Here is a 288358-nt window from a genome sequence, read left to right on the forward strand (position 1 = left end):
TACAAGACGATCTTACTAAATTTTCACAAGCATACCCTATACCTAATCATGAAGCAGAAACTATTGCAAAACAATTGACAGAAAAATTTATATGTAACTTTGGTATTCCAACTAGTATACTTACCGATCAAGGAAAAGATTTCACATCAAATTTACTAAAGAATGTAGCAAAACTATTTAAAATTAAGCAGATCCAAACAACAGCATATCGACCACAGTCTAATGGCGGAATTGAAAAATTTCACGCTTGCTTAGCTGATTATTTAAAACATTTTATTTCAGATAAGCTAAATAATTGGGATGAATGGGTCCCATTTGCTATTTTTTCATATAATTCAACCCCACACACATCTACAAAATTTTCACCGCATGAATTAGTATTTGGACAAAAACCTGAATTACCAACAGCATTAAAGCATACAGAATTTAAATATACTTATGATTCTTTTCTCGATAACCTCAAGCTTCGATTAACTAGATCACACGAAATTGCTAGGAATAATTTGATTAATCAAAAGCATATATCTAAAAAATATTATGATAAGAAGGCAAAAGTTATTAAATTTAATAAAGGAGACTCAGTATATTTGTACAATAACAGTATTACTAAGTCTAAAAAATTAAGCCCTAATTACCAAGGACCTTATGAAGTTATGCAAGTACATTCTCCTGTGAATGTTAGTATTAAGATAAAAAATAAGTTAATAAGAGTGCATACTAATAGGTTAAAACATGCTATTTCAGATTGATAGCGTCTGCGTGCAGTCAGCATGCCGACTACGAAATTGAAACGATTTCTACGTCACCAGGTATATATTTCGATAATTTAGGATTTCTCAAATTTTATGATTCTTCATGGAAACTTGTGACATATTATGACATATCAACACTTAGTGCAGAAATTAAAATGGTAGACAATATTTACAAAAAGACTTCTTACGTTTGCTACTTAACAACTAAGAAAATGGAAACTCATATATGTAATCAAAATATAAAAAATATTGAAGCAAAATTACCTAACCTAAAGGCGTTAGAAAAATCTTTGTATAATTTAGTGGGTCATAGTGACCAAAATCAAGTTAAGTCTAGGCAGAAAAGAGGATTGATAAATGCTATTGGAGCAATTTCAAAAACTTTATTTGGAACTCTAGATCAAAGCGATGGAGAGTATTATGAAAAATTAATAGATAAGGTAGTATCTGACGATAAAAATATTCTAAATGTAGTTAGAGATCAAACTCAAATCCTGAAAACTACGATAGGCAATTTTAATCATTCCATTACACACATTAAGATAATTGAAGATGCATTTAATAAAAATATTGCATCGTTTAATTCGTATTCTTCAAAATTAGGAGATCGAGTAAACACTATCACTCTAGTTGAAGCCGTTTTGGAACACATTTCTTCTTTGTTTTATTATGTTTCTCAATTAGAGATAGAATTGAACACAGTTATTGATTGTATTTTATTTGCGAAACAAAATATATTGCACCCTTCAGTTATTACGCCTACTCAGTTTATAGAAGCATTGAAAGAAACAATTTCTAAACTTCCGACATCGACCTCTTATCCTGTCACCGTAGATATAAAAAACGCTCACGAGTTGTTTTCTATTGTAGACATTAAGACTCTATATAGTAACTCTAGACTAATTTATATTATTTCTATTCCTTTAATTAGTAATACTATATTCAGATTGTTTCACGTTATTCCATTACCAATAAAAAATAATGATGCATATTTATCGATTCACCCAAATATAAAATATTTAGCGATCTCTGAATCAAAACTCGAGTATTGCAGTCTTCCAGACTTAAGCAATTGCAAAATATTAAGCGATAAATCGAGATTTTGTGAACAAAAACATATTATTTACTCGACACACTCTAAACCGACGTGTGAAACAGAATTATTGTCAAATACCAATGTAATACCTTCAATATGTAACACCCAAAAAACACTCAAGGCACTAAACATATGGCATAAATTACAATCACCGTCAGAATGGATATATGTTCTTCATAATAAGGATATGTTAACTTTAAATTGTAATGGTAAGATTTATGATGAAAATTTAATTGGAACAGGTATTTTAACGTTATTGTCAAATTGTAAGGGTTATTCTTCGAATGCAATATTTACGTCAAGCATCGAACAAAAAAGTAATTTTACCGCAATTATTCCAAAAATTGATATTATTAATGATAATTGTTGCAACGAAGAAAAACTCAATGACAGCATTCATATTCCATTGTTGGAAAACATTCATTTTTCAAATACTGGTTTAGAAGATATAAATATAATATCTCATAAGATTACTTCTTTTACCAAAAATATTGATGAATTGCTTGAAAAGCCACAAATGAAAAGGCATATAACATTTTATCAATATCTTATTTATATTATAAGTACCTCGGTTGTAATTTACATAATTTATAAATGTATAAGAATGTATTTTTTCCTTAGGTTAAGAATGTCAAGAGCTAATAGATCCGATGCAGATTTAGCAAATGTATTTAATATGTGTTCGGGAAATGTTAACCGAAATAATCAAACTGAAAATGTTGAAATGTCTTTAACTCAAGAAGCCGAAAGCGCTGCCCCACTGAGAAGGAGCGCGAGATTGTCAACACTTGCTAATAATTAAGAAAATTATCTATAATAATTATTCTTAAATCTTAGGGGTGAGATGTCATGTAGTGACTATCATGTGGGCTAATGAGGGTAAACACCCTATTGTATTGAACATTTATTGCCAAGTTTGCCACCCCATTTTTATTTATAATCAAAGCTACTTTATTCGATGTATTGTATGTCTAACATTCTATAGTACTATTAACCATTTAATAGTAAGCGAATCTAATTTTATTGCATGTTTCATTACACTCATTGAATTCATGTGAAAACCAACATATTACTTTTAGGGCATTTTATTGTATTATTTCCACCCCATCGAAATCAATAAATCGATTTCGATATTGTATTGTATTGATCAACCCTAATGTAATCCCCTAACCTAACACGTGATATCTAACAAACACGTATTCAACCGCATCACTGATACTCACAAGTGTAATTATTATATAAGGAGAGTAACCCCTCTTATTAGGGACATTCATTCTTGATATTTAATTGAAACACGATCTGATCTCTGAGTCTGTATTCCTGTATTTCATACTTTATAATTGTGCACTTTAGTGACGAATAAAATATAAGTTCTTAATAATCTTCAAAAGCCTTTGATTGATACACTTACCACTCCTGTTGCTAAGATAACCACATAACAGTATCAAAAATAGCGACACCAGACACCAACACAAATTTTGTCATTAACAGCGAACCAATCGAACGTGTGACCCATTATAAATATTTAGGTACATGGGTCAATGAGAAATGGGACCAGTCTCAGGAAATAAAAACTAGAATTGAGATCGCAAGGAGCGCCTTTCTCAAAATGAGACGCCTCCTTAGCAATCGAGATCTTAACTTAGGTCTGAGACTGCGTATGGTGCGTTGTTATGTTCTCTCATTTCTTTTCTATGGTATGGAAGTATGGACGCTAAACCAAGAGATGTCACGGAGACTTGAAGCTTTCGAGATGTGGCTGTATAGGCGCATCCTCAAAATTCCTTGGACTGACCGGGTGACAAATGTTGAAGTTCTCAATCGAATGGGAAGGACCGAGAAGTTCTACGTAGCATCAAAACCAGGAAACTGCAGTACCTCGGCCACATTATGAGAGGACAAAAATACAGCATTCCCCAACTTGTCGACCAAATTCTCCTACTAACTCTCCACTTTTACCTTTACCAATCTTTGCGTTGAAATCTCCTATAATTAAGGTAACTTCATTATCTTTCGACGATTTTAGAATTTCATTTATCTGTTGATAGAATTCTTCTATAACATCGTCATCTTTGTCGGCAGTTGGAGCGTACACCTGTATTATATTAACATTACCCATCCATGATTTGAGTTGTAATAGCATTACTCTGTCAGAGTAAGGAACAAAACTATTGACCGATCTGTTAATTTTATCGGTCACTATGATACCCACTCCATTTCGATGGTGGTTATCATCATTTCCCGAATAATACAAGGTGCCGTTGTCAGTTTTAAATCTGCCGTTAGGATGTCTAATTTTAACCGATTCATTTCCATAATAACGTTTTGCAATTTTCCACATTTAAACATTGATCGCACATTCCAGGTCGCAATCTTCATAGCCGGCCCGGGGATTCTTAGCACCCTCTGACCATTTAAGGCCTGCCGGGGACCAAGGGCCATGCAATTTAATTTTCCAGCCATGATGATTACTAGGGATATAGTTAATGTAGTAGTTTCCCGTTGCTTTCTACATCGCAGTGTCAAAGCCATTAAAGTCGTTGCGACCATGCCTTCAGTTATCTAAATGTAAGCTGTACCGAAGTCCATCCTCTCCACCTTACATCAGTACTGGTAATTGGTGCTGCCCAATACCAGGGATATTTATTGACTTCCCAGTCTAGATCCGCTGTGTTCTGCGATACCAGGGTCATCTCTAGGAGGATGTGGTGCTGGCACCACGCACAGACGGTCTCGGTAAGGGAGAGGCTAATGATCTATTTTAGATCTATATTACGCATCCACTTGCCTTGTAGGACAGCGAGGACCAGTGTCTGGTTTACTCAGAACAAAGGTACTACCTCTGCAGCCCTACTTAACCCTTCTTCACGGTAAAGATCTGGGAGATCCCATTCCGCTGGTATGTCTCGCATTGTAGCACATTCGATATCTGCCATTATACGTCTTGCAGATACGGCTGGGCACGGATAATGTGCATATGCGCCTGGTACGTCTGTGATATTGCCAAAATATCCTGGCAATTCGTCATCTACAGCTTCAGTCAAATCTGGTTTTCTGAAGCCAAATGTTACATCTTTCCCATTTATATTCGTATTACCAAGCCCTGATAAATACTAAGAAATTAACTGAGGTGCATTTAAATCAAAAACTTCCATCATCCTTATAAATTCAGATTCATCATATGAAACTGGTTTTTGGAGCAATCTATAATATGCTAACATTGAACAATAATAATTGTACATTGACAGTGAAATTTTCTTAAGGAACGAAACTGAGTTAGCTGAGAGCGTATTGTATTCCGCCTCAACTACTATGGGCAGGTTCTCCATTCCAGGATGAACGTCTAGCTGTTCCGCCGTTTTAGAGAAAGATTCTCCCGGCCCTGCGAAGATTGCCTCGTTATATAACGGGTCATTCTTTAGTACTGACTCGTTCTTGGACAGATAAGCCCCCTGAGGTACTTGAGTTGGCTTGGGAATTGTAGGTAGTGTAGACTGCACTGCTGGCCTCGCCATCTATCTACCTTTGTTCGTGACACCACGACCACCTCATGACCACGGAACCCGGATCCACGATGGCATCCCGGCTGAGGAGCATAATTTGATTGCTCCTGCTGCTGATATTGCAGAACAAAATTTGTTGCGCCATACCCTCCTTGTTGTTGTGATGAATATTCATTGTTCTGGTTCATCTTATTTGAAATGCCCAATCCTCGGTCTTGACACGCGTTAGCGAAAAAGGATTTAAAGTCATTTGACTGTTTAGAGCCCCTTGACTGAATTTCCTCCTATATAAAATAATATCACGATTACCTATCTTAATTAAACACGTTACCGGACCTGTGGGAGCTTTAATCCTCGTGACCGGATCTGTCCTCGATATCGAGCAACGTGCTTATGTGCTTCTTTATGTTAAGTAGTGCATTTGGCAACTGGTTCACGAATTCTAGCAAGTTTTTGATTCTTTGGATTTGGAATAACCTGGTTCTAAAGTTCTATAAATATATCGGAAATGTTTTGCTTTCTTGGGAAATATTTGTCAACAAGTTTTTTTGAACTATTAATCATTTTTATTATATGAGGTTATTGGACCGTACATGTTTCAGTCAAAAAACTATTTCCACTCGGCACGTAAAACCATTTTCCCCATCTACTAAAACTCAGTGTCAAAACACCAACATAACCTCAAAACTATATTCATTGATTTTTTTGCGTGAGTATATCTTTTGTAGCTTCGAGTTATTGTAATGTGATTAGGAATTAATATATTACATAATACACATTGCTTAGGTAACGAAGAATATTAAATTCAAGGTAATATCTAACTAATTTGGCAAGTAGAATGTTTGGTTTTTACAATGTATTTTCATTAAAATATATTAATAAATATCCCTCGTCTTGTAAGCCTAGCATTTGTTACGACACAGAAGTGATAGCAGTGTGACAGCTAGTTGTCATGGACCAAGGTTGGGGAGCGGGGCTATCTTTATTATTTTATTACTTTATTACCCAACTCAAGAACACAAAGCCGGTGTGCCAAGAATTCAGTGGTCCATCATTATTTTTTTTTAAGATTTTTTTAAGTAAACTCCCACTGTGCATATACTCTGAGGTGTTCCCAAAATTGATGTGTGTTCAATATAAAGAATGTTACAATTAAATAAATCTGTTTATCAAACGCTTTGTCAAGCCCTGGTCAACACTGAATGAAAGTCTCAAGATTTTAAAATTGTTTTCGTAATTCAACATAAGCCTGGTTTGTTACTGTTTCTATGTTATAACGTTTAAATTGTTAAAAACATATTGTTAAAATAAATATGTATTATATAATTTCATTTTATGGTGTTATATTTAACAACTTAAAAGTGAATATTATAATTTATCTAGTATGGTTTGGTTAAACAGGTTTCAATTAAATTTTAAAAATTAACTAACGCCATCTGAAAGTTATTATTAGGTCGATGAAAACAATGACCGACAAAATTTAGTGTGCACCATTTTTTTTTGTCAGATCTCTTTAGCCTACCTCCGCCCATCGCCGCCACTGTTATGCAATGAAATGAGAAAATACTTACCTCCTAAAATTAATGTATATAATGACTCATTTCCATGGTGCTACAACTAGGAATTAGTAGTTTTGTCTCATCTAAACTGAATTGTAGAAAAGTGACAAAACATTGGCCCTACGAGGAGTGAGGACAACTAGTAATTTTTTCGAGTTGTAATTCTCTGGAACTGAAGAGAAGCGATATACGAATATAATGGTTAACATAACAAATTTTTGATTTATCGTACTACGGAACTGCAACATCGATACTGCATTTTTAAAATTATCACAATATGTATCTTTATAGCAATTTTATTAGGATGCTGAGAATTTAACTAATTCATTAAATATGCGATTGTAAATTAGGTCTCGCCTCCAAATATTTCATTATTTACTATTCCATGAAAAAATATTGTTTGAAAATGTAAATGTACGGACTGAGTGGACAGCGTTTGGCTGGGCGTGAGCGGTGTGCGCAACACAAACGTATAACCGTGTATGAAAATGTTCTTGGACAATCTCTTTTTTTGGTTATACGTTTGAGTTGCTCACGCCCTGCTGAACGCTGTCCACTCAGGCCGTATTCTATGAGTCAAATTATATAAGGTTGTTGCTATAACAATAATAACATTTTATATACCATGATACAAAACAATTAGTGTTATCGACTGACACCTCCTATGTAAAAGGTCGGAACTGCGTTTTTGACTATTTTGACTTAGTTGCCTTTTATTAAATAATTTTAAAGATAATAAAACAGTTATATCACAAAAAAATCAATCAATATTGTATAGGCTTAAATAAAAAAATTATGATTCCATCATTTAAATTTACATTATGGTGTCATTCAAATTTACTGAAAAGTTATCATTTTGCAGTTCCGACCTTATAATATGTAGGGGGTGTCAATATATTATGTATTCGATCCTGTTTCAAGCAATGAAAACTGCTCCAAACTAATTTATTAATTACGAGTATATTATGACAACTCGGCATCTCAATTGATAATTTGGAACATCTCGTAATAAAATTGAATACTATTACTTCACCCTGTCACGCCCGAGTGAGGATATACAGTGAGGAAAGAGCGTGAACTTGTTGCCGATTCGGAATTTTACTGTTCGATTTTTTGCCGTACTTGTACATATAATGTGAAAGGAGGGTGAGGATGTACAGTAGTCAGAACCTTTTCGTTACTATGTTTTTTAAAATCCCAATGAGAAATGCTACGATTTATAATAAGTGTTGATAAAAAATATGGTATTATTGTTAAACACCTTTGACCAGCGATTTCCAAACTGGAGGCACGAAAAATTTAACACAGATAATGTAGCCACATGTTTGCAGTTTGCAAATGCATAGTTTATAAAACAGCCACTAGTTATAAACTACACAAAAAAACAGTCCTATAAAAGGTTGTTTGGAAACCTGTCTCTGGAAATCTCACTTCTATACTATTGTGAAGCGCGCTGGCTATCTCGTGCAAAAATGAAATAAAAGGGTCAAATCATAATCTTGATATTTGAGGCAAATTTGTTTAGGAACGATAATTTTGTAGTTAAACTTGTCTAATTGGTTGACATTTAAAAAAACTGAGTGAATAAATCAATGCAAGGACCACTAATGCATTCACTGATTTAAAAAGACAAAGTGAAGGCATTCATAGAAAATTGGAGCTTTGGAAATCAAAATTACAAAAAAATAAGTTCGCCATGTCTCCACTTTTAAATGATTTCTACGCCAGATACCTAATTAAAGCAAACAAAAATCTATTTCCTGAGTTCTTGGTTAGTTTTTTAATGCACTTGTCACATTATTTTATTAATAGTAAAAAAAGTCACCAGCTGAGCTGCTTTGTTTCAGGGCTATTAAATATTTGAAATATGTGGTTGAAAGATCCTGGTCCGGGGGCCTGCTTCAGGATGTGGGGCCCATGATAGAATCCATTTGTCAATGAACGATGATGAATTTGGATTGACTAATATTAAAATTGATTGCTAATAACAAGCACATTCGTCGCATGAAAAACCAATTAATTTAAAAATGAAAACTTGGTTTTTTTTTTCTTTTCATTTTTGTAGTTAAGTTATTGTAGTAATTATTAGTTATATGAAGTTGGCCTTGAATCTGTAATAAAATAATACACAATTAAAAGATTTTGAAATAGAAAAAAAACACATTTCCAAGCTTTCAGCCGTGCTCACTCATGAATGTCATTCGTCATTTAGATAAGTATATACACATTTTGATGTTATCTTGCAAAGAGTGAATGTAATGTTTTCAAATAATTGATATGGATTAATTATACCATCGTATTATTTTCTCGAAATCATAAACACACTATAATAGTATTTGAGTATCAACCTATGTTCAATTTGAATTGGGTTATAATAATAATATACCCGTATATATATCAATAGTATGTTTGCTACAAAATCCACCCAAGTTATCAGTACGTACTTGCACAGGTTTGATTAAAAACTATGATGAAATTAACATTTTAAAATTATTAATTCATAATATTATTTTGACAGCCCTGTTTTCTGATCGGCGTACATCTTGCAGGTGTTTATAAAATAATAATAATGATCAGCGGCAGACAATATCAATAATAATAATAATGTTTCTTGAAATAAAATCTCCGATGATTAGTGATTTTTGCGAAAAGATCGATTTAAATTAACGTACTTACGACGCCGAGGTCCTTTTTATACTAAATTATATTTAAATGTCGGGCTCTTCAGCCCCCCCCCCTTAAGTCAGATGTTTTCCGTAGAAAACATCGCGGGTTATTTTTTTTAAATAAAAACTTCTTCGATAATACTGATTTAATTATTTATTTTAATTAATTTCAGTAAATAAATTTATTATATTTAAATGTTTATTAACAATTACAAAATTTATTTTAGCTTCAAATAATTACTTAATTATTTTATAAACTTATTTAACTTAGTTATTATATAAAGATAACTAATTACTTATAACTATTTTTTTATATTTATTTAACGTACTGTTGCACACTTATATACTATGAGCCACCGACTATAAACTTTAGGAAACTATGCTCCTTTTATAAAATAAGATCGCGAATGATGACGCGAGGCTGTGACGATATGTTGTTTACAACACCGACTGACAGCTCGATCGTTACGTCACCCGTGATGACGTCGCGCTTAGCGACACGACGGATATTTCGTAAATATATCGCGAACGTATTTTAAAGAAAACTTTGCGAGTTTCTTCTACGCAGCAGCACAACCTTACGTTACTATTGAAAAATCGACGACTGACGTGTACTTACTTACTTAGGGTATGTGCTTATATATTTGGGCCACCTAGACGGTTTTTAGCGCCTATCCCCTTTATATGAAGTGCCTATTGGGAGTGAAGCATGGTTGAGAGTGAGAGGACCCGGTTTCGGCGGCTTCGCGACCGACCGAGACCAGGTTTGGGATCTGGGTGAAGGAATCTCTAGTAATTATATTTAAAAAGTGTTTCTCATGAACAAACAACAAGGAGCACCGCCGTCACAGGCCTCCATCATCTCCCCACCCCAAATCTCGCTTCTATCCGGTTCTGCGGAGTCCAGCGTTCAGTCCGTGGGGTCTAGCGTTGGTCCATTTCGAATCCAGTGCCGGGGTCATCTTCTTCCGTTCCAGACGGGTGCTCCCAGGAAGACTGAGAGAAAGGTCGCAAAACCAAAAAATCGCATCCATAATCGCATCTTTATCTTCTGATTCTTTCGGGTCTTAGCCCGATTGCTCATCAAAATTTGAGCCGCAGAGGGGGGAAAAACTCCGGAGGTGAGCAAGCCCACCTTCGGCCAAAAACCCCTCCGCTGTGGTTTTAATCTGTAGGGATGAAATTTATTATTAGTTGTCTGGTCGTCTTGGTTGGTCGGCCTTGGCAGCGTAGTGAGGATCTGAAATGAGAAAAAACAAAAACAAGAAAAGAAAGAAAATGGTAAGTTAAGTTAGGGGGAGGGGGGCACCAGTAGGAGTACCCTCCTTGGCCGGTCAAATTGGTAGTGAGCGTGTATGTCATATTGTAGTAGGTCATTGATTGTCGTGTTAGGATGGTTGTTGATGGAGATGTAGAATTGCTTCGTGAGCTTGAGGATGTGGGTTTGGAGGGTTCCAAGTTAAGATCGCTGTGGAGTGTGGTGTTCCTGACGAACCAGGGAGCATTTGTGATTGCTCTGAGAGTTTTGTTCTGTACGATTTGTAGTCTCTTGATATACTTTAGGCCTGCATATGCCCAGACGGGGCACGCGTATGTCATAATGGGGCGAACGATAGCTGTGTATAATAGCAGCTTGCTGCGGTAAGCAAGCTTGCTCCTATGTCCTATCATGGGTTTGAGCTTGGCTAAGACTATGTCAGCTTGGCGTTTCTTATCGCTAATGTGTTTCGAAAAGTTGAGTGCGGTGTCTAACGTTAGACCAAGATATTTGACCGCATTGGTCCAAGGGATTTTAGTTTTGTGCATTACCAGGTGTGACTGACGTGTATGAAAAAGCACGTTCTTTTATACTCTCCAGAAGGGAACTTCCCGAGATTTGACGTCACAGGTGCAAATTTTCCCCACTCTAAATTTATGGTTTCTTTGAATAACTAAAGAATTACTCATAATTTTGATCAAGAGATTACGTTTACGTGTAGAGGTTCAAATACTTGTCATTGAAATATGGATTTTATTAACTTAAAATACTGAAAAGGGTCAAGAAAGGTCTTACATGACTTTTCGGGGCGTGTTCACACGCGAAAAGCGGACCAATGGGGCAGTTTTTATACCCCTTCCATGAGACCAAGAGACAGACTCTCGGACCAATTACAGAAAAGCTGTTTATTTCCCGGCTTTTCCAGGAAAATATGATCATTTAATTAGGTAAAAATAAGCAACTTATGGTTACCCATAGGTGGTACAAGTTTAGTAACAATCGTAAAAGTCCCTGTAGTACTTTCAACATAGATTGGCCAAATATCTATTAATTCATTTATCGGGTTCGCGGTTAAGAAAAATGAAAATGTATCCATTCAAAACGGTGCGTAATACGAATGCGAATGATAAAAATTACTGCTCGAATGTATTAGCGCAAACAGAATGATGTAAAATTAAATTCAGCCGTTTCTTTTATACCGAAACTTCGCGCGCTAATTCTCGTCAGCTGGAAGTAGGTACAACCAAAATTTATTTAATTATATTTCGTGGGTCGGGATGTGTAGTCAGGTAAGTCACAAAACAGCAAAAATGAGATATGAATGCCAATATACTAAAAAAAAAAAATCTTTCGTTCTGTGTAGTCAATTAAGTCGTACGTCTCACCATTGGCGAGATGCATTTTCAGTCAAAACATTCTTTTTATTTTACGGGGTGTGTACACAGTTAAGTCACATGAGTAGTCAGATAAGTCAACATTTTGTGTGACTTACCTTACTACTCATAGTTGGCTTACCTTCAAACGTCATACCTACTCAGTGTTGATTTTGGTGAATCTAGCGTATTTTTAAAGATATTTTGAGAAATTTTGAAAAAAAATAACAACAAAACGTAAGTAAAATAGTCATGTTATAAATATGACTTATAAAAATAAGTAGGTATGTGTATTATTTGTAAATTATACAAAATTTATCGAATTTGATTTATTTAAATCTAAAAACACGAACACAATATCTAAACAAATAATCTTGCTTCTAGGTTCAACCACATACTCCAATAACTTGTATGTTGAGGATTCAGATGACAGCATAAAAGATCCTGATTTTAATATTTAAGAATTATTAGTCTAATTTACCATCTTATGATAGTGACGTTGAAGAACCACACCCTTCGTTCTCAAATAATGCTTCCACGATTACACATCACAACGATGTTTTAACCTGTCACCCTCATTCTCGATTCATAAGAAATAATCATCAAAAACGTAACTTAAAGGATGATACAAAAGCCTTCAAAAATGATAAAGAAGTTGTACGAAATACTGGAAAAAGTTACACAAAGAGTATAATGGAAATTATGAATACGAAAAAAAGTCGTATCAGACAAAGCAAACCAGGAAAACAGCATTTTCGACAAGTAACAGTTCCATGTTACTTGATTGTTGAACTGTTACGGAAACCAAAAAAATTGTAAATGTTGTACAATAAAAACATTGCGTGAAACTCACAATTTTTTTGAACATGTTTCGAAAAAAAACGTAAGTCTACTTCCGGTATACTTATTCAAGAAGATGCTAGAGGAAAAAATATCCCTAAAATAAACAACGAAGAAGATAGCCATAATAGCAGACACAAAATGTACTCTCAATCCCATCATATGAGAGTCATTACTCTAGAAGGGACTCTGTCAGTGTCAGAAAATACTTACCGCCACATTTGACAATACCTGAGATGTATTCTCAATATTTGAAGAGTATTAGCTCTAATCCCATCAATGTTCGTTTATACACAGAAATATTCCATAGCATGAACTTAACATTCAAACGGCCAAATAAGGATACTTGCCAAAAATGCGCGAAACTTAATATACAAATTAAGAATTCCACCGACGATGAGGAAAGAAATAAAAATCGTGAGGAATTGAAAGAGCATCATGACGAAGCTGACTTTGCATATTCAGCTAAGAGTTGTGATAAAGAGTACAGCTTGCAAGATCCCTCTTGCCAAATTGTAACATTTGACATGCAGCAATGTCTGCCCACACCAGTTGTTGAAGGTCCCTGGCCTTTAAAAAACGACAGCTATTGATTTAAATTTGACAGTGCATGATTGTGATAATAACCAGGGATATTGCTATGTATGGCATGAGGCTCTTGCTAATAGAGAAGCTAACGAGCTAACGATATCGCTTCATGCCTGTTCAAATACTTAACCGAGGGGATACATGATAGCAGTAACACATTCTGAGACTGTAAACAAAATTGATCACAATTTTTTAGTCTCTGGCCACACACATAATATGGAGTGCGATAGTGACCATCGCATAATTGAGAAGAATAAAAAGACATTTGGTGGAATGATCGAACATCCTCATGATTGGGCCAAATTAATGTGCGAGGCTGCAAAAAAAAAAAGTCACTGAAATGACTCGCGCAGATTTTTTTAACTACTCGGATCGATTAAAAGGACCATTGCAACTCAGAAAAATAGACACAGATAGAAATAAGTTTGTTTGGAGAGATGTTAAGTGGCTTCAATTCAACATACATGAACCGGGAATAGTGAAATTTCAAAGAACTCTCGACGAGACGACTGCATTTTAACAAATTTCACATATAAGACGAGACAATACGAAAGATTTGATAGACTTACATCCATATATTTTACCGTATTATAGAAAATTTTATGAGTCACTTGAGACAGTCGGGGATTTTAACCTGATACCATTGAAGAAATCCATACTGAAGTTTAATGATAACGATAAAACTTTATAATATTCATGTTTTTGTGCCTTTTCACTACTTAAATAACATTAAAGTTTTAAAAAAAGTTATAAAAATGCTAATTTTAAATTTATATATTTTATTCAATAAACTAATAAGATGTATGTATAAAATGTGTGTTTTATTGCTAATATTAGTCGGATTTACTATGGAAAAATAATAATATTACTTTGTGCGTAGTAAGGTAAGTCAATCATTTTTTGTGCAAATCCAGATAACTCAATTCCCTTTTTTTTAAACCAATTAAGTTTTAATGAAACAAAATAGTTAAAATACTTCTAGGACATATAATTGAAAGCAATGTTATTCATAAAAAAACATAACTATAATTAGGGGATGTGGGGAATTTTTTGAACTTTGTTTTTGCTATATCTCAAAATGATAATTTGTGACTTATCTGACTTCACATCCCGACCCACGATTTATAAAACACTTCAACTTAGAAGTATGACTTTAGATCCAATCTAGATTTCTACAAGTATTTATTTATAAGGTTTGAAAGTTACCTATTTAGGGTAACTTTTTACAATTTAAAATTGATCTGTCGGGGTTAATTGACAGATCTAAAGAACAATTTTTATTTGTAAATTAGGAAAGCAACCGAGTCCTTGGACTTACATTGTTAGAATTTCTATTTCCGAAATTCCTTCATCTATCTTTTATAAAGGTAGGTACTTAAAATTTGTACACTCCTTGCTATAATTAAAAACATTAATTTATTATTTAAATTAAGCGTGTGCAATCAATACTTACAAAACGTAATCATTAAATTTTAATTACGACAATATCTGATATCGTAATTAATTTATTTAAGATATTTCATATTTGTCACCGGAAAATACATCGCGACCCAAATTACGAAAAATAAAATTTGATTTTATATAATTAAAAATTGGATTAAATATGAATGGACCAAAGAGATTGGACTCCTCCCCCAGAGGTAGCACACAAATGTCAGTGTGTACTCGTTTTGTGAGAGAAAGTGTTACTTCTCTGAAATTAGGTACACTTTGCTGCAAATGGGCCATACTTGGACATAAAAACGCCCCACTGAGTATTTTTTTTATCAACACAAGCTTACAACCAATTATTTATGATAAACGTATTTTCATTATAAAAAGTTCCCGCAACGAAAAATTATACACAAATCAGTTAATAGCAAATGGTTAAATATTGGAATAAGAAATATGGTCTTGATTTTACATATTGTTCTATATAAAATAACATAGCATTATTGTTTAGATAAAACGGTTAAATAAAAAACACAAATAATTACAGTTAATTACAAACAAAAGAAAAATTATTATATTACCTACCTATTTACACATGTGTATTTTGAAAATATTTTATGAAATAAAAATATAACATGGGCTCTTTTTTGACATATTGTCTATAAAATTACTTGTTTATACAAACCTATTAGAGACAAAATACAGGTAGGTATGTTGAAAATTTGATTATATAGTTAATTACAATATTTTATCTATTTAACTCACTTTTTTAACTCTCATTTAACTCTAACACTCATTTAACGTCACTTTCCGAGAAATGCTTCCCACACAGTAATGAATATTTAGATGGCACCCAGCTCTCCCGCCCGACTGCATCAATCCACAATTTCCGAAGAACTTCATTTTTCGGAAATCTGAAATAATTTAATTTATACCTATAACATTATAAAATTGCTACATATACTCCATTACATACTTCATATAAATACAATTTTTTGTTTGGTATTCTTAAAAATATATTTAACTCTGAAATGAAATATAAAATCTATGTAAATAATGAATGTAATTAACTAGCACTAACAGTTTTTACTTTGAAAAAGACATCGTATATTTTGGGTTCAAAATAATATTATGCATACGGCCCTGGATTTTTCGCAATAAACAACCATTTGACGTTTGATGTAAAAGTTTTGAATTGTTATTGTAAAAGATCTTTTAGGAAAAACTATCAATGTATAAATAATTAATAGTATGCATATTGTTCCGAAATGCTGTTACTAATTTGTATTCTTCCATTAATAAACATTTTTTTACCGAATAATAACGTATAATACGTATAAATCGAGAGAATAACAATATCATATCCGCCATGTTGTTTTACCACACGAACTTGAAGAAGCTCCAGAATACCAACATTACCAACTGTCTTTCTCCGATTCGTATTTTTTAGTACATAAATGATAGCGTGTTCCCTCTCCAGTCTTTCAATCTCTTTGGAATGGACATTTGTTTACAATGTTTAGCAAATGATATCACATAAGTCGTTTACAATTTATTATCTATTTTTAACCTTAATCCTATACATTTTAATTACTTACATTTTACCTTATAAGACCGTTCGGTCTTCTTGAAAGAAAACTCATCCATAGTTCACTCTGAGTGGCTATAAGTCGCTCAGACTGTACTATGGGACTCATTACATAATTGTTATAGCTTTGTTTAGAGGTAGGCCGCGTAATTTCAAACAAAAATCGACATTTATGGTCGGACCGAAAAGTTGTGACGTCACAAATTTATCGCAAGGAATGTCAGCTGAAGGCGTACATTTTATGGCCGTGTCAGAGAGTTAAGAAACGACGCCTCATAAGTGACTTGTTAAAAATACGTTTTTTGCATTATTGACTATATTGATAGTATCGGCATCTAGCGACGAAAGCTGAAAATTCTTAAATATATTCTTCTTGTTTTTCCTGTATAATAATTTGTAAATGGATCATTTTGCTTGCCGTCAGCCACCTGTTAGATGCATGTAAGTAATCCTCATACTACATACATAATTATTCACTATAGATTAGTGTTTCTCATGTGCGGCCACTAGTGCTTTACAAAATATTTATTAAATTGTCGATTTTTCCTGCATTTCATAAAAAACAAATATCAAAGCCAGTTGACAGATGTAAACTTAGAAGCAGCCATGCGGCTGGCTCGCATTGGAAAACAGGAGTATTGAGGATTTTCCATTTGCATTATTTTTAAATAAATAAATAGATATATACTGAAATGTTCAAATGTCTTTTATTAAATGGACTTGTCTATAAATAAATTGATCCATTTTTTTAGTAAATAAAATTTAGCTTTTTTTTCAATCACAACAAAAGTGAAATTTGTGTGCGTACACCAGACGTTTCCATAGAACTGTCAATGTAAATTGTGCGGCCACAGTTAAATTTCACGTGAGAACCACTGCTATAGATCAGTGCTCTGCAACCAGTGTGCCGCGGTGCATTGCTCCCAAAAAAACACATAATTTTGTATATTATACAATACTTAGGTACTTAATAGCCAAATTGAGCGTAGTTATACACAAAGCAGCTATTCCACACCAACCTCAATCAGAGATACAAGCACTTTTATATAAAGTGTGTTTCTTGAAATCCACAAAGCCTCTGTATACTGTCTATACCTTTTGAATGATAGATATTATATATATATATATATATGAATTTGTGTAACTTTTCAAAAAATAAAAGCATAAAATCTATGAAATTATGATGTTTTAGCAGTCCAGGCTGTTTTGTGCAAAACTGTTTTTTTAATGAATGATCATTCTGGAATGCAGCCAACTCTTATTTTTGTAAGAAAAATCTTTATTTTTGCAACTATTTTCTTTAAAAAACTTTCTCAGTTACTTAAGTATTATGGGAATTTCAAAGTTCTGAAAATAATTCGAAAAACTTGTAAATTATAAATTAATATTTAGCTGCCTGGCACTAATTTTTACATGAAAAATCTATATATTAAATTATACATAATAAAATGAAAAACATATAATGTAAAAGAGAAAATAATGTTTATTAATTGAATGTAGAAAAACACACCTTACACAATTAGGATTTTAATAATTAGGAACTATTATCATATTATTATGGTTGCTTTATGCAGATCGAAAATGGCATATTTTTAAAACGCATTTATATGACATTTTTGTATGACAGTAGCTTGGCTGATTTGTACAGAACGTAAAACAAACGTGTGAGATTATGGAAATCACAATAACTCATTTTTTTCAAAATTGTGGCTTGGCTGCTTTGTGTATAACTACGCTCAATTAGAGTACATGGCTGGTAATATATTTGAGCATATGCATGAACTTAATAAAACAATGCAAGGTCAGAATGAAAATATATTGACGTGCTCCGATAAATAATTAGAAGGAGTTAAGTCAAGGATCTCTACAAATGTACCAAAGAACCTACCAGAGTACCAGACCACCATTGAAAACAAGCAATTATTGTTTTGGATCTGTCTCAAAAACATTTAACTTTGCATCAAAGAAATGTCATCATTACTTTCATACAGTCAATACGACTGGATTCGAAACCCTTTTGCAACCAATACCGAAAATTCTATAGAAGCACTTTCCCTATAAATTACATAGGAATTCGTTGAATTGAGAAACAACGGGACGTTAAAACTGAACTTCACGGATGTTCCATTAGCTATTTTCTGGATGTCGGTTAATAAAGAATATCCTCATATTTCCGACAAGATCAGCAGTTCAGCTCCCATTTTCTACGACATATCTAGGTGAGCAAAGTTTTTCTACTCTAAATAAAAAAAAAATAATAAACTTTCTTGCTTGAAGGGTCTTGACACTCTTGACCAAAAACTTCGGGCTGGTCTTTCAAATATCAAGTCAAAACAGTTCATTGAAACCAGGTATCAAATTAGTTATTTTATTGATAATACAAATACAAGGATATATCGTCACTGTTCTGGCAGAAGACACTAATTCGAAAAAATGACATATTGAGTTAATTATACCAAAATGTTCCTTATTTCAAACTTTACCGTCTGGAAAAACACACTAATTTTTATAAAATATACATTTACCTAAAAACAGTTTTTTGCAAACGCACTAAATGAAAAATTACGAAATGTTGCCTGGAAATAACAACTAATTGAGTTAGTGTTTTCTGCCAGGACCATTTTTGCTTTTCACCTTATACTGGCAAGCGACTTAGTGTCTATATTCTCTACAATTCTACAACAATATTATGATCTGAGAGATTGACAGAGCCTGATTAGCAATTATAAATATTGCTTTTAATCATCATAGTCCTTTTATTTATACATTTATTATTTTATAATCAAAATCGACAACAAGCCACTGATGTATAAAATACATTAAACAGATTATTTACATGTAGTCCAGGTGCGTTACCTAACAAGCCGTATACATAATCAGAGAGATACTTTTGTGATTTGTCTACTTGAAATGATAGTATACACGAAAGGTTATGGTACCAGGTCGGGAAGTGGTCGTGACTCCCAATCCTCAACTCCGTAACTTGGTACTTGATGAGAATCCCGCGCGTACATCGGATTCGTCGGAATCATATAAAGTTTGTTTTGCAATTTGTCTACCTGAGACGATAGTACATATACACGAAAAGATATAGCACCATGCCAAGGAGTCGACGTGGCTCTCACTCCTCACATCCTCGATGGGCACCGCGAACGCACCTCTGATTCACCTGCACAATATGATATACCTACACGGTCTATTTTGTAATTCGTCTACCTAAGACGATAGCAAGTAGGTAATACACGAAAAGTCACGGTAGCAGCATCGGAAGTAGTCGTGAATCCAACTCCTCACTACTTAACTTGGAACTACAATTACACTGTGTGAGCATCTTAGTTTCGTATGCATATGAGAGATGCAGTATGACTTTGTATATTATTTAACGCTTGGTTACTTACGCTATTATTACGCTATTATTGGTTACTTTGGTGTTAGCATCATTCTTCTTCTTCATAGTAGGAACCTCATGGCCGAAGGTCGTGACTCATATGGGCTCCACCCCTATGTACACCCAACTTCGTGTTCAAATTAACTACGAATTTAATATGTGCTTCTACTAACAAAGCTCACGTGACTCTTCTAACATGAAAGACGCAATTGTTTCATTTGTGATATATCTACCCGAGGCAATAGGAAACCAGGAAAGTCATGTTTCCAGTCGTAGAAGTGGTCATGCCTTTCACGAATCACCACGTAACTTGACTACATGCACATGGTTGATTTTCTATTAAGCCACTGCTGAAACACTTTTTCGTAATAATTATGAGGGATGCAATTTATTTTATGATTCGTCTGCAAGAGCCATATGCACAGTGACGTCCCGTGGGGGTAGGCAGATTGAGCGTCGCTTGGGGGCGGCAGTTACCCGAAGAGCGAACAATCGAGGGGAATCATTAGGTATATATAGAAATAGCTACCTAAACTTAGTTATAACGGAAATATCTTTCCTTAAAAAAAATCAGCTCACTAGTTGGAAACAAAGTGTATTCATAATTACTAAAAAGGTTTAATAGGACTGTAATTTTTTGCCGGGTTCGCGATGTCTCGCGATGCCTAGTTTACTTCCGTTGTCCTTGTACGTCACGTCCTTGCGCACATGCGCAGATTAGCGAATTGCATTTGAATTATAGGTAGGTACCTACATACTTACATACCTACCCTAATTTTAAAAAAATCCAAATATTTTTGCCAGTCATTCGCGAGCTTTGGAAGTTGTTACGTGTATTTTAAAATGTATCTGAAACCGTGGACTCACAATATTTTTTGTCTATTGAAGTAGACATGTATATTAGATTTAGTGGTATAGGTATTGTTAGTAATGTATCCATACAACACATTTCATAGATATTGGTGTCATGAAAGGATGATAAAAAATACGGTAGGTATTAAAAAAATGAGGCGGCATTTCGGCACTGCTTAGGGGCGGCATTTTGTCTTGGAACGTCACTGCATATGCAGTAACTCACTTGATATTTTCTGGGACAACAAGGTGTCTGTAGGTGGATGTATTTTCGATGAAATTGTTCGCCAAGTGAAGCTGGGCTGAAAAACTTTTGACCGTCTGAATAATGTCTTCAAAAATGACCCGTGCCTTAAGCGCAAAATGTTAAACCAGTGTGTGCTTCCCGTAATTACAAGTGCGTGTGAAACATGGACCCTAAGTAAAGGAAAGACCCAGAAACTTATAGTAGCACAGCGTGGTATAGAGAGGTGCATGCTGGTCATAACGCGAAATGACCAAAAAGCGGAATGATTGTATAAGAGAACAGACAAGGGTTTGCGATGTAATAGTGTTCTCTAAAAACCACAAATGGAAATGGGATGGATACATAGCTCGAAAAAGGGACAACCGATGGACAAATGTAGTCATCCAGTGGTACCCAAGAGGTACAAAACGTCTGCAAAATAGACCTAGAGGCCGCTGGATCGATGAAATGGTTAAGTACTGCGGAACTACGTGGCAACGCAACGCACAGGATAGAGAGAAGTGGAATCAGCTTGGAGAGGGCTTCATCCAGCAGTGTATTGATTCAGACTGATGATGATGACTCTAACGATGCTACTTTTCCACCAATGATAGTTACTCTGAAATTCCCTTAATTAATATGTCTTCTACAAGTCACTATTTACACATGTATCTACTTATAATCTCTACGCTCTATAAGAATATACTATTGCAGTATGTATCTATCTCATTTTTTTTATAAAAATACCTAGATAATTTTACGTACTAAAATTTTTCCCTAAAACTATGACAATGGCTTGAGAATATTCTGCATTTTTCTCCTGGCAGAAAACACTAAATAACACTTAGTGTAATCAGTACCGCTTAAAAAGACAAAATGTGTTCTGGCAAAAAACACTAATTCGTTTTTTTCTAAACAAATAAGAAAATAAACATAAAAAAAGAAAATTTTACTTTTTTTTTAACTTTAACATTCTTAATAAATAAACAGTCTTTATTTTAAAGTCATCATTTTTACGATTACTTAATAAACTCACATGATAGACCATTTCAAACATTTTAAAAACTTAAAAGTCAAATTACTCGAAACTAGTATTCTCGAATTAGTGTTTTCTGCCAGAACAGAGACGATATGTACATTTTTAGTTCTTCGTAGGTGTTATGTATATTTAATTATATATTAAATAAAAAAAATGTAATATAATTCTGGTGCATGGCTCCCACAAGGTTCAGGGCTCAGGAGGGGAGGAAGGCGGTGTGGCAGGTCAACCAGATAAGTGAGATAAACACAGATTACAAATTTGTTCTAATAGTAAAAAAAGTAGCCTGGCGCTATTTTACTCACTGCCATTAATATTTTAAAACATACGATTGTGGGATACAATTATTTATTATTATTGTGTCAATACTCGACAAATAATTATTCTTAACCCGACAACTAAGCATAATTCAAGTGGATGTATTAATAAATACAAAAAATCGCTAAACATACAATCAATACCATTAATTTTACTTCGAACACTATTAGAAAAACGCTATTTTAAAGTATCACACTGTCTTTAACCTTAGCGATAGGTAGGGGGAGCATGTTTGCGTGTATAAATTGTTTTACGTGTGGTGTGCCTTGGAATTCTGGGAAGACCTTTAGTGTGCCGTGGGTGAGAAAAGGTTGCGGAGTACTGCTATAGATGACAAAAACACTGATTTGTAATATCAAACACTAAAGGCCGGTTCAGATTAGTTGAGTAGTCTAGTCAAGTGGGGAGTGCTTAGTTACCACTAAATGATTAACTGAAAAATGTTCGAACACAGCATTTGAGTGAATGAACACAAAATGAACAGAGCACAACGTAACAAAGCAAAAATTAATAATCAACAATTTTTTTATTCAATGAATAATTTAATTAAACATTAAAACATGGGTATACTATATTCAATTTTGAGACATTGTTTATTGGCAGATAAAACCAGACAAAAAGAATTAGTTTTAAGATGCATGCAACCAATTACATCTAGAAGAAAAAAATGAAGGTACATCAAGAAGGAAGGCTAATCACACATATTTCTTCGATGTTTGTGGTGAAAATATTCGAGTTTGCAAACAGCATTTCTTGGCCAATTTAGATATCAGCAGTAACACTATAAGTACATACTACACTAAAGAAGGCAAAAGATGGTTTTCTCGAAACTGATATAAGAGGTACTGCTCTGAGCTACAAAAAGACAAGCAACAATCTCAATAATGATGTTGAAGACCATATAAGAAGTTTTTAAAGAATTGAGTCTCACTATTGCCATGCAAGAACCGAACGGGAATACATGGACTATTAAATATCACTATGATGTATAATAATTTATATAAAGAAAAATGTTTGAACAGCGGCCAGCAGTATGTTAATCAACCGATTTACAGTCGTATATTTAATACGAAATTTAATATTTCATTCTTCAAACCGAAAAAGGATCTCTGTTCATTTTGTGTAACATATGAAAAGAACAGTTCCGATGATGATAAATTAAAAAGGAAGGAATAGTACGAAACACATATAAGAAAAATGTCCAACTTGCTCAGAAAAAGAAAAAGCTAAAAAGATAGCTCTTGAAAGGAACGATATCGATAAGTTGAATAAATTAATAAAAAGCTACCGAAATGACGAGTAATTTTTTTTCTTTAAATGACTAAAGACAAATGTAAATGGCAGCAGGTAAAAGCAATCCAGGTTAATAAGGAAGAACCTTGTATTATTAAGTACAAAACATCATACTCAGAAGAAGAATCTGCGTGTCAATTCCAGATAACAAAGTGAAGGACCTTCTCTCAAAACCCGCAAAACCAATTTTTTTTATAATACAAAACAAAAAAGAAATATATATTATATATATTAATAAAATAAAACAAAAATCAGAATCAAACATATTTATTAGATTAGACTTTTTTTAAATATTAAAAAATAAGCTAAACAATAAATTTTAGTGAGAAGTTTGATTTTGTGTGGCAGAACTAAGTGCATCAATATCAATATCGAGTGAGGTTGTTCCTACATGCAAACAGTTTTCCAAATGCACATCAGTGATTCGTGTTCTCACTCGGGATTTGATATGCTTCATCCGACTAAAAAGCTGTTCACACATGTAAGTGTTTCCAAATAGCGAAGTCATCATTAGAGCATGTTTGTAAAATGCAGGATATTTCTCCTTGTCCAAATATGTTTTGTAAAACTCATCCAAACCAACCTGATGGAATTTCTTCTTTAACTGTTCATCGCAACATAGTTCACAATGTTCCATTTGTAAATTTCCTGGTAATAAATTCACGTCTACAGAGAATGGCGTAACAAATGCAGCAAAAAGCACACGGTGCTTTTTAAAATCTTGAGCCAATATCGAATCTCAATTTGCGAAATTAGCACATCTAGCGGTAGCATTTGATATTATTTTTATTTTCTCACTGCTCTACGGGCTTAAAGTTGACACCCAGCGGGCCACATGCGGCCCGCGGGCCACGGGTTGGCCACCCATGCATTAGACATATAAGTAAAATTCATTGAGGCGTCTTATCATCAAACACAGCAATGTCATATTTTTACCCAGGAAACAGAAATGATGGGAAGTGCGTCACCTTCTGGGTATGTGATTAGGCCGCCAAAATGCGATATAGAGGTCGCCAGCATAGGGCCGACGACCGGGGTCGTGTCAGTACCTATTTTGTAAAACAAAAATAAATAATGTAGTTTTGACACCCCGGAAGTCCGGGTAGGGAGGGGAGTCGGGACCGCACAGCCCGATCCGACCTCCGCACTCAACTCTCCGGTCGACCTGACGTTAATGACGCCCTCGGTAGCGTGCAGTCGGTCGATACGTGTGAGTCACACGACCAGCTTCCACCCTTCGACTAGTTCAGTGATGTAATTGTTCAGGGCGGTCGATCGAAGCTGGTTTTTGGGTTGGTAGAGCACGCTCAGTGTAAGGTTAGGTCTTGACAGTTGGGGTAAAATATAGGATGCCGGGATGATAAAAGTGATGAACGCACCAATTAATCGACGCAAAAGTCAACGTTTTTTATTATTAATTATGGTTCACAAAAAGTTACATACACAACACAACACACAGGACACAATTATTAAGTTTACACAGTTTAATTTTGCAACAGCCCAAAATTTGTTAATGATGAACGCCGTGGGCTGCGGCAATTAAAATTTAAGGATCAGTGGGACACGAAGTCCGTCACGTATCGGAGGCTTCAGCTTACTCACCTGGCAGTCATCACCACTGGTTATGTCCCCGTTTCAGCCTTATCGCTGTCACTCTTGATCTACCACTGAACGCTCACCCTCTCTCTGTCATTCTCGCTCGTGGCGGAACGCTTGGCCTTTACTTGGGTTTTACCTAAAGGGTCGTCCAAGTCACCTTTTTGCCAGGTAGTCGAAAGTTACAGCGATTTCGGAGGGATCGAGCCCAAAAGAAACAACATTAGGTATGGTTTTTTAAATATTCGAATCACGACTATAAATATTAATCCTGCGTGATCAACCTTTATCTCGCCCATCTGGTAATTTGAACATTTTTAGTTAATAAATACAGAGCATTTTATTCATCGAGCGGCAATAGAAGGACATTTGGCTTGGCGAACTATAAGAAACATGAATGTGACATCCATATCTTCGCTCGTACTTTACCCTAAAGGGGTCCTCCATGCACGTAGAAACGTGGAGGTATCAGTTTTATGTTTAGTATATAGCATTATGCGTGCAAAAAATGTTGGCAATTTAATAAAAATGTCTTATTTCTTAATTTATAGGTATAATTTCTGAAAAAAAGTATTTTAAAATGATGTTTTAGTATGCATACAACATTTTAAAATACTTGCTTTAAGAAATTATACATTTAAGAAGATATAAAACATTCCCCTCATACATAAAAATTTAAAGATCTAAAACTCTGAATTCACTACTTGTTTCACTGTAACAATGCTGCATTTATTTTGTTTAGTTGTATAGTTTAATTTTGTTTATGACATTATTATATAGATTAGTAATTATTTTCGCAATTATAAAGTTTGACAATGTCTATTTTTTTATGGCACCAACGATTTTTCTATCAGCTATAATATAAAAATAAATATTTGTTTGTTTGTTCGTGTTTTATGCACGCTGCCATACCGTTCATCCGATTGCAATAAAACTTTGTCAACTTATTGCTTGCACTTTCGCGAAGAGTATAGGCTATATCTTATATATAAAAATGAATGCCTGTCTGTCTGTCTGTTTGTCAGACCCGTATGCGTTCCTATACCATTCATCCAATTGCGATGAAATTTTGGCAAGTGGTTGTGGTAACACCCGCAAAGGTTTCTGAATTAGTACAACCATCTTCTTCTTCTTCTTCTATTCTATATTCTTCTATTCGTATGCGTTCCTATACCATTCATCCGATTGCAATGAAATCTTGATCAAGTGTTGTGCTCACGCCCGCAAAGGTTTGTAAATTGATAAAACCATTTTCTTCTTCTTTTTCTTCTTTTCTATCTTCTTCTACTCGTATGCGTTCTTATACCATTCATCCGAATGCGATGACATTTTGACTGGTTGTTGTGCACCCGCCCGCGAAGGTTTCTGAATTAGTACAACCATCTTCTTCTTCTTTTATTCGTATGCGTTCCTATACCATTCATCCGATTGCGATGCACTTTTGACCAATTGTACGCACACCCGCAAAGGTTTCTGAATTAGAAAAACCATCTTCTTCTTCTTCTTCATTATTATATCTTCTTCTATTCGTATGCGTTCCTATTCCATTCATCCGATTGCAATGAAATTTTGATCAAGTGTTGTGCTCACGCCCGCAAAGGTTTCTGAATTGATACAACTATTTTCTTCTTCTTTTTTCAGATTCCGGCATTCTGGAAAGCCGCTAAAAACTATACTGAGTATATACGGCAGAATTACAAGATACTGACGTGGCCTGGAATTACGCAAGAAGACTGGCAAGCAAGAGATTCCTGGAGGCACTGTGTGGTGTCCCACATAAGGGGTAGACATGGTTATAGAAGAAGAACAATATAATTTAAATGTAAACACGGGCACGGAAACGTAATATATTTTAAATATATTTTATACGATTGTATTGCAAATCAAGGGTAAAAGGTGAGATTTTTAACTTATCTTGCAAGATTTCTTGGATTTCATTGCAGAAGGCGATATATTTAAAGGCAGTATATTTAATTTTTTAGTCATTGGATCGTTAGGCACTTACGTTGTTTAAATATAATATCTATTTGTAAAATTCTTATTTTAATAATAAATTGAATTCTGACACTTTCATAAATGTTACCATTAAGACGATAAGGCACGAAACAAGTCATTATTAATTAATTGTCGAAATAATTCTTCGATTACAGGCAACCAAAAAGTAATATAAAGTATGGTAAAACATTTTTATAAAATTCCCAACAATTAAATATTAATTAATGTCCAGGAAAATAATGCAACATTCACCTTTCATATGCGATACGTCTCTTAAGAGACGTATTTCTTGGGTGCATTCTCATGAGCACGTCGGAGGCGCCGGCGCATCTCATTGGGAAAGCGTCCGTAGCACCGTTGGCAAACAGGCTTTTCATCGCACTCATAGAACTTGCTGCGCAGGTTGAGATGAGTGTCGCACACCGTGCACGAGAAATGGTGGACACACCAGGCCTTATTCAGGGCGATGAACACTGCAAATACACATGTGCATCATAATAATATCTTATTCGAATGTGCCGAGAGGGTTGTGGAATATTTGGGCTGGATTCCAATAAGCTACTTAGTCGGTTAACTGATCCTGAGATCCTGAGGTTGAAGATGCGGGAATTCAGAATAAGGAAGTAAAGATGGTGCAGAGCAATCAGTGTTCAAGGAGGCCAGGGCCCGCACCCTGGTGTATAGTGCCATTAATAATAAAAATAAAGAAGTAAGACATGAAGAATGTGATATTTTCTAAATAAGAAAATACCTATATTGAAACATAAAAATAGTTGCTTAAAACAAAAACTGTTGTTCCAATTGAAGATCTTGGCATAAAAACAGCAAATGTCACAAAACACTTTTTTTTCAGGAGAGGGTAAAAACATAATATCTTGGTTGTCAAAAGAAATTTTATTAATTTGACAATGAGAAATTATAGAGAAATCGTATATTATGCACTATATGAATGTAAAAAAAATATTAAATTTATTTCGGTTAAATAGATATTTAAAAAAGAATGAGTGTGACATTTGCTGTTTTTATTGCAAAATTGAAAAGATCGAAATGTAAATAGTATGACTAAAACTATAATTTTATTAAATAAAATAAAGAATATATATTTCTGTTATTTCTTAATCATAATACAACTTTTAATAAGGTTTGGACATATTATTTACCTATTAACAAACGACTTCAATGTTTCTAAAAAATCAAGAATTAAATATTTGAAAAAATGTTTTAATCATGTGCGGGTTAATACCGATTAGCTTCATAATATTATTGATTTAATTTAATAAAACACATTTTTTAGTATCTACTTATTCCACTTTTAATAAATAAATCTGGACCGGTTTCGTCCGCCTCTGTTTTTCTGCCAACTGTTTTCAACAGTTGAAAATGTCCCTCTAAGGTGGACGAAACCTATCCAGATTTATTTATTAAAAGTGGAATAAGTACTAAAAAAATGTGTTTTATTAAATTAAATCATTAACACAATGGATTTCTACCATGAATTGATAGTAAACACGAAAAAAGAAAACCGATTAGCCTAGTCTGACACCTTCACTATCAGCAAATTAAACGATACATTTATTGGGTTTTGTAAATATTTAGCTAATTTTAAAATATTTTTTTATTTAGCTCCTTTCAATGGAACTAATCCACCATATGTTGTTTTAAATGCAATCGTGACTTGCATTTGATTTTTATTCACTACATTGAATCTATCCCACAGCCTAGAAACTGAAATGTTCGCAAAGCACTTCTCCCTTACTAGCCTGGTCTATTTTGTACATTATAACTAGCCTACAAATTTTTACAGAAAAATGTCAAAGTTTTAACCTATATTTCATATTAAAAAAATCTTTTTCTCCGTTTAGATTTTATAATGAAGGGCCCAGAATTTTCCTTATTGCATCCAACTGAACAATAATGAAAGTCACCGTTATTTGGTAAAAACGTTGCATAGTTTTGTTAATTTTTCTCTTTCGAGACGTTTCAGATGTCTATGCTGGTAATATTCATGATAAAATATAAAAAGAATCATTAGAAAACGTTCAAGGACGAATCAAGAACAATTTGACAGCTATAGAAATGCAATAAAATGAAAATGGAAAAAAGTGGACATTTTTTGATGTTTTTATGCCAAGATCTTCAATTACATAACATTATATTTAATTTGGAAACATCTCAGAAACATATGTATCAGGAAAAATCTTTAAAAAAAATATACCCATCGGATTCCGGCCAATGTGCCTTCCAAGATTTTATCTAATAGGTATGATGTTGAGGTCTCTACGAATTATGTATGTTCAATAAAAAATGTTACATTCTTAAATCTTGTGAATATTCATTTACATAATAGTTTATTACATAATATTGTTTAAACTATTTTTTTTATCATTGGAGATCCTGACGTCGGTTATGAATCAAAGTAAGTACCTATTATTGGTACCTTGATTCAAACCACAAAAGCTGATAACCAAAATTAATGCAATTTGTTAAGTAATTCAGATGTATGAATATTTGCCGATTTTGTTGTAATTAGGTAGGACACAGGTGGCTCAATGGTAAGGCACGTCGGCACAAATCTGATGGATGCAGGTTCGGTTCCCGTCCGGTGTTATAGTTTTTCAATGATTTTTTCTAATAGGTATAGGTAAGGTGTTTTCAAATATTGCCCTGTTATTGTCCCATTTATCTCAAATTTAGCACACTATTGTGTGTAGATCACGCAGCCTTTCATCACACTGAGAAAGTGACGTTAGACCTGGTTCGACTACATGCTATAGATCAGGGGTGGGCACACTTTTATATTCTAGGATCGACTAGTTGATAAAATTATTTATGGCGATCGACTGATATTGCTTGTAATTATAACATGCGAGAACAATAAAAACCCATTTTTTTATAATTCAAATATGTATTTTGAAAACAGATATTTATAAATATAAAAAATAACAACACAAAAAATCGAATTAACGACAATAATATAATATTATTATGTCTTTCACTTCTAAAAAAAATAAGTAGGTACACATTAATATTGTAATTTCGACATAGTTACACAATTTACCTGTATATCGAATATTAGAAATTTTGTGGTAGCCAAGTAACATGCAACCCTTCGCCAGGAAACATACTTAAAATAAATTCTATACATGAATTATCATTTAATTACATCAATAATTATACCACATCAAATTGCATCGCACAGCCATGTATTTTAAAATGTAAATATCTGTCAAGGAAAACAGTTTTTTTTTAACACACACTTTTTTTACTATTCGAGCAAATTTGTGGTTTGTGTTTTTCTCACTTAACTGGTCGACCCGCTACGCCGGGCCCCCCTCAGGCTACAGCCCTGCCTGGTGGTGTATGATGCAATGATAACTAATACAAGTGGGTATTGCTTCCTAATTTTTACATAAAGTAATAAACCCAACATGATTCCCAACCATTGCAGGAGCTCCATCAGTCGTTACCGATACTGCTTTATAAATACATCTTCTCTTTTGGATCGTTCCATCATTGGTAAAACTGTTAATAATTCTTCTGAAGCAGACATATCTTTAAAAACCAATCGAATTAAAACACATAGGTACCTTGTTGTGCAATATCCGTGAAATCTACCGATTCGTCAAATTGCAATGATAGGAATTTACATTTATTTTATTAATGTTTTCCTGTAGAATTTCTTCTAAGTTTAAGCTCATTACTTGTGTTCTTCGCATGACTGTATTTCTTGATAGTGATATGTAAGAGAAGAGATAAGAACCAGCAGATTTTAAGAGCTGGAACGTCGAGTAGTTTTGACAAAGTGAGTTGGTTTGAACAAGAAATAGTTCAATAATATTATTATTATGTCCGCGATCGACGCACTGGCCATCCCTGCTATAGATGTTTCGAGAGAATTTCAACGTAGCCTGCTTGTCCCTCAAGCCAACCGGATTCTGGCGTCCTGAAAGGCCGCTAGATACCATATACAGAGGGTAAATGAGCTAAGGGATGCTGGCATCACCTGGGAAGATGCAAGAAGGCTGGTGGGCGATATGGATTCTTGAAGGCGCAGTGTGATATCCATATGCTCTAATTAAGGAGCGGATATGGTCAAAAGAAAAAAGACAGAATCGTGAGCATTTGAATTGAATCACCTTAATTAAGAATATCTAAAAATGCACTTCTTACCATCACCGACGATAACTTAGTTGCAGACGAAGCAGAGGTTTCCGAAGAGCATGTGGTAATGCGTCTCGCAGTACGCCAAGCCTTTCTTCTCGTAGTGGCGATGGTCATGGAAGGGCTTCTCGCACTTGGCGCAAACAAAGTGCTGCAATCAGATCAAACCAAAGATGTTCAAGTAAAACTTCCTTTTATGTGGATAAAATCTTCAGATTTGAAAATAAACCTATACAAATGGTTACGTTACCATGGCTAATAATTACAATCTGCAAGTTATTATGAAGGACAGATTTTATTGTAGGAAACTTAAAAATTCAGATTATGGCAGGTTTGCTTTCTGATTGTTAATGTTCAGTATTTTGTCCCATTTGGAGACCTTGGTTCATTTAAAGAGTATTTTTCTGAATCCATAGATGTATTTAACTCAAAACTGCCTACATCTGCTTATCAGCAGAGATTTTGCCTGACCACCGCATAAAATCACAAATAACAGTATGTACACAGATAGGTAATCATAACAAGACATCAACAGCAGACCGCCATTTTCGTTTCTATTTACGTGTACAGTGGTGAAGAGTGAAGGTAGACAGTGGAGTTCCGACAAATATAGTGTACACTAAACTTCGTCAGTCGTACTTCTTTGTTTTCATTGAACTAAGTATACAAATTGCAGATGGTGTGGGATAGTTTATAAAATTCAATTAAACACTGCCTAACCAAACCATAATAGATGAAATATCTAAAATCATGAATGCCACTGACATATTCAGTGCTGCCTGATTTATGTTCATGGTATAATTATTATATATTGGTCTAAAAAAGTTGTCTATTGTTATGACAGACTATAAGTAAGTATGCGAGATAAAACAAGAAAATAAATGCAAAGTTGTAAGAGTCACACCTCAACATGCCAATGCTTTCCGAGAGCGGTGACCACTCTCTCCTCGATGGGTCTCCTGCAAGCTCCACAAATGGGAATGCCCATCTTGTCATGGCAGCGGAGGCAGTACAGCTCATTCTGATCGGGAAAAAAATATATCATCATAACATTCTTTCTTAAGTATTGGCCGTTTGCAGCAACGGCGACATCTGATAAAACACACAAGAAGCAAAGAGTACAATAATATACTTACACCAAAGAAACAATAGATGCACGACTTATCGATAAAGTAGTAAACTGCAAAACCTACTTATCAGTGACAGCTTACCAATTTATTTCGCTCACTAGTCATACTGTCGTGAATAGACCTATTCCAAATGCTCCTTCTCATTCCTTCACACTATAAATTGTATCAGTGCAAAAATAAATATAATTTCTCCAGTGTTTTTATTAAAACATTAAATCTTCCGAAATTATTTTGTGAATAAATTTAAACTAACAACTTTAAATCTTTACTTTCAAAAGCTTGCATATAACAAATCCTTAAAAGCAACCTTCAACAAAGCTCCGTAGAAATGGTATGAAGCCACTGTTTTCATATATTTAAATTGTATCACTAAATTGATCAAATTGGTTCTAAACAAATTTAAGACATACGTACTAAAACAATCTGTTTTGAAATTGTTGCCGGTACGAGTGAGGTGACCTCATTGTTGTTCTGGTGATTTCGGCAGATTTGACGTGACAATGTTCGTTTAAAGGTTCAAAATGTGCTTGCGCCAGTCTGAAAACATTTTAAATACCAAGAAAAACGATATTACATACTTTTTTCCTGTAGCGGCAGCATACTGTGACAGCACATAACATTATCATAACGTATTTGAACCTTTACTGTTTGACATAAACAATGAGTTGTATTGGGTTGGTCATTACCATGTCGTTGGCAGCGTACCCTGGACGGCTCTTGACTTCCCTGGCAGTGTGGTCGAGCTCCACATTATTGCAGGTGGTGCAGGTGAAGTGGTAGCCTAGGTGCACTTCCCCTCAGAAGCGGAGAGGATCTCCGCCGATGATGCCACTGGAAAATATCCGAACATTAGATTGAACGGTTCATGGTAGAAGCATTCCATTGAAAAATAACCTCATCCGTACCAAGGCTAGGATACGAAGCCGTAAATTTCGATTGTAGTGCTTGTTGTAAAAAAGTAATAGATTAAATAATTTGAACGAAATATTCAATCGCAAATCTTCATTTACTGCAGACAGGTTACCGCATTGCATTTGAAGATAATCAATAACTGTTACTACCATTGTAATTCGCAATTCCCGGCAATCCCGGCCTTTAGAGTTGACCTAATTAACATAGAGTAAAACTTCGTTAATACGAATTCCACGGGACCGAAAATCGAAAATAAATTCGAATTACGAAACATAAGAAATGTATGGGGCAAAAATATCCAAATTTAAAAAAAATGATTTTCATTAATTTCGTTTACGATCATAGATGTGCCTACCAAATTTCCGATACAATTCTTTCAAATTAAAATCTGTGCAAATACCATGTGTCATTAATCTATTAACTGAAGTAATATAGGTAGGTATTTACCACCATGTGTTGAGCTAGAATTATAAAAAAATATGAAATATTTATTTTTCCAATTTGTCAACACAATTGTTTGGCATTGGTTCTCTAGTAAAACTATGTGAAAATCCAATAAACAATCAACAATTAAATACCTACAGGCCTGAAAAATGTGAGATATTGTTTTTCCTTTGAGTGGAGTGCAGTTGTGCCTGTCATGACATACCGCTGTGTGTGTTAATGTGTCATAAAATGTCAGGATTATTTGTATTACCTTAAATAAGTAATTTAACATATTTTAAGAAAAGTCTGTCACAATTTTCAATGACTGGGTCATGAAATAGTATTACGATTTATTGAATATTTTTATATGCCAGGACTCTGAAAACATTTAGAATTACGATATTCGAATTAAAGGTATGGTTTTATATGAAAATAATGTTCAAGGGACTTTTTTTCTGCGGAAATTTTGAATTACCCGTGTTCTTATTAATGAGGTTTTACCGTAGATGGCAACATGTTCTGATACCGCCTAAAGCATGGCATCCTCAGAGGCCATGAGGCCTGAACCATCATTGGGCGGATTCATGCAGACATGAGGAGATCGACTGCGAGACAGAAATGTCTAGCCCGTAAGCTTAGATGTATGAAAATTTATAGTCACCCTTTTGCAACTTCAACAAAATTTAATACAATCATTCTAGCCCTTAATATATGTAAAATCCTGTATTCTTTTATACCTACATTAATTCTACAAGCAAGCCAAGTAAAACCTACGCATCATGCAAAACGCATCACAGTTGTATGCAAAAATACAGAAAAGTATTCTTTCATAGTCTAGTACGGGTCAGTGTCATAAAATAATATAACATTTCTACAAAATTATAATTCTATGTAAGACAAAGGGTGCCAGAAAATGAGAGTCATAAAGAAAAATAATTTGTCTCGTAAATTTGTTTTACAGACAGTAGAAATTTTCAAGAATGTTTTATAAATCGTGCCTCCTCCTTCTTGTCATTGTATGGAGCTATTTGACAGGTTGTGAATATTGGTAAACGTCAAAAATGCTCTGCGCTGTATAGTTTGTATTATTTCCGGCAGGTTGGCCACTATCGTTATACTGCGCATGCGCATACGCCATGCAAGTTCCATCAATTGCGTGACAATTCAGAGCCGCTAAACTTTTTCAATCCATGCATGCAAGCTTGCACGATAACACATACTGAGAGCAGTAAATCCATGCACGTGTAATGTATCCTCAAACAAATGTGGTAGGTACCAAACATACAAGACTCGGTATATAAATTGCACTGTATCAGATATTTAGACAAGGGGGGAAAAAAAATACTTTGTGACAATATACGAACCGGAAGACGTTTGAATTCATCGTGAATAGTATCCCTCAAACTTAAGCGGAATAATATTATGTTAAAATGTCCAAGAATTTGATAGGACGGCGTCTGACAGGGTGAAATACGTAAATAATATAGTATGTAATAATATGCAATGTACCAAAACAACGTATAACAGACTGAAAACTTCAATAGATGGTCAATTAAACGTACAAAACACAATAATTAACCTGTACGTTTGCAATGCTCATAATGATGTCTTTAAAAGACAAGTTGTGAAATGATTTGGTCTCCAGGGTGGATATCATGTCATCCAATCTGACCAGACATGTTCTGCAAATCTTTTGGCATATTAAATTATCTTGACATACCGACATTTTGCCGTTTTAATTATAGTGTATCTTTCCATTTCTTGTACCAATTCTAGCAATGTCGGTGAAACGAAACGTCATAATATACAGTGTTGCCATATTTTGAAAGTGGAATTATAGTACAGTGCCTTCAAAATTATAGTATTTCGGCAAAAAGTATAGTACGCGTTGAGTGACCGATAATTTTCTGCATTTTCAAAAATTATACATGAAGGGTAATTAACGTCTTGTTTTTTTAGACAAAATTCAAATGTTAAGTCAGTGGTTTTCAAACTCTATGTTACTACGCCTCCCTTTAAAAAAAATCTAATCTAGGCGCCCCCCACCCTTTATTTCATTAAATAATATAGACACCTTTTTAAATAGTCAACAATGTACCTACCTACTTACGAATACAAAAATGAAAAAAAAAATAAACAAGGTTTTACTACTTACATTACATTAATTTTTGATGAATGTGCTTGTTTATTAGCACAATCAATTTCAAAAATTGTCAATCCAAATTCATCTTCGTTCATTGACAAATGGATTCTATCATGGACCCTACATTCCGTAGCGGACCCCCCGGGCCTAGATTTTTCAGTCATATATTTAAAATATTTAATAGTTCCGAAACAAAGCAGCGCCGCAGACGACTTTTTTTTGCTATTAATAAAATAATGTGAAAAGTGCATTAGCAAACTAACCAAGAACTCTGGTATAGAAATCATTTAAAAATAATGGAGACATGGCGAACTTTTTTTTGTCATTTTGATTTCCAAAGCTCCATTTTTTTATTAATGCCCTCACTTTGTTGTTTTAAATCAGTGAATGCATTAGTGGTCCTTGGATTGATTTATTCACTTAATTTTTTTAAAATTTCAACCAAATAGACAAGTTTAACAACAAAATAATCGTTCTTAAACAAATTTGCCTCAAATTTCAACATTATGATTAATTTGACCCTTTTATTTCATTTTTTTACGAGATAGCCATTGCGCTTCACAATAGTATAGAAGTGAGGGATTATATAATTAGTCTCCATATTTGCAGAAAGATTTGGAAACAACCTTTTATAGAACTGTTTTTTGTGTAGTTTATAACAAGCGGCCGTTAAACTATGCATTTGCAAACTGCAAACTTGTGGCTACATTAATTGTATAAAATTTTTCGCGCCTCCCTTTGCAACATTCCACAGTTTGGAAATCGCTGTGTTAAGTAATTAACGTCACCTTTTTTAGACATGCGGATTATTTTTTTTTTTTTGCTTCTCACGGATTATTTTGGCGATGTTTTTCTTCTATTGGCAACTTTTTTCCGATTTCTCAAAATTATAGTATTTTGGGCGTACTATACCTGTTTTATATCGTACATAGTACGCAGACAAAAACTATAGTACAAATACTATAATTATAGTACGGTTGGCAACACTGATAATATATGACATATTTATTTTCACGGAGTCGCCATACGTGTGCTTGAAAAAATAATAATCAATTTATTCCGAAATGTTTATAAAACCTTTTTGTTAAAAAAAGTTTTTTCATCGTATGAATTAGATAGGTACAGACAGACATTGGAGAGTGAACATATTAACATAATTAATTTTCGTACGAACACGTACGAAGCAATACAAAACAGAAAAAAAGTCTGTTGGTATGGTATTAAGCTGCTACTTCACTATCGTTTGCTTTTGTGTTGTAAAAGAACATGGCAAATATTGTTGTATGTTATTAGATTAGATATTAAATTTTGTTTTGATATTGTGTGAACGAGGTGAGCCACAAACAATATTATAATATCTCGGCTTATTTTCTAGCGGTATATTCTTCATTATCTATTAATCAGGGGGCAAATGGTTGGCTAGGGCCTCAATGAAATGCACGAATGCCAATAGGTACATTTCTATAAAGTGTTGAGACGCTACTCTACAGATGGCCAACGAATCCTATCTCTAGCCTCCACGCGGCGTCCCCTGGGCAATGCAGATGTGGTGTGTCTTGTGACAGTATAACTCATCTGTAGCTAATAGAGAAGGGTGAAAGGCGAAACTCTGGCGCCTTAAAACGAGAGACCCCTTGGCTACGGGAAGGAAAACCCAAACAGAAAACCACACACCAACCCGTTTGGACAGCGTGGTGTGTTATGTCCAAATACCCCCATGGAACAAGAACAAAAATCTCGGCCCTTATTCTCCGGAGGCCAGCCTAACACTGATCACGGCAGCAATCAGCAAGGGAAGGCAGAGGGTGCTAAGAATCCCCGGAAAGACGGTAACGGCTGCCTACCGATGATCATTGCCACCTATAACGCGAGAACATTATCCAGCAACGCCAAACTTCTAGAGCCCGAAGAAGAACTCGAAAAAATCCATTGGGATGTTGTCAGGCTCAGCGAGGTAAGACGACAAGGAGACGATATCGTTAATCTCCACAGCGGACATGTACTCTGTTATAATGGGACTAAGACCGGACGCACAAGCGGTGTCGGATTTTTAATCCACAGACTCTGGAAAGATCGCATAGTTGAATTTGATTTCTCCTCAGATAGAGTAGCAAGTTTAACACTTCAGCTCAGCAAAAGATACCAGATTCTGCTTTTGCAAGTTTATGCGCCCACTCAAAACTCACCTAATGAAGAAGTGGAGGAGGTATATGAAGAAATCAGTACGTTGAAAAATACACGGAAATGTCATTTCACTATCATCATGGGGGACTTTAATGCACGAATCGGATCTCAACACCAGGATGATGTAGCGGTCGGGCACTTCGGACATGGCACCAGGGATGGCCGAGGAGACATGTTAGTGGAGTTTGCAGAAAACCACAATCTCTACATCATGAACTCATTCTTCAAAAAGAAGCCTTCCCGAAAATGGACATGGTGAAGCCCAGCAAAACGAACCAGCGAAATCGACTACATCCTCACCGACAAGAAGGATATTTTTCTAGACTGAACAGTCATTAACAGATTTAATACTGGCAGCGACCACCGAATGGTAAGGTGTAAAGTACGATTTAACATCAAACGTGAGAGATCCAAACTGATGCAGAAGCCCACAGTCCGCAGAGAGTCCACAGAGGTTTGAGAAGCAGAGTCGAATTCCAACAAGAGCTGGAGAACAGGCTAGCGGCTTTCCAGGCTGAAAATGACCCCATCTCCCTACAAAACACCGAAGCAATAACAAAAATCATTATAGAATCTTCGGAAGAGACAGTTGCTGCTGTGGTTGAACGAGTAAGCAAACTTTCAAAGGAAACGTTGGATCTTATGAAGCTGCGTAGGAGTACGAAAAGCGAGCAACAACTTGCAAATGATCTCGAGTACTCCACGCTATGCAAAACTCTACGTAAAAACGTACGAGAAGATCTTCGTAAGTTCAATATGAACCTTGTAGAATCAATTGTTGCGTCAGGAAGGAGCTTACATAAGAACAAGCAGCATCTGTCAATAGGGAGACGGCAGATCACGACACTAAAAGCGCAAGATGGAAGTATCGTGCGTAACTGGGATCATCTACTGGACACTGTTGTAGAGTTTTACAGCGCTCTGTACAAAGATGACACTGACATCAATTCAGATCTTCCGGTGAACGGAGAATATGGAGATCTTCTTCCCGAGGTTACTACCACATAGGTGGAATATGCTATAATGTGCATGAAGAGTGGGAAAGCCCCGGGAGAAGATGGGCTGACTATCGATGTTCTCAAACGGGCCGGGAGGACGGTGAGCGAAGTGCTCGCACGTCTGCTCTGCACGAAGAGAACATCCCAGAGTCATGGAAAAATGCCTCCATTATTATCCTCCATAAGAAAGGAGACACTGAAGATCTGAAAAACTATCGACCTATTAGTCTACTGCCAATTCTGTATAAGGTTTTCACGAAAATACTCTCAAATCGTCTCGAAACAATTCTAGACGAGAACCAACCAAGAGAGCAAGCCGGATTCAGAAGAGGCTACAGTACTATGGATCATATACAGGTCGTCAGGGAAATCATAGAGCGCTACCAGGAATACAAACTGCCATTATATCTTGGTTTTATAGACTATAAAAAGGCGTTTGATTCCATTAAAAAATTCTCAATTATAGACGCCCTTAGCAACCAAGGAATTTCCAGACGCTACATAAACATATTGAACAGTATATACAGTGATGCCACAGCATGCGTGAAACTCCACAAACGGTCGTGTAAATTCCCCATTAACAAAGGTGTCCGGCAAGATGATACCATTTCACCTAAACTATTCACCGCTACTCTTGAGGACTTATTTAGGAAACTTGATTGGGAGGAAAAAGGTGTTCCAATTAACGGAGAGCACCTCAGTCACCTGCGCTTTGCAGATGATATTGTTATACTCTCACAAGACCCGAAAGACCTCCAAGGTAGAATGCAAGAACTCGCGGATGTCAGTCAAACGGTCGGTCTAAAGATAAATGTCTCAAAGACAAAAGTGATGAGGAACTGTTTTTCGGACCCTGCGATTATCTGTATCTCTGGCACCCAACTCGAGCAAGTCAGCAGCTACATCTATCTCGGACAGCAGGTGTCCATAGACGGAAGCATGCACGATGAAATTGCTCGAAGAACAAAGCTGGGATGGAGTGCTTTCGGACGTCTGAATAGTATCTTTAAGAGTGACCTACCATTATGTCTTAAGCGTAGGGTGTTCAACCAATGTGTGCTACCCGTGCTCACGTATGGCTGCGAGACGTGGACCCCCAACACGAGAGAAGTCCAAAAGTTAAGAGTCACACAGCGAGGCATGGAGAGGTGCATATTGGGCATCACGCGAAAGGACCGTAAGAGAAACGAATGGGTTAGGAAGCAGACAAGAGTACGCGATGTAATAGACGTTGCCAAACAGCTGAAATGGAGATGGGCGGGGCACATTGCTCGCCGAAAGGACGGCCGCTGGACAAATGCCGTCATCCAATGGTACCCAAGGGGTACGAAACGGCCACAGGGTCGCCCTAAAAGCCGCTGGATTGACGAACTGGTAAAGTTCGGCGGAAATACGTGGCAGCGAACGACACAGGACCGAGAGAGTTAGAGAAAGCTTGGGGAGGCCTTCATTCAGCAGTGGATTGACCCCGGCTGATGATGATCTATTAATATTTTAGAATAAATCCAAGAGATCGGAAAATATTTATCGCAATTTCCTTTACCGCAAAAAGTTATAAAATATTCGTTAGCCATAAAGTTTGTTTTCAAAATTTGCCGAGTGCGAATTCCAACAAAAATGTTGCTAGATAACTAATATTACCCCACAAATACGGATATTTTTATCATTCACCGTCAGCGATTAACAAACAGATGTATATTTACGCAACTAGTTAAATGATGTTGATTGCAGGGCTTTTTTTAAATGTAACGCGGTGCAACGGCGTTCCGGCACCTTTTTTCACAGTATTTTGTTTCAAAATAAATTAGACGAAACAATGTTCGCACTTATATATTTTGAGATAAAAATAAAAAGATTCGTGTTAAAAGTTTAAATAAATATACCTAATCGTATGCACTTAATATTTTTTTTAAAAGCAAATTTAATGATTCAAGTATCAAGTTACTAAATTTAAAATAATAATATCTCCCATGATATTATAATCTCGAAAACAAAAAAGCACGTGCAAAAATTTAAGCCAATAAAAGACGAATTGATGACCTTATAAAAAGTAAAAAAAGTTTTTTGGGTGGTTCTAGTTAACGTTCATCAAATATCTCACGCACTATATGAGAAAAACAATAAAAAAAGTATGCAGAATTGCGCACTAGTTATGCGACAAGAGATTTCACTAAAAAAAAATTTTTAAACCCACGCAGTCAGGTTTTGCATACAAACTTAAAAATCAAATAGCGCAAATCAATATAGGTGAAAAGGAAAAAAAGAATCTTGCACTAACGTTTACTACCGACGCACAAAATAAATGTTTACAATTTAAATTTAAAAAAAAAATCCAAGTTTAGTGACACAAGTATCCAGCATTAAGCTGGGTCACCCGGACATATCCTACCGGTTATCATACCGGACCCGGAAATTTTCGTGATTAATGTTTATTCCTTTTAATACCGGACCCGGAAATTTCCGGTTTTTTTCTTTAATGTTGCCGTGCAAACATTAAAGAATTCAGCCTGGGAATTAGTCGCCTTCCTTTTTTCTAGTTTGTGTGGTTGGCTTAGGAGTGGCCTCATTGGCGTCAACCTGGAATAAATATAATAATTATAACACGTTAAACATTTTATTTTTAGTTTCCAAGTACAAAAGCAGAATGGACCAAAAAGGCGGACGAGTTTCAAAATAAGTGGCAATTTATTAACTGTGAGGTGCAATGGACGGAAAACATATTCGAATAGTGCCACCACCGCATTCTGGAGCAACATATCGTCGCTGAAGGATTGGTTTGTCGAATAGACCAAATGTCAAATTTTCAGGAGACGAAAAACAAATTTGATTACCCTATATTTAAATACATGAAGGTATTTAAATTGTTGTTTTTACAGCATATGAATGCTGTTTTCTTTACAAAGCAATTTAAAGAAAAGGATGGTTCTGGAGGTCGATTTAGATACAAAAAAACAATTTGTATTAAAGGTCGATTTCGACAAAAACGCATATTCGACAAACCAATCTATAGCGACGATATTACAACTATAAGAACTTCTACAGCATTGTCTTAATGGCTTTAGTGGGTCCTAATTATGAGTTTATATATGTTGATGTAGGTAAAAATGGAAGATTATCAGATTTTGTGACCATAATCTTAATATAACTTTAGATATTAATACTATTATAGTAATAAAATTAATTATAACTCACTTCTACTGTGTTTATTTCCTGGCTCACAGTCGGAAAATCCTGAATTACAGATTCATCCTCAATATCCCTGATCTCCTCCCGTCAATATCAATTTCTATCACCGCATCCATATTTGACATGCTTGCTGTTGGAAGCTCTTGGTCCTTCGTGAAGAGCAGCAAATCGAAATACCACAATGATGGCTCAAGGCTTAGATTTTTTTTACTACAAAGTCTCTATAAGCCTCGGGACATCCTCTCTCCTTGCAGAAATGAATTATTTTTGTATACGCTACATCGCATAAATTTCTATTTTTATATCCCGCCGATTTGATTCTCCACAAACATGGGAATGTTTTGTATATCTCCATGAGCTCTGTAATAAATTGGCGAGAGAAATTGCGAACATCCATGACAGATCGTGGTAAAACGTATTAAATCATAGACTAATAATATACTTGTATATTAAATTATCCTTATCTATGGTATGAATCGTACGGCACGAGTGAAAGATTTTATTAAACGTGGTAAAACGTGTAAAACAGCGACTTGACGTACGGCACGCGTGAAAGTTTGGACGCGACCAACCTCACTCTTTCCGCTGTTCGCTACGCGACTTTAGACACACGATCATTCCCGTGCGACATCGCGCGTACGAGGCTTTCACGCATACAAGATTGTGTGTGTGCAGGCCGCTTATCTAAATTTATTTTATTGAATCATTTTTCAACTATAGAATTATTATTTATACGTGCGTTGTACATTCGTTAGATATGCTTTAATTACATTTATAAAAAAAAAGGCATATTAAAATATATCAAAACAGTGCCTATCTGATATGTATGTTTTTGTGGTGAATTATTTACTATGAGTATTATGAGGAAATTATTTTTTCTAAGCCTTCTCATTTTTATAAAATTAGGGAAAAGATTATTTTACCTCTTTATTAAGGAATATATACTAGCAACACTAAAAATACTTACGCGGTGGCGCTTAATTTGGAAAGTTTACAGTTCTTGAGAAATAGTTTCTACCTGTCTGGCCGGTGCAGTGGCTGAGTCGTGCCGTGTCTTCTGTGAATGTTGTAAAGGTGTTTTACTCACATATTTGAAAATAATATTCCAACGTGTAGTGTTAGTGAATAATTGACTAGTTACTGGATGATTTGTGTGATTTTGTTTCTAAGATATTGTGATTAGTTTCATAATGCATTGTTCCGCAGTTACGTTGTCTTTAGCCACCATTACGGCTATAGTTGCGGTCGCTCTTATGGCAATCGCATTCTCCACCGATAATTGGCTCTACATTGAAGTTAAACGGACCAACATCCAGGTAAATATACGACATATTATTTTATTAACCGAATCTTGATTGATCCGCGGCTTAAAATTTTCGAAACACTGTCCAAAACTTATTAAATATGTAGTTTCATTTTTAGCCAAATATTGAGTTATTCGTAAATCAAAACACTTCGAAGAATTCACAATAGACTGTCGATATAACAATTAAATACCTACCGATTACAAATATTATATATATTTTTTTAAATGTATCGACCTTCAAATTAAAATTTTAAACACGTACCTATATGAATCCTTCGATGTATGAAGGTAGGTATCTATGTATTGAATTGGAAAGTACAACATTAAATTAACCCTAAGTTGATGCCTACCGACAAAAAACAGTATTATTACTGATTTTTTTGTAAACTTTTTTATTCATTGATTAAATAATATGTGCTTCGGCATTCTAACTTATTCAGGAAGTATCGAGAATATTATGCTCATGTAGGAGTGCTAACAATGACGTAAAAATGCTGTTTTTCAAAGTCACACTCAGAAACAAACCACTTTAGGTATAAGTCTGTCTCAATTCCAATGAGTGCCTACATAATATAGGTATATAAAGATACTTTTATTTTATAAAAAAGACATTCAAACTTATTCCTATAATATGTTTCTACTTGTTATTCGCCACGTAGGTATATACATATACTGTGGAATAACGAACGATGGGCGTCCTTCAAAGTTGTGCTGAGAGTGTCCCAAGAGCAACCCCCCAATACATTGATTGGCATATACTAGAATGTGCGTAATTCCTGTGAGAAAATTCCTTATTCGCCAGAAATTATTTAAAAGCTGTATTTAATACATAATATATATTGATAAAGATTAACTTAATAAAGAATGTTTCTAAGGCAATCTTCTCGTGCCGTCTGCTAGGCGGAACAGTTTGGTGGAGCTGCACTCGTACCAATCATGGGGGTGGCCATGAAATGCAATATTGTTCTCTGCTACGTTTACCGTTGAGCTTTCCATGGATAACGGGTTGGGGAATGCTGTACTTTTGTCCTTTCATAATGAGGCCGAGGTACTGCAGTTTTGTCATTTTGATACTACATTTATCTTCTCAGTCGTTTCCCACTCGTCGATTAATATGTTGTCTCCCTATCGGTCTAAGAAAACTTAAGCATTACCTACAGCAACATTCTTATGTACAGCCACTTCTTGAAAGCCTCAACTCACGGTGACATTTTCTGGTATAGCGTTCATACATCTACGCCCTACGGCCTACGGCATAGAAAAGGCTTACGAGGATTTAAAAAAATATTTAACACCAACATAACATAAACTTATGTTTGTAAGTATTTATTGTAACTTTAATAGTACCTACGTAGGTAGTGTAGGATATTATTTTATTGCCATACGACTAAATACAAGTACACACTACTGGTATTAATACCCGTTATCTGGTACCGACATAATCTATATAAAAAAAAAACAAATGATAGGAAAATCAATGGTCAATTTAGGAATCTAAAGACAAGATAGGTACAATCATAGAGATTGAATTGGTGTTTCAACCACTTTCGGTATAAGTTTGAACCCCAAAACCCTTTAATAGGGAAGCCAAAGATGTTAGAGGACCTCATTGTGTGTAGATAGAACCTAAACGTATGAAAGTGTTTTTATAGGGATATGGCTACATGGAAAAAGATTTCATATCTTCGAGGTAAGGTATATTTGAATCTTGAAATAATATCAAATTTCATTGATAAATTAATATGAAAACGCAGCTACTAATATAGGTATTTAGTGTCCACAGTATAGTAAAAGATGTAACATGTATAATACTATTTATATAACAGGTGTCGATAAAAATCCGTATGACTTTCTTCTACCTGTACCTATAGTCCTACGTAGTAATACTGTGTTCTAGCTACCTTATATATTTTTAATACGCGCGGTTTGGGGTTGAATACACTGATTTCTTGTCCGAAACAGGTGGTAACCATGCGTAACTTGAACCTGTTGAATTAATTGCCGTTTAATATTATTTATTATAAGCGGATATTGATTTGCAATACGAATTAATAATATATTTATGAAAGTTGGTAGGTACCTACTGTCATACTTTTTTTGTATGTTGGGTAGGTACTTACTGGTCTAAATGCGGCTGTGACCGAATTTTCCGTTATCTAGGTTTAATAGAAATCAATCATTGCATATTAATTAGCCAAGGTACATATGTATTAATACATCCATATACTATATGTTTGCATGCAAGATACAATTAATACATTATTACAATAATATTTTGATGAATCGAATTTTCTTATTAAAACTATTTGTGTATTCTCACGGGTGCTCAAATATAATTAAGTTTGTCAAATGATAGGGTAAGCGTTTAAAGTTTATTTAATAATGGGCTATAATTTTTACCAAAAATAACAGTCGTCGTTTTTACCTCTAACCCACACACACGAGCGTTTCCGGTTTCCTTCGTTTGTCAGAAGAGTTGTCAAAAACGCATGCCTACCTGTCGCACCTGTAAACTGGCATCCATTGGATACCTGTGATATGCGAGCACATAATTTGACTTGAAGATATTTCAGTTCGGTAATTTGTACGAAGGGAAATTGGCCGAAGTTTAGTTTAGTTGAGTTTAGTTTTTATGATTGGAAAGTCATAAAAACTATTTTAACCAACCGAATTGAAGTTTCATCGATCAGCTGTTTGCTAACACCACAATTTGCATGAATTTATAAGTAGGTACCTAGCTTTTATTTGTCGACAGTTAGTATATTAGAAGTGGTAAAACATTCACATAAACATCCAGGGTTTGAAAAAATTGTCTAGATGTATTGTAACCTCACTGGAACCGAACCTGGAGCCCCCAAATGTGAAGTATTTTATTATAACACCAGTGTCTCAAATGAGCGGATACTGATTTTTAGAATTCGAACTAACCTATGCATTGTGCGTCGGCATAAACTATTCATGTCCGGAAACTTGTGCGTATGCAGTTTGCCGTATCACACTTCACCGTGAAATTTTGTATCGGAAATATATGGCCGTATATTAAAGACCGTCCAACCTCTTTGGGTCGTATAGTACTGACATCAAATTCATGTCTAAATAAAACACGGTTTTTGTCGGTTTACACTTTACAGTTTACAGGAAGCCAGCAGCAAACAAAAATTTGAAAATAGCCGATATATTGGATTATTTGTTAGGTTAGGTTTTCATTATTAAAATCAGAATTTAGCCAAAATCAGCTATGAAAATTGAATTAATGTTTGAATCTAATAAAATTGGAGACCGTGTAGTATATGGTCATCTCTTTCCGATAAGAAAGCTCACGGTGAAATGTTTTACGTACAATTTACATGTAACCTAAGCGGTACTGTTCGGTTATACCGGAGGCAGCGGAAAACGCATTTTGAAAATAGCCGATAAACTGAATTATTTGTTAGGTTAACCTAACCAAACCTAACCTAACCTAACCTAACCTAACCCAACCTAACCGAACCTAAACTAACCCAAACTAACAAATAATCAAGTTTATCGGCTATTTTCAAAATGCGTTTTCCGCTGCCTCCGGTATAACCGAACAGTACCACCTAAGCTATTCTATGAAAATAGCATTCGGTTTGAATTGTCTTCTGCGGTGTGATCGTTTCGGCTTAACTTCTTTCGTGCGAATGTGTTCTGACTAGTTATTTGCTGTCAGTCTTACTTACCCCACTATAGAACAGAGATAAAGCGATATGCTCGGTCGAATCCATATACTATACGTCTGTTATCTATGATCGAATCTAGTAGTTAGGTTAGGTGTTGTTTTTTTAAGTGGACTGCGTAACCATGGAGATAGATAAACATTGACCATTACATTATTTTATCAATTGGGTGGATAAGATGGGTACATTTTATAAATTGATACCCGCCTATTTTGTAAACTTAAATATAAATTTTACCGATGCTGCAGTACGATTATTGGTTCGCGTGTCATTGGTGAATCGTCGCTGTTTTAATATGTAGAGGCATTGTGAAGAAATCGGGGTCGGTTGGCGTATGGAAATATTGCTTCAATAGCAGTTGGTAGGTATATAAGGTTGCCGACTGTCCCGGTTTGATCGGGATCGTTTCAGAAAATAAATTACTGTCCCGGATCCATATTGGACGTGTTCACTCATTTTCAGGTTCAGTGGGTCCATTCTGTACTTATCGACCGCTAAAGTGATAAATTTAATATTATCAATTTATCATATTTATGTATTGAGATAAATATTATAATTGTTACAATAAGGTAACCGTATAAACAGTCAAAACTGTCTATCTCGCTCTAAAGTTAACACAGCCAAGATGGGTGGTGTTAAAACATAGCACTTGTTGTAACAATTACAACTAGTTTATTGTAATTGTTACAATAAGTGCTAATATTTCGATACAAACCTACCCTAGATAGCTGCCGTAGAGGCCGAAAAGCAGTCTTACGTATATAATAGACGTGCAGGTCAGCTTGGAATGATACTTAGCATCTGATCTGAGAAATTATCGCTTTAAAAAGAACTAGATGAATAAGGAATAAACTTGAAAAAAAGCCATTTTTTTAGAAGTAAAGCTTATAACAAAAAAGTGTTCGAATCGGAATCTGTAAGACAACTTTAAAAATCACATTAATATAAATTTTAGATTATGTTTGTCCCGGAATCTCCTCAAGAAATGTTGGCAACCCTAAGTGTATAACATGCAGGTAAACTAATATCGCGTATGCAAGTTCGTTACCTGTAAGTACGAAATTGTATGCAGGCATACGAATTGGCTTGCGGCATTGCATTCTTAACATTTTCACCTCAAAATTCCGACGCCGCGTAATATCTCGGCTCTTTGAAACGGTATAACAACGAATTGGGGTCCATGACAGAAAGCTGAATTTTTATACAAGTATTCCATTCGTTGGTTATTTTTTGGGTCAATTATTCTTGTATTGTACTGAGACTCCATCCAGAAAAATAGTCGAAAGTTAATAAGTACTTGTTTTACATTAATAATTAATTGTCGTCTGTATCCAAATCGTTGGAAGATTATTGGATACGGTAATTAATAACGCTGTAAAGTAAATATATAGGTACTTAATATGTTGCCATTTAATGTCAAGGAAAAATGTTTAATGGCCATAGACAAATTTTCTTTGATTTACAGGTATTGCCTATTGTACACGATTATGGGTGCTTATTATAATTTTGAATTGATTATGTGTATTAATCACAAATATGTCTAGGACGGAAAATTAAACCCATTGTACAATAATATGTCGTAAGTAAGTATTATAAAATATTACTTTAAACTACCTAGGTATTTAAAGAAATTAGCAAATCACATTTCCACTATAATAAGACAGAGCTTATCGACCTTCACAGTTTAGAAGCATTCTATTATAGTATTTAGAATGTGAATTGATTATTAGCCATAAAACATTAAAACCTACACACGCACATTGAATGAATAATCTTGTGAACTCGAACTGACCGCAGTATTAAATGCCGCAACCCTTAAGGCTATACCTCAGTTGAGGCATGGTCTAAAAAGATCGTGGCTAGGCGATGCGCGGATTGCGGGTCGGGTGCAAATGACGCAAGCCGAACGAAATATAATTTGTCATATAAATCCAACATGCGTCCGTTTACTGTTCTATTAGTAACAATAATAGTATATTCATTGACATGTTTTCTTTTTAAAGTAAATAGGTAACGTTTTTAGTCATCTTTACACGATTTAAGAATTAATACCCCCGTCGCCATCACGAAACAAATTGACGTATTCACACCTCGATGTTCGCTCTCCGAGTGCCAGCGAGTCCAAAATTTCGTCGTGCCTATAGTTGAAAATTATTTGCCGTTTCACTGAAGTATCGCCTTAATACTTTTTATTCTGTGTTGAGCTTAGTTCAAAAGATTTATGATGGTATACCTATATTCTATAGAAGCTGGTAAAATGATTTATAAGAAGTCACAGTTGAACATACACTTTCCTACCTCATCGTTACAGCTACAAATAATATCACTGAAAAGATTTTTTTGAAATTTACTGAAATACCGACGATAAAAAAATACCGGCAATTCGGTAATATAACTTAACCATATTTACCGGTTTACCGAAAAACGGTAATGCATGCTTTAATGTGGGCGAATTAGAAGAAGTAGGCAATTCATAAAAATAATCTCGCCATATTCCGTTGAATGACAGGTGTATTTCTCACGAAGAGAAATGGTTTACCTGTTCGGCATGACACCGGTGCTGTTTGTTGTCAGTCGTGTCGGAAAAATCATACGACGCCCGAACTAGAAACCGACCGTACGATAGTATTGGACCCAATTCCCATGGATTGACTAGAGATAAGTAAATACGAAATACAATGAACACACTAGGATTTACGAATGAATGGAAAGAAATTGCGTCGGTTCAATATGAGTTAACGCCGTGAGAGTTCATACAGGTTGATTAGGTTGATACGTACAATATATTCTATTGGTTCAATTATTTTTTATTCAAGTTACCTACACAAAATGTATATTTTTTATTGAAAATACATAACTTGGCGAAGTCTCAGGAATACATATTCATTCCTTCTTCCCAACGGCACTACAATCCAAATTGAGAAACGGCCTTCTCAATAGTGCTCTTACTCCATTCTCCTCGGTTTCTTACATTCTCTAGCCCTAGCCAGTCCTGTACTCCAAGCAGCTCCATCTATCTAGCAGAGCTGTGGAACAGGTTTGTATATACGGTGGTCATGCCTTACCCATCTGAATCGCAGCGAGTTAATATGTATGGGCAGTCTGAATGCATTAATTAGAGAAAAAATATGGAAAAAATCTTGGATCAAATAATTGGCTACGAATTGACGTCTTTCGCTTCCCGGACGAAAGCTTTTATCATGACCGAACGGAAAAACGTGAGTTCTAGTCCCACTCGTCTCAAGGTTTTTCTAGCTTTTTTCTAATAATCTGAGGATTTCCAAGTTGTTGTAAAATTGATTTTTTTCTTCACTTAAAATATTGTAGTAAGTATCTATGCATTTTATTCCTTTCTATTATCATAAAGGGGATGATAAGCCTACAGATTGTTTTGAAAAACCCTTTTAGGTATATATTACGGTTCAGGAATATCCAGGAATTCCACAATTGAAAATTCAGTCCTGCAGGGCTATTCTACCTAGTTAACGGAGATAACACGTTTCTGTTAATTTTCTTGATCCTATATAACACAGACATCACTCGGGTAATTCCGTATATAAGGCGGTTATGCAAAATGGTTGGTAACACATTGATCAGCGAGCTAAAACACACGGCACTGCGTCTCACTTGATTCTAATCGGATGCATTTGGAATCAAGTATCACATACTGAAAAAATACGTACCACTCAACAACACTTGACAGCTCGCGGTAGCCGTAAGTTGGGGCGGAGGCCGGGCCGTGACGTGTCGCAATGTTATATAGTATTAATTTTCAAAATCGCTGCATCTCAATTTTTAATATGTAATTGTCTCAATCTATCGCGCGCTAAAACAGTTAATACAATCGTGAGCGACCGTATTGCCCGACACTACATCCCGGGGTAATTAACTGTCTGAATAGGATACAACGTGTTTATCACTTTTTTTTTATTGATTTTTAGAGTTAAGTTATAATGTTAGAATAGCCCTAACTTAATGATACCTATTTGTGGTTTGCGCACAAACCCATGAAGTGTATTAATTCATTCGCATTCATTATTGTAACAATAACGTGACCCAATCAGAAATGATAATATTGTGATGTTTTCTCTCAGGTAATCAGAATATGTAGGTTGCAATACAATATTTACGATTTTGGGTTATCATCGCCTGTAAAGTAGAATCGGGTCTCTCGTTGTAGTGCGGCCATTAGTAGGTTAGGTATACTGACCACTGGACTCAATACCTATATTGGGATTCATTGTTACCGCGAATTGAAAGTCGCAACCGACTTGGCACGGCTCGCAAATACTTGTGTATATTTGGTAAAACCTACATTCTTCGATAATTTTAGCTGTACGTGAAAGTTGTGTTGAACACTAATTGCAACTATCGATCGACCTCGTTGCTCCGATGGCAAATGTCGTCTCTTTCGATCGGCGCAAGTGAATTTTATTTTTCTTGTTAAAGAGAAGCAATGGATGTTTTTTTCAAACATCTATCTATAAACAAGCCATGTTAGCGTCGGTAGCTTGCTATGCAAATTTAAAACTCGATAAACCATTTTATGAAAGATGTATTTTTATATCGATAAAAAATGTTTTTCAAAATTTACCAGCGAATTTATCTGCGTGAAATACTAAGATAAAAGCAGAATAAAGAAATAGACTACCTAATTCGGTTCCCCAATTCCCCAGATCAATGGGATAGACAACGGTTATATCTAGGCGCGCGCCCTTCTTTCTGCATCTTACCTCATCACTTCACCACTGCTATCTGACTACTACTTACTCGTGATGAATTGTTGCAGTTATTGCGCTATTTTCGAGAAGTTTTATCCAGCACTCGAAAATTTTTCCGACAACATTAACATATGTAGTTCTCTAAGTAGGTACTTAATTTTATGTGTATTTTATAAAAATAAATGTGTTAGATTTTTTTGTTATAAAATATCCTATTTAGCTGAGATGGTCACATTAATTTTTTCCAGGAGACGTAGCGATAATTTTGGAGATTTCATGAACCGGAACGGCGCTCTGGTGCGCTCCGGCGTAGTCTATAAGCTGTGCAAGTTTCATCCATGTTGGTCCAGTATTTTTTGAGTTATATAGGAATGCACAGATATAAGTACAGGATACTATCAGAAATGTGTGTAGTTTCTTATTGATATTAACTATACCATACCCGATTACGTACTGACATCGCAATACTGCATTCTTAGTGTAAAAATTGGAATCTAGATTCAATAATATATACAAGATAAAAATAACTTTTTATATACAACGTTTTTAAATTTTCTGTTGAATCATATAAACTTGACTTGATTAGCTTAAACGATAAAAAAAATTGTACCTACTTGATAGAAATACTGAATAATGAAATGTCATTTCATATCGATTTCCATAGTAACGCACGTATATATTAATAATTTAGTAGCTAGGACCCCTAGCAACCAATAGTGGTATCGAAATAACTTTTCATACAAAACAGAATTAACTGAAAAAGAATTAAATTTTACTTAAAGATGGCTAAAAGTATTAAAAAAATGCATTGGCATCGTGTTCTAATATTATATTCTAAAAATTTCAAATGTATAGCTAGTCGGTAAGTTAGTTAAAAATCGATTGCAATATTTGTACCGAACAAACAACCACAGGACAAATAAGAATACGACCTAAGAAAAACGTTGTAAAAACTAATTAATATAGGGCTGGACTTACGATGAATAGTAATTAATATGTAAGTACATATTCCTGATTCTAAACTCAAATACTGGAAGCAATGAATTTATTATGAAGGACTACAATACAGTAATTAACACTTATGGTTTTATAATCATTATTTATCAGTGTTTACCAATACCTACGTAATTATTATAAATGAATTAAAATTTTGTAGGTGTAATTATTTAAATATCACAGTGAAAGTGTCGCAGTGACTTTCACAACCATCTGATCGTTACGTTAAAAATATAATGACATTAGTTTTGGAAGACGCCAGTCACCATCAGTTGCGTGCGAATCATTATTATTTCCTACTTACTTACAGTGAATCAAATTAAAATTACAGAAGACTGAAAAAACATATTGACAATCATACCTAATAATAAATAATTTTTATTACATTTGATCGTTGCATTTCTATTAATTTCTATTTTATAGTCGTTGCCTTTCCATCAATATAATAATTCCTTTTGTTTATTTGTATTTTATACTTTATACTTACTTTGGAGGTATAATGAAGGGTCGTAGTTGCTTGGTTGTTGAGATGAGAGTTTATTGGTTGATACAGTAATACACTGATATAATAATAAGGATGATGACGTGCGATTATAATCGCGAGGTAATGATGTACTGGTGAGATCGATATGATTAAGAGATTAATTATAAGAATGTAATGAGAGTCTTGATTCGAGTGGCATAACGAATGTACTATATCGACTGAAAAACTCGTGACAATAGTAGTAAGTACGTCTCGTAACTTACTCGATGAGTTGAGTGAGGATTCATAGATTGTCTTTTTTATTTATATTAACATTGTATAAATATTATAATAGATATCGTCGCAATTCCTAATAATAACAGACACTACTGATCTAGTCATGATTGAGGAAACACTGACAATTATTATTGTTTTAATATTTTGTTTTAACAACAAAAACCTACATATTATTAAAGTACTTATGTCATTAATAATATGTAGGTTTTTGCTGAGTGGTATGATTACTACATATAAAATATTATCTTTTCATTACCCATATAATACCTACTAAGTCATTTTATAGTACCAAATAACTATGTATAGAGCCCGGCAGATGAATTAGAGGGTATTAATTTTATTAATAATTAGTAATACCATATAACTCCCCTATGATAGTGGTATATATATATATTCAAAGTAGTATGTAGGTAATGTTTGCTTATGATAAATTTATCGAGATTTTATTGGCAGAAAACTACTAACCAATAGTTTCTTATTGTAGATATCGGTATATTGAGTCCTTTTTCGGAATCAAACAAACTGAAAAACGATAAATCAATTTTTCCAGATACAGGATTCCAACCCGTGGTTTTTAGAGGCGATATATGCCACGACTGTACATTGGGTTTTCTTAAGTATGATTATAAACTTTAGCTTTTTGTTTGCAACTATTACGGCTTTCTCACTAAAAAAACAATTGTTTATAATCATGATATGTAAAGCGGTGGGTTCGAATCCTGCGTCTACCAAAATTTATACCTATGTAATTTTTAAAGTGTGTTTGATCTGGAAAAAATCATCAAATACCAATCCTAATAAAAATCTACCATTCTCAAATTCTTAAATTAACAATCGCAATATTTTTTTACATTTTTCCCCCCCCCCCCCATATCTATCCCCAAAATAGGTGTTTGCCAGAATAGTTCATAATATTAAATACCTAGTATTTTTTACTGCTAGATGTAGGCCTTTCTCTCTATGTCGTTATCCTGCGCCGTTGATTTAAACGGATTTCTCTCATATCCAGGAATAATAGAGTATTTCATAAATCCAGGAGTTTTACCTACCTTTTACTCTATCCAGGAGTTACCTACGTTTATAGAGTAGGTATTTTGAAATTCCTGTGATACCATTGTATGTGACATTCGTCTACATATAATATGACAAAATGGCCACCTACTGACAACTAGATATCAAATCCAAATTGATTCGAGTTATTATTCAGTTATCTAACTTTAAGTTAAGTATTTTATAGAACTATCATTTAGGGATTAAAAGTCTTATTATTATTAGCCCGGTCGCACATACGAAATTAACTCGACTGGGACGTGGTCATAAATCAAAACCGGAGATCAATGGAACGGTGAAATCATGCGGATAGCCGACAAGAATGAAAAAAATGCATCTGCATATGCTCCGATGCATCATTTTGCTATTCTACCGGCAACCCATGTCCACATGAGACATGCAGATGAGTTACATACCGTGTTTTATGAATATCAACAAAATCAGATCGACAAATTCGACGTGTTGCAGTCGAGACGAGTTTGTATAATGTACGACCGGGTTTAGAGATGGGCACACCAAAATTGTCTGAATACAAGATAATATTTTGATGTCAAACTATGTAAGTATTTACATGTTGCACTTTTATAGCCTTTGGCAGACAGTAACTTTGAGAAAATGTATCGTAGAGAAACCGGAAAGGCAATTAAATTCAAATTATACGAAATAGAAATGCATCCATCAAATATCTACGAATTATTAATACTTAATGTTTAAATACCTAGAGGCATTCACATTGCGACTCGCCAATAATCGTTTACTTCCACAAACTTTCACCGGAACGACCAAATAATTTTATTTATTACTACCTGCTTGCCTAGCGACAGACATCTTTGTCTCACTAATCGTTCGGATTCATTTGGCAATGATAATTTTATAAGAAAGTTGGTAATTTCACTTTCGGAGTTACATGCTTATCTACTGGACATCAGAAAGAAACTCACATTACATTACACTTATTAATTACACATATTTGATAGCTATGTAAGCATTTTAAAATCATTATTATTCATTATTATCATATTAATACATTTATTATGTGGACAATTTCCAGTGATGTCCCTAGGCAAAGTGCAGCCCTTAGCTCAGCCCAGCAAACTTAGAATGAGAACGCCCCCTTTAAATTTTAGTAAAAAATTGTCTGAAAATTCGTTATGTACCTACTTACTTAATTCATTATTTATTTTCGGCCATCTTAGGACTCTCGTGGTGCAGTGCGTAAAGCGCTGCCCATTCATCCGGGAGCTCCGGATTTGATTAAATTGCTATTAATTAACTTAGTTGCCATATCCGGATCCCACTTATAGCTACTTCTCTCCAGAAGATCACTTCGGAGATTACCCCATTAGTAAACCTCAGCAGGTCCTTTCTGCTGCATTACACTTCTTAAGGGCCGGTCGACACGGACCGCAAGCAATCACAAAAACGCAACAAGCAACTGCCTGCGGTCGAATGTGGCTTGCCTGTGACTTTACATGCGTCGCTCATGTACGACTAGAGTTGGGTTTCGGGAATTTATTAACCGAATTTTTAACATTTCTTTATTATCAAATATTAATTGAAAACACGATTTTTCTATATGAAAAAAGTGGACAGAAAACACAAAATGTTCAAAGACGGTTAAGACACAATTAAGCCAACGTCGACTAAAAATGAGCACAATTTTTCAACATCAGGAATTTTGTGTCTCAAAAACGTATGTATGTGTTTTTTGAAATACTATTTTAAGTAAGTAACATGAATTATTTTTGTTTTCTTACTTCTATTTGTTTGTATTCTTAAAAAAAATCATATTTTTTTGGAATTTGTCTGTTTTACACTGATTTTAGGATTTTTTAAAATTTTTTATCGATATCAAGAATTCTCGAGAATTCTTTTCTGGAAATCCCGAATCTCGAGATTGATATTTTCTCGGGAAATACCCAACTCCAGAGGCTGCAACATGAAACAGTTATAGGTACACCAGGTTTTATGCGCATGCGTCATGATTGATTAATTTGCCATGGCTTAAAACTACGTTTCCATCCAGCGAACGTCTTCTGTGAACGATCTGAAGATAGGAGCGAGTCCGAGAATTCTTCGTGAACGCGTTCGATGACAATTTTTTGTTATTTGCGATTCGAATGACCGAATCAATAAGAACGAGGCTAGACATACAACTGACGCGAAGACTTCCGTTCAAATTTAAGTGACTCGTTTCACAGGACTACATGCGACGTGGTGCATGTGCCTTGTCTAGTATTAAATGTATCAACATGCGGATTGCGTTCTACATGTTTTATCTTTCACAGAGAACATCATAATCGCAAATCATTAGACACTCTGTTCGGGGTATTCTACACATCGAAAAGTACTCAATTTCTTCTGCTGAATTCATTCAAACATCCCAAAGTCCCCCCCTTCCTATGCGATCAAGGATCGTACTTATTAGGTTAGTCCCCTTTCTGAAAGACTTTTGTACGCATACATCAGTAATTGAAACATGTACCATTGATATAAAAGGTTTTCAGGCTTGTATATGATTAAACTGTCTTTTTTTATTCAACGAATAGTTGACAAGATTTCAGAATACTATATAACATTCTTTATTGAGCATAAGTGCATAGTTTTGACACACTATAAAAACATACCTATTAGAGAAAATCTTGAAAAAGTAAGGTCAGTGCCTATTTTTGATACCTTGATTCAAACCGAAAAGGCTAGTCGCCAATATTAGCGAAATTTGTAAAGCGCTTGAAGTTGCTGCGATCTTCTTGGAATCGACATTTCTGTTTCTTCGCGTACAATAGCAATGCTATCACGTGGACGTATACATAAGCTGGTGTCAGGCGATCCAAAATAGTACCCTCTTAAAATGTTATGGTGATTTTCGCAGTAGGACCGTCGAAGATTTTCCATTTTCGCATTTATGATTGTAATTTTTTATGCGTTGTGTGGTGGAGAAATATTTGACAGGTAACACATGCCTGGCTGTGCAATTCGTACTACGAGTTGGATAAACCTGTAGTAGTGTAGTATTATATCGATTTTGGCAATGTTCCGTATTTACGCACATAGACAGTATTTACGGTGCAACACTATTGTAACAATTACAATAAATGACGTACAATAATGATTTGTCAGATTATAAGATACTTTTAACCAAGTGACTAAATAACTAATCACCTTAACCAGCAGTTCATTGGATATTTTCTTTCATTTCAAAAATAAATAGATATGTACTCACATACTTATTACGTATTATACATTTCTTACCTCGCTCTACTTTCTTCCCATTATTTTAGTGGGCGACTATGTATTTATCTACCTGTCGTATGTTCTTTAACATAGTTACACTGTTATTAGATTTACAACAAACAATCATAATGATTGGTCTCTTCTGGGTTCATTATCGTCGCCCGCGAAGGCTTTGAAGTTGATGCTCTTCACCAAAAGTGATGGATGATTCAATTATAAAACAATTAAGGTGAATCATCCCATTCGTTCACTGCATCACGAAAACATCTAAGTACATAACTTAATAATACTTTTTATCTATAATTATTAGTGTGGAATTAAATATCTCTGGTTATGTTATATATTATATATACTTAATGTATACGATTCGAATTAAAATACGTTTTACTTTTCATTAAAATACAGTTAACGTGGCTCCAAAAAAATGCATCTGTACCATTTCCCTGCCCGCCACAATTATTGTAGCTAGCGATGATACACTCTTTTACGCGTTTACAACGACCTGCTCATATATTCTATACACAAGGCTGCTATCGCCGGCTATCGAGGGTGGTTTATTATATGTACCTATGTATTGAGGTATTATTATTGTTACAATACTTTAGCCGTCTGAAACTCTACCTCGCTCCGAAAATTAACACAGCCAAGAGAGGTGCTGTTAAAACATGCACTCTTTGGCGTTAATACGGTTAACTTATTGTAACAATTAACCGCCTCAATACATAAATATGATAAATTATCCTCGATAGTCGCCGATAGCAGCCTTGGGTATAGAATAGATGCGCTGGTGTGTAATTTGCAGTATTTATTAGGTGCATTATTTAACTAGTAAAAATAACCCACGGTGGCCGCGCGGCATAAGCGTTGGACTATCACGCTGTGGGTCTCAGGTTCGAATCCTGGGTCTGGCAAGTACACATATTGTTTTTCAGTTTGTGTGTGAGTCAGGGTATGGACCTAATAGGTTGAGCAAGTGGCTGACACCCATTTCTCGTAAAAAACAAAATCTGTTAATACAAACCTCTACTCTGTGGAGGCCCATATGATCCTATTAGGATCGGACATGGTCAAAAAAAAAAAAAAATAACTCATGTTTTGACAATCTACGTTAATAGTAAAACTATAATAACTTATCTGATTGCTCCGACATTTGGGAGTATGATTCAATAGAAATAAAAGATTGTACAGAAGTAGGATCTATCAAGTTTTGAAACAGAATGTTTGTTCTAGGACCTAGGTTAAACAGGTAATATGATGTCTTAATAGGAATCTGTTAGTTTAATTGAATCGTGCTTTAGAGATAAATACACAATTGCATCGAGACAATAAATAAATTAGCTAAATTACCTAAATATTATAATAATGTATGAATTAACTATCAACTACATAATGTACCTATTAAAATAGGTCATTTATATACTCTCGAATCTTTAAAACAGTAAGTACTACCTTTAATTCAGTAAGTATTACCTTCAAGCAAAAATACGTCCATTAAGTATAATAAACCGTTATCGTATGTACCTATTTAGTATAAATGTAATTATAATAATGATTCATTTCAAGAAGCAATGAGACATAAAATACCAATCCAATTGCAGTTATGTCAACCAGTTATACATACTAGTTAGACATAATTAGACAGTTATGTTTTAAAATTAATTTGTCTTAAAGCATAATTTATTGTGTAATTAGCGTCTTAAAGATTTTGTATGACTATAAATTAGTTATTGTCTATTTCGACAATATCAATCACAGTTCGTATGAAAGACCGGAAAACTACACGTAGTGGGAGCGCAATGAATTTTTATACAGGACGTGATGGCATATCTGGAACTTCTGTCGTGTGGTTTAATTTGTGTAGACATCAGCTCACAACATATGAGATGTAGGATTCGACAGGATAATAATGAGTATCTTCTGCTATTCTCATTCCTACCGCTATAAACATCTTCAAGTCATCGTTCATGTTCCGTGGACGATCTTAAAACTTTCTACTAAATAAAGTGAGGTTAGGGCTTATCCTCTAACCATGATCGTGAGCTATTCTGATAAACGGTTGATAAGGCAACAACAATAATAAAGGCGTGTATGTTTTTAGCTTCGTGCTTGACTGACCACAAATATGGTAGCTGTTTGGACCACATTTCAGAGAGTAATTCATCTTATTATTGTTTTGAGTAAATCGATGTGTTACGGTGCAATTAGGTGTAGCGAAACTAAATACGCAGGTACCTATTTGCTGTCAATTATTTTTGTTGTTGTTAGTAAATACAAAATTCTTTGTGGTGCATAGATTCTTCGTTTTCGTGCCTGTTGGTGTTGAGTGCATATACCACTGACATCTCATCCGGGGGCGCTGAGTTCAATTCCTGGGAAATTCACATAATCAAACCCTGTGTATCAGTGGCGAAGTATGCCCGTTGAAGGAACGTAGGCTGAATATTGTTTCATCTTCAGTATTCTTCTGATAATATTTACTGTAAATAAAATATTATATTTTACTTGTTTATCATAGATGTTTTTTTTTATGGTGTTAACTGTCAATTCATGTTGGAACTGCATTGTATTATTTGATTAATTATTTGTAATTAAATGAAACACATTTTTATAGTACTTATTCCACTTTTTAATTAATCATCAACTGATAATGTCCCCTTGAAGAGGACGAAACCGGTACACAATTTAATTAAAAAGTGTAATAAGTACTATAAAATTGTGTTTCATTTAATTACAAATAATTAATCAAATAATATATAGATGTTTCACTGAAAAAAGACAAACATACACTAACTATATATTTTACAACAAAAAGTGATGCCGAACCGGGAATCAAAGTTTCGCTAAAAATTCTACGGCTTTGTTAGTTGCCTACTTCTTGTCCGGTAGGCCACCTGGAGTTTACCTACTGTGCGCAAAATAACATAGCCAATGCGCAAATGTAGTAGGACGTTGTTGTGAAAGCGTTACCCGTACCATATACTGAAGTAGAACAGTTATCCGATCTCAATTACAAACACTATAACTACAAAAAAGTTGAATTATAGGTATAATAACAAACTTTTGATTACTTACGTGTATTAGTAGAAGATTTGACAGACTTGAATACAGTATATTTATATGTGTATGTGAATCCTAAATTCAATAATTAGAGACAGATAGCTCTGTTGCTGAGAGAATACATATACTTACATATTTCTGTTGGTATTTTTTAACCTTTGAAATGATTTTAGGTAATGTAAATTTAAATTTCTTGGGAAGGTAGCTTTCAAGTAGAGTCGATACCTATTTCAGATTTATTTCTTTTAGAAACATTAACTTACGTAGGTGCATTAAACATCATCATCATTATTTATGGCACTACAACCCTTGGTGGGTCTTGGCCTACTTCAAACACTTCCTTCATCCTGGAGAATTCAGCGTCGATACTCTCCAATTGCTTTTAATTAAACAGAGCTGACATAAAATATAACATCTTTATAGTATCGTCATTTATGTTATTCTCTATTCTATGACGATGACGCCAAACTGTATGTAATAATATTATTGATTTATATATTATTATCACGTACCCTACACTAGATGCGTTTTTTCCATACAATGCATTGGGTTATTTAACATTTATCGAACATGCAATATTTACAGTTTTGGCATAAGGAATTAATTAAATTTTGAATTCGTGATGAATCGACAATTTTCGAACACGCATGTGTCATGTTTGATTTACTTATGTTTTTTATTTGTACATCAGTTTAATGGATATGTCATAATATCTACTACTTAATATGCACAATACATTCAATATGCTTAATTTCAATAAATGAAGAAAACAACTAATTATTATATAAACATGTTAATACGTAGGTAACTACGTGCGACATGTAAGAAAGTAATTGCAAAAAATCTTGAACAATCTAGTCAATAAAAACAAGTGTTTACTTTTACTTTTCTACGTAAATCGTTAACTTTCCACAGTGTTCTTTAAATAACCATTTTCTAACCTAAAAAGGTAAGGTCAAATTAAATACTATTTATAATCTATTTTAAAAATTATTGACACCTAAAATTCTAGAATCAACATACTACTACTGTATATGTGATAATATCGTTACTAGAGTTTGCTCTATTCGAATATTTTTTCGTATATTCCCAACTTTCAGGAGTTAAGGGGGACATGCTCAGCGCAGATCAAAATGGAGCTTTTGTTCTATTTTCAAAGCATGATCCTGGACATACCTTAAACGTTGTAGATAATCTATTTATATAATTTTGAAGCCGTATTATCCATTAATTTATTTTAAACATTTGATGACTGCATAAAGTATTTTTATTACATAAAATAGTATTCTTTTAAACCTCTCGCTCTAATGTTTTAGAATATAGTCATATTTCAGTAAGTATATAAATGTGCAGTGGTGTTAAGATTTTTTACATTTATTAATTTTTAAACGCATTTATAAAACTATCAGTATAATTTATATCGACATTATTATAGTGAAATATTTACGATAAAAAATTATATTGATAATCTCTGTGATCCCAAATTTGACAAGAATTGGGGATTTTATTATTCAAAAAATGGGCAAGATTAACACATTCGAAGATAATTCTAAAGATATTAATTATAAGCTATGTCTTTGACCATTCAAGTGTGATAAACATTCTACGAATAATGATTGCTATATAATAATTATTGACCTAAGAATAAGGTAGTGTTTTTTTGAAATACGGCACTACTTTTGGCATTCCCCAGTGGTTAAGCTACAACATACGGCCGTAGCCATAAATTGATAAACTATAATTGAAGTAGGGAGTAAAATTATATTAACGCGCGTGTTTGAACATGTACCGTTTAAAAAAAATCTGTTGGGTACATGTTCAAACACGCGCGTTTACATCATTTTACTCTTTAAGTCAATTATAGTTAGTCAATTATAGTTAGTCAATTTATGGCTGCGGCCGTATGCTGTAGCTTAACCACTGGGGAATTCCAAAAGAAATTGCGTATTTCACAAAAACACTACCTTATTCTTAGGCCAATAATTATTATATAGCAATCATTATTCGTACGATGTTTATCACACTTGAATGGTCAAAGACATAGCTTATAATTAATATCTTTAGAATTATCTTCAAATGTGTTAATCTTGCCCATTTTTTTAATAATAAAATGCCCAATTCCTGTCAAATTTGGGATCACAGAGATTATCAATATAATTTTTTATCGTAAATATTTCACTATAATAATGTCGATATAAATTATACTGATGGTTTTATAAATGCGTTTAAAAATTAATAAATGTTAAAAATCTTAAGACCACTGCACATTTATGAACTAAAAAATGACTATATTTTAAAACATTAGAGCGAGAGGTTTAAAATAATATTATGTTATGTAATAAAAATACTTTATGCAGTCATCAAATGTTTAAAATAAATATAACGGATAATAAGGCTTCATTATTATATAAATAGATTATCTACAACGTTTAAGGTATGTCCAGGATCATGCTTTGAAAATAGAAAAAAAGCTCCATTTTGACCCACGCTGAGCACGTCCGCCCTTAAGAAATAAATTTTCTCATTTCTAGGCCATAATTGGTGAATATTCTGGCAGACAATGACATGTGAAATTATCGTGTTCAGTTGTCAAAGACTATGTGGTTTACGTCTTGCAAATTAGTTACCTATTCTCCAATGATTGGTAGTTATAATGATTGTTGATAATATGAATATTTTAAATAATCATTAATTTATTTCTCTCAAGCGTATTTCTGGGTAACAAGTGCCTGTAACAACCTACAGTTTCAACCGCACGAATTATTATAGATAGGCTGACATTCTGGACCGATTTCTTTTCGTCTCACTTGAGCAGAGAGAGAATCACAGACCAATTTATAGAAGCAGGTTTTGTTATAAAGTATAAGGTAACCATATTATAGTCCGCTCACTGTGAAGTGGGAATCAATTTAAATTAATGCATCACGTATTCTATGCTGTCCTCTTTTGGTTTTAACGCAATACAATTTACGCGTATTCGAATTTAAAGATAAACCAACATTTTGTTTAAAGATTTTAAATCATCTTCATTTGTCTTTGACCATTTTGTTCTCTTTTTTGATTATATGGACTTAATCAGACCCTACGAGAATTCCTGTTGCTGTCCAGTCTTCTTGTGTGGTTCTGCCGTATATCTACATTCTACAAATCTACATCTTCTGTTAGTGACGTCATATCGCGTCATGACATCAATAGGTCATATTATATTAATATGACCAGCTTTAAAATTTTGATTCCTCGATAATTACCTATTGAAATTGTCAAGAATTGTGAAACGACACAATATAAATTGAATACGTTTTATTGAATAGTTAATATTATATCTCTTCTTGGTCGCACACTCATGGCTGGGGATCGTGACCACTTTTTAATTTTGCCATCCTTTGAGCGACCAAGACTTTCCATCCTTCTCGATCTTCCGCTTCTCTAAGGGCAGATTAAATGGTGTCCCCAGTCAGCTCTTTCACTTTGTCGCCCCAGCGCGCAGGCGCTCTTCATCTGATTCACTTCTCTAGAGGCCACCCAAAGCCACCAGTCTCTCCAGGTTGTCTGGTCCACGCCGGAAAATATGTCAAAAAAACAGCAGAATGCGTCTTAGACATACCGTCGAGAGCCGTTCCTTTATCTGCAGTCTCTGGATGACTGACTGGTTCGTCCTGTGTTCCGTCCAAGAAATACAAAGCATTCGGCGCAAACACCACATCTCAAAGGCATCGATTGCCTTCCGCTTCCTTGCCTTCAGGATCCATGACTCGACTCCTTATAAATATATAAAGAACACTAATGTTTGCACAAGCATCATTTTTGTGGCAATCGAAATTCCCCGATCATTCCATTTAGTGGTATGACGTGTCGTCGTATTTTTGCAATCTGTGTGAGTCTTCTTATTTCCGCTTCACATCCGCCATTTCCACTGATGGTCGATCCCAGATATACAAACTCGTCCACTGTTACTTTGGAGTGTACTTGCTGTTTATTAATTGAGTTATCATTTACTTGATAGAATTCCATATTACAAGAAATGAAAGTATAATTATGTATTCTTATAATTATATTTTCATTTCTTGTACTTGCTGTTGGTAGAAGGTTAGCCCGATCGACAACCATTAACGTGGTTTTATTCCTATTATATAAACCTTAAATAATTTATTGACTACTATATCACATTGTATTAATTGAATATACTTAATTGAATAACGGATAAAGTATTCCCAATGTATTCTTCTATGCGGTGTTTTTTTATGCGATGATTCCGCAATATTCCCCATGCCTCTCATTACATACAACGAAATTATGTTACTGGCTATTATTATAGGGTTGAAATCAATAATTACTTATCCAGTATTACAATATGTGTAAGTTTGTTCTGTCGTTCACTCAATAATTACTACATTGTCGGACTATACTTTACAAGAAACACGTCTTTGACTTTGAATATTTTAAAACACTATCGCAAGAATCTTTCGATTTAGTTGGTGGGTTGGACCGGTCTCTTTTATAGATCGTTTATGTTGAGCGAATAATTTCACTACTTATTTAGTTTACTAGAAACAGGCGTGTGCAAGCTATTCTTTTGTAGACTTATGTATTGAATTTAAAAAATACTGTTATACTTCACCTACGTATTCAAATTAGTTTTTAATTGTTTTTAAATATCGAATTTGTTTAAAAAAGTGAAGTGTTGCCACGTCGTCGAGGAAACTAAATAATATGGCAGATGTATGGAGCTTTCTATAGCTAATACAATAAAATAAAGACGAAGTTTTGAAATATGTATTTATAGTTTTAATGGTTATAAGAAACTTTGGCGCCATTTTTTTTTCACTGAGCCAAACTATAGTAATATATCAGTCTCTTGATATTAACACAATCAAAGTCAATTGCATATTCTGTAGGTATCTATCAACCGGGAAGTTTTAGATTAGGTAAGTCATATAACTTCTAAGGTATTTAATTATTTAATAAAAATAGTTAAAATTCTGCTGATTTATAAAACTATATAATTAAATTTGTTTCAGCAATTAAATAAAGAGATTAATGCACAAATTAAATAAAAATAATACCTACCATTTAAAATCGTTCCCTTGACTGGTTGTTCTCGCGAAGTTACCTATTTCTTCCCAGTTGATACAGAAGTATGTTGTACGGAGGACATAAAGACGAATCAAATTTACCATAATATTATACTTATTAGACTTCAGAAACCATTATCATGTTTACCATATTTCCAAATAATTAGATAAAAATATCTCTTTGTGACTCATACGAACCACTTTTTTTTTTTTTTTTTAATTATTTCGGTTTAATTTTTTTTAATAACAGGTATTTGAGGATATATATCTTGTACACTTAATTATAATATTTATCTTGAACATTTATTAAACATTAAAGTATGATACTGTATTGTATAATCATTTTAACTTTGCCAATTTACATATACATAATGTTTATAGAAAGAAAGAAAAACTAGATTTGAGTTGTAATTACAATGAGATTTTTACTAAACACACTTGACATTAAATTAGGTATGTACCTATTTCATTTTACTTTTCGATTTAATTAATTATTTACGGTATTAAAGTATGAGTGAGTTGCCATTTTTTTCCTAACCGGAGTTTTACTAAAACTTTTTTTTCACGAATAATGATTATTAGCCTAATAAGTTGAGCAAGTGGCTGACATTCATTTTTCGTAAAAACAAAATCTGTCAATACAAAACCTCCACTCCGTGGACGCCCATATCAGACATGGTCGAAGAAGAATAAGATTATTAGTCATTTGCCAAGCCCATTGGATGTATTTTTACGTTGATTTTCATTCCTATTTATAAAACCCCTGAATGGATCAGAGTAGCTGAGGAAGACATGGCAGTTGAGATATAATAGGTACACGACGCGTAATCTATATGCTACGTCTGTGTGGGATATGGTGGAAAATATTACGACGAACACAAACAATGTTTTATTGAAGACTAGAGCATGTGATTGAACCGAATATCTTCTCGTATATGATGCAGTCCGGATACTTTTAGATTTATCGTGCAAGTATTTTTCGGATAGAAATATTGCGACATTGGTCCGGTTGGGTTCTGTACATAATTCTGACATCAGAAAATGTTGAAAATACATCAATGCAGACCTACAAACTTATCTGTAGAATGGCCAAAAATGGAACTACTAACTGCCATAGGACGCCATTTTGAAAATTAAATTCGAATGTCAGATTTTGTCCAGTTACGAGTCTTGATTGGGTAGTTTTCGACAGTGGCTCCCCTATCCATTCTTTAGATAAGTTTGTAGGTCTGTGCTTAGTATTTTAGAATGAGAACCTTTTGTTTTCAGATATAGGAGTTTAAAATAAGAACTTCTGAATTATATTCATGGCATGATATTAAAACAAATTGTGTTGCGAGGCCGGTGTGTCAATTTGAAAAATTAGGTGCGGCTTACAATGCACGTTTTGTCTAAAAAAAAATTCAGCTTTTTTGTTCACGTTTGGTATGACGTCCTAAATATTATTTTTAATTCGATTCCACTTATTTTTATCACAAATGAGGCAAGACTTTTCGTCTATGTTATAGAAATATTGACAAACTCGAATAGGCATTGCGAGATTGAAAGTTTTCTTTATCATTATGGAGTGGCAAACTAAATTTTTGACATTTTCAATGAGAAACGTGAAAGTATGGAACGGTCTCAAGATGATAGGTAATTTGATTCAGTCCATTCGTACTTTCAAAACAGACAAAGTATTAAGTCGTGTTTCAAAATATTGAAGAAAGATCTGTCTTTACAAAATATATTATTATACATGAATCGTTCATGTACGACTGACTGACTTGATACATAAGAGTCAAAGGTTGCCCGTGAAACATACGTACACCAGGTTTTATGCGCACGCGTCATGACTAATTCAGTGTCATGGCTAAAAACCACGTTTACATTCAGTCAATGTCTTCTGTGAAAGATCTGAAGATAAGAGCGAGTCTCCGTGAAGGCAGGAGCGAGTCAGACTGAACGCTCTGCAGACAAGTACAGTCCTACAAACTTATCTAAAGAATGGTCAAAAATGGAACTACGAACTACCATATGGACGCCATTTTGAAAACGTCATTCGAGTGTCAGATTTTGTCCAGTTGCGAGTCTTGATTGGGTAGTTTTCGAGTTGGCTCCCCCATCCATTCTTTAGATAAGTTTGTAGGTCTGTAAGTCCGAGCGTTCTCCGTGAATGCCTCCGAAGACTTACTTAAAATTTATGTTACTCGTTTCCCATGACTAATTATTTAATATTATCATTACCATAATAAAATTGTGTACCGTTGCTAGGTCTATTTATAACTCTCAAATAGCTACATAATTCTGCACTTTCTTGAAACTGTGGTATGGGATATTATGTCGACCTATTTTGTGTACCTATGATATGTAGGTATATCTCAGAGCTCATTATACAATATAGTTGTACATTTTGTAACTTATATTGTGAATAGTTTGACAATAAGATTTACATAATATATCATCGCTGTCATTTGTCATATTACACATCTTGACAATATTCACGATAAACTGGCCTAAATCCAACAGTACATGTCCCGTGAATTATTTGTTAGTACTTAAACGCCATCTGTTAGAATTAGATATAATATCCATTTTTGTCCATTCAACCCGATCGTGTGTTTTCGCGTTTCAGCAATATTCAATATTTCGTTGATCCGTTCATCAAATCGAAAATCTTTCTTTCATCACCGGTCACTCCATCTACTGTTACTATCGGATATGGTGATATTTAGCATGAAAATTATTGTCTCGCAGTCAACGATGCTCATATTTCTATGAGTCTGCCCGATAATTATTTCAGCCTCTTTAGAGTTCCATGGAATTATATCCTTAGGAGTTAATTAATTTATCTGTCAATTAAGACTGAAGATGTAGCAGGATTTTGAGCGTGCATTTCCAACTACGCGTCGTAAGGATGTCATATCGAAATAAAAACGTATCTCTAAACCTTATCAATTATTGGACATATTATGGTTTACTATCATAAATATCATTCTAAACAGTGAAAGCTATCGATAATTTAGTTCATATCTATCTACCATTGCTATTATCACGATAAAATTTAAAATCAATAAGAGTGAATTGTTTTATCAATATCCACAATAATAAATAATACAACTAAGTAGTAATGCTGTCTAAAGTTTTGTTTTCTAAAAGGCATTCAATCAGTGAAACGCAATGAAAATGATACTGTGTATTGCCACCGGTTACTCTAGATTTCACCGCCATATTCAATTGATTTAAAATACACTACTCACTATCGACAATCGTGATCTTTCATTCAGGTTGAAAGTTTTTTTTAAATACAGAAATAAAGTACAGTAAATAGTTTATTAATAAATGTATTTATAATATTTTTTGTAAGCGAGCTGCAGCATTTCTTTTATACAAAATTCAATGTGATTTTATCTATTTTTTACTGCGGTTATTAAACAATTTATTCTATTAATTTAACGGAGAATTAATATTTCTTTATACCTTTTTAGAAATTGCTACATAGATACTAAAGTTTCTTGTTTTATAGACGTATTAATTGAAAATATTAGTTGTTTTGCAATTTTATTGTATTTCTCTCGCAATGATAATAATTAAAAACTTTATAACAATACTTAATACAAGAGTTGTGTACCCTGTTAGAAAAATTATAAAATAAAATTCATCACGTAATATCTACAATTTAGATTATTTATTAATATGTCATTATTTATTTCTAACCAATTGCGAGAAGTGTAGATGCTTCATAACTTTGCTCTCCGGCTCTAGGATAAAAAATGAAGTAATATATTCTAAAAATATGTTTTTTACATATACATATTATCTATTTATTTATTACTACGATATATTGATACAAATGTAAGTATGTCATTTGATATAATTTTATGCGAGGTAATCAGGCAAATAGGCGTATCAGTGTAGTAAAAAATGCAAAAAACGTACACTCTACATAATATTATATCATATGTTGAGTTCAATCATTCGTAATAATACAGTAAAACGTATGATGACATACATGACGTGTTGGTAGTATATTTATGTACTTTGTTACAACGCGGCAGAAGGCTTCTGGGTACACTATTCATTTCGCTTCCTAAAAGCCAATGGAAGTGTTCTGTCTATGAAATCACAACATTTCGGGATATAATAAGTACCTAGTTCAGTGAATAAAGTCATACAGATCTTCTGTAAACATCTGTCTCAACACAAATATCTGTTTTGAATCCCAACTCATGTCTACACCCGCATACATTGACTGATTGATACATTGACATGATTTGGGACTGTTTGGCTGCGGTATTACAAGAAATTGGCTCAAACATACAGGAACCATGAAAAGATTTAAAAAGTTATTCCCACCAATAATTGAGCGTAGTTATACACAAAGCAGCCAGGCCACAATTTTGAAAAAAAGGAGTTATTGTGATTTCCATAATCTCACACGGTTGTTATACATTCTGTACAAATCAGCCAAGCTGCTGTCATACAAAAATGTCATATACTTAAATGCATTCTAAAAATATGCCATATTCGATCTGCAAAAAGCAACCACATGATAATATTATGAACTTACCTACTTTTTAAAATCCTGACTGTAAGGTGTGTTTTTGTACATTCAATTAATAAACATTATTTTCTCAATTATATTATATGTTTTTCATTTTATTATATATTATAAAATGTATATATAATATATAGATTTTTCATGTAAAAATTAGTGCAAGGCAGCTAAATATTAATGTATAATTTTCAAGTTTTTTGAATTATTTTCAGAACTTTAAAATTCCCATAATACTTGAATAACTTAGAAGGTTTTTTTAAGAAAATTACTATTTTTCTTACAAAAATAAGAGTTAGCTGCATTCAAAAATGAACATTCTAAAAAACCCGTTTTACACAAAACAGCCTGGACCGCTAAAACACCATAATTTCATAGATTTTATGCTTTTATCTCTTTATAAGTCACACAAAATCATATATATATATATATATATATATATATATAATAGGTATATATATCATTCAAAAGATATAAATAGTATACAGAGGCTTTGTGGATTTAAAGAAACACACTTTACATAAAAGTGGTTCTATTTCTGTTTGACGTTTGTGTGGTCTGGCTGCTTTGCGTATAACTACGCTCAATTCCTCATATCTTCCAACATAATGCCTTGGCATTGATTCAAACTTTGCCAGTGGCTTTTTAGTGTAACTGTGACTAATTTGTGTGGTTTTGTGTTTCCATCAATATATAAACCCCACTTACGATAGTACTAGTGCATGAATGAATCAAATAATGTAAGTTAAACGTAAACGAAGAAAACTATTAGCTCTAAGACAGACGTGATATAAATTATTCCGGAAGTCCGTAAAATAAATTTACGCGGGAAATGACAGTTCTTTCCGGAAAGTTGAAGACACGTTTTCATCATTTAAAATCGTTTAGCAATGACTCGATAGTGATCAAATAATTTGATGAATAAATACAAAGATAATGATGGTTAGCAGAAGACCTTTGTTTTTTTTATTGATATTTTCAGTAAAATATTAACTTGCTTTCGGTCGAATTAATCGCACTGGCTATAAGCATTATAAGGAAGTAAGTTTCTGACAGTTTTAAATTGAGAATTCTCCGACAAATCAGTATTACGAAGTATTATTTCATGCTTATCAAAAGTCGAATTGTATCACTGTTTTGGTTTTGAAAGACTTGTATCGCGTTGTATCATATTAAGAACCGATACTGTAAGAAAAAGTAGAAATTTTAAATCGAGAATTTAGTATTAACTAATGGTATAATATTGTTTTTGAAGATAACCATATCAAATTGAATTTGTCAGTAAATGAGAAACATCTAAATGTTATTCTCCACACAGGTAACACGCATAATATATTAGTGTATGATTTATATTTTTTCTTTTAACCATGAGATATATCCTTTTTAAATGTTACACTCCCTGCATGAGTTTGAACACCGTGACACCTTGAATTATTAATCGTAATGTCTCTTATTCATCCACATATTATAATATAAATAAGACTATTGAAATCACAAATTTCCCTACTCCCTGCTACTTGGCCGCCATTATGTCATATTATTTTTTAGTTCCTTTACATGTATGAGTGTATGATATCTCTCTCACGATCTCCTTTGTAAGATAAGATAGGTAAATAGGTACCTAAGAAATTTGCAGATAATTTGAAACTCAGGATAAAAGAGGATAACATTTTAATTTTGCTTCAGGGTGGATCTTTGTATAGGGACATCACTGGTCCTCAGACAAATATAATAAGTTGAAGAATGAGTAATGATAATGAGAGAATGCGGTCGGTCACTGTCTGTTTTGAATCTGGATTGAAGATCACAAACTACTTAGTTGGACATACCTGCTCTATTATATTGCAAAAGCTATAATTTTATCGATGGCAACCGTGTCATAGCGAGCCTTTGTGTGCGATGCCCCGCAGTGTTAACCAGCTATGCGAAGTGAAGCATAGCTTAGGCGTGCCTGTTGTCCTGGTTGAGCGCTTGCCAATTCACGAACCAGCTGCTACTTACCTACTGCTCGTTTTTGATTAGTTTCACAATCACTCGCTGCGACGCCAAGTGAAATCCTTTTCTCCGTCTGTTTAATTGAGAAGCCTCAAAACATAAAACGACCTAGAATGAAATAATTACAAGATACAAAGAACTTTTTATATACAACATTTTTAAATTTTCTGTTGAATTATTATCAAACTATGTTCAAATTATGCTCAAACTTCTACTTGATATGAAGTAAATAAAAAACAAACAAACAAATATAGAAAACTGAAATGTCATTTTGATTTCCATAGTAACGCACGTATATATTAATAATTTAGTTGCTAGGACCACCTCCTTAGCAACCAATAATAGTCTTTTACTTTTTACGAATTTTTCTGAAATAACTTTCCATACAAAACAGAATTAACTGAAAATGAATTCAATTCTGCTTAAAGATGGCTAAAAGTATTAAAAGAATGCATTGGCATCGTGTACTAATATATTCCAAAAGTTCAAATGTCTAGCTAGTCGGGAAGTTAGTTAAAAATCGATTGCAAGATTTGTACTGGACAAACAACCACCGGACAAACAAGAATACGAGCTAATAAAAACGTTGTAAAATAGCTAGAAATAAACGAAGTCGGTACAAGCGACACAGTGAGTAATGCCAAATTACATTGGCAGTTCTCAGGACGATCGTCAGCCATGGCCGCCGGCAGCGTGGTGCAAGGTGGTGCTAGTACACCACCTTTGGATATTTTTTTTTAGATAATTGTTTTATATATAAATATAACAATATTATTTTATTGGAGCATGTTCTACACATAAAAAATCAAAATAGAAATTATTTTAAGAGTAAAAAAAACAAATTTAATTATACCATTTTTGATTTTAATTACTAGCCGCTTAAGTGATACCGTTATGTAAGTGAATGTCGAAGGGACAGGGGACTATGGATGGCTGCAAATTATAAACTGTGGAATAAGAATATGAATTCTCTTACATGCACCACTTTACACAAAATCCTGGCGGCGCCCATGTCGTCAGCGCTAATTGCTACCGATTATAAAATGTCACTTTGGATCATTCACTGGAATTGTGGTCAAATTGAATACAGTGCCACAAACTTATCTGAAGAATTGATGGGGGAGCCACAGTCGTGAACTACCCAATCAAGACTGGCAACTGGAATCTGACATTCAAATGGCGTTTTCAATATTGCGTTCATATGGTAGTTCTTAGTCCCATTTTGACAGTTCTTCAGATAAGTTTGTGGGACTGTAATTGAGTCGTATAGTATCAAAAGTAGAACTGTCGCATATATGTCGAAATTGAACTAAGTATGCCACATTATTCTTCGGATCATAATGTATGATTAGCAATATAATATTCGAATTAAAATCATATCTGTGTGGTATAAAATCGTGAAAGAAAATAGGGCTTGGTATCAAAGATAGAACTGTTCACGTCTTTGGAAACACAAGTAGAACTGTTCGGTTTCGACCAATCACAGAGTTGCCCTAAGTGACATCACAATATGCCCGCTCATACATATCGTTCAGTTGTGACTGTTGACATGTCGTGCTTAAAGTTGAGTTTTTTATGGTTTTTTTTACCAAAACATATAAATACTGATGGCTAGTCCCCTCATGGAGTACCAACCAACACCAGTAATAATAAACAAAGGTCGCAAGAGAAGCAGAAATCCTGAAAAATGACAGGCAAAAATCGACAAAGTTGGCAGGTCAGTGCATGTAAAATCCATAGGCGTACCTACATCAAATGTTTTGAAAATATTACTTATTAAATATTTTAATTTTATTTTATTTATCCAAGTTCAAACTATTTCAAAAACATAGTGCTAATTCTTTTTCATCCTCGGAAGAATGAAACCTCAGTTGAAAATTTTCCTATAAGGATAAACCGCTCCTGATTCATTAAATAAAGTGGATTTTAGTACAATTGTTTTTATGAAATATTATATCGACTGTGTTTAGGAAAAAGGGCGTAACACACACAGAAAAATTTTTACAGGAGAGGCAAAAAACGTTTTTTGAATGATTTTGGTTCAATATTAATAAAAAAAAAGTCATAGACATTGGATGCATGATGATTGATGTAATATCTTTTCGATCTACTAATAATTAAAGGAGTTATTACAAAAAAATCATTAAAATTGAGGGTAAATGCTTTTTTCCTTAAATTAAAACATAATTAAAACTCAATTAAAACCTGAATTTAGATAATAAATCGGCATTTGCGGCTCACTTCCTTTTTACAGAAGGTGTATTTAGTTGTATAAATTGTTAATATCTAATAAAAGCACTTTCGAAAAATCGAGGGTTACGCCCTTTTTCCTAAACACAGTCAATATGTATATATTATTTATGAAATATATATTATTTATTATATGTAAATATTATTTATGAAATATTATATTATATTATTATATTAAATTATTTATATTATTAAAACTAGATTAAAACAATGTCCCTCCTCTCCACCAACAAGAATAGTTTCTATAATTATTTTGATTGTTTTTGTTCACTTTTTTTTGTGTTCTTAAATCTTTTATTTATTTTCTGTGAACTGCTTATTTCATTCCTTTTTTCTTATCGATGACATATTAAGTTTTCTGGGTCCAAAAGAAATATGAAGCGTTCAAAACGTTAGGGGAATGTTTTAGTCCAGGTAGAGAATTTATATCGATCAGACTACGGGAAACTAAAGAATATTATACAAGAAAAATAATAACATTGATACGATTCGTCCATTTACAGTTGCAAAAAGGTTGCCAAGTGAAAGAAGTTTTTGAATAAATTATTAACTAAGCATTATGGGCCACAATGGTAAACTTTACCTAGGTACTCTCCAATTCTATAAAAAAAAACATTTGATGAAAATAACTCCCGGAATAATTTACGAGATTCGGGGGACGTGAACTTAGGTGAAATACAAGATGACATTCTAAATGAACTTATAGTATAAATTCTATTCCGTTATTATTCTTAATACCTAATACATTGAAAAATATGTCCTATTTTCTTTATTATAAAATATGTCATACAATAATATCTCTGTCTCCTTGTATGTTTATGGTTTCATGTTATTTTTTTAATACCCACAATATTTAATCAGTTTAAAATTAAAGTATTATAAATTTAATGTAGGTACCTATTAAAATTGAAATCAATAAATAAAAAAATACATTATTTTTATTATAATGATGTACTGCACTGGTAAATTTGAACTACTTCTTAGTGACGTCATTCACAATTGTTTGGGATCAAATACAGAACGTTACAAAACCTTGGTAACAAAGACAGAACTGTATACTATGTGAGTATCAAATGTAGCACTCTTCACTTTTAAAACATGTATATTTAATTATTTACAACAATCAGAATTCTGACATACGTAAATTCTGTTGTGTATTTTTAATTTCTAAAAGTAGAAAAATATTTTATGCTTTTATAAAACTCAAAAATCCAACAAAGCGTTTTTCGTCATTTTCTCGAAACGATGAATAGTGCACAGTTCTACATATGATTCTATACGACTCTTCATATTTTTCGTTCACGACTGATTCAAATATCGGTGAGAGTTGAGCCGATAACATACGTTAACCGTCGGCCCAACTGTCACCAATCGGAGATTCAGGTAAGCGTGAAAAATAGGAAATTGTTCTATTTAGGCCACGATTATAGGGAACCATTCAAAATTACATTTCACGATCGGGGGCAATCGGCGTAGGCCGTAGATGATCGGAAGGGTGATCGGAGTGGACGATCTGATTGATAGTCAGCCTCTCTACTGACACCTCACTTATTTTATTCTCAAGTATTTACGTGTTGTGGTTGATATCCAGTTAAGGCTCTTTTCCCATTACGACGGCTATACGACACATATCGCAGGAAATAGACAGTAGTTTAGGTGTAGGTCAGGGACTTCCGAACATTGAGATACTATGGTGGTAATTTGGAGGTTTCGTACGCCTATTCATCTTTGGCGGATTCTAAAGAACTGCGCACCGGGATGATCCCGTTCGACAAGTTGCTTCCTGGGCATCGTCCTCACAAGGGGGGAGGGCTGACAGGGCTCTAGCCTGGAAGCCCAAACTTAGAGGGGGCCCGGCGTGATAGGTCGACCAGTTAAGTGAGATAAACACACACTACAAATTTGCTCTGATAGTAAAAAAAACATTAAAATTAAAATAACATTTACAAATATGTGGCTATGTGATGCAATTCGGTGTGATTTGACGATTGATATAATTAAATGATAATTCACATGTAGAAATTTATTTCAATTATTTGAAGGGTGCATGTTACTTTGACTACCACAAAAAGGGGTCGCGATCAGTAATTCAAGTAGATTTATATAAAAATACGAAGTATCACTAAAATACACAGAACGTTTTTAATTTTATTTTGCAGAACCTAGGGTTCCATTGGGGATCTTAGGAAACACTAAAATGTAGAATATCACGCGATAGGTATGGGGGGCCGCTTCAGGATGTGGGGGCCATGCTCCTGGGTCATTGGAAACTCAGTAACTTGGGTGCATGGTGACCTCAGTATAGATTCTAGAGACATTCCCAGGCGTAAAAACTGCTGATACTTTACACCCAAAATATGTAGGGCTTCGTGATGGGCACGACCGAGTGCGTGCAATTTAGTGTCGCTTTTAAATATAATAATTTATGTGTACACGATAATTGTTTATTAGTATTCAATTGCAATACATATTTAACTAATAAAGAATTATTTAATTTAAATCATATAAATTATCTAATTAAGTACTTATTCGATGTACCTACATCTACATTTAAAACGTCTGATTTAATATCAAAAGAGAAGGTCGTCAACGATTTATATGGCAAAATAATAATTGTTTAATTGATTGCTTGTGCAAAACGTTGTCATTTCAGGTTTGAGTAGTTTTTTTTTATTATTAATAATAGAAATAATAAGTGATATCTACCTATAGTGATTAAAAACTTTCTCCAAATAATATAATATTGTTATTGAATATAATGGCCTCGGATTAGTTTCGCTGTTCTGTACTTTGATTGATTTGATAGTACAGTATTTTTTAACAATGATGTACGAGGTAAGAGTATATTCTATATGACGTATAACCTTATACGACAGGTACCTACAAGTTCTAATTACACTAAAGTGAATAAACCTACTTACTTGTTAGTTGAAAAAATCCAAGCGTGATGTTTTAATTCAACTAGGTATCTTATTATTTTGTCAATATTATAATCAACATTAATTACTTATGTCTTACATTTAAAAACTCTTGTGTATATTTATTTAAATTGGCGTTGATATGCTGGAAATCATTATAATGGAAAAATATATAATTTATAAAAAAATCAGAAACATCTACCTACCTGCTATTAGTATTACTTTAAGTGTTCTAGTCTTTAAGCTATCAACCCATTTATGATCCGCCATGCGAATTTTTCAAATAACCACTTTTATCTGAGATTTATGAAGGTACCTACTTCAAATTTTACGATTACGGTTAATTACATTCAATAATCCCATTATAATGGTTTCAAAAACAAACTTATTATAATTATTCTATGCTATTTGAATTATTTATGTTTACACCTGTTTCGGGTTGTAAAACCATCTTCAGAACGATACTAAGAAAGTAATTTTAAAATTTGTAACTCTAAAGTCACACCACAAAGATATAGTGTATTGTGTTATAAACATACCACAAATAAGCGTGAAGTTCGTTAGTTTTGACAGAAAATATGACGTAGCTAGAGCGAAAGATAACAATGCAATAGGTTTCATGTGAGAGCAATAGGAAATAATATTTAAATTTACCCTATGTAATTCGTGCGTAGTAGAAAAAATCGAAATCTGCGCAATTTAAAGGTTAAGTTGTTCCACTGTAAATTTATCTTCTGTGGAAGCGTACAATATATTATTATATACCAATAACGTTAATATGATTCCTTGTATTGTCTCTGGGTGCACCAACGTCTGAAACAAGTTCCATTATAATACAAATTAAAGTAAGTAATGCACTGATGTATAAATTTCCACGCAAGCAGCGTGAAGGGCGGGTCTTCATTATTGCTGGAGGAATGTCACTTCCAAGGATCCTGGAAAACTCGTTGACCAAGATATTAAGTTGACGTAAAAACTTCAATATAATATGTATGTGAGGCTACTGGTCATTATATACAGAGATATTGCAATAATTTTGAATCATAATGTTGACAGCGTAGTGGTGGTGAAGACTGCCTTTTGAACGGAGCGTAGCTAAACAATTATAATAAACAAATTAAATAACACTACACTTGTATACAGTGTCCAGTATGTAATAAAATAACAATTTATTCTAATGAAATCAGTCTTAACTCAAAACTCAACTGCACACGTTCACTTTATTTTAAATATTATTTGTGTATACAAACTATTATTTTTCAACGTGTGACGGTAGTCTCATGTTCATATAATTAATATTAGTACCGATTACAGACACAATAATTTATATGTATTTAATGTCGTTGTGTCGTTGACGATGTTGGTTTCTTACGTAGTAATTTCATTAATTCTTCTTCTTTCACCCTATCACGACCCAGCAATGGGGCATAGGGCAAGCACTAGTTCGCGCCACTTCCCTTGATCCATCGCCAACTCTTGCGCCTCTTGCCACCCCAGACCTGCAGTGCGTAGATCGCTTTTGTAGCACCGATGCAGGGTGAGGGAGGGCCAGCCACGACGACGGAACCCTTGAGTCTGTGCCACAACGGTACGAAGTGTCGCACTCTTTGGCGGCATCCGGCACACATGTCCCAGCCACGTAAAACGTTGTCTAAATCGATGTCTCCGCCGAATCTTAGGGATACATTGGTACAACCGCGTTACAAACACACAGCAGCATTCGGTGATTGAGGTAATTTCATTAATTATGAATGGAATAATAAATCAATCCACCACATTCGTCGAAACTGCTTTATATGTATTTGTTTGTAAAATTTTACTACTATCTACTATTTTTTCACCATTGGTCATCACCTAGGTGGGAATATAAACTACGCCAGTGTGAAGGTAGCTATTTATTTGTATAATGATTGGTGGTAAGACAATAATTCGAAGAAAGCGCCACAAAAACGCGTGATAATTGAAAAACACCATAACGAAGACATTCCCGATGCGTTAGTTCGCACAGTCTACTAGACGACGTATTTATATTTCCATTACAAGTTACAAGAGTACTGACGGAATTGTTAAGGCTATACTTCAGTTGAGGCATGGTCTAAAAAGATCGTGGCTAGGCGATGCGCGGATTGTGCAAATGACGCGTGCCGAACGAAATATAATTTGTCATAAAAATCCAACATGCGTTCATTTAATGTTATGTTTATTGTTAAATTACTAATAATAATAGTATGTTCATTGACTTGTTTTATTTTTTAAGCACATACGTAAAGTTTTTTAGTCATCTTTACACGATTTAAGAATATTTTCATCCGACGCCATGACAAAACAAATCGACGTGCGGACACCTCGACTTTCTGTCTCCGATTGGCGACTAGTGAGAAAATTCGCCGTACCTACTGTTGAAAAAAAATTGCCGTTTCACTGAAGTACGCTCTTAATGTATAATGGCTTTTCATCTGGGGCCTCCGAGTTTGATTTTCGGTGAGGTCAAAATACATTTGTGATTGTTTCACTTCTACTACCTAGTACACTACTGTCATTGGGCTTAATGGCATTATTCCTTTAATAGTCAATGTACAAAACCTCAATATTTTTAAGGAATCGTCCAAACTTTGACAATGAATAATGATGTAATCAAACCTTTTAAATCTATTGAAATATTTTTATTCAGTACACGCATATTGTGTTTTTCTTAAATGGCAATGACCTCGAACTGCTGCCAATTTGGCTGATTTTTAACGACTCACTAACGCGGTGCCTTGATAATTTGATAATCATTTCTGACATAATAAGCACGCTGTCTATGACATCCAAGATGTCTGCCGGATGCTGGGTTCACGAGGACGCTTCTCGATGGTTGCCTGACATCCGATCATGCGCACTTCCCCGCATTGTTGTCGAATGTATTCGCTCGCTTGAAGACGAGGTAATAATGCAGCAAATTACACGAGAAAACAATTAACTTGATTGGTTTTTTTACGCCTTTTTGTTTGTTCGAGCACAAGGTCTTAAGATATTTATAAATACTTTTTTAATTTGAGGTCCATGCAACGTGACGATTGTCGATGTTTCAGTTATCATGTGGCATTAGATTCTTATGCAATTTCTAAATGAATCAAATAATTATAAAGTATTTGAGAATCATTTAAATTCTACTGATATATCGCAAAGTCAAATTATGATAACTTATTCCAATTGCCTGTATTGCAGAGCTGTTAGAATCTCTAGTTATTTAAAGGTAAATAAAGGTGTGCGAAAAAGGCTAAGATAGATAAGTTCTACCATTGCCGACTCAAGTAGAAAGCCGAAACATTCACAACGACTGGTCCTACTTTTTCCGCCCCTCCCGTTGTTGTCCATGTATAAACTGTCATTGCCTGTCATTGTTCTATATAATGCTCATACTGACGCGTCTGTCGTGTTCACATAGGGAATGGTTTGATTTGAATAAATAAGTTACATGATAAATAATACACTAGCATTAACACACCTTCTACAAAATAAATGTAATGCATATATCAATGCTACATACTTGGAAATTGATATTACCACCGGTTTTTGTTTGAAGGACTAGTCTAACTTTGACAGCTGATGAATAACAGGAATGTATATTATTTATTAATAACACTGATAGTTAATATATTTGATTTGAGAATTTTTGAAAGATTTGAGAAACGAGAAAGGGCGAATCAATATGTCAAGCAACCTGGTATCTGAATTTGACAGCTGAAAAGTGGATCACTCGTTGCTTGTGCAAAAAGTTATGCTGAGGCTTTATTAATCTAAAGATGGCGGTGATTCTACTCATACAAAAACGAAAAAAAAAGTTGCCAATTATTAATATCGCGTACTTCAATAATTAAATGTTGTTTATATTCAGATTGGCGTCACGTATCACGACAAGTATGGTTACCTCTGTATAATATGAGAGATTCAATTATAAATGCGCTTTAATTAAAGAGTGGAACATTTTAGGACTACGCAGTCACTTTTATTTGGGTACTTGTAGATGAGAAGTTATCTGAAATTAATGGTTACGCATGAATCAGGCTGCGGTCGCTCCTTCGTTCGGCCGCCCATGCGTGCTACACACCTTGTAGATAAGAATGCAACGTCCCCGAGTTCAGTTCATGTGAGAAAAAAATAGTTACGTTTCGGTTCCGGTTTCGTTTCTAGCTGTGGCTGTAGCTAGTGGGTAAATCAGTGCCAAGCTTAGGGACTTGGAAGTCCAAGACATCCAATGATTTCGAGGACCACCACGATACAAATGAATAAAAACCACAAATACCAACTATCTACCTAGTAAAAATATTAATCTATCTCTTACCTAGAATCAGACCTAACTAAAAATAATTATTATTGAAGATGACAATGATGGTACATAGGCGGCTCTCGTGGTGCAGTGGGTAAGGCGCTGGCCTTCCGCCCGAGAGTTCTGGGTTCGATTCCCGGTGAGGACACAATACTTATGTGTTTTTCTCAAAGCCTGGGTGTTTGTGATTGTCCAAAATTACTAACAACTACCTTGTACGAAAAAGCAAGGACATGGTTATTAATAATTCTAAAAAAAAATGATGGTACATAATCAAATTAGGTAGTGGTTTTTTTTTGTCTACAAGAAGGTACTTAGCTTTTAGAGTGGTTAAATTATTATAGCCCCACTTGATGTATGTATATGTTAAATTTTGTTATGTAATATTTAATTTTCAGTTTAATAACTAATTTGAACGTTTCGGGCCCTCCTGATGAATCGAATTCGTCATCTGCGTTGAAGAAAATCGCCGCTGCGGTTGATAATGCTTCATACTAAATACATCTTGATAATTGTGTGAAGGTCGAAACATCTGTACCAAATTATCATGCGTGATTCAGATGATGATGATTTAGAATGTCTATAATGGAAATATATAAAATGAGTTATTATCTATCTTCTTCTCATGACTCTCTCGAGCCCTCCATTTCGATGTAATACCATTTAATTTGCATTGCAAATGGTTTGTCACGAGATCCGTACAACGTATATTTACGGCTCGTAGATTTCACATTGAAACAATAATAAAATCATATCGCCATGTTATTATTATCTGTATCGTTGCATCTATTCTTGCATTGTTGTATGACCTCTTTGTGGAGACTTCTCTCAAAGCGGCCGTAGGTAATAGCAATTGCAGTGGAGCATCTCGAATAATGTCGTTCCACACGCCAGCGGAATTTTATAATAGATAGGTGTGACATGAAAGCGTCGCCGTTGGATATTAGATTCTTAGGAGGGTCGCATATTATACGAACGCATCTCGACTGCGATAAGTCGAATTTTGCTCTATTCACAAAACACATTACTTCCACACAGCGTTCACGCAACACTTTTGGATGAAAACATATTTCGAAGCATGCAGCATGGATGTTGCTTGTGTAACGTGTCCGGATATTTGTACGTATGGAGTTCGCCATATCACACTTTACCGTGAAATGTTGTATCGGTCGTATATTAAAGACTCCAACCTCTTTGGGTCGTATAGTATATTTCTTTTATTTTGTTAACTGTCAATTCATGGTGGAACTGCATTGTATTGTTGTTTTTATTTAATAAAACGCAATTTTTTTGTAGTACTTATTCCACTTTTAATCAAAAATTAGGACCGGTTTCGTCCGCCTCAGTGGGACACACAAGTGGAATAAGTACTACAAAAAAAATTGCGTTTTATTAAATAAAAACAACAATCGTATAGTATACCTACCGACATGAAATTCATGTCTAAATAAAACACGGTTCTCGTCCGTTTACACTTTACAGGAAGCCAGCAGCAAACAAATTTAAAAAATAGCCGATATACTGGATTATTTGTTAGGTTAGGTTAGGTTTTCATTTTTGAATTCATGAATTTTGCCAAAATCGGCTATGAAAATTGAATTAATGTTCATATTGAATCTAATAAAATTAGAGATCGTATAATTTCCGATAGAAAGCTTATGGCGAACTTTGCTACGGTGAAATGTTTTACGTAAAATTTACATGTAACCCTTGTCTACAGTTAAAAAAATCACCGCTTCCATATCGCATAGATTCCATACCCTTTTACTGCGACCTTCTATGCACAAGGCTACTAACGTCGCTATCGAGGGTAGTTTATCATATTTATGTATTGAGGTATTATAACTATTACAATAATCTAGCCGTCTAAACTGTCTATCTCGCTCTAAAAATTAACATGGCCAAGAAAGTTTTTATTTCTTTTGATTTACATATTTTTTAACATTGATAAGTAGGGTTAGTTACTTAAAAACTTACGTATAAAGAACTTTTAAATCCTGCTCTCGGGGGATTTTTCTTTAGCTTCGAGCGATATTGTAGGTAGTAAATGTGCGGTCAACACAAAAGCCATTCAGGTAAAAACCTTTTTTATTAAAGAATCACGGGCAATAAAAGTACCTACCATCCGCCCACCTTTGAAATTCACGCATATTTTACTGAGAAATCCCATATGACGACATTGCGTATGTCCTTGTGTCACACATCGTCGCTATAGGATTTGTTTCCCGAATATCCATTTTTGTCGAAATCGACATTTTAATGCAGTTCAATTTCTTTTATCGAACTCTACCGAAATCGTTTATAAAAACAATATATTTTTATCTAGTAACAGAGATATTTTTTTGAAAAACCCGAATACGCCATGTTAAGTTACAATTACTCCGTGTTGTTCTCCCGGATGTCCAACTATTCGTACCTGAATATCCAAGTTAATTTCGGTCGAAATAAATCTCTGGCTGAGTTTTTATTTCCCGAATATGACTTTTAGCCAATCAAACCGCGCTGACGCCGTGCATCTCGCTCCCACATTCACGCTGTCCAGCTCTAAAACAATCACGCCCACTTTCATATTTTTCAGCCGTCCGGTATGCTCTTTCAAATTTCGTCTTATTGATATTGTTTTTAAAGTTACTATTGTTTTAATAGTGAATTCATCAAATTTGAAGAGATCATTTATAGCTGATACATCACCAGTTCGCCCTGAACTTATAGTAAAGTTATGGAAGTGAGTATTTTAACCTAAATAACTGCATTTTGTTTTGATAAATGACACAAAATCCCAACGGTTATATGAATTCTACAGTGTGACCCGGCAACTACTATGACGTAAAAAATAATTATTATTTCAAATTATTATTAATTAAACATTGTTTGTCTTTATTTTACTTTTAATCTAGGTATTTCTATGAAAATAAAGGCGATGCTATTATTTATTTTTGAATGCGCTGATAGTTAAATTAATTTAATATGTATGTTAGTAACTATTTATTTGGTAAATATTATATACTTAGGATATTGGTACCTACCTAATATTAGCAGCCAATGGTAATTAATTTATAGATGCTAATATTTTGTATTGTCATTCCAATAGTTAATATATAATATTTATTTGGTGGTTTGTAATAAGTTTAATTGTCAATTATAGAAATATATAGATATAATAATATACAGATATATATACATAGATTTTTTTTTTTTGGAAAAAGTATTAATATAAAATTGTTAGCAAGTACGAGTAAGTACCAACATAAAATATTGGAGAAATCCGTGACGTCGGTTAGTAATTGAAGTAGTAGATACCTACTTTTATTTAATAAACCAAAACCGATCGCCGATAGTCGCTTGATTTTGAAGAATACTGATGAGCAGGTATTAAAAGGCCAATAGTTAAAGTTTGTCGTCATAAGTATGTCACCTTGTAGCATAGTGGGTAATTTGTGGACTGGGTCGTAAACCGAGGAGATGCAGGGACGATTCCTGGCGGGTGTCTTACTTTTTTCAAAAAGATTTTTTCTATTGGTTATAATATATTTTCTCAGAAGTGATTTTAAAAATTATGTATGTTCAATAATTAGAATGGTACATTCTTAAATCTTGTGAATTATTCGTTGAATAAAAAAAAAAGATTATTAAAAACTATTTTATTACTTATTACGAAAAAAACCGAATGCCGCATGTTATTATTACCTACGAACTTGGGTTATTACGATCATTAGGTATTTAAATAGTAAAAGTAATCATTAACAATTATCGTGTAAATAAATATAACATTTGAGGTGCGTACTTTTTGACCACTCAGTAATACGTGGGCCGTGCAGCAATACGCTACGGTCTTAAGTCCCGAACGTCCTTGTTTTGTCCCGAATATCCATTATTCTGAGAGAGCGCTAAAAATTTCCCGAATATCCACAACGAGTACTTGTAAATAAAACGCATTTTCTGTGCATTTACTGATTTATACCAGTATATTATTCTTGGAATTTATTCTTAGATAATGATGCAATCATACAGTGTAGAAAAAATGATTGATACATCTACTGATATTTCATAATACGACAATCAAATTTGTTTTTCGTCTCCTGAAAAATTGACATTTGGTCTATTCGGGAAACAAATCCTATAGCGACGACATAACAAAAGGATTTACCTGTTGGATCCATTCATAGTACAATAAGTATTTTAAATATGAATATGTAATAATGGTGCATTTTATTTGTAATAATATAATGGTAAATTTCTGCTTCCTTCTTACGTTATTTCCTCTTTTTATAGATAATGGAATGTATCAATGGATTTAGGCGTCTAGGGTCTTGTTATTGATAACCAATATATTAGTTTTAATAAAACCTTAAAATATTTATCCTAAAAATGGCGTAATAAAAACGGTTGTATAAATCACTTGTTTAGGTCATTTCGTTGATTTGCAGACTTACAAACATAATTATATAGGCAATAAAATGCCAAATTATTAATAAAGAGGAGGTAACCACTGGATATAAAAGTACATTTTTACCAAAATATTTGATGAATAACTTAAGTTTATTAAATTTATTAATTGAGAACACGATAATGTTCTTTCATGAAAACGAAACATGTTATTTGATAATCGAAAACGAACTAAATTTTTTATTAAAATGTTTAAACTCTACATTGCATTACATAAATACATTGTTGCTTGCAATTAGAAAACTATTCCTCATCAACGAGATGATTCAACTCATATACGTATTGTGTTAATCATTCCTTCATATTTAAACTTCAGTAAGTATATTAATTACGTCGATTCAATTGCCTAGCTAGGACTTCTATATCTAGGTATTTTGTTTCTATCTCTTGTCGATCGTTACTTCATGACTGAGTTCCACCACCCCTCTCGATCTTCTGCTTCTCTCATGGCAGAGCGAAGGTTGCCCCCAAGAGGCTACCCAAAACCACCTGTCTCTCCAAGTTATCCTCACCATACAATATCTCCAATATAAATATTCGTGTTTGTTGCTATATAATAATTAATATAAAGAAAATTAGCGAGATAGACAGTTTAGGCGGCTAACTTATTGTAACAATTATAATACCTCAATACATAAATATGATACAATACTCACGATAGCCGCCGATAGCAGCCTTGTGTATAGAATAGATGCGCAGTTCTGTTTTCGCCCTGATCTTTAATTCGATCTTTAATTTTCTTTCTCATAATTACTGTACCGAAATTGGCTGTGATATCATCTAATATCGATGTCATTCCGTATTTAGTATTAACATTAAAGTAAATAAAATCAACTACATACTTATTACTTTTTTTTTAATATTACGTATATAATAATAATAATTAATTTTGTTGAAAACATTGACGATTAAAATTGTATCTTATCAAAGTATATAAACGATAATTCTATCTCATTCATTGCAAGTTGTTGATAATGTAAAGTGAACGTTTTGACATGCCAGAAAGATGTCACGGTTAGTTTTCCAGTGCCATTGAAAATCGCTTTGTAATTTGCCAAATTTTGCATTTATTTACAACATTTCTATTCTCACGCTTTAGAAATTTGAACCAATTATAATAAAAAAAACCTGTAAATTACGATGCCTACTCAAAATGCGATTATTTGTTTGGGTATACAATAATATATAATATATTGTACATAAACATTTTTTTTTCTTGTTGAAGATTAGTCAATCTTATTTGCGACCGTCTTCAATGTCGTCCGTGAAAATTCTTCGAGAGCGAAGCAAAATATTGCCATTTTCTCAATTTGTCAGCCATAATTATTTTGACAATGACTTCTTTAAATACGTCAATTATTGTTGTATTACAAGTAGTCACTACAAATTGCTTGTCACATTAAAAAACACATTTACTTGTCAATATAATATACAAGCATTTTTCATATTTATACAATTACTAACACCAAACAATATTACGCAGCACCATCATTATGTCAGTCGTAGTCTAATTACGTATGATCATGGTTGATTCTCACCCAGTTTCTGTAACATTCTTGATTTAGTTGGTGCAACGTGCATGTGTTTTTATTCTTTTACCATTTACACTACATAGCATGGAGAATGCGATATCCATGGAATTGAAGAAGTGCCTCACGCACATAGTTGAGAGTCTGTTTTATCCTTAACTCTCCAAGGGTATACAGTCCAGGGGATCTGAGGAAATTCTTCAAACATCGCATCTCAAAAGAATTTACTCTCTTTCGGTGAGCTGTTTTTATGGTACATGTTTCCAGTGGATAAAGACTCGTCGATAATGTGGTGTTTATTTTTCGTTGATATTTATCTGTTTCATTTATTTTCCAGACGCAACACTGCAGTCTAAAGTTCAAAGCCCACACAATTTGTATGTATTCCAATACTGCAGAACAAAGCCTGAACAAAAACAAACCATAAATGCGAGTGAGTCGGCTCGCTTATGTTCTCCGTAATATGCGTTAGAATAAGATATAATTTCTACCGCTGAATTACATATTTTTTGTACACGTCGCTGGTAAATATTGGTTTGAATGACTCCTTTCATTCAAAAACTGCGAGCATGTATTACTGAAATTTATTGTTTTTGTGTTAAATATAAAGTTAGGTGTAATTATTTTTAATTTAGTTAATTTAGTAGAAAATATGGTTAATTATGTTTAAATTTGGTAGCCATACTGAGAAGCAACACGATGGTATAACGTTTCATAGTTAACTTAATATTATGTAATAATAAAATTGAGGTTCTACTGTGCATTATATGCAAGAAACTTTCAGAAGATTCATTTTGCCGAACAATACCCACTCTCTTAATATTATTATTCTGAGCTGCAGAACTATGAGAGCTATGGCGGGGCGGAAGGGTTGTTATTTTACGCCGCTAGAACATTGATTAGAAAGGTTATCTTTTTCTGTTATTGGTTGTATCAATCTGAATGTTTCGCGAATTAATGCTTAATTTTTTACAAAAAATAATATAAATGTACCATCGATTTACTTTTCAACATAATGATAGTTAAATAATTCACTACTTGGATACTAATATAGGCATAGTGTACTTTGAACGATGAACCTTCGGAAATTCTACACCTCGCCACACCGTTTAGTGTGGGCCTTCTCACCCTAGCATCTATATTCCACGCTAGAGGTGAATTAGAAATACTGTCACCAGTTTGCATACTCAATTCTCGGCATATACTACCCATACTCAGTATGTATGGCTCAATAAACTTGTTCCAAAAAACTTGTTCGAAGTTCGAATGCAAGCGATGAAATCATCGCCACGACTCGCTAGTTGGTACTGTTGGTAGACTTTCGATATTAAAGTGAGATAGCATAATACACGCTTGTTATGACAGCTCAAAACATGTTTAATATAAAAAAAAATCATTATATATTCATTTGATGTTAACAAGAATATTATAACCTAACATAAAAACAACTCATAAATTTAAAACTTTATAATAAATGGGACATTTCGAAAAGCCATGGAATCGACTCAGTGTATTTTTAGTGATTCTATAAAAGAACGATATTTCAAATACTAGGAAGTATTTTGGAACAAGTTTCGATACTCGGTATTTTTTTTATACTGGTGGTAGGTATACTTAGTCTTCAAAATTGACCAGTTTTCCCCACCTCTATTCCACGCTTCTTTTGAATGAAAATCATTATATTTACAGATCATAATAATATATAAGAGGTAGCAAAACTCGATATGGAGAGATGGCAGGCTGCTCAATGTACATGTATTTATCGTTACCTTCCCACTCTTACCGAACTATTAATAATAATCATTTATTCTAGGAATTTTTCATTGAAATATTTTTGATATTATTTGAAGTCTTTGATCATAATTCATAATATTCATAAGGATCATTATCTCTCGGCCCACGTGGAGTAATTTAAATTCTACTCTAGCTTAAAATGATGTCGTAAGTCTAGAGGTTATTGCTTTCTCAATTAAAATGTATGCATCTATAATACAAGCACAGCATACCTGCGCAGCTATTTTATTACTGTCATTTTGTTATCCGCATGTAATCATTAAGTTGAAACGCCGACAAAGAAATACGTACATATTAAAAAAACAATAATTGGATACCTAAAATATGTACAATGGGTCAGAAACGCAAAAAATAATCTCTTACCAATTAATTTGTGATATTAATAAATAAAAAAAATAGTATTCAGAAATGTTTTGTTGGTTAAACCAAGTATAGGGTTATCAAATAAGAGATACTTATATTTATTTTTAATTTAATTCAATAGGTTGATTGTGTCACGAGCTGTATGGCATATTGCACCATTTTTTTGGAACCATATATCGTCCAGATAAAAATAATCTTATTTATGCCAGAAAAAATCAGTAATCATGTTTCTTTAGCGTTCTCCATTGGCAGTAACCGCATTGCCATTTTTGTTTAAAAAAAATACGGTTCAATTACACATCCTGACCATATAAAGCACGCCAAACTGTTAATTTTTGTGGATGTAAAGGTGTTTCAAGAATAGCATGTGAGCTTTATATTACTCAAAATGTGACAATTATACTTATTTACGAAGCCATTTAACTAAAAATGAGGTTCATCGCTGAAGATGATTTTTTAATGAAATAATGTGTTGGTTTCAAGTTGCGATCGATAAAATTGTCATTCGGTTTAAGTTTTCGTGTTAACTGTGTTTTATGCGCTTTCAGATGCAAATCTATGAAAATAGTTTAAATAAAGCATCTCTAGTTCCACCAGCAATTAGGCTGAAGTGAAATTAGTGGTATTGTACTCTATGAGATACGAGCAAATATAATAAGAGAAATATATATTCTAATAATTAAATAGACCGTTTTCACAAAATTCCGACAACATTTAAAAGGCTGAAATTCACATCGGAAAAGAATGGTTTCACAAAGGATAGACAAATAATAATTGTGGAATGGTAGATTTTCACTATGGAAATAAATAGTTCTCACTTTGTCAATAGATTATTGTAACACTCAAACATGAATAGATGTATCGACGGTAAATATATGTTGATCTTTTTTGCGGTTAAATAAATATTTTAATATGAGTAGTATTTTTAAAACGTCAATTTATACAGTAATATCACACTTTATTTGACAGATCTGAAATATTTTGACGCTTCGCGCAATGGCGTGTCCATAGTCGACCATTGATGAAATATTGTTTTGCTTTGTGAATTTTTTCCTTTTGACTAGTTGTCAAAACTAAGTTCAATTATATTTTTAAAATGTGTCACATTTGTTTGGTAGATATTATTAAGTTTTAATGAAAACTATTTTCCAAATATTTGAATATTTTTTGTTGATGTGCATTTTGACTGATGCGAAATGCGATTAATTCCCGTCCATATAATAAAGTATATTATTTTGTTTCTGGGTGGTTAACTACTGTCATACCAAGTATCATTCAAACAATATTAGATTCACAATTTTTGTTTTACGTGCATTATGCTCTTAAAATTATTCGCCAACATATTAAAATATACAAATTACCGACAGGTAAGTATCTTCAAGACAGAATTAATTTATGTAACGCGTCGAAAAACTGTGTTTTTATAGTATTGTAACAGCATACCAAAATTAATAACCTTCGCATTTTATTAGGCGCGATGCATTGTTTACCACTCTAATCTTGAAATCATTTAAAATACTTATGTCGACAATGTATAGTACCTACATGTAGGTACATAGTAGTAATAGGTAGATGATAATTGGTTCCGTAAATAATCTAAATAGTATCTAGGTACCACATCATGTGTATCGGTCGTTACGAATACTAATTTTATTTACAATATCATATCGGACTATTGGAGAATTGAAAATGTGATGTAAGTATTTTTATGAGGGTAAAACATTTTTTTGATGAAAATAGGGGGTTCAAAATATTAAAGTGAATGTAACGTCATTGATGAACGACCCCTAATCAGTATTTTAACAAAAGTACCACCGTTGCCCTGTTTCAAATTTAATTCCGTCTGAGCGAATTGCATACCTAATACAGGACATATACGAATGCAGGACAGATTAATAAAATAGAAATGCGAGCACCAGTCGGTAAAAACCATGACTTTGAAGGTAGTTTTGGTTTATGACTTGATGACTGTCAGACAAATGTAATAAATGTACAAAATGTAATAAATAAAAAGTTCTGAATGTCCTCAAATATTATCAATATTGAATACACGTAACAAATTTTAATGCATATTATTGAAAATAACGTGTTCTATAACACGTATTTAAGTTTATCCCATATTTCTCCACACTCAATAATCGTACCTTCTTATAGCCGCACCCAGAAGGCAAGACACTTTCCTTATTAATATATATTCATTGAAATTCATTGTATATACGTTTTATGATGATAATCAATTCTCTCATATCCTTGTTAAATATTATTTGTACGAATGATGAATAATAAGAGATCGAGATTATCAAAACAATAAATTGATTTCTTCCTGTTTTGATTTCCGTCGAAAATGAAAATAGTGAAAAAGATAGGTTAATATTAACTATGTTATGTGACTGATGAAATCGGCCTAAAAGCCTCTTATATAACAAAATGGACGCCTTACTAATTCTCAGGCATATTGTTCACTACAAGATTATGTCGTATTATATTAGCGGAAGTAGTCTTGGTAATAATAATTACTGTGATATGGTGAAATGGGGGCGGTCCACGGTATGGTTAGATGCGTGGGAGTCAACTTTCTGCATTCTTCGCCGACGCAGTTAATAACGCATTTGACGTCCTCTGCAATGCCAATAATTGTATTGAGGTAGATGCCTTGATAAAAGAATGCCGTATGTTATTTTTATTCCTGGTGATATTATGATGTAAGTGTTTAAAAATATTAACATACGCAAAAATGTGGAGGTATGTTAAAATAAATCGTTAGTCACATACCTGTTAATTTTATTATTTTAAGTACTTCGGCTTTTAATCACTTTGACATTAAAAAACATTTGGAATGTGGCTCGTTTATGGCTTCTGGATGTTTGATCAAATCCGACCAAGTAACTGTTGTTGCAACCATAGAACAGATTAATAAAAAAATAATTAATTCTGTGTTCCCTAGTTTCACCCAAGAATCACAAACATAACAGAAAGTGGGTTACTTTCTGTGTGGGACTGTAACAAACTTTAATTCTTCTCTATACACTTAAGCACGTCGTGTTAAAGAATATATTATTAGTTCCAATGGTTATGTCTACATCAAAATATGCATTAAACTTTGTCACGTGAACAAAACGCGCGTTCAATATTGGTAACTTTTGAGGACACTCGGTGCGATTTTAATTTTCTAGGTTTGGCCATCATAAAGTAATCATTACATAGGTAATTAGGTAGGTACTATTAAACTAAGTGGAATTAGTAGGTATCTACTACCTATTGTATTTTTTTTTAATTATTACAATGTACTTTCATCAACAATAATTGACAGTTAATAAGGGGGGAAACGTAATAAACCGTATCTGCCTTCAAAGTCCATGGCGACTGGCTTCCACATTTATATTTTATTAATCTGCTATGTAGTTGAAATTAACACAGAAAAATATCTATATAACAACGTATACGCAAGTTAGTTTTTTTCATATAAGTTCTATTATTCGAAAAATCATTATGTTATGGCCATGCCATATGAGTACCTAAGTGTTAAATGTTAAATTAGTATTTATTTAATTTAACAATACCATACGAATCTTGGTAATCAATCGCGTATTCTTTAAAGCCAGATTTTATAAGTAAGTATATAATGTATTAATCTAATATTTACTTGCCAGGTTTTGCCCAAAAAACAATGTAGAATTTATAATAATAGTATGCATTGTTTGAATGAAATACGTAAAAATTGAAGACGTATAACACTCATAAATAAAACATAGATGACAGATTACGTACTACCATCATATTATTTCAACGTCCGGTTAAGACGGAAACCTCAAATCGACACCGCTCGGGATATCACACTACAAGTATTTTTTTTGACCAGACCCGCATCGACTATACGTTCTAAATGTGAAAGTTAATTATTTTTTAAGCAATGTTTTAACATTTCAAACGTTCTTATTCTCCGTCGTTCCCTCATGGGTGAGGATCGTGACCATCCAGAAATGCAGTCAACTTTTGAACGACTAAGACTCTTCACCTCTCACGCTTCTCTTCGGCAGAGTGAAGGGTGCAACCAGTAAGCTCCACATTTTCTTTCGGAGGATATTCGACCTAAAAATAAATTTAAAAAAAAACTTTGATACAAGGTATTGTAGCAAAGTATGTACCAAACGTTCTTTGAAACATTCAAATTCAATCATTTATTTGTTGTCTAGACTCTAGACAAATGTATGCATATTTTTTTTCAAAAATAATAATTTAATGCGTAAGTATGTTCATACTATGATATTGTGTGACAAGCATACGCGACAGAAGTGAACATTTTTTGTTCTCCATTTTCGGACACGTAGTCATTTACTTTTGTAAGCTTTTTTTGATTCTTGGAGATGTGTACAACACAAAATTATTTCGCATATCAAAATGTAGTTTCACTGGCGTGTGAGCGCGTCATGTAAGGGTCAGTAACGAGAATTAAACTGCGCACGTGAGGCATGAGTTGTCAGAACTTTTCGTCGAAGTTAGATATTATTTTTTGTGATGTTTTTTTATCAGCGGGATTCACACATTCATGGGAAAAAAAAGTTTTACCTCCATAATAAGTAACTGGTTTAGACTGTTTCAAACACTTTATTGTAAAATATTTAGAAATAATAGTTTTGTATTCATAGGGAGGTATGTTCCTTAGAAAATAAAAATGAATGGGTTTTAGGCAGGTAGGTGTATTGACTAAGGGTTTATGCTAATTTGTTCTGAACCACATAGGTAGGTACCTACTTAAGTAATAAGTTTCCAAACATTTTGATTTTGCCAGGATTGTTTATTTTTTAAGAAAACAAAACATTGTCGACATAACAAATCTAAATTGAAGACGTTCACAGCATAAGATTTACATTATAACAAATATTACCCACACAAGAGAGAGATAATACCCTCACAAGAGAGATATATATAATAATAATAATAATAATACAAAATACATAGCACGTCATCGAAAATGTCTAAATCTTTGGGAAGCGCATTGACTAGTCTTGCACTCTTCGCTAATGGTGCCTGAGGCTTGATACGAGGAAACAGTTCCGATCCAAAATAAATCATGGCTGCGACCACGTAGGTAATTGACAAGCGCATGTTAACTCAAATTCTTTAGGACACCAGGATTGGAAACTATCCCTCGCGATAACAGGCAAAAATGTTTCAAGAGCATTTCATTTGACGAATTATTGAAAGGTAATAATTATGTTATGAAATTTATAAAAACGCCCCAGGACGCTAAATGACCCGGCAGCTGAGACCCTTGAGGCGGGCCTGTATTTTAACATAATACTGTCCAATTTTTTCTATTGCCTTTCGGTCGATTTCTCACGCGTTTCACTTTTTTTTCGATCGGAGGAAGACCTTCGATGGCTTTTGGAAAACCGTCAGACCGCATAATGACGATATGAAAATGACACGGCGACGATACTGCACTGCCTCTTCGGCCTTGTCTATGGTTCTGTGCTGGCACATTTTTACCAAAATTATCACCATTATATTGAATTAATCAACTATCGCCAGTTCAAGGTGTTTCACGGCATTGTCTATTGTTTACAATCATTTTTCACGTGCTAAATATTTATTAGCTTTTGCTATTTTCAATTCCATCATCCGTTTTGACATCAAATTAAATGTGACATGATTATTTTTGACTTTATGAGGTTACTAAAAAAACTTGCCAGTTAGCGGGTATAACATATTTTTTACACTTAGGTATCTATCTACTATCAAATTTTTAAAGATGTTACTTGTTAATTATTATAATATTACTTATATAATAATAAATATTAATTGGATAGGTACCCACTGTTCATTGTGATGATTTTTGTTGTTTTTGATGTTTGTTGAAGTGCATGTACCTATACTTGTGAATATAACATTATTTTTTTTACTGATTTAGTACATATAAAATAAGTTTTTATTTTATGTAATAGAGGATAATATGATTACATATTATTATAGAATTAACACGTACCTAACTACACAATTGTTACAATAAAAAGAGTAACACAAAATAACAATATGTAACAGTGTAAAATACGTACTTATGCATATATATAAAATATTATTTAAGTGTCCCGAATTATATACAAGTATCTCATGTACCTACTTAGTTGAGCGGCACTCACATGTTTAATTGGTCAAGCAACGACCGATCTCAAAGCATACGGTCACCATGACCATTCCCATTTCTTTAAATAAATATATTTTTCATACTTATTGATTATTTTTTGTAACATGTATGATTCTGAGGTTAGTTGTAATATAATAGCATATTAAACTAAGTATTTTACTTAAAATATAACAACTACTTAATATTTAGTTAGGTACTTAATTCACATAATTTAGTAATGATCAAGCTCGGTTTCGTCAGCTATAAGAGACATTATCTCATACATATACATATAGACATATTCTCGCTCTAAAATTTAGCACAGCCAAGAGAGGTGCTGTTAAAGCATAGCACTTATTGTAATAAGTACAACTAACTTATTGTAATTGTTACAATAAGTGCTAATATTTCGATACAAAAATATGAAAAACTACCCTCGACAGCAGTCTTGTGTATAGAATAGATGCGCAGCCACCTGACATTCTTGTCGACGCGCTCTATAATATTATTTAGCTAATAATAATATTGTTTTTTATATCATAAGTAACAATATTCATAGCTAAAGAACACTTTGATTTTAATTCAATACAATAATTTCATATGAATCTATTCAAACTATTTTGATTGTACTATTAGCGAATATAACTAACTACTTACGATAAAGATTATTGACGTGATTTTATATGTAATATTATGTTTCCGCTTGTTATGTCACTGACAAACTGTCGCCATGCGAGTAAATTAATTGCGTTTTTGCTTCATGCAAAACTTAAAAAAACGGAAAGATTATTATCAAAATATACAAACAATAGTTCTCATTTTCATATCAATTCTAATAATCGAGCAGATTAAATCTTGTTTTAAACAGAGTCGAAAAAAATACAATGCGTTTTGACTTTGTTCGTTTGCCGTGAGAGCGAAAGTTAACGCATAACGTTCGAATTTAGAATTATTCGCGAACAGTAACACAATTTGGAATTTTTCTTTCGGTATATTGCGTAATTTTTAAAGCTGTCATTTGAATTCAATTGTTTCAAATTGATCGATTAGCTGCTATATAACAATTGTTAAATGGAGTTTCGGCCAAAAGTTTTGGTATTTTACATAATGACTCTTGCTTTGTTTAAACAGAATTGTAATGTTCTACTTCATTTCATATGCATATTTTAATAATGAAATTTAAACCAAAATACTAACTAGCACCTGTTAAATAAGCACGTGTTGTATAAAGATATCGTGGTAAATATATTTTCGGACAAGTACCAACCAAAAATAATCAATAATTTGCGGGACTTGCAAACCTTGTAGGTTTTGTCGATTAGGATTAGTCGATAATAATATCAATAAACACGGGGAGCGTATTACTGTTTCAATAATAAATTAAAAAAATATGGTAGAATAATTTATTAATTGAGTCAGCATTTACTTGATAGAATTCCATTGTGTGGATAGCTATTTTGGTTATACCTACAGAAATAGCTATCGACTGAAAAACATAGAAATTGTAGAATTATAATATAATTTATATTATTATTTAGTTTGCAATAATTCTTTATCCACGGGATGTTTGCGGCTTTATTAGATACTGATAAAATGACTAAATTATCGAATGTTTACATTAACTATTAATTTATTAATCCATTTTTATAGGGTGTAGTTTTTATACTTTTACCATTGTAAGTCAATTAAAAAATCTCCGTACCAGAGAAGTGAACTATGTTAATTGTAAATGGTAATTTTTCAGCTGAAGATAAAACAAAATTGCCTGTGTGGACCAGAACCAGACTTGTCTAACCCACAATTATACAGTTCTGAGATAATTACTGTTAAAATTATAGATTTATTGAAAAAAAAAACTCTATATTGTTTCTGTAAAATACCTGATAATTTATCAGACGAATCACTTGAAGGCTTCTTTTCACTGTTATCTGTTGAATAATCTTTATCTGTTTCTTCCAGCATTTCATGAATGTCATCCTTGTCTGCCATTTTTATGTGGAATAAACAAATATGGCACTCATAATGAATTATTTTATTTGATTGCAAGAAATGATTGTAGAGATAGTGGTGTCATAAGACCATGGCCCCCACAAAGGGGGAGCTGAAAGGGTTCTAGCCTGGGGGCCTGGGCTCAGGAAGGGCCCGGCGTGGCGGGTCGACCAGATAAGTGATATAAACACACATCACAAATCCTAAAATAGAAAAAAGTCTATTATAGGCGCTATTGTTCTTCAGTATTTTTATTATTTAAAATTATGTGGTTGTACGATTAAATTTTAATTGTGTATCGATACTCGACAACTCCATAATTCAAATGGATGTACCAAAATATACAAAAAAACATTAAATATACATTAATTTTATCGCGTACACCATTTATTTTAATATAGGTACCTACTGTAGAGCGTCACACTACCTTTATCTTTAGCGATAGGTAGGGAGGCCCGCCAAAGAGCCTAGCCTGGGGGCCCGCTTCAGGATGTGGGGGCCATGCATAAGACTCATAAGACGACATTTTTTTAGTGATAACCATTATTTGAACCAGACAAAAAATTAATATTAGGTAATAGCGATGAGATGACTAACTCAGTTTTTTTGTTTTTGTGGGTTGGACAAGTCTGTTTCTGATCCACACAACTTCGTCGCAGGTGATTTTAATTGAAGTACCAAGCTACGAGTACGTATATGAACCGATAAAGACACGATCGTGAACAAAATCCATAATGGATTATTGTTTTTACCTGAAATTAAAAAAATGCATTTTCAATCTCTCAGATCCATGACCATTGATCGATTAAATATTTCGATTAATAAGCTAATAACACCATCTATTTATTTATAATTAAATAAGAATAAATTTAGAAACTTCAAAAATTGTATTGTACTTATATCGTATGCAATTCAAATCATTGTGTGAATCCTAAGCGGCGTACTTAATTCAATAATTCGAATAATTATGTACCCCTATTGTTAGATTTTAATTGATTCTTTGTTAAATATATGTAAGCAGTAATTAACCTCTTATTTGAACCATATTTGGATAGATGAACAAGCATTTTTATTAAATAATTAAAATAACATTGTTAGTCAAGTAAGAAAAAAACATATTTAGTTTCTCATGTCAATTGTCATTCACAATAAGCTGGTGGGAATTCAGTTGATACCTAAATTGTATACTGTCGAACAATAATTAATTGATTGTTTCAAATTCACTGAATTGTTCACATTAACCCTAAGCATTGAGATAATGGTAATTAAGATTTGTAACAATGGTATCAAATTGATAGGATAATGAGCTATTTTTGACTGAATGCCATTCAAAACAATGGTTTTAGAGTTAATTTAGCAACTATGTATACCCCATTGAAAGGATCGTAGGTCTTAAGCAATTTTACTGTAATCTGAATCAAAAATTTCTCATACCTTCGTATTGATTGGAAGCATGGATTTGATCTGCCATGTTGTCATACTTGTCACCCACCACCACGAAACGAATTTTAGAGGGTGGGTACTGCTTGGTATTCTGGTTGAAATAATTATTACAGTAAATGAGAAAGATATACTCTTTTTTTCTTGTATTGTGTTAACTGTCAATGCATTGTATTAATAAATTAATAAATTAAAAAAGATCTACTCTCCTTACGTAATCGAAATATATAAATCGTCTTTCAGACAATATTGGTAATTGACAGACGTTTATAAGGAAAATTATATATTCTTTAACACGTGTTTATCCCATAATTATTTACACTCAATAATTGTACCTTCTTACAACCACTTCCAGAATATATAGCAATTACCAATATTTTTGTGTTCCCTAAAATTTTTTTTAAGCCTACCTTTTACGCCCACGATGACCGAGCGGCTTACACATCGGCTTATGAAGTTGTAGGTCCTACGTTAAAATCCTGGGTCTGGAAAATACACACTGTTTTTCAGGAGAGTATGGACCTAATAGGTTGAGCAAGTGGTTAATATACATACATTACTCGTTAATTTTTTTTGTATAAACCTTCACTCTGTGGGGTCTAGGACGATTTTGCGCCGGGACAACTCGACGCCACGCAAATCGATAATAAATAGACGAGATTTAATATTATTATTTATATTTAAATTATATTATGATTGAATCCATAGTTGGTGAGAATTTAAATATGCACACGTAAAGAATGATTTAATCGTGCATATGTTTAAGTTCCAACGAAAAAAGAGTTTTTTTGTTTTTATATAAAGCCTGGCATGGTAATTCTCAATCCGCAATAAAAAAACACTATGTTAAAAGTAAAATGAATTAAAACTACTAAGTAGTTAGTAGTAGATAGAAACTGATTAAAATTCCTTGTGTACGTTCTGTTTACGTGTCTACGACAGTGCGGCGTCCAATTGTCCTGGCGTCCAGTTGTCCCATTCCCCACTCTCTGCAAGCCTATATCATTCTATTAAGATCGGACATGGTCAAAAGAAAAAAAAATCAACAGACCTTTAAGGACAGCTCAAAGTTAAATTAGATTATACCTATATGTATAAAATTTAAAAGAAAACCGGTTTTTCTCAGATATTTATAACAGACGATACTTTCGGTGGACAAGCTTAGTACAGTGGTATAATCGGAAATACCTACAGTGTGCACAATATTGTTATTCAGACCCGGAGCGCTGTGTTCGAATCCGCGACGGATTCGCGTGACGTACTCTGTCGTTTCACAATTGTCTTTTCATATTTATGATTTTAATTTTTGTCGAAGAAAACTCGGAAGATGTCGCTAATTCTAATTTTATTTTAATTTGCCTCCTAATTTCTTTTGTTACAGAACTACGCAGCAAAAAATAATGACGGCGGTTCCCAAAAGTTATTAGACCATTTAAATACCAAATATTTCTACTTCACGCGGACCAGAGGTCTCTTCAGGATATGCTACCCCAAGGAAAAACCACCAACCGGTAAGTCAATAATAATATTATATTTTATAATATCACCGTTAATGGTACTTCTTCGCAAAGGGAGGGACATGTGGATTGCAAACAAATATAGTTTTAAGGCAATACTTAAATGTGGCTTCGCGACCTAGACTGGGGGAGGCCTTATTACTATAAGTGTTTATATGACTAAAGTCCGACAACAAGAAATCGGCGATAACAGAAAGTCGCTTTTGTCGCATATAGAAGACTTCTCAGTGACGTACCTGCCATGGCGGCAACGCGCATGTGTTTAAATAATGTATTGGTTCTCTTTTTAGATGCGACTCCTTTTATTCTTCGCAATAAACCAAAAGTTTGCTAATAATAATTCTAACATCACTCCTGATCGTTTTTGACATATTTTTATTATAACAAGTTTCATATTACATAAATTGATAGATCCGTACACTCCACGGAAGCGTACTATGAAATAATAAATTTGGAGACGTTCCTTATTTGAAAACGGTGTGCAATTTTTAAGTGCGATTAGCTGCATTGGAGAAGATTGTTAGTTCACAGTTTCAACACGTGGACAATTAGTTCTTGTTAGACAATATTCACAAATATTTGCCTTCAGTTATTATTTATGTATTGCTTACATGTATATTATTATAAAAGGGTTAATCACTTTCGGTATATTCTTTTTTGTGTTAGGTCGACGACATTCAAATAAAAATACTATATTCTTATTATTATCGAGCCATCGCATTGTAAGTAGAGGTGTGCTTTACCCGGCTACCGTGCGAAGTGGTTGTTTAAATTTGTGCAGGTCAGTAACTGACTATTGGCATCAATACGGTTAATTAAATAATAAAGCGACTCATATTAATTGCCTCGTACATATATAATTATATTATTTTATGAAAAATATTATTATTAAGTAACTGAAAATGACAATGATGCATTTTTTATTACCTACGGCGTTATTTTCCACACTGTAACATATTATATAATTAACGAACAACTTTAATTTTCTAATTTCCAATTTACAAAAATATAAAATAGAAAATTAAATATGTGAATCACAAATCACAATCTTTCGTTTACTCTTCAAGTGAGGGTCAGAACGTTAAATCGAAATTATTTTCTATTTTCCAATTAAGCTTTAACATTTTACTCATTCAGTATAACGCAAACCTTTATTATATTATTATGTAATATTCGAATAATACAATAATAGTGATTTTAGTTTAAAAAAATCTACAGGAAAACAACTGCTTTGAGCCAAATAGTGTACAATAAATATTGTTAGTCATACCCAAAACCTCATGTTTTCATTGACCCAAAAATACTTACAAACTTCCGATGGAGCCGGTTAGTTTTTTTTTTAAATTCAATTAAACCCTACCTAAGCAAAACCATAATAGTTTTGGTGTGCTATAGGTGATATATTTATTGTACTTGTTAAATGTTTTCGTTGAATTAAGAATTCATTACCTATATTACAAATGGTATTGGTTAATTTTTTAAATTCATTAAGCTCTGTCTAAGCAAACCGTAATATATTGAAAGTATTCTTCTATATATTGTATTGTATGATTTAATGGCATAATTTCAAATATTTTATAGATAGAAGAATATTTTTTGACTATTATGTATTATGGCTTGGTTACGCAGGGTTTAATTCAATTTAAAAAAAAATCTAAAATATAGTTTAATGAAAACAAATACGTTTGACTAACAAACTTGAGTGTCCACTATTTATGTCGGATCTGAACAGCACACCTCCACCCTTCGCTACTGATATGTAGGGGAGCGTGGGGTAATGGGAGCGACTGCAAAACAGGTACCATCCAACACTAAAATGACTCGGAAATAACCAAAACATCTTCGTCAATCGTCAGCTAAGCCCGTCGATCAGTGTCGGCTGCTTAGTGGCACGTGCACGCGCGTGGCGAGTGGAAGTGTGTTTTGGGCTAGGTGCTTATATCAATTTACAATACATAAACATCAACGTAAGTACTTAAAATTTTACTTATTTTATCATATTTTGTGTCCATTGTATAGCCAGATACATGTATTTTTGTTTAGTAGTTTCAGAATCAAGGTTTAAAATGGTTTGGTTACGTTATTTATAAACCTTCAAATTGGTTGACATTCGGGTAATTGTAGCCTAGGTGGCTCCCATTACCCCTATATAAATTTCACACCTCTTTTACTAGTGGACAAGATTTTAATTGTTCCAGATGCCCAGAAGTAGAAAGCTGACGACTTGCAAGGCTGGTTGGACGGTGACTTCGTTGAAAAATGCCCTCCGGAACCAGAAAGATTATATTTGTGTTTTTTGCTTAGTTCCATAACATGACGTGTTGATTCTTTTGATATTTTTAGTACTAGAGCATATTTTTGTTGAATTACATTAGTAAATATTTAACATTTTATTGTACCTATGTCTGTTATAAAGTGTATAAGTGTTTGTAAGCATATTAAAATATGAAGCTCCCATTACATATTTGGTAAATTTTTGGCTCTCATTACCCTACATGTGGGGTAATTTGAGCCAAATGTGTTTTTTGGGAAAACGTTTTTTTTGTACCTTAGTTATAGAATTTTTGAGTGGAAATTGCAGTAATATTATTACTATGTAACCTAAGGACTCATTTCAAGTCTTAATAATAAACGATTAGAACATTATGTTACTTTTTTTCAACAATTTCCTTAGTAGGCTCCAATTCCTCCTTGCTCCCCTAAGTTACATAATAATGAGAATCGGTTGTTAAAAAATTAGAATGCCAACACTATTTCCAAGGTGTGTTCATGTTAAGCGTCAATGACATTGAGCTACTTTACGAGCTGCTTGTTGGCGAATTTACAATCTGCATATAAAGTCGCCCAGTGTCATCATCGAACAACTTAACAAGCAGATTGTAAACAATCTACCGAGAAACGTTGAAAGTCGGTCAACTTTACACGCTACACGCCGGCGTGTGGGCCTACTGCGTCTGCGTTGTAGAGTGTAGTAGCGACCTCTCGGTAAAAAAACGAACTACGTTCTGTCAAAATAGTCGCTAGCTTGTTGGCTTCTCAGCGAATGGAAAGTTTTGTGTGTCATCATCACAATCGCAGTAGCTGAATCGCCTGCTTTTAAATTCGCCAACAAACAGCTTGTAAAGTAGCTTAATGTCATTGACGCATTAGAGATAGGTATTCGCCTCTTTTGAATTTAAAGATAGATTCGCCATTAGATTCTGTCACGACTTGTATGGATGGTACATTTAACGTACAGATTATCGATTTGTATTATATTGCTGGAAGTTGGACCTCTTTGTTAGAATAACTGGATATATAAATTTCCTCTTATGTAATGTACCTACTAAAATAGTTCCTATGCAAAGTGTAGAAGTGGAGGTGATAAACATCAAAATACTTCTTTCAAAAACGTACGTTGTTGTTACTTTTTCATTGGACTTTGTGAAATATACTGTTATTACCAGGCAAAGTTTAAAAGTGTTACAACTAAAACTCAACAACGATACACTATTTATTTACTATTGCGTCTTATAGATATAGGTACTAGTGACTAATATGAGAGGAAAGTGTCGTTAGCGAAGGGTGGAGGTAGGCTGTTGAGATCCGTCATAAATAGTGCACATTAATCTTTGTCAGTCGTAAGTAATTGACAGATGGTATTGGTTAGTTGTTAAAATTCAATTAAACCGTGCGAAAACCAAGCCATAATAAATTATAGTCAAAAAATACTCATCTATCTATACAATTATTTTATTAAAATTATGCAATTAAATCATACATAACATTGAATATTTTATAGATAGAAGAATATTTTTTATCTATTATAGTTTGGTTTAGGCCAGTGGTCGGCAAACCACGGCACGCGAGCCGCATGTGGCTCTTTGGCCCCTTGAATGCGGCCCTGTTTCATAAGATCCGTTGAAACAACTAGCATGTGCTATGTGCTGTTCTTTCCCTTTCCGGTTCTACATATTCAAGCGAACAATCTTTTTAAAGCATTAACCTTATCAAGAGTAAATTGAGAAGTCGTCTTATTGATGAGAATCTGCAATCGTGCCTAAAATTAAAAACAACAATATACAAACCTGACTTAGCCAAACTTTCCAATGAGATGCAAGGCCATTGTTCACACTAAGTGTTTGTCAGTCATTTTTATCATTTAATTCTATGGATACCTAACTTACAATTTAATTTCAATCAATAAATAAGATCATTATTAAGTATGATATCAAGTTTTATTCAATGTACCTGTAGTATAATTAAAACTTAAAACTTTAATTAAAGTTTATTAAGTTTATAAATATTGTTGGTACCTACCTATATAGTTAAAGTTGAAAAAATTTGGCTCTCAAAAGAAATCTCAATCTTGTTCTGTTGATATTTGGCTCTGTTGACTAATGAGTTTGCCGACCGCTGGTTTAGGCAGAGCGTAATGAATTTAAAAAAATGAACCAACAATATTTGTAATATGTATTCTTAATCCTACGAAAACAAATAAGTATGAATGAAAAAGTGTGCACAATTTTGTCGTATCGCCCAAAATATACCAAAACTATTATGGTTTGGATTAGGCAGGGTTTAATCGATTGGGTTAAATTGTAGTCTTGGGTTCAATAAAAACGAATACGTATGACTAACAAAGTTTAATATGCACTATTTATGGCGGATTTTAACAGCCTACCTCCACCATTCGCCACTGGGGTATAGTATATATCAATTTTTCTTTGGGCTCCCCAGAGCTTGTGGCCAATCTGCGGTAAAATATAATCAATAAACTGCAGCCATCTAATTGAACAGGCCGGAAACGCTTGTCTAGTTAAGTTTATTATCGGCCTACACAACAGTGAATGCAGTGTAGAAACGCGTACGTGTAAATACCTTGCGTTTATATGAATCAACTCCACTTATGTGTGGGTAAGTAGGCTGTCACGTCGCCTTTGCTGCAATAAAGGCCTGGGTTCGATTCTGAGAAGGAATAACTCGCTCTTTAAAAACTGGGCGACCTCTAAACCAATTGAAATCATTCTTCCAAATGTTCATTACAATGATTTTTTTAATTTTCGTTTGTACGATGAGGTATGAATTGATAGTAGGTAGTGTATAAAAATATATTCAATAGAATTGGCTGCGATATATTATGAATGTAAATTGTAAATCAAATTATATTGTTTTAATTAAGTTGGTCACCCTATTTTATGAGCTAGTTTATTTTGGGCGTTGGTTTTTTTAACGCGTCAAAAACACAATAATTATTTATCTACAAAGAAACAATGGCCAAGTATGAATAAGTCTATTGAATTGATTATATATCTGATAATCTACGATACAGTTATGAGGAATCAACTTTGAGTTAACTACGTACACAAAGTAAACAATTTTAAATTATATATGGTAGTGCAGGATCCCATAGACTTTTCGTATACATAATATGCGGAACGCATTCTGACAATTGGAATAGGTTCTAGGGGTCACCAAGATATATAATGTCGATGTTGCCAGGCGAAATTAGTGGTCAATTTTTTTTTATTGAGGTTTTAATTTTTTTTCTTATAACCCACCAAAAATTGTTCTGAGTTCTTCAATAAAACCAAGACCGAATCAGGGATTGATTGATAATGCAATAATTGTACCATGCCATCGGCACGGTCGTAGAACGGTTCGTCCCATTTGAAAAAATAAAAATAGCGGGTACTGCAATGTATTCAAAATTATCGATTCTTAGGATCCTCTTTGGCTTAAATTTTTTTTATTTAGTAGCATTTTTGTATAGAATCACCCAAATTGCTTTTTTTACCATATTATATGCATATGACATTAGTTTTAGTATTATGGTTAATACATAAACTCTGTTGGTTGCACATATAGGTATGTGAATAAATGAAATCACGATAACCACTAACCACACTAAGTACACATTTATTAAAAAAAAAGAAGCAATAAGTCAAGTGTTCAAACTGCTTTAAGTATCATGATCACAGTTTTTACAAACACTAGGTCCTTACACATTTGCACAATGATATACATGTCAAAGCCGATTTCTTATAACTACATGATAATGTACGGCAGTTAGAATTACATTTGCATGGCTTAACTAAATAATTTGGTAGAGGTTCATTCGTCATTTGACTTGGATACAAATTATTTTCTCGTAACTCAAAGCCAAGTTGTAGGAAATCAGTAGGCTCAATAGTGTATCAGGTGAGCTTTTCCATAAATAAACTTTTGCTAAAGCCCTTAAACAGTGTTAATACTTATAATATGTAAGCCTTGAAGATTGTCCCTTAGATGTGCTGGATTAATTGCAAAGATTCTTTTGTGAGCCCTCAAAATAAATTACAGCTTGTTAAATTTATTTGCAAAAATGCTCCCACATTTGCAAAAATCAACGAAGAAAGTGAGCTGTAGATTTGTGGTGGATTTGTCGACCCCACACAATGGTTTAAATTGTAGTGATCAATTTTCAATGACGCCATTGATTTAAAATCAAAATCATTAGATTCTAGAGTGAACTCTAGATCCTAGAATGTTCTGTCATATATTTCATGCTGTAAAAATGCAAAGTTTGGAGATTAACACAGTCCCGATAAAGATGTTTAAATCTTAGGCATTTATTTCTGTAATAAACTTGCAACGATTGGTTGTCGTGGATTATGGTTTGATATGGTCTCATAGGTACAAAAAAACAAGCTTTAACCATCTCGTCAAAGAGTTTTGTTCAGGATGCACTTTCAGCTTTAGGAAATGGATTGTTGGAGACCACAGCAGTTTCAAGACGTGGAAAAAGTTTGCAATTACTTATTATACAGTAAGTAGTAAACAAAAAACAACAGCGGATGAACTTCGATATAAATTTATTTCCCAAAATATTGGATTTAGTTTAAATTTGTCAAGAGTGATATGCACATAAATGATTCATTGTATTTACACTGTTTAAAGGCTTCAGCACAAGTTTATTTATGGAAAAGCTCATCTGATCCACTATTTGTAATTCTAACTGCCGTACACTATCATGTAGTTATAAGAAATCGGCTTTGACATGTATATCATTGTGCAAATGTGTAAGTACCTAGTGTTTGTAAAAACTGTGATCATGATACTTAAAGCAGTTTGAACACTTGACTTGTTTCTTTTCTTTAATAAATGTGTACTTAGTGTGGTTAGTGGTTATCGTGATTTCATTTATTCACCTACCTATATATGCAACCTACACTGTTTCTGGATTAACCATCATACTAAAACTAATGCCATATGCATATAATATGGTATTCACCTACCTATATAATATGCAACCTACACTGTTTCTGGATTAACCATAATACTAAAACTAATGTCATATGCATATAATATGGTAAAGAAAGCAATCTGGGTGATTCTATACACAAATGCTACTAAATAAAATAATTTAAGCCAAGGAGGGTCCTAAGAATCGATAATTTTGAACACATTGCACTACCCGCTATTTTTATTTTTTCAAATGGGACGAACCGTTCTACGACCATGCCGATGGCATGGTACAATTATTGCATTTTCAATCAATCCCTGATTCGGTCTTGGTTTTATTGAAGAACTCAGAACAATTTTTGGTGGGTTATAAGAAAAAAAAATAAAACCTCAATAAAAAAAAATTGACCACTAATATCGCCTGGCAACATCGACATTATATATCTTGGTGACCCCTTGAACCTATTCCAATTGTCAGAATGCGTTCCGCATATTATGTATACGACAAGTCTATGGGATCCTGCACTATGGGTTTCGTCATCGAAACTGGTAGAAATAAATGTCGAATCTGTTTAGTTAAATAATGTAGGTATATTAATTTAAAAGAAATTAATTAATTATTCAAAGTCGATTTTCTGCTTAGTTTGTTTTAATTTAAGTATTGGAAAAAAACTGTGTAGCATTTTATAACATCGGCATTTAAATGTCATATTTAAAATTAAAATAAAAACAACGTCAGTAGTATTGTGTAACACAGGAAAGATCGTTTAAATTCACCTGAGAGAAACGGTGGATTAATACAATATAATATTTGTATTTCACAATATTTGGGTCAGACAGGGAGAAGTTTTGTTGTCAGGTTTAAAGAGCATTTTTTATACATTCATGGAAAACAGATGAAACAGATTCACAATTCACCCGACGTTTTATAGAAAATAGCCATATTGTGAGTCCAACTCGTGTTTTCGTACGTAACATCTTCGCTTTCAGCTACGGTAGGATTCAACCAAGAAAGAGTAAACGTTCGCTGTTTGTATTTTCAACGTTGGTTATCTTTGTATCGTTCTAACGACGTGTTTATATTAGAAACAGTTGATTAACACCATAAACAATTTAAATATTATAGAATCAACAAAAGAATGTTTAAAAAATACATAGCACCTACGAATTGAGAATAAATTGTAATAATAATAGTTACAGGTACTTATTATTAGCACACCATATTATGATGAGTGATGACATTGTCTTTCTTTTGACCTTTTCTAGTGGGAATAGAAGGTCATCTTACATCATGTCATGACATAGCTAATGAATATTCCTAACAATTATTATTTCATACTTATATACCTAAAGTACAGTATATAGAGAGAAATGAATATTATACATATTATTTACTTGTTTGAAAAATGGAAAAATATGACCATAATGATATTTATTTATTTATAAACGACTCATACATCTAATTGATCTAAGAAAGAATAAAAAAAATCTTCATTTACTTCGGAGCTTAAATGCTTCAATGGATGTATTGAGCATGTCAATAAAAGAACTATCTAATATACAATAAATCAGAGGGTTGGAGCAGACCTTTTTTGAGTTGCTCTGCTCCGGGACCTAATACTTGCTCCAGCTCCGCTCCATGGTCTGCTCCGCTCCGGGTAAAAGGGGTATTGTATGTATAAATGTTATTTTTTTTATAAATAAGTAGTTTTAAAATCGTCATTTTCATTATTAATTACGTAATTTAAACAAAATTCCGACAGTAATACGTCTTTCATTATTTGCATGTCCTGGCAGTGTTGCCGTATTTCAAATAATTCCAGTGTTGCAAAGTGTCAAATATAATATTCTCATTGGATTTTAGGACGAAAATTTTATAATAAAAAAAACATCCGGAGCAGTGGAGCACTACAAATGTTCGGTGCTCCGGCTCCGTTTCTGCTCCGGGTAAAACCCCATTGCTCCACTGCTTCGTGCTCCTGCTCCGAGCACCGCTCCAACGCTCTGCAATAAATCCTTAGCATTCATGAATGAATAGAGAAGTAGGCTTTAATAGGCGAAATACCAAGTTTTAAGTCAATAAAACGTATAAATTTACGTTGATATATTTCATTGAACTTTATAATAATGGGGACCACGTTTTAGAAAAATGTATTCCAGAATAATTATGGAATTATCTGGTTAATTGTTACGATATTTATTCACAAGAGACCGTATGAGAAAACCTAGCATTTTATTAGTTTTAGAGGAAGTTTGATATTTTTCTAATCGAAAATGATTCCATATATTTTTTTGAAGTTTATTTTATACAAAAACTTTAATTATCAAAGCCTCAATTAACTTATTTATAGTTGATTTTAATTGGCGATGAAATAGTTACATAAACGTAGGAGCATAGTATGTTCAACATACTAACTAACAGGTATTAACGTATCGAAAAATAATTGGTGCTCATAAAAAACCTCCATATCGTATTTTTTGTTTGAGGTTTGATCGAGTCATCTTAACTCTTTTGCGGAGAACAACATTATTTATCATTTGACCGATTAACAAATAATATTTCTTTATTGCTGTTTGGATCATAAACACTATTAGCTGCATCTAATATATAGTTATATTAAAAAGGTTTTTTGACGCTTGTAATAACAATAGAAGGCCCTAGTACTGCCATGGCAAATATATCTCAGGGCAGAAGTGTGAACTTTGCTACAAATTAAACTGCAATGTGAAATAACATGTAAACTTTAGATAATGTAATATTATAGGATTATTGGCTTCATTTTCATATATTTACGAAAGCTCCATCGCTATAGAAAATGGTTTTCAACATCTTCGATTAACTGTCATTTTATTTGATATAATTAATATTCTTTACTGTAAGTCCTTGTTTGAAGGCCACAGTGGATAATTAATTAAAACGCAGAAGAGTTAGTATTTAGATTGTTTTTGAGAAAGTCGTCATCCTTGTTTTTTTAATAGTGAAAGATAAAAACATTTTTTCAAAATAGCTATTTTCAAACTAAAAAATCATCGAGCGTACTTAATCTCAGCCCCGATTACTTTATGTCTTAAGCGTAGGGTGTTCAACCAATGTGTGCTACCCGTGCTCACGTATGGCTGCGAGACGTGGACCCTCAACACGAGAGATGTCCAAAAGTTAAGAGTCACACAGCGAGGCATGGAGAGGTGCATGTTGGGCATCACGCGAAAGGACCGTAAGAGAAACGAATGGGTTAGGAAGCAGACAAGAGTACGCGATGTAATAGACGTTGCCAAACAGCTGAAATGGAGATGGGCGGGGCACATTGCTCGCCGAAAGGACGGCCGCTGGACAAATGCCGTCATCCAATGGTACCCAAGGGGTACGAAACGGCCACAGGGTCGCCCTAAAAGCCGCTGGATTGACGAACTGGTTAAGTTCGGCGGAAATACGTGGCAGCGAACGACACAGGACCGAGAGAGTTGGAGATAGCTTGGGGAGGCCTTCATCCAGCAGTGGATTGACCCCGGCTGATGATGATGATGATGATGATATCTTTCTACTGCAAGGTAGACCTAGAGGTCGCTGGATCGAGGAAATGATAAAGTTCTGTGGAAGTACGTGGCAACGCAACGCACATGACCGAAAGAAGTGGTATCAGCTTGGAGAGGCCTTCATCTAGCAGTGGATAGATTCGGGCTGATGATTTCTTTAGTCCATGTTGTTTTCTCTCAAAAGATATTAGATATGGTAGGGTTGGCGTGCAGTCATTTTAGTTTGTAGGGATTCCGTCAAAATAACATTATATTATACCCATTATTGTTATATTATTTTACCTACTTAGGGTTTTTTTTAAATCTCTTTATAAAACAGTTGATTGAATCAGTTACAAAGGTGCATTATTATTTGTATTTATTCCTGAATAATGAGCTTATAATAAAGTTCACGAATAAATAATTAAAAAAAAAAACCTGAAATTTAAACATGACATGTGTTTTTTGTCTGTTCATGAATCCTCTCAGCTAATGAGGATCAGGGACGGCTCTAGTAAAGGAGCAAAGTGTGCAGTGCACTCCCATCATAGATTAAATAAAAATATATAATATAAAACCCCCATGTATTCAGAAAAATGCGATATCGAAAACTTATGCGAAATCACTCATTTTAAATTCCGCGCGTTTCCGAACAATGGTAACGCAAGCGCTCAACACTTCGCCTCAGTCACCCATACACACAAATGTCGAAAAAACAATGTCGATGAGACGCGACCAATACACACGTAATAATTCCATCGATGTGATACGCCAGGTGCATTATTCGAAGTGTTCCTTGAATTTACGCACATTTTACACGCACACATTTATAGCGGACAACCACAACGACAAAAGAAATGAAGCTTGTAGAATCAAAATCACCAAAGTTCTATAAGACTACATGAGTCTTCGTTGGAAACGATGTTTTTCATCTACTTTTCATTTCAAGTACAGTGTACCGGTCGAAAGCACACACACATTAACTAGTCATTTGGACTTTTATACACAAACCTCACTAACCAATATGAATATTCCTACATATAACTCAGGCGACGCGTCGAGGTACAGTTGGAAGCCTAATTATTATAATGAAATGACGAACTTCATGTCGATGCATATTGTGTCAAAAATAGAATCATCACGACTGTTAGTTTGGTTGATATAGTATATGGGTTGATCGTTCGACAGTTGGGTTTATAATATAGATTTAATAGTGTTTACAATGAGTACCGTGTATTCAGTTGCATATATTAAGGACAATCGTCACGATTTTTCCAAACGAATTGATATTAAAGTGGCAGGCCGTCCTTTGCCATGTATAAATTTAATTCAAAAGTGTACAGTGAAAACGAAGATTGTTAATCGGAAATTTAATGTGCAAATGTACTCAAAAACACAATGGCTTTGCGGATGTAATATTCTTAATACCCTATTTTGTTTTCCGTGTCTGTTGTTCGGCGGAGATGTTAACTGGACGGTCCATGGGATTCAAGACTTGGTCCACCTGTCAGTAAAAATCAAAAAACACAGTGGTTCAGAAAAACATATTTTAAATGAAATGCAACTTGCAGTCTTGGGAGAAATAGATATACGTTCACAATTGGATGCAGGGTACCGTTTATCTGTGAAACAATTTAACGAACGTGTTGACAAAAATCGTTATATTTTATCCAGATTGATTGACTGTATGAAGTTCTGTGGTGCATTTGAATTAGCTCTTAGAGGACATGATGAATCTGCAGATTCAAATAATCCAGGTGTTTACCGAGGGCTTATTGACTTTGTCTCGGAAATTGACATAGCCATGAAACAGCATTTGGAGAGCAATAGTGTTTTTAAGGGTACGTCAAAAACGATTCAAAATGACATTTTAGATTCGATTCTAGAGGTGTGCCGTAACGAAATTAAAAATGAAATATCACAAAGCAAGTTTGTAGCTATACAAGCAGATGAAACAACGGACATATCTACTACAGAACAACTTGTTTTGGTCATAAGGTATGAACTACGAGGACAGATACATGAACGATTCTGGAAATTTATGACGCCGAAAAACCACACTGCGGCAGGTATTGCATCTGAAATTTTGAAAGAACTAGAATTTTTCGACATTAAACAAGCACAACTAATTGGCCAGAGTTATGACGGCGCATCCGTGATGAGTGGCCGATTAGGTGGTGTACAGGCTTTGATAAAAGCTTCGTATCCACACGCACACTTCATACATTGTTATGCACATCAATTGAATTTGATAATGGAAAGAAGTGTTTCAGCTAACACCATAGTCCGAAACTTTTTTGCTAATTTACGAGCGTTTCCAATTTTTTTTTCGAGGTCTGCGAAGCGAACTGATATCTTGAAAGAAATAGTTCATAGAAAAATACCAGCAGCACCAACAACGAGGTGGAATTTTAATATAAGAACAGTTACTGTTGTGCATACTTATCGCGATCAGTTAAAAGAGTGCATGGAACACATTTTAGAATCTGAAAATTTAGACGCCGATACCATTAATCAAGCTGGAATGTTGTTACGGTATTTAAACGAAGACAATTTTAACTATTGGTTAGATTTCTTTGCCAAAATTATGCCAAACTGTGATATACTTTTTAAACAACTTCAATCGAGGTCAAAGGACGTGTTGGAGATAAATATGGACATTGAACACTTTACGCGTGCTATAGAACGTATTCGTCAAAATAATCATATGTCACAAATTCAACCATCGAAAAAACGTCGTCCCAATGATTTACCTCATTCTGTGATATGCAATGAAGTATGCGACATTATAGTGAACCAAGCAAAAGATCGTTTCGAATATAAAGGTCATTTAGTAATAGCCAAATTGTTTTTTAGTGAAAAGTTCCGGGATTATCATACACATTTTCCAACTACAGATTTTAATACGGTAACCTCATTATACGACATTATTGACAAATTTAAACTTAAAAATGAACTAATAGTCTTATACAGTAGAGAAGATTTCTACGTTACTGATGGAGCATTGTCGATACTTCAACTTTTCACTAATAATAATTTACTGGAAGTATTTAGTGAAAGTGTTACCATATTAAAAATAATTTGTACAATTCCGATGACTTCAGTGGAAAGTGAGCGTTGTTTCTCAACTTTAAAGAGGGTTAAGTCATTTTTGAGAAATACTATGTCTCAAGGCAGGCTAAATGCTCTTGCGATGCTAAGTATAGAAAAACAATTGATATCGTCAATACCAGACTTTAATATTCGTGTTATTGACGTGTTTTCAAAATCCAAGGATCGGAGGATGGACTTCTTGCATAAATAGGTGAGTCTTTTTTGCACTCCCTCATATTCTTGTCACCGGCCGCCACTGATGAGGATTACAGCATTTCTACGAAACAGCGGTGTTTTAAGTACATACGTGGAGGTCTGAGGTATTGTTAAAATGGTTACATGTAAATTGTACGTAAAACATTTCACCGTGGCACAGTTCGCCCTGAGCTTTCTTATCGGAAAGAGATGACTGTATATTATACAGTCGCCAATTTTATTAGGTTCAATATGAACATTAATTCAATTTTCATAGCTGATTTTGGCAAAATTCATGAATTCAAGAATGAAAACCTAACCTAACAAATAATCCAGTATATCGGCTATTTTCAAATTTTGTTTGCTGCCGGCTTCCTGTAAAGTGTAAGCCGATAAGAACCCTGTTTTATTAAGACATGAATTTTATGTCAGTACTATAATACGACCCAGAGGTTGGACGGTCTTTAATATACGGCCATATATTTCTGATCTGCGAACTGCATACGTACCTACTAGTTTCCGGACACGGTTAAAACATTTCCTGTGTATCTTTGGGAATCACAATACAACAATAGGAATACTATGATAGATAAACAGGAGTTTTACTTCAATTAATTTTTAAACTAAGATGTCGGAACTTTTTAACGAATCTAACCCTAAGCAACGCATGACCTACCTACCCCCACAGGACGGCACTGCATGGCTGCCATATGCTCCGCTAGGAAACTGAATTGCGATAGTATTACAACGTGCGATTAGATGGTTATTTGATCGGATTATTGGTTGCTGCTCGATTCGCGATGTTATTGACCGGTTTGTCTGATTAGGTTTAAAATGGCGATTCGATATTCACGAATTACCTGTTCACCTTGCGCGCCGTAGTTGGAATGTTCATAATACCATTTTAACATGGACTTTATATTTTGCAATTAAAATTGCCTTTCCATCCGCATATTTTTATAGCATCGCCTATCTAATCTTGCATTAATGGTAGACTATATCAATATAGAACGCGTTATCCGTTTAGTTAGAGAATAAAATATTTATTTCATAGAACTAGGATAATTTATAGTCTTTAAAATGTTGACTTAAATATGTTGTCTTAAATTCATGCAATATGCAAAATGGCGCATGAACACGTTGCCGGATCCCTTCCCCCAGGAACAAAAAACACAACATATTTAGGTAAAAAGATTATCAGTTCTTATTCATCGGGACTTTATTCACGAGGATCGTTGCCCAGATGATTAGGGTTGTCGTTTATGTCCCTAAAATTTATTGAACTGTGCTTTCAACCAAGACCAATAAAACTATCAACCTTGTTTTTTCTCTAGTTGATTTACTTGTACTTTTTATTCTAAATGTCATGTTGTGAACGTCTTGAATTAATAATTTTTTATATGCTCAACGTGTATTTTTTTTTTTAATAAATACATTATAATACTATTTCCTATCGTAATCGAGGAGAGAGCTGTATTTTCATTCATTTGTATCATAATGTTAACTATATACACCAAAAAAGAAAGAATAAAAATAATGCAAAGTCGCAGAAAGTTGCAGGTGAGCATCCGTTGTTATAGTTACATGCCAGCTGTTAAAAGTTAGACTCAAAATTTGGAGCGTCTGGGTATGGTGAATGTACCCGGAAATCAGTGCATCGTCTATATTTTGTGAACTCCCCCTCCCTGCGACCGTAAAAATCAATAATAATTTATTATATTATGTATTATGAATTTTTTTTTCGTAATGAACTCGCCCCATACCATGTTTATTTAATTCGTTCGAATTTTAAATAATTTTGCCACTACATCTCTATGACTGCTGAGAATTGTATGGTTATTTAATGTAGAATTTTGTGTCAATTCTGTCTATGGTATTTTTACGTAGACATTTTTTGCCTCACATAATTACCCATTTAGTCTGCCTATATGGAATACATTTAATTAAATGATACTCAATGAGAGATATTTATAGAAAAGATATTCAACTAAGAAAGAGATGTATTTACATAATATGCAGATAGATAAAGAAGGTTAGACAATCTAGACAGAGAGGAAGAAAGGTATTTTACAAAATAAGAACATGTTATTATCAATATTAGGGCCACAGAAAATTGCGTGGTATTTTTTCTTCAATGGAACTATATCTGCCCACAATAATATATTGCAATAGAAAATAATTCTTCACTGCTATATAGTGATACCATCTTAATGACTTCAGTATCACGACAGAGGCAATATATTATTTGAATCTATTGAAACTTTGAGGTTAATCGTTCTTAGCTTTAACGACTCTCTAGAATTCAGATTGAGTCTAGATTCTTGATAATATCAATTTTAATATTAATCAATTTAATCAGCGCTGTTCATGTAATGCCTTGAACAACACTAATGAACTGTTCATTCTTTAGATAATATGGTAAAATAAACAGCTCATTAATTAGATAAAGTAGGTGCATATTTAAAAATAATGTGATTTTGACAAAATCAATTGGAGAGAGTGCTTTCTCAAATAGAGGGAGTAATGTGAGCACTGGGCAGTCACGATTGAAGGTACGTGGAGGCCCGAGCCTCAACGCGAGTGTAAAATATTATTCGATTGGGAAAGATAGGCAACTTTTGAAGATAATATGGCCGGAATAGTGTAATAGGTAGCGTGAACGCCTCCTAATCGAAAAGTGTCATGATCGAGCCGCGTACTACACGTAAAAAAGATTCACTTTAAAACTTCAACGGTGGCTTACTGTTGATGAAGTAGTTGACGTATTGGTTTGGTTGCTGACTTACGTTGTGTTATTAGTAGAAATAACAAACAACTTAAAAATGTTTAGTTATAAGTTTATTTGTACTTTTTCCAAGATTATTACAATACACACAAGACTGGTTTCGTCTTGGCGGATATTATCAATTAACTACTGTTATTTGAAATGTACGTGAGTGTTCATTAAATGATAATAGATAGTTTATAAAAAAAACGTATTAACGGCTTGTGAGAGGAATCTCAGTGCGACTCTGGCAAATGAATCTGCTATGAGAAATTACTTGCTTACTTCACCCTGTCACGCCCAGCATTGGGGCATACACGTCAAGCCGAGGTCGCTCCACCGCTACGTCTTGCAACTTCCAAAATGTGAGACTGGCAGCGCGTAGATCGCTCTTGCAGCATCACAGTAGAATGAGGGAGAGTCGGCCACGGCGAAGGTATCCTTGATGCAGTGCTACAAACTCCAATCACATGCAGCGGCTCTCGCAGTTAATTTAATACTGACTTTTTATATATAGAAGCTCTATTTACATCATATAATAATGTTTTTCTATAACAACTTTCGGTTTGGGTAATTTTTACCTATACGCCTCCAGTTATTATGGTCTTTATGTATACGTTTTGTGTTATAATATGGGCTTTTTTAACTCATCATCAGCATAAGAGTACATAAGTTATGCATTAACATTAAACGGTACATTTGGCACCTTCGTTACAGTAAGCAAATTACCAGCTTCATGTACTATGACTCATGTGAACTTGCCTTTGTCGTTACTGACCCCGATCCGCGCATTTATTTTTATTAAAGTTTCCGCAAAGTGAGCGACGTACTTTATGAAAAACGATAGACGTAAACTGTAAGCATTGAATCTGAGATATACTATTATAATTATTAATTATACATGCCCATAGATTAAATGGTGAAAGCTTTGCATCCATGCAGAAATGGCTCACAATTATTATTGCACAAAAGTTATGAGTAAGTGATTTTTTATTAAAACCCTCCGCCAGACCACCTGTCCTACCTTCACCTCTCATGCAAAATGATAACGCGCACTAAAGCAATGTTACTTTATCTCGAAAAGCATATCGACGTTATCCATGTCGTTTTACATTTTTGTCTGAATCAGATATAAATGTAATGATAGTGTCATTAACAGTTAATTTTTTCAAGAACGTGTACCGGACCGTACCAAAATCGTAACATAATTTATTAGCAATTGTGTACCGAATTTCAAGTCTTTTGATACACGAAGATTAGACCCTGAGAGAAAAACTTAAAAGAAAAACATTGCAGATTTTAGCTAATCATTTTATATTATAGAGTAAATAATTCACAATCATTATTCGAAAAGGTCAGTTGTAGGTAAGCAAGATAAAAACATATGCTGTAATGTGTAATCTGTAATGTATAACAATAGTCAGCATGTAGCAGATTTTTCAGAGGCTTGAACCTTATACATAAGTATGTTAGTTGTAGTGTTGTAGGTAGGGTTTAATTGATTTTTAAAAACTAACCAATTGTATATATAAACTGTAGTCTTAGTTGAATGAACACAAATACATATGACCAACAAAGTTTAATCTTCACTATTTATGGCGGATCTTAACAACCTACCTTCAGCCTTCGCCACTGCTATATTTTTATTGAGTATTTCTGAGCATGCTCTGCTCCCACAGTATATATGGGCCGCACATCACTGTTACCTAAATACTTCACAGTGGACGTTATGAAAGTAATACTATTACATAATATACATTTATTTGTATTTTGCATGTATTTACATGTATTTAATTAAAAGTACAATTATTAAAAGAGAACACTTATTTTAGTGTAGGTTCTTCATTGTGCTAGCTATAAGGTAAAAGGATACGAATAATTATTGATCATACCATGTATAATCGGTTACTAGTTACATTATGACGTTTTCAGTTAAACATTGTACTTACCTGATCTTAGGTCATCGCTTTAAATAATGACTTATTGCATTCTTATATTGAAAACAACTTTGGAGTGATATCATATCAGAGTATTGATTCATTATTATTCTAGTCAGTTGCAAATCATAATTCGTGGCCATAACCACCGTTCGTGAATTGAATTTATATTATTTGTTGACATGCATAGGAAGCCTGTATCAGTTTTGATAACTAAACAATGCGGCCATAGGACTTAACTCACTTAACCATACTAGCTTAGTAGGGCAGTTATATTAATTATTTCTATAAAAATTGTTGTATTCATATGATATGATAGTAATTGTTACTATTTGACTAGTAACTAGTGGATATTTTATTATTAAATTATTGTTACGAATACCAGTCCAATGATAACGTAAACACATAACCAATATTCCAAATATTTGGAATACATTTCCGATTTTTTGAAAAACATGAGAAACTAATATAAAACTATAAAAAATATAATATGACAACGAATAGTGTATAATATAGGAATAATTATGTGTATTAGTTATTAGTGACTAAATTACGAGACCTTTACTTAAACTTAACCAACTACTTTACTTACACTTAACGCCCACGGTGGCCGCGCGGCTTAAGCGTTGGACTATAACGCCGTGGGTCCCAGGTTCGAATCCTGGGCCTGGCAAGTACACATATTGTTTTTCAATTAGTGTGTGTCAGGGTATGGACCTTATAGGTTGAGCAAGTGGCTGACATCCATTTCTCGTAAAAAAATAAATCTGTCAATACAAACCTCTACTCTGTGGAGGCCCATATGATCCTATTAGGATCGGACATGGTCGAAAGAAAAAAAAAAGAAGAAACTGAAGATATTTAAAGATTGTTAGGGATTGACGTCATCTGGAAGCTACTTCCTCAACATGGCAATATTTAGGTATATATGACGAGAACGCTGCATGCTATTTTTAAGTGCAGCAACCAGGGAACACAGAATTAATGGCAAATGACTTACTGTACCTGGTGTGGTTTACTGGGTACATTTTTTAATTTTATTATTTTTAATTAATAATTTTATTCTAAATGCATCAATATATTATAAAAGAATAGTTAGATATAAAATATCACGTTTAATTATGTAAAAACCATTTCCAAAAGTCACTCTTGGGTAAATTATATTCTAGCCCTAAGGTCTTTCAGGAACCAGGAATTTGAATTTTTCTCACACTGCGATAGCAAAAGATCCATACACTTATACTTAAAAAAAAACCAAATTGACAATGTCACTCATTAATATTCATGATTACGAAAAATAGTGCTCTATTGTTTATTTGCGATTTATTCAAAATTTGATTTTTTGAGGATGTGAGTTAGTTATGACACTTATGACTCTAGTTCAGTGTTTCTCAACCGGCGGTCTGCGAATTTTTGGCGACCATATCCCAATGCTAAAAATTCTAATAAAATCTTCAAAACCCGTGCTCCTGCAAGTGCATTGTGTTTTTGTTATTAAAATAGATTAACGTACAATTTACATTTACGACATCAACTGCGATCAGACGTCATTATCGGTATTAAAACTTTTATTTAATTCTTTAGTTCGAAGCAGACTTGAGAGTGGGTCTATTGTTTGGGCACCACATCAGTTGAAGTATGGCCTTATGGTGGAGAGGGTTCAGAAGAAATTCTTGAGATTCCTTTACTTGAGGTTGTATAGATACTATCCGTGGCTTTATCCAACTGACTTTCTCTTAGGCATGTTTACATACTGCAGTCTGCAATTTAGAAGAAATCTTTATTTAGCTACGTATTTTTTTCGACTTATATGAGGTATAAATGAGAACTCTGCCATTCTGTGCAGTGCTGACATGTGTTTCCCTGATAACTATCTTAGAAATAGAGAACATCAGTTGTTTATTCTCCCAAGGTGTAGAACCAACCTGCCACTGGTAATGCCAATTGGGAGGGCGATAACTATGTTCAACGAAATTTCTTCGGGTGTTGATATATTCCACCTACGTGAGGATGAGTATAGGTGGACGTTTTATAAATTCTTAAAATAGGGTCTGCTTAACTCATCCGGTGTACTTCCTTGTACCTATTTAATTTATATTTTTTGTATCTACACATTTCAACTGTTTAATAACTTACTATCTATCTCTATACTGATCTATCTTTTTTTATATAATACTGTCTTATATTTCTTTGTTTCTAAATGTCATGTTGTGAACGTCTTAAACTTATAATTTGTAATGTCCACAATATCTTAAAAATAAATAAATTGAAATTGAAAAATGAAATTATACATTACTATATAAATGGGCATTTTCGCCAAAGTTTGTACATTGCATTTTTGGCATGTCCCATGACTTTGATTGATTTTTTCATAGTTATTATATTATAGAATATTAGAAAGTTATGTATTTTTAACATGCAAATTTATTAATTTACTTTATTCGATCAGTTAAATACAACTGTCTGACCTGTATATATTTTTAATTGATTATTTAGATCGAAAGGTAGTGTGTTTTTACCATGTCCCACTCCTAAATTCAAATAAACAAAGTCTGATTTCGTCATTAATTTTGAGTGTGTAAAATTAAATTCATAGTGTCTTCAACAGCTTACATTATATATTTTTGGAAAATATACAGTTTTTCCGTAAATTTTGACCAATATTGAAAAAAATCACGTTTAAAGTGTGTTCCAGGATATTTGAAAAAGTGGAATTCCACATTCCGTTACCATGATTTTAGCATGAAGGCGAAAAATTTCCACTATAAATATGTATTTTTTTAATGTAGCAACACTTTTGTATAACACTGATCGCCATTTACAATTTAAATTGTTGGTGTGTGTCGGTATCGCTATCGGAACAGGTTGCTTTCTGGGTTGGTCATTTAAGAAGTTCCACTACTGTTACCACGATTTGTAAGGTAAGAAATCACATATTTCCATTTCACATACTATACATATGGAGCTTATCTTTCATACCACAGATATAATAAAACATATCGCAGGTTTAACAATAAAACTAAGCTAAATTTTGGCTTCAACCACTTCTGAAACAGAATCCGTTACTTCCACTCCGAAACTATATTGGTGGTAACATATATGTGGAATGTAAAAGTAACGAAATGGAATGCATAAAGTTGGGTTTACATTGTGTGTTTAGTTCTTCATAGATTATAAAAAGTTTTATTTTGTCTGTTCGTATGAAAAACAAAAATATTTTCATTAAAAAATATAGAAAATAACCTGACTATATAATAAAGATTAAAAAAGTATGTGATATGTCTGAATACGCAAAACTAGCGCAGATAAAAGTATGGAGAGATACAAAAACAACAGAAGGAAAAGAAAAAACACCAGACTGAAATAATTGCGAGACAAGCACTAGCTCTGTCATACTCTTTCTGTTATACGCCACCAAAATTTTAAAACTTCTCCATACATTTTAGGCATAGAAATTTATAAAAATGTATGAAAAGTATTTTTTTGTCACGTTCAACAGAAATGTGTACCCTATTAGATTTAATATCTGGAACTGTAGGTATTCGCGAAATGTCAGAAAAGTACGTCTTGATTACAATCAACCTGTATAGCTACATTTTATGTTGATGAATACAAGTAAAGGCGCTACGAATGTTGGGCTTCGTCTTGCGTACTTCCCGGGTCTTTTCGGATGTTACTGTATTAAAAATTCTTTATAATTCCTTAGTAAGAAGCCGGCTTGAGAGTGGGTCGATTGTTTGGGCCCCGCATCAGTTGAAATATGACCTTATGGTGGAGCGAGTTCAAAAGAAATTTTTGAGACTCCTTTATTTGAGGTTATATGGATACTATCCGTGGCTTTATCCAACTGACTTTCTCTTAGGTATGCTAACATACTGTAGTTTAAGTGCTAGAAGATATCAATATTTGGCCACGTATTTTTTTCGACTAATACGTGGTGTGAATGAGAACTCTGCCATTCTTGGTAATATTGACTTGTGTGTCCCTGATAACTATCTTAGAAATCGGGAGCATCAGTTGTTTGTTCTCCCGAGGAGCAGAACTAACCTGCCATTGGTGATGCCAATTGGTAGAGCAATAACTCTGTTCAACCAAATTGCTTCGGATGTTGATATATTCCATCTACGTGAGAATGAGTATAGGTGGACGTTATTTTATAAATTCTTAAAATAGGGTCTGCTTAACTCATCCGGTGTACTTCCTTGTACCTATATACTTCATATTTTTTGTATTTACACATTTATACTATAGAATAACTTAATATTGCATAATTACAATATTACATAATACTTTTTTAATAATATTTATTTGTTTCTAAATGTCATGTTGTGAACGGCTTGAACTTATAATTTGTAATGTCCACAATATGTAAAATAAATTAAAATTGAAAATTGAAATTAAAATTGAAGTAAATTTCAAGACAACCTACAGTCGAACTTGGTTATTACGAGGAAGATGGGACCGACTGAATTTGCTTGTTATAAGCGTTACTCGTTATATCAGAGAATAGGTATTTTTAAATGAGCATGTCACATTACACAAAAAGTCGAAAATAAAAAAATTGGAAACCATCGTAAAAATCCCCGAAACGAGCATGGCATTCATAAACTACAAAATAAGTTGTTTATTGTAATGAACTCTGGTAGGTACCTACGAACTTCACAAACCTTGGATTTTTCAACCATATGCATGGATACTTTTTTTATTATTGTCGGCGAAACACCAATAAGGTAGGTACTTAGACACTTTACTAGTGTCATAAACGTAATCCGACCCCGGCGGCATCCTGTCCAATCGGATTTTATTGCTTAGGGTCGAAATGTTTTAAAACGATCGACACATTAACAGTATTTTAGCTCGGTATATCCGATAAGTTGCTCGTTATAACAGTGAATAAATTAAATGTATGGCGAAAATCATAAACCAAATGTCAACAAATGTTTCCTTATTACATCCGAGATCTCGCTATGTCCAAGATCGTAATAACCGAGTTCGACTGTAATTATTTTCGTAAAAGTTATATACTCCGTGCCGCGCTAGAAACTCGCGTCCGAATCCCTTGCTGATTTTTTTTTTTTCATATATTGTTAATTTGCTTTAAAGTATTTTTTATCTGAGTTACAAATAATATAAATGCCAAATAAAAGTTATGGTAATGTATAGTGTGTCAAAATTATTACCTACCTTATTTTACTAGTATTGTGAAATTTATTATAAAATATGTCTATTTTAGTGATTAAGTTTGATTTGTTTTGTTATTGTGACGCACGTTGAATAATATATATCTGACTATCAAAAAATTCAAATAAATTTCATAAAACAAAAATTTGTTTTTATGGTAACATGTAACTTTAGCTTTACAAATTACACTCCGTTACCATTTCGTTCCATTCCGAAAATGTCCCCAAAAAAGTTGAACGTTAACTATTTTTCATTTGATTATTAAATAACGAAACATATATATTTTTCCAATAAAATTTAGTAAAAGTGATTACTGTCTTTAAAAAAATAGCAGAACGAACATTGATTGGTTTTTTCAAATACTAAAGGAAAAATGCTCTGCCATTATAGACATAGGGTAACGGAGTGGAACAAAATGTGCCCAATAATTAAAATTCAATAATATTTTTTGACTATTTGTACTTTTATTTTTAAGTGTATGGTTTTTTTAATCTAATAGAGCTCTTTTAAGTGATAAAAAGTGTCTCATTCATGTTTTATAAGCTTAGTTTCGTCGTCACGGAACGGAAACTTATTATGCCCAATGTCATAAAAAAAATGATATAAATATTGTATTAATCAATATTTTGCTGAAAAATTGCTATCACCAATTCAGCAATAGAACAAGGAATCTGCTAGCTATATAAAAATGGTTAATTTGAGTGAAAAAATAATATTACCCAAATTTCAAACATGTACAAACTTTGGCGAAAATGCCCAAATACTTTTTTTCTTTCTGTGTTAGCGGTCCGCAAAACGTTTCCTATTTTCAGTGGACTGCAGCTGCAGATGTAAAAATGTTGAGAAACACTACTCTACGTGACTCAAATGTCAAATATACCTATAATCACATGCATGGCCCCCATTCTAGGATCTTTTTCGGGCCCCCCTACATATCGCTAAGGTTAAAGGCAGCATGACACCCTACAGTAGCGTTTTCCGAATGGTGTTCACGGTAAAATTATGGGTATTTAATATATTTTTAGTACTTAAATCCACTTGAATAATTATAGAGTTTTCGAGTATCGATACATAATTAAAAATATCGCATCACCACATACTTTTACTGTTAAACAAATTTGTGATGTGTGTTTATCTCACTTATCTGGTTGACTAGCCACGCCAGGCCCTAAATGAGACCAGGCCCCCAGGCTAGAGCCATGTCAGCCCCACCTTTGTGGGGGCCATGAGCACATGACACATGATATCCAAATATTCTGTAGTGAAACTAATATTTTAACTAATTTCGAATTGGATGTTGTGGTATTTGGTATTAGGGACCACGGTTATTTTATACAAACAAGAACAAATCAAAAAACTATGAAAAGTAGACTGTTATGAAATAATATCTAGGTAGTTTGGTTATTTATTTAATAATTGGATCTCCTCTTGCGGCTCTTTTTGGTGAGATTGTTGAATCTAGTTTTTTCGCCTTCTCGTTCGGTTGAAGATTCATAAAAATGCGTTATAATTTATTTCTCTTTGCGGTTCATATCAAATTATTGGACGCGGTGTGGCTTTCGGCCCAATAACGGTCATCTCTCAATAGCAATAATTACACCGGACTGTTTCTTAAAACATGCATATAAAAACGTGTTACAAATCGCTCAGAAATTAGCGTCAGCTGGGTTGGAACTAGGGTTTATCTTGCCTCTATGTTTTTGTTCATAATGCAGAATGCAGGTACATATTATATACTACTAGCCAAAGTTGACTTAAGATTTATAATTATGAGTAACCTAACCTAATCATTCGTCTGATTGCGTTGAACGCAGCGATTAAAACTTGTCAGAGCAGAACTTACAGTATATTTTATTTATTCACATAACAAATTATTAATTGAACACGTTCACAACATGACATTTAGAATAAAAAGTACAAGTAAATCAACTAGCAAAAAAACAAGGTGGAGAAAAAAACAAAACAAAAAAATTATTTTATAGAAAAGAAATAAAATCAATAATACAAATTCAACAAGAAAATAGAATTTAAAAAACAGAATACATAATGCATCGCTAAAATGTCCACATATTTAGGGAGTGCATTGACCAGCCCCACAGCTTTCACCAAAAATAGGTCATGGCTGCGACCACGAATGAATTGACGGCTGCATAAAAATTCAAAGTTTACGATTATCATCGAGATTCTCATTTCATGAGAAATTCTAAATGAGATTCTTGATAACATAATAATTATGTACATTGGATATTTAATTCGTAATACATATAAATTTATATACGAAAAATAAAAAAATAAATACTTGATTTTCCATTATTTAACATTATTCACGAGAATCTTGACAAATCAATAAACCAATGTCAAATTCTCGAGGATAAAATGTTCCCTGATTTGAGATATCTCGAGAATCGAAAAATGTCGGAAATTCTCGAGATCTAGGTAGAATGCATCCGAAAAGGGCAGGCAAACACACTTATTCTCTTCAAGGCTTCGTTGGTAGATTCTTTCAGTTTGACCTCGTAGATCGGTCTATACATTGTCTAATGACTAATGATTATACTTTTATGAAAATCCTGCAATGTGTACACAAAAGGGAAAGCTATTAAAGTCAGTCAAACTCACTGTAGATTGTACTCGTCGCGGTATCGGATCTGATCGCCGAAAAAGTCTTTTGCTGTGTTTAAAAATGGTGGCATAACGTCCATCTTTATTTATTCTTTTATATACATTTTCTGCTTTGTTTTTTTCCTAAGAGCTATTTCATTTAGTATACTTGAGTACGTGGTAACCAAAGATTTCTGTAATTGTTCCTGAAACATACCCATACCGAGAGAAACAATTCGACCGGAGAAAAATTCTGAAAGTGACCCAAAATTCCATAAATCTAGGATGTTGTCCAACCGTTTGGTCGGTCTTTGAGACTGTGGAAATAGAATTCAGACTGTTTTTAAGTAAATTATTTTCTTTAAGGTGACGCATCAGCGAAACGCCAAATAATTTTCAACTGTACGCGCGACGAAATTTTGTACTCGCTTCTCATTCATTGAGAGAACGGCGAGTCAGACACACGTCACTTTGCTGCGTGATGGCGACGGGCCAATTAATTCTAAAATCGTGTAAAGATGACTAAAAACTTTACCCATTTACTTTAAAAAGAAAACATGTCAATGAATATATTATTATTGTTACTAATAGAATAATAAACAGAACATAAAATGGACGTATGTTGGATTTATATGAGAAATAATATTTCGTTTGACAGGCGTCATTTTCACCCGCGACCCGCAATCCGCACATCGCCTAGCAACGATCTTTTTAGACCGTGCCTCAACTAATGCATGGCCTTAATACTTGCTGAGACTAATAATTATTTTTTTAACAAGGTGCTCGATTCGACTCTGGCATGAATTTTCACGTTCTCAATCATCTATTTTATACACTGCTTTCTAAAGCCAGCACACATCTAATGGCATTAGCTTTAAACTAAAAACATTCTACATTACCTCTCCATATTAATTAAATAAACATTTTCCAGTTATTTTGTAATCTCCTATGTAATAAACATTCTAATCAAATTTCAATTGGAACATAAATTAATTGCCTCATATTAGATGTGTATTTAATTGCCACATTATCAGCGTCCATTACCTGTTAACTGTTAGACGAAGGTATCTCCTACTGTCTAATGGGAGATTAAAGTTTGAACGACAACGTTATCTTGCGAACAAACGAACTTAGGGCCCACGGGGATACGATTTCTTCTTCTTCTTCCACGGCGCTACATCCCGGGGTGGGATTTGGCCTCCTCCCCAATCGCTCTCCACTCACTCCGGTCTCTCGCCACACTTCTCCATTTACCGGGTCTTCCTATATGAAGCCGGTCCACTTCTACGGCGTCAGCCCATCTCCTTCTAGGACGGCCTCTGGGTCTCTTCCGTTGGGGTAGCCACTTCGTCATGATCCTTGGCGCTCTAACTTCAGGCATTCTCTCCACATGTCCCGCCCATCGTAGTCTTTGGGACTTACAGTATCTTGTGATTGTTTGCTGTTCAATCAGCTCTTCCAACTCGTGGTTCATTTTTATTCTGTAGTTCCCATTTTCCAACGTAGGTCCAAAGATTTTTCGGAGTATTTTGCGCTCGAAGACAGCTAATTTGTTTTCCTCGTTTTGAGTTAAGCACCAAGTCTCACAGCCATAAGTGACCACTGGCCTTATAATTGTTTTATATATTAGAAGTTTACTTCTTCGGCCTAAAATTTTCAACCCCACCAGTCGCTTGCAGGCATGCCAGCATTTATTCCCGGAGATAAGGCGGATTTTTATTTCCTCTGCTGTCTTATTTTGGGTATTTAGGCTGGATCCGAGATACGTGAACTTGTCCACTCCTTCATATGCATGCTGTCCTATGTCTATAGGATACGATTTCTACTTTTTTAAATCCTCTCGAGGTTAAATTTAATAGAAATCCTTTTCTATGCTTTGACGATGATTTTGATGTGATCTGGAGTACGCTGATGACGGGGATAAAGAGACGACCAACGTTTCGTACAATAGTATATACCCAATCTTGATACATCTTTTATTAGCGATCTTAGCAAATAAAGGTCGTTATTTAAATGGGAACGGTTGGAGCGACATTCAACTCAATGCTGAATTATTGGAACTCTGGTTGTTCAACGCTTGCCCCCTGGTGGTACTGGTTCACGGTAAAAGGTAGATATTGCAGAACATATTATTATGCTTGCTGCAAATACTGGCTGTGAAGTAGAATAACTTCAAAATAAGGTGGACCATGCAGCCTCGTCACACATAAGGTGAAGATCCGACGTAGAACCTGACTTGACCACGTACTACGGTTGCCTCAAGAGACTCAACCTGCTAATAAAGTAAATTACCATGGTACTGTACACATATTAGACGTTATAATAATAGATGTTTAACGACGAATAGTTGTTGGCCATTTGGTCTCAACCTGATTAGTATGCAAACTCTTTGCTAAAGCAGCTGACATGACAAGAACGACAATTTAGCTCAGTCGTTACAACACTAACTCAATGTTTCGTATCTGCTTAAGATTTTTTTTCTTTAATAACTAACCTATAATATATTTCAAAGATCAAAAATACTAATAGAGCCACAAGTCTCTAAGTATGTGAATTTATAATTCACATACACATGTATAATATAAATATATACTGTATTCAAGTATATCGAATCTTCTGCAAACAAAAGTTTGGGATAATCCAAAAGTGTTTTTTATGTGTAGATTTATGCTATTTGTCCTTTAGATCTTAGCGCTCCCTGCTTCATAATATGAAATGACTCATTTTTTCAACGACTGTACCCACCTCTTTGCATATTGTGTCGTATGTTATTTTACACACAGTGGACGTACTCTGGGTGGCTTATTAGATAACAAGGTCAACTAATGAAGTCGCAGAATTTTTAGCGCAAATTTTGATTCTCGGTTGGACATCCTTTTTATACTAAAATATATATTTTTAGTATTATAAAAAATAATAAGATAAAATTAAATTAAAATTCATGTTCCGTAAATATGTCTCTCCTAGTACTTTTTCTGATACCTACCACAGCCTTCCTTCCTTCAACAGGCACTCTTCGCCACTGGTATCTAGTAATAATAATATCAATGTATCGATGTCGAACACACTATTATCATTAATTTTATACTAACATTATATTATTTTGTCTTCTAACCCTCCCATTTCTTTTTTCTCTCAAACGAATATGTAAAGGGAAATTCGCTTGGCATCCTAAAAATACCGTTGCGTGAAGCTTCAATAAAAAAAAATGTTTCAATATTCAAACGATATTCATATGATTATTGCCAAAAACAGGTTTTCTTACAGGTAGATTATTGTACGAGTTTATATTAACCGTTTGACTCTGTCAAAACAGGTCTTTGGATATGTATAAAATTGCGAATTCCTTTGAAATACACTGTTATTAACATCGATGGATCTTTGGAGAAAACATAACTGAAACCTAAATTATTAAAAAAAATGTGTGTGGCCTCCACTCATGTCAGAAGTAAACTGCAATAATAAACATTTAAGTGCCAATTAACTTTTAATTAACTATTTCTTTTTTTCACAAGATTTGAGAATGTACTACTCTAATTATTGAACATACATAATTTTGAAAAACACTTCTGAGAAAATATAATATATTATTATAACCAATAGAAAAAATAATAATTACAAGATAAAAATAACTTTTTATATACTTACCACGTTTTTAAATTTTCTGTTGAATCATATAAACTTGACAATTTTATGTATTAATAAGTAAATACTTTTTTATGTACTTCATAGAAATAGGTATCTACTGAATAAATATTATAGAATATTTTGACATTTCATATTGATTTCCATAGTAACGCACGTATATATTAATAATTTAGTTGCTAGGACTATCCCCTTAGCAACCAATAATAGTATTTTACTTTTTACGGATTTCTTCCAAAATAACTTTTCATACAAAACAGAATTAACTGAAAATGAATTCAATTCTACTTAAAGATGACTAAAAGTATTAAAAGAATGCATTGACATCGTGTTATGATAATATATTATAAACGTTTCAAATGTCTACCTAGTCGGGAAGTTAGTTAAAAATCGATTGCAAGATTTGTACTGGATAACGAACCACCGGACAAACAAGAATACGAGCTAAGAAAAACGTGGTAAAAAATAGTAGCTTGATTTGGTTCGAGTAAGTTACAACATAAAATATTGGAGAGATCCGTGACGTCGGTTAGTAATTAATGTAGTATATACCTACTTTATCTAATGTGAGGATATTCAATTTAAAAATGTTTTGGCACTACTAATAGGTACTAGGTTGTTATTGAAGATAAGGGCGGTCTTGCCCCTTTGGCCTTACATATAATTATTATAGAAAAATAATCAAAGTACGAAGATAAGCTACCGTTTGGCAGAAAAACTCTTATTTAAAAAAAGATTTAACACTGCCTTGGTTACACAATATTATAAATATATGAAATCTAACAAAAAAATGCTAAATTTGACAACGCTGATTCAGTGAATCATTGCTTGCCAGAGCATCATCCAGTTTACTCGGATGTTATAAAATGCAATTTATATTACTTTTCTACATTTTGATCAGGCGCCACACAACCAATAATAATTATTGTGATAATCAGGCCAGTGGACCATCAACCTGATTTAATATGTCTATAATTACAATAAATACTAAATATTGCAGTAAGTCTACGTGAAAATAAATCATTTTGAGAATTTATGACTAATCAATGGGCATTCTAATTACAAAATTATTAGTTGTATTTCATTCGTCATTATGGCCAGCGGCCGTTAACTGTAGTAATAGTAATAATGTTGTATAAACCTGTCCTGTAACCAGTTACTAACCTAATTAGTATGTGTAGTATAATACTAGATGATTATTTTTTTCAATTGTTTTACACTTGAAATTTCTTTATTGGAGCCTCGTCTCGATCTATCGTTGAGGAGACAAAATGTACCTACCTACAGTACTGTACCCTGTCCTGTATGGTCGAGGAAGCGTGGCAGTGCCGGAAGAAGAAGACGCTTTACTCCTTGAAATGCTAAAACTAATGCCAACCTTATTTCTGTCAAGCCCCACTTCAACGTTTCAAAAATCTCCATGCCTCCCCTATCAAAATTTAATAGTTACCTAACTAATTCAGAAAAAATGAATTGCTTCAAATAAAAATGTACATAGACAATACTCTTTTTAATTTAACTTTCGTAAGTAAATATGTAAGAAGGGCAAGTACACATATTATTGTTGTTCAATTTGTGTATAAGTCAGAGTATGGACCTAATAGGTTGAGCAAGTGTTTGACATCCATTTCTCGTAAAAACAAAATCTGTTAATACAAACCACCCTGTGGAGGCCCATATGATCTTATTAGGATAGGTCATGGTCGAAAAAAAATATTACGTTACATATTGTATAACTCGGAAGAATATTAATGCGATCCTTGTGCTATGCTTCGTCTTCAAATGGTTTTCAAAATGACCCTTTTGCCCTCCAAAACATTCAAATTGCCCCCTGGTGTGGCGTACGCCCCACGTTGGGAATCACTGTTGTACACTCTCTCAATGTAATTACTCAATCAGTGGCGCGTTTAAAGGCGTGGATGTCTAGAGACAACATATTGAAAGAACATTTAAGATTTCAATATAATTAAATAACAAGTATATGACTGGTTTGTCCTGTTTTGAAGCCCTTTTATATAATCTGACAAAACGATAGCATCACCTGCGTCAAAGAAAATGATTTTGATGATTTTGGCCATCGTATCATTGTCTACTGTATCTCTGATGGAGTACTGATCTCAAACTACTAGTCTATGATGTTTTTGGGCCAGTCTTCTTCCACCAGAGTCAGGCTTATAGGAAACTTCCAATCACTGATTATGATGATTGATCCTTCTCTAGATCTCATATAATGTGGCAAAATTATGGTAATTTTCTATTTACCTACTTATTTAATTTTTTTCATCCTCGGCAATTATACTTACATAAATAAAATATACCGTAAGTAATCATGCGTTTTTTAAGAATCGTGTATTTTAGTTTACATAATTACCGGAAAATTAAAAAAAAATGTTTTTTTGGGTTATCATTTTATAATATAATAGTTCCTGCACAAAACCTGTTCATAGATTGAGTGGGTGAAATTTCTGAGATAATGCGAGCTACTTAGTTAAATAAATTATAAGTCATTGGCATTTACAATTTTTTGGCGGCTCTCGTAGTCCAATGCATACTGGAGGTTCCGGGTACGATTACCAGCAAGGTCACAATACATATAATTATGTAAAACGCATCACAGAAAGACTGAGTGTTTCTGTGATGCATTCCACTATTGTAATTGAGCTTAGTGGCCAACAAGTCCTTTTAATTTGCTTCGTGGTTTTTTCAATAAGGATTTGTTATGTAGGCAATATTGTTTTGTTACATATATTCATTTTTCCGACTTGGATGGTTCCGTAAGTATGTTATTTGCCGATGATTAATAAATAATACTTCACGTCGTACAACAACTAAGCATCATTGTGTTTATATTTATTTGTCGCCAGCTTAGCGTTCTGACTTCTGTTCGACGGTTGTATTTTTACAGTATTGCTTTACTATATCGAGTCATCGTCGCCCTAGTATTTGGTTTGTCCAAAGCGACAATATGTGAAATGTTCATGAGATGAAAGACAAAGTTCATTACCTTATATTTTAATGCTGCAAGATATTTGAAGCGCCTAGTTTCAAAAGCCCCTAAAACGGTTTTTGAAAATTTTTGAGTTAGATATGTAGTTAGATGGATATTTTTGTGACCTATATGATGACCGGCATAGAATACGGTATGGTCATCTATGGTGCATTTGCCCGACTTGATGATGACTGGAACCATACCACGGAATTGAGATGCCGAATCGAGAAAGCCAGGGTGGCGTTTACTCGTCTAAAAAAAGTATTATGTAGCCGTGATATACACCTGGGAATCAGAACTAGAATGGTGAGATGCTACGTCTTCTCGGTCCTCTTATATGGAGTAGAGGCTTGGACGCTCATAGAAACGATTCTCAAAAAACTTGAAGCTTTTGAAATGTGGGTGTATAGGCGCATGCTTCGTGTCAGCTGGAAGGACAAAGTTACAAATGTCGAGGTGATGTCAAGGATGAAAAAGGCCAAAGAAATAGTCAAACTAATAAAAACCAGGAAACTGGCATACTTTGGCCACATCATGCGGCATCCCGAAAAGTATCGCCTTCTACATCTCATCATTCAAGGGAAGATCTCCGGTAAGCGAGGCCCTGGTAGAAGAAGAACGTCCTGGCTCAAAAACCTCATGGACTGGTTTGAGCTCAGCACTCCATCCCTATTCAGAGCAGAGACGGACAATGGCCAAATTCATTGCCGACGTCTGATAACGGATATGGCACACAAAGAAGAAGATATGATGACCTAAGATTGAAATTTAAAAAAAGCCAAAATTCGCCAATACGTATGACCAAAAATTAGGGTAAATTTCAAAGCCCGCTAAAATGGTTGGGTGTGCTTTTCAAATACCGCTAAAATAGAAAGCCAAAATACTCTTTAAAATGTCATCATCATCATCAGCCGGGGACAATCCACTGCTGGATGAAGGCCTCCCCAAGCTTTCTCCAACTCTCTCGGTCCTGTGTCGTTCGCTGCCACGTATTTCCGCCGAACTTTACCAGTTCGTCAATCCAGCGGCTTTTCGCCCACCCTGTGGCCGTTTCGTACCCCTTGGGTACCATTGGATGACGGCATTTGTCCAGCGGCCATTCTTTCGGCGAGCAATGTGCCCCGCCCATCTCCATTTCGGCTGTTTGGCAACGTCTATTACATCGCGTACACTTGTCTGCTTCCTAACCCATTCGTTTCTCTTACGGTCCTTTCGTGTGATACCCAACATGCACCTCTCCATGCCTCGCTGTGTGACTCTTAGCCTTTGGACATCTCTCGTGTTGAGGGTCCACGTCTCGCAGCCATACGTGAGCACGGGTAGCACACATTGGTTGAACACCAATGTGTGCTACAATGTGTGTTGTTAGAATGTAACGAATTAAAAAAATAAATACATAAAGTTTACAGATTTATTAGGTATGATTTTTTCTCATATTTCTCAAAACTACCTAAAATCGTTTTTCTCATTTTTCTCAGAACTACCTAAAATCGTTTTAGGGGCTTTTGAAACTAGGCGCTTCATTTCATGTTTGTTTATTTGACATAGTGAGTGATACCTACATTATATTAGAATATATTTAAAAAAGTAATCCAGCGATATTACTCATTTAATTAATAAAGAAGAATTTGTATTTTATTTAACAGCAGATACTGCAATTTAGCAACGATCGCTTCGAATTCTCACAAAATTAATATAAAAATTATAACGTATTCAAATGATATGTAATGAGGACGTACTCAGTAAAGCTAAACAACGCTAATATTAGAAAAGGATAAGCGATCCATTAACCAATCACGTAGTAGAGGAGGCGGTATCCACATAACAACCCTCGGCGCCGTTTGGTCCACACATTGAACAAACCAATACCGAATGATTGTTTTGTACCGTGGTTTCTTGAACATTTTTGAAAAAATATCTCTTTCTAATGAAAAATATAATATTTTCTTAACGATTTCGACGCGTTTACAAAAAAGAAAATGAACTTCATTAAAAAGTAAATTTCGCCAAAAATGGAGCTTCTCAAAGTCAAATCTATGTCGGGTCATGTCATCTAACAAAAGCTCATAACAACCATATACTGAGCTTCGAGAACAGATGCTTTCGGCGAATATATACCTAATGGATATGCAGTGATATGATTGTATGACAAAGAGATAAGGGAGTGGATCGTACAGACTCTTGTCACGACGAAGGTGGCTTGTCCAAGTGCTACGGATGCCTCAATAAAGTTTAAATCTCGTCTACCTTTTGTTGAAGCTAACCAGAATACGGCGTCCTCTAAGGCCGCTAAATATTATCCCAGGGTGTATACACGGGGCGGCTACGGGATGCAGGGATGAGCTGGGGAGATGCAAGGACACTGGAAAGCGATAGAGGTGCGCGTAGAAGAAGAAAGGAGTTTAGTGGTCAAAGCAAACACTCGACAAACGCTAGACATGTACAGATTGCACTGTGTTGAGGTCATTTTATGAAACATATCCAATGTTTTCAAAGTAATCATTTCAATTAACATGCTTTGGATTCTAAAAATCTTGTCTTACTATACTCGGTATTGAATAAAAACAATAATAAAGAAATATATATAATAGAATCTGTACAGCTGGAGAAGTTTTCTTTGTATACGAATAATCGACATTGAGAAACATTGACTCAAGGTTTTGCTTATGCGGATGCCATGAAAATGATTGCCATCAAACTATCTCTATCAACACATTGAGCAGGTATCTTCCTATTTAGCCGCAAGGTAATATAAAGTGACTAATACTTACATGCTAATCGATATATACCTGTTATAATATAAGCTACCATTTTTCAAATGTTACAGCTGAAATTCAACATTGAAACCTAAATTATTAGATTTTTCGTTTTGTTATTTAGTGCCAGCGACGAACGAGTGGCGATGAGTCAACTTATGCAGTTGTATGTCTCGGGTTCTTCTCGAGTTGTAAAATTCATGTTGTTGAAGGTGTGGCTCACATCCATTTCTCTAAACAAAATCATTTTAAGAAACCTCATCGTAAGGCAGCCATGCTACACATCATACTGTAGTGTAGAGGCAATGCATAAATATATAATTATTGCAAACTGTATTGCTTGTGATACGACGGGAATCGGTTCGAGTCAGTCAACTTGAAGCACTAAGCAGTGTTTGATTTTTTAAAATATTAAATCTATTATAATATATTTTATATAAAATGATATTCACCACAAAACGTCACGTTTGTTGTTCATATGGTATAAATACCAAAATTTAACGTTCGAATTTATGTAATATTATAATTCGTATTAATGTGTGGGATGGGGGTAGAAAAATAGCTTATAATATAATATGTAATACGAGAAAGGGACAGTTGATAAAATTTCTATCTTACAATGTATTGATCCTCCCCGAAAAAGTGGTAGTATCCTAAAATCTATAAGTAGTGATCTAATAAGTACTGCGTATCATCATTCTAATAATATTATTAGTAGGTATATAGACAAATTTAACGCGTCATTTTAATCTAGCGTCATCTCGATCAAGCTATTTTTTCAGAAAAGCACAATTAAGAAGAGGTTTATCAACGTATTTAAACTACATAATATTTACTACCCCCTCACAGCAATGATATTTTTGATTCTTTCTTATTAAATGAAAGACTGATTCATATTATTACCCGGATACAATGAAAAGAGTCAATGAATGAACACACCTTGTCGCTGTAGGCTTCTTAGCTATATATATTATCAATTCGAAGACTCGGAACAGTCACGATTCACGAATCTATGGATCACACCTGCTGGAATTAATAAAACAAGTCATCATCTATGTAGGTATATTTTATTTATAAATAACTGAAATTTGAATAGAAAAAATTACCGAATCCTATTTTCAAATGATATGAATCACTATTTAAGAATTTATTGAATTGTCGACACTGACGTATAAATTACACATATTATTCTTTTTATATTATCGATTGTTCGCCATTACTTGGAGAAGATGAATATATTTGCTCGTAATTGAAAGTTTTTAAGGACTAGAAAGTAATAAGTTTAAAGAATAACACACTAGGGAAGATTTTGAAGAAAACCCTAGATACATATAATATATTCAATCAATAGTATAGTATGGAGTGTGTTTAGTAATAAAAGACAAACACTCGGGCTTTGAGAAAATCACATAAAAAATATAGTGTGACTTGACCGAGATGGAAGTCGGGGCCGGGGCCCTCGGATGAAAAGCCAGCACCTAACACACTGGGATACGAGATATATTAATTTCACCGTAAAAATGTATTTATGAAAAAATTTTCATTATTTTTATTGAAAACCTAATACATACATACTAACGAGGTTGCCAGCAACTCGTTGCCAGTTTGGACCCGGCATTACGTTCACCCAAGAGCCGCACCTCAACACACTAAATACTATAGTCAAAAGTGGGTCTATTCTATACACAAGCCTGCTTTCGGTCTCGTACGGCAGCTAAATAGGGTAAGAAAGCATCGAATTATTAACACATATTGTAACAATTACAATAAGTTAGCCGTCTGAACTGTCAAAACTGTCTATCTCGGTCTAAAATTTATCACAGCCACGAGAGGTGCTGTTAAAACATAGTACTTATTGTAAAAATTATAACTGAATTATTGTAATTGTTACAATAAGTGTTAATAGTTTTCTACCCTCTTTAGCTGCCGTAGTGGACCGAAAGCAACCTTGTGTATAGAATAGACCCGCAGGTTCATGATGAGAGCATCTAATAATAATAAAATACTATAAGTAGGTGCTTTTGAATAATGTAGAACCTATTAAATGGAGGGATGGGCGACGATTAGGCATATTCATGTTCACGAAGTGACTAGGCTGTGGGGACTATAAATCTTAGTGTTTTTTGAGCGATGTATTTTAATTTTTTGCATTGTTTTTCTTCATAATATGATACTTTGTCGAATGATTATGAATCTAGCTGCATTAACCGTTTACTTGACTAACTAATAATATTATCAAACAGTGTGAGATATAAACAGGCCGCAAATTACAAACAATGCGGCTGGTTCGATTTCGTCAAGTCGTGAGAAGTCATTGTTGATATATGTAGTAGGCTTCACGAAATCTAGTGATTCAAAAGTCAATGTTACTTCGGTTTAATTTTAATCCGGGTTACTGTTATGGATTCCAGACCATTCAGATTTCATGCCGATTACTAAACTAGCTGTTATATTATTATGTATGTACGATAATCGTGAACGCGAAAGTGGGCGATGGAATGCAGTTGCAGAGTCAGTGTTGATTTGGAAAATTTTACGAACAGGAGCGCTCGATAATTTTTCGAAAATATCAACATGTATATTTAATATTAATACTATCGACCGAAGGTACATACTTGGTGGAATTTGAATTTAAATTCGAATGGATTTAAGTTTTGTACTAAGTATTCCATTTTAATCGTTTTTTGCGACTCGGGTTTTGCCTGTGTACGCTCACCAAAAGGCAAATAAAAACTGTTAATCAGTGTTGTCATTTTTTATTTGATTTTTGGTGAGTGTACACAGTGCCTGAAAATACCGAAAGGCGAAACCCGAGTCGCAAATAACGACTCAAATAGAATAGTAGAAAATTTAAATCCATTAGAATTTAAATGATATATATTTTTTTTTGTTATATGCCCCACCTCAGACGTTCAAATTATTTTTTACACGAGACGGAGCGATGATCTCTGCGCTCCGGTGTGCTTCGCTCCATTCCTACCCCTGGCTGCAGAGGTATTGGTTTTGTTATGTATGAATGTGAGGCCATGAGACAACTTGGTAGAATACGTTTAATGTTGAATCGACGATACGGTGCACATAAGTATTAGATACGTGTTGATGCAGAGCAAAGAGAGTTAATGTACTTACATTATTTGGAACACCGCAAAAAAACATTCAAATTATAATAAAAATATGGTTGCCTTTTGGTAATCTAGGTCCTAATAGGTACTACCTATTGTAACCAAATGAGTCACCGTAATTAAAATGGTAGACGATCGAGCGAGATTTGTCAGAGGTGCTTGGTGTAAAAAACTTAAATTTACCACGTGGTCACATTTTTTAAATTAAAACAAAAGAAGTTACATTTAAATTACAACAATATTAAACATGTTTACATAAAACATCACTATTTGGGTCTAGGACGATTTAGCGCCGGGACAACTGGACGCCACGCAAGTCGAAAATAAATAGACGTTAGGTACCTATAGGTACTTTAAAAAAATATATTTAATCTTATTATTTATATTTAGATTACTATATTATGATTTAATAGTTGGTGAGAATTTAAATAGATACATATAAATAATGATTTAATCGTGCATATGTTTAAGTTCCAACTAAAAAAGAGTTTTTTATTATTATATAAAGCCTTAGGCATGGTAATTCTCAATCCGCAATAAAAAAAAATATGTTAAGAGTAAAATGAATTAAAACTACTAAGTAGTAGATAGAAACTGATTAAAATTCCTCGTCTACGTGCTGTATACGTGTGTACGACAGTGCGGCGTCCAATTGTCCTGGCGTCCAGTTGTCCCATTCCCTGTTGGCGCACAGACAAACAGGGGGGGGGGGCGCCAGGTAGCAAAAATATTTGATTATATTTAATAAATATATTAGTTTAATGTTATGGTCAAATTAGATAAATGAAGTGTTCACTCACGCTCCGATCTCGACTGTCTTCTAAAAGGTTCTCCTTCTGGTACCTAGGTTGCGGCCGGGCTACTAGTTACATGTCCATTGGTATTTTTACGAATTTTGTTCCGAAAACGCGGGAATTTTCAAATTAATAAATTTAAACCCGGTCTGTTATGGTCAAACAATTATTTCGACCGTAATAATGCATCGGAATATCCAGGGATCTCAGAAATAATGAGAACTGAAATACCTAACGTGTGTGGAGTAACAGGCAACCGATCTCGAGTGTGGAAGAAATGAGATAAACTTAAACACGTGTCGAGAATACGCTTGTCTTTAGTTCTGACAACTGCGTTTACGCACTGACGCTCATTCAATATTGGTGTATTTGAAGGTTTGCACGTCTATAATGTGTAGTTTATTTTCGTAAGACACTCACATATTGGGGTATAGCCTATACCCTATAGAAATTATATTTATTAATCTGTTCTGTGGGAAAATCACAGTGGCAACACTTTAATTTATAGACGGGGACGGGATCTCTACACAATTTAGTTTATATGTACGAGTATCTACTTGCGCTTGTTATATTTTTTTTTATTTAAGTAACTATTTTTGGTTCAAGTCGGTATATGAGCCAGGCGGGAACCGCGCCAATTTCCATAGCTGATTTTGGCGAAATTCATGAATTCAAGAATGAAAACCCAAGCTAACGTAACTTAACCTAACCGAACCTAACAGATAATCCAGTAATCGGCTATTTTCAAAATCTGTTTGCCGCTGGCTTCCCTTAAGAGCGTACTTCAGTGAAACGGCAAATAATTTTTAACAGTAGGAGTAGGTGCGACGAAATTTATCACTAGTCGCCAATCGGAGACTGATCTTCGAGGTGTTCGCACGTCGATTTGTTTTGTCATGGCGTCGGATGAAAATATACTTAAATCGTGTAAAAATGACTAAAAAACTTTACGTAAGTACTTAAAAAAGAAAACATGTTACAACAACAATATACTATTATTATTAGTAATATAACAATAAACATACCATTAAATGGACGCATGTTGGATTTCTATGACAATTTAAGTATATTTCGTTCGGCACGCGTCATTTGCACAATCCGCGCATCGCCTAGCCACGATCTTTTTAGTTTAGACCATGCCTCAACTGAAGTTATAGCCTTGCTTAAACCGACAAGAACCCTATTTTTCGATTCGTTAAGTACAAATTCTTGTCGAGAATCGAATGAAGTAGTTATTTGACCGCCGTGATTTTTCCAGCGATCAAAGCACCTCAGTACTCGTGCCTTCTGACAATGTTATGTTATGTTACGTTGTACGTATATTAAAAGAAATAATACTCGAGGGGGAGCGGTCAGACAACGGTAAATCATTGCATCAATATTTAGGACCTACGTGTAAATTGCTCATTGTACTGTTCACATTAAAGTATTACGAGACGAGCGTGCGTTCGCTTCAAAGTAATTAATGCAAATCGGAAATAACTCATAACTGAATTAAAATTCGTTGATACTGGTGCTGATCATAACTGGGATATCTGTGTTATAATAATTTATAATATTATATTAAATATTTATATACATGAATACAGGAAATAAAAATGGCACTAAGTGCCCGAAAATCGAAAAAAAAACTGAGTATGCAGAAATATTCTATGTGCCATCGCCAATATCCTAAATACATGTCTAAGTACCAAAAAAAAATATTAGAACTTCTATGGATATTTAAAGATGGCTCTGGGTGTAAGAGGGAGCGCGATTAGTTTTAAAATTGGCACTAAGTGCCATTCTGTTTCAACTGACATTAGTATCAAAATGGCTGAGAATGATGTTTCAGCGTCTTGTCCTAATGTTATAAAACGTCGTAAAAATAGTGAAAAGAGTATGAATTGTGCGAGAAAAAACTGAAAGACGCCGGCAAAGGATATGTATCATGTGTTAATAAAGTGATATCTGCAAGAAAACCGCCAAATAATGAGGAAAATGCTAATTTAAATTTTCAAGTCATATTTTAATTTTCGTCAAGATTTTATCAGAGATTGGCAACCGTTTTCAAATTATGATATACAAGAATTGCATATGAGAACATATTATTAGAAAATAAGCCATAAGGATATTGTAAGTTTCGAAAATAACTAGTTGAAGATGATGTCATATTGTGATAATATTTGGTAGGGTTGTCAAAAAACGGTATTTTTTAGAAAATCTTTATCTTACGAAATTAAAAAAACAATAATGTAACATGGAATCCAAATTTGAAAAATGAATAAGAAATAAATATTAACAAAAATTAAATTTATTGCCATAAAACAAGTATACTTACATGAAAAAAACATAATATAGGTATGTAAAAAGAAATTCTCGCATATTGGAACATGAGTTATAAAAAATAAAATGAAAATTATTAATACGAGTACCTTTAAAAATATGACGAAAATGAAAGAATATGATATTGTTAGTATCAATATAGAAATTGGGTTTTGCAACTAAATCAAGATTTAGAAAGAGACGGCATAATATCTTTATGTTTGTATTTAAAAATAATAAAAAAGGAGTTTTTGTATAATTTGCGTATCCTTTGCCCTTGTCGGACATTGATGATTGCTTGTAAAAAATAGTTTCATTGGCCATTTCATTTCTCAGTTTAATTCATATTATAATTCTTTAAATTCTAATGGATTTCAGTTTTGTAATATTCCATTTAAGTCATTTTTTGCGACCCGGGTTTCGCCTTCCGGCATCTTCAGGCAGTGTACACTCACCAAAGGTTTCAATATAATAATATGTTTTATTTTAATAGATACAGTCATTCTTTTTATGAGTAATTGTGAAAATCCATTACAAAATGTCATCATCATTTGTTAATTATACTATTAATGGTTAAGTTAAGTATTATTTGATTATTCAGACACGTAAAAGGTTTCCTATCTCTTAGAAATATAAGAAGTTAATAACAATGTGTGTCATTGAGACTTAGTGCCTCGTTACCGACATAAAGCGAGGCACTTAGTGCTTATTTTAAGAAATTAGTGTTGCGACGTAGTGCTTTTCTAAAATGTCGTTGTTCAAACGTGTTTTTCTTAGAATGTTTAATTATAAATTGTATTTTTTTTTCTTCTAATGATATTAAGATTGTATGCTAAATCTATTGAGAATTTAATAAAATAGTGCTTTTATGAAAAATAAACGAACTATTCATTAAAACCGCTATATCTCAAATTCAACTTTTTGGTACTTAGTGCCTTTTTTATTTCGTGTATTCACATATCTGTAGATATTGATTGAGTAACTAACAGCTCTTTTGATAATTCAATGCGTTTTATATAGTTATGAAATACGCGGTAGGATTTATCTTTGATAGTGCCGTGGGTTAATTATACATATCGGGGGTTCCAAAAACTTACTTTATTTTAAGTGTCTTCTTGTTCGAAAATCACAAATTATTTAGATAATAATTACAAGATAAAAAGAACTTTTTATATACAACGTTTTTAAATTTTTTATTGAATCATATAAACTTGACAATTCTATGTATTAATAATTTAGGACAAATAAGGCAATTGTCAAATTGTCTTTTTTTTGCTATTTTGCAACAAACAAGTAAATATTATAGAATACTGAAATGTCATTATGGTTTCCATAGTAACGCACGTATATATTAATAATTTAGTTGCTAGGACCACCCCCTTAGAAACCAATAATAATGGATTGGATTACGGATTTCTTCCGAAATAACTTTTCATACAAAACAGAATTAACTGAAAATGAATTCAATTCTACTTAAAGATGGCTAAAAGTATTAAAAGAATGCATTGGCATCGTGTTATGATATATTCTAAAAGTTTCAAACGTCTAGCTAGTCGGGAAGTTAGTTAAAAATTGATTGGAAGATTTGTACTGGATAAACAACCACCGGACAAACAAGAATACGAGCTAAGTAAAACGTGGTAAAATCAAATGTGTACATTGAAAATGTCAGCCTCCATTGACAGGAAGTTAGTCTATATTGACCAATAAATAGTGTTGAGTGAATGATTTTTAATTCGTGGTAATCTGGAAGAAGACTTTTTCATATAAATTTATTTATTTTTCAGACTCCCGGGCTTTTTATGATTGTCCAATTAAATATTCTACATAATGATCGTTCGGTGTACCTGTATGGGGGCCTATCTACGTAGTACAATGATAAATTGTCGTCTGTAATGTCAAATAAGATTTAGGTACCTATTATAATATTTTCATTATAATGTGAATGTTTTGATATCGGTACAAGTCGACCGTGTTTCGTGCTGGAAACAGCCAATACACTTATCTAGGAATTAAAACAAATCCATCCATTCATAAAAAAAATAAAGGCTTATCTTGGCAACATCTGCGTACTTACTTAATAATTTATGAAATTTACCGAAAACTTCTAAAATTTGGTTTAAATGCTTGCGGTTTTATATATATGTATATAATTGCAAAGTTAGATTCAAATGAATCTGTAATGCAAAAAGACTAATAGACTGACAGCTATAACTTGAGTATTGGCCAGCGTATTGCGGATTATTAGTTTTTAAAATCGGCGCACCTCAATTTTTTTTTGTCGTTAAAATACTTAATATTATATACGAGTATTATAGCTTCGTCTTATTTTTAGCTCATCGTGATCGTAAGGATTCCTTTACATTTTTATTTTTTATTTATTTATTTAAGAAAACAAAAACATTGTGGGTATAACAAATCAAAATTCAGGACGTTCACGACATGAGATTTACATTATAACAAATTTTACTTATTATTTTTTATTTTATTTTATATTTATATTATATTTATATTATATTATTTTATTTATTATTTTATTATTTAAAAAATAAAAAAACAAACAATTTTACACAGTAAAATAAAGTTTCAAAAAGAAAACGCACAGCACATCATTGAAAATGTATAGGTCTTTAGGGAGCGCATTGACTAGTCTTGCATACCTCGTTAACGGTGCCTAAAGTGACTAGAAACAGTAATTCTGACACAGAATAGGTCATGGCTGCAACCATGTAGGTTTATTGTATGAGATTTTGTTGGTAGCCATTAGGCAATTCGCACAATATTTGAATAATGAAACCGATGGCAGTCTAGTCCTGTTACAACACTGCCCATCTACGCGGTCGTTACGATTAATGTGAACCGTTCCTAATGAGATGTTCTTTTATATAAAAAATATAAAAACAATGGAAAACTTTTGAAAGATGCGCACGAGTATATAAATAACACTAGGAAATTATGCAAAACATTAAGGTACCTATCTAAATTGTTAACACAGGTATTACTCAAATAATAATGTTTTGTTTCTGTACTCAGGGTCATATTGTGTGTAAATTCTAAATCACTCTTTCCATACAAATCGGTGTGATTTCACTTCTTCCGAATTTTCGACATAAGTAATTCAGATATACCTACACAATAATTATTAGAAACGGATATAGTTAGATACAACGGTTTACTTATAAAATAGTTCAATTAGAAATAATACTTTATGGAAAGAAAGAAAAAACACAACGGCCAATTGCTATTATAAATAACGTAGTATAATAATATTGTATACTTAACACGAAGAAAATGCGTGATATTTCGGTTAGTATTTATACCGAATATATAAGAATATGAATGATACAAATATCATTCATATTCTTAATTATACAATTATTGATACAAAGACAAGAGCGAGTATAATGAACTTTTAGTATTACAATCAGGGAACACAGAATTAATGGGAACTGAAATACCTAACGGTTGTGGAGTAACAGGCAACCGATCTCGAGTGTGGTAGAATCAATGACATTAGTAATGAATACGCACTCAATGCAGTAGCTAGCAAGTAAATTCGCGCATAGCGACATTCGCACATGTACCTATACGTAGACGTCACGCAATTTCAATTATGCGATATCACGCATCGGGAATTTATAGCAATATGATCTTTATTGTAATGACGTTAGAACAGTGTTTCTAGTGTCAATGTTCATTTGAGCGAACCCGGTCGAACCGAACCATTCGGCAGACCCGACAAAAAGCATCGGGAATTTATGGCAATATCACCTTTATTGTAATGGCGTTAGAACAGATTATGCCATTCGGCAGACCCGACAAAAAAGTGAGTGTCATTTTTTTTCCAGATGCTTCGTCCATATTAATGTCATTGGGTAGAATATGATATAAAGTTAAACACTTGCCAAGAATACGTCATTCCTTCGTTCTAAGAACTGCTCTCGGTTTAAGCATTGACGCTCATTCAATATTGGTGTATTTGAAGGTTGCAACACATTATTGCACATCTATAATGTGTGTTTCATTTTCGTAGGATACTCACACATTCAAAACCCTGCTTCAAAATGTAGTGTATTGGGGTGTAGCATATCTGAATTATATTTATTAATTTGTTTTGTGGTCACCACTAACCACTGATCAGGGCCATATTTATCCTTCAAGTGCCCCGGGCTAACACTTGGGCAGTAACAACGTCAATTACATATTGTATTTTGTTGTTAATACTAACAAAGCCACATTGGAATATTCGACTTGTTGCAGTCGATGCGAGTTTATATGTGCGACCCGGCTAATGTATCTTCGCACACAGCTCGAGTACAATATTTTTGTTTGATAAAAAACAGCTGGTTTAACACATTTTACCCGACATGGAGCGCAGGTACATGTGCACCAGCCTTTTTTCAAGTAATTTTGACTAGCCGCGTGACGCCACTGTCCTGGCACGGCCTCGCCTATGCGCACGGAATAGAGTTGCAACATTGCGCCCAATTTGATTCATAACCATATCTCAGTCGAGACGATTTTCAATGAGTGACCGGGTTTAGACGCAATGCACATTGAAATTAGACTCAACTGTACATTTCAACTAAATACTATTGATTATACCTATTAATATTAATATTTCTCTTTTCTTTTGTTTTCAGGTAAGTGACTACCATCTTCAGTAAAGTTGAATGCTTTGTTTATGAATCTACGAAAGGTAACGTCATTTAAAAATCACTCGAATAGTAGATATAGCTATGAAGTTAATCGCCCCGCCAAACCACACCCCGTTTTAATCGTGCGTATCACGGGATCATAAGTTCGTTGTCAAGCATCAATATTTTTTATTATTGGGAATGTCTCAGGTGTAGTTACCCGAGACTGAAGTCGCCATGCATTCAAGTGTGATTTCACTGAATTTACATGACTTGTTAAGTTAAAAGTGTCCATGGAATAAGCAATTTTTAAAATTGTAGAAAATAACAAAAGCTAATATAAAACTGCCGAACAATCGAAGTATGACACTGCAACTTTTCAAAATGCAACAAAAGTATTGTACAGTGGCCCATGGGTGATTCGTGGGTGTTTAGTATCATTTGCTTCATAGCAAGCAATACCAATACAACTGAGAATCGCTTTTTCCATACCCATGCTGCCACTGTAAAATGATTGACGTACATAAAGTATTACATTTTATTGATGTCTTGGATCTTTATAGTATTCACTATGTTATTATTACCACATTTTTCTTAGCTCGTATTCTTGTTTGTCCGGTGGTTGTTTATCCAGTACAAATCTTGCAATCAATTTTTAACTAACTCTCCGGCTAGCTAGACATTTGAAACTTTTAGAATATATCAGAACACGATATATTCATATCAGCCATCTTTAAGTAGAATTGAATTAATTTTCAGTTAATTCTGTTTTATATGAAAAGTTATTTCGGAAGAAATCCGTTATCCAATCCACTATTATTGGTTGCTAAGGGGGTGGTCCTAGCAACAAAATTATTAATATATTCGTGCGTTACTATGGAAATCAATATAAAATGTCTTTTCAGTATTATTTCTATCAAGTACATTTTTTTTGATCGTTTAAGCTAGTCAAGTCAAGTTTATACGATTCAACAGATTTTTTTTTAAATTTAATTTGAAAAAAAAAACGTAAGTATATAAAAAGTTCTTTTTATTTTGTAATTATTAATCAATATAATTGATTGTGGATTGAAGAATTTATAGAATGTAATCAACAGATATCACTGTATATCATGTATCTATAGTCTAAGGATAACACTTATTATAATATATGCAATGAATTGTTTTGATTTATCTTTCAAAAACAATGTTACCGTATTCTGGAATAAGTAACTACCATCTACTACAATAATTTAGTTCTTCAATGTCCGGGTCAGTGGACTCGGACACATTTATGAAATTATAATTTCGCCACTGTTTTCAATGCCTCAATAGTTAGTTGTGTTAGTTACTATCAATTATCATAGGGTTAACAAAAACACGCAAAGACTTGGTGATCATTCACCAGATTACATACTCATATATAAAAATAAATAATGTTGCAGTTATTTTTTATATAAAAAGTAGATTCCGGAACGATGGCTTTGCGTGCATCTGGGTTGTTTTTCAAATCCTTTCAATGTGTGCAAAGCACCTAAGCAGTGTTGTTCCAAACTACTTTTTACACTTAACTCCAAAATCAACAAAAAAGTGATATACACAATACACATTGTAGTCTTAGTTCAATGAAAACAAATAAGTATGACCGACAAAGTTTAGTGTGTACTATTTATGTCGATCCTTAACAGCCTACATCCATCCTTCGTCACTGATATGTTATTATATATGATATGTCTTATTCATTCAGTAAATTATCCCGGAAAATTAACTGTGAGATGTGGTATTTTTTTACTCAACCACCCATGACCGCGTTAACCGCTGAGTAACACAGTTAACACGCCCTACTTCATTCCAAATGAATTTGAATTTGGAATCAAATAAGACGTGTTAACTGTGCTAAAAATTATTGTAAATTATAGATAGATACAAGATTGTTGGCTGCCAAATGTGAACACCTGAATAAACGGGTTACTCATCGAAATATGAACGTATTTTCATTCTTATTAGTACATAGATATTTTATATAAATTATTATACATCGAAGGCTAAATTATGTTTATTCTACTGAATGAAGAATATTCTTAAACATACTAATATTTAACTGTTAAATTAATCTTGTTCGGTATTCATTCGTATTAATTTTCGTCAGTATGTTAATAGGTAAAGATCTCGTCTAAAAGGCATCCAGAAAGATGTGGAATTAAGCCCCGTCATGTCCTAAGATTTTTAATTTTTTTTCTTATGTTCCAAATTTAATAATGTACCTACCTATACAAATTTACATAAAAAGTATTAAAAGTTGTTTCAATATCCTGTTCATTTTTATGTAGGTGAATGATTTAATTGTTCAACATTTAAACATTCTCTTGGATGTATGTATGATAGTTCATTTTAAATTTGAGTAACTCACAGCGCACTTATATGCAGTATTTTTATACAAAATATGATTGAATTTTTATTTATGTTATTTCGGTAAAATATTATATCTACCTAATTGCAATACGCTTTTGGTATTATCTGAAACTTCACAATAATGTAATAAATAATTGTTTATTTTTGATGGGGTACAGAAGGTGTTAACATAACACACCTGTGATAGACACCGTACGCATTATTGTAACAGCTGTTTCAATAACATTAACATCTTCAAATCGCGTATTGAGGCGCCATTTCTTAAAATACCAACAGTCTTCGTGAACTTCCTGTATATTTACACAATTGATTATAATATTTATTAAATAAAAGTAAAACTAGCTAGAGTGAAAATTCAAGTTCAACCGTATACCAACCTTTTACTTATAAACCGTACATTGCGTGTCTTTATAATAGAAAGCCAAAATAGTGTAGTACCTACATGTACAATATAATATATAGGTACGTATGCTACCCTCCATGTAACCTTGAAATTTGGAATAGATTTTTTTAAAATTATTTGATGAAATCAGCCAATCAGGCGCCTGGCATTTACTAATACACTAATACGAAGTTCGTTAATACAAACAAATCTAATCACTGTGTACAATTAAAAAGTTACGTGGAGGATACTATACAGTATACACTTACCCAAAGCTAACCTAACCTTTCTTTAACAATATCCTCTACCAACCTATCCTAAGAAAACAGTTTTTATGTTGTTATGGTAACGCAGAGTTCATTGATTTCATTTGATTTGAGTTTTAAATTTTTTAGAATCTAAAATAGTACTTATCACCAAATAAAATAGTAACTGTTGATAAATGCGGTTACATATTGTAAATTATACCTATGCAGTTTGCCTTATCACAGTTAACTGTGACCTGTTGTACCGGAAACAGAAGGCAGTTAAGTATAGCATTGAGATCGCGTTGTTACATTTTATACCAACAAATTTACAGATAAAAATTATTTGCACCCATAAACACTAAAGTTTAAAAAAACCAAACCTGTCTTATTAGGTATACTTATAGTCATATAGTGTAAAATTAACACTACATTATTGTGTTTTATTTCAATTAAAAAGTGCGCCATATATTACTTAAGGTTGAGGTTATCACACTTGGCTTCTGACGTGTGGATCTCTGGTTCGATTCTCACGTATCTGTCAAATTTACAGGTACATTTTTTGTTAACAATATGCTATATAGGTACCAACAGTGTATGAACTCAGTCGATTACAACCAATTCACGTAATAACATATATTTTGTTATGATAAGCGAATAATGTATGTACACTGTTCCCTTCCATATGGTCTATTTTGGAACGCAATTATTGGTAAATTACGGGTTTAAAACTTTATGAACGCAATATTTGGTTTATAATAATTAGCATTCTCTTTACTAATCTATACTTCAATTAAGCAAAAACGGAAGCAGATAAATCCGCGAATATACTCATATACGAGCAGATATTATATCATTAATTATTATTGTATTATTTCAGATACTTCGTATGCTAGAATAACACTGTTCTACCTAGCATATCGAATAGCTCCTTAGGAATATGTTCACAATAATTCTAAAGTCTATAACTTAACTACGTTTTTCTTATAGCTATTTCATTATTAAAAAGATATGTAATTTCTAATTATCCTAGTAATCGTGGAAAATAAAATACTTACGCTGTTTCTCTGGACTATTTGTTAGTTGTTAATTAATATATCGCGGAAGAAGACCAGCAGACGATACATCAGCGGGGAACTATAATACACTACTAACTACACATAAAATATAAATACTTGCTACGTCACGTGACCTCAGTCTGTCTATGTTTATCGCATTGTATGCAATATAGTAGACTCCGATCGCCAGGCCTAAAACATTTGCGCATAATATTATTTTCAATGATTGCAGATTTTCAAAAATAACTTATAGTAAGATAAATTAAATAAAAATAATTCTATGGCATATTTAGGAAGATACTTAAGTAATTTAAATTCATCGCTCAATTTTATGTCGTCAGTAAGCTATTGAAATTTCATCGAATTAGTGTGTCGTTGTCTTAGTCACTCTTAGTGTGTTATTCGTTAATAGTAATTTCGTATTATTTTCTTATTTCCCGTAAGTATACGTGACAAGTGTGCTCTTTTTCTCAGATCTCCACAGCCTACCTCTTTCCAAAAGTCACCCTTCGCCACTGCCGATACGTTATGTGAATATATTTGAAATCTTTTCTTCTCTAGTAAGTGGTTAATTGCAAACATTGTAAGTCATGTGACAGGCAGGTATCTACATTTTTCTCATAGCCAATTAAACGTTAAAAAGAAATGATACCTTCGTGTTTTGCAATCATACGATCTTTTAAGGCCACGGGCTTAATTCACATCGTAGGTACCTATGTTGAATTATATACAATTTATGTTATATTATTAAATTGATATTACCCATACGTTGACCTGAAATATAGAAAATGCGCCAAATTCATTGAATGACGTTCCCATTGAATTATCATACTTGCTCAATACTTTCACCTGTCTTAAATGCAGCCCGCCTAGTCACGTTATGTCAAAAATATTTACGATATATTATAAACAAAATTGTTTGAATTCTTGTCTATGCCCACTATTTCTAATTGAAAAACGCTTGTGTAATTCAGTATTAAATGATATTGGTAATTTTATTAATACATATATAATTATTTTGTTCTATAGTAGGTACTTTAAAGCTGGGCACAGTTTTTATTAATCACGTCTACAATTTACTTTAATAATAATATGATGTCATGTTTTCTGCCTAATCGCTGGATATATCTGGACTCCAAACCATGGCCACCACAAGGCGTGGGGGGGTGACAGGGCTCTGGCCTGGAGGCCTGGTTTTAGGAGGGGCCTGGCGTGGCGGGTCGACCAGATAAGTGAGATAAACGCACATTAAAAATTTGCTTTAATAGTAAAATGCGGGGCTATTAATTTTACTTCAAAAATATTAACATTTAAAAATATGTGGTTATATAACACCATTTGGAAAATGCTTGTATAGCGTCACATTGCCTTTAACCTTAGTGATAGGTAGGGGGGCCCGCTAAAGATTCTAGCCTGGGGGCCCGTTTCAGGATATGGGGGTTATGTTCCAAACCACGATATACCTATTACATTTGTAATTTGTATGTAAACAATGTTTTCCATGTGATTAGGGATATAAAAAACATGAACATGTGTCTAAAATTAATGGAAAGTTATCTTCTGAGTGTGGTATTAAGAAAGTAGGTAGGTACCTACTATTTTAGAATATGGGATTTAGTAGATGTTACTGCCTATTCAAAGAAAAATTAAATATGAATGCACACAATGAGTTCTAAATTGAAAAATATTGTTTTATAATTTACTGCAGCATTGTGTGACATTTACAAATATGTAGCCAACCGATTACTCAGTTTAGATTTTAGAAGAAATATAAAAAAAGTATTACCGTATCTAAACAATTTTTTGTGAGTATTCCATAATTGGGAGACAAATGCGGACACCTATTCATTTGAGTGTGACCTTGACCGGCATCATGTCGTCGGCATCATGAATACCATGGTTTACGTAGGTCCAGGGTTACCATACATACGTTCTAAATGGGACAGTATCGTTTTTACAAAAGGCACCTACGCGAATTTTACTTATCGATTATTAAAAATACTGCCAAATTTGATATTTCGTCATTTTTCTAAAATTTAATTGTTGGTTTAGTTAGTTGTGAGAAACGCTGACAAAATATAATACATATTATCGTTTGGTTCTTGCCGGTTTATAGGAAAACCAGCGGCAAATGAATTTTGAAAATAGCCGTTATACTGGATTATTTCTTAGGTTAAGTTAGGTTAGGTTTTCATTCTTGAATTCTGCCAAAATCGGCTACGAATATTGGCGAAGTTCCCGCCTGGCTTCCTGTAAACCTACTTGTACCTATCATTTCCTACCTTGGATCAAGTGTATTATAATTAACTTAATTAATTAATGAGAAACTTATTAGATATAACAGGTATGACAACACAAAATTCGAGTTTCTTTCTATAAAGAATTAGAAATAAGGTTTAAATGTAAAAAGCAAAGACATTGTGCAATGAAATCAGTCCTGAATGGTCTATTGACCATGGTCGTTTGACTATGCATGCATCCACAAAGCATACAGAGAATTGCCAACACATTTTTCCGTTTATCGACACAGCTGCAATTTATACCATAGATTCAAAACCTCAATATGATTGACCTCACTGTCTTAAACCGGCTAAAACGCTATTGCCAAAAATGTCATCTGCCAAAGAAACAGTTATTCGATACGATATGCGAATGGTCGGAACTATTGGCTATCAATCAATTATAGGCATATTGATACGCTGTGCATATATTATTGGGAGGTTATATCTCGACCTCTTCCACGAAATATGTTATTAAGCTGCTCGTCTACTATTCTCATACCTTTCGTTTGAAAGCTGTTCTAGCATGCTGTGTATCTAATATACAATGTTGACTCAACTATGCATACGTATTATTAAGTAACATGTATTATGTAAGTGTCACGAGCTGCGGTTAAGTGCATGCGAATTCGCGAAGGGCTTTCATATACAAGAATAAACATTTTCAATTATCGTTATAATACCTTAATGAAAAATAAGCTAATAATCTTATATTATTGTCGATTCGATTCAAAAAGTTTGGTCGGCCTAAATATGTGACGTCATCGCAACGCATCGTGGGTTTTTGAGGCATGCCAGGAATTCTAAAATAATTATTTATTACACACAAAAATCTACAGATTTTAAAGAATTATTGACCTTGATTATTATTATTATTTCCATTCAAAAATACAATGTAGTCAGACCATTATTGTTTTGTGTTGTATGATACTATTGTATATATACTATTAATTTTTCATTAATCTATTATAAAAAGGTATGACTTTCACTATTACATATAGAATAATTATAATAAGTACATTTATTTAAGTTGAAGAATGAAGTGTGGTATCTACTGGCATGGCCGCCACAAAGGGGGGGGGGGGGCTGACAGGGCCCTAGCCTGGGGCCCGGCGAGGCGAGTCGACCAGATAAGTGAGATAAACACACATCACAAATTTGCTTCACTAGTCAAAAAAAAGTCGCCCGCCGCGTTATTTTCCTTCAATAATATTATTATTTTAAATTATGTGGTTATACGATACAATTTTTAATTGTGTATCAATACTCGACAACTCCATAATTGAAATGGATGTATTAAAATATACAAAAAAACACTAAATATACACATTAATTTTACTGCGTACACCATTTAAAAAACGCCACTGTAGAGGGTCACACAGCGTTTATCCTTAGCGATAGCTAAGGGAGCAGGGCTCGAAATAGACCGGAACGCACCGGAGCGCCGTTCCTGTTCGTGACATTCTAAAAGATACCGTTCCGGCTCGTGGATTCTTTGAAAATTGCGTTCCGTTTCATGTTATTGAGATAATATTGCATGTAGTTTTTAAAGTTGTAAGAACTGATTCGTTGTAAAAAAATTCACCTGCGGCGCTGACAAAGTATGTATGTTATTTATTAATGATTAGTCCTACAAGGTCTATAATATAATATAGGCTGTTCGGACTTCAGATAAGTTTAAAAAAGGGCTAAAGGGGCTACAGGTCCAGGACCTTAAATTAGTAGGTCTCCGGAACCTGAAAAATAATTTGAAATCACAAAAGAACCTTGCAGCGAAGGAATACACAAATGTACGAGCTTTTAGAATTATGAAGATAAGAGCCCAAATCTAAGAAAATTGACGAAAGATAAGTGATTTTGCAAAAATGAGTAATGTACCCATTTAAAAAAAAAAAACTACATTTTAATGTTGTATGGGGGGGGGGTAATGTGTATTAGCACAGAGCCCCTTCAAGCATAAATGAAACCCGGATTATTAGGCATATCGCCCTTATGATATCCGAAAAATATTTAACATAATTTGATATTTTTGAATGATTATTCAGCGCTCCGGTTCGTAAGATTTTCTATTTCGAGCACTGTAAGGGAGTCCGCTTCAGGGTGTTGGGGTCATGGGTAATGGATAATACCACGTCTGTTGTATAGGATTTTTTTTATTATCTACTTAAGTATCTTCTTCGTCGCGAACAAATCACCATCAACATATTGTTATTGAACTAGGTACCTCTAGAAATATTATAGGTATGTATACGACAATCCTCGTGAATTCCATGAACATAATTATTATAATTCACCACATTGGTATTGTTTATACATCAAATTGTCGATTAATTCGCCGCCATTGTGATGTGTTCTGTATTGAATAAGATTTAGTCAACGTTGCAGGCCGTGCGCCTAGTTTCATTTCACTCGGTTTTGTTTCTAGCCGATACGCGATGGCTCGTGGATCGTGAACCACTTGCGAACCGGTTATGCCGCGAACCGGTAGCAACAAGTGAGCTGCTACGACGGCTGTCGACCCCCACACTGCGGCTGCCACAGACAATTTAAAATTCATAATCGAACATTCAAACTCGCTGATAATCCAAACTATTCTGTGATTTGCGCAATGCGACTATGATGGATTTTATTGATGATGAAAATTGGTCTGCTGAAACTTGAAAAGCATAGCTTTGCCAATTGCACATTTTTAATTTGAATACATATACGACAGTGGCGAAGGTTGGAGGTAGGCTGTTAAGATCCGCTTATTTTCATTGAAATAAGCTACAATAATTATTTTCAGATGGTGTTGGTTACTTTTTTAAACTTGCGAAAACCGAGCCATAATAGATAATAGTAAAAAAATACGCTTTATCTATAAAATATCTAAATTTATGCATTTAAATCATACATGATTTCGGAAATTTTATAGACAGAATAATATTTGTATCTATTAAAGTTTGGTTTAGGTAGGGCTTAATGAATTTAAAAAATAAACCAACAATATGTGTAATATGTATTCTTAATCCAACGAAAATAAATAAGTATGAATGAAAAAGTGTGCACAATTTTGTCGTATCGCGCAAAATATACTAAAACTATTATGGTTTGGTTAGGGAGGGTTGAATTGATTTTTAAAAACTATCCAACACCATCTGTAAATCGTAGTCTTAGGACAATGAAAACAAATACGCATGACTGAGAAAGTTAGTATGCACTAATTATGTCAGATATTAACAGCCTACCTCCACCCTTCGCCACTGATATACGACTAACGTACCTATGTCTTCATGGCAGCGCGCTAAATGGAAAAGTCTACGAACCGAATCGCTCAATAGTTTTCAATAATATCGATAATAAGTATTGTTACAATAAAAAATTATTCGCAAAAATCAAAAATCCATCTCCCGGAATGTTGTATGTAATATGTATTGACTAAAATAAAATTGATCCGTAAACAAAAAGTAGTGTTGGTTTTTTATTGAATTAAATTTAAGCTATCGGCGGTATTGGGGATAACTTAGATCTCACCTGACGAATCGTACGAATCGAAGCTTTGTTCAGGTGACCACTTAGTCTTGACGTTGAGAGACGTTTAGTTTAGTTCCTGTTTGTCAGTCTGTCGGCTTCAATGATTGTATTTCCATATCGGAAGGTAATATGTAAGTACCACCTTACAAAATGGCTTACAGCCGATTGATTAATCATAAAACAGTGTTGATAAAACCCATTGCTGGACGAAGGTAAGCTTGCGTGGATAGTTGACAGGTCACATGAGCCATTAGCCTCTTTATTGGTTTATATTATGATTACCTACTACTTCACCCTGTCACGTACCAGCGCATCTATTCTATACACAAGACTGTTATTAGCGGCTATCGAGGGTAGTTTTTCATTTTTTTATATTGAAGTATCTATTTTTTACAATAAGTTGTTGTAATTGTTAGAATAAGTGCTATGTTTTAACAGCACCTCTCTTGGCTGTGCTAACTTTTATGCGAGATAGACAGTTTTAACTGTTTAGACGGCTAACTTATTGTAACAATTATTATAATAGCTCAATACAAAAATATGATAAACTACTCTCGATAACCGCCGATAGCAGTCTTGTGTAAAGATAGATGCGCTGCATTGGGTCATAGGGCAAGCACAAGGCCTCCCGCCATGTGAGATACGCAGCGAGTAGATCGCTATTGTAGCACCGCTGTAGGGTGAGAGAGGTTATGCTACAAGGGTACAGAGTCACATTAAGGACAAGGCTGTATTCTGTTTTTGTTCAAAGCGTGCGTGCCGCGCTTGCGCCTCTATGACTGTTGGACGTTTTACAAAGCTTCAAAGGTCTTGTCTTTTGAGGTGTAGGTGTATCAATGTCTTTGCCAAATCTTAAGGGTACATTGAAACGACCGCGTTCCAGACACTCTAGTTCGTGAGCGGACACAGTAGCCCTCGGCGACAATACAATTGTATTAAGTTTAACGATTTTGACTATAACAAGAGAGATTCTAATAAAATATAATTACGTTTTGGTGTGGTTGATTTGATCGTCAGAGCAAAATTAATATGAACTTGAAACATGGCGGCTAGTTTACAGCTGCCATTTTTGTTTTGAGCTTTCGTTGCGTATGGCATACCTACGCGTTTGATATACCTATGTGTAGTGTAGTTGTTCATCTAAATATCTGCACACGTTCTTCTGAATTTGCTTAATTGCCAAAATCATGAATAAACAATTGCATATGTATAATAATACTATCGACCGAAAGTACTTGATGGAATTTGAATTAAAATTCATTAGAATTATTACCCATTAGCATATTTAAATAAATCATTTGACGATTCATCTCTTAACCAACCAATCATAGATGGATACCATAACTTAAATTTCCATTCATCGTTACCCAATACACTCAATATTACCTATCCCATTTATAGGTCAAACTGCACGGGTTCGATAATTTCATGAATTGGACATAATAATAATTTATATAATTTACTGGTTCAGCGAAACTAAACTTGTGTTGAAATGCTCGCGCTTTTTGATTGACTACAGTGAAAGTTTACTACAAAGAAATCCGTAATGGGAAATGAATTCCTTTTCAACATCATTTTCATTTAATATATTTAGGCTCCGTGTAGTAGAAGAGATTTTATTCATTGCCTATGATTGTTAGTTATTACTAAAAAGGGCTTTATTAACCCTAATTGGACGGTAGGTATTATGCAACAAAGCACCAATCCACAAAAATGTACTTCTGAGATAAATGCCTTTAAGTTGTATTATTTGTTGATAAAAAATGTGATATTCATGGACAAATATTTTGGGAGTTCAAAAATATTGAAAGTACCTACTTAATTATTTATTTATATTGAGTACCTACTTCACTTTTGCTTTATCTGAGGAAATTAATGCATTTTTTTAACATAACGAGTTGATTGGTTCTTTGTTGCAAAATTGAAACAGTCCATAGATTAATGTTGGTTGGTTCTTACAACTATACATGGCAGACCACAGAACTCCGAGTTCCCTGGCAGTAACGTTCACTTACACGCGTGGCATTTTTAACAGATTGACTCTTATGGGAACCACATTATAGCACTAACTCATATTTTAACATGTTGAGGGTTGGTTCCTTGTTGCATAATACCGTCCAATTAGTAATTACTCGTAGAGTACAATAATATATAGTGCGATATATTGTAATAGTTTTATCGATGTCTCAGGAAGAAGGTTTAGCCATTGAGAGGGCGGGGGGGGGGGGACTACAGAAGCAGCTATTGGCGAGGCAATAATTTATTATTTTGCAAGCCGCATTCCAATCCTCTGAAAATACCAGGAATCCATTCGCCTCTGGGTTCGATAATACTAAAATTTATTTACTCTCGGCCTCTGTCCTAAATTCCATAAATATTTATCGTTCCAAATTTTAACGATTGTATAGTAATATAATAATTCCCATTGTGTTATTATTTTCATATTTTTCTTTTCACAAATTTAACCGCGCTCCGATACATTTTCATGCCGTTCAATTAATTGTACGGCCATTTCTTTTGTTTTATCGTTCGCGGTAAATTTGTATTTGAAAAAGTGAACACTTTCTTTTTGATTATTCCCACGTTCTTAATTCAAAATTGTTGTTCCTCTTGAATTTTTCATACTTCATAAAGCATTACATTTTCATATTTTGTCATAGTGATTATAAATTAAATGTTGCTACTAAACAGTATTTTTTTCATAGAGTATTCTGGTAATCAATTGTAAAAACTAATGCTTAAAAAATTGTAACGTTCTATTTAACTCACCTAGAAAAATTCAGAAAATGAGTTCATCTGATCATTTCCTAGATTGATTAATTATTTATAATTTTCCTTCTTCCATTATGTCAAAGCGGATAAAAAACAGTATTGCGTACATGTTTATTTGCATATTATGTACATTATGCATTAATTCACCCAGTTCTCGGTTTTCCTCGCATGTGATTTAAATAATTGTCTTTATTTACCTACCTAAATGTTTATGTATGCCATTATATTTTTATCTATGGTTAAACCTAATTCTAAATCTCACATTTGAATTCAGAACATTCAATTTGGCCGGATGCTGTACATTTGTTTAAATACTATGGAATCGTTTTGAATGAAGTGATCAATTACTATTATGTAGGTAAATAATCATCAATCTTTATTCCGAATGTAATTAATATCAATGAAATCTTTAAGTTTTTAAAGTTCACTATTGTTTGTTCCGAATAAACTGTGTTATTAGCCTCATTTTGTGATTTAATAAATTAGTTTGAATCGTTTTGAATTTATATTATACAAATCAGTTTCTTTATTTTGCGTATAGACGTTTCAAAACCATTTGAATTAAAAATTATACAAATTTAATTGATGCGATTGTATAATAAATTTTCATGGTGGTATCATTCCCCTCCCCTGTTTCATGCCGATCTCGGTCGATACCTACATTGATTTCTACGGATATTGACTGTTTAATAATAATAATAAAATGATAGACATTATTTATTATGTGGTACTTTTCTTCCATATTTTTTTTAAGAATTATCGTAAATCCATTTCGCCGGCTGTCTCCTTAAAAAAACTTAACGCCCCTTCAAAATCTCTCTTAATAGAGAGAAAAACAGAAAGATGCAGTGTCAATTTTCCGTTCATTTACGTATCTATATTACTACCGACTATCGTAATGTGATCTAACCTAACCTAGCCTAACAGTCATCTGTTTCCGATTCAACGGCTCACGTTGAACTGTGATACTGCGAACAAAATTTGCCGGAACACGATCAGCAAGTATATAAAGAGTTCTATGATTTTTTTTTCTTACAAAAAAATAGGAGATTCTAGAATTTTTTTCAAGTCGTAAATAACATTATGTAAGTGGCGCCCCTGATACCATTCATTATAGCTTGTGGTGGATGAATTTGAAAATTCCACGATGTACTTACTTACCTTCATATTATATAGTATCAGTACTGGTTTGTATTGCTCTACAAGCTGCTATGAAATATTTTAACTGACAAGTATTTTTTCAATTAACTGTCTACTTCTGTTTTCGTTTAAAATATATTAATTCGATATGCTTGGGCTAAGTTATGTACTCGTGCACACCTAAATTGATTATGAAATAATCGTTTTTATTTCATTAATGCTCATTCGCCGGTCACTGTCAGTGCATTTTTACACTTCCTTGATTAACATTTGCATTCTGGACTTAACTAACTGCATTCGTGATAGTTCGCGCTGTGATTATTATTATTTATTATATGCCAGGCGATTTACTCAGTGGCGTGCGTATCCATCAATTCTCGAGTATTAATTACAATACATTTCAAGTTCGTTGTAACTTCCGGGAATCCGATTGATTTCTTGATCCCAAAATCTTTCTATTGAAACTGTTGAAATCCCGATTCAAGGTTTACTTTTTCTTATAAGGGATCTGGGATATCAATTACAAACTTTGTCTCCATACATTCATCCAGCCGAGGCTTTTTACTTTATCAAAAACATAGCTGGTCAGTCCGCATGCATATCCTGGGCATGTATGGAGGTATCAGAGTAATGATAGCTAGGTATATGGAGAGCGCCTATTTTTCGGAAAATTGAAGCCATGTTTTTTGCGTGTAATGCACAGTAGAACCTCGATTTATTTTTTATCAATTGAATTATGAAACGTTATACCATCGTGTAGCTTCTCAGTACGACTACCAAATTTAAACAGTATAGTTAACCTCAGCCTCAAGGGTTCCGTTGCACTGGCCGGCCCTCCCTCACCCTGCAGCGATGCTACAGGAGCGACATACGTGCTGCAGGTCTGACATGGGGGGAGGCGCAAGAGTTGGCGATGGACCGAGGGACGTGGCGCGAACTTGTGCTTGCCCTATGCCCCAATCTTGGGACGTGATAGGGTGGAAGAAGAAGAAGATAGTTAACCATACGTTATACTAAAATAACGAAAAATAATTACCACCAACTTTATATTTAACACAAAACCAATAAATTTCAGCAACACTTGCTCGCAGTTTTTAAATGAATGTAACAAAGCCATATTTACCGGCTACGTTTACAAAAAATATTTAATTCAGCTGTAGAAATTCTATCTTACTCTAACGCATAGAGTGGAGATATAAGCGTGCCGAATGCTTACTCACTCACACTAATGGTTCGTTTTTGTTCAAGCCTTGTATGGGCAGGCCCACCGTAGGCGCGGATTCTTATTAACTTAATAATATTTAGTCCTTCCACCATAAGCAATGTCTGTAAACTCATCCAATATTTCGCCAAACTAGTCATATTTTTATTTTAATATTTGAAACCCCACTTTTTGGGCAAGTCACTGCGAGTCATTAAATAAGTAGATATTTTTTATATCTCACGCTAACTGCACTTTCCAGCCATAAAGCTTTTATCACTGTCTTCTGTATCAAGTGCGAAACTTGTTTTACAAACTAACTTGTCTATGATTTCACATAATAAACAACTAATTTTACTTTTCTCAAAACTACTCAGGTACATATGAAAGTTTTTGAGAACTTGTCATTTCAATCCGTTTGATGTCAACGGGGTTTAAAATAACATCACAAATATTGACAATTGAGAAAAAACGCGGTATCAAAAATATAATTTATTTTCTGCTTCTAGAGTGACCTCAGTATGGATTTAGTTTTTAAGGATTTTTTATTGGCACTTTGCTCAACCAATTGGAATAATTATTATGTACTGGAGTTGAACAATGTAATTTTGACCGAGTCGCTTCATTCGAACCCACAGCCCATGGAAGAAGAGGCAAGTTCCTTACCATGTAAACGCCAATTCAATTATTAATAGTTCCTTACTACAGGTGGATAATATCAAATATTATTGTAATATAGCCGTGTTGTAGCTATCAGTATTATAACTCAGTGGCGAAGAGTGGGGGTAGGCTGTTAAGATACGCCATATATAGTGCACATAAAACTATGTTAGTCATCTGTATTTTATTTTATTGAACCAAAACTACAATTTACAGTTGGTGTTGGTTAGTTTTTAAAAATCAATTAAGTGCTGCCTAAACCAAGCCATAACAGTTTTGGTATGTTATGGGCGATCCGATAAATTAGAGCACACCTTTTCAGTATTACTTATTTGTTTTCGTAGAATTAATTGCAGATAGTGTTGGTTATTTTTTTTTAATTCATTAAGCCTTGCGGGCAGCCTTGCCTATATCAAGCCATAATCGATAAAAAATATTCTTCTATCTATAAAATATCCAAAATTATGTATGATTTAATGCCATAATTATTTTAGATTATTTATTGATATACGGATATTTTTTGAATATTATCTATTTTCGCAGGGTTTGATTGGATTTTAAAAACTAACCAACACAATCTGTAAACTGTAGCCTTCATTCAATGAAAACAATATGTATGACTGACAAAGTTTAGTGTGCACTGTTTATGTCGGATCTCAATAGCCTACCTCCACCCTTCGCCACTGCAACTCAAATATGAGTACCTACCTGTATTAATTTCGTTTAAATATTTTATTTACATCAATATGTGTTGCATAAATTAATGAAAACAGAGCTCCACCTAAATAAACGAGGTACAATGGTAACACCACCCATCGAGGAGCTTCAAGAAGGATCGGGAGTGTCCGTGCTTGAAAATGCGCATGTAGTTAAAAAAGTGTTCAAAATGGTTCCATGAATAAATATAACATGAATAAACAGAACATTATTCAGGAAAAATATCACATTCAATATCGAAATTGTCGTATCTCTATATTATGTTGTACTTATAGATTTTTAATAACACAGGTTTTGAATACGCCGTAAAAAAATTAATTATATAATTTCTGCATTCCTAATCGCTAGAAAGCCTCAATTCAACAGGACTCGCCTCGGCGCTGCCATCAAGCTAGCTATATTTATCGTCTTAATCAATCTAATATGTTCAAAATGCTTGAGTGACTAGGTACAACGAAATAATGAGTCTAATAATTCTGTGGAGTTGTGCATGATTATCAAAATCAAGCAGATTAAAAAATGAGGTTTTTACGCCGAATTATAAATATCGTCGTGTTTTGTAAAAAGGGCGAATCAACCATTTTGGCGAAATCGAGATTTTAATGAAAATACAATATGTACCCCACTAGATTTGTTGTGTAAAAACGGCGAATTTGTACCTCCACAGAAAAGTACCTAAGTACTTAAAAACCATAATCAACTAAAATTAAATTAATTAAAATTACGAAATAAAAAGCGAATGTGACATATTAGGCCTTTTAAAATATTATATAATAATACCTATTATAATGATAGTATTCTTTCTAAGCTTTATTATAAACTTGTTAGTTATTTATAATCATCCACAGGTAATAAACAAATAAATGTCAAAAGTTAAAAATCCTCCTCCTGTAAAATAGCATTTTGGTTAATTCATGTTCAGGTTCATAATTCAGGTTAATTAATGGACGATATATTAAATATTTATATATTATATTTCGTTTGTAAACTTACGTTTTATAAGTATTTAATTAATAAATAGATACGACAAAAATGAATGTTTTATTTTTCCCCTGGCTGTTCTGTTTTGTCACTGTTCTGTTTTTTCATGTTCTATTTCTTCATGTTCTGCTTTGTCCGGTTACCGTTAAAAATATGTGTAATTTTGTTTTTATACGTACATAGTTTGTATAAAAAAAATGAACTGATTGACATTCAAAGTGATAAATAATATTAAAATATTGCCATACATTAAAAGTAAATGCTGGATCCACTGAAAAGATTGTTAGCATGTTTATGTTTGAGCTAGATTAGATAATTTTTGAGAAATTGCCGCTTTCGTTTTCGAAGCGACATAATAACTAATATAATCGCTTTTACGCTGCTTTTGCACCATGTTGCGAATACTAATGACAGATGGATTCATTTGCATCGTGATTGTTTAATTATATCTCGTTTTCATCAGCATTCCACGCACTGTGGCCGCACCTTTACAATTTACGCACCTCATAATCAGCTGCTAAATAATGTAAATGAAAACTCTTGGTGTACGATATTATATCCAGCCCGTTGTGAATTCAATAGTTTGGATATCTATCACGATATAGACTCATTCCGGTCACATTACACAACAAATCACGTAAACATTCCGAATATCGCGTACAATTGTCAATCTTACATTCCTATCGATAATACACGAGCCTGTTATCAACAATACACAATTTTGGAAAGCCTCAGTAAAGATCTTGAACCGAGTGGGATCCGTGCATGCATGTTTCAATTTCCGCTTGAGAGATTTCAACCAATAAAAGCTATTACAGACCGCAGTGTAGAGCAGGGGTAGTCAACCTGGTCCCTACCGCCGACTACTGGGCGTCCCAGCTTTTATGGTGGGCGGTAAGGGTTTTAAAAACATTTTCATTATGTTTTCATCAATCCAGTATTTAGTTTCGCAGCATCAGCCTCAGGGATCTCATTAATAATTTAAATAATTAAATGTAATTTTATCAGACTTCATGCTTCCATGTATTCAAAGTATAAATAAAAAGATAGATTTAACTACAGTAAGTTGTTTTATAAAGATTTATTCTGCCAAACTTATCGAAAAACTGACATAAAGTAGCTGGGAAGTAATTATTATTATATGCTTTAACTTGCTGTAACACTGCTTTATAAATTGTATAAAGTAAAGTTGCTGTCATACTTTATAAACCACCATTACTGTGGAACCGGTGGGCGGTTAGAAAATTTTACTACTAACAGATACAAAAGTGGGTGGTAGGTATAAAAAGGTTGACTACCCTTGGTGTAGAATATACGTTTATAACTTTGTACTTTTTTGCACTTTTTACTACACTGATACGCCTGTTTGCCTGATTATCTCGTATAAAATTAGATCAAATAAATGATATTCTCTTGTAGTATACATATTATGTAGTAATAAATGAATAAATAGATAATAACATGTTATCTAAAAAATATATTTTTAGAATTTGTTTCATCATTTTCATCCTAGAGCCGGAGTGCAAAGTTATGAAGCATATACTCTACTTCTTGCGAATAATTCTTATGTAATAAAATAACTACATTACATATTTTTCAGCCATCGGACCCATTCACAGAGGCATTCAGTATTAATCTCAATTATTATTTTAACTGATTGTATCAACTCTCTCTAAACTCTAAACTAAACAGTTTTCCCCGGTATGTTTTAAATTAAAACTGCCACATCAAACTATATCCCAGTTTTTTATTAATTATCAAAAAAATATGTCATCATAATATGCCAAAATGACAGCATGTGACAGGCAGGCGTTATCGACAATTTTCCAGACTCCCATCGAGTCTAGATTTTCACATCCGCACGGACATTTTTACCAGACATCGGTCGTGTAATTTGACCATCGAGTACAAACTGGCATTTTTATCACACTGATTGTGTAATTCGGAATTTATTATTTTTCGTGGTACGTATATCCTCTTCAAAATAACTCAAAATGTTTAATGTTTAGCTATCGATTGATAGTATCAATTAATTACCCACTAATGTAACGATTCATAAGTATATATTGAGGAGCAAAATGTATTATCGAATTAAAACCGGTATAATAATCACTGACTGACTAGTCTGTAACTAAAAATGCAATACCTACGCAACTATGTACGTACTGGCTATGTTTCAATCAAGCAGTTACGTAAAAAATCGTTTAGCACACTATTTTATAATAAGCAGACTGAATTCAGATATAATATATAATCACATAGATAGTAATATAATGTGCACGCCGAGTTACCTGATGTGATTATTGGATTATTATATTGAAGTTTTACCAGTGGCGTATGCAATTTACGTTAAAAGAAGGTTATAACTTTTTTTTTAATTGCGAGATTCATCGTGGTGACATTTATTGTAGAGTAACGGGGAATTATTGGCAGTACCATTCCTTCTCCCAGTTCTGTGCTTCTCTATGGTTTTACCCTGAACCCAACGAACTAAGCCATTGCCGACTGAAGTAGAAAGCCGATACATTCACAACGACTGGTCCTACTATTCCGCCCCTCCCATTGTTGTCTATGGATGACCTGTCATTGTTCTATAGAGTACTCATACTGACGCGTCTATCGTGTTCACACAGGAAATGGTTTGATTTGAATAGATAAGTTACATGATAAATAATACACTAGCATTAACACACCTTCTACAAATGTAATGCATAGATCAATGCTACATATTTCTTGGAAATCGATGTTACCACCGGTTTTTGTGTGAAGGATGTATATTATTTATTAATAACACTGATAGTTCATATATTTCATTTGAGAATTTTTTATAATTCAATTTGAAACGAGAAAGGGCGAATCAATATGTCAAGCAATCTGGGATCTGATTTTGACAGCTAAACAGTGGACCACTCGTTGCTTCTGCGAAAATATATGCTCAGGCTTTATTAATCTAAAGATGGCGCTGACTAAACGAATCGTTGGATTAAATCAACACCAAATACCACTGTTATGTCTATAAGTAATTTATATTTTAATCGATATGTGACATTAATTTGGTCTATATACTCGTACCTATATCTTTTGTTTATTGACTCTACACTTCAATGTGGATCTCGGCAACCTCCTGAGATGTTTTTAACATTCACTTTTCCTGTCAATGGCGGTTAGCGACTAACTCATCCTATTTACATAGTATAATATTCTCTGCATATGAAAACAGTTTGAAAAATATGAATTTGTCAGACCAGGATTTGAATCCGCGACTGATAAATAGCTACAGAAGCCAGCGGGATAAAATTTAATTTTGATTTTTTTTAACAACTACTGTTTTTAGCTAAAAAATAAACTTACAATTTAAAAAACGTACTAATGGGTACATGATATAAAAGGCGTCTATTAGAAGTCCGATTTTTATTAGTAGGTAGGTACATCTTGTTTTACTAATATTTACACCACTAAAAATGTAATTACTTAGTTTGATAAATTCTTTAAAAAATTAAAAAAAAATCAAAAAAAAAACTTAGTAAGATGTATAGAATGGCAGTATCAAATTTACATTGAATGATCGTCACCCTAAAATTAGTATAATTACGATAGATATAATATAATTCTATTTCTAAGGATCACAATAAAAAATATAACAAACAAATTATGAATAGTTGAAGTGTTTGTAAAAAATCGCTATCACTAATAATACAATCAATAGGCGTATACATCGTCAAACCCCTAATAATAGATCATTAGATAATAATCAAGTACACTACATTCTATTACTGCATTGGAGAGGTGTAAAATTTTAGTTAAACAAATATTCTTACATGTTATTTTTTATACCACTATTGCTACTTTATATAATATTTGAAAAGGCATAGGCCTAGATGCCAGTAGATATTAAATCTACGCCACTGATTTCTGCAGGAGGGGTTTATTATTATTGCCAGACGGAACTACGTTTTCCGGCTTCGATATGGCAATAAATAATCATCCAATTCTTTCGCAAACCACATGGCAATACCTGACACGTAATCAATAATAGACCAACTCAACGACTTAATATAATGCATTGATAACTTCTCATAGCCGCAGAAAGAAAGTGGTCCGCGACGTGTCCGGCATGTTGAATGGAAAAAAATAATAAGTATCTACTCTTTTTCAATAAGTTCCTACCGATTATTATGTTGTACCCCATAGGTCCTCAAACATTTTTTTACTTCATCACATCGGTCTTACTGCATAGTAAAGTTCTTAATAATAATCGCTTATAGGAAAATACTAACATGCCTACATTTGATTATAATGGTCAATTATGCCGGACAAAATAAATGAGCACGCGGACAACTTTAAGATTCTCCTAATATTATTTCTACAACGTTTTCTAATAATTCTTAGTAAAACAGGCTATCAACACTGTCTTCTACTAATAACAAATTGTCTTTACTCAGGGTTAACACTTGCCTGTTTCCATTACGCGAAATTGGAAGCTAATGTTAAAATATTCTAAAAAACAATTCAATCATTTGGATATGCAAGACATCTTGATATCTTTATCCGGTCTCCAAAAGGCCTCAATCAATAAAACATTAGTATTATACTACGGCAGTTCTCTACAGTGCATCAGCAAAATGATTATAACCTTAGACTATAGATACATCTAGACGCCACCCGTTGCATTGCTAAATGAAGCCGCGTGCCTCGCGTTTGGTTTGTGGGCGAGCGAACGCATTCGTCTGCAAATGTTCGAGACCATAAACCATTTCGCTAGTGCTCGCCCAAAGTGCTCGCACTAGACGCTCAGAATTAAAATATAATTTTCTATTTTTTTACGTTATATAGTATTTTTAAGCGGTCAAAATGCACCCATTAGGTAAAGATATCCATAATTTAAGTTATTTTAAAGAAACACTAGGTCACTGATATTAAAATAAATAATAATATACAAATAAATTGTCACGAACATGTATCAACTTACCTATGAAACGTAATACCATCTTCTTGTTTATCAGTATGGCTGGCTACCACATTTTAAGACAACACACAGAACCATCTTTTCTACTTAATTAACTAAAAATATATACCACTGACTTTATGTTTAACACAAAATTTTAGCAACTTTAGCAACACGAGCTCGCAGGTTATCGATACTATGCTATGTGAAGCGTTTCGCCCCGATTTTCCGGCGATACTTTTGGAAACTAGCTCACAAATATGTAGACCTTTTATCTTCCTCTAGCGCGTGTCGCAAAGATTGTAAGGGTGCCGAATACTTTCTCACTCGCACTCATGCATCGTTTTTGTTCAGGCCTTGATTATAACAGTCTTATCGCTAGTGGCGATGCGTTTGAAACTTTGGAAGCATTTGTTTATCTTGTCACAAATACATTTAATACAAATGATCAATTAAATCTATAATGGTTCAACCTCGCCAAAAGGTGCTATTTTAAAGCTTCTCCAGGAAAACCAAAGCGAATCTACTGCACCCAATATTATTGAATAGGTAAATCAGAATGCTGGGCACTCAGTATACAGGGTGAGAGAAAGATGGATATCTTTGAACGATCAGTCATCCCATGAGAACAACTGAGGTGACTGGACTGCGACATGGAAAATTTAAGAATGCTCGTCTGTTTAAATTCTTCTTTCTTATTTCGACCATGTCCGATCCTAAGAGGATCATATGGACCTCCACAGAGTAGAGGTTTGTATTAATAGATTTTGTTTTTACGAGAAATGGTGTCAGCCACTTGCTCAACCTATTAGGTCCATACCCTGACACACACAAATTGAAAAACAATATGTGTACTTGCCAGCCCCAGGATTCGAACCTGGGACCCACGGCGTTATAGTCCAACGCTTAAGCCGCGCGGCCACCGTGGGTTTAAATTTCCGTACGTATTTTTTATAGTACACTTAGAGCACATGCAACGTAAAATTAGAAGGAATATTTGTTAGGTTACGTTAGGTAAAGTATCTAGTACATGACCCCCACATCCTGAAACGGCCCCCCAGGCCAGAATCTTTGGCGGGCCCTCTAGCTATCGCTAGGGTTAAAGGCAGTGTGTCTCTTTACAGAAGCGTTTTTCCAAACGGTGTTCTAGGTAAAACTAAAGGTATTCAGTGTATTTTTTAATAAATCCACTTAAATTATGAAGTTTACGAATATTGACACAATAATCAAAATTTGCATTACACACCCACATATATTTTTACCATCAGAGAAAATTTGTGATGCCACGACGGGCCCCCCAGACCCCGGGCCTCCAGGCTAGAGCCCTGTCAGCCCCCCCTCTGTGGGGGCCATGATCTAGTATCTTTGAGGACCTCCCTAAACCATAGCACACCTCTCGCGTTTGAACCCTTAGTTTGAGTGCCACAGGTCTACGCGACTTATTATTGACGTTAGTATAATACTGGCATACGTAATCCATAGATAGCGATTACTTGTGTAAGTACTTATTTAACTAGCAATATGCAATGAAGTAAATTGCAGTAGGATTTGGCCGATTAATATTCCATAATAGGATTTTTTATTTTCTACTTGTTTTACGTTTTAGACTTCCGTTTATGCGTATAATTTATCGACAATTTCCTAAGACAGTAATGTCCGCTTTGTTGTACTAATTTGTATTATTTTATACAGTTCGAATAGATACCACGTTTAATTCTTGGATAATGGATATTTGACAATTTTTTTACAATATTGGGGCTTTGTTGATTGGTATACGATGATTTAAATTTCAACTAATGGAGCACATTCCCCTTATACCTATATAACACTTAATTATTATTTAATATCTATAGTAAGCCCATAGATTTTAATATTTTTTCTTTTGTGAATTTACCGAGGCTTTGACTGCGACTCGCTGTCATATCGCCTCTTCTCTTCTAGAAGGGGATCCATCGATCAGGTCCTCACTCCTATTCTGTTAAATAACTTTACAATTTTGCCTAGCTCTTCCGTCTTACCCACCGCCAGCACACCCTTCAATTCGTCGACATTCTCATAGATATCGGCAATTCGCAGCTGTACTCTGTGAAGTTCATATTTAGGGCATTGTAGTGCTATATGTACAATGTCCTCTAAAACATGACATTCATCGCAGAGCTGCGATTCGCTTCCTCCCATGAGGACATCAAATCTTTTGCCCATTATGTGCCCTGTTCTTATCCTCAGTATTAACTTAAGCTCATTCCTCGTCAAAGAAGACTCTACAAACCAGGGCACCTCTCGTGGTGATGGTAGGATAGACTTACTCCATTTTCCCTTTTCTAATGATGCCCTATGGTTAAAATCGATTGAGAACGTCAACATTATTATCTGGCCAGTTCAAGAGGATGCGTCTATACAACCACATCTCGAAAACCTTAACTCCCTGTGACATGTTATTGGTTTAGCCGTTTAGCGTATATACATCCATACCATAAACGCAGTCTCAAACCTACGTAAAGGTCTCGATTGCTAAAGAGGAGTCTCATTTTGAGAAAGGCACTCCAAGCGATCTCTCAATTATTCTAGTACCTATTCACTATATATTGTTAAAATATTAATACAATTAAATGTATAATGCATCATACATATAATATTAACAATGAATAATTCTAAAAGGTGATATGAAGTGTTGATTAAATTTCTAAAATGAGAAAGAGCATAATGATACATACTTCCTATAAAGAAAAATTGTTCTGACTAGGCTTCCAAAAAGCTTTTGAAAAAGGAATATTTATAGTCGGATTTACCAGATGTTTTCAATATATAAATACTTTATTTTGTATGATCAAATTGCTGATTTTTGTAATTACTTATATAAAAATGAAACATATTATTTTATAGTAGGTACTCAATCCACATAATGATAGACTAGCATGCGTGTGAGTATTCTGAATACTATTTATTTCATTTATTAAATAACAATACGAATTCTGAATCCAAATAAAGATAGATTAGCATGTAAGAGGTTACCAACAGATTCTTTATTGCGCCATCTGACTTGTAAACGTTTTGAATAATTCAAACCACACTTACTAGACGAGAATTAAACGCTGCCTACCCAATCAGCTGCTAAAAATCTCATTGTTCGAACATTGTTTCACCGAATTAAATCAGCGTTTGTTTTCTGAATACAAATAATACGTTTTTATTTTATAACGCGGTGAAATGTTTCCTAATGATATTGGAGTAACAGTGCTTGCAACATTGGAATATATACAAGATTTAATGAGCTTCCTCAAGGCCTACGCAGGAAAGTGTTAGTACAATATGGACATGCTATTATTTGTTTAAAGATTCTATCAAATTTACATCATAAAAAATAAGCGATTATTATTTATAATGATTATTAGGAAAATAATCACATTCATTTATCTTTCTACATTAAATAGTTATTACACAAATCATTGTACTCGTAGTAAGGTTTAATAATTTCTAACAGTATATAATTATTTGTATTTTGATGTTTTTGTGGCGGTGACTTTGGTTACATGTTAATTCTTCGTAAAACATTTCACCGTGGCACAGTTCGCCGTGAACTTTCTTATCGGAAAGAGATGACAGTATGTCCGTATACTGTACGCCACTATACGGTCTCAAATTTTATTAGATTCAATATGAACATTAATTCAATTGTCATAGCTGATTTTGGCAAAATTAAAGAATGAAAACCTAACCTAACCAAACGTAACCAAAAAAAATAATCCAATATATCGGCTATTTTGAAAATTTGTTTGCCGCTGGGTTCCTGTAAACCGACAAGAACCGTGTTTTATTAAGACATGAATTTCATCTCAGTACTATACGACCCAAAGAGGTTGGACGGTCTTTAATATACGACCAAATTATATTTCCGATACAAAATTTCACGGTGAAGTGTGATACGGTGAACTGCAAATACTACTGCACTACAAATTTCCAGGCACGAATTATCTTGCTGTATTTTAATGTTTTTGTGGTGGTGACTTTGGCTTGTATGAATGAATGGTATTGACACCCATAAGAGGATGGGAGAGAGTCGAGTGGCGGTACCTCATTGCCGAGGTGGTTGGCAAACAGTTTGTGAACGCGAGTTATTATAGAATGAAAATACAATATTTGGTAGTGTCGTCTTGGTTGATTGAGTCACTTGGCGTAATAAATGATTAAAGAATGAGCTACACATATAACGACAAATTGTTTAAGAAGTCCTGAAAAGGCTAGTCTCTTCAATATTAAACAAACGAATGCCACGATTTCGCTAGAGTGATAAAGATGGAGCGTTATGGTGAAGGGAGAAAGCGTGTTACCAGATATCTACGCACCCTTTTGTAAACAAGTTGTCGATACATTACAAAATTTCACTCTTTAAACTGGTTAAAACTAAACTATATTGCTCTCGAGGCCAAACTAATATATTTATTCATTTGGTGACAATACCTAATATTTGACTTATAATTAGATAGATAGCTAAGTGATATATTTTGATATGAATATGTATATAATTACTAAAAGGCTTAACTAAAACATGATGAAAATATGATATCTGTTTAGTAACACATACAATTTTCAAACGCACATATCTCTGAATTTTTCTCTAAGTCTTTTCACCACCAAGATGACGATGCTGTACCTATGTGTAATTTAGGGCTAGTTTAGTTATATTAAAATACAATAGTTATAAAACTGTTATTATCCCACATTAAGATTATACCTATAACAAATGTTCCATGGCGTTTGTATGGAACGGCTGTAAACGCCTCGTAGCGTATGACGATCGGATGCAACTCACTACAGAGTTCAGAAAGATCAGAGCTATCCTTTACAACTGACTTCACCGCTTATTACTTAGCACGTTCTCTTATCCATCGCACATTACCCACGTACATTCTTCATGCATAATATTATACTATTGTGTTCACACTATGTTTATCTACCAGTCGCTGCGAATCAAAATCCTTTTTTATCAGCAAAAATAATATGTTAAAGATTTAACATTACGACGAGTCTTTGTAAATTGAAGTAATGATAATATGAAAATAAAGAATAATTTAGTGTAACAGAACAAAAAATATTTGATAAGTATTTACTATTTAATATTCAGTATTTACTTACTACTATTAATAAAGGTCAGTTGTCGACCTCTGTCATTCGTATCAGATCTGTCACTGTGACGTAACTTACGTTCCCATGGTTTCTCCCATCCGTCACGAGCAGCAGCGTTTTCTAATCTGAAACATTCCAATCGCACGCGACAAGTTGATTACGACGCGTCTCGCGACGAGATTGCTACCTGTTTGATACGATAATAAAGAACGCTACATGCCCTATATGGGATGTACGTGGATTTTTTTAAAAGACCTGGTCCCTTGGGGTTCATCCAGTCCTGGTAAGATTGAACATAATTATGATGGTACACAACCCCTGGAATGGATTTAGGTTATATTTCATGTAGAACTGTTCACATATCGACTATGTGGTTTTGTTCCTGTATCCGGCAATTCTCAACCTTTTTCGCGACACAAAAATTCGCGGCACACTTTTCTCATTTGAAAAAAATACCAGATCAAAAATTTTGAGCTACTATTACTCAAGAGTCAAGAGTATCATAATATCTGTACCTCAGAGGCAGACGGATGCAAATCCAAATACCCAATTATTCAGGAGAGCCAAAAAACAATTTTTATTTTAAACGAATACTCATAACTTCTAAGAAAATATACATAGAATGATCATAATTTTTTAAATTCTAATTCAATTAAAGTACTTCTGGAATATGTAAGAAAGAAATAAATATAATACAATTTTATGTCTAAAAAAAATAAAATAAAAAACGTAGTGTGGATTTGCATCCTTCTGCCTCTAAAGATATTTTGTTAATGTGGATTTGCATCTTATTTACCTAGCCAAAATAAAACAATTTATAAGTTAAAAAAATTTATAGGTATAAATATAACAAAGCAAAACACATTTTTTTAAAATTGTTATTATGTCATCATCATCATCACCAGCCTGAATCTATTCACTGCTGGATGAAGGCCTCGCTAATCTCCAAGCTGATTCCACTTCTCTCGTTCCTGTGCGTTGCGTTGCCAAGTTTTTCCGCAGAACTTTATCATTTCATCGATCCAGCGGCCTCTAGGTCTACCTTGCGGATGTTTTTTACCTCTTGGATATACCACTGGATGACTAAATTTGTCCAACGATTGTCCTTTCTTTGAGCCATGTTCCAGCCCATTTCCATTTGAGGTTTTTAGCAAACTCTATCACATCATTAATCCTTGTCTGTTCCCTTATCCACTCATTCCTTTTTTGTCCTTTTGCGTTATGCCCAGCATGCACCTTTCCATACCACGTTGTGCTACTCTAAGTTTCTGGATCTCTCTTTTACTTAGGCTCAATGTTTCACACGCATGTGGTTACGGGAAGTACACACTGGTTGAACACTTTGCACTTTAGGCATTTTCGAAGAAATTATTCAGGCGGCCAAAAGCACTCCAGCCTAGCTTTACTCTGCGAACAATTTCATCAAATATACATCCATCTATAGACACTTATTGTGCCAGATAGATGTAGTTGTTTCACCTGTTCGAGCTGAATGCCATTGATGAGGATCTCTTTTTGGCCCGCAAAGCAGTTTAACATGACTTTATTCTTTGATACATTTATTTTCAAGCCTACTTTGTTGCTTACTCCAGCGAGTTACTGCATTCTGCTTTGGAAGCCTTCTGAGTCTTGCAAACTACTATTTATTGTTATCGGCAAAGCGTAGATGACTCACGTATTCTCCATTTATGGGGACCCGTGTCATTCCAGTCAAGTTGTCTAAATAAGTCTTCAAATGTAGCTGTAAATAGTTTAGGTGAGATTGTATCACCTTGTCGGACTCCTTTGCTGATAGGAAATGCGCGATGGTTTATAGAGATATTGTTGCGCTACTGTATATATTATTGAAAATATTTATATAGCGCCCGGGGATTCCTCGATTTCTGAGTGAATCGAGTATTGAAAATTTCTTTATAGAATCGAACGCTTTCTCATAGTCTATAAAACTCATGGATAGCGGCAGCTTGTATTCCTGTTACCGCTCTGATTTCTCTGATGACTTGGATAATATGGTCCATAGTGCTGTATCCTCCTCTAAAGCTCGTTCTCCTGGCTGGTTCTCGTCTAGTACATATTGCAGACGGTTTGAGAGAATTTTATCTTAGTGGATTATTGGATTTGCATCCTTCTGCCTCTAAGGTAGGTTTGGCACTTGCATCTTTATTCTATGCATATCTTGGACTAGGACTTTCATCTCTCTGCCACTAATAGATAAAGCCTTTAGCATGACGATTCTTAAAAAAACTCATTTTCCCCAAAAACGGAGTTGCATCCGTCTGCCTCTGAGGTACAGATATTATGACATTGTTGTATACCAGGGGGGGGGCAAACTTTTTGGATGGAGGGCCAGATTCAAGAATTCAAAATGAGCGGCGGGCCGCAAGTAAAATACCATTTTTAGATATACACTATTTATTATCACGAAAAATAATCATTACAAAAAAATTAATGAGAAGGATGAAACTGTTGTACATTTTTTTAAATTCAGGTGTTAATTTTGTATTTCTTCAAACTCTCATATTCTCAAAACTGCTTCTAAATGGGCATCGGAGATATTTGCTAGTAAAGAATTTTTATTGAGGTTCATGATCGAATTTTGTTCACATATATTATAGGTTGATCCAAAAATAACGAACATTTTTCTTGCATAATCTTTAAGTTGGTCGAATTTGTCTGAATTAAGGGCATTGTAAAATTTGGAGATTTCTTCACGACGCGTCGCGACCATGCAATTCTCTTAAATCAGTGTCACACTGCAGATCAATAATCTCAAGTTGTAGCTCTGTCGGTACACTATCAATATCTATTGATCTACATACAATATCTACGTCCAGAGAGAGATTACAATCCGAAATTTCTTTCCATTCATTCCCAATCGATGTTCAACGCAGAAAATAATGGTTACATAATGTGAGACGAGACGCAAGGAAGACGTACTGAGATAATACATTTACGAAACAACAAATTCTTCAAATTTTAATCTATTGTCAATATTTTTTAAAAATTATAAAAAAGTTATTCGTAATCAGAAGTACAATTAATGATGGCGGGCCGCAAAAAAATACCCGGCGGGCCACATGCGGCCCGCGGGCCGCAGTTTGCCCCCCAGTGTTGTATACAATTTAAACAATAATTCCACAACGTTTTTAGTGTAGGTAAATCGGTAATTCTGTAGGTAATCTGACATATTGTATCTGTATATTGACAATATTCCACAAAAACATTGAATTTACAACCTAAAATATAATTAGTCAGATAAAATTGTTTGATTTTACTACGTTTTTATTAGCACGTATTCTTGTTTGTCCACTACAATTTTTTTCTCGTTTGTCCAAGATTTGTATTGGACGATTGAAGATTTTTAACTAACTTCCCGACTAGCTAGACATTTGAAACTTTTAGAATATATCTGAACACGATGACAATGCTTTCTTTTAATACTTTTAGCCATCTTTAAGCAGAATTAAATTCATTTTCAGTTAATTGTTGTGGGGAAAGTTATTTCGGAAAAAAATCGTAAAAAGTATTACAGTATTATTGGTTGCTAAGGGGGTCCTAGCAACTAAATTATTAAGATATACGTGCGTTACTATGGAAATCAATATGACATGTCAAAATGGCATTTCAGTATTATTTCTATCAAGTACAATTTTTTTGATCGTTTAAGCTAGTCAAGTCAAGTTTATATGATTCAACAGAAAATTTAAAAACGTATATAAAAAGTTCTTTTTATCTTGTAATTATTTATACTCTACTTACTAAAGAGTAGATGGAGTAGATCAAATTTGTGAGAAAATGTTTTTTTTGTCAGAATTTACATGATATGTGATTATGTGAAGGTAATTGAATGAAATCCTGCGGTACACTTCTTAATTGCTCGCAATTGCGAATCTCTGTTGTGTACCTTTATATGTATGTTATTAATTATTTACAGTATTTACACATTGTCACCATTCGGCTGAATGGAATAGGGTCAGAAGCCAGCGAAACTAAACAGAGTTACTTGTAAAAAGAATAGATTCACATTTGATTGATTACAAAATTGCAATTGGTTATAAATAATTCATAGCCATCAAATGTAAATATATTTATTTTGTATAAACTCTTGAATCAAAATGTGTGCAATACAAATATACAACTACCTGTCAAATATCGCAAATTCTCCCAAGTGAATGAAAGTAATTTTGTATACAGTAGGTACCTTTAACTATATATCTAATTAATATTTCGAAACATACAATTTATTGGGTTTGTTATTGCTACTAATAAAGTAACGCCTATTTTTCATTCAACCGAAGTGAATTTGTAATATTAGTAAAGGTATTTTAATATATTACCATTATCAAATTATTATGCTGGTTTTAAATGCCAGATATAGAGACATACCGTGTGGAATGTTAACTGTATATTGAGCAATGAAGTAAGTTATTAACCGTATTTTGCGAAAAGCAACCAACTTCTTAGTTCTGGCGATTTGACTGGGACTTGATACAAGAAGTACCCATCACAAATAAGACTTAATAATATTATACTTAGTATATCTTCATGTCAGAATTGTCATTGTTTGTTCTTCTTGAAAAATACGTATCAATCAAAGTAGCCTCGTTTTTACTAACTGATCACATGAAGCATACATTGCATTAAAAATATTTTCTTTTGTGTCAATATTGGAGCTTCTTGTGGTAAAATCATAATAATACGAAGAAAGATAATGTTATTACATGCGTTGGTGCTTTTAAGCGATCAGTTTTGCTGCCCGATCAGTCACCGTTTGAGTCGAGCTGTTAGTTAAACTGACGTGTAAATACAAAACTGAAGCGGCCAACTGAAATCGAAACGAGACGAGACAGGATGAGTTTTCCATCAGTTATCGTATCAGTTGTCAGTTAAATCCACGTGTAAATTGATGTTGCCGTATTTTTTATACTGCTTTTCTAATTTCGATTGAAATATAATTATTTATTCAAAATAAATATAGTTACTGCATTATATCAACCAATATGTTTAGAAAGTTATTATAAAAATAATATTCATTTAATGGATAAAAAATACGTAAATATACATCGCCGTTTCCCAACTGAACTGTCAACTGAGACCTTTATGCATATTAATTATTATATTTTGACAAAGGCTGCCAACAACACAGTGCTGACATTATTATGCAGTTTTACCAGTAAAAAAGTATACCTACATAATTAAACATTGTGAAACTTTCTGTAATTCATCAAATTTGACATCGACTTAGGCACATCTTGCACTGATCTTCAAAGTTATAGGTTTATTTTTTGGATTAATATTATTATTATTCTAGTAAATTCACAATAGGTTAAAAATAGTCGATAGCATTAATTTATGACAAAGTTTCTTCCTGCAGCACAACGCTATTCAATAAAATTTTCTTCTATATTTCAAAAGAAAACTTATTTTAGCATGACAAAAATAATGTTGGTTTTGCTCTTAATATTATTTTCAGCTGTTTAATTTATTTACAATGTCATTGGTGGAATGTTGAAATAAGTATTTTGAAAGTATGCAAATTGGCGTATTAAGACTTCACCTTGGGACCGTGCGACTATGATCGATGACTCTGTGTTGCAGAATGCAGATTTCACTTTGATTATGATTACCTATATTATTGTACATTATAGTGTTTTAATTATTTTAATAATAGACGAAGTATGCAAATCATTTATATGGCATATTATATGATACGCTTTTAGCTAAATTCGTATTATATGTTTGACGAGTTCATAATTTTTGGTAATTTTTAAAAAATGACTTGGACGTTTCGCATAAAGCAGGCAATCGCATATTTGGCTTGTGAAAATATAAAAAGCGTGCTCATTTATGTAATATAATATGATTTAATTCAGATTTCGAAGAGGAAGTATTACCGTGTCAGATTCTTGTGGTAATGGAGGCGACTCATTTCGGTGTCGATATCGTTATTTTCAAATGACACACACCCAGTGATTTCGTCATGGCCGCAATGCCAGAAGAATCTATCCTTCCTCTACCTACTTACGAGTGTGGTTACAATCCTTGTCATTCTCGAGATTGGAGATTCTCAAAATCAAGAATATTTATTTTCTCGAGAAATCGATACTTTTGCGAAATACCTCTTGTATATAGTAATATTATTTTCTTAATTTTTTAGGTCTTCCGACCAAAAAAAATATCGTGACATATCTTTCGGACCATTTTTTTTAAATGAGTTGTCGAAGAAATTCTGTTTAGTTTGAAAGTTAAGATATTTTAATTGCGTTAGTTTTTTTTTTACCGAGAAATTAAATTTTCTTAGTAAATTCCATTTAGTTTTTTTTTAGCTCTGGTTACTGTCGGCGGCTTAGCTCAGTGATAATTTATTAATTTTTCGAGAATTTCATTGATGATTTCTCGAGAAAAGAGAATTCTCGAAAGTTCGAAAAATATTTCTCGAGATTTCTCAATCATAACCTCTAGTTACATACACACCACAGAGGTCAGCTCTAATGCGTGGAAGCGTTTTGTTATTTTAATCTATATTAAAACACTTGATTGTATTTCTGGAATGTTTTTAATTTTCGATTTTCGACACAAATAACATTCACATTTGACATTTGTAAACGTTTATGTAAGTGATCTCTAAATATTTTGGTAATATTTGCAAATATTCCACTTAATCCGTCTAATACGTGAATAGTTACGATTCAGTTCCATATTGAGAAGTCATTTGAAGATTCATCTCTTGCCCAATCAATATTCATAATACTTTTTCATTTACACTCTTAATCGTTATGTCGACATAATATTATGGCATTTAAAGTAAATTTATAAACAGATTCGGCAACCACATGAATCGACATAACGACAATAATAAAATTAACGTATCGAATTTATTGTTGCTGTTTTTGACAAATGCGGGCGAAAGTTTGATACAAAATAATAAATAAAAATACGAAGTCAACTGTAGTTAATTTCAGCAGTTGACTGTGAATCTCCTTTCCAGCATCACTTTCATATTCGTCATTGTTCTGGCAGAAGACACTAATTAGAAAAAATGACATATTGAGTTAGTTATACCAACATGTTCCTTATTTCAAACTTTACCGTCTGGAAACCTTCTTCATAAATAAACAGTCTTTATTTTAAAGTCATCCTTTTTACGATTACTTAATAAACTCACATGATAGACCATTTCAAACATTTTAACAACTTCAAAGTCAAATTACTCAAAACTAGTATTTTCCAGTTAGTGTGTTCTGCCAGAACAGAGACGATATTATAAAAGTTTCAAATGTCTAGCTAGTCGGGAAGTTAGTTAAAAATAGATTGCAAGATTTGTACCGGACAAACAACCACCGGAAAAATAAGAATACGAGCTAATAAAAACGTTGTAATAAAATACGAAGTCAACTGTAGTTAACTTCAGCAGTTGACTGTGAATCTCCTTTCCAGCATCACTTTCATATATTAAGGTTCTGTCTGTTTCATTCAACCTTTTTCTACACACACGAATTATTTCACATAGTACATAATATAAAATCTTTCATTTGCTTGAATTGCGACGTCAGTTTCCAAGTATTCATTTTTTGTATTTCCAACTTTTTCTTCCAAATAGAAAATTCGAATAAATAAATTAATAGTTTCTTTTTTTTAAATTATTTCAGTTGAAACCTACCTGTCACCTGTCGAGACGCACTGTAACAATGTGGACTACTACATCCCTGATGAGAATAATGTCACTAAAGGATTGTCAGAGGATGCAATGGCGAGGTAAGATAACCTAAATTGTATTATTTTTATTCTGATTCTACTTCCAATGAAGGTTATATAAAAAATGGTTTTAAATCACACTTGGTTCAACAACAAAATGGGTCAGTTGCCTGATGCTGAGTACCTCCGCTACACGGAAGTACATTGGAACATGTATATGTCTGAGAGCGATTGAAGACACATATCCACATTCCAATGTATTTCCATGTAACGAATACTCAACATCAGGCTACTGATTCAGGTGGGTAGTTGGAGGTTGGTGGTGCTTCGTATGTTTGTAAAATAAAGAGATTGTACACTGTGAGTTCTAAACGTTTTTTTTTTGTTGACCCCCAGCGATAAGACATAATATTATCCTTGTCAAAAAGTTAATATAAATTAATAATTTAAGAAATACATAATATTAATAATAAAATAAAAAAGTTGCATCGGCCGGGAATCGAACCCGGGCCAGCCGCGTGGTAGGCGAGCATTCTACCACTTAACGACCGATGCATATCGGTGGTTGTTATATTTTATAAAATGCTATTTTGCATATTATAATATGTGTTCACTTATTAACATATATTAAATATTAATATTAAGGCTAAAAATATAAATGAATAATTTAAGAAATACATTAATAAAATAAAATATAAAAAAATAAAATACAAAAAGTTGCATCGGTGATTGGATGACAAGCTTTGAGAGCGCTCTGCTAGGGTAAGCATAGCGATGACTTGAAAAATTTTGATAAAATAGTTGTGGTGACATTTTCTGCGTTAAGGTTGAATTTCTGCACACAATTTTAATATCGTGGCAAGCAGTAAAACATATACATGTTAAAAACAATTCTCACCCTATTCTAATAGCGACATACAACAGATAATAATGTTCGTTATTGCTACACACAACAAATTAAAATATCTATAAGTACCAAATTGAATAGGTAGATAAAAACTGAGGTTAGAAGTATTATAATGTCAAATATTTCGTGACACACCCACCAATTGACTGGTTGAGAATGGCTGATATACAGTGTCATTCTCAGTCAGGAGCTCTAACGAAACTTGATGATAATTAATTGATATAATATTGACGATAAAAGCAACAACAAAAAATGCTCTCGACTTTGAATCGGAACAGAATTTTTTTCTATGAGAAAAACCGCTTAAATGGATAAAACATTTTTACTAAAAAGCTTTTTTTCCCGAGAGCTTTCTCGGGAAAATTAAAATTTTGAAAGTTGTAAAAAGGGTGATGCTTTTCCTAATTAATATTTTCCCTAATTCTTCTCTTTGGCACACCACCCATTATTAAAAAAAATTTTTAAGCAAGTACCTACCATAAAAAGGTTTACCAACTCTGGTGTTTATGACACAGGTGGTAAAATTAATGGTACAGACCTACAAACTTAACTGAATGCACAAAAATGGAACTACGAGCTACCATAGGACGCCATTTTGAAATTTTCATTTGAATGTCAGATTTTGTCCAGTTACTTCTTGATTGGGTAGTTTTCGACAGTGGCTCCCTCATCCCATTCTTCAGATAAGTTTGTAGGTCTGTAACTCCACTTTTGTTATCAATGTTTGGTGAAATGGAAATAAAGGTAAAATAGATTTTATTGCATTTACTAATTTTATTTTTAATGATTTAATATAGCTTATGTCAAATGCTAGATATAGATTTTCCGAACCTCCATAAGTTATTTTGTAATGGTTTTAATTTTGGAAAATTTGGTTTTGTTTTTGAGTTTTCAGCTAATTTTGTATCATTTGACAGTTACCTAGGATCATAGATAACAGACGTATATACTTAATACATTGCCTAGGATTTTACAGCATTCAGAACAGAAGTAGATAATAATAGTCTTATAAAATAAATAAATACCACACGTCAGGATCGTAAAAGCTACTTGTCAAATCTAAACACATTCATTATAAACTTTGGTGATTGACATGATAGAATATAAAATGGAAGCGACATACGTTCACTCATGTTGTGTGAGTATTTGTCGAAGATATGTAGATATTCTGTAATTCTATATTTTCTTCAATCGAATAGTTATATGATGCAAGAGTAACAAATAATATTTTATAGGTTTTAAAAAATGACAGAGAGGTATGTGATTATGTGAGTACAACATTATCTTCCCACATTTCAGATTACACATGGCCCGGTCGACTGTTGCCCTCTTCATTGTGGCATTCTTCTCTGTGTTTGTGGCCTTCTGGACCGGAGTAGTCGGCTGCTGGAAGAGAAGTCCTGGAAATGTCACCGCTACAGCTATTCTGATGCTTGTTACTTGTAAGTATTACGTCTCCAATGTAGGTATATTCCTTTAGAAACATTTGAACCCAACAGCTGATGACAACAAAATGGTGGACATTGGAACAGCTGATTCTTAAAATAATCAGACTACAGATATTTTTTGTTTTTATCGGACTCCAAACACATTGAAAAACAACACGTATATTTATTGCCAGACCCAGGATTTGAAACCGGGATCCATGGCATCATAAACCGATGCGTTAACCCGCTCGGCCATCATATACTGTTAACACTGTTATTTTTTTATGTTTTTAGTATTTGAAAGACAATTCTGGCAAAAACTTTCAAATTAAATACACTACCTACTATGAAAATAATTACAACATTTTGTAGACCGTGCTCATGAGTTGACGTGTCCATGGGATAAAATCCAATGATAGGAATAAAATACTTATCACTTTCCATATATTCCATGCATATAACTCGTGTTTCACATATCGTCACCTCTAAAGTCTGTTTGAGAAGAATGTTGAGGGAACGAAAAACGTAATAAAAACAATTTTTTAAACACCTCTCTAATCGATGAATCTGTTAACACTGGTTGTGAAATATGAGGTTTTAATTCCATGTTTGAAACCACGCGACCTACAAGTTTTTTAAATTTGTCGATAGATGGACAGCATACTATTCTAGAGAACCGAGGTTTGATATGAATTAAAATGTTTTTTTGTTTAAATTTTGTTAAAAAAACTTCATTTTTCCATAATATCGGACTTACCAACGAGGTCTTAATAGTAAGGTGACGATATAAATAGTTGTTTATATGTCACTGGTACTCCTTTAATCCTCAGGATATCATATTATTGCTATACAAGAGACATTGAAACACAAAATACTTAGCTATTCCCAAATCAAATCCTTAGATGTTGGCATTTTATTCCTGTGTGCTTAATTTTGTATTGATGATTTTTAAAAAATTCTTCTAGGTCTACTGGCAGCTGGAGCGATGGCATTATGGCATGGAGTTGAATATTATGAAAAGGACAAGATCGTCGGTGAAGAGTATTACCAGCAATGGAATAACGTAAGTGCCTTTGAGTTATGTTATTATAATATTATACTCTATTTAACAGCAACATAAAAGAAATACTTTGTTATTGGTACGATATTCTAATAAACTAGCAGAAATAACTGCTGATTGCCGGTTGTTCTGCTAGGTCTGGCAGGCTGTAATAATTTTTGTGAACCATAAAATGCGATTGAGAAAATATATAACAACCTAATAAACGTAATAATGAATTAATATGACAGCTTGTAAATCTCTTGAGTCCTTAATTTATAAATTTGCAAAAATATGATTTAATTCGTTACTCTACAAATGAAAAATTTGGGCGGTTAGAAATATAGTTTAAAACACTGGAATTTAAGAAAAATGCTGCCCTATTTTATTGATGAATCAACGTAACATGTTGTATATTATATGTTATAACATTGTGTTGCTAGTGGTTAATAATAAAGTATTTTTTTGTTGTAATTATAATTTTTAAGAGTTGATCGGATGCACCAATAAATCTGAAGTTAAATATTTCTTGCTGACTTGCTTAGTGCAATGTTTTTAAATTATAAATTCACATGCCTTGTTTGATGTCAATATTTACATCTTTAATTAAAAATTTAAAGGCATTCGTGAAAGTAAACATAAATATATGGTTTTATATCGCACTAAAGATAGCTATGGGGTAATAAAACCATGCAATTAATATTCAACAAATATAAGAGATAGGTAAGAACTCTTTTAATATGCTGTCTTCTTTTTTCGTACATAATAAATGACAAACCCTGCCTTAATGACATTTAAATTAAATTGTACCAAGCTAAATATTAATATTATAGGTGGAGGTGATACAAATAGTCATGAGTTATCAGCTATGCTCGGCTAACTTTCGAATTTGACAGGTAAACCGAAGTATGTGAGGGGAAAGTAATAAACAATAAATATTCCTACACAAAAATTCAATGGAGTATTTAAATATTTGCATCTTCATTAATTAAAATAAAAGACGATAATTAATTATAAAGTAAATTGTCGATCAAAATTTAAATGAAATACATTAATAAGAATAACCTTTTAAAATCAATCCAATTTGCTATCCTAACTTGATACAATGCGCTAATATCAGAAAGTACATAATTAGGGGTATAATAAAACAGTTAGTTGCAATGAAATCAGTTAATGACGAACGTATAAGCGTGTGTGAAAATGTTCGTAGACAACGTTTGGTTATACATTTATACGTTTGAGTTGTGCGCTCCGCTCAATGCTCCGCCGAACGCAAATACCCTGGAAAAGCGCTAAGAGCTATGTACTTACTTTAAATCTATTTAATGACGAAACTTCCACCATTATTTATTTTTATTCAAAGCACTAAATTAAAATTAATTACAATACCATACATGTAGGTATTTTCACATATTGTATTAGATACTTCACGGGGAGGTTGTTCCCTCGTGTCCCCTTTACCCGACCGAAGATTATTGACCACTGAATATAGCTGATGATCCAGGACTATGTGTTCAAGCTCTACCTACACCATGTTTCAATAGACTAAAGCTCTGAAAAAACTCATTGCTTAATTTATAATTATTCAGTTTGTATCTTGACTCTTAATCATTTGAAATACCCGGATATATTTAGGTTCTCCAAGATAACGTATCAATATGGTACGACTGGTCCTACATTTTGGCTTGGTTGAGTGTCGCCGTGTCGTTCAGCAGTTCGATTATGTTTTTCTGTGCCGCACCTTGCCTGAGTATGGAGAAACGCAAAGAGCAGGCCAGCAACGTCCAGTACATCATGCCAGGTTAGGCGACAACAACCGGCGGCAGGGATATATGATTAACTAGGGCGCAGACTTAACCTAAAACTGGCAACCTTTTGTCTTAAAAAAGATGTGTATTTTTTGTAGTTGGCTGCTTTGGAATGACGCCACGGTGGAATCGAGCTGTAATATACGCTGTCTTTCATTAAATAAATCATTTTTCATTACCTATGCAAAGTGTTATCATTATGGTGCTTGATAAATGCTTGGATTGTATGGAATATTTACTATTACAATTCCAGATAACATAAATTTAAAACAAATACAGAACATCATGCAGTGTTCTAGAATTTTCATAAAAACACACAATCAATAATATATTGTTTGTTGACTTTAGTAGAACTTTAATGATATTTCATAAAACATTCATGACATTTATTAGAATTTTACTGAATTTAACAGAACTTTTGATGAAGTTAATTTATTTTCATTAAAATTTTACCGTACATACTCGTTCATCAATAATGCTTTAGTTTTATCGTAGTATGTTGAATGTTAGTATTGTATTTTACGCTTTTATTCATGCATTTATTCCAGCACCATTATGGTCATCGATCATATATGACCAGGCTTTTTCATATTCATACTAACTGATGAATTATTGCGTAATATTATTTAACAACATCGTACAAATAATATTACAATGTCTGTATATACTGTGCAGAATCATTTTCAATTAAATCACTTCAAGAAAGAAAGCTTTTGACTGATACTTTTACAGACAAGCTAGTATCAAATGCGAAAAGCCTGGTAAGTGATGTATTTCTTTGTGAAGGTAGACATTTTTGTGTATATTATAAAATATTTATCTTTTTTTCTTACCACACAATTATATTATAATAATTCGATGGAGTTATACAATTTTACACATCTCTCTCACAAAACACTCAACTCTGTTCTAAGCAACATTTATATTTTTGCTTTTTTTTTAAATTTAATTTGAAACATTTACTTACGGTTTCAATTTTGTTGATTACTTGATTTGTCCACGTCGTATTGTCAAGTGAAAACACTATGCATATGGATTTAAAATATAACTAATGACAAATAGAAGGTAAAGCTGATTTCTTAATTTGAAAAAAAAATACAGTTCTGTGAGCTTTTATTAGTATTCCACATATTTACTTGGTTTGCATCCGGAGTAATCTTTGTTGCCGAGTGGCCAAGCAACGAAATCTGGCATGCAAATTATGCTTTCTGTGAGCAACGGCTTAATTTCCGGTCTCCGTTTTATATCATTTGTAAAATAGATGTTGACAAAACGAGAAAACACCTGCCAATAAACGTATTCTATGTTAATAACAATGATACCTAGTTAATTCAGGTTGATACAGTAACACTTTTTTAAGACAACTTTAACTCCATTGAGATAATATAATTTCTTCATGTGTATATTGCTTATAAAATGTCTACCTTTGTATTTGTATTTACACACTCATTTTAAGTATTTTTTAGTAATATTATGTCGAATAACAACCATTAAAATATAAATATAAACACTAACAAATGCTTTTGTTCTCTTTCTTTTCATGTAATCTCTATTTGTTCTGCATACTCTTCACTCACTTGACACCGGATAATGGATACCAACTACGAAAACCAAACATATTTTATTGTGTTCTGTAAACATGCGCATTGTACATTATTATTATGCTTGCTATCATATTATTATAACAACGTTGACATTCAAAATGATTTTAACACAATTAAAACTAACCTAATCAAAATAATCAAACGATTTAATTGTTTAAAAACACAATTAAACAATTACAATATCCATCATTGCCGTATATTAAAAATAAATCTTTCTGCGCGTGATATAATTATTTAAAAATAAATAAAACAGCTGCTTCGTAATAACTGCCGCATTTGGTACGACTGGTCTTATGTGGTGGCGTGGTGCGGTGTGGGGCTGAGTCTCGTCTCGGCCATTTTGTTTTCTTCGGCGGCCATTTGCCTGCGCGGGGAGCGCGAACGCGAAGAGGCGCTCAACATGCAATACCTCATGCCCGGTATGTCAGAAACTAAATAATTATTATTAAAAAAAAAAAACAATCAAAAATCATAATTGCAATTTATAAATATTGTCGCCCTTCGTGATTGTGCTGTAAAAATGGGTAAGTATTAAATTTTATGCTAGATAAAATTAGTAACACCTTTTGCGTTGCAGTTTCAAAAAAGATTTCTTTAAATATATAGAAATCATCAAAGAGCATCAAGAATCATTTTTATTTCATTAATGAATGTATACAGTTTTGGTTATGGATGGTTTATGGCAGTATGTTTGAAAGTAGTTAAATAGAATTATTATTTTTTAATATATTAAAATTGTATATAATAAAACAATTTATGTTTTGTGCAATCTTTTTCAATAGAAAAGCTTTAAAGTAAATCTTTATAAATAGTTTCCACTCCAAAATAATATAAATCTTCAAATTGTCATCAGTATCAGCTACGCACCTTTATTAAGAGGTGAAATATTAAAAAGTAAAATACCAAACTATTCTAATTATTGCATGGTCTTGTATGGTTTAAGCGTAAGGGAAAGCATGAAATATGAGTGAAGGGTTGAACAAAATACTGTAAATATTGTAGGTAGTAAAGTTATGACCCTCATTCAAACTAGTGCATCTGCAAAATCCTAATTTTAGAGATTAGGTTTAAAAAAATGTTAGTACATAAATCATATATTTCACACTATTTTGATGTCTGACAATTTATTTCAATTAACATTCACTTAAACATTAGTGCAACTTGTAAAATGGATTACATACCCATTACCCACATATATTTTAATATTATTATATTCATTCATGCTACATTTTATTCGCCATAGACTTAGGTACTCGATTGTTAAGTTTATTCTATAAATTATAAATTTTATAAAAGAATTAATTATTAACCTGTTAAATATAATTACATAATATACTCACTTTCCCCAACACTCTTTTGCATAGCATCCTCGATATTGTCCTGCTTTTGTCAAAGGACAATAATTAATATATCATTTTCACAACTTTTCAGGATGTAATCAATACCTACATATTATTTATTCTGATTTTTTAAAAAAAATTAAAATAATGCCAAAACAAAAAAATAATAAAACTGCTCAATCTTGGTAATTTCACTAATTTATGATAAAATATAATTTATTGCAAGCAATATTTCTTTGAACATACTAAGATTAATTTCAATTTATTTTATTTCAATTTGAGTTAATTTTAAGGTAGTGTAATTTATATTCAACTAAATTGAGCAAAAAAAAATACTCCAGCATGTACATTGTAATATACTGACTACTTTTTATGTCCCGATTCAGTGTACCCCCAGAAGCAGCAATACGCGTACGCAGGCTACCCGCCACAGCATTATCCCCCGGGTCCCTACTACCACGGGTCACAGTACGGGCCGTACAACTACTGAGGTCGGGCGCAACTCAACACCACCATCCCTCGCCAGCAAAATCCACCGCAACACAAGAGAGGAGACAATTCAGACTTCCAACAGACTATGCATTCGGAATCATCAAATTCCTCCTGTTCCAATTCGATAGCCAGCTTCCGTTCGATAAACGAAACTCGAAACACCTTCAAAAGTAAACCTATCTACTCTTACGGAGTACCTCAATCTCGAACCTTCCGTGACAGTTTAAATCGTCGTCAAAGAAATGTCAATTCGTCCAAGCATTCGTCCGCATCCGATTCCCTGCAGCGACCGCCTCGCAAACGATTATCGGTCGCCCGTAGCACGCTCTCCATGATCGAAGAAAACCCCTCCATGTTTAATTATTACGCGCCTCGAAGCTTCATTGTGAAATCTCAAAGTGATCCGTCGATATTGAGTAGATTAGAATTCAAAAATCATAGACTAAACGACATGAGACGGGACAGAACTTACTTTTCTGCGACATTAGACAGCAGAACTGATAACAATTACGAAATACCCAACGGAAACAGTCTTGTTCGTAATACAAACGATTTTCGGAGACATTCCACGGAGAATTTGTCATATTATAATGTAAGACCTCAGAGTATACCCGAGAGCAAAAAATATCACAATGACGTTTTGCTTAGGCAACAGATGCATGGAATCAGTGCGCAGAACAGCTCGTATTATCCGCCAGATTTTAGAGCTATAAACCCAAATATGGGAGATGGTTACTTTTGGAACGGTCGTCCAATCGTGGCTTATAATAATCTATACCTGGCTTTTTTGTATTGAGTTTTCAATATTCTAAAGATGAACAATTAAATTGCTGTTACTTATTTTAAGTTGATAATAATGGATAGAATTTTACAACACTAAAATTATTTATTAACTACACTGTATTTATCATGAACCATCATTTAATTTAATCGACTAATAAAACATTTTTTTGACACTTCTGTCATATTGTTTACTTCATTGGCATCTTTAATAAAATTATAGCAACACTCATAATTTATTCAAGTTCTGCTAACATTTTGTAATTCTAAATTCAAAATGTTTTCAATCTCAAATATTTTTTGAATACAATTTTTTACATGTAGCAATACGTTTCATATTATCTATAGATTCCTCCATTGCTACATTTTTTTTTTAATGGTGGTTTATGGTTGATACTATCTTTTTTTCTTACAATTCGTTTCGTGTTTCATAGGTTATACGTGTTGAATTTGATGATTCTCTTGGTGGTTTTTTTTATTTGTAAATATGAATGCATAACGGGAGGTTTTCAAAATTTTCGTTTTTGGAAAAATTACAGTTGCGCCATAAACAAAAGGATGTTGATTCCAAAATGTTAAAATTTCCGTCATAGATATTTTTGTTGTTTAGATTTTTTTGTACTGTTCTATCTATATTTTATCTTGTAGCTATTTTTTATATTGACAAAGACTGCAGTTGAACGACTGTGAGATTAACATATTAAATACTTTGGGTCTGTACTTAACAAATTGATTTTTTTTATTTAGAATTTCTAGACTACGACATTTTATTTAGAACTTTTTGATTTATTCTCATTGTTAAAAAAACAAGTATAATAAATTGGAAGACGAGGATTGAATTCGTGGGTTTCTTTGAATTATTAAGTTGGTATTTTTATTTAAAAAAAAATGTCAAAACTGTGATAAAACTAAGAAAGCTATTTGAATTCAATCCGTTTTGATACTGTTAGAAAAATACGTATTTTTAATAACATATAATTTTGTATTTGAAATCTTTACCTCTAAATAGTTTAGAAAAAAAATCAGCTAAATAATGTGCCTTTTTTATATAATGTATCTTTAAACACTTATGATTTTTAGTTTTATTACATTACTAAGATTATATTTTTATTTTCAAGATTTCTGTTTTTAAATATTCAATGTGTAGTTTTTGGTAAATTGATATTATTGTTTATACGAAAATGATATATAAATTATTATTATTGATTTTCATATATTTTTTTTAGTTAGCTGAATGTGTATAAAAATTGAGATTTATAAAGTTCTGCCGATCAGTTTTTGGTGACGACATTGATTTAAAAAAAATGTGCTAAAATAATTTTCTTTCTCACGCATATTTGAAAAGGATGTTGGTAGAAGATACAAGCGTGTCGTAGATTTCAGACTCAGGGGCCAGATGCAAAGTCATACTTAAATGCTTAAGACTTTATCAACTCATTGACAATGCCACGACACTTAATGACAGAATAGAAAACCTTCAGCGATAGCTGTCAAAATAATCTAGTAAAACATATTAAATTGTACCGAGTAGTTATTATCGACACAAACACAAAACGAATTGAATATGGAATGACCAGCATTAGTGTGTTTGATATAGGGTTGTCATTGAAATTATTTTACTCAAATGCAAGTATCACTCTGTCCACTGTGTACCTATACATTTAATTTAAAATTATTGAAAGTGTAGGTAAATTAACTATGAATTTATAATAATTATTCAATTTACGTTTAGGAATTTTTATAATTTTGCTATAGTTTAAAATATTTAATTAAGTAAGTAACGGAAAATAGGAATTTTAAAGATGGCAGCATTTTCAAGTGCAGAAAAAAGCGCTACATATTATCCTCTCAAGTCAAGTGTAACTAACGACAATTAGGTTAACTTAACAACATCATCTATGCATCTGGCCTATGTGATTGTGAAAATTAAATATTTTAGTGATGATTTGTACCAAATCTCTCATTGTGGAACTACATAATATATGAGAAATCATTCGAGCATTTGAATTTAGATTAAATATTAAAAAAACGTGTCTTCACAAATTATTATTAATTTTAAGGTTAATTATTATTTTTGTGTGCTAAGTAAGAATAAGTTTGTCTTCTATATGCCAAACCTGATGATTTCAGGCTGAAATGGATGGATGAATGGCTGATATTATGTTATTAAATGAATTTATACAATTTTATCATTATCATAAGATTAAAACGCGAAGTTATACGAACGAGACAAAATCCAATAAATATATAATGTTTTCTTATCATTTCGAAATTATTGTTATAAACAAATCACGAGAGTTATGCACATTTTTCACTTTTAGTGTACAGGATAGTGTTACCATAAAAAAATCCTTATTTATTTAATTGCTTTCGTTTTTTTATGCTGTAATCCCTTCTGTACATTTCTTCCAATGCAATAATAATAAGTTTCTTCTATTATTATTGGTAAAGTATACCTTAATAATGTTTTAAAATATAAAATATTGTAATTGAGCCCCTCTCCGGTAAAATAATGTTTTCCTGACATCTTTATTTTGAGATATCATCGATTAAACATGACGTGGCAGTTCACAAATAATGTGATTAATAAAAAAGATGGGCAGCACATCGCTTTTACCTCTAGCAGAGAAAACTGAATGACTTCCGCACCCTATCCATCCTGCCGTCTCCTGGGGGCTTTGTGGTATTTGATTACCTTGTATTCTGATTGAGTGGACGTGCTGATTGCAAAATTGAGACAAGCGCTGTCGTTTCACCTCCTGTGGGTTTAACACCTAAGACTTTTAGTGCCATCTGTTGTCGAGATTAAATAATAATTTTTGACTAGTATAGAAAGTCATTTGAAGGGATTTGCCGAAAACTAGCCTTATTGCGAAAACCTCTTTTTCCGAAGAAGGGCTCAATTGATTGGGACACATATTTTTGGTTCCATGAAATATTTGAATACTAAATTGAATTAATTAATGAAAATATATAATCAACATTGACTGAATTTATGAAATGCTGAGTCTTCCGGTAATTTTTGTTATTTTAAGAATTATAAGGTGCTTTGAAGATTTTTGTCGAATTACAATAGTTAAATTCAAAAGTAAATTTTGTAATTACATCGTAAAAAAACATACTGTGTTCTTTAATAGTATCCAATTAGTTGACTAAGCGTAATATAATATTTTGTAATGTACCTATAAATAACAAATAAATATAATTTTATATGAATCATATAAAATGAAAACCATTTTGTTTTTATTTAAGTAAATGATGCTGAAGAAATAGGTATCCTTTTCTAAAAACAGATTTATTTGCCAGAGACTCACATAACCACTAATGGGCTGGAAACATAGCTCGAAGAAAGGACAATCGCCATCTGGACAAGGCTAAAGCCGCGTTGACACGGTCCAAGTACGATCCAAGTACACTTGGACCGAGTGCCATCCAAGTGCACTCGTATGAGACATCTTCATACTAATTATTCCTATCCAAGCTACTTGGACCGCGTCCTACTCATCCAAGTTAGTTTGGATAGGAATAATTAGTATGAAGCTGTCACTTGGAAGGCACTCGATCCAAGTGTACTTGGATCGTACTTAGACCGTGTCAACGCGGCTTAAAAGGCAAGGCAAGGCAAGTTAAAACATTTAAAATCCCAACAATTTGACAAGTTAACACTTTAATTTAGTAATAAAATTGTAAGAAAACACTGGTCTTTTTTAAGTATAATATATATTGTTATTTTTTAACTTCATACAAAAAAAATGTTTGATTATATTATACCTACATACAATAAATTACACAAGACAAAAATCATGATTCAACCGGTACCTACTTATTACAATACATATAATATTTAAATATGAATATTGTATTTACTTAGCTTTGTACTTTATAAAAGTATAATAAAGAAAAAAATACTTATAGGTATAAACCATTTTATGTTTGACAATTTAATTCATTGCAACATTCAAAACTGTATATTAGGGAAGTAATGAATATTACTTTATCCAAGAGACAAGTCATTTCATCCTTCTCTTTGAGCAGGTTTATAAATTTATGAATTGCTAAACATAGCTGATGTACTATATTATGAAAGACCTGTTTTAGACAATAGATATTGCTTGAGATTTTCACGGGTTACTTACTATCTTTTTGGTATTTGATAGCCTATATTAAAATAATATTTAAATGAATAGTTTTAACTCATTTTATGAAATGTGAAAATTTAAGTTGATAGACATGTCGTGTGAAATACGTCTGCGTATGCGGACCTCGGTCAAATTCAGGTAATTGTGCTGGCGCATCTATGATTTTTCCAACCGAGGCTCGAAAGTATTAACATAATCTACAATTTTATTAGTCACTTGATATTTGGCAGCTCGTGCAGAACTATAAATTGAGGCGGCAGCCGTGACCCATGACGTAGATTATTTTTAAAAATAGTCGTATTTCACATCTCAATTTTCAATATATAATTGATGTACTCTATCTCGCTCTAAAAATTAACACAGCCAAGAGAGGGAGTGTTAAAAGATAGTACTTTTGACAGTTAACGTCTTGTAAGTGATAATATGTTAGAATAACCTCGCTGATCGTTATTAAATTATGTGAATTGAGTATTACATAATATTATTATGTTATGTTTTAGTTAATTAAAAGTTTCAATATATCTTATTTCATCTCTTTGTTTGATGTATTTTTGCAATTTTATCAATAAAAATTAAACACCGAATAAGCAAATTATTGAATAAAAATAAATATGTATAAAGAGGTATTTTTATTGGCTATTAAATTCTGAACAATCACTATCTAGTGATTTCTTCATAACTATGAACGTTAAGAATCGGTTTTGTAATACATAATTACGCTAAAAACATTTCAATCATTAAATTTAAGACACACAAACATTAATTATTTAAAACCATTTACAAATTAATAATGTTATACTTAATAAGTATTTACAGTAACCAATTCGGAAAGTGAATTCTCTTTTAATCTCTATTATGTATAATTTATTGCCCAATGTCATTATAGAGTTTATAGGACAATTAATTATTCACAGATGAAAATTTTCATGACATGGTACACATGCGAATCACTGTCATCTAATTTATAGCAAATTAGCATTTTCGCTAAGCGGATCATATGGACCTCCAGAGTGTGGTAATTATATTAACAGAATTATTTTGTTCACAGAGAATGGATATCAGCTTCGAATAACTAATCGGGTCTTTGCCCTGGATAAAATAAAAATTGAAAAACGACATGTAGTTTTTGTCAGATGCGGGATCGAACTCGCACCCACATAATATTCAGGGACAGGTGTTCTGCCAACTATGTATTGACCAAAATTGATAGGTAAATAATAACTGTGTACAGTGGAGCCCCGATTTACATGCCTGGAATTCCTGTTTCATTTGATATTCACTTTTTTATTTTCCGCAATTTAAATCAATAAAAATAAAAATTCATTTTATTTTAACACATTTAATTAAACAAAATCATTGAGATGAATATTAAAGTGCAGACGCACGTGTACATTTCTACTTGCAGACATGTATGTCTGCAGCACCCGAGGTCAAGGTTACACAGTTTGTTTGATTGGTGGGCATCTTTTTTCCTGTTATTGTCAGTCTCTTCAATAACATAAAATTGGAGTTTCACCATATATGTATATAAATATGATAATTCTTTAAAATTAACATTTTACAATCTGGAACATAGTTTTCTTGAATTCACACAATAAGTTCAGCTTTATGGTAATAAAAAAATCTTCTTATAACCAGGATGCATTCGGATAAAAGATTATGCATAGAAAAACTGTCACTATCTGAAGATATCTAAAAAGTACTTTGAAAAGAATGGTCGACAATGTTCCCGATTCATTGACAAGCAGATACGTTTGAAATTCAATGAACCAATTCGTCAATATTGAGCGTAAAAACTCTCAATATTTTCAATGAATGGCGGGCAAAAATTATTTGTTATCACTATTATGTTTTGTCCTTACATTATTATGAATAATAAAGGATTATTGTATTAGAAGCATCATTATTATAGTTGACTGTCAATCATCGGTCCAGGATTAGCTAAGGCATTCTTCCTTTCCTGCACGGCGGTGACCAATATCTTAATGGGGCCGAGGGGAAGTCCTAAGGATTTCATGTCGGTCTCAGTGAGCAACATGAGAGAGATGAGGTTGATCTGCTCCTGCAGGAAGTTGGGGGCGTACTGCGAGAGGCCGTGCGCTGCCAGGAAACGCTGCATGGCTGCCGATCCCGATTCTTCTTCATCTTCATCCGATGACGCTGATGAACTTTCTGGAAATTTAAAATTACGTAAACACATTGAATGGGATTTAGCAATTTTGCAAGATTTTATACAAAATTGAATTATCCATAATATATTGTACTGTATAGGACCTTTAATACGTAGAATCAACCCAATTCTTGCATCAATCATTAATCATGGTGTAATTTTCTGACAATATGCAACTGAGAGATACCTATCGTCGACCATATTCTTCTGTAATTTTGAATAGGTACTAACCTAGATTCATAGAATATGTTGTCAGGATTTCTCCAAATTTTAGTTTTAACATGCCTGCACTCGCCAATATTTTGTAATTAAACTATTTATGGGATTATTTTTAGGTGGATGATCAGTGAAACACGTGAGGGCACTTTTGATATAAAATTAATTTGATTTGATTAAGTAAAGATGTTTTGTATGCGTGACTGTGTAATATGCGTTTGCTCTGTCCCGAGGCCTACGACGGACTGCGTAGAGTGGGACAGTACATACTTTTAATTCATTAATAAGAATTACAACATACATAATTGAGTCGTTTAATAATGAAACTGAAACTGTCCACAATTCAATATTAGCGGTAAATTACGTTTTGCGCGTCGAGCACTGGGTGGTTTTAACGTATTTTATTTTCAAATTACAACATTACGCCCATTTCTATTAGTTAAGAAACCTCTGTTTCCAATAATGAAAAGTAAAATTGGAGATAAACAACATTTATTTTATTCATTTCATTTTAAATAATAGGTTTCTGTGAAATGTTAGATTTTGACATGTTTTAGAAGTTAGAGATCCATTACCAGAATCCAGAATTAATAATTTGCTATGTACTCAACGTATCTTTTTTAAATAAATAAATTACATATTGTGTAAAATTGCACATAGAATAATAATATGTCCATATTTTTATTAGATTTTGAATATATTGGTTTTTGTTGAGGCCTACATTGTGGATTGATTTCAATGAAAAATAATTTAATAAAAAAAATCATTTCTTCAGTTACCGTATCGAAAAATATACTTAGATTAATATTAATACTATCGATGGATTTTGAATTTAAATTCAAATGGATATAAGTTTTGTACTATTCCATTTGAGTAGTTTTTATGCGACCCGTGTTTTGCTTTTCGGCATCTTCAGGCACTATGTGCACTCTTCTTCTTCTTCGGCCATATCCGCCCCAACAGGTAAATACACAATGACAATGAATATAATTAATTCTAACCTAAATAATAATGTAAGTAAAAACTTTATCACCCACCTATCAAGTCAAGGATCACAATAAAAATATATCGTTATATATTGAAACCCAGGACTCAAATGGAATAGTACAATACTTAAATCCGTTAGAATTTATACTTAGATTTTTTTCATTCAATAATAAATTAAAAACTGACCTGTTAATCTGTCATCATTCCACCTTGGTTTAATGGAACGCTGCCGGGCTGCGAGAGACCCCGCTGATCCAATTGACAATTCTTCACCATGATTACCAGTTCCTACGGGACCGGTGGATACGTGGCTTGGATTCATCGAATTCAATGTCGCTGTTATAGAACGTCTGGAAATAGATAGAAATATGATATTAGGTATCCAAAAAAACAATCTAGTTCTAAAACAATTTAATTGAATTGAAATCTATCGAGACAAGGACACAGGGAGAGAAACGAGCTGAATACCAGTCAGATTGTGTCGTGAAAACTGTGTTACCGAGTGGAGTAGTGACAGAGTGCCTGCTTCTGAAGCTACGGATTCGTTTGTTAATAATGTAGTCTCCACTCAATAAATGCAATGCGCATATATTCTGCTTAGGAGTGAAAATGCCGATAGCTATCAAGTGAAGTGTTGTACCTAATACTAAAAGTTCATTAGACTCACTCTTGTCATTGTATCAATTGTTAATCAAATATCAAGAGAGTACCTATGTCAAATTCATTCATAACATGAATAATATACAAGATTTTTCAGATCATTTTTATAGAATACAGTAGCGTGTGCTCTAATATCATGCAAGTGCATTTTGCACTCCCTGAATTTTTTTAGAACATCGCTCAATGTGTTATTGTTATTTATATGTTTATTACACACTTCGCGATGTAAACAGCGTATAAAAATAGTTAACACAATCACTGCTGACCTTTTAATTACCACATTTAAATAACACGTTAATTATATCTAATGGCCAAGTACTCCAAACGCGGTGTTAGCACTAAATGAGTTGAATTATGTACCTGAATGCAACACTCCCAAAACCAGGTCTGTCAAAAATACTTGCTGGTTCTTGCAGCATCACTTCCTGGCCTAATCCACTGTCATCAGCCGCCAAAAAGTCAGGATGGCTTATTGATCTGGAAGATAATTTTTTTTTTTTTTGAGTTAATCGTTTTATATAGATATTTTTTATAAAGATACACTTTCATCTGTCTTGTATGGTGTTTATTAATTTCTTTCAATACTATATTTAGTAGGTAAATAATAGTTCGTAAATTGAGTTTGTCGATCAATCCATGTGTGCAATTGTCCGGATATGGATTGGATATGGAGTAAATATATAAGCAATAATGTTATTTTCTTACCTTTAAAGTAGCAATTATGTCAAGTTATGTCATAATCTATCAATAATGGCAAATAACCATTTTGTATTTAACATTTTTGGCTTAATTTGAAACAAACTTTAAATTTTTGTAGGAATTATTATTGTATTAACAGTTTTAATTTAATAAAACACAATTTTTTGTAGTACTTATTCCACTTTTAATCAATAGATTAGGACCGGTTTCGTCCGCCTCAGAGGGACATTTTCAACTGAATACATTTTTTTTTAAAACAATATTTATCAAACAAAATCCAAAGCGACAGAAATAATATAAGTATCAATAGGTACATAAATTATCCGTCTAATCTATTGATTAAAAGTGGAATAAGTACTACAAAAAGTTGCGTTTTATTAAATTAAAACTGTTAATACAATGCAGTTCCACCATGAATTGACAGTTAACAAAATAAAAGAAATTATTAGTGTATTTAGAGGGACAGTGGATATTTCATATTTAATCTGAATACTTAGGCACTGATCTACTCGTATAAATATAATTATAGTATTAAATAATCTATTGCATTGTCTTACCTAGTGAGGCCAGATTTCCTGGGTGCATCAATCCCGTTCTGCGTTTCTTCATCATCATCGTCCACTCCGAAGACGTCGGCGATCTTGCCTCGCTGGTGAGGCCCATTCGGTGCAAAGGTACCGACGTACATCACTTCCGAGTCACGTCTCAATCCTGTCAACGATCGAATAGATCTGTGCCCGTCCATTTCTAATTCTCCAACCTGTATACAATGGAATATTGATCTATTATATGGAGTATTAATTTCTTCGGTGAAAACATCAGCACCTATTTGGATTAGGCCAGTTTAAAATATTTTCCACTACATTAATGTTGGCTTCTATCAAATTTGTGTAAGTACAAAGAATTGTTAAATAATTTTGTGTGTGTTTTGCAATGAAGAATTTGGAACAGTGCTGCCAGCCGTATTAAATGTATTTATAGCGAAATATTCAAAGACCGGCACCGTCCAATCTCTTTGGCAATACTCTATTTTGAAATAATTTTTTTTAAAATAAACAATAATTTCAAGTCAAATGTGCCAAAATACTATACTTTTGGAAAATTCAGTGTGAGAAATGTAGCGTGTACTTTTTTCAGAAATAGCATACTTTTTACGCATCGTACATAAATCAGCATCTCCTATATATTATTATCCTAAGAGATTTTGGAAAATGCACCAACAGCCCATTTAAGCGACATTTTATTGTTATTTTTACATCTTCACTTCAAAATGTGCGCTACCGATTCATCTACCGATTGAATTGACCACATTTCAGAAATTTTCAATGATTTTACAGGTACGTGACGTTTATATCCGATATTTTCTCATATACCGTATACGATTCGCCATTTTCATTTAACGCACAGCAGAATGACGTCTTCGTCGCTTAAGACATGCTTAAGACCTTCTAATCCTCTAATTGATAAATGGAATCGATTATTTTTATTCAAATATCGTAATGTCATTGGCGCACTTTTTTCCGGTGAGAAAACAATACTCTTGGTACAATTCACTACGTAAATTATCTTTCAACAGCAGCGTACGCCACTGTCCGCCATTTCATAGATAACATGATATTCCAAATTTGATTTTTTAAAATACTTCTTTGTGGCTGTTACGCACTCTTTTTTTATTGAATAATTACCTAGGCTACTAATTTCCATAGATCACAATATAGTCATATTAAACTAACAAAGTTGCCATTGCAAACAACAAGAGAAATTAATACGAATTGTTATAGTTATCAAAATGTGTCATATCGTCGTTGAAACTAGAAAATTGTGTAACTCCAAAAACACTACTTTACAGGAGAGACAAAAAACATTATGGTTTCCTATACAAATGTATGGTTTTGGAGTGAAATCATCCATGATTTAACAATGATACAATTTTTCTGGAATTACAAAATTTGCAAGACGGATAGATATTATCAACGGCCACTAGATGGCATTCAAAGTCAATTTTCGATTAAAACGGAGTTACACAATTTTCTAGTTTCGACGACGATATTGTATAATATCTACCTATTTTTATCGTTCCTATCATCATCAATCTTGACCTATCCACTGCTGGATGAAGGCCTCCTCAGCCTTATTCGACTCTTTACTTACACATGAATTGTTATATTTATCAAAATCAGTGATATTATATTATTATCTACTTATCTATATATATAATGCCATTATTATCACGAGCCTCAATAAATCCACTGCTGGATGAAGGCCTCTCTACGTTGATTGTATTCTTGACAGTATTGAATTTCTAATGTTATTTATCTATATATTCATATCGTCATCATAATCATCATTATCATCAACCAGGATCAATCCACTGCTGGATGAAGAGTTCCGCAACCTGATTCTACTACTTTTGGTTTAACGAATTAGTGATATTATTCAATTCAATTCAATTCATTTAATTCATTTTTTTTTTTAACATATACATATTTCTATCCATCTTATCATCATCGACTTGAACCAATCCACTGCTGGATAATGGCCTCCCTAGCCCGAATCTACTCATTTCTGTCATATGATTTGCTGTATTTATCAAAATCAGTGATATTATATTTATCTACATATTCATATTGTCATCATCATCATCATCATCCAGGATCAATCCACTGCTTAGTAAAGACCTCCATAGACTGATTCTACTCTTTTTTGTCATACGAATTTCTGTATTTATCAAAATCGGTGATATTATATTTATCTATATATTCATATCGTCATCATCATCATCATAATCACATCGACCTGAACTAATACACTGCTTAATAAAGACCTTCCTAGCCTGATTTTATTCCGTTCTGTCATATGAATTCCTGTATTTATAAAAATCGGTGATATTATAGTTATCTGCATATTCATATCATCATCATCATCATCATCAACCAGGATTAATCCACTGCTTAATAAAGACCTCCCTAGCCTAACTCTACTCCTTTCTGTCATACGAATTTCTGCATTTATCAAAATCGGTGATATTATATTTATCTATATATTCATATCGTCATCATCATCATCATCATCACATCGACCTGAACCAATACACTGCTCAATAAAGACCTCCCTAGCCTGATTTTACTCCGTTCTGTCATATGAATCCCTGTATTTATAAAAATCGGTAATATTATATTTATCTACATATACATATCGTCATCATCATCATCATCGACCTGAACCAATCCACTGCTTAATAAAGACCTCCCTAACCTGATTCTACTCCTTTCTGTCATATGAATTGCTGTATTTATCAAAATCGGTGATATTATATTTATCTACATACTAGCTGAGCCAGCTGGCTCTCGCCAGTCTGTCTCGCTAGGTCTTGCAGACAGCTTTTCGTCATAGTGACTTGGTGTTGGATTTTAATATAATAATTGTAAAGTGTGTATAGACGGCGCCGTAGTTTTCCCTTCGGGATGGATTTTCATTCACGTCAGACAATTGAAAATTTATCTGATTTGTCAGTTTTACGATATGCATGTCGTCACTGCCAATACAAATTTGGAGTCATGTGCGTAGTCTATTCTGGAGTCTGGCCTTCTCAATATCATCTGACACCATTTCAGGCTGCTAAGCCTAGCAAAACAGCTGGCAATCGCCGATTGCTACCACTGTCATTTTAATTTTAATGCAATATATGTGTAGGTATGTGCATTTAAATATGATAAATAGTTATACATCTCAATCGTGATTATCATAAATAGCGATCCAATATAACGCGAATATTAATCTCTTTCGGGTCCCATTTACATAATAGAAAAAGGTTAGCAGCATAAAAAATAAATTTAAACATTATTTTGTTTCATTGTCTATAAAAAATAAATGCTTGGAGCCACAGAATAATATTTTAAAAATCATATTTTGTTTTAAAAATTAACCTTAAACAATATAGTTTCCCGGTGCGGGACATTCATATCGAGACAAATGTTGATAAATAATGAAGTAATACATATTATATATGATAAGAATAGGAATTTATAAGACCTAAAGATGTGAAATCAGCTTAAAAAGGCCTTCATCCAGCAGTGGATTGATACAGGTTGATGACGATAATGACGATATAAATGGGTAGGTATATAAAATCACAAATTTAAAAAAATATTGCAGTTTATATGACCAAGAAGAGTAGAATTAGGTTGGGATAACCTTCATCCAGCAGTGGATTAATCTCGGTTGATGATGATAATGACGATATTATGAATGGGTAAATATAATATCAGTAATTTTGATAAATATAGCAATTCATATGACCAACAGAAATTCAAACAACTTAAGAGAGGCCTTCATCCACCGGTGGATTGATTCAGGCTCAAAATGATAATGGAAATATAAATAGATATAATATCACCGATTTTGATAAATACAGCAATTCAAATGACAGAAAGGAGTAGAATCAGGCTAAGGAGGTCTTTATTAAGCAGTGGATTGGTTAAGGTCGATGGTGATGATGATGACGATATGAATATGTAGATAAATATAATATCACCGATTTTGATAAATACAGCAATTCATATGACAGAAAGGAGTAGAATCAAGCTAGGGAGGTCTTTATTAAGCAGTGGATTGGTTTAGGTCGATGATGATGATGATGACGATATGAATATGTAGATAAATATAATATCACCGATTTTGATAAATACAGCAATTCATATGACAGAAAGGAGTAGAATCTGGCTAGGGAGGTCTTTATTAAGCAGTGGATTGGTTCAGGTCAATGATGATGAAAATGATAATGACCATATGAATATGTAGATAAATATAATATCACCGATTTTGATAAATACAGCAATGCATATGACAGAAAGGAGTAGAATCAGGCTAAGGAGGTCTTTAAGTAGTGGATTGGTTCAGGTCAATGATGATGATGATGACGATATGAATATGTAAATAAATATAATATCACCGATTTTGATAAATACAGAAATTCATATGACAGAAAGGAGTAGAATCTGGCTAGGGAGGTCTTTATTAGGCAGTGGATTGGTTCAGGTCGATGATGATGATGATGATGACGATATGAATATGTAGATAAATATAATATCACCGATTTTGATAAATACAGAAATTCATATGACAGAAAGGAGGAGAATTAGGCTAAGGGGGTCTTTATTAAGCAGTGGATTGGTTCAGGTATATGATAATGATGATGATGATGATGACGATATGAATGTGTAGATACATATAATATCACAGATTTTGATAAATACATACATTCATATGACAAAAGGAGTAGAATCAGGCTAGGGAGGTCTTTATTAAGCAGTGGATGGATCCTGGTTGATGATGATGATGACGATATGAATATGTTTTTAAATATAATATCACCGATTTTGATAAATACAGCAATTCATATGACAGAAAGGAGTAGAACCGGGCTAGGGAGGCCATTATTCAGCAGTGGATTGGTTCAGGTCGATGATATAAGAATGATAGAAATAGGTATAATATCACAAATTCGTTAAACCGATAGTAGTAGAATCAGGTTGCGGAACCCTTCATCCAGTAGTGGATTGATCCTAGTTGATGATGATGATGATGATTATGATGACGATATGAATATGTAGATAAATAACATTAGAAATTCAATACTGTCAAGAATACAATCAACGTAGAGAGGCCTTCATCCAGCAGTGGATTTATTGAGGCTCGTGATAATAATGGCATTATATATAGATAGGTAGATAATAATATTATATCACTGATTTTGATAAATATAACAATTCATGTGTAAGTAAGGAGTAGAATAAGGCTGAGGAGGCCTTCATCCAGCAGTGTATAGGTCAAGATTGATGATGATAGGGACGAAAAAAATAGGTAGATATTATACAATATCACACATTTTGATAACTATAACAATTCGTATTAATTTCTTTCATTGTTTGCAATGGCAACTTTTTTAGTATGGAAATTAGTAGCCTAGGTAATTATTCAATAACAAAAATAGTGGGTGAACAGCCACAAAGTATTTAAAAAAATCAAATTTGGAATGTCACGTTATCTATGATATGACGGACAGTGGCGGACACACCTGTCAGATTTTTATTTACGCAGTGAATTGTAGCAAGATTATGGTTTTTTCACCGGAAAAAAGTGCGCCAATGCCTACATTACGATATTTGAATAAAAATAATAGAAAGGATTAGAAGGTCTTAAGCGACAAAGACGTCATTCTGCTGTATGTTAAAAGAAGTATGGCGAATTGTATACGCTGTATGAGAAAATATCAGTTATAAACGTCACGTACCTGTAAAATCATTGAAAATTTCTGAAATGTGGTCAATTCAAACGGTAGATGAATCGGTAGCGCACATTTTGAAGTGAAGATGTAAAAATAACAATAAAATGTCGCTTAAATGAGCTGTTGGTGTATTTTCCAAAATCTCTTACGATAATAATAATGAAAGATTCATATCGTCATCATCATCATCATCGACCTGAACTAATCCACTGCTTAATAAAGACCTCCCTAACCTGATTCTACTCCTTCCTGTCATATGAATTGCTGTATTTATCAAAATCGGTGATATTATATTTATCTATATATTCATATCGTCATTATCATCATTATCATTATCGTCATCATCGACCTGAACCAATCCACTGCTTAATAAAGACCTCGCTAGCCTGATTCTACTTCTTTCTGTCATATGAATTTCTGTATTTATCAAAATCGGTGATATTATATTTATTTACATATTCATATCGTCATCATCATCATCATCGACCTGAACCACTCCACTGCTTAATAAAGACCTCCTTAGCCTGATTATACTCCTTTCTGTGATATGAATTTCTGTATTTATCAAAATCGGTGATATTACATTTATCTACATATTCATATCGTCATCATCATCAACCAGGATCAATCCACTGCTGGATGAAGGGTTCCGCAACCTGATTCTACTACTATATTATACCTATTTCTATCGTCCTTATCATCATTGACCTGAACCCATCTGCTGATGGATAAAGGCCTCCCATGCCTGATTCTACTCCTTTCTGTCATTTGAATTGCTGTATTTATCAAAATAGGTGATATTATATTATATCTATTTATATTTCCATTATCATTATGAGCCTGAATCAATCCACCGGTGGATGAAGGCCTCTCTAAGTTGTTTGAATTTCTGTCGGTCATATGAATTGCTATATTTATCAAAATTGCTGATATTATATTTACCCATTCATAATATCGTCATTATCATCATCAACCAAGATTAATCCACTGCTGGATGAAGGTTATCCCAACCTAATTCTACTCTTCTTGGTCATATAAACTGCTATATTTTTTTTTAAATTTGTGATTTTATATACCTACCCATTTATATCGTCATTATCGTCATCAACCTGTATCAATCCACTGCTGGATGAAGGCCTCTTTAAGCTGATTCCACATCTTTAGGTCTTATATATACCTATTCTTATCAGATATAATATGTATTGCTTCATTATTTATCAACATTTGTCTCGAAACTATATTGTTTAAGGATAATTTTTAATTCAAATTTTGATTTTTTTAAAAATATTATTCTAATGCTGCAAGCATTTATTTTTTATAGACAATGAAACAAAATAATGTTTAAATTCATTTTTTACACTGCTAACCTTCTTCTATTATCTCAATGGGACCCGAAGGAGATTAATATCACATTATATTGGATCGCTATTTATGATAATCACATAATATATTGCTTTATATTCGAATGATTGAGATGTATAATTATTTATCATATTTAACTGCACATACTTACACATATATTGTATTAAAATTAAAATGTCAGTGGTAGCCCATCCCGAAGGGGAAAATATGGCGCCATCTATGCATACTTCACAATTATATTAAAATCCAACACCACCAAGCCGTCTGCAAGACCTAGCGAGACAGACTGGCGACCGCCAGCTGGCTCAGCTAGTATATTATTATTATCTCAAAATCTGTTCAATCATAATGGACGACAGGTGACATGTCCGCGTCTGGCAAATTCAGATGCTGTTTTTTAATGTGTGATTGGACTCAGAGCATGTATGTAATGGATTGAACAAGTGGCTAACATCCATTTCGTATATGTATATTTTTCCTCTTGTGAGGTGGCGAAGATCTACATCAGATTGTAGATACAATGAAAAAAAGGACATTAAATGAATTGTTAAATGCACGTTGTTGAGAAAAGCATAATTTGAAAATGAGCTATAAACAGGGATATCTTATGAAATGATGACTACAGATTCAATTTTAGAGTAAAGTCATTTAAAATAACACTATGGTATAAGTCCACAGATTGTTCAGGCGTTCATCTTCATCCGTGAAATACGCTAAATTATTCATTTTTGACCCATACACAGCACCTCAAGGCTCTGAATTAATTTATTTAAACAGGCTCGGTGAATAAAATATACTTTAAAAATAAATAATGAACTGTGGGAACCTTAAAGTCATCATTTTGTCTGTTGACTGTTCCATTTTTCATTTTGCTGGCCATGGCTTTCTTTTGCACTGCACTCTTACCGCGATGGCCTCCGGAAACTGTTCCCACTAGAGTACTGAATGTCGGAGGAGCATTATCACCGATTGCTGTTAGGTTACCTACAAAATTGCATCTTGTCAATCAATATAAACACAATGGCATATCAAATTATCCTAGATTGACCTCTTTGGAGCTAACTAATGACATTTATCATGCATGGCTAGTTTTTTGGGGATAATGGTTCCTGGAAACAGAAAACCATCCCTGCCAAAGATGTTGACGACAAAACTTCATATAAATGCCGATACAATTTCTATATAAGTAAATTAAGTAGCTGCAGATCATTCCGCATTGGATGTTGATTTCTCTCTATTGAAAGCTTCATATTTGTGATTTAAGATTTATATATATATATTTATATTTGTCTATATGTTTATTTGTCTATATCTTTATATGTCTATCAAGGGCTCTAAAGGTGTTTTACCTACACCTAGTTTGATTAAATCACAAAAGACATCAGCAGTATTAACAAAATTTGATATCATTTCACACAATCTGCTGATTAATTTTGTCATGATTAGATATGGTACAGATGGCTTAGTTGGTGAAGCATATTCGTCAGTGTTAAGTGTGTTAGATTTTTTGTTATATGGCCTATCTAGCTCAGCGCATCTATTCTATACACAAGATTGCTATAGGCCGCTATCGGCAGCTATCGAGGGTAGTTTTTCATTTTTTTTATTGAAGTATTAGTACTTATTGTAACAATTACAATATGTTAACCGTCTAAACAGTCAAAACTGTCTATCTCGCTCTAAAATTTAACACAGCCAAGAGAGGTGCTGTTAAAAACAGCACTTATTGTAACAATTACAAGTAACTTATTGATACTTCGATACAAACGTACTCTGGATAGCTGCCGTAGCGGCCGAAAGCAGTCTTGTGTATATAATAGATGCGCGATGGTCAAATTAATTTTTCCACAAGACGGAGCGATAATTTTGGGGATTTTATGAATCAGAATGGCTGAAAGTTCTCTACTTGAGCAGTACCAACCTCTACCAATATGCCAATTGAATTCCGCATGATACAATGACACAGTAACAGAGGATTGCTAAACTTGTTATTCTGTTATAATCGCAGCTTAGCATTTATTTTGGTTCTTACCTTGACTAGATGATCTGGTGATCTTTTGTTTAATCGCCATTAAGACATTGCTCGGTCGGTGTGGCATTATCTTTTGATTATCGTCTGGTGACCCTGCATACAGTCCACCTCCCTCCCACTCCCTGTTCCACTTCCTCAATTCCTTGTCCGCCATTACTTCCGCTTTTGATTGCCGTTTGTTGTACTGCACCAGAGTTTTTTCACTTTCCTTTTTCGCTTTGTCTTTCATTGATTTTGCTTTTTTTCTGTAAAATAAATAATACATGAGATCCTATAATTTAGTATGCGGTAACATCCACTACCAGCATTCTTTGAAGAGGTCGGGCTGGCGATGGTAATATAATGATGGTAATAAGTATGCAGTGTTGCCAACTGTCGTTGAAAAAACATGCCAGAAGGGGTATATAAACAAGCTACTTGGCAGGAAATAATGCTAGATTTTGTGAAAATAAAATTTCAAATAAATTTACTTATTCTCGTATGGAAAAAAAAGTGAAAAAATCGAAAAAAAATCGATACGTGTAAAAACCACTCATTTTAACAGAAATGTATTTCAAAATTAACAACAAATACTGATATTATGTCAACGGCGTTCAAGTTTCGTTTAATGTTTGAAGACGAGAGTTTTTTATTGTAGGACAGACTTAGGGAATTAAAGAACCCACCTTTTAGATGAATAATAATGTTAAATTATCATTTTATATACGAGGAGATTCGGAGTAATATACGAAAACCTTAAATAATGCATGAAATTGTTTCATCGTGTTTTATTTCTCACTAAAATAGGTACTGACCTACCTGCATTAAGTATCCGATAGTCAGAAATTTGAAGCGTATTAAATTAAATAAACTAAATATCTAACGTTTTTCAACACATTTAAAGCTGTTGGAGGCATCAAAAAACGCATGTAAAAATGCCACTAGTCAGATGCGTTTTCTGCAAGCAGATGCCTATAGAAAAATACTAGATCTGGCAAGAAAAACGCAAAAATTGGCAACGCTACACGTATGTAGTTAGCCGGCTCGCACATCACAACTCGCCTCGTGTGCCTGACCGCCACAAATCAAAACTTCCGAGAACGGGCGGCAAGTGTTGCATGACACAACCTCGCACATCTATCTAGCGACAGTCGCGCTTGGTCTTAGAAACGCATGGATATTTCAATGCGGTGATCGGCGAGCTGGTATAGGAATGACCAATTCGTAGGTGTTTCTTTGTGACTTCGACCCTCCGACTCGGAGCCCGAGAAGGATGCAACATGTCGAATGCAACAGCCAGATGTTTTTTTCAGACGAAACAGTTGCATTCAATTAATCTGCGAAGCTCCATTTGACAACACGTGTTATGTTGTTTCGTTAAATAACAATGACGTCACATCGACGTATTCGACACGTTTTTAGACGAGACGAGTTCCAATGTGCGAGCCAACTGTCATCCACTACCAGCTTCTCATGGTCTTATAACAAAGTGTTGGCTGCTACTTAGACAAATATTAACAATATGTCTTATTTAAATAGTGTTTATAAATGGCCAAAATTAGTTATAACGTGTGTAACAAACATTTTATCTGGTTCAAAATTCTGAGAAATCAATGCTAAGGTATGAGACCGTGCATCAGGAAGAGCAACTAATAACAGTTGGACCTCGTCCCTTCCGGGACAAGTTGCTCGAAAATTAAAATTGATAATTTATAGAAGAATTATCGTAATAGATTTTTGGGTTTCCACCATGTGTACTTCCTTCTTTCCTCGACGTTTCGGGTACAATAATAAATCTCTTGATAATGGCCTCTGCAACGAGCCCGAAATGTCGAGGAAAGAAGGAAGTACACACGGTGGAAACCCAAAAATCTATTACGATAAAAAACAACCGTGAAAGTCTCAAACATAATATAGAAGAATTATTGTAAACTGTACACTGTCTGTCTTGATTTCTAAAATATAAACCGTTTTCACCCGAGTTTGATCAGTGGATTCATCTCTTACCCAGCCTAACAGTAGACACAATTTGAAATATTTAAGGTTTGAAAGGGTCCCGTTGTGAAAATCACCATTGAGGTTGATGTATTTTTCTGAATATTTTGTGGATGTTTTATAAAGGATAAGTGTATGGTCATTTTTTTTGTTGACCACATGTTCGTTTCTTTACTATTCAGAATTATTGCATATTCTGTACATTTACTCCGCATCATGGCGCATTGGCCAATTACTAAATTATTATGTTATAATACTGGTTTTTATGAATAAATAAATAAAGATAAAAATTCTTACGTCTATAACACTTGAATTTGTGCCTACAGATTATATAAGCAATTCTAATCTTAAGAAAATTCTAATCTCTCTGTTTTAAGATCACTTAAAGCTTAAAGTCACAAAAACAGACATATTGGTTGATAAGACTAATTACCTTGTTTATCAGCACATTCTTATGGTAATAAAATTCACTATTATTAAACATAATTGATATTTTACAGATGTAATGCCATGTTAGGGCAATCCATTATACTTAATATGGCATTAATGAAAATATGCAGAAATTGTATGATTTCTTGAAATCTTGCAATCGATTTTTAGCTAACTTCCCGACTAGCTAGACATTTGAAACTTTTAGAATATATCAGAACACGATGCCAATGCATTTTTTTATTACTTTTAGCCATCTTTAAGTAGAATTGAATTCATTTTCAGTTAATTCTGTTTTGTATGAAAAGTTATTTTGACACCATTATTGGTTGCTGGGTCTGGGGTCCTAGCAACTAAATTATTAATATATACGTGCGTTACTATGGACGGGGACAAATGGTTGGCTAGGGCCTCAATGAAATGCACTAATGCCAATAGGTACATTTCTATAAAGTGTTGAGACGCTACTCTACAGATGGCCAACAAATCCTATCTCTAGCCTCCACGCGGCGTCCCCTGGGCAATGCAGATGTGGTGTGTCTTGTGACAGTATAACTCATCTGTAGCTAATAGAGAAGGGTGAAAGGCGAAACTCTGGCGCCTTAAAACGAGAGACCCCTTGGCTACGGGAAGGAAAACCCAGACAGAAAACCACACACCAACCCGTTTGGACAGCGTGGTGTGTTATGTCCAAATACCCCCATGAAACATAAACAAAAATCTCGGCCCTCATTCTCCGGAGGCCAACCTGACACTGATCACGGCAGCAATCAACAAGGGAAGGCAGAGGGTGCTAAGAATCCCCGGAAAGACGGTAACGGCTGCCTACCGATGACCATTGCCACCTATAACGCGAGAACATTATCCAGCAACGCCAAACTTCTAGAGCTCGAAGAAGAACTCGAAAAAATCCATTGGGATGTTGTCGGGCTCAGCGAGGTAAGACGACAAGGAGACGATATCGTCAATCTCCACAGCGGACATGTACTCTGTTATAATGGGACTAAGACCGGACGCACAAGCGGTGTCGGATTTTTAATCCACAGACTCTGGAAAGATCGCATAGTTGAATTTGATTTCTCCTCAGATAGAGTAGCAAGTTTAACACTTCAGCTCAGCAAAAGATACCAGATTCTGCTTTTGCAAGTTTATGCGCCCACTCAAAACTCACCTGATGAAAAAGTGGAGGAGCTATATGAAGAAATCAGTACGTTGAAAAATAAACGGAAATGTCACTTCACTATCATCATGGGAGACTTTAATGCACGAAACGGATCTCAACACCAGGATGATGTAGCGGTCGGGCACTTCGGACATGGCACCAGGGATGGCCGAGGAGACATGTTAGTGGAGTTTGCGGAAAACCACAATCTCTACATCATGAACTCATTCTTCAAAAAGAAGCCTTCTCGAAAATGGACATGGCGAAGCCCAACAAAACGAACCAGCGAAATCGACTACATCCTCACCAACAAGAAGGATATTTTTCTAGACTGCACAGTCATTAAAAAATTTAATACTGGCAGCGACCACCGAATGGTAAGGTGTAAAGTACGATTTTACATCAAACGTGAGAGATCCAAACTGATGCAGAAGCCCAGAGTCCGCAGAGGCTTGAGAAGCAGAGTCGAATTCCAACAAGAGCTGGAGAACAGGCTAGCGGCTTTCCAGGCTGAAAATGACCCCATCTCCCTACAAAACACCGATGCAGTAACAAAAATCATTATAGAATCTTCGGAAGAGACAGTTGCTGCTGTGGTCGAACGAGTAAGCAAACTTTCAAAGGAAACGTTGAATCTTATGAAGCTGCGTAGGAGTACGAAAAGCGAACAACAAGTTGCAAATGATCTCGAGTACTCCACGCTGTGCAAAACTCTACGTAAAAACATACGAGAAGATCTTCGTAAGTTCAATATGAACCTTGTTGAATCAATTGTTGCGTCAGGAAGGAGCTTACATAAGAACAAGCAGCATCTGTCAATAGGGAGACGGCAGATCACGACACTAAAAGCGCAAGATGGAAGTATCGTGCGTAACTGGGATCATCTACTGGACACTGTTGTAGAGTTTTACAGCGCTCTATACAAAGATGACACTGACATCAATTCAGATCTTCCGGTGAACGGAGAATATGGAGATCCTCTTCCCGAGGTTACTACCACAGAAGTGGAATATGCTATAATGTGCATGAAGAGTGGGAAAGCCCCGGGAGAAGATGGGCTGACTATCGATGTTCTCAAACGGGCCGGGAGGACGGTGAGCGAAGTGCTCGCACGTCTGTTCACGTCTTGTCTGCACGAAGAGAACATCCCAGAGTCATGGAAAAATGCCTCCATTATTATTCTCCATAAGAAAGGAGACACTGAAGATCTGAAAAACTATCGACCAATTAGTCTACTGCCAATTCTGTATAAGGTTTTCACGAAAATACTCTCAAACCGTCTCGAAACAGTTCTAGACGAGAACCAACCAAGAGAGCAAGCCGGTTTCAGAAGAGGCTACTGTACTATGGATCATATACAGGTCGTCAGGGAAATCATAGAGCGCTACCAGGAATACAAACTGCCATTATATCTTGGTTTTATAGACTATGAAAAAGCGTTTGATTCCATCAAAAAATTCTCAATTATAGACGCCCTTAGCAACCAAGGAATTTCCAGACGCTACATAAACATATTGAACAGTATATACAGTGATGCCACAGCATGCGTGAAACTCCACAAACGGTCGTGTAAATTCCCCATTAACAAAGGTGTCCGGCAAGGTGATACCATTTCACCTAAACTATTCGCCGCTACTCTTGAGGACTTATTTAGGAAACTTGATTGGGAGGAAAAAGGTGTTCCAATTAATGGGGAGCACCTCAGTCACCTGCTCTTTGCAGATGATATTGTTATACTCTCACAAGACCCGAAAGACCTCCAAAGTAGAATGCAAGAACTCGCAGATGTCAGTCAAACGGTCGGTCTAAAGATAAATGTCTCAAAGACAAAAGTGATGAGGAACTGTATTTCGGACCCTGCGATTATCTGTATTTCTGGCACCCAACTCGAGCAAGTCAGCAGCTACGTCTATCTCGGACAGCAGGTGTCCATAGACGGAAGCATGCACGATGAAATTGCTCGAAGAACAAAGCTCGGATGGAGTGCTTTCGGACGTCTGAATATTATCTTCAAGAGTGACCTACCATTATGTCTTAAGCGTAAGGTGTTCAACCAATGTGTGCTACCCGTGCTCACGTATGGCTGCGAGACGTGGACCCTCAACACGAGAGATGTCCAAAGGCTAAGAGTCACACAGCGAGGCATGGAGAGGTGCATGTTGGGCATCACGCGAAAGGACCGTAAGAGGAACGAATGGGTTAGGAAGCAGACAAGAGTACGCGATGTAATAGACGTTGCCAAGCAGCTGAAATGGAGATGGGCGGGACACATTGCTCGCCGAAAGGACGGCCGCTGGACAAATGCCGTCATCCAGTGGTACCCAAGGGGTACGAAACGGCCACAGGGTCGCCCTAAAAGCCGCTGGATTGACGAACTGGTAAAGTTCGGCGGAAATACGTGGCAGCGAACGACACAGGACCGAGAGAGTTGGAGAAAGCTTGGGGAGGCCTTCATCCAGCAGTGGATTGACCCCGGCTGATGATAATGATGATGATGACTATGGAAATTAATATTACATGTCAAACTGACATTTCAGCAAAGAGATTAGACTGTGGAGAGTGAACATATCATCATTTTCGTACGAACACGTACGAAGCAATACGAAACAAAAAAAAATCTGTTGGTATTACTGTAAGCTGCTACTTCACTATCGTTTGCTTTTGTGTTGTAAAAAAACATGGTGGATATTGTTATTGTATTTTACAAAGATTTCAGATGTTATTCGGCTAAAAAAGTGTTTTTAAAGGAAGAATACAAAGGAGTAACAGCATTTCTGAACAATATATGCATATTATTAATTGATAGTTTTTCCTAAAACATATGTTACAATAACAATTATGTCAAACGTCAAATGTTTACTCTCCAATGTCATGTGCCAGGGCCGCACTCGTAATATTATTTTGAACCCAAAATATAAGATTTGTTTTTCAAAGTAAAAAATATTAGTACTAGTTAATGACATTCATTATTTAGATAAATTTATAATAGTTTTCAGAGTTAAATATATTTTGCCCTGCACCAAAGCGGAGGCATTCGTATGCATCCAAAATTAAAAAAATATATATATGCAGGGCTTCTCTGATAATAATATTATGTTAAATAGATAAAATATTGTAATTAACTATATAATCAAATTTTCAACATACCTACCTGTATTTTGTGTCTAATAGGTTTATATAAACAAGTAATTTTATACACAATATTTCAAAAACGAACCCATGTTATATTTTTATTTCATAAAATATTTTCAAAAATACACATGTGTAAATAGGTAGGTAATATAATAAACTTTTTTTTTGTTTGTAATTAACTGTAATTATTTGTGTTTTTTACCGTTTTATCTAAACAATAATGCTACCTATGTTATTTTATATAGAACAATATGTAAAAACAAGACCATATTTCTTATTCCAATATTTAACCATTTGCTACTAACTGATTTGTGTATAATTTTTCATATTATTGTGTTTTTTGTGTTATTAAAAATAAAATACTTACATCCATTTGCATTATTTTTTCTTACCCTGAATCCTAATAAAGTTTTTATTGCGGGAACTTTTTATAATGAAAATACGTTTATCATAAATTGGTTGTAAGATTGTGTTGATAAAAAAAAATACTCAGTGGGGCGTTTTTATGTCCGAGTATGGCCCATTTGCAGCAAAGTGTACCTAATTTCAGAGAAATAGAACTTTCTCTCACAAAACGAGTACACACTGACATTTGTGTGCTACCTCTGGGGAGGAGTCCAATCTCTTTGCATTTCAGTATTATTTCTATCAAGTACAAATTTTTTTGATCGTTTAAGCTAATCAAGTCAAGTTTATATGATTCAACAGAAAATTTAAAAACGTTGAATATAAAAAGTTCTTTTTATCTTGTAATTATTTTTTCTTACTTATATATTTCCATTTTTTTTTTTTGGGGGGGGCGACAATTTTGGGTTGGCACCCGGGCAGCAACCACCCTTGGCATGGTCCTTAATGGTGGTTCTATAACTTCATTATATAGAGAGTAGTATCGCCATTTTTTGTTTCATATATATTATGTATCCTAATGTACAGTCAGAAACCTCTTCATGTGGTGGCAAAGATCCACATCAGATTGTAAAGCCAATGAAATATATTATATAAAAGTAAAAGAATTACCTGTCGATATTCTCTATTTTGGCCGCTTGTGTATCTAGGTATCGCAGAATGTCATCTCTGTTGTTTATGGCAGCCAGTTCTTGTGCGGTGTGGTTGTCAATGTCGACGGCGTAGAGATTAGCGCCAAAATTCACCAAGAATGTGACACACTCTTTGTGGCCCCTCGCAGCAGATAAATGTAATGCAGTATTTCCAAAATGGTCAGCTTTGTCGGGGTTACCTCTGAAAAGAAAATGTTACATAATATTAATATAGTTCTGTCAACCATTGGCGGCTTAATCCGGAAAAAGCTAGCAGGTCAATTTTGAATATATTATTTTAATTTGCCTTTTCGTTGTATACTGAAAAGACGTATTGCAAATTGACTTTTTATACATTATAGAATAAGTGCTAGAAATTGTTATAGGTAGGTACCTACTTACCCTTCAAAAAATGTCCGTTTTTCATAACGCCAACCCATCGTTAACCGAAATTGCACACAACGCGTTATAATTTTTTGTAAATTAGGTCCACTTTTCTTTCTTTGCTTTTTGAAAAATCATCAATCACACGATTATAAAAATTGTCTATTTTTCCCACATATTTTTTTTCAATACTGAGCATTGCAAGAGCGGTCAGTCTATCCTGGCCCTATTGCGTAGAAAGGTTTTTATTCTTTTGAGAGTGGAAAAACATCTTTCACTTTCAACTGTTGTCATTGGTATGACGCAAATAAATTGGAGAACTTTGATCGACTCGGAAAATGTTTCGTTGAAATTATTGCTGAGTAAAAAATGTAGAAAAGAAACTGCACTATTAGCGCCATGCAAATCATCTCGTTGATAAAACACCAATAATTCATTTTTTAACTTGATTATGTTTATTTCTTCTAACAGTTTTACCAAATTTACTTGACGTGTGGAAAAATTATTTTTAAAATCAGTGTAATTTTCTTTATTGAACAAATCGGATATAATGAGATGATCGTTGGATGCGAATCGTGCTTCCATTTCCATTATAATTGTATCACAGACTTCAATTGCTACTGCGTGCGTACTAACTGCTTCACAAAAATGTTATAAATCACTAAAAACCAAACGTTGTGTGTATATTATGCAATAACTGCACCAAAAACTCCTTACATATGATTAAAATAACCAAAGGCATTCGTCAAAACCTGTCAACGAATCCGAACCGCATACACAGTTGCGTCTTGAGACCAATTATCTAGTCAGTGTTATCATTCTGTTTCATTTAATTAGGTGAAAAAATCTTTTGTCTCACACTCGGGCATTGCCGATATTACAGTAATTCACGCACCGTTACAAGCTTCGATCTCGTATTTTGTGTTATATCGATCTCTGTCTTATGTATGAGAAACGAGAGAGAAAATTTTATAAAAATATTCAATTTGGGTCAATTTTCAGACTGCCGGCGAACACAATATTTTTGTTCGGGGAATTATCGCCCAAACAAAAAAAAGCCCAATAGACTGGGTCGACACAATATCTCGCGCCCTATAATTTCAAATCCACCGATTATTATTAATATTATTATATATGGCATTGCACATATTATTAATATTATTATGTCGATTGTAAGGTATTTATTATGGCAGGTCAATGACCGAATGACCTAAGCAGGGAGCCGCCAGTGCTGTCAACATTCAATATTTTTACTTTATCCTTCTTCTTCATCTTCAAGAGTCACTCTGTTGAAAGTTCAGCGAACATCAAAAATCTTAGAATTTGTTGCCTGGAATAGGGAACTTCTGTTTTGGTTGACTCATACCCTCAGTTTTTTTAGCCATGGTGTCTTCTTTTTCCAGGCTGTGCTTCCCTATTGTATTCCCTTTGATTACTAGCTTAACCCTTAAATGCATGATCGCAACTGTTTATTGTAGGTACATATTTTTACTTACTTTTACTACTTTTCGAATCAATCACATTTAATGTTTAATATTATAATAAATTAACAGAGGTACCTGTGAATAGAAACTATAACTATTTTGTCAGTACACTTTGTCCACTGCAGAAAACTACAAGTTTTAAAATAAAATTTCATTCAAACAAAAAAATATAAATAATATAGTTTGTTGCTGTAAGATTGACCAGTGGGTCTATTCTATACTTATCGAACACTAAATTGATAAATAGTATCAAACTTAGGGTAGGTTTGTATCAAAATATTAGCACTTATTGTAAAAATTACACGAAGCCGGTTTTTATTGTTGCAATAAGTGCGATATTTTAACAGCAGCAAGATAGGTGCTGTTGAAATATAGCACTTATTGCAACAATAAAAACCGGCTTCGTGTAATTGTTACAATAAGTGCTAATATTTTGATACAAACCTACCCTAAGTTTGATAATAATTTTCACTTTATCACTTTAGCGGTCGATAAGCATAGAATAGACCCACAGGTGCCAGTGGCGAAGGGTGGAGGTAGGTTGTTAAAATCCGACATAAATAGTCCACAATAAACTGTAATCATGCGTATTTGTTTTCATTGAACTAAGTCAACAATTTACAGATGGTATTGGTTAGTTTTTTAAAGTCAATTAAAAACTGCAGAAATCAAGCCATAATAGATAATAGTCAAAAAATAATTGTCTATCTATAAAATATGTAAAATTATAGGCACCATTAAACCATACATAATTTTGGATATACATATTATTATAGTTAGAATATTTTTTTTATCTAAGTACTATGGTTTTCTTTAGGCAGGGATTAATGAATTTAAAAAAACTAACCGACAATAAGTGTAATATGTATTCTTAATTCAACGAAAACAAATAAGTATGAATGAAAAAATATCGCCCATAACATACCAAAACTATTATGGTTTGTTTTAGGCAAGGTTTATTTGATTTTTAAAAACTAACCAACACCATCTGTAAATTGTAGTCTTAGTTCAATAAAACCAAATACAAATGACTGACAAACTTTAATGTGTATAACAGCCTACCTCCACCCATTGACAGGTTACTGCACAGATGCTGTATATCCTGTTATATATGTTTTTAATCCATACTATTTTTGTACCATGTCAGTCGTAGTGATTCTAATTTCACATAAGACTCCTTTATTCGGTGTCCTGGTTTAAATTATGATAGTTTTTTCTCCACCGTTGATCCATTCAATAATTCATCTCCTTCATTTAAAGTTTTAAACATATTATCTCCAAAATTTTGTATAATCAACACTAATCGAATTTCAAATGTATGTGTATTTTCTCTTTTTCTGTTCTATCTTAGATTACTTATGTGCATAAATTTCAATAATTCTTAACACACACAATAATTTATTATACCTTTTTTATTTTTCTTATGTAATTTCTTTCTATTTTATGTTATCTTTCTATCTTGTTAGGCTTTACTATATTATAATTTATACATGAAAGCTTTGCTGGTTGCAATATCTTCTCTCTGACTTATTTTAATACATACCTATTTATAATCAATGTAATTGTTTGTTTTCCTTAATAAAAAAATATTACTTATGGGTCCAAACACAGATTGAAAAACTACATGTCAATTTTTATCAGACCCGGGATTAGAATTTTGGACCCATGACATTGTAAGCCTGATGGGTAACCGTTCCGCCAACGTGGAATTAAATGAACATTAACTAAAACTATCTATTTAATAAAAAACTGATAGATTTACAAAAATATGTACGTTTTTATGTGATGTCAGTGATATTATGTCTTTGAATGAAACCCTCAAATACCATATTTGGACATAAAATATTTCTACGATGACAGGTGTTTTGTGTAATGGATATAAAATCTATCTGTCTGAAGTATTAACATTTTCACTGCTGAAGTGTATTGATAAGATATAATATGGATAGAGTTTGTTTTTATTTAACCTCTTCTATGCCTCACGATATTACTATGGCAGTATCTGACAGGCTGCAGATTTTTAACGACACACGTTGAATGTAGAGCGAAGCTTTACTAAAATTGCTGTAATACCGATAATTTGTTGATTAGTATTTCATAATTATTCAAACAGATGTCATTCATTATGTGTTTATTTTTTTAGATTATGCAAATCAATTGACATTGCATAGTAAATTGAGTTTAAAGCGGCTGAGATAACTCGCGATATTAGTATATGCGGCCTGCCAAGCCTGTCGCCTCATACAGCGAAATAACTCGCTGAAGACATAGAACCTGTTAAAAGTGAGTTCTTACCTTTGTCCAGCCATAAAAAGTAAAACATTTGACCATTTATATCACCAGATTTTAAATGTCTCTGATTGTAGCACAGTTTTTGTGTTTTAATGTTCGCTTTGTAAAATACATATATCGTAGATATGCATGTAATCGGTGGGGATACATGATACCGGTATGACCTGGGAAAATTCTATAAGATTAGGGTGCGACTGGAATTTTTGTGTTGTCCATATCAATTAATGCTTTGCGTAGGAAGTAGTAAACATCTCGATCTAGATATGCACCATACCATATACAATATATCTATTTTAATTGTGAAATGATATGAATCATAAAACGATACTTCAGATAGAAGTTATCATTGATTTTATAGTGTGGTGTAACAATGCTTTTGATTGAACTATACGATTGTAACAACATTTAGGTTCTTCAGTAATATCAGATAAAATAATGATATGGGTCGATCTAATATAGAACCTCATAGCCAGGGAACATAGAAATAATGGAAAGTGCATTACCTTCTGGGTATGGTAATAACAAAAGTAAATTCTTTGGTGTGGAGAAATATGGAATAAGCTTAAACATGTGTTAAACAAGAAAGGAGACCAACTAGAATGTAGTAACTACAGAGGGGTGACACTCCTTAACTCTGCATATAAACTGTTGTCGATTCTGATATTCCAGCGGCTGGAACCCATTGTAGAAGGAATATTCGGGCACTACCAAGGAGGCTTTCGAAAAGGGAGATCATGTGTTACTCAAATATTCGCTCTAAGGCATATTCTAGAAAAGACCACTGAATTCAATATTAACACGTATCACCTGTTCATTGATTTTAAGGCAGCTTATGATAGCATTAATCGAAACCGGTTATACGAAGCAATGCGAGAATTTGAAATTCCGACGAAAATAATTAAACTTATAGAGATGACAATGACACCAGTACAATGCCGGGTGAAGCTTCAAGCGGAAATATCTGAGCCATTTATATCACTGAATGGCCTCAGGCAAGGTGACGCTCTGGCATGCCTTCTTTTCAATATTGCGCTAGAAAAGGCGATACGGGATGCAACGATTGATGTCCATGGCAGCGGCATGATATTTACTAAGCCTGTGCAGCTGCTGGAGTATGCCGATGATATCGACATCATTGCCATATCAGAATTGGCACTGAAAAAGGCATTCACAGCACTAGAAGCCTCTGCCAAAAGAATGGGCTTACAAATAAACGAGGTAAAAACTAAATACATGCCTGTCGATGTCACACCACGAGAAGGTGCACCAAAGTTAGATATTGGTGCATATAATTTTGATACGGTCGACATTTTCATATAACTTGGATCTCTTGTAACTCGACATAATGATATTACAGAAGAAATCAACAAGAGAATCATGTCTGCGAATAAATGCTACTTTGGCCTGTTAAGACATTTTAAGTCCCGCATACTATCTCGCCGAACTAAAAGCACTCTTTACAAGACACTTGTAAAGCCAGTGCTCACCTATGCATCGGAAACCTGGACATTAACTCTGTGAAATGAACGAGCCCTGAACATCTTTGAAAGAAAAATTCTCCGCCGTATATATGGACCGATCAAGGACGGCACCAAGTGGAGGAGAAGAATAATGCTGAGCTCTACGGGCTGTGCGAAGAATGCAGCGCAGTTCAATCAATTAAGATTGGGAGACTGTGATGGCTAGATCATGTGCACCGTATGAATGACAATGAACCGGCAAAGAGAGTGATGTCCAGCAATCCAATAGGGCGTAGAAGAAGAGGCAGGCCAAAGATTCGCTGGTTGGATGGAGCTGCCAGTGACTGCCGTATTCTGGGGGTACCGAATTGGAAAGTGGCCACACTGGATAGGGACAGGTGGAGGGAGCTGTTGGAGGAGGCTAGGACCCACACCGGGTTGTCGCGCCCCTGATGATGATGATGATGATGATGATGTGTTAAAGAATAATATGTTATTTTCAATAGTTACGTCTATCTATATGCATTAAAGTTTATAACGTAACCAGGTATAAGGTAGTATTTTTTTGAAATACGCCATTTCTATTGGCATTTCCCAGTGGCTAAGCTACAACATACGGCCATAGCCATAAATTGACAAACGATAAATGAAGTAGGTAGTAAACTCATGTTAACGTGAGTGTTGGAACATTTGAATAGAATATTTTTCTGATTTCTGATTGTATCGAAGTATTATAATGTTACAATACGTTAGCCGTCTAAATAGTCAAAACTGTCTATCTCGCTCTAAAATTTAGCACACCCATGAGAGGTGCTGTTAAAACATAGCACTTATTGTAACAATTACAACTAACTTATTTAATTGTTGCAATAAGTGCTAATACTTCGATACAAAACTACTCTCGATAGCTGTCGATAGCGGCCAAAAGCAGTCTTTTGTATAGAATAGATGCGCAGGAGTGATGTTAGAATTATTATTGGTAAACTTTTGGTATATTGTGAAGAAGAAAAAGAGTCGCATCTAAAAGGAGGGCCGATACATTATTTTAAACACGTCTCTAGCACGCGTTGCCGCCATGACAGGTACGTCTCTGAGAAGTATTCTATATGCGACTACAGCGACTTCCTGTTATCGCCGATTTCTTGTTGTCGGACAGCAGACAATGATTTTTATTATTTTTTGGTAAGTATGCCATCTAACAGCTTATAAAATTCTCCACAAGATGGCATCGTAAATTCATTTTGCGATTTTTGTGGACAATGATCTTTCTATCCACCTGGCCTTCAGTTGTACACGTTTAATACTCAGTGTGTCAATTATTAGAAAAGTTTTTAATACCTAAGTGGAAAAAAATCAATTTGACTCATGAAAATTATAATAGAAAAGTTAATTCTTGCAATCTTTTTAAATAATAAAATAATATCATCTGAATGGGTGATATTATTATTTTTTATCTTGGTTATGAGTTATCGCCAGTAAAATGTCACTTATCAGGAATTGAATACTCCACAATGACATACTTTTACTAGGAATACATATTATCAGTGTTGTTGCTATCAGTATTTTTAATAGATATCCTGGCGAGGCCTGATAATGAAATATATTGAATTTTCCAATGACTCAAATTTTATATTGGAAACAGGTGGAAATCTTAACCAGCGTTTCTCAAAAGGCTTCTGCGAGGAAAAAAAATGTTCCACTAAGGTCGCTGGTTTTAAACATATTATGAGAAGGCTGCCTCTGACTTAGGAATGCTTTAATTCCAATATTTTAGATATTTTGTGTGGTTGAGTAGGTGTGAAAAAAATTTATTTAAAATGTTGAAAATCAAAGATGTCGAATAAAAGTTACTTCTATGGAAATGTCATAATAAGGTTGCTAAAATAATAGCTGAAATTCATTATGGATTACATGTTCATTTCAGCGCTCGAAATGGAAAAGTTTATGAACCGGAGCGCTAGTTATTATAAGACCTATCTAGCTCAGACGGTCAAATTATTTCATCCACGAGACGGAGCGATAATTTTACCGATTTCACGAACAGGAACGGCGCTCCGGTGCGCTCCGGTCCATTTCGAACCCTGGTTCATTTGTAGTAAGTTTCACACTTGTGCTCTGAGATTTATTGACAAAGGCAGCACTGAGATAAAACACCCTGCTTTATTACAAGCTTAAAATAAATTAATTTATATATTTTATGAATCAAGAGGAGCGCATACATACCATGTAAAATTTAAATGTAATATATTTACTTTTCTATTTTTATCATAGTAACAGACCAGTATTGCCAACATAACATTTTTCTTGCCAAATCTAGCATTATTGAACAGGTACTTAGGTTGTAAAATAAGCTTAACTAAATCTGGCGTGTGGCGTTAAATCTAATATTTTTCAGAACCGCAAAAACTTTAAATATCTTATAAAATAAAGTATTTATTGCAAATCAACATACTGACCTTTTGTTTCTTGGATAAATATATTTTACCGAGATCTTACCAATAAAATAAATGGTACATACAGTATGGTACAATATTTAAGGTTGCATGTTGAAAAAATGAATGGCGTCTTTGCAAGGTAAGCTTGAATAATCTATAAACTTTCTAGGAAAGGTCTGTGTCATTATGATTCCTTCTCTTTTCTCATCTTAGAAGGTATTACCCATAGAGGTATTAAATAAAAAGAGGGGCAAGAAATCGGCAGACGAACAATTTAGCTGACTACTTACGAGAAATAGCGACGCGATAAAAAAAAATCAGGGCATCACAGAGGATTTACTTTGGTCATTATAACGTACCCATATAATATAATGTTAACGTGGAAATTTTGCCACAAATTGATTACCAGCCCGCCTCACCATACTTTTTCACCATACTTTCATATAACCTGCCGCCCCTAATACCATAAAAGAGTACATACTTATTGTAAACATTGTGTTCAATTTGAAAATAATGCCATATTTAGTACTACATCAGCTGATGTGGATAAAGCACTTCTTCAAATTATTATTGTGTCAACACGTGCATTATAATATAGTACTTACTTAAATAAAAATTATGAAATGTTAGTTTCTTGACGTCATGTTTAAATTTTAGAAACTTAATAATTTTTTTTTGCTATCTGAGTCCCCCATCTGACAGATTTTATTTTGGTAACACTGCTGAAGAGTGTTGGGAAATTCTAAAATTTCGACATGTTCATTTTTTATAAGTCGCAAACACTCCAAACTCTTTGGATGAAAATGATATTAATAAAAGCAGTACCCTCTTCCGCAAAGAATTCGAAGCGCCTCCAGGTTTCCCTCGAATGCTGCCCACAGGGTTGGGGTCATCCCGGCTTCGTCGCGGCCATTGCACTCCTTCTTGGACGCCTCCTTCAGGACTTCTACCAGGCCGTCCTTGGCAGCTCTGAAATCCACATGACATGTAGGTATCAAGTATGGTGTAAACCGTAAAAGCATTGAAATAAGGATATATTGTGATAGTGATTTGCAGATTTTTTTTGGTGTGGATAGGACACATGTAGCTTAGTTGGTAGAGCACACTGGCGCGAGTTCGAATTCCACTGGGCATCGTATTTTTTTCATAAAGATTTTTTCTAGTGGTTTTATATTATATTTATCGGAGATGTTTTGAAATTATTATGTATAAAATAGATACCATTTTACAACGTTTTTTTCTTACCTCGTATTCTTATTTGTCCGGTACAAATCTTGCAATCGATATTTAACTAACTTCCCGACTAGCTAGACATTTGAAACTTTTGGAATATATCAGAACACGATGCCAATGCATTTTTAAAATCTTTAAGTAAAATTGAATTCATTTTCAGTTAATTCTGTTTTGTATGAAAAGTTATTTCGACACCATTATTGCTTGCTAGGGGTCTGGGGTCCTAGCAACAAAATTATTAATATATACGTGCGTTACTAAGGAAATCAATGTGACATGTCAAGTACAATTTTTTTTGATCGTTTAAGCTAGTCAAGTCAAGTTTATATGGTTCAACAGAAAATTTAAAAACGTTGTAGGTACTTATATAAAAAAGTTCTTTTTATCCTGTAATTATTTAAGTATAATTTTACGATATTGAGATGAACATTGTTAACGGCTCATGAAATATTACTCTAACTCCATTTTCAACCGCCATTTTTCCAAGATGGCGGCGTTTGTCCAAGGATGCCAAAGTGGCACTAGGCAGATTCGCAATCATCAGAAAAGTCAAAAATATTTGTCCCCCGATATTCCAGATTCTTCTTTCTGGCGATCAGACTATGTTCATGCTCATCGGTGAGTATTACAGAAATTTTAAGAGAAAAACTGTGAGATGTTTGCTAGGAAATAATTAAGTTATCGAGTAACCAAATGTACCATTTAGTCCAATGTTGGTCCCGGGCGCAACAAGTTTGAGAACCGCTGTATTTTAGATAAGCTGTCAGTAATGCGGAAAGAGGTTGCATTGCTAAGTGTCATTAAAAGAGTTGCTATGACACCGATGGTAAATAAAACTTTAGGAAGTTAAGTAGATACTCGTACCTATCGTCAAAATGACCATGCAATGTAATATGATGACAAGGAAATGAAATAGCCGACATTCAGTGGCGTAAATTTCAAAAGAGTGATTCTAATAATATTATTGATGTGTAAATTCACTCCTTTGTACATATTCACCCCAAATGATACTGTAAAAAGGTAACGAAAAACCGAACAGAAATACGTCATGCGCAAGAAAGCCAGAGCGTAGGTAAGTAGGTACGAGTATATTAGTTGCCGAGGCTTGAACGCAGAGGAAAGAAGTAGGAAGACAGCCCAAAAAAATAAAATCAAACAATAAACAATACATAAAAATCTCAAGCTGTTTATAGGTTTCATTAGGCAGTCACGTCCCGTGGGGGTAGGCAGGTCATGCGTTGTTTAGGGGCGGCAAGTGAATGCATAAATACGATCGATATAACTTTTGAAAGCAGTGGTGGTTTTACATGAAGCGGACGATGCGGTTACTTCGTTAATAAGTAATGGCATCTTAATTATAACAAATCACAAGGGTGCCTCCAAACTTCACAGCGCCTCCTCTACGAGCCTAAAATCACTGCTACTTGAGGGTAGGTTTCGTAGAAATGATATAATCCTCAGTGGATGATTTTGATTTTTCAAGATTTTGGTTGTATTGTTACATTTACACGTTTTTGCATACGATTTGAGACTAAATAATTATAAGATAAAAAGAACCTTTTATATACAACGTTTTTAAATTTTCTGTTGAATTATTATGCTCAATATGCTCAAACTTGTACTTGATATGAAGTAAATAAAAAACAAACAAATATAGAATACTGAAATGTCATTTTGACATTTCATTTTGATTTCCATAGTAACGCACGTATATATTAATAATTTGGTTGCTAGGACCCCCTTAGCTACCAATATTAGTCTTTTACTTTTTACGGATTTTTCTGAAATAACTTTCCATACAAAACAGAATTAACTGAGAATGAATTCAATTCTGCTTAAAGATGACTAAAAGTATTAAAAAAATGCATTGGCATCGTGTTCTGATAATCAAAAGTTTCAAGTGTCTAGCTAGTCGGGAAGTTAGTTAAAAATCGATTGCAAGATTTTTACTGGACAAACGAGAATACGAGCTAATAAAAACGTAATGAACGGGACGGCATGTCTTCCTAAGGGCGGCACTTTATCTAGAGATGTCTCTGTCACCAGATAAAATAAAATCTAATTGGGTCCGATGTCCACATGATGTGCATCTCTAGTTTAGGAAATAGGTATGTATTTGAAGATATGTTGCTCTGTTGCTGTGTGTTGAAATATACAAATAACTCCACAATAGACTAATACTGTGATTCCCAACCATTTTTGTTTGGCAGAACCCTAGGAACATTTTATAAAATCCAGAAACGTATATTACAAAAACGCGTAAAGCGGTATGCAATGATAATTTATACTGAGGCATTGAAATATACTTAAAACGTCGCATATTAAGTATATTGTTTAGTTTTAAGGTATATAGTGTATTAGTGTCGCAGGCAAGGTATTACGTATTAATTTTTTTTGTCAAAAACTATTAGACACCCTAATACAGTGACGTCCCTAGGCAGCGCCAAAATGCCGCCTCATTCTTTATACTTACAGTGTTTTTTATCATCCTTCCATGACTCCTATATCTAAGAAATGTATTGTATGGATACATTACTAACTCGTGTCGTTCCTGGTCACCAAGGACGCCGAAGGGCAACGGAAGTAAACGAGACATCGCGAACCCAATAAAAAAATACAGTCCCGTTAAACCTTTTATGTTAATTAATACATTATGTTTCCAACCAGTAAGCTAAATTTTTAATGGAAATATATTTTCGTTATTACTAAGTGTAGCTATTTCTCCTCGATTTGCCGCCCCCAAGCGACACTCAATCTGCCTACCCCACGGGACGTCACTGCCCTAATAAATAGTGACAATGGTGTATCAATAAATTATTAAATAGGTACTGTACTGTACAGTAACTGTAGATATAACGTTATAGTAGAAATTTCAAACGCTTTGACAACAAACAGTGCGTAGTAGGCGTCGAAGTTCAATTACGGATAACTGAATTCCTCAATTTTTACTTGAACTTTAAAAAAATCTTCATTGTTTAAAAATTATATAAAAATACAAGTTGTAGATTTTAAGAATTCTCGCGGCACCTCGGTTGGGAATCAGTAGATTAATAGGTAGGTACATAGGTAGGTACCTTTGTAGCACCTTTTGTAGGTAGGTACTTTTGTAGCACCGCAAACAAGCAAGGGTGTTATGCATGACTCGTCTGTCATATGTTATTTTAGCTGGTGTTGTGGGAAACAAAAGCAAAAGCCATAGATCACAATAAAATTAACCAGGTCAATGGACAAATGTACCTACACCGGAAGTTTGAGAACGAAAGGGAAATCGTGACAAATAATCATTTTACATTAAATTCGAATTTAAATAATAACGGTTTTTCGTTTAAAATTGAATAATATGATACATCGAAGAAAAGCTTCTTCCGTCAGGCGTGGTTTCCCTGTCAAAACGCATCAGAAAAATTACCAGTTTTATATTAGGGGCTGTCCATATATGACGTCACGATTAGGGGAGGGGGTCAGAGAAAATGTGCGTGACGTCATAAAGAACGATCTGAAAACGCCTTATTAGGGATCGGGAATTTAAGGATAAATGACAATGGGGGGGGGGTTAAAAAAACTAGTCAAAATCATGATGTCATAATATGTGGACGGCCCCTTAGTTAGTCACCTGATTGATACATCTTCAGAGTTATAGTAGACAGAGGGGTCTTTTTCATTTTGATACATTTAGTTTCCATCTATAAGGACCAAGACACACGACAGCGCGGACGGCCCTGCGTCAACGCATGTGTTGACAGATTCAAAATGTATCCAATTGGAATAGTTTTGCTTGATTGCATTAGGATACATTTGGAGTCAAATAAGACCTGCATTGCCATGTGTCTTGGCCCTAATAACGGTTTGTACAACACCTTTGATATGACACCAGTTAAAAAAAAACCACTAGTATACGTAAATTGTATAGATGTGTGACGATCATACTTACAATACAAATACATTTTTGAATCTTCTTATCTGTATTCCAAATTCTGTCAGTTTGTATAACGAATTTACTTACAAGAGTGGCGCACCCAGGGGGGGGGGGGCAAGGGGCCCTGGCACCCCCCAAAAATGAAAATTATCAGAATGATTTTAAACATTGAAATTGAAAGCCAATAAACTATACCTTTGGGCTTAGACAAATAAAAACACGGCAAAAAAATGATATGTAATAATTCTCCAGCACCCTTTTTAGAAAAATATCTTAGATTTTAATTTCTAACACAAAAATTTCGAAACACTAATGTCAGGTTTTTTTAGAAACCCAATCCCTAATGGAACTGTCAAAAAATTCTCGGTGTCCACCCGAATTCCGGAGTGGTGTAGGTCATGGCTGGGGAGGGCTGACAGGGCTCTAGTCTGGGGGCCCGGACTGTGGGGGGCCCGGCGTGTCGGGTTGACCAGATAAGTGAGATGAGTGAAACACACATCATAAATTAGCTTTAATAGTAAAAAAGTCGCCTGCGGCGCTATTATACTTCATGGCCATGAACATTTTCAATTACTTATATAATTGACCAATATATTTTTTGATTATTATGTGTCAATACTCGACAGCTCCATTATTAAAGTAGATGTATTAAAAACCCTTAATTTGAACTAAAACACAATTTGAAAAACGTTAATGTATTGTTTCACACTGCCTTTAATCTTAGAGGTAGATAGAGGGCCCCCCAAATATCCTAGCCTGATGTGGGGACCATGGTGTAGGTACACTGAGTGCAATAGACAAAAGACCGATAAACGAGAAATTAGGCTGTGAAGAAGAAAAAGAGCCTATAGGACTAATTTACATTCTCCTCCTTGCCCCCCCCCCCCCAATATTAAATCCTGGGTGCGCCACTGACTTACAACATTAATACTTCTTATATGCACCTATTATAATTACGTATAAAGTGTCCGAAGTAGTACCTAGGTAAGAATATACGAGAAAATGATCCACTTTCGTTCTTGTGCTGATGAAAATCTAATTAAAAACAAGATTCTTGTGATATGTGGACCGGTTACAAGCTAGCATATATCTACTTACTTACTTGTCTTGCGTAGGTGCGTAATTTTCTCGTAAAAAAAATCACAAAATCTACATTCCTTATCAAAATTAACTGTTTCCCTTTCGGTGTATAAAATACGATAGAATTATTTTTAAAAAGTAGTCACCGATGACGTCATAATCGGTTCAGAAACATATAGTACCTATTTAGTTATTTAAAATGAATTAGGCATCTACCTATTGTAATACTAATAATTATTATACCTAAGTATTAAATCCTTTGGTAGACCCAAGGTATACTTAATATAATTTATTATACCGACGTATTAAGTGCATGGAACATAAATTCAAAAAAGAATTAAAAGCAACACAGCTCGGTATGGAGAGGTGCATGTTGGGCATGACGCGCAGAGATCTAAAAATAACATGAGTAAGGGAGCAATCAAAAGTGTTGAGCACAATACGAATTTTAAGGACATTGAAGCGGAACGGGCAGGCTAAATCGCTTGAGGAACAAACCATCGCTGCGAAAACCTCGTCGACCAGTGGTGCCCGAGAGACATTAAAATATCTAAAGGTGACCACAAGCCCGCTGGTTCAATGAGATAGTGGTCTTTAACGGATGTATGTGTCAACGAAAGACTAAAAACCGAGAAGAGTGGATACACACAAGAGTGGCTAAGATGACGATGGCTTATTACAAGAGGAGAAAAAAAAGATTAGTTAAGAATTCATAATTATGTGCACAATTTTATTTATTGACACTAAAAATTCCAACTTTTTGAAAGTTTTCGGCCAAAAATGTCGAGATAATAATTATGACAAAATATATTTTCACTTTACGTAGGCTTACCATAAATACCTTTTTTTCTAAGCCGGGACAAAACTAAACAGTTAGGAAATATTTATTGAATAAAAAATATAACATTGAAATTGGACACAATTATGAATGGTGTTTAAGTACTTAAATGAGATACCTACTGATCGACCGTTCGATTTTGACTAAATAATTTGTCAAATACAAAACAAATACTAGGTATTTATAAAACCGTCTAGTGATGACCGACAAACAATAACAAAATGACGTGACCACATCCTTAAAAGTTATTAATCTTGGTTAAAGGTATCTATACCAATTATACCTACAGTTAAAAAAAACACAATATAGGTACTTATTGTGGAGACGTGGAGTTAAAGGGTAAAATAAAATTAATGATCTCTTGCGTGTGGATTCGAAAATACGTACCTAGCTAGGTTACCTACCGGGACAAAATAACAAGCCGACCGGGATTCCGGGATTCATCAATAAACCAGGACAATCCCGACTATTTCAAAAATATTAATTATCATGTGGATGCATAGAGAAAGCCGTCATATTATTATAATATTTTTACTCAACTGCGAATGGGTGGGAAGTGGTTTGTAGTTTTTTTGATAACTTGTAAATTCTCGTAGGACCTCAGTATGAGTTTGTGGAACTCTGATTAGAATCATTGGTCTACAACACTCTACCTTATAATATTATTATGAATGAAATTTATATAAGTAATTAATAGTAGTATTAACCCTAATAAAGCAGTCAGCTGAGAATGTACTTAGGTAGGTACTACGTCAGTGGCGCACCCAGGAGGGAGGGCAAGGGGCCCTGGCACCCCCCAAAAATGAAAATTATCAGAATGATTTTAAACATTGAAATTGAAAGCCAATAAACTATACCTTTGGGCTTAGAAAAATAAAAACACGGCAAAAAAATGATTTGTAATAATTCTCCAGCACCCTTTTTAGAAAAATTTCTTCGATTTTAATTTCTAACACAAAAATTTCGAAACACTAATGTCAGGTTTTTTTAGAAACCCAATCCCTAATGGAACTGTCAAAAATTCTCGGTGTCCACCCGAATTCCGGAGTGGTGTAGGTCATGGCTGGGGAGGGCTGACAGGGCTCTAGTCTGGGGGCCCGGCGTGTCGGGTTGACCAGATAAGTGAGATAAACACAGATCATAAATTAGCTTTAATAGTAAAAAAGTCGCCTGCGGAAATATTGACGCTTCATGGCTATGAACATTTTAAATTACTTATATAATTGTGCAATATATTTTTTGATTATTATGACGTGTCAATACTCGACAGCTCCATTATTAAAGTAGATGTATTAAAAATCGCCAATAATTCACTGTATAAGTACCATTAATTTGAACTAAAACACAATTTGAAAAACGTTAATGTAGTGTTTCACACTGCCTTTAATCTTATCGGTAGGTAGGGGGGGGGCAAATATCCTAGCCTGAGGGCCTGCTTCAGGATGTGGGACCATGATGTAGGTACACCGAGTGCAATAGACAAAATACCGATAAACGAGAAATTAGGCTGTGAAGAAGAAAAAGAGCCTATAGGACTAATTTACATTCTCCTCCTTGGGGCCCCCCCAATATTAAATCCTGGGTGCGCCACTGTACTACGTCATATTAATGCAGAAGAAACCTGCCCTGATCATTATTAAATAATGTGGAAGAAGTCTTATTCTGTTTTATTTTAATCAATAAAATAGAGGTTATTACTAAACAATCAGATCAATATTATATCTAGATTGTATTGTCAAAAAAGCAATTGGATTCTAATAAGAAAAACAATTTTAAATCATTACAACCCAAGTACCTAGGTACTTATGTATTATTTAAAAGACTTCCTAATTCTATGAAGGAACGTGCATCAACCCCTGTTTTATTATTATTATAATATTTAGTAACAAGATGGGTTTTTTTTCCGAATTCTACATTTTTTGAGGTTTATTATTAATTGTAACTACTCATTTATGTCGGCAAAAACTAACCGGAATTTATACGGATTCCTATTGGGTATATAATATTGTACATTAAACAAGCATTTAATTAGTTTTAAACTTTGTCTAGAATCTAGATGCCTACCATTATCGATTAACAATAAAAATTAAGTGTATCCTTTGCCAAAAAGGCAGCTAAAGCTACGTGTACTGAAGAGGTTGCTAGTTTTGACAGATTACGAACAATCACAATAATATAAACTTGTCGAATACTTACTTATGGAATCTATCGGTACTCATTTTGAAATCCAATTATAATGGGCTACGTTATAGAGAACACATTTAGAAATGTATCATTGTGCTGAATGTTCACTCGATCATTCAAAAACAACGCGATTTCACGCAAAACTGATCTTGTACACTACGAAAGTTATCAAAGATGCGTTCACTTTGTAGTAAAACACTGGTCATTAGGGAGAAAATAAACGAGTTGCTATGAATACTGAATTTCGATTAAACTTTTTCTATTGTTTTGATGTCACGATAATCGGCGAACTATTGAGGCACTCTCACTGCTTATCTGGGTAATACACATAAAATAACTGTTACACCTGCGAGCAAACTCAGGTGAACGAGCTCTCTACTTTATACTGCCTTCGTACTGATTGGGGAAACATAAAAAATGCGATAAAGAATGTGCCGGCGATCATCTCTGTCTAAAAACCGTTGTTTTGTAGGTGGAATAGAAGTGCATACAGTGACATCTATTGTAAAAATATAATACTTAACAAACGACATCTAGGAAAATTATCACAATTCTTTTTATAAATTTATCTAACTTTGAAACCACTAGTGAATAGAAGTTTTCTATAATAGTGCTCATTGTTCTACTCAACTAGAGATGTCACAATACTGCATTAAAGTGTAACTATTCTTCAATAGATGTCATTACACGTCATTTTACATAGTATGTTATTTTATTATTCACATAATAAATATTATTCCACAGGGTAAAATATTATTATTGATATCAAATTTACTATTTAAAAAAATGGTATACTCACAAAAATAATAGGTACTACCCTACCCAATTTTATTGTTTGAAAAAAATAGATACGATAATAATAATATTGTCATACTATCGTGGTCATTCATCATCATCATCACCAGCCGGGATCGATCCACTGCTGTATGAAGGCCCTCTTAGATCCCTCCACTTTTATCGGTCCATAGTCCTTCGCTGCCACGTACATCTACCGGACTTTATGAATCCGTCCACCCAGTGGGTTTTATGGCGCCCCCGTGTACATTTAGGCCCCCTTGGCAGTGCTCGAAATGGAAAAGTTTATGAAGCGCAGCGGAGCCGGATATTAACACAATTACCTACCGAATTTTATGTGTATTTGATAAAAATAAGTGTGTTAGATTTTTTATTATAATATGGCCGATCTTAGACAGGCAAATTATTTTTTCCGCGAGACGGAGCGATAATTTCACTGATTTTACGAACTGGAACGGCGCTACGATGCGCTCCGGTCCATTTCGAGCCCTGCCTCTTGGATACCACTGTATGACGGCTGTCACTCGCTGAGTGACATGTCCAGCACATTGCCATTTCATCTGCTTAACGACATAGGTATACCACATCGCAAACTTTTACCTGTTTCTATCATTATATATGGCCCAGGGCCCTTTCTAGCGTAAATTCAGCCATGAATGTAGGTACCTAAAAATTAATTGAACATAAAAATAAATGTATGTCCCTGTCACACCTCTAATTACAATGCGTTTGCACAACCTGTAAGAACACGTTTTGGAAAAGACAAATTAATCTGAAATAAACTCCATTATAAATTATTACATTTCTTTTTTACATAAGACAATTTATTTAAAAATTCTCTGCCCATATAATAAATAATAATTCATACAAGTTATGCAAGAGGTTGGCATGTAAGATAAAAAAACAAAACAAAAATAAAGTAATTATTTAATTTATTATAAGATGATGGTAAGAAAATTTTCGGAAGTAGGTACCTACATATAATAAGTAGGTACCTACCTACATTACCTAACCGCCTTACTCAAAACTGACACCTCCCTTACACTTGTGTGGCAGGCTAATTAAAAAATAATTATTATTAAAATTTTAAATTACTTAACCCATTACCAATCTACCTAAATCACCAAAGATTCAGATGTGATTATTTTATTTTATTAATAATGTAGAGTAGGGAGATAATGATAATAATGTAGTAGGTGGGTAGGTACCTCTGAGTAATCATATAGTAGGTACCTACTGGGGATTTTCAATTTCAGAAATACGAGATTATTACATGTAATCTTGGCAATAGAAAGTCAATTAAAATTTTGCTGGAAAAAAGATATTTTTGTCGGTACAATAACTATTTGTTTCCAGATCTTGGTAATTCCCAGGGAACACAGAATTAATGGGAACTGACCATCCCTATTTTAATTTTTTTAAATTATTAATAACTATGTCCTTGTTTTTACGTACAAATAATTTTGAACAATCACAATCACTCAGGCTTTGAGAAAAACACATAGGTACATACGGGATCGAACCCAGAGATCCCGGATGGAAGGCCAGTGTCATAGATGAAGGAAAAATAGTGCCTTACGCACTGCACTACGAGAGCTGCCCCTATCGGGTGTAGTATATCAAGCTACGGATCTCGGGTATGGAAAAATATGGGATAAACTTATGTCTGTCTCATGGTATGAATAAAAACTGGTCACGTAAACATAGTATAACGCGCAACCAATATTTGTTCACAGTCGGCTCGCTTTGTGTCCCTTGGTTTTATGGCCTAATGTGCCCTAAAATGATAAAGCGGACCTGTTTCAAAACTGCTACCACGCCCCGTAGGGTAAGCCATTTCTCATTATTTTTGCGTTCCCTGGTAATTTTCCTTTTCATGTAAGTCACATTTAAATACGAAGGCACTTTTTAAAAATCAAAGTTACAAAAAGTCACGTCTTTATGAATTATAGGAAATTTTGGTCTTAAATGGAAATTTTCATTTCCCTGTATGCAGTGCCGTAGTAGATTTGGAGAGCGGTGGGTTATCGACCCTGGACTTTTTTTCTAGACGGTTATCATCAATAATATTAAATGATATTACCTACACATTCATTTTGAATGGCGTCAATATAGAAATTTTGCCGTTATCATTTTTAACTTTGACAAAAATTGAGAACTTAATGCCCACGATGGCCGAGCAGCTTAAGCGTAGGCTTATAATGTCGTGGGTTCGAATCCTGGGTCTCGCAAAAACACATATTGTTTTTCAATTTGTGTTTGGAGTCAGAGTATGGACCTAATAGGTGTAGCAATTGGCTGACATCCATATCTCGTAAAATAAATTTGTTAATACAACCTCCACTCTGTGGAGGCCCATATGATCTTCTCAGAATCGAACATGGTGAAGACTGAAGAAAGTAATAAGTAGATACTATCATTTCCCTCCATTTCGGTAAGAGATTTTCTCAACTGTCACTTTTATTTTTAGTTTCTGGCTTATCGTCTGCGTTTTAGGATTTGGAGGTAGATAATTGACACACCGGAATTGTGATGGAAGCGGCGAGTTTATTTAGGTTTATTATACTATATGGTTACATTTTTTTATCATTTTATTCTACGGAGGGCGAAATGTACGTGTCGCGATTTTGCTGCTTGTCGCGATCTCCGCGCCATCTTGTGATTTTTTTCCAACGAGAGCCGTTGGCGAAAGAAGGCGACGTTGCAAATCGTCAACGGTTAAAATTATGGCATTGTTGCCAGCAGATATTCAACATTATTTATTTTCGTAATCAGCGTTTTATTATTTGCTGGCTTCGATACCGATTCGGGCGTCTCCAGATACACAAAGACATCCCCAAATGGGGACCATACGGGGGTGTCACAATACCTATCTAGTACCTACTTACCTATTCATACACAATAAATTAGCGAGTAAAAATGTGAGACAATCAATTAGTCAGCACAATTCCGAAGTGATTATTTCAATATCAATGTCAAAATTGTATTTACTTATACTTAAACAATTGTCGTGTGGAAAATGTGCCTTTGAAAAAGTGGAGGAATGCTTTGGATTAAAAAGCAGCAACCGGGACATTTTTTTAGAGCTAGGCATCTACCTAGGTACACCACTGTCTGTATGGGAAATTCGATACACATTACCTGGTATAATTATTTGGTGACATTTATCACACCTGTTACTTTATTCATTTGTTTTTATTGTGGTGTTTTCACGTTATGCCCATTATGCACCTTTCCATGACCAACTATTCTCAATTTTATAATCTCACTTACCTACATTATGTTCGGCGAATGGATAACTGTTGGACAAAATATCTAATCATGCAGTAGCAGGTACCTACCCTAAAACCAGCGGGATCGTCACACTGACTAAGTTCGGTGAGATTTACGTGGCAGCGAAAAACAAATAACCGAGAGAGACTGATGGGACTGTGTATGAAAATATTGTTATGGCAGTTTATCGCACATGAAATGTTTACATAAGGGTGCCTCCAAACCTGTCAGTGTCACAGATCTCCACTTACATAAAATGTCCACTGTTTGACAGTAGGTTTTGTGGAAATACTCTAATTCTCAGTAGATGGTGTGCATCTAAGTAAACTTAAAATTTTTAGTGTAGGTATTTGTCTGTTTAAGATAGCCGAAAATAAAATAATGAAATAGGTACTGTACGACAACATTATTTAGGCGACAACAGGAAGTCGCTCTTATCGCATATAGAATATTTCACAGTGTTGTCATTTTTTGAGAAAACATATCCCGCGAAATTAGGTTTTAAGTTTATATCAATTCTATTCTCAGTAAGTTTATAAGTAGGTACATTAATTTATAAGTCTAATTATTGTTCAATAAATATCAATAGAATTTTTTTTTCAAATAATTTCACCTCTTAATTATTACTATTATGTTAATTAATACAGCGTAATTATTGAATTTGGAAGGAAATGTATCATTGAACCCACATTAAGGTGATGTCTCTAGGTAAAGTTGTTATCGAAAAATAGCTAGAAACGTTTATTAATCGGTAGATATATATTCAAAAGTAATGAGAAAAATAAAATAAAAAATTAAGATGTATCGTGGAGTTCTATATACCAAAAATACGTGTCAAATTCGGTACATTTCTATCGGGTGGTAAGAATGAATGACATAAGATTTATTATCAAAATTACGATAAAAATATACCTAAATCTATTACCTAGCGAAACGCTAAACGTAAATTGGAATTTATTATATCCTTATATCTTTTTTTTTAAATTTAAAAAACATCGATTTAGAGGTTAGAAAGCATGCAATTAAAATCGAAATATGTCGGTTTAGACGCAATTTATCGCAAAAAGCGATTAGCGTTTCTATTAAAAATATTATTTATTAATTTTTACGGCAGTTATTTAAATTTAATCTTGTATTTTTGTATATTAACGAATCGATAGAAATCGAAACCATAATAATTGCTCGAATTGGCAACATGCTGACAACACTTAGCCGACGCTTGGCCGTATAGTGCTGCCTCATAATATCTTCATACAAAATACACACACAACCATAACATGACGTTGAAAATGAAACTCACACATAGACAAGACAAAATAACATTTCTCTGCATTTTGACAAAAATCAGTTTATCAGTTTGAGGCGAAATTGCCATATGAATAAAAATAACTTAATAATTGAAATTACAATATTAACTTAATTTACGTAGAAACCTGCCTATATTCAAAATTTGAAACTGCGAATTATTTGCAATTAGTATTTGCTTAAATTACAACTGTTTTTTATCATTATTTATGATAAAAATAATAAACAAATCTCGCATTTTAACATATGGTAGCATTCGTGCTCGAATCGAATATCGGGTTTATGACAATTATTCTTCTTTATTTTGCCATTATTAGGTATATTGTTTGAAAACAGGAAGGAATCGACTCATCAGTAACATTTTTGTCAAGTAAGTAAACTTTTCAGTGTATAATAAATAATATTATTATCGTACATCAAAATGACAAACTATGTCACGCAGTTTTGATTGTCAAACAAACATTCAAAAATTATTGAAAAGAGTTACATATACTGTATTTTCAATCACCATCATGCATTTATCATCAATATATATTATTTTAGGCGTAGACTCATCGTTTTCGTAGAATTATAAATACTTTACGTTAGTTTGAGGTTATGTTTATGACAAATGTCATCGAGCCCATCTTGTACGTTTTGTAAATTATCTAATAGATAGTGAATTTCTTTCATTCGCATAATATGATTGTAGAACCGAATTTAATAAAATAATCTTCCCTGGCTCACAAAATGGTAGGTTTACAATTTTCTTAATAATATATTTATTGGTTTTATAGACCATCCGGTCATACACTAGATTCATTTTCATTACATGCTTTGGCATAAAAACAAGAATTCATTACATCTTGTACACATGATGTAGCGATTGTCTCGAATGAGGAGTTGACATATTATTGCCCATCATTATTTGTATTTTTACTGCTAAATACTTGAATTAATGAGGAAATATGGATAATGTAATAATATTTTTTTCCTATTGTTTCAGTATGCCGAATGCTGGTCCGGAATTGGAGGAAGATTTGTTGGTGAGAGGGCATGTTGCTGACAATGTCCTCAGCTCCTTTTTCGAATACTTCAACCTCACTCTCTTCGAAAAAATAGCTGAGCAGACTAATTTATATTCAGCACAAAAAAGGGACTTGTGGTCGGTGAATACGAATTCGAAATTCGTATTCACCGGCATCAAAATTATGATGGGTACATTAAGGTTTCCGCAGACTCGAATGTACTGGTGTTATGATCTAAGCATTCCAATCATTAATCAAGCAATGCCCAGAGACGGGTACTTCGAACTGCGGAATCACTTTCATTTTGCAGATAACACTGCTGACCGCACGGGCTGCACAGATAAACTTTGGAAGATTAGTCCCTTTTTAAGTGAGGTTCTAAAAAAATGCCATACTTTGCCCAGACCTGCTCATAACTCCATCGATGAGCAAATGATGCCGTTCACTGGCCGCTGTAGACACAGGCAATTTGTGCTTAACAAGCCAAATCCTGTAGGCCTTAAAAATTTTGTTCTCGCGGCCAGAGATGGATTAGTGATAGATTTTCACATATATGTAGGGAAGGGAACGGTATCAGATGGAGATATGAAGCAGTTCGGTCTGGGCGCAAGTGTGGTCAAGTTACTCTGCCGGACTCTCCCCAATCCTCCTGCATTGTCTATACTGATCGTTTTTTCACTAGTTTGAAGCTCGCCGATTCGTTACTTCACGACAAAATGTTCTTAACTGGAACTGTCAGAAGTAATAGACTCGGCGATGTGATTAAGAAATTAAAAAAACGATAAGGCAATGCAGAGGGGAGATTGGGATGAGAAGGTTCGGTAGGATGACAAAGTCTGTGTAGTCAAGTGGAAAGAAAATAAATCCGTGTTATTATTTTCCACTGCGGTCGGCAGTACTCCTGTTGGTACCTGCATGCGATGGTCGAAGGAAGTAAAGAGGAAGATCAGTGCCACTCAGCCGGCCATTGTAAAGCACTACAATATGTCGATGGGTGGCATTGATCTTTGCGATCGGATAATTACTTATTACAGGACTGCGATGAAGACATGCAATTGGCCTGTGAGGGTTTTTAACCACTTTGTGGACTTGGCGGTGGTAAACTGTTGGCTAATGTATATGCGGAATTGTAAACTAGAAAATGTACCCCGAAAGGATATTATGGGACTGTTGTCGTACTGAATCAGATTAGCGAAAGCTATTATTCGGTATGAAGATCGGGTAGCCAACATTTTAACACTGCCAGCACGAGGTCGGCCAAGAAACATGTCGACATCGCAGGTAGACACAGAGCCACCAGCTCGCAGGAGAACGGTTGTCCCCCAACCGATCGCTGAGGTATGTTTGGACAGCGTTGGCCACCATTCAGCATCCGTGTGCAGATACCCTGGATGCAAGTGCCGCACCAGGTATATTTGCATAAAATGCAATATATACGTGTGCACACAATTTTGCTTTGAGCTGTATCACACAGTATAGGATGCAGCTCAAAGCAATTTTAAAGTACATATTTAGGGTTTTATTTCATAATTTTAACTAATTTTAAGTGTAAATATATTTAATTATCCTATTTATAAGGTTTTTGTATTATTTTTATTGTGTAATGTTCTATTAAAATTGACCACTCCTATGAACAAGTTGTTTTCTTTACCTTCCCTAAGTTTATAGAGTAGGTAATATTCATCTGCAGTGTGACCTGGTATGTGCATATAGTATATTTTACTTTATAAAATAAAAATAAAAAATTTGTCAATAGACTAATACTTCTCTTCCATATTTTCATTCCTTTGGCCCTATATTGGCCTTTTGTATTCTAAATTTCTATTCAAAATGAAAAAAGAAGTTGGCAAGTATAAATTGATTTAAAACTTTTCTTTTAAATCATAAAAATGTCAATACGATATAATAAAATATTGTACTTATTTAAAAAAAAATATAATTATTTGAATAGGTATATATATATAATAATATTATAGTAGAATATATTATTATATTCTTATAATATGTAAATGAATTTTTGTCTAGCGATTTTTTTCATCTGGCAATTTAATAATACTTGCAACATATTATGGTAACTTACTGCCATCTGGTTAGAATTGACCAAAGTTTTTAGTAACAGATTTTTAGAAATTCATGGCAGATGCCTTTAAATATAAAAAGATGGCGTAAAAGTCACATTATATGTGTTATTTAGGCCAAAGACATCGCCTTAACTGATAATATTGCTGCAGGTATTTATTAATTAAATAACTAGAATACAAATTATGAGTAAAAAAGTAGAAGTGAAAGATACAACATATTCAATATTATATTGATGACCCAATCACATGTTTTATAATTTACAAATGATGTCTTTATATCGTATTTTTAGTAAAATTGTTGTAGAAACACATACTGTGAAAATAATTTTCTATAAATTAAATTATATCCACCTTACATAAATTTTAAAACAATATGTACCTACTTATCGGTTTAAAAATTAGGAAAATAATTAGGAAAAAATAGGACAATTCATTAACTAACTAATGATCATTTATACTTAACTATTATACGTCTAAAAATATTAATAAAATAGATTACGATACACATAACTTTATAATATACAAACATAATTTCCAGTATTTGGGGAAATATTTCTAGTATTACAACACTGAATTTTGACATACCTGACAATGACAGGAACCCGTAATATGGGCTTGTTGAAAGTATTGTATAGGCTCGCCTTTTAAATACGACTCTGTTTCTTCTTTGCAATAAATCAAAAGTTTACTGATAATAATTCGAACATCATTTCGTATTGTTTTAGACATCTTTTGAATATAAAAAGCTTCAAATTACGTAAATTGATAGATGCGTCCAATACGAAGTGTCAAAAATGTAATGAAAAATTTGGGGGCGTTCCTAATTTGAAACCGGAAGTTCGATTAGCTGTACGTAGTTCACAGATTTGCCACGTAGCCAAGATGAAGTTGCCGGACAATAGTACCTACCTAGGAAGTTAGTAACAAATTTGCATACAATTTGCAACTAGAAATAAAAGAGAACAGCATTCGGTACTTTGCCTAAGGACGTCACTGAAAAGGGGAAAAATATAAACAGTAGGCAGGTAGGTATGTAGTATGCAGTGACGTCCCGTGGGGGTAGGCAGATTGCGTGTCGCTTGGGGGCGGCAGTTACTTGAAGGGCGGCAAATCGAGGAGAATCATTCGGTATATATAGAAATAAGTACCAACATTTAGTAATAACGGAAATATCTTTCCATTAAAAGAAATCAGCCACTGCTTGGAAATAAAATGTATTAATTGACATAGAAGGTTTAACAGGATTGTATTTTTTTGTCGGGTTCGAGATGTCTAGTTTACTTCCGTTGTCCTTGGACGTGACGTCCTTGATGACCTGCAATGATATATTGTGCAGATTTGCAAATTGTATTTGAATTATAAGTAGGTACATACATACTTATTAATTAATTTATCCAAATATTTTTGCCGGTCACTCACGAGTTTTGAAAGTTGTCAGGCGTATTTTTAAATGTATCTGAAACCGCGGACTCGCAATACTGTCTATTGAAGTATAGATGGCATTTATTAGATTTAGTGGTATTATATTTTGTGAGTAATGTTTATATGTGTCGCTGAGTTTCAAAACCCGCTATAACACTTGTTTGAAATAATTAAGATATATATATATATCGTTGGATTCGTTATTAACATCTCTACGTGAAAATTTTATCGCCTCTTTCAAAAGCCGCTACGATTAACTGTCATTTATGAAACAAAATCAATGTCTATCAAATCCCCACTTTTGAAACATTCACAAACCTTTTTAGTTCAAAAACTTTTGTTGATTTTCTCAACATAATGAAAAAGTGTTATAGCGGGTTTTGAAACTCAGCGACACATATACAACACATTTCTTAGATATTGGAGTCATGAAAGGATGATAAAAAATACTTTATAAAAAATGGAGCGGCATTTTGGCGCTGCCTATGGGCGGCATTTTGTCTAGGGACGTCACTGGTAGTATGTACCTACCTACCTAACCTATATACAAAAATTCAATTCACAAAGTCAAACAACATCCGCCTGTTTTAAGATATAACACATAGGTACCAATCTAACAATAAAATATCAACGAGTTATTGTCGTTATTTGTTCTCCAGATTTATAGGTTATAAAAATATATATCCCTATGTCAGTGTCGTGTGTTGCGTTGCTAACTTCGCTGTGATGTTGGCCGCGGCGAGTTCCATTTTCAAATTTTTAATTTAATTTTTATTCCAGCCTGTCATGGCTGTCATAAATCTAATAACGAATTAACGGCCAGGTATAATAAGTCAGTGGCGCAAATGCCAGGGAGGATGAAATGCAATTGAAAAGAAAAGAAAATAATTGGATAAGTTTTTATTCATCATCATCATCAGAGTCTATCCACTGCTGGCTGAAGGCCTCTCCAAGCTGATTCCACTTCTCTCGGTCCCTAGTTCTTTGCTGCCACATATCACTGCTTAATCTGCAAACCAGCTAACGACATTTGCGCAAATTGTTCAGGAAGGTGAAAAAACATAATTTAACTGTCGAGCGGAATTTAACAATTCCAAAAATACACTTAGATACACGCAGATATTAACCATTTCATCGAGATCCAGTGGCTTCTAGGTCTATCTTACGGACGTTTTGTACCTCTTGGGTAACACTGGATGACTAACTACATTATTTGTCCAGCGATTATCCTTCTTCGAGCTAAATGTCCAGCCCGAGGTTTTTTGCGAACTCTATTACATTGTAAACTCTTTTCTGTTTTATTATCCAATCGTTCCGCCTTGTGTCCTTTCGCGTTATGCCTAGCACGCACCTCTCCACGCCACGCGGTGCTACTCTAAATTTCTGGATCTCACTTTTACTTAGGATCCATGTTCCACACGCATATTTGATTGCGGGAAACACACACTGGTTGAACACTTTGCGCTTTAGGCACAGTGTGAGATCATTTTTGAAGACATTTATTTTTCAGGCGGCCAAAAGCACTCCAATCCAGCTTTACTCTGCGAACAATTTTATCAAATATACATCCAGCGCTCTAATTGGAAAAGTTTACGAACAGGAGCGCTCGACAAATTTCTGAAGATATTTACATAGTTATCAAATTTTATGTCTATTTAAAAAAAAATCTATTGTAATATGGTATATCTAGTTCAGATGGGCAAAATAATTTTTCCACGAGACGGAGCGACAATTTTAGCAATTTCACGAACCGGAACGGCGCTCCCGTGCGCTCCGGTCCATTTCCATTAATATATATTTATCCAGGGACTTGAATTGAAGTTGGGTTAAAGATCAACATTTCGCAAATTTGAACTTCACCGGCCGCCGATATTTGCATTTTTTTATTTTTAATGTTTCTGTCACATTTAGGTACTTATGTTTCTTAATTTGTTTTAAAGAGATGGAAGCTTTCCTCTAATATATTCGTTGATTTAAATTTAAAATTTATTGCTCGTTGCAAAATCAGTTATCTCCATCGACTTTCATCCAAATATGCCTATTCACAAAAACACCCGAGACACTATGAACTGGAAAGAGAAAAGATATATTTTTGATTATAAACAATACCTACGTCCAAGGTGAAATAAAAATTATCTAAAAACACATTCTAACAAGGGATTATAAATGATATTTAATTCCCTTCACACATAGTTACAACATATTTTACCCCTTATCTAAATTACTTCACCTTTTTGGTACCCCATTCATTAAACAATGAAATTCATCGATGTTAGTCACTTGTTCAAACTATTAGATCTATATTCTGGGTCCAAACACACATTGAAAAAAAAAATGTAAATTTGCCAGACCTACGACATACCAAATTATAAGCTGACACGTTATTTGCTATGCCATCGTGGGTGCCATTTAATTTAACCAATAATAATATAGGTATTATACGGGATTATTATTTACTTTCATTTAGCATTAATTCTGTGCATGCTTTCAAGATATGTCATGGATGTAACTGACGGCAACTATTAATACCTACCCTCATAGAGTAAAGTTTATCCGGCGCACGCCAATGGCCGAGTAGGTGCCTACAGCTCTGTTTCGACCATCACAATAGGCGATTTAACCAAATTGAATTTCAGGTAATTTTATTGAACCTCGTTTTAGGCATTTTTTAACCGCATTATTCAATGATTTATTGCCTAGTTATTAATAACATTATTATTATTCCCGTACAAAGGTCCATAATGTTTTCAAATTATCAGGCACGAGATGTATACGCCAATTAAAAAACATATTAATTTTCTATTCATTGTGTGCTGGACTCATTGATTTTTTTCAGCATTTTAATAAAGATATTAATTTCGACGCCTCGCAATATAAAAATAGGTGGCGAGGCTTTAAAATATATTTTAATAATATCAAATATAAGATCAAACTTAATATTATTATTATTAATATATGTATGTATAATAATTGAATGTAATTAACTGTCGATATGGATAATAATTATCGAATAAAAACATAATGCAATTACAGGTAAAGAATAAACTGAGTTGCTTTGTTACCTATTGACATAATCATCAGCCGTGGTCGATTCACTGCTGGATGAAGAATTCCCCTAACTCTTTCCACTCTTTTCGGTCCTTAGTTATTTGTTCACTGGCATCGACCAAACTTTATCAGCTCACCGATCCAGCGAGTTTATGGTCCTCCTTATACGATATAGTGCTCTTTAGATACTACTATATGGCGGCATTTGTCCAGAGATTGTCCACACATTTGATCAGCGAAGTTTAATCATTAATATTATATTAGATTATGTATTTATATTATATATTATAATGTCTAGAAGCGGAATCTATAGGATTTAATTTTGTTTTTGTTTTTAATGTGAACAGAAAGATATCATGAACATTATTTTACAAAACACCTACCTATATTACTTACATTCATGCGATAGATACCTAAATACTCACGTCTGATATAATATCAAGCGCTCGAATTGTACGTGGGTTAATGAATTGATCGGAATAATTAATATCTGCAGTTCAGCCGTTCAGGTTTGCAAAATACTTAGGTATATCGATACCTACAGATAATAGAGTAATTAGGTGCCTACTTTTTCCGTTTTCAGGACATAGTGCAAAACGTTGTGTAAAAAAACAAGATAGGCACCGCAGAACAGATCAATAAATATAATTCCGATAGACTATACCCCAATACACTACATTTTGACTCAGGCTTTTTTAATATGTAGGTAAGTGTCCTACAAAAATTAACCACACATTATAGACGTGAAATAGTGTGTGTGTAGCAACCTTCAAATACACCAATATTGAATGCTCGTCAGTGCATAAACCGAGAGCAGTTGTCAAAATGAAAAACAAGCGTATTATTGACACGTGCTTAAGTTTATCCCATATTGTTCCACACTCAAGATCGATTGTCTGTTACCCCACACCCCTTTAGGTTAGGTTAGGTTATTTCAGTTCCCATTATTTCTGAGTTTCTTGGTAGGAGTACCAAATCAGTTTAGTTTAGATTATATTATCTTCCTGGATGGAATGATATTAACGAAAATTTTGTTTTACAATACTCGATAATTTCGACTTAAGTACGTAGGTATCTATGGTTTAATTGTGACTATTAATTGACAACATAATACCATCTGGGGTGTCAATAGGTTCCTAATATTTGTAAAAAATAAAAATAAACAAACGTTCACAATATGCCTCATTTGTGTGTTTACTTTGATTAGATACATTAGTACCTACCTACATAGCTACTCCCATCTGTAATTTTATTTTTGTTTATGAAATTTCTAAATCAGAATAATAATAATTCATTGTATAAAAAAACAGTTTTAGGTTTGTAGCACGATGGATAGAAATTTGGTACAAAAGCATATAAATCTCAGAGCACAAGGGTGTGAAGTTTGCTTTAATCAATCGGAAATGTGAAATGCATTGTATTTATTTTAATCACTAGTTTTAATAACTTCTTTTAAGTTGCAATTTCATTTAGGTAGAAGGTATTATCAAAGCTTCTCTGGATAGAAGAATGTATTATTCAATATCTTTGGAACCCACATTTTACATATTTTTAATCATTGACAAAGTAAAAGAACCTATTAGCATTCACAATATTATAATATAATTGATATTATTTTTAAGTGATTTAATTTGTTTCAAAAATGAATTGATTCAACCTTCCCTTACTAATTACAGGTTGTAAGAGATAATGCCCGCGCGAGACAGGGACAGGTATATTGTACCGAATTGAAATGTAGCGTGGGCGAGGGAGATGGGAAGATTTAGTGCAGGCCCCAGGTAGACAGAGATGCACATCGGATGCTCGGAGGCGTTAATAAAGGTGTGTTTCAAAAGGTTGGCCCAGAAATGTGTGAGATAATATTAATTTCTGATTTTTTTTTTAAATATTTTTTTTATTTAGCTTCAAATTTATGCATTAAACATATGTAATAGTTCTATATATTTGAAATCAAATAAATATTAGATAGGCACATGTACATTTTCAATAAATTGGGCGATATTCCATTTTACAATCTTCTCAAAAATCTATAAATATAGTATTTTTCAGCAGGTTTAAATATTTCAGGAATCCATGAAACCTTGATACCTCGATAACATTACCTACAGTTAGTAAATAATATAGGTACTATCACTTCCCTCCATTTTGCGTGTGAATTTCTCAACTGTCACTTTTATTATTCTTTTTTATCGTCTGTATTTGGGATGAAGGTGGATAATTAATACACTGGAATTGTTTCGGAAACGACGAGGTTTATTTGGTGTTAATATATACTATATGGTTACATTTTGAATAATTTAATTTTGCGGATGGCGAAACGTGCGCGAGCGAACGGTGTTTTCTCCGTGCTGTCAAGGACGCTTCTCTCCGCCAAAAAAAAAAAAAACCGTTGGACTCGCGAGCTGTGCACAATGCGACGTTGCCATACGTGTTTTTTTTTTTGACAATGTTGCCGGTCAGATATTTATTAGTGGTATTATACATTATTTAATTATTTTCGCAATCAGCCGTTATTATTTGTTGGCTTTGATACCGATTCGGGCGTCTCCAGGTACACAAAGACACACCCAAATGGGGACCATACGGGGGTGTCACAAGCGCACCTCTCTGGAAAGGCCCGAATGGGGTCGGGCCAACTAAGGGCTGATTACGATAGCGTGTGTAACTGGACAGTGCGGTGGCTTGATAAGGGGTGGTTGCGTCTCTAGACGTTGAAGGATCGAAGCCCCACCGGTACGTCGGCGGCCGGAGAGACTCGGATGCAGCACTGTAGCATAGTGGTTCGCGGTTCCCGGGCCCACCGTAAAGCTGCTGAGAGAGGAGGGCGTCGCGCCCAGCCCTCTCAACACCCTCGGACCGTCGGCAAACGGAGAGTTTCGGATGCAGCACTACGCCGCTTTGTGGGCGTAGTGGTTCGCGGCTCCCAGGCCTACCGTACGGGCGGATGCTGAGAGAGGACGTCGCACCCAGCCTTCCCAACAGCGACCGTCCGAAAATCAGTCGATCCCTCACGAAAGTGCATACCGGCACATTACTCGACCCCCTTTTTTGCTCGCTTGCCCTGCCGCGGCTATCGAATTACACGCACTGTACTGATATTATACTAATATAATATGCGAAAACTTAATTTTATACTTAAAATGGCTTTAAAGTTTATAAAAATAATTTTAAAAATATATCAGGGCCCGAAATGGACCGGAATGCCATTCTGCCTCATACAACTGCTCCGGGTTGTAAAATTTTCCACTTCGAGCACTGAAATAACTTAATATACATCGCTTCCAAACACAAAACACTTAAAACTAACTAATCTATGATGCTAATGGCTGAGGATGCTGCTTGGCTGCTATCCGCTGATGGGGGCTGCTTTGCTCAGCTGAAGAAGGCCGCTTTGTAGCTCTTTTCATCATGGTGCATCTGGGCCAGGGCTGCTTGCAAGGCTCACAGACACGCTGCTGTTGACGAAGAGGGCTCAAGCGGCTGATGATGCAGGGCATTTGACGCCGTTTTCCCTCGTTGGAGCCAGGGTCTTGCCCGATACACTCGTCCGTGGGCAAAGTTCGCTGGCGGATGCATTTGGTCGGGAGTACATCGGGAGCCATGACTTCGCAATCCGGGTGTTTCTGCTCTTTTCTTCACTGGCTTGGCTTTGGCAGCATCCTCTTTATACTGCTTATTATTATACTTTTGTTGAGCGCCACCAGAGGCAAGCCTCTGGATGTTTTTTCCTCGCCGTTTCCTATTCCGGTGTTTGGATCTCAGGGTGTGTGTCCGGGTGAAAGAAATTTCACCTGCTTCTTGATTCCAGACGATCAAAATAAAGAAGCGTAGCCCCACGTTGATTGGGGCCACTTGATAAATCCAGGGTTCCGGTCTAGCTCAGACAAAGTTCAATTCGAACCCTGGTATCACAATTTTTTTTTAGTAACTGGTAAACTGTCGCTTTTTATTCTTAGTATGGTTTTTTTTAGGATTTGGGGCTGGGTAAAATAACGCACCGGAATTAGTTTTATAACGGCAGGGTATATTTACGTCGATGTCATATAATTATTACATAGTTTTATAGTTTCTTTTACGGACACAATATGTTTTTTTTAAAGAATTATTATAGGTTATTCATAACACACAATTTATAAGCGCAATTGATTCCAAAATATTTATATCCCCGAGCTGGTTACTTATAATATACAATAGCCGCGAAATACTATCGACACGCGATTTTTTTTTAATAGTTTATGTTACCGAGTACGAAATACGTGTCCCGCATCTTACTATTTTCGTCATACTGAAGCCATCTTGAAATTCATCCCCAACGGTTTTTTTCTTGGGCGACGTTGCATATCTCCAACGGTCAAAGACAATGTTGCCGGCCGACTTTTAACATTATTTTCTATTTCGGAATCAACGCTGTTAAATTGTTTACATTTATTTTGTACGGCACACTTACGCGTTATTACAACGTAGTGTCCGTACTGCGGATTTTTTTATAGATCTTAATTTTACATATCTTACGATTTAGTTATGACGTAATACTCTTTTTCTTCTCCTAGCACTGCCTAACATTCCTCTCTTTCATTCACAATACAAGTTATTACAATTTATTGGCGTTTTGCCTACACATTCTACTGACATGTTTAAGTGGCAAAAGCCCAATTTCATTCGTCGTCTCGCATGCTTTCTTATTTATTCAGGCCTGGTCTTCCACGAACCGTGTCCTCAGCCTCAAAGACACGGGCCGTGGGACTTATTTCTGGAAAGAAACGTCCCTCTGGGTGGTCAAGGGTGCGGCTCGGTGCAGTTTATTTGACTACGAGGCCAAGGGCGTGTTCAGGCCACTCTACACCCCTAAAAGGTACTCTAGGTATAAGACCCGAAGTCCGAGGTCGTGACAGTACTCATTTATAGACTAATACGTGTTTCGTCTACGGCTACAGGTCAAATCTGGGCTTAATCTGGAGTCAAGATGTAATGATATGCTATGTTTATTATTATCGTAGTATAATAATTTAAGAATGAATGTATTGAATTTAGTCAAAACACTATTCAATAAGACCAGTTTATCGGAGAAAATGGCCGAGAAATCAGTAGGTTAAAAAGTTGTCATCTCCACCCAATTACAAGATGACGGATTCGGGATTGGGCAGCTGTATTGCCCGTGTATGACTATATATTCCCAATGCATACATTTAATAGGGTAGGTAGGTATATATGAATTTAGTTTGTGGTAGGGAATGCGCTAATACTTACATAGTTTCATGTGATTTTGCCGTACTTTCAAATCTTCTATATACGCAAGTCAGCGTGCACACAGCGCAAGCTACCACACAATTGCGGTAGCTTGTAGGAAATTGCGGTAATTTGCGGTTTGCGCCTCCAAGAATCCCTGTCGTTAGCGTCTTCTTGCGTCATTCCAGGCCATACCAGCATCCAGTAACTCCGTCGTATACACTCTATAGATAGTGTTTAGCGACTATCCACGATGCCGGGATCCAATTGATTTGAAGAACAGGCAAGCCAGGTTGAGGTTCTCTTCTGACATCCACAGCGCGTGGCCGCAATAAGAGGTTGCTCAGTGCATTCTCTTATCTCCTCGTTACTCATAAAACATAAATATACATACATATGTACCACAATTACTTGGGTATTCTTCTTCTTCTTCGGCGGGAACTCATGACTGACTATCGTAACCCGGTTGATTTGGTCGTCTGATAACCTTCTCTACGGCTTGCCTTCACCCCTCTCAGCATTCGGCAATAAGCGGTGTCAATGGACAACTCGCAGCATGCTCGATTAAATTTAGTCTGTCAATCCAGACAGCGCTCGAAATGGATTTTTTTACGAACCGGAGCGCTCGATAACTTTCAGAAAAATATTAACATAGTTATCTAATTAATAGATAGGTATGTTTTTTTTTTTTTTAAATCAGTGTGTTTGATTTTTATGGCCTATCTAGCTCAAACTGTCAAAATATTTTTTCCACGGTGATAAATTTGGGAATTTCATAAACAGGAACGTCGCTCAGGTGCGCTCTGGTCCATTTCGAGCCTTGAATCCAGAGTAATTTATGCAATCATACTACACACGTAAGGGCCTCTTTGATGCTCGGCAGTTTGTATTAACTTTTGTTACTTATTACAATTTACTAAAGTTTGTCTCCCATGAGCACCAATGTAAAATCAGTCAAATCACATTTGAGTACATGGCGACCTAAGCCCAGTTGCACTTTGAAAATCGTCTCGAATGGGATAATAGTCATAAATCAAAACTGAGCGCAACATGCAACTTTCTTTTGTGCGTATAGCAAGGCCGTGCGAGGACAGTGACGTCACTCGGCAAGCCAAAATGAATGACGAAGTGCGACATTTCGGGATTATACCTTCACTGGATGTCGGGTGAAAATAGTTGCATGTGCCTCCAAATGTTTTTTTCAAACTAAAAATGTTTTATTCCAGCAGTGTGCGAAGGTCCATAAGATAACATGTGTTCTGTGAATAACGATATCGTCACATATACGTATTCGACACGTTGCAGACGAGGCGAGTTTAGATGTGAGAGCCGGATTAATCTTGGTTAACAGCTCCCAGTCATAAAAAATGCTGATGACGCAGGGTCTTAAGATCGGGTGTGATTTGGTGAGGACATTAAGTTGAATATCCATTCAGAGAGATCCCTTCCCTCGTCCGCTCTGACCTTCGATTATAGGATTTCCAAATAAAATAAACTGTCATAAGTACTTGAAAATTAAAATTAAAACTGAAATTTAACTGTTAAATCTTAAGGGGGGACATGCTCGTCGAAGGTCAAAATTGAGTTTTTATTGTATTTTCAAACCATGATCCTGGACACTTCTTAAACGTTGTAGATAATCTATTTATATAATTTTGAAGCCTTATTATCCCTCATATTTATTTTAAACATTTGATGACTGCATAAAGTATTTTTGTTACATAAAATAGTATTCTTTTAAACCTCTCGCTCTAATGTTTTAGAATATAGTCATATTTCGGTACATAACTGTGCAGTGGTGTTAAGATTTTTTACATTTATTAATTTTTAAACGCATTTATAAAACCATTAGTATAATTTATTATGAGATAATTTTTGTAAAATATTCACGATAAAAAATTATATTGATAATCTCTCTGATCCCAAATTTGACAAGAATTAGGCATTTTATTATTCAAAAAATCGGCAAGATTAACACATTTGAAGATAATTCTAAAGATACTCATTATAAGCTATGTCTTTGACCATTCAAGTGTGATAAACATTTTATGAATAATGATTGCTTTATATTAATTATTGACCTAAGAATAAGGTAGTGTTTTTTTGAAATACGCCATTTCTTTTGTCATTCCCTAGTGGTTAAGCTACAACATACGACCGTAGCCATAAATTGACAAACTATAATTGAAGTAGGGAGTAAAATGATGTTGACGCGCGTGTTTGAACATGTACCGTTTAAAAAAAAATAAAAAAAAATTCGGATAGGTACATGTTCAAACACGCGCGTTAACATAATTTTACTCCCTACCTTAATTATAGTTTGTCAATTTATGGCTACGGCCGTATGTTGTAGCTTAACCACTAGGGAATGACAAAAGAAATGGCGTATTTCAAAAAAACACTACCTTATTCTTAGGTCAATAATTATTATAAAGCAATCATTATTCATAAAATGTTTATCACACTTGAATGGTCAAAGACATAGCTTATGATGAGTATCTTTAGAATCATCTTCAAATGTGTTAATCTTGCCGATTTTTTGAATAATAAAATGCCTAATTCTTGTCAAATTTGGGATCACAGAGATTATCAATATAATTTTTTATCGTGAATATTTTACAAAAATTATCTCATAATAAATTATACTAATGGTTTTATAAATGCGTTTAAAAATTAATAAATGTAAAAAATCTTAACACCACTGCACAGTTATGTACCGAAATATGACTATATTCTAAAACATTAGAGCGAGAGGTTTAAAAGAATACTATTTTATGTAACAAAAATACTTTATGCAGTCATCAAATGTTTAAAATAAATATGAGGGATAATAAGGCTTCAAAATTATATAAATAGATTATCTACAACGTTTAAGAAGTGTCCAGGATCATGGTTTGAAAATACAATAAAAACTCAATTTTGACCTTCGACGAGCATGTCCCCCCTTAACATTTTATTTTGAATAATCAACCTACGCTTAAATTAAGTATCTCACACCATTCAAATTACCATAATTTTAATAAGCTCTGACAAATTATACATCTTTTAATATCATGTAAATATAGTTTATTTTATATCCACGTATCAGATGTGAGGGCATACTGTACCGATCCATCTCAATTATCTGCCGTCTCGTACGTTTGATGGGGCCGAGGGGTGAGCGAGAGAGAGATGGCGCAAGTTTATTGCATGTCTCGTCAATTGAAGAACGTATTGGTTTTAATGTGCCATTCTTTTGGTTGGGGTGCGAAATAAATTAGTTTATTTTGCCGGCGGTGTTCTTTTGCTTATTTATACATTACAAACAAGGTTGCCACAACATAATAACTTATTTAAACATAAAATTAATTAATAACTAACAGTTACTGTTCTGTACAATATTCACTTAACTCTCGAATCTATTAAATTTTAATGTTCGCAATACAAAATAAGTGGTAATAATTTAATGGACTGTATTTAGGATGGAATACAGGACCACCTGCTAACATTCTCATACGTCGTATCCATATCTATTTCTCTCAGACGTTTATGTGTATATTATGTCTTAGGCATGACCCCCACATCTTGAAGCGGGCCCCCCTACCTATCGATAAGGTTAAAGGCAGTGAGACTTTTTACAGAATCGTTTTCTAAATGTTGTTTCAGGTAAAATTAAGGGTATTCGGTGTATTTAAACGATTTTTTTGTATTGTTGAATAAATCCATTTGAATCATGGACACACAATAATGAAACATTGCATCACACAATTAGACATGTTAAAACTCCACAAATAAAATAGACTTTTTTCCGCATTAGGGGAATATTGTGATATGCGTTTATCTCAATTATCAAGTCAACCCACCACACCGGGCCCCTAGGCTAGAGCCCTGCCAGCTCCCCCTTTGTGGGGGCCATGGTCTTAGGTACTACCTTTATTATTGTTCTAGTGTTTCAGTCTCCTGACTTTGCCGGACATGCCATCACTAAACTCGTTCGTGTGTAAGCGGCGACGCTTAGCCAATAGTTTTTCCTCATCCATGATGTTTCTATTTTTCTATTTTATTGTGTATGTTGTCTTAGGTTATAATTGGTTACAGCAAACTATTGTAATTACCATTAAATCTCTTGGATAACACATTAATTTCTCGGTATGCTATTATCGCACTCTAAGCATCTGTCAAACTATTATGCGAGTATCATTTGTTTTCTTTCAAGAACCAATTAAAATAAATGATTCTTCTAATTTTTCAAATTTTGAATTTGCGTTTCTACGTGTATGTTTAATACGTTTTCTCCCTATCTCACTCGCTCTTACACATTTTTATATTCATTTTCACATGTGTTACAGATAATTGAAGAGAAGTATATAAAAAGGTAATATAAAATATTATAATCTTCGGAAATGGGAAGGCGACCAACGCTGAACGTGGAAATAATCCCTTCGGTCTGGTGGCAACCCTGATATTATTTATATTGTTAGGTGTCTGTTTCGTAGCATACTGGAATATTGTTATTGGCCATTGTTAAGCGAGAGGCAGATCTTTATTAAGCGCTTAAAGGAATTGACATAAACTGTAATATTATTTTTACGCGCTAGTATTTCAATGGTTAAGATGTTCGCGTTTTTGTTGCGGCGAATTTATTAACGCGGCAACTTACGTCTGCGGGTTTCAACAAATTATTATGTGATTTTCTTCAGGAATGGAGATTTTTAACCATAATATTATATTCTTACATTATTTAACATACATGAACATCAAAGGCGAGTTTAAAAGAAAAAGAGTAAGTATATTTTAATCGAATTAACTTAAGTATATTAAAATACAAATATATTTAAGAATCTGATAAACTTCAGAATCCAAAATTCGCTCATAATTATGTATCTACGTATATCTTCATATACTCAACTGGGATACCTAAAATAAAGCATGCCATTGGGAAAAAATAAAAGTCTTCCGCTTGATGAAATTTTCTATTCCGAGAACTGTAGCTAACCAAAAAGCTGTATTACTCTCAATGTTAGTTATACATAAATGCCTTAATTCTTAATAGGTACTCGATTATAGATTTCATTATGTGGGTAACTAGTCAATAAATACAATGTAACAATATTGTTTTTAAAAATTTACTAGCATACCGGTAGGTAAAATTTTCCACTTTGGAATCTAGAAGTATAATAATTCATAAATTAATATATAAGTACCTAGCTTTATAAATGCTGTTGACGAAGAAATAAGACTGACGGTTGATATTTTTTTTCCATTTCGAGGACTGTAACTAACGTTAAACGCAAAGAAGCTGCGTATGTAATTAAAGTCGAGGTTATATATTATAATAGTGGCAAAGGATGGAGGTAGGCTGTTAAAATCCGACATAAATAGTGCACACTAAGCTTTGTCAGTCATACGTATTTGTTTTCATTGAACTTCAATGTGCAGTGTTGGTTGGTTTTTAAAAATCAATTAAACCCTGCCAAATCAAACCATAATATTTTAGGTATGGTATTGGCGATCTGACAAAAATAGTGGGTACTTGTTCAGTCATACTTAGGTATTTTTGTTTTCGTTGAATTAAGAATACATAATTACAGATGGTGTTGGTTAGTTTTATTAAATTCATTAACGGCCCATGTGCTCCGCGTAGGTCAAAATGGAGCTTTTATGGTATTTTCAAAGCATGATCCTGGATATTCCTTAAACGTTGTAGATAATATATTTATATAATTTTGAAGACTTATTATCCTTTATATTTATTTTAAACATTTGATAACTGCATAAAGTATTTTTATTACATAACATAGTATTCTTTTAAACCTCTCGCTCTAATGTTTTAGAATATAGTCATATTTCAGTACATCCATGTGCAGTGGTGTTAAGATTTTTTACTTTTATTAATTTTTTAAACGCATTTATAAAACCATTAGTAAAATTTATGTTTATGTTTGATATGTATTTATATATTTTTATATATTTTATTATGAAATATTTACGATAAAAAATTGCTGCTGGCTTCCTGTATCTAAGTAAAGTGTAAACCGAGAAGAACAGTGTTTTATTTAGACGTGAATTTTATGTCAGTACTATGCGATCCAAAGAGGTGGGACGGTCTTTAATATACGGCCATATATTTCCTACACAATATTTCACGGTGAAGTGTGATACGGCGAACGACATACGTATAAGTTTCCGGACACGAGAGTATAGACGCACGTGACTGAAAACTAACTATTGAGTTAATAGTTTAAAATGCTGGTTTTATTAAAATGAATAATGTAGAATAATAACTCTATAAATGAAAGTAGTAAATACTTAATTTATTTCAGTCATAAATTTAATAATAAGTCGTAAATAAAAGCAATTATGACATCATTAATTATCGCAAAAAGAAATTCCTAATGTACTATAGAAATATTTCAAATGTAGGAAGATTTAAATGCGTTGTTTTTTTTTCTTTGTTGTCTGCGCCGTAACTAAATATTTTTTAAGTGTTGCGGTGATGTGTCAAAAAATGCAAATATTTTCAAAATGATAAATGACTGTTTTTTGCACCAAGTTAATATAATATTATGATATCATAACTAGGTATCTACCAATACATTGAATTGATACAATACTATTGTTAGGCAAGCTTGTTACGTAAGTAAATATAATATGTTTAGTAATTATTAATGAGTACCTACCTTGTTTTTTTATTTATAAAGAAACCAATGAAGAATACGTACCTACCTACTTAGGTATATTTTATAGGTACATCATGCGTGTGCAACAAACAAAGCAAAATACATATGTTGACAGAAAGATTTGCATATTAATAAAAAACATTATTGATTATATTATTTGATTATATTTATTTGCATTAATCTTTCTTAATTTACGTTTGTAGGTAGGTAGATATAGGTACTGGAGGCTTTGATACAGTGGCGAAGACTCCATAGTAGGCGTTTATTTAAAGCCTACCTTATTAAGAAAAATAATTTTTAATTGCCTATTAATGTATTTAAATAATTACTTGATATTATACAAAAATGATATACGAGGGTTGTCCAGGAATTTAAGATCTTTATTATTTTAAAAATCTGGAAAATTTTGTTTTTATAAAAAAAGCATACAAAATTTTAGGTACATAGGTATCCCAACTATTTTTCGACGTAGTCCCCGTAACGATCGATGCACTTAGTGAGCCGTGGCACCAGGTTATTGATTTCCTTATAGAACTCCGGCGCCGCCGTCCTCAAAAATGTTTTCACGTCTTCATCCACGCCTTCGTCAGTCTCAAAGCGTTTTCCTTTTTGCTTCAGGTCGGGACATCCCATTTGAATGAGTCCAAAAGGTTCAAAAAGATCTAAGCGCTTTTCACACATTTTTTTTTGTAAGCTTCCGTCAGCATTTTGGGCACTCCACGAGCACACCTTTTCATACCCCAATTTTCCCCTCAAAATCGTTTGTATGGTAGACTTACTGACGTATTGGATCAAAATTACGAGCTCACGAACTGTCAGACGGCGATCTTTATGAACTTTATCATTGTTTCTTCAACAAAACGTCACCAATTGAGGACCTCCTTCCTCTCCTGTCCTCATCATAAACACTCGTTCTACCACTCAAAAACTCAGTACACCACTTCCTGACATTCCACTGTTTCATCACATTACGTACCATAATTGGATGTGAGAAGATGATAGATTTCAACAGGGTGGACTCCCTCCTGGTTGAGAAATCGAATGATTGAACGCATCTCGCAGGCGACGGGATTCGACAGCGGAGCGTCCACCGAACGCAAACGTCATACTGAAGCAGCTACCAAGCCGGCTCACCACTCGTTCAGGAGAAGTAAGTCTACGCTACACGCCAGTCCTGCCACCGTTTGAGAAATAATATCCGCGTTGCCAAAAATGAATAAAGGTCTTTAATTCTTGGACAACCCTCGTAATTTGCCAACGACATCTGTCTGTAGGTATTTATCATACATTGACTGCCGGATTTCTTAACTAGGTGTTCATGTAACTATTGGCAAGACAAATAATAACGTGTTATCGTGAACTAGTTAGAATAACCCTGCAGGAGCAAACTTTTTTTAACAAATAATATACTTTCTATAAACCCTATATCTAATTTAATCAATATCTGTGGATTGATAAAAGAATCAACTTACTTGCATTTATGACAATAATAGTAATTGGTACATAATCTCGCTATATAATTTGAAATTAGTTAATATTAGAAAAGGAGTAGATGGGTACATTTACGAACAATCTTATGTAAGGAGAGGACTAACCTAATTATGGTGTCTTTTTTCATTCTTTCGCCACGGAGAAAAGCGTTTTGGCACCTGCCTTAAGCGAATTTTTACAAAGGCACTTCCTCATTACATAATGTGCAACACACCCAATTAGTAAATGACAGCCATTCTCTTAAAAATGATTAATTTACGTTAATGACTCAATTCTCCGAAGGCAATTTAGTTCCAGAGAGTTAGTCGTGTATAAGCAAACCTACAAGTCTTGGCAGTTGATGATTAGGGGTGTCTTTACATTAAATGTAGTCAATTCAATATGTTATTGTAGTATCATAATAATATCAATATAGTATTGTATACATTATCAATAAATCGTATGTAAGAGTCCATTATAAGTAGTTTAGTAGGTATTAGATAACAGTGACGTCCCTAGGCAAAGTGCCGCCCTTAATCAGACTTAGAACGCCGTCTCCATTTTTAGTTTAAAATTTTCTGAAAAAATATTAGTTAGGTACTTACTTACTAATCTATAATTGAGATATACACACCATTTAGTGAGAATTATAGCATTTATAAGGAACGTTTTCTCAGACAGTGGTGGTTTTAGGTACGTAGAGGTCTGTGTCGCAGTCAGGATTGGAGGCACCCGTGTGAAAATTTAACCTATGCGATAAACCGCTATTACAATAAAACAATAATTAAGTACATACCTGTGTTATCAGGATTTTTTATGCTAAGAATATTTTTTTATACTTACTAAGATGTTAATACTTCGTAATGAAATGAACGCATCATCTGTTTCATGGAACACTGCAATTGCTCTCACAAGTTGTAGTATTTGTAATCGTTCCTTCATTCGCCACCTTTAATGCTATGCCGCTCATATGCAACGCATGATCTGCCTTCTCTTGCACTTCTAATAGGTGCCTACTTCTTGTACCTACGTTGGTTGAGTTTGTAAAATGGCCGTATTTGTATAAAATTATTATGCCAATACAAACTCAACTCAGGCGGGGTCATGTGATTTGCTTAGGATCGAACATGGTAATAATTTTCTTATTCTTATTTTGTTATATTTACATAATAATTTGTAAATTAATGACAGTCAATAAATCATATGCAAATACACCCGATCCTCTTTTTGCACGGATTTTTTTTGCACGGTTGCGAAATAACACGGTTTAAAAAAAGTAGCGATTATTTTTTATTTACACTGATTTTTTTGCTTTAACACGGTTTAAAAAAAACTAAAAAGAATAAAAATACGTATGTATGTACATATTTATCAAAAAATTACGTTGCAATGGACCGCACGCCACTGGTGAATACATATGTTGTCACCGGATGCCGCCCAGATATACATACGTAGGTACATACATGACAATGTACCACTAGTCAGTCACTTCGGGTTCGATACGAGAGACACGTCGCGTGCTTTGGCGTCAGCATCATTAAATAATTCCAGCGATGAGAATGGATTTTCGCCAGCGAAAAACAGCAGTAAACGGGCACGTTTATTGTCAAGTAGCGACACTGAATGAATATATTTCTCTCTGCTAAATTTAATTTAAATCGAAAACTATGTATTTTTATGTATAAATATTTCTACGTACCTGTAAATAATAAATTAATTCGATTTATTTTTGAGTTCAAGAATTTCGTATTTTAAGTTGATTTTAAGTAGTGCCTAATAGACGCCTTCCTAGCAATAGATTTTGCAACATAGACCTAATGGCTGGCTGCTATTTCTTCTCGAGAATTTCCGGATAACCAGAAAACTACAGTAAAGTACCTCGGCCACATTATTAGAGGACACACGTACAACATTCCTTAGCAGCTGGCTCATGGTCCTAGAAAAGATCAACGTGACGCCGTATTACGTGGCTAAAGCACCTCTATGATTGGTATGAGTGCGGCTTCAATTACCTGTCCTCTTTTGGAACAGTATAGTATCATTTGAAAGTAACGACACCAACACTTAAATGAATTGCCTGCACTGCTACAAGAATCTGACATCATTCTGACAGACGACAAAGCAAAGCTAATCTGATGGTGGCCCACCTCCGATAAGGGTACAAGAAGAAAACGAAACATTTCCTTAATTTGATTTTATTAGTTTAGAAACTTTAGATGATTGGACCAGAAACGCAGGCGAAATAAGTTGAAAGCTTCCTAAAATAAACTAAACATATTGTGTCTCTCTTCTTCTTGGTCGTGCACTCATGGCTGAGGATCGTGACCACATTTAAATTTCGCCATCCTTTGAGCGACCAAGACTTTCCATACTTCTCGATCTTCCGCTTCTCTCAGGGCAGAATGGATGGTGCCCCCAGTCAGCTCTTTCACTTGGTCGCTCCATCGCGCAAACGCTCTTCCTCTGCTTCGCCTTCCCTGGAGGCTGCCCAAAACAACCAGTCTCTCCAGGTTGTCCGGTCCGCGCCTGATAATATGTCCAAAAAACTGCAGAATTCTTCTTAGACATATCGTCGAGAGCCGTTCCTTCAACTTCAGTCTCTGGATGATTGACTGGTTCGCCCTATGCTCCGTCCAAGAAATGCAAAGCATTCGGCGCCAACACCACATCTCAAAGGCATCAATTGCCTTCCGTTCTCTTGCCTTCAGGGTCCACGACTCGACTCCGTACAGAAATATCGAGAAAACTAATGTTTGCACAAGCATCATTTTGGTGGCAATCAAAATTCCCCGATCTTTCTACATAGTGGTAAGGCGTGTCATCGCATTTTTTGCAATCTGTGTGCGCCGTCGTATTTCCGCTTCGCATCCGCCCTTTCCACAGATGGTCGATCCTAGATATACAAACTCGTCGACTGTTTCAAGGTTTTGGAGTGTACTTGGTGTTGGTAGAAGGTTGGCCCGATCAACAACCATTAACTTGGTCTTATTCCTATTAATAATTTGCGACTCTCTTCCTCTACTCGGTGTAGCAGCTCTGTGAGTTCTCTTTCATCAGCAGCGATTAGTGTGGTATCATCTGCGAATCTTAAGTTGTTTATTTTCTGGCCACCAATTGTTATTCCGCCTTGCCAATAATCTAGGGCTCTTCGCATTATATGCTCTCCATATATATTGAATAACTGGGGAGATAAAACACATCCCTGACGAACTCCCTTCTCGGTTCGGAAACTCTCAGAAAACGCACTATTTACTCTTACCTTTGTGTGGCTATTATTGTATAAGTTTTTAACAAGACGGGTAAGGTGTGATGGAACTCCCATTTCCAGAAGTGCCTTCCACATACAGTTCCATCTTACGCAGTCGAATGCCTTCTGATAGTCAATAAAGCATAACATCATAGGGGTATTAAACTCTCTGCATTTTTCAATTAGTTGTCTGATGTTCAGAATTTGTTCTCGAGTTCCCTTGCCCATAACAAAACCTGCTTGTTTCTTGGGTATTTGTCGCTCGATGAAATGCTTCAGACGTTTGCTGATTTTATGTAATAAGATCTTGCTTGCATGTGGAATAAGTGAGATTGTTCGATAGTTTTCACATTTACGTGAGGAACCTTTTTTGTACAGGGGGATCAAAATTGACTCTGTCCAGTCCTTGGGCCATACACCACTTTTCCAGATCATGTTGCATAATTGATGTATGATTCTTTTTCCGTCATCATTGACCCTTTTTAAGGCTTCTGCGGATATGCCATCGCCACCTGGTGACTTGTGGGTTTTTAGTCTCTTTATCGCCTCTATCACTTCACTAAAAAGTATTTCAGGTTCTTGCTCATCGATACGTACGTCAACCACCTCATCATCCTCTTCTGTATCTCTGTATAGGGCTTCACAATATGTTTTCCACCTTGCCGTGACCCTATCCAACTCCATAAGCAGTGTGCCATCCTCTTCCTCGATGGCCCAGTTCATTTTCTTGAAATCTCCTGTGATTTCTTTTACTTTTTGGAAGATATCGCGAGTTTCTACTCTGACAGCATGGGTTTCGATGTCTTCACACTTATTTATGAGGAAAAGATTCTTGTCCCGCCGGCAGAGTCGCTGAATAACTCTGTTTTGTTCAGAGTACCTTGCATGTTGTATAGTTGAATTAAGTCCATTATTTCTAAGATCGGCTCTTGTTTGTATGGCCTCCCATGTTTCATCAGATATCCAGATCTTGCGACGTTTTGGATGTTCCTTACTGTTATTGAGTTTCTGGACTTCCTCCATCGCGCATAAGGTGGCTTCCTTCAACTTATTCCATATTGTTTCGACATTGTCGCTGGGGTCTACGTACAGTGATGCCATTTTACGATTCACCTCCTCGCTAAATTGCGATGTCGTAGTATCGTTAAATATAAACGGTCGAGTAGTCTCAAATCGTTTAGACTTTTTCAACTTTAGTCTCATATTGTGTCAAAACACTGGTAAGTGTTTCTCTGTCAGTTCCACAACTAGATTTAAGGTTTCCATAGCTCCTTCCACATATTTTATCAAATGTGCTATGAATGATTCATAAAAATAAATAAATGGGTAAGAACCCAAACAAAAGACAAGTGTTCTAAAGACCTGGAACTAGAGATGGATAGGCGACATCACTAGACAAATTTCATCATCCAGGGGTATATAAGAGATCCTAAAATACCTGTAGGGTGGGTATAGTGGAGACAGTAAAGAAAGGCTTTCATCCAGCGGTGGATCAAAAGTGGTTGAAATCATGAGGTTGTCATAGAGAAGGCTTCATTCGACATCTTCCGGTAGGCTACATTTCTAAATAGGTAATAATAATGACATAATGTAATAGTATTGGTCGGCAAAGAGTACATACATAGACAATGCACGATGGGTTAATGTCTTCTCTGTTTAAAAAGTTCTCGCTCGATCTGTAGCCTGCGAGAGAGTTGTTACTTATATTCCCGCCAAAATGTGATAATAATAGCGTTGTTATCTGTCAAGAGGATTTGTAACGCGCGTTCTTATTTCAAAATTGACTGTACAATAACCGCACTGAAAAATAAAGCAAGAAACTCGTAAAAAATATAGAGAAATGCGCCTTATTGTATAAGCTAATAGGTGTTATTGTCGGGTGATAAAGTGTGCGGTGGTGGAGGCTTTTGTCCCGCGTCCGCGCGAGTCTTCACAATAATATAGTTGTACCGAAACGAGCCATTTTTCATTTTTTAATATGCACCTTTTCCAAGCGGGATACTAACTTATGTATTAGCCAGTAATGCGGCAGAGGTGCTGAGGATTATAACTTGAGATTTTTCAAATAATTATGATATTATTATAATAATCTACGAGGGTGGGTCAATAAGTCCTTAGAAAAGCCGACAGGTGGCGCGACTAGTACTGCAAGCGGTTTGTTTTCATGCAGTGGCACTACCGATTCAGTATGCTGCGAAGTTTCAATCAGATTGGTCGGGTTGTTGTGTGTTTCTCGTACATTTAAAAAAAAAATTTGTTTGTGGAAAATGGAAAAATGGAAAATGGAGAAAATTGAGTTTAGAGTTGTTATTAAACATTTTAATATAAACGGGTTAACAGCAAAAGAAATAAAAAATGAGTTGGATTTAGTTCACGGCATATCTGCTTCTTCACTTGCAACTATTTATAACTGGTTAAATGAATTTAAACGTGGTCGTACATCAACAAAGGATGAACCACGCTCAGGACGTCCTGTAGAGGTGACTACACCAGAAATGATCAATAAAATCCACGATATGGTGTTAAGTGACCGAAGATTAAAGTTGAGTGAGATAATTGAGGTTACAGGGATCTCAAAAGGTAGCGTCATTTCTATTTTACATGACAAATTGGGCATGAAAAATATTTCTGCAAGATGGGTGCCGCGTTTGCTCACAGTCGACAATAAACGCAGTAGGGTGGTGGCCTCTAAAGCCCTGTTGTCGCTCATGCAACGCAATCCGGATGAATTTTTTCGTCGCTTTGTGACTGTAGATGAAACATGGATACACCACTATACTCCCGAGACGAAAGAACAGTCAAAGCAGTGGATTGCGAAGGCAAACCATGTCCAAAGAAGGCGAAAACCGTAAAATCAGCTGGTAAGGTTATGGCTACTGTATTTTGGGATGCACGTGAAATTATTTTCGTTGACTATTTGGAAAAAGGAAAAACAATAACAGGGGTTTATTATGCATCTTTATTGGACCAGCTAAAAAACAAAATTGAAGAAAAACGGCCTCATTTAAACAGGAAAAAAATCCTCTTTCATCAGGACAATGCCCGTGTTTACACATGTTTACGATCAATGGCTAAAATTGAAGAATTGAAGTTCGAATTGGTCGACCACCCACCGTATTCGCCAGATTTAGCCCCCAGTGACTTTTTCCTTTTCCCAAACTTAAAAAAATGGCTAAGTGGACAACGTTTTTTTTCAAATGAAGAAGTCATCGATCGGACAAATGCTTATTCTGAGGACCTTCCGAAAACTTATTTTTCTGACGGTTTAAAAAAAATTGAGAAACGTCTAACCAAGTGTATTGAGCTCCAAGGAAATTATGTTGAGAAATAAAAAAAAATACAAAAATAAAACCTGTTTTAATGCTTTTTTCTAAGGAATTATTGACCCACCCTCGTATCTTCTCGGACACTTTATTTTTTTGTTATTATAGCCCTTAGAGAAGATGGTAACCTGGAAAAAACTCATGATATTGAGTCAGGTGAAGTTCGGAGAGAATGAGGAAGAGCTTCTTCCAGAAGGATGAACCAAATCTAGAATGCCACAGATTTTACACTTATAAAGGCCTTGTGTACCTACCGCTTAATGCCGGGAGGGATGGAACAAAGCTGTCAGATAGCCAAATCATCTGACGAAGAAAAGGATATTAATAATATAAAGCGCATAGATCGCTCCTTTAGCATCGATATGTCGTAATAATATAAGAAGTCGATTTCGTGAAGTGAATCTTGGAAGAATCTTTACCTGTTTGACAAGCGCTGGTTTAATGCCTATCACTAAACTTTTCTTATTAAAAAAATGTGCACATACTATATTACTATATTATTTTTTTTTGAAAAACGAATACCCACATCTATGTTATTTTCGTCAACCTTGATGATTCTGTAATATGTTTCACTTCTCATTAGGTACCAACTACAGAACAGATTAATAAGGTAGAAATGTAATAGCCAGTTGCCATAGACCAAGGTTTTGAAGACGTGTCATAAATCATAAGAAACACAAAGGGCGCCGAGTATCCTAAAATACTACCAATATAGAATGCACGTTTCGTTTACGTGACAAACTTTAATATTTCTTATGATATTGATTTAGCTATTGAAAATAACATATACATTAACAAGTGTTTAAGGTTATCCCATATTTACTACCCCACCCAGAAGGAAATGCACTTCCTATCATTTCTGTGTTCCCTATTACTGTGCGAAAACATCTTCTTGGCTACGTAAGGAAGCGCTGTTGGCGACTAAATGGGAGGAGCTTGTTAGTTTATAATGGCAGTGCGGTTAACAATGGGAGGAGCTTGTTAGTTTATAATGGAAGTGCGGTTAACAATGGGAGGAGCATGTTAGTTCACAGTTTTAACACGTAGCCAAGAAGAGGTTTTCGCACTATACCTATTGTATTTGGACCTCGTGGCCTTTTATTGTGTCCTCCTTCCCACGGTTCGATTATTAAAATTGTTATTAAATTATGTACTTAAATGGAAAGCGCTGCTTTTCATCCAATTATCTTCTCAAAGTAAAATAAAATCATTAGTAACTATTTCATGACTATAATCAACAACAAAATCATCAGTACATGATTGTCTATTCTATTGGCAACATCATGTCAGACTCGGTATGTACCTATTGATTTATTTAGTCATTGCATTTAACATAACAAAAAAATCTACAAACTTATTAATATAATTACTATAATGTATGAATCACCGATGTTCATCATACCATTTTAGATCTACAGGTGACAGTCACCTATTTTTGAGAGAATTTCACCAAGCAGTGGATAGGCTAACTCGTGTTAATAAGCCTGATTTCACTAGTGTTAGCATCCCGCGGTATCAGTTGTTACGGTACATAAAGAAGAAAGAACGATTTTCGAAAAGAGAAAAAATAAAATTATAATAATAAAAAAGCCTCTCACACACGGTCCGCGACTGCGCACACTCGAAAAGAAAATAAAGAAATAATAACAATTTTAATAATAATAATAATAAAATCAAAAAGGCGTCCGAGAAATTTATAAAATAAAAAAAAACACAACAGAATGAAATGGAATAAAAAGGCAAAAAAACGCGGGGTGATAATGGTTATGATTTATGGAGTAAAATGTGTCGCCCCCTGCGGTTGGAGAAGAACCTCGCGCGTCTGATAATTTCATTTCTGTATTAACTATAGCCGCTAGACATCATCGTGTATGTTCACTCAATCGCGCGGGGGGCAGTCAATACTTCCAATATATAATAATAATAATATAATCATAATATGAAGATGGTAACAACAAACGTTTGGTTCAGAAAGCAAAAGACGTTAGTAAAATAATCCCATAAAAATAAAATCTCTAACTAGATTGCATAAGTAGTCATAAACAAGTCAGTCCAATAGCTTTCAGTTTAGCCTGGTGTATGACTAAAACCACAGAACAGATAATAAATAAAATTCTGATAAGCTATCTGTATACCAATACAGTAAATTTTGACGCAAGGTTTTGAATGTATGAGGATTCTAAGAAAATGATCCATGCATCCATACTCGAGATCGGTTGCCTGCTTCTCCTTATCTGTTCGGTATTTCAGTTCCCATTATTACTGAGTTCCCTGGCTAAAACTATTCTTAGTAAAGTATTATACATGCTGCATGTGGTCCGTAGTCTGAATATTATCACCACACTCGCAAAGTGGGGGAATTCTTTAAAGCCTCACTTATGCTTAATAATATAAGCACATTAATTTGGAATGTCCACACCGGATTCGGTTCAGGCACATGCTATATTTTGAATGGAGGCCTAAAGCGATCCACAATTTAGAAAAGGAGTTCCTTACGCCTGGCGCTAGCCAGACACATCGCCAGGCACCCTTTTGCTCGCTTTCAGTCTGAAACAGCTCGTCTTTTGAAATCCAGGAAGGATTCCTCGAGCAAATACGTTTCTTTCGTGGAGACGTTATGTTGGCATATAGCGGGAGTTTTGCTTTGTTTTTCTTATATTCCCTTAAAGTGACCATGTTTTCCATTATCTTTGTTGGAAGTATCCTTAATAGTACCTACAGACAATCAATGAAGTAGCGTAGAGGATAGTTAGCCAATAATATTTCCACTAATTTGATAGATAATAATTGTAAAAACTTCCTACATTTAAACTATTTAAACCTTTTGGTGATTCTTTGTATTCGTTTATAACCCGTGATTTCTTTTAAATATTTTTATTATAGTTATGTGATGGCTTTCCAGTGAACTTAGTATTCAGCTGCCTGCATAAATGAAGGTATTGATAGGGTTCACTAATTTTTTCGGACCATCGTAACGGCGACATGTCACTTTCGCGTCGACCCTCGAATTCTCCAGTGACAATGAGCTTTCTAAGTCAATGTTTTCTTGAAATGTGAAGAAGGGTTGGTTACGCGGACGAAGTGCACGGTGTTGGTTTATTTTATATATATTTTTTCTAATTCGACAACATACCACGATTACCAATTGATACAGTAGTAAATACGTCACAGAGACACCCAGCCATAATTACGTCAGTGTTGGTACTGTGACATATTATAATATTATAATATACATGTAATTAAGCCTTTATATCGCTCGGCGCCTCTTCGATTAGGTAGGTACCTATACCTTGTTTCGTGCCAAAACAATCAAACCTCACGGTATTACGGCATTTTTCTGAAGTTTCTCTTAATTATGTATGAGATTAAAACTATATTTAAAATGTATAAATATTACTTATAATAATTGTTACAATATTTTGACTGCACACTGTACGGTCAAAACAAGATATTACTTACCTTATTACAGCGTTCTTCGCCACCTTTTTGACGGCAATGGAACTCATCTTCATTTCGTTGATGGGACGCGTGAACTCTCCACCACTGGACATCTAAATTATGAAATGGAAAACTTCACATCCCCACCACTGGTTTATGACGAATTAATTTCATAATAGATGATGCGTATTTTTTTTAAATATCAACTACACTATTTTTTAAATTATATTTTATTCTAATAGGTAGGTACTGCAATAATACACAAGATATAAGAATGTAATATTGAATCATTGAATACCTATACCCCATTCGGTATAAGAAATATTTTTAATGGAGTTTTCCGGGTGTTATTTACACGATTTTACGCATTGCATTATCACATAAAAATCCATACCAAATCTAGTTCCAACCTTCACAAGGGGAACGCCATTATGTAGAGCAACTTCTGTTGATACTATAATACTACCTCTCCCTTCCGTGATATAAGTTGACAAACAAACTGGAAAAAAGGTTTAAAAACTTCTCGGATGAGAAAAAATATATTTACGGCAAAGTATCTGCATCGTCTTCTGGTTTCCAATGCCAGGCGACACTGCTGTGCAATTTTGCGCCATTCTCTCAAGAAAACCCTACCTAGATGAATACATATCACGGTTACAATTCTCAGCCATGGAGTTCCGACGAAGAAGAATAATTACAAATAGACATTTTTTCGAATATATATTCTTATCGGTGACAATCGTATTTGTTTTAGTCCATATGATTACACTAGCAAAACAAAATATTAGGTAGCAGTGCCGCCTGTCAACATTCTCTTCGATGCGCTCAATTTGTTTAATGTGTTCAATGCCCTGACATGAAGGGGGTGTGTATGTGTATATGTGAATGTCCTCTGCTGTTTTGTGATGTGCATAGCTTTAGCAGACACACAGAGAGAAAGAGAGCGAGTGTGTGTGTGATGTACTGTGTTGCCCTGCGTTACAGACAGATAAATCAAGGCAAATGTATAATGTTATATTAAATCATATTGATAAAATATACCTAAATACATCAAAAATAATAATACTTACCACAACTTTATATTGGCAGAAATTTCAAATACAAAGCGATATAGGGAGGTTGTCTACCACTGGTGAAGACTCCTTATTGGGCGATTATTTAAAGCCTACCTATTTTCTTAAGAAAAATGAATTTTAACCACATAAAGATATTTAGAAATTAAAAAATTCCAACATAGTCTCATAGTATTATAACTTATTAGTAATACTTTTATAACTAAATTTAGGATTCATCTACACACAGATTGATTGTATTCAAGTCAATTGAATCTTCTACGAATACACGCAAACAAAAGTTTGGGATAATCCAATGTTTTTTTATTCCTACCTATGTAGTTTGACATGATTTGTCCTTGAGATTTTTGTTCTATCTAACTCACTGAATGAAACGAGTCGTGTTTCTGAAGACTACGCCATTTTAGGATGAGTATGATATTTTACGCCTGGTGGTTTCTCTCCTACCGATCTATCGGATAAGAAGCTTGACTAGTGAGACTAGATTTTTTTAGCGCAAGTTCTATCAAGTAAAAATATATATTCTAGTGCACGATGTCTTTTTAATGAGATATCTATTAAACAAAAGTAAACTATAATATTTTGAGTTCAGTAAATTGTATTAGTAAGTAAATATAAGTCTCGTAAATGTGGCTATCCTAAGACTATTTAAATAACCTACTTTCAACTTCAACAGGCACCCTTCATCAATGTTGCTTATACAATGGTCTGCCCAAGTGAAGGGCTCTAAAAATTTTAAGATGTGCGGATGCTAGAATGTAGGGTTCACTGGAGAGATATAAATAGTACCTACATTTGAAAGGAGACATGATCCTCAATAGTAAAGGATGTAAAAATGAAGGGGATACCTAAATATCACCCCTAAACAAGCATGAAATTTCATAAGTTGGTTAAAATTCACATTTATTTTACAAACTTAAAAAAAATGATAATTAATTCTAAACGTAATTGTGGTTTATTGTGATTGTTTTAATTAGTTCAACGCGATAGAGGTGAGGGCAGTTCGTGAATAACAGGTGTTATAGTATTTTATTGTAACTCGGGTGGTGTACGTATCTTTTTAATAAATGTTTATCGGTATTCGGCTGCCCCAATCGACCGCTTTGTGAAGCGTTAACCCTTGTCGCCCAACATAATATTTACCATAATGTTCATACATTTAAATAAATATTAAGATCTTCTTCTTTGGGTGTCGTCTTCTATCAATGGTTAGCGATCAACTTTCAGTACACCCCCTGAGCTGTTGTATCGGAAATAAATGGCCATATTATTATAATCTTTAGGTCAAATTCATGACTAAATACAACACTTAAAAGTGCATAATAATACCCTTCGGAATACAAGGAAAGACAGTAGAAAATACATAAATACACAGGTAAGTAAATTAGAAATACAATCATACATATTGTATATATTTATATACAATTATGATTGATTCAAGTGTAGCTTAGCATAGTAGGTGTTCAAAAGTATCAAATCGTACTGCTTGTATAAAATATCTGCGTTATTATAAGATATTTAAAGTTGAATAGATATTAAGATCGTCTTAAAATCCTTGTAACAAATCAACACAAAATCTTATTATTGATTGTAGAATTAAGAGTGTAGGTACCTAGTTACCTAAAATTTTATCAAAACATGTTTTTCTTCGACCATGCCCGATCCTAATAAGATCATATTATGGGCCTCCACAGAATGGAAGTTTGTATTAACAGATTTTGTTTTTACGATAAATGGATGTCAGCCACATACTCAACCTCAAAGGTCCATACCCTGACACAAACACAAATTGAAAAAACAATATGTGTATTTGTTAGACCCGGGATTCGAACCCGGGACCCACGGCGCTATAGGCCGACGCTCAAGCCTCGCGGTCATCGTGGGTGTGAAGACATATAAATTAATGTAATTATTTCGATAATAGTTCCCGAACCGTAGCGCCATTTTTAATTTTTCTACGAGACGTAGTATTGCGGATTTCACCAACCGGAGCTGCGTTCCATTGCGTTGCGGTCCATTTAGACTAGAGCGCTGATTACACCGCTATTGTAATTATTAATACGTAAGATTAATGTAAGCGCTGAGGAACAAACAAGTGCAAGTAACATATATGTTGGAAAATTATTTTCATATCACCATATAGGTAGGTAGATATCTAGTTATTTGTGAAATATAATTGAAACATATAACTGTTTAGCATGAAAAGATATAAGTAAGGATATTATCTCCAATATTTGAGTAGGTATAGGTATCCCATAAATATTATGTAGAATTTACAATAGCATATTATTTGTGTTGCTAGATTTCAAAATCAGCCAAGTCCACCTTTAGGTATTTTTGACTTTTTTGTGAATTGCTGAAGAACTACTACTTTCTAACATTTCTGCATTATCGGAATGTGGAACTTATTAATTTTAAATATTCTGTACTCGAAATAATATAAACTTTCACCCTTGTGACTGTGTACTTGAGAAAACAAAAAGCTGTTTTTCTCTTATTCATCTATTATGGACTTGGTTGATTTTGAAATCTAGCGACACATTTAACTATCAAGTTTATTTAGTCTAATTTAGTCTTAAGTATTGGTCACCGGTGTACTTGTGTGCGTTTAATCATCAGCACCGCAAATATCAACTTATTAAAAAAATGGTAGCCTACATACAATTTGAATTGTTATAAGATTATTAGTTGATAGAGTTTATTGATATCGGCTTACAATGTCGTGGGTCCCAGTTTAGAATCCTGAGTCTGGCAAATAGGTACACATATTGTTTTTCAATTTATGCTTGGAGTCAGATTATGGACCTAATATGATCCTTTTAGGTTCGGACATGCTCTTATATATAGGTATCTATATATATTTTGATATTTACATATTTACAAATAGGTACTTACTTAATTATTTTTTATAATATTGACTTTTCACTTTTTAATTAACTAGTTAAATTAATATACAATACCTAGGTATGTGACCTTATAATAGGTATTAAATTCATAAAACAACATGTGGATGCAATGGTTACCTACTCGAAATGAGATAAAATTATTAAAACCCATAAAAGATCTTTTTTATACGCGTAATAAAATCTTTAAATACCCCAAATGATAATCCTATTAAAAGAGTGTAACCATCCGTGAACGAAGAGTTAAATGAATAATAGTTAGCCGCGTCCTTTCAGTTAAGAAATACCTCATAAATAACTAGTTGTTATATTCAATTCTTGAATCCGTCCTGAGATAGGTGTTAAATAAATTAAATGCATAAGACCTCAAAGGTAACTAAAAGCATGGGTCTCGAAAATATTGAACTACACAGGTGTGGATCTTATATCTTATTATAAAAGTTCAACATAAGAAATTTGATATATGGTATGAATATATTTAAATACTAACTAATGGGTATATACGTATTCGTAATGGAAGATTATATTATTACCTAGTTTATTTATATGAAAAATATATGTTACATATTATTTTCAAGTGAATATAGGAAAATTTAAATTTGGAATACAGGCCTCACGATTTTATATTATGTGCTGGTGAATTAAGGCACTTGGAGGCTTCTATTAAAAAAATATTTAAGATCAAAAATATAATAATAATTATAAATTCTCTCTTTGTGAGATGTATTAACAGATAATTTAAAAATATTCGATTTATATTAATTTAAGAATAAATTAATATAAATCGAATGCTGACATCATGTAAAACCATTTTTTTAAAGTATTTTTTTGGTTATTACTTCATTATTTTGTTTGCTTTTGCAGACTGTCAAACCAGCAAAATAAAGAAATATCTTCTTTGATATTCTATGCTTTTATTTCATCTCTTAATCAACACATCGCTTTTTTTTTAAATGCATTTGTTTTTGCTATAAGTACTAAAAAGATAGCAATTGTTACCAGTGTTGTTGTAACCTTCAGTCAAAATAGTAATGCTCTGTGCATTACACGTGTCAATTTAATAAAAATAACTGGTAATTTGAATCCAGTTAACCGATGGGATTCTAATCAAGATAACCGTATACATAATAATATTATACCTATAAAGTTAACCATGGCGTCAAGATTTCATATTTTCTAAAGACTTTAAAACCCTGATGCATTATGGCAGGTGCATAGTGCGCTTTGGAATAATCAGTCATTGATAAAAAATTTAAAATGGTATATTTACATTTTTACATATTATATCAACTCTAGTTTGCATTCAGATGAGAAGTAACATTTTGAAAACATACTGCTGGTTGTGCTGCCTGCACCCGGGCGACAAGATTCGGAGGGCGGCAAAATACCAGAAATATATATTTTTTTGAATTACATAGGTAATGTAGGTATTATTTAAAAAATATATTCTTTGCAAGGTATAGAACGTCAGGAAATGATCCAGAAATGGCATTTTTGTGTATGAATTAATTGTTTCTTGGATGTTTATTTTACTTGTCTAGATAATTTCATAAATACAATATTAACGTATATGTAGTTTAATATATATATATATAACTACGACCTACATAATATTATATTCTAACTTAACTAAATTAAAATTAATAACGTTTTTAATATAAGAGATTTTTTGTTACCTACCTAATACCTACTAATATATTGATGAAAATAAAATAATTATAATAATGACTTTTTTCATTTCCATTCACATTTGGAAGGGGCGGCACCAACGGCATAGCTATGCTGCTGGCTGTGACTTATTTAATACTCTCATTAAGCCGGCTCTCACATTTAAATTCGTCCGTCTGCAACTTGTTGAATACGTCGATGTGACTTCATCGTTATTCACAAAACACACGTTGCCAAATGGAGCTCCGCAGATTGGTCGAATGCGACTGTTTAGTTTGAAAAAAAACATCTGCTGTTGCAATCGACAAGTTGCACGCTTCTTGGGCCGAGAGTAAAAGACGCCAGGACGCATACAAACACCTACGAATTGGTCATTCCTATACCGGCTCGCCGGTCGCCGCATCAAATATCTATACGTTTCGAAGGTTACGTGCAACTGTCGCTAGGTAGATCTGCGCGATCTTCAACACCGGATCGACGTTCTTGGAAGGTTTGATTTATGGCTGTAGCAGACGAGGCAAGTTTCGATGTGAGGGCCAATTTATACGCACATGAGAAAGTTGGATGTTGCGACCAGTTTTGATTTATGATTATTTTCCTAGTCGAGACGATTTTCAATGTGCGACTAGGCTAAAATATGTCAGTCACTGTCAGATGAGGGCATTCCCTATGACCATTTTCCTCAACGAATGGCTTCAGAAAACACAATATAAAATTATAAATAGGTAGCATATCGTGAGTTTTACTTTATCGAACATGTACATACATTTTTAGGGTGTATGTATTAGGTGTGATATGTGCATGCGTTTATCTGTGTGGGTGTGAAGCTAAGGGCGATATCAAAATGTCTGACCAGCGATTAATAATATTATGAAGTCGTTATTTCTTCTCACGACGTGCGCTGCTACACTTATTTTCTTTTAATATGTACCACACTTATTTGATGTTATCAATTGGGGTATATTATGGAAAGGCGTGTTACTGTAACACTTTATTAAAACAATCCCATACATCCTTTAGCATGTGACTTACCCACTTATAGTGCTAGTGACTGTGATAAAATCAAGATTATTATAACCAATTATTTTGAAAACCGTCTACATTAGAATATAGTATTTCGTTTTTCTTTTCAGATGCTCTGCATCCCCAGCGATATAGAACCATGTAATAATATTGTTTTATTGTGCAAACGTATTATGTACTTATGGTGGCTTTTTTGCAGTGGACTGTAATTTTAAGATGCTGGTGGATTACGGATCTAGAGAGGGGGGGGGGAAATAATAGGTAGGTACTTCTTTGCGTATTTTTCAACAGCATCCCTACAATACATTGTTACCGCACGCCACTGAAGTAGTACCTTCTATAAGTTCCCAGTATAAACATATATTCCCCCCTCCCTCTTTTTATAGGAATGAAAAAAACACAAATTATTTAAGTCAATGGAATTATTTACTGCGGTGATAACAAATTGTTTGTTTTTTTATATTGTGGCATATCTGAAAGATAGGATAGCGCGGCGTGGACGACACAAACGAACACTAGCGGTGATAATAATAAAATTAACACCGTTATGTTAGATCATGCACACATGAATGCCACTTGTGTGTATGACAGGTCACTGTGGCTCAAAGGTTAGGATCCCTGCAGTTGTAATACGAGTAGCTGCAGGCCAAATAATGCTCATCGCTAAGATGAAAGTGCAAGATCTCTGGGCAAGGAACATGCACCTGAAAGTCTGCAATGAAGCGACGCGGTGCAGTATATAGCAGCCGAGGTAAATTAGAAGTCAAAGACATCACAATTTTGTTAAATATATTATGATTCCCTTCATAAAAATCAATATTAAATTATTATATTGCGGATATATTTTTGAATGGCCCCACAAAATACATTTTTTATGTGTACGTGCCTGAGAATGATAATTCATTTATATATAGTATGCAATTGTGGGGAGAGACAATATGGCACTGGGACAACTGGACGCCAGGACAAGTATGCGCCGCATTGTCGAATGAAATAACGACGTTCGTTACGATTTGATTCAGAAAGTAGACGAAGAAGTTTAATAAGTATCTATCTACTACTTGGTAGTTTTAATTAATGTTTTTTATTGCAGATTGAGAATTATTAAATATTTAATATAAAAATAAAAGAACTCTCTTTTCGTTGGAACTTAAACATGCAAAATTAAATCATTATTTACAGTGCATATTTAAATTCTCATCTAGGATTAAATAATATAAAAATATATGTATTCAATATACATTTTAAAAGTACCTATAATTATTCACGAACGTCTATTTATTTTCGAATTTCATTCGATTGCGTAGCGCCCAGTTCTATTGGCGCCGAATCGTTCTAGACCTGGCAATATTATTTTACTCGACTGTAAATACAAGTTTTACCTTAATTGTGAAAAGATATAAAGACATGACGAACACTAAGGGTTGATATTGAAGTAGAACTGCGTATTTGTATTCAGCAATGTAGGTCAGCAATGATGTCCAAAAAATAAGTTTAGTTGTTTATAACTTTTGAAGAAATAAACATAGCGGAACTGGTCGAATCTTCAACGTTGCTGAGACAGTTGGGGAAAACAGGCTCCGATAACTAGGTTCCTATAGCCATTTTATGCGCATAACTCTATGAGATCTCAATCGATCCAGAAATTTACGTTGCATTTGTAAACCATTCATTCATTCAATAAACAAAAATGTAGTAAAGCATTTCTTTTGGTAATTTCGCCCAGATAGTTCCACATCCATGAATTTTTGGGCTCACTTCGCTAGTGAACTAATTAAACTTTTAAAGCCTCGTTTACAATAATTATAATTCGTATGTTCTTTACTTTTAACCATGCTGTATATTCGTAAGTACATAAACCGAATATTATAATATTATGAAGATATTGTAATTTAACATGTTAAGCGTGTTAGTTATCGTTCGATTTATTTTACAACAAAGTTGTACGTCCACGGTCCCTTGATTTGTGTACCTTTGGTGTTAACAAGGTCCAGATATGTGTTTCTCTTTTTTAAGATCTGTATTGTAACAAATAAGTTTCAATACTCTGCAAATTAAAATCTCTTTCAAAGGTACGAATGGTACCTACTGTAATATATTACATTTATAAACATGTATGGTAAAATATTTAACACGCGTCATATACATATTATAACACCCATGCTTTGAGAGAATCTCATATATATATTGTGACCTAAGGGTGAGGAATCAGACGTTGTAAATTCATTTACTGGATGTTTTTTGACGACCTTCCTGGACGCCAACATCCGGATGATTGGAAGAACATGCAAGTTAGGTTTAAAGTCTCTCGAGGCATTATGTTGGGTTCCCATCCCAACACTCCGTCTTCATTCTTGGCTCCAAATAACGCTCTCAGGATCTTTTATTTGAATATCAGAATACCGTTTTCAGATTATTGATGACCGAACATTCTGGTCCATATGTGAAGGCTGACCACAGTAGTGTTTTGTATATCTGGATTTTCGTGTTCCGAGATATCACTTTGGATTTCGGATGTTTACAGATTCTAAAGTAGTACTTGCTGGTTTTCTGTGTTCATCAACAATGTGAAATTATTTTGACAGACTTATTAACATATTCAAAAATTAAATATTAAGCAAAAATATATTCATGTTGACAGTGCTATCAAATATGTTAACCGCACGATAAACAGCATCATGAAATTTCACACTCACGTAACATCATCATCAGCATCATCATCATCATCAGGGGCGCGACAACCCGGTGTGGGGCTTGGCCTCCTCCAACAGCTCTCTCCACCTGTCCCTATTCAGCGTGGCCGCTTTCCAATTCGGTACCCTCAGAATACGGCAGTCACTGGCAGCTCCATCCAACCAGCGAATCTTTGGCCTGCCTCTTTCTTCTACGCCCTATTGGATTGCTGGACATCACTCTCTTTGCCGGTTCATTGTCATTCATACGGTGCACATGACCTAACCATCGCAGACTCCCAATCTTAATTGTTTGAACTGCGCTGCAATCTTCGTACAGCCCGTAGAGCTCAGCATTATATATTCTCCTCCAATTGGTGCCGTCCCTGATCGGTCCATATATACGGCGGAGATTTGAAGAATGTTCAGGGCTCGTTCATTTTGTTAATGTTCAGGTTTCCGATGCGTAGGTGAGCATTGGCTTTACAAGTGTCTTGTAAAGAGTGATTTTAGTTCGGCGAGATAGTATGCGGGACTTAAAATGTCAACACTCACGTATCACTTGGGTTATAATTTAATTACATATTTTTAAAGTCTGATAACAAAAAAAGCATTTTACTAGCTCTAGTAGGTACCTATCTACTTTTAGTTTGAAAATGAAGGAATCGAGGAATGCCACAATGATGGAATATCCTACAGGCGCAAATATGCTTACAATGATCAGTTTGTTAAGCCTTTGTTGGATTCGAATCCTTACTCTAAAACGATTTAACGAATCGTGACGTCAGAAAAAATATTAAATTGATTTTAAAATACAAAGGAACGGCCGCTAAAAAATCTTGAAAAACTGGTTATTATCAATTTGCAAATCGTAAGCCAACGATTATTTTTAATATTATTAGAACTTATTTTTATATTAAAAATAGACTTGCGGCGTGCAGACTTCTAATTAAATCGAAATATATTACAAATTATATAAGAGGGCTAGAGAGGATGACTTAGCTCGAACGTTTATAAAAAAACATACATTATAAATTATGTATACCTACCTAATTTAGTATTGGTTGGTACGTCTAACGCCCAACTAAGTTAATCTGGAATATGATTCGATGGATCAATTTTTTTCATGAAAAAAAATGTAGAAATACAATAAAATACAAAGATGGCTTCAATGTAGGTAGATATCAGTGGCGAGGGGTGGAAGTAGGCTGTTAAGATTCGACATAAATAATGCATACTAAACTTTATCCGTCATACTTATTTGTTTTTATTGAACTAAGAATACAATTTGCAAATGGTGTTCGTTAGTTTTTAAAATTCAATTATCTAAACCCTGCCATACCTGCACCATACCCTGAAAAATGCTATAGGCGATCCAACAAAATATTGCACACTTTAAAAATACCTATTACCTTACAGATGGCGTTGGTTAGATATTTAAAATTCTTTAAGCCCCGCATAACCAAACCATAATCAATAAAAAATATTCTTCTATCTATAAAATATCTAAAACCATGTATGATTTAATGGCATAGTTTTAGCTATTTTATAGAAAAACGAATATTTTTTGACTATTATCTGATATGGCTTGGATTAGGCGGGGCTTAATTGAATTTTAAAAATTAACAAACACTATATACCTATACATTGAAGTCTTAGCTCAATGAAAACAAATAAGTTTGACTGACCAAGAATAATATGCACTATTTATGTCGGATCTCAACAGCCTACCACCACCTTTCGTCAATGGTAGATATATTACGTATCCTGGCTGATTAGACCATGTATTACCATGGTACCTCCCAAAGGTAGGAGAAAAATACATAATATTTATGTGAATGGAATATTACTTCTTATTCATCGTTATGCCTAAGGATTGTGACCGAATAACTTGGCTGTCGATTGGGTTAGGCCCACTCTTATCAACACGTAAAGCTGTAAGACCTGTGGCACTTGGTGCAATTATTTGAGGCATGCAATTTTTGCTTTGAAATTCCGATGCGGCATATCTAAAAAAGACAAAACAGCTCGGATGACACAAACGGACACTAACGATAGTAATTATTATTACCGATAAGCCACGCGCATTCGATAACCATTTGTAGATGCGACAGCCTGCAAAAACTTCAAAAAAGAGAGGTCTTCTTCTTTAGGTCTTCGCTAGACTCAAAGTGCGGAGTGTCTTTGTGTGGGGAAGTAAGGTATTCCGTGGTTGAAGTGATGATAGGCTGTCGTAGGGCTGAGAACCTGCTAGATTTTTAACCTTCCTCTCTCCCGTCGCCTTAAAAATCAATAAAAAATATGGACCCCACCAAGCCATTATTATTTCAAGGCTTTTTCATCCTCAGCTGTGAGCACAGTTCGTAGCAGCCCTTCTTCAATCTAATTCACAGTATCAGTATAGCAATACCTATCTTCAGAAATATCAAACAGATAAGTAGGCACCCACAGAATGCGTTATATAGGCACATACCTACATTGAAATTCCCACATTTTTTCAAAATATAAATTAGGTATGTAAGTACACAAAATATATAAATATAGTGGTTAACAATAGTGGCTATAAAAACACTAAGAAGGAAGCATTAAGCCTAATTTGTTCTTACCGTTTCATCCCAAGATAAAAAAAATCTATTATAATACCTATTACTATATTCCATGTCACCTATATCAAAAACAGTGACGTTTCAGTAGAGAGGGTATATCATTTTGATCATTTATGTACTATAAAATGTTACTCCAAAAATATCTACCCGGGTGGAGGATATTATTATTTCCGTACATCGTCTTAATCATTCTAGAGCCTGGATTCCGGAAAAGGAAACCCTTTTCTTTAGGTTGACATTTTAACGAATTTTATTTAGTGCTGTGCTGTATGGAGCATGATTAATGTATGGAATCTGACAACGCTTTGAAGTAACTTGAAATTTCTTTACGAGTGTCGATTGATAGTTCTTATCATAGTCTTTAATACAGATAGCAGGAAGACAGATGAGGAATAGTACATCAAAATACACTTTATTAATTGTTTTTTGAATAACATAATACGTAAGGTATCACCAGTTTTCGGAAAAAACCATTCCTACCATATAATCAGTGTTGTTCTAATGATCAGTGCAACTTCTATTAATGACTAATATATGTACGGATATTGTGTGAATTTTGTTCTTAAAACCTAGTCATGAACTGATGTTTCGAAATCTTTTCGTGTACTACATTTGAATCTATCGCTATTTCTTATCGTTATTTACGTGAAAAACATTTCCTTTTCGAGTGTAAGCATAGTTTTTTGCATCATATTTTACAAATAAAAGTGTAAATATATATGTGATATAGAGTCGATGATCTGTCGATGAGCTCAACGTTGCACGTCTTACGAATTTAATAAAATTCATTCAAAACAAACAAATCAATTCATAACAACATCATTTTAGTAATCTTCGTAAGTAATAAAATCTATAACTAATTACTTAGGGACTTTTGTTGTAGACAGATAAATTATTACTAATGCATGAATGCCCTCTCTAGCTGCTTCGATCACTCGACCACCCTATAGTTTTGGCTGCAAACGTATTTTTGACGAACAACCATCGATATGTCATTCTAGTGATTTGTACTGCAGACTTTAACACAATTTGATACATACAGTAATTCTATACTGTATGTACGGTAATGTACTCTCATGATGATATGTCGAAAATATTGCCATTAATTAGAGCTGTTCGGAGATATCCACTCCTGCTAAACACATAAGTGACATTATATAAAACTTATCAACTTTACTGAAATCGTCTTCATTTATATTTATTCTGCGATATGCCCTTATAACCATGCACGCCCCTGAATAACATCGCATACTCTAACCGTCTTCATTTCGTTTTTTAGAGTTTAATTTTATTTGACATTTATGCAGCTCGCCGGATTACATGATAATTTATATTATTAATTCAATAAAAATGAATGTGCAGGTAGATATGTGTGCTGTTAAGTGAGACCTAACATTAAAAAGTGTGAAATACGACATGCTCATTTGAATATTAGGTATGACAGCTTTGTACTTTCAATCGCTTCAAATTCCACTTTTTTGAAAAAAATGCTATAGGTAACGTAAGTAGATATTATATTAAATAAATAAAGTATGATTATATGTGCCTGTTTACGATATTATTTTTAATTGAAAAATAAATAATCTAAATATTGTAGAAATGAGTATGGTCAATTTTATTTTTAGATTCCTTTCTTTTCATTTCTAATTAAATTTATACTATTATAAGTTATACGTTGAATGTTGAATAAGACACTACATGCTAATATTTTGGCATTACTATTCAGTATTTTATATGTTGACAAGTTTAATTCCAAATTCAAACAGCGGCATTCAACTTAATAATAATATGTTGATAGTTTAAAATTTATTCATCCGCGGAAACTTACATTTCCCTCTTCAATTAGGTCACCAAGTTATCAATGAAAAAATATTTACTGTCACGCTCATTAATAAAAACTTAGGAACTACCTATTGAAAATGATTAATTATTTTTTTATAAACTTTACTACAGTTCGATTAGATATTTATATAGGTACTTATTCATTTATAAATTTATGGTTTTTTATTTATTGTTTTAAAGGATTATAACGTTGCTCGAAGTCATGCTACCAAATTTCGAAGACACGATGATTTCGCTAGACAATAAAATCTATTAGAATTCAAGTCCGGTTTAATGTTCAACATACAATTAATAATGTTCACGAAAATAGTAATAGGTACTAAATGGCATTACTTAGGGCTTGCGCAGACAGAGAGCGGTCGGAGTTCTGCGTTCAACCGACCGTTGATCGCTAACGTTCAGGGACAGCAGACAGGTGGCGGTCAACAATAAGCGTTCCATTTGTTTACAAACGTTGTACTGACACAAGCGCTGCATAATGCGAGACCGCTATATTCCGACTGCGAGTGGAAGTGAGAAAGCACCGCTGTTGCGTACTCACTCCCCCGTGTGGTTTCGCTCTATGTTGTGTGACTGCTCAAATTCCTATGACGGGACTGGACGGGAGGTACGGCGTTCTTTGTAATTCCGGGCATAGAACTCCAGAACTCTAGCGTTCCAATTGGCCGGCGCGGTCTGACCGCCGGCTGTGTACCCATACAGTATGAAGTCCATAAAGTACAAAGAACGCCGAACTCCGAACGCAGAACGCAGACCGCCTGACCGCGCTCTGTCTGCGCAAGCCCTTAAGCGTCAATTACATTGAGCTTTTTTACGAGCTGCTTATTGGCGAATTTAAAAGCGGGCGGTTCAGCTACTGCGACTTCATGATTACACACAAAACTTTCCATTCGCTGATAAGCCACAAGCCAGCGAGCGATTTTGACGGAACGTAGTTCGTTTTTTTACCGGGAGGTCGCTACGCTCCACAACAATGTTTCCATTAAACGTCAAAAATGTAAACTTCAAAATGAGTAGTTCGTTTTTCCACCACCATCGCTCTACTGCGCAGACGCAGTAAGCCCACACGCCGGCGTGTAGTGTGAAAAGTTGACCGGCTTTCAACTTTTCTAGGTGGAGTGTTTACAACCAGCTTATTAGCTTATTCGATGATTACACTGGGCGAATTTACAGGCAGATTATAAATTTGCCAATAATCAGCTCATAAAAAAGCTCAATGTAATTGACGCTTTAGTGATTTAATTTACGACTCCTTTCACCTTTCAAAGTCCATAGAATAATATTGTTAATTTTTTAAACAATATATTTCGTTTTTCATTTCTTTTACTCCACACTGAAGTGGTGAATATTTTGACTTGGACCGATGAAGTCCTTATAACAAACGAAAAAAAAGGTAATATTTATAAACGCGTTATAATATATCTGAAGTACATAGTAACGCCAACTAATGCACTGCAATTTATTTTATCGTATTCGGTAAAAGTAACCTAATTATTTTTTTAATGAGTTTATTTACAATATTAATATCTATTAGTAATTGAATGTTTCTTATTTATTCAAATTATGGCGCTTAATACATAAACCCATACAATATTTTCATAGTAGAAACATAGCTCAAATTCTTAACTTACCTCCTAATTTACAGATAAGTATAATAATTAATTAATCAACCCAAGGTAAACGTTAAATAGTCGTTAAGTACCGAGTTTTTTTCCACTGTTATATTGAAGAACTAAGACCAGACAATTACAAGATAAAAAGAACTTTTTATATACAACGTTTTTAAATTATCTGTTACATCATATAAACTTCACTTGACTAGCTTAAACGATCAAAAAAAATGTAC

At 34.0% G+C, this 288358-nt stretch overlaps 3 protein-coding genes across 12 annotated transcripts; 1 reads left to right on the forward strand and 2 right to left on the reverse strand.

Annotated features, from left to right (window-relative positions):
• Window positions 1-7969: 7969 nt before the first annotated feature.
• On the reverse strand, window positions 7970-35770 carry LOC147069913 (LIM and senescent cell antigen-like-containing domain protein 1). 9 transcript variants are annotated; one of them, XR_015070955.1, is made up of 7 exons: window positions 35570-35770; window positions 33339-33483; window positions 33067-33189; window positions 32427-32543; window positions 31532-31673; window positions 27614-27834; window positions 7970-9021 (listed from the first exon to the last, which is right to left on the reverse strand). XR_015070955.1 is itself a non-coding variant. In XM_085949511.1 (6 exons), exons 4-5 carry the CDS (start codon window positions 32508-32510, stop codon window positions 31548-31550), a joined length of 210 nt encoding a protein of 69 aa, XP_085805637.1. In that variant the 5' UTR covers window positions 32511-32543; window positions 33067-33189; window positions 33339-33483; window positions 35570-35770; the 3' UTR covers window positions 26395-27834; window positions 31532-31547. The 9 variants fall into 9 exon arrangements, 5 of the variants coding, with proteins under 5 accessions (XP_085805637.1, XP_085805636.1, XP_085805632.1 ...); XR_015070954.1 differs by lacking the exon at window positions 7970-9021 and adding an exon at window positions 17341-17574; XR_015070956.1 differs by lacking the exon at window positions 7970-9021 and adding an exon at window positions 26767-27018.
• Window positions 35771-43494: 7724 nt separating this feature from the next.
• Window positions 43495-193854, forward strand: LOC147069914 (uncharacterized). 2 transcript variants are annotated; one of them, XM_085949581.1, is made up of 7 exons: window positions 43495-43817; window positions 101471-101600; window positions 183398-183503; window positions 185650-185792; window positions 186743-186840; window positions 190482-190647; window positions 191955-193854. In XM_085949581.1, the coding sequence occupies exons 1-7, from the start codon at window positions 43692-43694 to the stop codon at window positions 192056-192058; spliced, it is 873 nt and encodes a 290-aa protein (XP_085805707.1). In that variant the 5' UTR covers window positions 43495-43691; the 3' UTR covers window positions 192059-193854. The 2 variants fall into 2 exon arrangements, with proteins under 2 accessions (XP_085805707.1, XP_085805708.1); XM_085949582.1 differs by lacking the exon at window positions 190482-190647 and adding an exon at window positions 188452-188617 and having other exon boundaries at window positions 191955-192679.
• A 3654-nt stretch (window positions 193855-197508) lies between these two features.
• On the reverse strand, window positions 197509-236829 carry Sans (SAM_USH1G_HARP domain-containing protein Sans). Its single transcript, XM_085949549.1, has 9 exons — window positions 236444-236829; window positions 228006-228149; window positions 219106-219327; window positions 211392-211636; window positions 210186-210343; window positions 202269-202471; window positions 201373-201489; window positions 200539-200702; window positions 197509-199151 (listed from the first exon to the last, which is right to left on the reverse strand). The coding sequence occupies exons 1-9, from the start codon at window positions 236464-236466 to the stop codon at window positions 198886-198888; spliced, it is 1542 nt and encodes a 513-aa protein (XP_085805675.1). The 5' UTR covers window positions 236467-236829; the 3' UTR covers window positions 197509-198885.
• Window positions 236830-288358: the final 51529 nt, after the last annotated feature.

This window comes from Rhyacophila brunnea, unplaced genomic scaffold, assembly GCF_057557595.1.
Source record: "Rhyacophila brunnea isolate RB1 unplaced genomic scaffold, BYU_Rbru_1.0 scaffold_22, whole genome shotgun sequence".
Taxonomy (NCBI): Eukaryota; Metazoa; Arthropoda; class Insecta; order Trichoptera; family Rhyacophilidae; genus Rhyacophila; species Rhyacophila brunnea.

Excerpts from the sequence above, each read along its gene's own strand:
- LOC147069913 (XM_085949506.1), bottom strand. The coding sequence starts at position 32,542 with ATGAGCTGTACTGCCTCCGCTGCCATGACAAGATGGGCATTCCCATTT. Across the intron at positions 31,674-32,426 it reads GAAAGCATTGGCATGTTGAG|CACTTTGTTTGCGCCAAGTG; the intron begins GTGTGACTCTTA and ends ATCTGATTGCAG.
- LOC147069914 (XM_085949581.1), top strand. The coding sequence starts at position 43,692 with ATGCATTGTTCCGCAGTTACGTTGTCTTTAGCCACCATTACGGCTATA. Across the intron at positions 43,818-101,470 it reads TTAAACGGACCAACATCCAG|AACTACGCAGCAAAAAATAA; the intron begins GTAAATATACGA and ends CTTTTGTTACAG. Across the intron at positions 101,601-183,397 it reads CAAGGAAAAACCACCAACCG|TTGAAACCTACCTGTCACCT; the intron begins GTAAGTCAATAA and ends AAATTATTTCAG.
- Sans (XM_085949549.1), bottom strand. The coding sequence starts at position 236,466 with ATGAGTACCGATAGATTCCATAA. Across the intron at positions 228,150-236,443 it reads AGTACCGATAGATTCCATAA|AGCTGCCAAGGACGGCCTGG; the intron begins GTAAGTATTCGA and ends TGTGGATTTCAG. Across the intron at positions 200,703-201,372 it reads TTTGGGAGTGTTGCATTCAG|ACGTTCTATAACAGCGACAT; the intron begins GTACATAATTCA and ends ATCTATTTCCAG.